Raw genomic sequence first — 288,358 nt, 5'->3', positions numbered from 1 at the left:
TGTCCGATTTGTGTCCATTTATTCTTTTGCGGAGGGACTGTCCGGTTTGGCCAATGTACATGGCAGAGGGGCATTGCTGGCACATGATGGCATATATGACATTAGTGGATGTGCAGGTGAATGAGCCCCTGATGGTGTGGCTGATGTGGTTGGGTCCTCTGATGCTGTTGCCAGAGTAGACATGGGGACAGAGTAGGCAACGAGGTTTGCTACAGGGATAGGTTCCTGGGTTGGTGTTTCTGTGGTGTGGTGTGTAGTTGCTGGTGAGTATTTGCTTCAGGTTGGGGGGTTGTCTGTAAGCAAGGACTGGCCTGCCTCCCAAGGTCTGTGAGAGTGAGGGATCATTTTCCAGGATAGGTTGTAGGTCGTGGATAATGCGCTGGAGAGGTTTTAGCTGGGGGCTGTATGTGATGGCCAGTGGTGTTCTGTTATTGTCCTTGTTGGGCCTGTCCTGTAGTAGGTGATTTCTGGGTACCCGTCTTGCTCTGTCAATCTGTTTCCTCACTTCCCCAGGTGGGTATTGTAGTTTTACGAATGCTTGATAAAGATCTTGTAGGTGTTTGTCTCTGTCTGAGGGGTTGGAGCAAATTCGGTTGTATCTTAGGGCTTGGCTGTAGACAATGGATCGTATGATGTGTCTTGGATGGAAGCTGGAGGCATGTAGGTACGTATAGCGGTCAGTAGGTTTCCGGTATAGGGTGGTGTTTATGTGACCATCACTTATTTGTACTGTAGTGTCCAGGAAGTGGATCTCTTGTGTGGACTGGTCCAGGCTGAGGTTGATGGTGGGGTGGAAATTGTTGAAGTCCAGGTGGAATTCTTCAAGGGCCTCCTTTCCGTGGGTCCATATGATGAAGATGTCATCAATGTAGCGCAAGTAGAGGAGGGGCACTAGGGGACGAGAGCTGAGGAAGCGTTGTTCTAAGTCAGCCATAAAAATGTTGGCATACTGTGGGGCCATGCGGGTACCCATAGCAGTGCCACTGACTTGAAGGTATAAGTTGTCCCCAAATCTGAAGTGGTTGTGGGTGAGGACAAAGTCACAAAGCTCAGCCACCAGGCTTGCTGTGGCCTCATCAGGGATACTGTTCCTGACAGCTTGTAGTCCATCCTCATGTGGAATATTGGTATAAAGTGCTTCTACATCCATGGTGGCCAGGATGGTGTTTTCAGGAAGAACGTCAATGCACTGTAGTTTCCTCAGGAAGTCGGTGGTGTCTCGAAGATAGCTGGGAGTGCTGGTAGCATATGGTCTGAGGAGAGTGTCCAAATAGCCAGATAATCCTGCTGTCAGAGTACCAATGCCTGAGATGATGGGGCGTCCAGGGTTTCCGGGTTTATGGATCTTGGGTAGCAGATAGAATACCCCTGGTCGGGGTTCTGGGGGTGTGTCCATGTAGATTTGTTCCTGTACTGTAGCTGGGAGTTTCTTGAGCAGATGGTGTAGTTTCTTTTGGTATTCCTCAGTAGGATCAGAGGATAGTGGCCTGTAGAATGTGGTCTTGGAGAGTTGCCTGGCAGCCTCCTGTTCATAATCTGACCTGTTCATTATGACTACAGCACCTCCTTTGTCAGCCCCTTTGATGATAATGTCAGAGTTGTTTCTGAGGCTGTGGATGGCATTGCGTTCTGTACGGCTGAGGTTATGGGACAAGTGATGTTGTTTGTCCACAATTTCAGCCTGTGCACGTCTGCGGAAACACTCTATGTAGAGGTCCAGTCTGTCATTTCGACCATCAGGAGGAGTCCACGCAGAGTTCCTCTTCTTGTAGTGTTGGTAGGAAGGTTCCTGTGGGTCAGTGCCACTGAACAGTGCACTGACCCACAGGAACCTTCCTACCAACACTACAAGAAGAGGAACTCTGCGTGGACTCCTCCTGATGGTCGAAATGACAGACTGGACCTCTACATAGAGTGTTTCCGCAGACGTGCACAGGCTGAAATTGTGGACAAACAACATCACTTGTCCCATAACCTCAGCCGTACAGAACGCAATGCCATCCACAGCCTCAGAAACAACTCTGACATTATCATCAAAGGGGCTGACAAAGGAGGTGCTGTAGTCATAATGAACAGGTCAGATTATGAACAGGAGGCTGCCAGGCAACTCTCCAAGACCACATTCTACAGGCCACTATCCTCTGATCCTACTGAGGAATACCAAAAGAAACTACACCATCTGCTCAAGAAACTCCCAGCTACAGTACAGGAACAAATCTACATGGACACACCCCCAGAACCCCGACCAGGGGTATTCTATCTGCTACCCAAGATCCATAAACCCGGAAACCCTGGACGCCCCATCATCTCAGGCATTGGTACTCTGACAGCAGGATTATCTGGCTATTTGGACACTCTCCTCAGACCATATGCTACCAGCACTCCCAGCTATCTTCGAGACACCACCGACTTCCTGAGGAAACTACAGTGCATTGACGTTCTTCCTGAAAACACCATCCTGGCCACCATGGATGTAGAAGCACTTTATACCAATATTCCACATGAGGATGGACTACAAGCTGTCAGGAACAGTATCCCTGATGAGGCCACAGCAAGCCTGGTGGCTGAGCTTTGTGACTTTGTCCTCACCCACAACCACTTCAGATTTGGGGACAACTTATACCTTCAAGTCAGTGGCACTGCTATGGGTACCCGCATGGCCCCACAGTATGCCAACATTTTTATGGCTGACTTAGAACAACGCTTCCTCAGCTCTCGTCCCCTAGTGCCCCTCCTCTACTTGCGCTACATTGATGACATCTTCATCATATGGACCCACGGAAAGGAGGCCCTTGAAGAATTCCACCTGGACTTCAACAATTTCCACCCCACCATCAACCTCAGCCTGGACCAGTCCACACAAGAGATCCACTTCCTGGACACTACAGTACAAATAAGTGATGGTCACATAAACACCACCCTATACCGGAAACCTACTGACCGCTATACGTACCTACATGCCTCCAGCTTCCATCCAAGACACATCATACGATCCATTGTCTACAGCCAAGCCCTAAGATACAACCGAATTTGCTCCAACCCCTCAGACAGAGACAAACACCTACAAGATCTTTATCAAGCATTCGTAAAACTACAATACCCACCTGGGGAAGTGAGGAAACAGATTGACAGAGCAAGACGGGTACCCAGAAATCACCTACTACAGGACAGGCCCAACAAGGACAATAACAGAACACCACTGGCCATCACATACAGCCCCCAGCTAAAACCTCTCCAGCGCATTATCCACGACCTACAACCTATCCTGGAAAATGATCCCTCACTCTCACAGACCTTGGGAGGCAGGCCAGTCCTTGCTTACAGACAACCCCCCAACCTGAAGCAAATACTCACCAGCAACTACACACCACACCACAGAAACACCAACCCAGGAACCTATCCCTGTAGCAAACCTCGTTGCCTACTCTGTCCCCATGTCTACTCTGGCAACAGCATCAGAGGACCCAACCACATCAGCCACACCATCAGGGGCTCATTCACCTGCACATCCACTAATGTCATATATGCCATCATGTGCCAGCAATGCCCCTCTGCCATGTACATTGGCCAAACCGGACAGTCCCTCCGCAAAAGAATAAATGGACACAAATCGGACATCAGGAATGGTAACATACACAAGCCAGTAAGTGAACACTTCAATCTCCCTGGTCATTCTATCACAGATTTAAAAGTCACTGTCATTGAACAAAAAAACTTCAGAAACAGACTTCAAAGAGAAACAGCAGAACTAAAATTCATTTGCAAATTCAACACCATTAATCTGGGCTTGAATAGGGATTGGGAGTGGCTGGCTCACTACAGAAGCAGCTTTTCCTCTCCTGGAATTGACACCTCCTCATCTATTATTGGGAGTGGACTACATCCACCCTGATTGAATTGGCCTTGTCAACACTGGTTCACCACTTGTGAAGTAACTCCCTGCTCTCCATGTGTCTGTATATAATGCCTGCATCTGTAGCTTTCACTCTATGCATCCGAAGAAGTGAGGTTTATACTCACGAAAGCTTATGCCCAAATAAATCTGTTAGTCTTTAAGGTGCTACCAGACTCTTTGTTGTTTTCATATCTGAGATGAATCTCATAGTCAGCAGACTAGAGCTAAAAGAAAGGCAGAAAGGCACTGAAGTGTCTAACAGCTCCACTGTTAGTTTTCAGAACTGTATCATGTGCAAAATTGTGTTGTGCATGATAATGAGTCTGTTATAAAACAGAGGTAACAATGTGCAAAGTAGTTCCATTCTAGTTGCTACTGTCATGGCTAGCCCCCAAGCTTCTTCCCATGCAGGCTTCCCAGGCAGACCAGCAGTTCTGAGCTCAGGAGTGCTTATGGATCTCTGTGGATTCCAAAACCTCTCTGGGAGACTCTTAGGCCTTGGCTACACTTGCAGATGTACAGCGCTGTGAGTTAAACGTGACTTCATGCAGCTGAGTAGGGAAAGCGCTGCAGTCTGTCCACACTGACAGCTGCCCAGCGCACTGTCGCAATTGCAGCGCTGTTGGGAGCAGTGCATTATGGGCAGTTATCCCACAGAGCACCTTTTCCCATTCTGGCGCCGTGGGTTATGGGAAGAGGGCGTGGGTGCAGGGGATTCTGGGTCCGGTCCCAATGCCCCAGGATGCATCGCTTCGCATCCCAGAAATCCCTTTGTTTCCATCCACCTTTGGCGCCATCTTTCAACGGTTTCTGTGCAGTGCGATCTGTCTGCGGGAAATGGAGTCCGAACTGCTGAGGCGTATGCTGACGAGTCTCGCCAGCACGTCACGTTTGGCTGTCAAACTATTCCTTAAGATCCAAAGTGACAGTGAGAGTGAGGGTGAAGAGTCCGACGATGCTATCGAGCCGCGTAATGCGTATGACACGAAATTGCTTGTGGCATTCACGGACATGCTCAGCACCGTGGAATGCCGCTTTTGGGCTTGGGAAACAAGCACCGAGAGGTGGGATCACATCATCATGGAAGTCTGGGATGATGAGCAGTGGCTGCAGAACTTTTGGATGAGAAAAGCCACTTTCATGGGACTGTGTGAGGAGCTCGCCCCCACCCTGCGGCGCAAGGACACGAGATTGAGAGCTGCCCTGCCAGTGGAGAAGCGGGTGACTATTGCAATCTGGAAGTTGGCAACTCCAGACAGCTACCGGTCGGTCGCAAACCAGTTTGGAGTGGGAAAGTCGACCATTGGAATCGTGTTGATGCAAGTTTGCAAGGCCATTAATCGCATCCTACTCAGAAGAACCGTGACTCTGGGTAACGTGCAGGACATAGTGGATGGCTTTGCACAAATGGGGTTCCCTAACTGTGGAGGGGCGATAGATGGGACGCACATTCCTATTCTGGCACCACCCCACCTAGGATCCGAGTACATTAATCGGAAGGGGTATTTCTCTATGGTTCTCCAGCGCTTGTGGATCATCGTGGGCGTTTCATTGACATTAACACAGGCTGGCCCGGAAAGATGCATGATGCAAGCATCTTTCGGAACACTTGGCTGTTCAGGAAGATGCAGGCCGGGACTTTTTTCCCAGAGCGGAAGATCACGGTAGGGGAAGTTGAAATGCCCATTGTGATCCTTGGAGATCCCGCTTACCCGTTAATGCCGTGGCTCATGAAACCCTACACAAGGAGCCTTGACAGCAGCAAGGAACGGTTCAACTACAGGCTGAGCCGATGGTGAATGACTGTGGAGTGTGCCTTTGGCTGTTAAAAGGGCCGCTGGCGATCTCTGTATGGGAAGCTGGACTTGGCCGAAAACAGCATCCCCGCGGTTATATCCGCGTGCTGTGCCCTCCATAATATTTGTGAAGGGAAGGGTGAAAGCTTCACTCAGGCATGGACCTCCGAGGTTCAACACCTGGAGGCTGAATTTGCACAGCCAGAGAGCAGGGTTATTACAGGGGCCCAGCGCGGTGCTGCAAGGATTAGGGATGCCTTGAGGGAGCAATTTGAGGCTGAAAACCAGCAGTGATATCTGGTGCCCTGCCCGGGAGTGAAGTGCAGTAGTTCCAATCTTTAGGAATCAGTGTCTGCTTAGCAGACAAGCAGACTTGCAGTGCCTGTGTAGTTCCTGGGCTAAGGAGTCTTTTACTTTATGCAATAATAAAGAATGTTTTCAAAGCCAAAGAATCCATTTATTGAAAAGAAACAAGGGGATGGAGTGGGGAACAGTACAATCACAGATTTGCTTATGTCCTGTCTGGTGTGCTGTGCACTGAGTGCTGCACTTCAGGATAGCTATACTGCATGGTGATGGGGGTTGAGTGCAGAGGGTAAGATCGTGGTTTTCAGGGCTGGGTGGTGAAGATAGTGGTGTTGGAGGCAGCGGGTGGCGTGAAGAACATGGAAGTTGGGGAAAGTGGGTTGGAGGTGACAGTGGGGCACAACGGAAAGAGTTTTGGGACAAGGGCTGTAGGTGGGGGTGGCATTTGCAGTACTGCTCCTCTTTCTGCATGGCTACCAGCTCCTGGATAGCATCTGCTTGGCGCTCCAAGATACTTATGAGCCTATCAGTGCTTTGCTGCCGGTGCGCGGTGCTTTGCTGCCGGTGAGCTGCGTTTTCCTGGTAGATCCTGCTTTCTCTCTCCCTCCAGTCCTGTGCTTTCTCATTCTCTTGAATAGATTGCTGCATCACTTCTTGCAGCATGTCTTCTTTGCTTTTTCGCGGTCTCTTCCTGAGTCTTTGCAGTCTCTGAGCAGGCGATAAGAGGGACGGCTGAGGTCTCAAGGTTGATGCAGCTGTATAAGCAAAATGCAACATTTAACAGAGGCAGCATTGTTTATACCCCCTGCACTTAAGGAGTAGAAAACACACAGGGTCTACACAATAGCATAATTTTCCCGTCCGAAACAGAGCACACATATCCCACGGGAGCCTCACAATGGTGAGTAAGGGGGACTGATTGTTTCAGGGCTGCACTGTCCTCTGGGTTTCTGTGCCTTAGGGAGAACCAACAGCTTCAGGGGGCACCTACACTGAACACTGTCCCAACATTTTCCACAGGAGTTCATCCTGGATGATATCTCGCTGCTGAGGGTGACCTGGGAAGCAAGAGAGGGTCTTCTACTGCAATGCGGCTTCCACCCTGACCCATATGCAGTTTGCCTGTGTGCAGCAATGGTCCCCCCGCCCCTCGTGGCACAGTGGCGCGGACATGTTAGCCTGGCTGGGACAAGGACCATGGCGGCTCTTCCGATAAACCTGCGCAAACGCATTGCACACGTTCTGGATGAGACATTCGAGGAGATTACCGAGGCCGATTAGCACGATGCGATAAACCACATCAATGCACTATTCCGCATCTAGGCATGCATGCCTAACCCTCCTCTCCCAAGGAGCCCGCACCGAAAAAATTCCTTCCCGAAAAAAAAACTGCTTACCGGGAACCTGCTCTTCTGTTTGTCCTCCACCAAGTACTAGCCGCTGCGACTGGCTACCTTCCTCCTGGCTCGAGAAGAGCTCCTGGCTGCATGCCTCCAGGGATTCCGGGGTGTCTCCATCCAGCCCACCACCATCACTCCCGTTTTCCTCCTCCTCCTCCTCCCCCCCACCGGCTCTGAAGTGTCCATGGTGGTGCTCGGAGTGGAGGTGGGGTTAACCCCAAGTATCACATCCAGCTCTTTGTAAAATCGGCAGGTCGCAGGGGGAGCACCCGAGCGGCCATTTACGTCGCAAGCTTTGCAATAGGCACTCCGCAGCTCCTTCACTTTAATCCTGCACTGCAGGGCGTCCCGGTCATGGCCCCTTTCCATCATGTCCTTTGATACCTTCCCGAAGGTATCGTAATTCCTACGGCTGGAGCGCAGCTGGGACTGTACAGCTTCCTCCCCCCAAACACTGATGAGGTCCAGCAACTCGCCATGGCTCCATGCTGAGGCTCGCTTGGCGCGTGGAGGCATGGTCACCTGGAAAGATTTCGCTGATAGCACTCCACACCACGCCGGGCTGAGCAAACAGGAAGGGGATTTTTAAAATTCCCCGGGAATGTAAAGGGTCAGTCACATGGTTGGTTACCTGAGGCCAGGGCAGTAGAGTTTGAACTGGTGACCAGAGTGGCTAGAACAGGCATTGTGGGATACTGCCGAATAATTCTGGAGGCCATTCACAGCGCATTGGGTGGCCACACTGGCGCTAGAGCGGCAGCGCAATACTCGCTATTCCTCTCGGAGAGCTGGAGTACATGCAGCGCTGCAACCACGGAGATACAGCGCTGCAAATGCCTTGCCAGTGTGGACAGGGAGTGAGTTACAGCGCTGGGGGCTACTTTACAGCCAGGGCCGGCTCTAGGCACCAGCAAAACAAGCTGGTGCTTGGGGCGGCACATTTTTAGGGGCAGCATGGCCGGCGCCAGAATGCCGCCCCAAAAAATGTGCCCCGGCCACCCTAGCTCACCTCCGCTGCTGCTGCTGCCATGGCGCGCGAAACAGCTGATTCGCACGCCGCTACTCGCCCTCCCTCCCAGGCTTGAGAGCCTGGGAGGGAGGGCGAGTAGCGGCACGCAAATCAGCTGTTTTGCGCGCTGCGGCGGCTTGGGGTCTCCCCCTCCCTCCCAGGGTCTCAAACCTGGGAGGGGGGGAGACTCCGAGTGGCCGCGGCGTGGGCGCCGCTTCTCCCCCTCCCTCCCTTCCTCGTAGGCTTGAGAGCCTGGGGGGAGGAGGCAGGGCTGGGGATTTGGGGAAGGGGCGGAGTTGAGGCGGGGCCGGGGGTGGGGTAATTAAAGAACAGGGCGGGGGCGCGGCCAAAATTGTTTTTGCTTTGGGCGGCAAAAATCCTAGAGCCGGCCCTGTTTACAGCGCTGCAACTCGCAAGTGTAGCCAAGGCCTCAAAAGGTTATTTTAGCATTTGTGGGGGGGAAGGGTTGCCACAGGAGTGAGAGGCAGGTTGGGACTATGTTTCCCCCAGGAGCGGGAACTAAGGGATGGATTGGGGGCTGCAGAAGTACCCTAACCTGTGACAAGGAAATGGAGGGACTGAGAAGCAGGTTGAGGTGTAGAGCAATGGCCCTCAATGAATGAGGGAGCAGGTGGGAGTGGGACCCTGACGTACCATTATTCAAACAGGACCCTCTGGGGCCATGGGTGCCTAGTGACCCCCCTTATTTAGTGAGCTGTTCTTTGAAGGCTATTTTAAACCCTGAGGACATTGCCTGGACCCCAGCACAAACAGGTGGCTCTGCTTCTACTGCAGGAGAGGAAGTTGTCTGTGGCCCCAACATTCCGCTCTCCCACCTTCTGTTTTTATTTAAAAAGGGAATTTTAGTTTGTGGAGACCAAAAAGCATTCTTGTTTTGGGATAGGGCAAAGAATGCATTCTGCTGGGCCACCCAGAACTCTAAAGACAGGCTTTTGACAGCCCAAGCTACTGGACAATGTCCCTGTAATATATTTGATAATCTATTTAGATTGCAAATGCTTTAGGGCAGGGACCATGGTTTTGTTGTGTTTGTACAGTGCCTAGCACAATGGGGCCCTTGTTCGTGACTACTAGGCACTGCCACAATACAAATAATAATAATAATACAGTAATAATAGATGAAGTTGTGTCTGTTATCACAGTAGGGCCAGGATACCTGCTCTCAGTACTAGTTTCACGTTTCTACCATGCTCACAGCTCCATAACAGCTCTTCATCTCTCTGGTTGTTTTTATATTTTAGTTCAAATTTAGGATTCTTAGTATAGCAAATGATTACTAACAGATAATATCAAGAAGTCTTTCTAATTTCTGAATGTTTTGCCAAGAAATAGAAAGGTCAAGTAGGGCGGAAAAAAATTTATCAACAAAACTGATTTCAGGTTCAAATTACTTTCTGGATCAAGGAGTGGACTGGTAGCTTGAAGTCTTACTCCAAGTGTTCCATTTATGGTCGTCATCATCATTATTTCTTAATTTCTTCTGAAATAGATTTTAGAGAATACATTCAACAGGAGTCCCACTAAGGCACAAAAAAAAACCCACACATACATTATTTAAAAACATTAACTTTCATAGTATTCCAATAAAAGTTCTAGATTTAATTAATTAGTAGACATATTATCTGTAATGAAAGACAAGCAGAAAATATTTTCCTTCGAATTAATGAGCTAATTTATGGATTACACTCACAGCTGTTACTACATAGACTGGTTTTGGTCATTATAATATGTTCTGATAGTCCCCATAGCAACAAGTAAAGCAGTTCCACAAGCTACAAAGAGTTCAAAGCTTTTGATTACCCCCAGGTCCTTGAAGCTTTCAATCAACCACTTTCTAGCATGAATGCATTAGTTCTGAAGCAGCACCCAAATGACAGAAGGCTAACTTCAGACTTACAAGAAGGCCTGCTTGAGCAATTCTTTCAAGATGTCTGTAATCAGCTACCAGCAGACATTCTGAGCACCTATTACAGCCTTTGCCATACAGGTTTCAGGATTGCTGTGTTTCTTCATGAATCATTAAACTTAATCTCAATAATTTAGAACCATCAAAAAGAGATCCAGACTTGTCATATGTCACATTATCTTCCCAAGCCAGGAGTAAATATCTTTTTCTTCAACCTCAAACTTCTGTTTTATGAAGCATTTGAAATATATGAGCCCTAACTTAGTACCAGAGGGGTAGCCGTGTTAGTCTCAATCTGTAAAAAGCAACAGAGGGTCCTGTGGCACCTTTGAGACTAACAGAAGTATTGGGAGCATAAGGCTTTCGTGGGTAAGAACCTCACTTCTTCAGATGAAGTGAGGTTCTTACCCACGAAAGCTTATGCTCCCAATACTTCTGTTAGTCTCAAAGGTGCCACAGGACCCTCTGGCACCTTTGAGACTAACAGAAGTATTGGGAGCATAAGCTTTCGTGGGTAAGAACCTCACTTCTTCAGATGAAGTGAGGTTATTACCCACGAAACTTATGCTCCCAATACTTCTGTTAGTCTCAAAGGTGCCACAGGACCCTCTGTTGCTTCTAACTTAGTACGTTGGCAGAACCTAGCCCTGCTCTCCTTACACAACCAAAACTTTAAATGAGAATTTGGCCCCAGTAAGAGCTGCAACATTGGCCCTGTTGTTGTATTGACCTCCTAAATGACTAGAGTTCCTATTTCTTTGCTAAACCTTTACTTCTGTGGGACTTCAGGTCCCCTTCATTCTTTGTGTATTATACACTTTCCATTAACGGACACCACATGTTAACAGTTTTAATAGAATTTATTAGATTTAACAGGATGGTGAGGAACGGAGGGCAAGTAGTAAGCAGTATGATGGATAGTTTTTCATCCATTAAGAAAGCTTACTTTAAAAGTCTTTGTCGGTGTTTCACCTGTGTTTAAATCATCTCTAAAATGATCAATTAGCTAAGACCCTTTAAACACTTTTAAACCTGACTTGCTGCCTAACAAAAAGTTCCTATGAAAGATAAACGACTTTGGTAAAGCCTCAGCATTTATATTAGCTAAAATACCAGAGGGTGATTGCATCATTTTATAGTTTTTCTCACACATAAAAAGGAAATCAATTGTTTAAGTGTAGCAAAGTTAAGCTGGAAATAACACAGTTTGCTGTACTCTGGTCTAATAAAATGTCGTTTGCTTAGAATAATTTGTTCATTAAACAGTTGTGTTCATGAACCATGAATATAAGCAAAGGAAAATATTTTATGATCTGTTCTTTTTCTCATTCATTCCAAATGCTGTGTGTGTTACAGTTAACTTTGTCGTAAAGTGGTCTGGCTTATAAATGTCATAATTTAAAATAAAATCAACTGGAAATCTACCATGCAACCAGCTTTTTCCTCTTGCTCTTCATGGGATTATAAACCCTGGGAGACAAGGACCTTGTCTTTATATTATATGGTAAAGCATCACACACACTTGCAGGGCTGTATACATAGTCTCTTTGTTTAACTTTCAGATTTTAACATTTTAAAATACTTTGCACAGTTTTTTCCTCCAGTGTTTCTCTGAGTTATTCTAGGAAATGTGAGAGGCTGCGGTAATTGTTACCCAATGACTGGTGAATCTAAACATTCAGGAACTGCGCTGACTCCATAGGGGTGTGCTAGTGGCTTAGCACAAAGACGATTCACCACCTTAATGGTATTGATCAGTAATACAATGTTGGGTTGCAGACAGATGAATTCTAAACCAGCATCTCATTCTTGGGCAAATAATCTGGCCGTTTTTCACTGAGCTATGCTGTGTATAGATTGACTGTGATGCCAGGTGATTATCCTCACATTTTTATGTACTGAACGAATCTTTCTGTGGGTTAGATTGTGGCGTATGAGCCCCTGCATGAAACGGGGAATCTACAGAGGCCCAAATTCTAGCGTATCTCAGAAATACTGTGCCTGAGGCAGGCACAGAAGGCCAGATTTCCAAGGTATTCAGTGTGTACAGTTGGGGTCAGATTTTTGAGAGCTCAGTACCCAGTATAGTGGGGGGGGGGGGGGGGAAGGGAAGGGGAATTTCCAGATGCAGATTGAAGTTGACTGAAACATTTCCCAAATTCACGTCAACTTCACCACATTGTTTTGGTTTAAAAATAATTTTTTTTTTAAGTTCTGAAGCAATCAAAATGATTTGTTTCAGCGTTTTCTTAACAAAAAGGTTCTATTTAAAACTATTTTAGTTTCAAATTTTCCTTTATTTTTATTTTCAAAAATTAAAAAAAGCTTAAAATTGAAACAAAATGTTTCATTTCAGATCAAATAAAATGTTTCATTTCACCCTTTTTTTTTTAATTGCCAGCAAACAAACAAAAAAACAGTTATTCTCACAGCTAAGGTGATGAGCACTTTGCAAATATCTAGCCAAATCCTTCAGGAACAAACACAACTAGGTATTGGCCAGGGCTCATAGAGCCTGATTCAGCATTCTGCAAGTATGTGACCCAAAGTCTGGAAATTTAGGGGGAGTTTGGGTAAAAATTCAAACTTAAAAGCCAAATCCCTAGATCCAAATGTGGGAAAGGTTTGGACCTAGATCCAAACTCTAAGGCCTGGGATCTATCTCTAATTTTTCACCTTTTTAGATACTTGTTGACTCTTTGGGCCAAACTTTTAATAACAACCTCAGAATTTTCACTAATAGTTTCACACACTCATTTGCATCCTATAAAAGCCAAAATGTGTGGGTGTATGTGTGTGTGAGAGAGAGAGAGAGAGAGACCACAATCAGCTTCAACAATGCAACCCTACAGACAAGCATATACAAGAAACCCATGGATCACCACACCTACCTTCATAGCTCCAGTAACCACACTGAGAAATCTGTTCTCTACAGCCAGAAACTGAGAAACCACAGAATATGCTTCAAGGAGGAAGTCTGGGGTATACAATTTAACACACTCAAAACTGCATTCACCAAACAAGGATGTTCCATCAGAGAAAAGAACAGGAGTACTTGTGGCACCTTAGAGATTTGTTAGTCTCTAAGGTGCCACAAGTACTCCTGTTCTTTTTGCAGATACAGACTAACACAGCTGCTACTCTGAAACCCATCAGAGAAGTAGATTACATCATGGAACAGGCCACCTGAATACCTCAAGGGAACCTGCTTCAATACAGAAATAAACCCCACTCTGAGCACACATCCCTAGTTGTCAACCTACCAACCCACTGAACCCATGCTGGGTACCATCAAACATCTACATGGGATGCTCGATGGGATCCCCATCCTGAAAGAAATCTTTCCTGAACCCGCACTTCTGGCCTTCAAACAACCCCCCAACCTCTCCAAGCTCATCATCAAAAGCAAGTTTCTCACTGACCAGGACACATCAACTCCCAGCGGCACCAGACCCTGCCAGAAAAACAGATGCAAAACTTGCAAATGTATCTCCACCACACACCTTTCAAGATCCATGGATCCTACACATGCCTATCATAACATGATAAACCTCATCCAGTGCACTAAATGCCCCAGTAACATCTATGTGGGTGAAACTAGACAATCACTACACTCTTGAATAAACTCACATCAGAAAATGATAAAAGACACAAACACCACATCCCCTGCAATCGTTCTATATCTGACCTATCAGAGATCATCCTCAAAGGAAATCTGTACAATGCTTTCAAAAGATGAGCCTGGGAGCATAAATTAATTACTCTGCTGGACACTAAAAATCATGGACTGAACACAGACACTGGATTTGACTGATGACTGCAGAGGAGTTAACGGGCCACTCTGCCTTGAATGGTCCCTGTGACTGTCTGTATCCCTATGTCCTTTTTTCATGATTATGATAAATTTTGTAGAAACTATGCCTTGTAAGGTATCATCTGAAAACTAATGACTTGCTGATCATTATTGTCCTGGTAAAATACGTGTGGCAACATTGTATGTAAAGTTATAAAATTCTACTTTATGATGTTTTTAAGAAATATTCCAAATCTGGGGAAGTAGCCACAAACCAGTTCCTCAAAGACAAAAGGCAAACGGACTCCTCAGCCAGGTGTCAACGAAATCATATGGACCCATCCCTTGGTTAAGTGGTCATTCTGTGGCAGGAAAAAGGTTGTGAGGGAAAAAGTCACATCTTTGGAAAGAAACAGCTGGAGGTTCCCATCCTCACAGACTTTCTATCTCCTAAACCCCAGCTGGAGATGATTCTCAAAGAAGAGGAAAAGGTATAAGAATGGGGAACTGATGCCCCAAAATATTCCTCCCTTTCTCTCTACCCATGGCAGCCACAACACCTGAGAAACAAAGAAACAGCTTTGGACTAAGGGCGGGATCCTGACTGAAAGATTCAACCAGTAAAACTGCTAGAACATATGGTGAGAGAGACTTTTGCTTTGAATTCACTTCGTTTGTTAAGTTAAATATGAGTTGCATTTTATCTTTTATTTCTTTTTAACCAATTATGACTTTTATGCCTCATTACTTGTAGTCACTTAAATTCTTGCGTTCTGTAGTTAATAACTTGTTTTATTCTTTTATCTAAACAAGTGTGCTTGGATATAAGTGTTTGGGAAACTCCATTTGAAATAATAAGATTTGTGCATATCATTTTCTATTAATAAAATGACAGACTTTATATGAGCTTATGTTGTCCTGGAGAGGGCTAGGCATAACAAGATGCATATTTCAGAAGGAAAGTCTGGGACTGGGAATTTGCTGGTGTTGCTGTGCAGTGTAATTCAAGAATGACTGGCCATAGCACTTATACAGTATAGATAATTTACATGCTGGAGGCTGGGTGTGAGCAGACCAGGCATGGATACTCACAGCGAAGCAGTGTGAAAGGTACTCCGGGCTGGAGAATTGAGGGGACACAGCTGTTGAACAGTCCAGATTGTACCCTGGATAATGTCCCAGTCCTTTCCAATATGCACTAACTACTTATGCTAAACAATCTGTTCCAATTTGCATTTTGCTGTGATGTTGGAGAAGCTTTTCCCAATTGTAAGAATCGCTCTGTGGGTATGTCTACAAAGCAAGAAAAACCCACTGCTGGCCCAAGCCAGTTAACTCAAGCTCACAGGGGTTGGGCTGAGGGGTTGTTTCATTGCTGTGTAGATATCCAGGTGCAGGCTGTGTGGTGGGAGGGTCCCAGAGCTCGGCTCCAGGACGGGTCAGTCGTGGGTTTTTCTTTTGCTGTGCACATATACCCTGTGTGGCTCAAAAGCTTGTCTCTGTCACCAACAAAAGTTGGTCCAATAAAAGATATTACCTCACCCACCTTGTGTCTCTGAAAGAGGGAGACATTTGACTGCACAAATTCTCTCTCTTTCTGGCACATGTGGTAGTTTGCATGTATGCAAAAAGCAGAATATGGTCCTTCGAAAAAACCAGTCCCTTTGAAAAAGCATTCATCGTAGAAATGGCCTCAAGCTGCATCACACTGATCTGGATCAGAAGTTTCCCAAAATTCCGAGGGTGTTAAGACCCAGGGAATTAATTTAAGTCCATGTCTATTTAATATGCTTTTCATAAACTGGCCGCTTTAGTACTAATTACTATGTGCATCAGAATTTATGACTCCTTCTTGAGGTTTCCCTTTGAAGGCAACTTTGCATTTGCTCTTTTTCTGAAAGCATCATTCATTATCTCAGTTAAGAATGATTCTTCTTTAAATCACAGAATCTGAGCAAGCGTTTTTTTATATCGGGTCAGTTCCTTACATGGAAAACAATGCACTTGTGTTTGTTCTAATGCATTATTAATTTCCGTCTGCTGGATTTCTTTTCTTCTGGACCATGAACCAAGTGTCAGGAAATATAGGGGGAATGTTGTATATATTTTAATATATACACATTCTTGGAAAGTTTGAAATAATATGATTTGTATTATTTGCAGCATATTTACCCTGGAAAGCTTGGCTCACATGCAGCATCTGGTTTTCAGTGTGTTGCTAATTTTTAACTTAGCTGAACTGATTGAAACATAAGGAGACCAAGTGACACAAGGTTATATGTTGGGTCTGTGACTCAGCTGAAATGAGGAATCAAGATTCTCCTGTTGCCTTTTGCTGTCCGTGTGAGGGTCAGTACCCCTTTGTCCCATTGATGAGCAATTACTTGCACATGTTGTCCCCCTGAAGTCAATGGGACTATTCTTGTAAGTGACAGCTCACCAATGAGAGTACAAGAGTCACAATCTGGCCCTAAACCCTATAATTTGTGTTAATCCAAACTGTCTCTTAGAATAGAAGGACACAGTAGTTTATGGATACAGCAGTACTTTCTAACCTTTTCCATACTAGGGCTCTCTTCCATATTAGGACCCCTCTCCCATCTACTTGGGATGTAGCTGGGACACCCTTTCCATTCAGCAAGATGGGAAGGGCAGGATGGTTGTCCTTCTGACACCTGTTTGTGACCATACTTTGACAGCCCCTGTACACACACAGAAATGTAACATGCAGCAGTTCTGAACCTGGTGACCACAAGTTGAATCACTAAGAAGTTTCCTTGGAGTCGCAAGGCCACTCCTAGACCTGCTGAACTGCTCTCTGCCTGATCTTAGCCACAGAAAGTGGAATGCTGCTCTCATGTGTTTGTAGACAGACCTAGAGCACCTATCTTCCCACAGCTGAGTAACCACCCACCTCGCACTAAGAGAATTAGCTGCCAAGATCACTTGAAGTGGGAGAAGAAAGACTCACTGCAAATGAGCTTCCTTTCCTAGCAGCTGTGCTGGATGGAAGAAAGTGTAGAGAGGAAGAGAAAGAGAGCGGCACTTTTCTAGCAACCAGGAGGAAGAGAGTGACTTCCTACATCAGGGGTCGGCAACGTTTGGCACGCGGCTCGCCAAGGTAAGCACCCTAGCGGGCCGGGCCAGTTTATTTACCTGCTGACGTGGCAGGTTCGGCCGATCGCGGCCCCCACTGGCCGTGGTTCGCCGTCCTGGGCCAATGGGGGTGACGGGAAGCCGCGGCCAGCGCATCCCTCACCCGCGCTGCTTCCCGCGGCCCTCATTTGCAGAGGCCTGCTAGGATGCTTACCCTGGCAAGCCGCATGCCAAACATTGCCAACCCCTGTCCTACATCCTAGGAACAGTGGTAGGGAAGGAGTGGAACTGCTCCCCATCATAAGCTAGATAGCCTGGATTCAAGAGGAACAAGAGACAGTGGTGCTCAGCCTAATCCAGGCAGCTAGACTGGACAGAGAGTGAGATATGATGAGATGAGATCTCCCTGCACCCTACGCCACCCTCCCCTGCCCCAACCCCGACAACTACCACACAGCCAGGAATCCTTTGAAATGCTAAGGAAATTGCCACTTCTTTTGAAATGTTGTGGGATCTAATGCAAAAGATTCTGTGAGGTGGGTTTGTGGGAGGAAAAGTGGTTGTATTCACAGAGTCATAGACTTTAAGGTCAGAAGGGAGCATTATGATCATCTAGTCTGACCTCCTGCACAACGCAGGCCACAGAATCTCACCCACCCACTCCTGTAATAAACCCCTAACCTATGTCTGAGCTACTGAAGTCCTCAAATCATGGTTTAAAGACTTCAAGGTGCAGAGAACTGAGGCCTTGTCTGAGGCAGGGGAGGTTTTACCAGTTATACGGGTGTATAGTGATACCAGTATAACTCACCATGTGGACACTCTTATCCTGGTATAAGGGTGCCTTTTTCAGGTTAGTTTGAGTCCATTCCCAGGTGACATAAGCTAAACTAAAAAAGGCTCTCTTATACCAAGATAAAAATGCCCTGGGTTATACTGATATGACTATATTGGTTTAAATTCACACCGTAGCTTATACTAGTATATCTTGCCCACATAAACAAGATTTGGGGCTTTTTGCTTGATGTTTTAGGCCAGATTGAGAGGGTGCAGGTTACACTTCAGTAAGTAGTTATAAGAGCATCTGAGTCTAAAGGATCTGAGTCCAAAAGGAAGTCTAAGTTGGTTTTACATATTAATGAGCTGGACAAAAGCAAATGTTAAAGTAGGAAGTGGCCTACTTCAATTTAAACATACAGCGAGTAACTTGCTTTTTCTACTTATACTTTTATCTCGGCCCCTTGGCCTGTGGGTTACCTCATGTTAGGCTCCCTTGGCCCGCTGAGCCTAGCCAAGCCTAAGTTCAGAGATGATGTATAGAGAGGAGTAAGTTATTTGTTGGGAAATGGCTGTGAGTCTAAAGATATAGCGCATACACAGTGTGTTCTAAGATCATGTAATATGCAGGTTGAGGGGGCTGGCAGCAGGTATAAATTACACCACCTCTGAATTTAGCCCTGGCTGCTTTGTACCAATTTCTTTACATTTTAAAGTACTGTTCTGTTTTTCATGCTTGGCTTTTGGTGGCATTCCAATTATTAACTAAATTATTTAGCTCAGTGGTTTAAAGGCCAAGGGCCTGATTCTCATCTGACCTATCCTTGTTTAACCTAGGGCCACTGACTTCAGTACAGTTACTACGTGGTTTTACTCCAGGGTAAATGAGAGCAGACTCAAGCTTCCATTCTTAAAAAAGACTCTCACTGGGTCTGATCCTCAGCTGGTATCAACAGGTGTAGCTTCCAATTACATCAATGTAATGGGGCAGCTGAGGATCCGATCATTAATTTTTAAGCTACATTTAACCTAGAAACCTACCAACTGTTCAACAAAATCATGCTACATTTTCAAAGCAACACATTCAGTTCCTATGCTATATCTGCTACCAATTAGAGAAACATGGTACTTATTTGAACTAGAATAATCTTAATCTTCCTATGCTAGTAAATTCCTAAATCCTGATCCAACATTTTGACAGTTCATTTACTGTTTGTTTTGTTTTTTTTTATAACATAGGCATTCTGTAGAATATCACTGATTAGGACGTGCACTGTTCTTTAATTAAAAACAGGACTGGAAGTAGAAATTGTAGCTGTATCAATCTCTTAATTGATGGGGAAAAGGTAATCAAACTGATTTCATCATAGCAAATATTGAGACAATATGACCACTTTCCTAGAGTGGTTAGAGAGATCCCCATCCACATGGCCACTTAAAGAAGTCTATGCCCTTATTTCTATTTCTTCCCACTTCAGCTTGCAGTATGGAATCTTGTTTTGTAGGAGGGGAGAATGGGGCGATGAACAACTAGGGAAATTGTGGATTCAGTCATTGCTTGTATCATCCTTCCTCCTCCTTTTCCTTTTGTCTGTATTATCCATCCCTTTCCACACACATTTATATAGTCTCTATTCTATTGAGATTTTAATTTGCTTTTTACTGAGAGGGGAAGGAAGTAGATTCTGTCTCTGTCATATCCTATGTGTGGAGATGATAGCTTGTGATACCTTGCATAGTCATGTAATTAGATGCAGAATCATCCAATAAACTGAAGAGCCCAATAACAACATTATCATGAACCCTGGATATACCCACTAATTTAGTGTTTCTCAACCTTTTTAATATGAGGGACCGACTTGCTGCCTTCCTAAACTGTGTCAGGGAGATCTCAGGGACCAGCACTGGTCCATGGACTGGTCGTTGAGAAAGGCTGCACTAATCTGTCTTCTCTGGGATTTATTCTAACACTCCAAACTCATGAACAATTTCAGACATACAAGCAATTCTTTTGGTTTGTTTTAATCAACCTGCCAGAGAAATATTTCCTTCTTCCGGTCCCACATTACACCTGCCCAAGGCCCAATTAGTATTTGGGTAGCTCAGGCAGCACAGATAGTATTCGATCCTAGGCCAGTGACAGCTTTACTGTACATAAAAATTGATGGCTATAGAGAGGCAAGGTGGATGAGGTCATATCTTTTATTGAACCAACTTCTGCTGTTGAGAGAGACACGCTTTCGAGCTACAGAGCTTTCTTCTTTAGGTCTGGGAAATATGCTCAGAGTGCCACAGCCAAACACAAGGTGGACATTGACTTTAAAGTCCAAAGTCTCTGTGATCCTGCAGAGCTAGGAACATTGTTATATCTGTGGAAAGGGGAAATTACCAGCATCCATTTTTTGGGGAAGCCCCAATATGTTGGATTTAAAATTGTGCCAATTTTATGCATAGAAAAGCTATTTCAGGTCCGTCTTAGTCGTTTTTATTCCTTTCTGAGCCCTCATGGAGCAACGGCACATTACTTTAGAGGTAGAACAATGATTTTTTTTTTAATCTCAATAATTAATTATTTTTAAAACTCTCTAAAACATTCCTAAAATGTAGTTTTTCTGTAATATATAGGCCACACTGGGAGTTCAAGAGAATGTGGTATAAAGTTTGTTGCCATGAATTTGGGATTACTCCCGAGTTGTGAAGAACTGAGTGAATTATTGAGACCAGGGGTTTTTTGCTTTTGGTTTACTGGTTGGTGGATGTGTAACATTTGCAGTCTAGTTTCAGAGTAACAGCCGTGTTAGTCTGTATCCGCAAAAAGAAGAACAGGAGTACTTGTGGCACCTTAGAGACTAACAAATTTATTAGAGCATAAGCTTTCGTGGACTACAGCCCACTTCTTCGGATGCATATATATATGCATCCGAAGAAGTGGGCTGTAGTCCACGAAAGCTTATGCTCTAATAAATTTGTTAGTCTCTAAGGTGCCACAAGTACTCCTGTTCTTCTATTTGCAGTCTAGTATCTTCATTTAGTAGGATGAGAGAAGAGGAGAGTCTATGACAAACACAATTATCAGCACAGAAATTGCCTATTATGTAGAACTATTGACCACATCAGTAGCAATATCTCATATTCAGTTCTATGGTGATGATAAAAACAGTATGCTGGTTTTAGGCTTTATTTCTCTCTTTTTTTCTTCAGGTGTGAACATCTAAAACTAGGCACCATTTAACTTGCCGCACTCCCTGAGATGTGTGCTTGATTAAACTCAGGAAAGCATGCAAAAGAAAGACAAGGCCTGTATTTGGAACAGTTCTGGCAGTAAGGTTGTTACGAGCTTTCTTTGTAAGGCTGTTGAAATCTATATATTTGCCAGTGTTTGTTTTTTAATTAGGAATCTTAAATTATCTGTGAAATACTACTAACATAATTTCTAACAATGTCCTATAGACATACATAATACTATCCCCCGATTATATTTGTGTGTGTGAGAGAGAGATAATATATATACAATATAGTGTATATAATGTACATAGTTTTCAGAATCCCATGTAAACAAATTTAACAGTTATTTGAAATTTTAGACTTGTATCCCAATAACTGTTAGGAAATACCCTAGTTCCTTTTCCCCAAATCTCTTAATCTCTGCTTAACTTTAAAATGGCTGACACAATTTCATTAATCACAACCACCCATGCTTAGACACATTAGGAGGCCTCTGTTTCTTAGCAGATGCCACAGTCAACTATCAGAGTATGAGAGTAATTGACATGGGCTGTGCATCTTTGCTTTGTTTTTCCTTTTAACTTTGCAGTTCCCATTCCCCCTCCCTCCACTCTCTCTGTGAGGACTGAAAGTAAAGTTGTGAGGCCACCTGACCAGCTAATTAACTGATTTAACATACATTATATTTTTAGCATTTAAAAGGTTCTTTAAAGTTATCAGAAATTTTAAAGCTATGATTGATTGATTGATTGATTGATTGATTGTAAAAAAACTGACTTGGGCCCTAATCCAGAAAAGCACTTAAACACAAGCTTAACTTTAAGCACATGATTTCAGTGGGTGTACTCAGGGGTTAAAATTAAGCATGTGCTTAAATGCTTTGTTGGTTTCAGTGCCTTAATGCTTAAATAGCTAAGCAAGGAAATAGTGAGAGGCAACAAACTACAGATTCAGTATGCCTCATTCTTCTCTGGAATCTCCATACATCATTTCACAGAACTAAGAACAAACCCCTCGATTTTGACTCCCTGGAATGTAGGGTTTCTTTAAAATCCAAATCTTGCAAATGGACCCTGTCTTTGAGATGGTCTGAACCAGCACCTCAGATCAGAATGCTCAGACATTGGGATGTACATAACCTGGATCTGAATTTTGCAGCTTGAGCCAGTCTCTATTCATACAAAGCCTGAGGACTATCAGCCTAAAGTCTTGGTCTGGTTTTCCAGGATGACAGGGCACTGCCATGATACTGAGCCACACTCCTGTTCTGGTTCTGGTTCTGTCTATGGACCTGGAAATCAAAGTTGTCAAATTAATGTTTTGAAGGGGGAGGGGAGGTTTCCAAAAAGAGGAACACGTCCACAGACCTATCCTCAAACAATTCACGGCTGACACACAGTATGTTATACTATTTTTGAAATCAATATTCTGTAGGTTTCACAGTAATGTCTTTTTTTTTTTGGTATTCTCTGCCAAGACCCCTCATAAATTTCAGTAACACATTTATGTTCCAAATCTGCATTTAATTTAGATGTAATAAGACATTTATAGTATAGCATATTCACTAAATACTAAGTGATTATTAAAAACTGTTGAGGATTAGCAACTTTGTAACCAACACTGGAGATACCCATATAAACTATTTAACTTGCTTACGTATATACCACCACAGTTGGAGTTCAGCTGAGGCCCGTAAGCTAACAATTCTCCAGTTTAAGGAGCAAGGGGCAGATAGAGACCATCCCCAGTGAGGGGCTCTTGATTCCAAAATTCCCTTCCTCTTTGGACCAAAAGAAACAGAGTGAAATTCAGGCTGTATTGAAGACAATGGGAGTTTTGCCATTGAATTCAGTGGAGCCAGGATTTCACCCCCAGACTTTGCTGATTTTCTGTCTTCCTCAGTAAATAAGTAATGAAGTAGCCTCTATTAATGTATAGAGTACTCAGAAGTCTGTGGCTTATAGGTATACAGTGGATTAAGTAAAAATGGATACTGTTCATGTGATCTGTATCTGGAGGGGGACTCTGATTTGTACTGAGCGGTTAATAGGGAAGATGTAGTGGAATTTCCAATCTGTAGAGGGAAGGTAGATGGGGCAGATTGTGCTTTGAACCTCAAACTGGAATAGTGTTTGGGAAAGAGCTGAATCTCTGGTCATTATGAGGGTAAAAGGTGAAATATTGGTGCTTCTGGTCCATAATGGACAGGTAAACTGAAATATGGCCTTTATCATATGTATAGTGGGCTGTTAGTAATATGTATGAAGTCCTTATTTGTAATCCAGATTGGGTGGCTGTAAAGAAGGTCTCTGTTCTATAAATTGAGGCTGGGCAAGGATATAAAGTGAAAGTTAAGGTTGTTCTTGGAACGTGCTTGTGATTTGGGGATTTTTTTACATGTGTACATTTATTAGAGATTGTATGATCTGTGAGGATATTTGAATATTTATCTATCTTTGTTTAGTGCTTAAGTTTTATTTAGTATAGGTTTTAGTAAACTATATCCTTCCTCGATCTAATGTCTACTAGAAATTTCAGTTAATTCAGTTTTCATCTATTTATAATGCACATGCCCATTTCAACTCACAAATTCACTGCTTAAAGGCTCCCTTACTGGCTCTTGGCCCCTGCCCTCCTTGACCCCAAATTCCCAGAGGGCATCTGCTTAGTGCCATGGCTACTTTCTCGTGCCACAAAGGCCTGATGATTCCTGCTCTCTCTTTGCAGATGTTGGTCTTGTGGATCAGACTACAGACATGGAGGAGGAGCTCACACTATGAAGAGCTCTGTGTCAGAAGTAAATCAATTCAATAGTTTTCTGGCAGCCTGTGCAAAGACTCCAAAACAAGCACCCCAGCTAGACAGAACAGAAGACCTTCTAGCTAAGTAAGAGTAATGTAGTTTCAAAATAATGACAGTTAACTATTACTGTTGTGAGATAAATCTTTTGACTGTTCAACAGGCAGGTTGCAACAGCCAAGTATATTTTATTCTTGTTTTAGGAGACCTACAATACGATAGACAAAACATTAGTAATATTAGACAAAACAAAGGGGCAAAAACTTAAATTTCCCTTTCAAAATATCTATTTTCATTGTTCATTCTAGCTTGACAACTTCTTTTAGTTTGCTGCATGAAAAATGAAGATTATTTCTCTCAGCACTGAAACCAGGATACAGTGCTTCAGTAAATCAAATCAGTCACAACATGCAGAGTTCGGTATTACAATTTGATAACATCGAGCCATTAAATCTTTCAAAATACCTGCTAACAAGTCAGTAACAGGAAGCTGCTGAAATGTTGATCGACTGATAGCATCGCAGCATTCTGTTCATAAAAGCACAATAAATTTATTTTTTACATGACCTAGGTAGTAAGTGGCATTTTACTAGCCAAACTGTAAAAGAAGCCTTTGTTTAAAAACTGGAACAAAGTGCTTAAATCATTCTTAAATTAGTACCTGATTTTGGCAGGTTTATCTAGTACTATGTCTGAGGTCTTCAACAACGGTGTCTCTAAGTTTAAAAAAAAAAATGTGAGGGGGGGGACCAGGCTTTTATGTGCAGTTGAATATATAATTATTTAAGGCATTAATAACAATCTGACTTGATACTCTCATGCTGTCTCTTCTGAACTTTTAACCACTTCTGAATATTTGCTGTGTTACTAAAACCTCTGTCTCGCCTGCAAATACAGGTTGTTATTTAGAGAGCTATATATAATTTAATAAGGTTTTAGCTCAGAATTGGAGTAACAATAGAGATGAAGAAAATGATTCAGCTGGAGTTTGAAAGAAAGCTCAGTTTAAAAACTACTGTACCAAGAATGGCATGAGAAGTACATCTGCTATTCATATAGGGCCCACTCCAACTTCCATGGAGATCAATGGAGAGACACGCAGTGACTTGAAAGAGAATTGGATCAGAATCCTCTTTAGCACCATCATACAAAATTAAGCTATGGAAAAAGAGAACAAATAGCTAGCATTGGTGAGATAAATTTACACTTCTGAAGACATAGTCAAACTAGACTGATGTCCCATTGAAATGAGTTTGGTTGTCTCATTTGTGACCCCATTTGTCCCTATTTAAAGCTATTATACAGTTAGTCTCCATTGCTTGTCATTGTTCAGGGTAGGAAGGATGGTGTAATGAATATGGTACTGGACTGGGAGTCAAGAGGTGTGGATTCATTTCCCAGCTCAGTCACAGACTTGCTGTGTGATCTTGGGCAAATCACTTAATCTACCTTGTGCCTCAGTTCACCATCTGTAAAATGGCGAAAATTCTTTCCTAACTCACAGGCATGTTGTGGGTTAAATCCATGAATGATGCTGAGGTGCTCAGATATTGTGGTGATGACAACCATATCCGGCCCTAAAAATAAAAAAATCCTGGAAAGGCCCCAAAGTGGAATAGGTTCTGTATTTTAGCAATTATCTGGAGAAGTTTGCAGAAAGCCTGCCAGAACTTTATTTGGATCTAGCCCAGTGCTATTATGCTTTCCTGAACACTTAATTTCACCAGATTTCAAATAAAGAAAACTACCATTCTCCTAGTTGTGGTGACCTGGTAACAGCAGGTTAATTGGTTAATAGAGTCGTGACATAACACGTTCTGGCCCTTGTCTCTAACTTCTGATCAGTCACAATTTTTTGCATAGACTTGCAGAGCCATGAGGAGAAATTTCTGTCAGTGCCCCATTACTGTCCTGGATATATTGATGGGAAGGCAGGTATCCAGGGGCCCATGAACAAGCAATATAAAGAATGCATTTTTGAGCAAAAGCCAATAAGGAAGGTTAATGAACAAGTGTCACAAAATCAGGGGGAATCAGAAAAGCTGAAATAGACCCAATAGCTATCAGGACTGGCAGTACTAATAGATGATTCGCAGAGTACATCATTTGACTGGAGAAGTCTGGAGTGTGTTGATGCTACAGAACAATAGTGCTGCCGCTTTAGGAATCAGTTCTTTAACATGACTAGAACATTAATGATCAAATTTTAAAAGGGTTTCAACTCCTGTTTTGCAGGTACAGTCAAATAGCTAGACACCTAAATACCTACCTTTGTATCTGCAATGAATTATGTGTGCAAAGTTGCACCTACAAAAGATGTTCAAATGTCAGACCATAAATGCTACTCATCATCAGCCATAACCAAAAGCTAAGATGCATTCCTCAAGCACTGAATGCAGGTAATTTGATAGGTTTATTGTGATCTGTTTGGATGAAGAACTAATATTAAAGGAATTCTTTTCATTATCAAATCTTTCTAGTCTGTTAGGATTTATTCAGGCATTTAACTTTAATTATTGTATATGGTTACATTCCCATGTGTCAAGCTGTTCTGGAATTTCATTCTTGGATTTTCTGTCAACCATTCTTGAACTGTTGGACAAGAGAAGGGGAGGGGAGGGGGGAAGGGAAATGCTACTATCTTTTAGCCAGGATTTTTTTTTTCTTTAAAAAGAGAAATTGTACCATTAAGTAACATGCCAGAAATTAGGAAGTCTCGAGGCTTGGAACAAACCAATTCAGCCTGTTAACAACAGATTTCTTTCATTGCTTTGGCATGTCAGTGATTATTCTAATGCAGAGCCTTGATGGAGACAGAATAATGACAGCAGGTACCCGCTGGAGGCAGTGATTTTCCTAAAACTGGCCCCCAATTAATTATGCTTAACAAGTTCAAAGGTCAAAAGCACGGATCTCTGTGATTGGGCACCTTACGTAGAGTGCACAATCCGGGGAGGGGCCATTGACATCTTTGATTTTTCCCACACACAAACTGTTGGTACAAGATGTAATCTGTGGAATGAAAGGGCACTGGGCAGGATGATTGGGGACAGCTGCTCCCCAGAGGCCTTGAACTGCAGAATCCTGCTACACTAATAATAATGCTCACTTTCCATGGCCCCGGGACAGGAGAGGTGTCAGGCTACAAAGAGACACAGATGGGAGTGAATAGGATTAAGCTGCACTGATTACATATAAGTATTTTTTCACTAATATAATAGCAACACTTCAAAAAAAAAGTTAGCCCTCTCAAAGCTGGTCCGTTTGTTTAAATAATTACAAGGCCAAGTCTGAAAACCTCTCCCCTGTCTGGAGTCTCATCCCTCACTGGATGCTATTTTGAGTCCAAAGAAAATGAATATTTCAACAGATGTTTTCCCTTTTATTTTTGATAACTGAGATAAATGGGCTGAGATTTTGATTCTGATTTTTGTGTGGCTATGAGGCCTGATCCACAACCCACTGAAATCAATGGTATGACCCCATTTGACTTTAATGGGCTTTGCGTCTGACCTGCAGTGTGCAAAAGCTTCCAGTTCTTTAACTTTTATATAAAGTGCAATTCCATTTTTTATTTGATCTAAAGGAAGAGCAAGTAAAAAAATCTGAATGTATTACTGCATTTATTTGTTGATTCTCTCTTGTTCCCAGCTTGATCATCTAGTTACTTAGTGCTAGGGTTGATGCTGTAAATACAGACACATCCTGCTGATTTTTTACTGCGAAGGCACTGAGTTTCTGGAGCAGAGCCATAGATATGGCAGAAAGAGCTGAATGGCAAGTGTAGTTTTCTCTTGATTCCATCATTTGATATGGTGGAAATATCGGGGTTTATATGCTGTGCCCGTCACTGTAGTATCTCAGTGCCTTCCAGTAGTTCATTGAGTGTCGTTCTTGATACGGTTTGGATATGAAGCGTCAACCTCTTTCATACCCATAATCAGTTTATCTGTTGCACAACTTGAAATTTTGCAATGTACTTGCTACTTTACAAGGACAGTTTTCCCATTTTATTATTGCATTTAATGTGAAAAGTGTAACTTTACATTTTGTTAATCAGCCTTTGCCATGGCATACATAGAAGCAAGTGATCAATTAGAATAGTTACATATAGCCTAAAAAAATCCATCATCAGTGTTTTTTGAGCCTCATTGGCCATCCAAGTACAATGACACTCATCTCTCTCTCTCTCAGCCTAATTTAGAAATCCCTATCTGGAGACACTGTATTGTATTGAGTACAGTAGCATCTGGTTGGTTGGTTGTTTTCAAATATAAGTTTTATAGAAGAAGAAAGAGTATTGGCCCGCAAGGTTCTTCCAAGTTATGTTAAATTGTGTTCAGGTGGAATTTAAGAGAAGGAGCTGATTTTATAACTCTCAGTTAGCTAATTTATGTAGTGACTCAGTTTGATTCCTGCGTTACATGTTAATCTTGCTAACTGACAGTGTGAATGGCGCATTGCTTGAGCCAGGTAGGGAGCATTCACCTGGAATCTATTTAGTCACTACTCTTTCGTTCTCCCATAACGATTCTATTTTCTCAGGTATTTTATTATAGGAAACAGCAGGAAGGATTTTCAATCTGTTCTTTGAATATTTCATAACAAACAGTATGCCAGCACAAAATCTCCTTGTTTGAGTAGTTATTATCAGAGTCTATTATGTGGCTGGCTTTACACCAACTTGGGTGAAGGTAGAAATGGGAAGTTTCATTTAACTTGTATGTGTAGAACTAGCAGTATCAGCGTGAATCATACCCAGAGCAGAACATGCATAAACTTTGGGGGAGCAAAGGTCTTACACACCTCTCTCATGAGGTTTGAAAATTTTGGTTTGGTTCTCATTTTATCTCAGATTTATTAAGGCATCAGGATTATAGATCAAAGACTTTATTGCAAATCTAGTGAAAATTACTTCACAAATTATATTAGGCAGGACCCTCACCTTGTGTCCAAAGCAACTGTTCATGTACTAAAATTTCCAAATTATTGTGATATGACACACTAGATCCAAGATTCAAAACTTAGGGCAATATACATTTCCAATTGACTAGGAGTCCATATTTTGACTCTTTATACATTCATATATACGGTACAGTCTAAATCCCCAAATTACTACTGCAATTCCCCAGGAATTAGCAACCACTCCAGTTGGAAAATACATTTTCAATTGGATTATTTGGCAAGATTTCCATCTGGAATTGTGATTGTTTTGTCTTTATTATATCAGGCCCAATGATAATTTCCCCCTTACTTTGACATTTAGAGCTATGGAAATTGCTGGCCTTCTTTCTCTCTCAAAGTATCTTTCACTTTGTTTTGCCTCTTTATTGGAAATGCCATTACCCAGACCATGCAGATCATTTTAATGCAGACTGGATTTCAAAAGGCAATAGTCCAATCATTGAGTCCGTACAGCATCTGGGTAAGAGCCAGACCAAGAGGATAAGCACACTGGAGCAATTTGGTATGCTCGGTGCTTTGACTTTTTTAATACCACTTTACTATAGTAAAAATATAGACGAAGAAAATCTCCCACTGCACAGTACACAATATTTATATTAACATACACAATTAAAAGGATAGAAAAACAAAATGGTCCTAATCAGACAGGTCAACATATAAGAGTTCCAGCCTTCAGGCAAACAATCTTGTAACAATCACTCAGTTATTACTGTTGTATAATACAATAAAATCATTGGTTAAAGATGTATGTCAAGCACCATTAAAACTTCAAAATACAACAATTAAGTACATCTGGGCAATAACAATTCCTGGTGGATTTCATTAAAATATCTGGTGATCTAGCTAAATGAATATAACATGAACTCTTTATACCTTCTTGCATCTTTCTTTGGATATAAGAGTTGCATACTGAAGCTGGGTCTTAAGAACTAATGACAGTACACTTGAAATGACTTGGAGGTTTGCTTAAATAATCACAAGTTGGAGTGCTTTTCTGAATCCACTTTGAACTTCCTAAGTCTGGCAGTCTTGGAAGAACAGATATTCTTGTGCTATTTCTGAATCATAAGGCTAGAAGCATACAAGGATAGCATTTCTCATAATTACGGTATTTGTTTTTTCTGCTTCTATGCCAAGTTGGAACTTTGCAGTGTAGAAGCACAAGAAAATGAAAACAATGGGCCTAATTCGCCACTCTATTACTCAGTTTTGTGTTGGTGAAAGTCCATTGCCTTCAGTGCAGTTACAGTGGCATAAAAACTTGAGTAATATTGTAGCACCTATTTAAACCTCAAAAAATGTGTGTTGGGTTTGGTTTGAGTTTTGAAAAGTTTGGTTTGGTTCTCATTTTATCTAAACTGGTTGAGTAATTTTGTCTTCATTGTATGGTGTAGTATTTTGTTTTGTTTGTTTGGAAATGGTTTACATTTTTCTATATCTGAAAAGAAGAGAATGATTTGATTTGTTAATAAAAAAATTACCTTTTACATTGCATTATGAATGAATCATTACATTTTACATTGCAATATCTGTCCATTCCCACTACTGAATCATCACTTTTCCCCCACAGCCTGACTGTAGTCTCAAAAGTGATGGAACTTTGATTCTGTCAAGCTGTATATTTTATGTGATTTGAGTGAGATTTTTAAATAGGCCAAAATCAAGACACAGCAGGCATAAGCAGTGGCGATTTCATGGGCACGTGGCTTGCTTTTCTGACATAGGCAAACACTGACAAGCTGCCAGTCTTACCATGTTTATTTAGGTAACCTGGAATGCTGTACTATCACAGACTTCATAGGGAGTTTTAGCTTCAAGCACACATACAATTTATTACCTTGTTCCTGCAATCAGATCTACCTGGGCCAGCCCTTACACCTTTGAAGAGCCTCTAAAGAGAATGGGACTCGCACAGGTGAAACAACCCACCTGTGTGTACCCAATGGCAGGGCTGGATCCTCTCTTTAGAGTCCCTCTCAACACCCCACTCAGAGTATGTCTGTACACTGCCATCATGGGGTGTGGACGTACTCAAGCTAGTGTTAATCTAGCTATCTCAGTTACTGAGGAATGAAGCTGTGGCAGCGCACACTTCAGCACGGGCTGTACAAGCTCACCCTGACCCCTGGACTAACTTGTGCTGCTGCAGCCTCACTGCTCTTGTACGCAAGCTAGCTAGATGAAAGCTAGTTTGGGAATGTCTGTTCAATATTGTGATTGCAATATAGACATACCCTCAGAAACTATTGCCATTTGCATCTCCTTCTACCCTTTGGTCTTCCCACTCTGCTGTCTCCTCGTCTACCTGCTATTGCTCTTAACTGCTCACAACTGCATACCGCACATGAGTAAGAGGTAGTCTGAGGGTTTGTCTACATGGCCCGGCAGTGTGGACTACCAGAGTATGAATTGCTGTGTGTGATAAAATGCTGTGCTGTAACTATCCTGTGCAGATCTTGCTAGCGCAGACTAAAAGGTACGTAAATTTCAAATGGGGCTATGTTAATGTGAACTAGGCACCTTTTTGTTCACGCTAGCAAGGTCTTCACCAGGCAGTAACACTTCAGTGCGCATTCCAACTCTCAGACACTGCAGGGCTGTGTAGATGAGTCTTAAGAAGCTGACAAAGACATGCTAAGCCTGTGTGATTCTGGATATTTACCTCTCCTAGTGTCCGCTCAGTGTTCTGATGCTAAATTGAATGGGGAAAGCTTTTGTTTTGGAAAATGACTAGAGAACAGATTTCTGTGTGGATTACTAATTGTTATTGAATGAGTGCTCATGACAGGATCGTCCCTAGGCATACACAGAATATGCAGCTGCGTAGGGCACCATGAAATTTGGGGCACCAAATTTCCCCAAATTTCATGGTGCCCTACGCAGCTGTGTGCTGCATATGCGGCAGCACGAGCTCCAGCAACCAACCCTATCCCTCGGCTGGCCCCCCCAGCAGGCTGCGCCCACTGCAAGGGGCAGGGCCATCCCTAGGGGGGTTGGGGCCCTGGACAACTCCCTCCACCCTGCCTCTTAGCCTTCCCCCCTGCTTTGCCCCTGGCCCGCCCCCATTCCACCTCTTCCCCCAGCGACCCCACACTGTGGCGGGAAGCAGAGCAACTCAGCCCCAGCCTGCTCTACTCCTCCAGCTCCCAGCCACGTCGTTCCACTTCCCACCGCCGGTAAGTGTGTGGAGGGATCCCTTCCCACAAGCCCCCTCCCCCGAGCGACGAGTGACATGGCTGGGGCCAGGACGAGGGCCAGTCTGGGCCTGTGGGGCCCCCCAAAGTGGCCCCCCACAGCTCCTGCCTCCTGGGCCCCGCAGGCCTTGAGCGCAGCCAAGACCTCAGCGGGGGGAGGGGGAAGGGGAGCAGATGCCCCCCCCCCCCGTGGAGGCCTGGAGCCCCACAAAGCCCCCCCATGGGGGGGCTGCATAGGGCTCCCAAATGGCTAGGGATGGCCTGATTGACAACACTGTTCTCTGTCCTCATAGCACATACACCACAGGCAGTTGCAGTTCAGTCTTACCCAAAGTCTGTCTGTCTCTAGGGTACTTATGGCCCCATCACCGTAGTACCTGGGTGCCTCACTGTTTAATGTATTTATCCCCCCGCCCTGTGAGTCAGCACAGTGCTATTATCCCCATATTAACAAGAAGGAACTGAGGCAAAGAGAGGCTAGATGACTTGTCCAAGGTCACACGGTAAGTGTGTTGCAGAACAGGGAAATGAATCAAGATCTCCCAAGTCCTAGGCTAGTACCCTATCCATTGGACAGTCCTTCCCCACCTCCTTCCTTCTTATGTCCCCAACTCAATTGATTACTGGAGGGACTGCCGTTCACCCTTTGTGCCCATCCCGCCCTTGGGATATTGAGGGTGCCAGATGCGATGGTAGACTTTTTTGTGATGTGGACATATGTCCACTAGTAACTGGACTGAGTTCATCAATTCATTTCAGAAGCCACTTAACACCCAGAGAGTAAAAGTTTCACATTCCTTTGCTAGTCCTCCAAATCTGGTTTTATATCTAATTTTAATAGAGACATAATTTCCCTGGTTTTTACAGATAAAGCATAAAAAGTTCAAATTATTTCTCCACTAGTCATTTTTAATAATAATAAAAAGACATAACCTCTTTTTGATGGAAGATTTTATTTGTGCTTCTTTCTAACCGCTTGCTCTATACTTTGCCTGAAATCAAACCAACACTATTGAAATCTCATTTGCAATTCACACAGACATGTAAATCCCCTTCAGGTTAGGCAATGGATCTGGGATTGCAGTAAGCACTGCATAGAATTATGCCAGTGCAAACTTTTCCATTACACATCAAATGATCATTTTAAGCATGGCAGCCATTATCAAATCTAATGGAAAATAGAAATAAGATCGCCTGATAGGTCATTGGTATGCAAAATGTTCCCTTTGGCATCTCATCTGCAGACAAACACAACTAGATGCTAATTTACACGTGTTCCAAAAGACAAATTGCAAAGCATCTGATATCAGTAATCTTGCAATATTTCTCAGAAGAAGGCTTTTACATCACAGGTGGGTCCCAGGCATTTCTCAAGTAGGTCACCAGGGAGATTATATTTCAGGTCAGCATCTTAATGACTAGTTGCTTTGCCATGCTAAAGAATTCCATATGTCACTTCTTTCCTACCTAATGCTTTATGAAAACTGTCAGAAACATCTCTTGGAATTTTTCAGAACTGTTGAGGGTTTGCAGAGGTAAATAACTATAATTGTATTACACATTTTGTGAACAAACACTAGCAATAATTCTTTTTGTATAGTGCAGTGCAGCTTTTCTGCCATTTGAACAGAATTTGACAAGTTATTGTTTTACATATTTTGGCAGCGTATGAAAAGATTTTCCATAAACACACCCTCATTTCATTGTTTACCAGCATCTCCTATTTTGTTCAATGTAAGTACAGGCAGCTACCACATTTGTTCTTCCAAATCAAGAAGCCACTAAAATAAGGATGATGGGCTGGTCAGCCTTCCACATATTTCCAGGGAAGCCAGTCACCGGCACCACATTGGGAGCTAATTGCCTAGTGAATAAACTGTGATCAAAGAGCTATAAATTTGGTGCACAGGTGCTACACATTTTAACTACGGGAACAACTACCTAACATTTGAAAGTAAGAATAATTCACTTGATGACATATTTTTGAGACTACTTTGAGTGTTGTTTGGCAAATGTTAGTGACTGACAAAAATATTAATGCCAAAAAATTTGCTGGCACAAAATTTTTTTCTTTTCTGTTTTCTTTTTGGATTGGGGGCTGAGGGGAGTTTAGAAGGGATAGACTCCAGATGTCAGCTGGAAAAGAAATTCCAAGCTGATCCCAACAGAGAATGCTCTGAATCAATAGACTCTATATTCTAACAGTATATGAGGTTCAAACCAGATTTTCAGTTCTGTTTAAGAAGTGCATTATCTGTGCCAGGAGCTATTCTGTTTTCTGACTGTATTTGTATTACAAGCTTATTCATATTCAGAGGAAATGCCCTAGGTCAGCAAGTGTTCAGCTAGGTAACCCTGAGGTCAGGTTTAATTGCCCTAAAAGGTGGCACATGGCAATGAATGAGCTGTAATGATTTAGATAGTATCTATTTCACATCAAGAAGTTTCCACTCTGAAGAGACCTAATCGAAAGTAATCTGAAAATTAGGGAAAATAAAAACCATGCCCACAGTTACCTAAATACCTATTTCCTTGCATTTTATGCCCTAAATAACCTCATTCCTGAGAAGTTTAATTTTTCCCTTCTGTCAATATGCAATTGCCTGGGAGAAATGTTTGATCATAATCAAGCATTTTAAAAGCCGTGACTGTTAAAATATTATTGTTCCAATAAAGAATATCAGAGGGGAAAGTGTCAAATAGAAAGGAAGGGAAGCTAGCAAAGAAAACATTATATGCATGTTCCATGGGAGTTCTACCCATGCAGTATTACTTTAGTTCTTATTAAAACACACCTAAAGATATAAGACATCCAGTAGCCTTCATTTAATCTCCTTCCACTCTCACAAATAAATAATAATATATACTTACAGGCAAATTTTAATTTTTTTTTTTTTAGCTACATTTAAATAGGGTTTGTAAAAAGCTAGAGAAAAGCCTCTTGAACTGGATCTGGGCTCTGCCAAAATTTGAGGTGTGTAATTCTGAGTGTTGGTTTGATCCGTCTCTAATAAGAAGCAATGTAGCTCTTCTTGTCCTTATCGCTCCTAGGAATCAGACAGTGTGCGTTTATCTCCATTTTTACATATATGTATGTTTAATTCTGCTTCACACTATTTTCCTCTTCTCCTTTCAGGTGGGAGAACAGGGAGGGGGAGTAGTATGAATGACACAGTCATGATCATGTAAAGTACAAGTTGCTAGCGCTTAGTGTATTGCAGTCTTTAATTTGGAAAGCTGATCATTTCTTCTTTATGGCTCTGATTCATCAAAGCCTTTAAGCATGTGCTTAAATGTAACTGCAATGGGACTTTAACATGCTAAAGTGCTTTGATGAATTGGGGCCTACTAGAAACAAATTTTGAAAACAAAAATATATGTATAGTTGGAGGAAAAAACGCAATTTGGTTTCTGTCTTGTCATTCAGGACATTTTTTTCTTTAATATAGCTAGATGGGTAGCTGTTTAGCTATGTAACAACTTGTCATGTGTTCAAAGGTATCCGAAGAAAGCTAACATATAAACTTATGGCTGCTTTATAACACCAGCAATTTATAAAATAAGGTAGGATTATATTAACCCTTGGAGTGCCAAGCCTGCAAGGAGAGCAAAGTGGTTTGATATATGGGAACTAGGAGAATTTTCAGACATAGGAGCCAATATTAGGCTAAGGTGGGCTATAAACAAATGTATCACTGGTTTAAATTCCAGAATAAAATCTACCAGCAGAAGACTGTAGTTATACTGCTCAAATTTAATTTATAGTGAACTGTCAACAACTTTTATTTAAGTTTGTGTTTTGGGACCAGACAGGAAAAGCTCCTGTCAAAGATGTCTTACCTCTCAAATCAAATAGAAGGGAAAGTTATTTTTATTTGGAGGCAGACATAATTATCCAGCGGTCCTTGTTTGGCCTGCTAATTAAATTAATCCCTTTTTTTAAACTTTAAGGGATCACTTTAAAAGTAAAAAGTGCTAAATAAGTAGAAGGAGAGAATAGAAATGTTGGGGGGAGGGGTCGAGGTATTTCTAATGTACTGGGGAATTGATAAACAGCTAGTGATTTTTTTGGTGTCTGACTGTTTGTTTCTTTTATAGGTTTAAACCAAACCTTATTTTTAGCCTTTTGTTAATCAGTCCAATTTATTGACATAACTATTTTATTTCACTGGCAACCATAATTTTTTATCTTCTTAAATAATTGCAGCCTAACACTTTTAGTCACACTTGGCCTTCAGCGTTCTTTATGGTACGTATATTGTACATGTTTCTAGAATTTGAAATCCCAAATTCATCATGCTAGGTGGGAAGTCGTTATTGTGTATCTGAAAGAAACAGGGCCATTCTGTTCTTATTTACACCATTGTAAATCACCAGTGAGATCAACGGAGTTACTCCGCATTTGGCTCATAAACTTTGAATGGTGACTCTGTATAGTAAGAGGCAATTTAAATCCTCATACTGAATTAAACCAGGAGATAGACTCACCTGGATGGTATAAATTATGCCTCCCTGTGTCAGCTGATACCCCTGCAGCCTCAAGGGGTTGGGGTTCAAGCCAAGGGAGAGCAGGTGGTGTTCCTGCCGCCTGTCCTCTTATGGGGTTTCTATTAGGAGAAAGAGGTTTAAGTAGCAGTCAAGGACCTCTAGGAACTTTGCCAGTAGATACTCTTTAGGTGATGCACTAAACTAGGGAATCCCATGCTCTTCCGGGCCACTGCTGCCCATATTTTGGGTTGTGCTATTCCCTTGAAGGTTGACCAACAGAAGGGAGGTTTGTGGCAGCAAGTGTATTTGGGCTATTGCATGTAGCAAGGTGTCCTCTGATATTTCAGTGTAAGACTATCAGCCATCGTGCAGATAGTGAAACATGAGCACATGCCGGATGCTCTAACTCAGAAATGGTCATTACAGTATTGACCAGAATTCTTCCACATTGCCACTTTGACTCTAGCTCCAAAACAATAGCACTAGAAATCAGTAGATTTCTAAGTTTCACTAGGTCAAAGGTTTCTCCTTCACTTCCTCCCTCCCCTGTTCAGAACCATGTTATGTCCTTGAAAATTCCTATGTAATCTAATGGGTTTTACAACTATTATTCTAGAAACCAATAGAATTTAGACTGCCTTTCTACGGAAGCCCCAGCAATGTTGAATAATGGGAGGGTCCCATCATGCAATTTATACTCGTACAAAAATAAAACATGGCTCTCTTGGTTATTCGTTTATCAAGCCCCAGGAACAGAATGTTAATTCCCATTCCCTCACGAATATGTGGTTGTTACACAAGATTACATTAAAGGAAAGAAGAGAATATTGAACATCGGAACTATTCAAATAATGAGAGCTGGACCCTCGAGCTTAAAAAAGGGGGGCGTGGGAGTGGTTTAAGTAATAACCTGAAAATTCCTTGAAGGTCTCCCAAGAAGTATTGAAGATAAGAAAATGGAAATAGTCTAAGACATGCTGGATACCTGTTGTAGAAAGGAAAAGAAAAGTATCAGCCAGTTAGTGAGAAGTCAGTTAGGCTTGTAGAGCACATAGAGTGGAAGAGGCCGTCTGTGAAGACAGTTGTGAGGACTCAACGGGAAACAGCATCAGCTACTAGTTAGTTCTAAACCTATTTTATGCTTCCATAAGGGGAGCAGAATTTAACATGGTGAATGGTATTATGCTGGGTTTTTTTTGGGGGGGGGGGGGAAATGGTGGAGTTAAGATTTTTTGCATCCCGTCACAAAGTTTGGACTATTGAATGCATGCTGGCTTATCGTTTTTTGATGTCCCCCTGAGTTCTTTTGTCAAAGCAGCATTGCAGCATGTGTGCACATTTTAAATTATTTAAATCATTTGTGGTTCAACAAAAATTCAGCTTTCATCTTTTTATGTAAAACAGGCACAAATAGCTTCCAAACAGGGACTGTGAGTCCTTGCTGTGTTATAATGACATGAAAGAATTTAGAGTTCCTGAAATCCTCTTCCCTTAGCACCTGAACACAAGGATTCCTCTGGGCTTTAAAAAATGCTGCCCTTACAATGTTTGTTTCCTTCAAGCCTTCAATGAAATTCATTTCTTTTATCACATCACTATGCGACTTCTTTCTCGGTGGGTCAATAGATACCATTCTGTAGATGTAACCATAGCTATTGCTTCCAGGGCCAGCCCTAGACCAAATGGTGCCCCAGATGAGGAGCATCTTTGGCGACCCCCCACCTTCATTTGTTAAACTCTTGAATGCCTTATTTTTATTGTGTTTGTAGCCCATTTCATGACTTTGATGCATGATTTGCATGCAGTATTTATCCCTGACATATAAGATGATAAATGTGCACACTAAGATCTGTAAATCTGTATTTATTCATGCAACATATTTATTCAACACAGAGGTCTTTATCGTTGATGTCCGAACATTCCCCATGTGTCAGCGTCTGGTGAAGGTCCGTACAATCGTTTGAGTGTTTCCCTCTCTGCCAGCTGCTTACTAAGCAGCTTAGCCAGGTCTTTTTGTGGTGCTTCATTTGTCCAAAACTTTCTTCAGTGGACACCCAAGCAGTATCAATAAATGAGCAAAAAAACTCCATCTTGAATTTTTCTTCCGAGCTTCTCATCACCTCATCTCTGCCCTCATAATCAAGCTGTCTTTTCTTCTGATGAATACGAGTTTCCTTGAAGACAGGCCCAACTCCTAAGTTTTCTGCCATTTCTTTGGCAGTGGTGATGGTATATACAAATCTGTTGTCTCTGTAGGCCACAACAAAATCAAGACAGCTTCTCATCAAAGTAGTAGCAGTCATGATGTCCATCGACTGAATTTGCAATGCCTTGCTAACAATGATTACTTGGAACAGGATATCGTGCCAAACCACGATTGAGACCAGAAATTTGAGGTTAGTGATCTGGTTTGCCAGGCTTTGTGCCTCGTGTCAGATTCCAGCCTCAGCTTTATGTGACTGCACCAGTTCCATCATGGCATTGTAAACCTGAGTCACTGGTACCTCACTGGCCTTACACTGTTAATGTAGCTCTCCGAGTAAGTGTCACTTAGCAGCTTCACAGTCAGATTTGTAACATTGTCCATGAGGATCTTCCACCTGATAGCTCATGCTGAAAACAGGATGTATATCCTTTGCATTACTCCAAAGAGAGATACTGAATCTGAAGATAATGCTGCATCTGGCACAACTAGGTTGAGGGAATGGCAGCCACAAGGCATGAAGAAAGCTCTTGGATTCAGCGCAAGGATCCTTGCCTGGATGCCACTGTTTCTTCCCTTCATATTTGCACCATTGTTGTAGCCTTGTCCTGCAGCTTTATTTTATTTTCATTTAAAATGTTCATAAACAGTTCTGTTAGGCCTTTTCCAGTAGTGTCATCCACAGACCGGAAACGATAAAGTGTTCCTTTACTTATAGGCACTGATTCCGTGGGTGCTCCGGGGCTGGAGCACCCACAGGAAAAAATGGTGGGTGCTGAGCACCAACTGGCAGCCCCCCTATCAGAACCTCCCACTCCCCCCCAGCACCTCCTGCCCACCGGCAGGCCGGCTGATCAGTGCCTCCCCCTCCCTCCCAGCGCCTGCCACGGATCAGCTGTTTTGCGGTGTCCAGAGGCTCAGTGGGGAGGAGCGAAGGCACAACGCGCTCAGGGGAGGGGACGGAACTGGGCGGGAAAGGGACAGGGTAGGGGCAGGAAGTGGCGGGGCGGGGGGTGCGAAGAATCAGGGTGGGGGCCGGGCGGAGCTGGGGGGGGAGCCTCCCATGGTAGATTAGAAACTCAGCGCCTATGCCTTTACTTGGATACAGCCATCCTTGTTGTGAACAAATCTTATTGTCAATGACATATATTCACTGTGACTAATGTTACGAAAACAATCCATTATTACGGCATAGTACTTTGCTTTGCTGAGCCACATCAACATGTTATTGAACACCTTCCTTGCCATAAGGTCAATCAATTTTATTTTGAATTGTTATGCTGCAGTAATGGCCCATAGCTTCTTTACGAACTACTTGACATAAGTGCTCACTCATGACATCATCGTATTTCCCAAGAAGCTCTACCAAACCAAGGAAATTACCCTTATGTTCAGTGAACAACTAATCCAACAAGCACCAGAAAGCCAAATTATTCTTTGCAAGGAAGAGAGTAATTGAGATTAGACGCTCAAGCCTGTTCCTCCAATGCTAGATTTGGCCGGGTGACTTTTCATGTTACTTCAGAGCATCAGCTAAGTTATGCCAGTAATTGTACCTGGAAAGTGCAAGCAATGATTTGGCATTCTTGTCAAATATTTTGCAACAAAACCAGAACACTTTGTCAGTTGATTTCAAGTACACTTGCCAGTGTCAATTCAGTTTCTCACCATTCGCGAGCACTCTTTCGCCGTATGACTTTGAGAAGTATTGCTTCTATTCATTTACTGGAAACATCATATCCTTGATTTTGCCCAGCCTATACAATCAATATCGGCAGAGTTTAGGATTGCCAGCTATAAAGCAGGATCTGATGTAGCAATTTGTGGCATGCAGTTTTTCTCACTGTTGCTTCTGCCATCACGTGAGGCTGATTCTTCTTTGTTGTTTCTCCCCTTTTATGGAAACCAGATTATTCTTTGTCATTACTCTCCTTTTCATGTGAGCCACATTCTTCTTCATCATCACTCTCCTTTACACCACCAGGAAAACTGGACAATTCTCCATCACTTTCCTCACATTTCATTCCTTATCTTCAGGTAAATCTGCTAAATCTTTAGTAATAGGACTTCCATCATTTGTGCTTCACTCCTCAATTTCTTCTGCACTGGGACAATCGCTACTCCTTAAAGCCTGGTCTATGTTGTTCTGTTTCAGATATTTTCCCATCAAATTTGCCCCAAACTAGATTGCAGTTGAGCTTTTTGCTTCCTATACTGAGCTCCTGAAGGCCTTTTGGAGGGCATCTTTTATTTTCTATGCGGGAAAATAGTCAGTATTAGGGAGAGCAAAAGTCTTTACTCCTTAGTCTTAGAAAGTCATCAAACATGTGTTAAGCATGGCAAAAGAAGTAACAACATTTCTTTTAGATTGTTGCATAGATAGGGGTTTGATAGATATCTCTGGCGTCTCATTAAATATGTCCTTTATTAGTCACTACTTACATTCTTCAAGTCTTAAAACACAAGTACACTTTCACAATAAAACAAGGTTCACAATACTTCAGCTTTTTTCCCTTTTGTCACTAACAACAAAAACAGCACTGCAAGCCCGGCGCCCCCCAAGTCCAGCACCCCAGATGATTGTCTGGGTCATCTGCCCCTAAATCCAGCCCTGATTGATTTTCTCCTTTAGAGATAAAGGTTGAGATTTTCAAAGCAAGAACTTAAACAAAGGAATTTAAATATATATTTTTCCATTCAATTTAAAGATGCATGTCTAACTCCAAAACTACTTTAAAAATCTCAAACGGCACCACCACACACACAAACCCCAATCTCTGCGATTTCCTATGACCATTTTCCTTCTGATTTTGGACCACAATGTTTTTAAGCAATACTTTCATGGTATTTACAAATGACATTTCTAACCTTTTTCTTAAGTGTTAAAAAGTACATAACAATGGAATTAAGAAATAAACAAAAAAGTCCCCTTGCAGTAGATGCTATATATGGTCAGTCAAAATGAACTAAATGGAACTCAGTCAAATTTGCTTTAAATGCCTGTCATCTTTAAAGCCTGATGTATATTGAACATTTGTATGACCTTTAAGTTCTGTGCTCCTGTTGCCAAAGTTATGTTCTTTGGAATAGAAATCTTTCTTTTTCTTCTATTTTTTTTAATCTGGAAAATACATGTGCTACACATGGAGAAATTCTGTGACACAAAACAGTGGAGAGTGGAACCATCAGCCAAACACCTCTGAACCTTCCTATATGAGAGAGTGCATTTGTCACTGTTTCTTTTTCTGTTACCATTCAGGCATCTTGTTGCAAAACAGGGACATTTTAAAATATAATTTGCATTTGGTAAGATATTGATCCCAGTTGCACTACTTAAGGCCTGGGAGTTTCCCCAAATACAATAACTATGTTTACATGCAGTAGTCAGAGAGGAAATTACATGTGAAAGCACTCTATATGGAGATGGTATTTTGTTGCAATTATACATAAGCCATGTGTTTACACAGGGTTTTTAAGGGAATTCAAAGCATATCTCCTTTTTGTGATGCATCAACAAGCATATCAAATGCGTGTTCAAAAGGCTTGTTCTTTTTTTGCAAAAATAAAAACCAAATGGCTGAGTAATTTCCAACAGAAAAAATTTGCTATAGCAATTCCATGGTCTATTTAGAACACTTTTATAAAACCTTTTAAATAATAAAACTCTACACTCCTAATTTAAAAATACCCTACTGACTCTGTTGGGTTCAAGTTTCTAAACATTATGGGTTGTGAAGCCATTATATTAAATGCTCAACTTTTTTCCTTTGAAGATCATATATTCCACTTTTTCCCTCCATTAACCCTCCCGAATCCCTTTATGAGGATTCATATGGTGTTGCTTTAACATAGGCTGTTGCATTCCCTCAGGATGAACTACAAGTTCTTGAGGGGCTGCCATTTTGAATTCAGTCCTCTTTGAAGCAAATCCTCTCCACTGTTTTTTTAAAGGTTAGGGCCATTGGAACAGTGCTGATTTACACCAGCTGAATCTGGCCCCTAGTTTTGCTAGTGCTTGTTTTATCATTGCCCGTGCTCAAACGTGCATTTCAAGCAGAGATTCTTCTACCCTTTACTCACAGAGAGTCATCCCTTATGCTACAACAAGTCCCATTGAGTTTAAGGGGCCAATTTGTGGAATAAACTTCTGCTCAGCATGAAGACAGGTAAGGTATCAGAATCTGGGCCTAAGCTTGTGAACCTTTCAAATCAAGAGTAAGGATTTGCTCCTGTGAAGCAGCAAATCTAGAATGGAGGCTCAAAAGCATGTTCCCTCTGCTGATTTTTGAAGGGTTGAAAAGCTTTGCTTTCATTTAGTTATACATACTTGAGCATGGCTATGGTATTCTATTACTGCTGTACTTTACCATAACCATATAATTCTAAAATGTCATCTTGCCAATGTGAAATTAAAGACTATATACATTCTCCATGCCAAACACTGAATCAAGTGCAGTTGTTTCTCCGAAGACAGAGAGAGAGAAATTGTGCATGGGCATTGCTTTGGCATTAAGTGGTGTCACTAGATAGTAACTTAAGTTTTAATTAAATCTCCTTTGTCATACTAACTTTCTTTTCAGTGGCCTCTTCAAACTTCCTTTCAAGTGTAACACTTGTAGCTAGCCTTGTTTCAAGATATGTTTGAAGGACAGGTCTAACTTTTAGTATCATATTACAAAGGGCCCATTAAGAATGGTTCTCATTTTCTTTAACAAGATGGTCTGGTAATTTAGCCTCAAAACAAACAAGTTAAACACATTGCAAACTAAAACCATAATCTTTGCACTCCCATTACAGCAGTAGACCAGCTAACATCATGCATAAACAAACAGATTGACTAATTCTTTTGTACAGTAAACAGGATACACACTGCATTGTTATATGGCAGTGCACCTCTGTTTTTGAGTAAGTACAGCTCACCAAACCAGTATTTGAAAAACCAGTGCATAGCCATTGAAAGTAAACAACTAGAATTAGAACACAATTTAATCACCCTTCAGAGGTTATTTTGATAGCCAAATTTTTAGCAGTGCATGCTTGCAAAATTCTCCTGGGCAATATTCTTGTGTGCATGCACAGTTCGGAGTTTTGACATAAATGTGTGTGTAGAAAACCTGATTTGCACATGCTCACTGGGGTATCTGCATGCTTAAACTGTACATGTGCCTGTTTGAAAACTTGGCCAATCAGGTGCATGACAGTAGCATTGCAATTAAATAGTTTGAACATTTCTGTAAAGGTTAGTATTTCCCATTCTTTGATGAGGCAGTAAGTCTAGGGAAATGAGCATAGGTTTGGAAGTCAGGAACTCCTGAGTCCTAGCAAACTTGTAAAGTGCCATATTATATAAATACAAATATGATTATTTCTTTAGAGATTCAGGGGACAAGTTGCTTTACAAGGTATTATGAATGTTCTATTTAATTCATTTACGGTCAGATTTAAATCCTAATGGTAAAGGATCAGTGTTAGAAAGGAAATAAGGAGACGCATTGGGATTTTTAATCCAATTTATTCTGGCTTGACCTGCTGCTTACTCTTCTCACCAGACCATAGTAATTAAAAATGGAACAGACCCAGTAAATCATTGAGTCTATTCCAACTCGAGAGCAGACTATATTCTCTTGATACTATAGTGTGCTTTATTTTAGCCTTCCTTTTGGTTTCACAATCTACATTTCCATTGTCTAACAACCAGCATATTGGTAAACTACAGACTTCTAGCTGAAAAGGTTGGGATGGCCTTGCCCTTCACCAGCTAGATGTCTATTAGAAGATATTTGTAACCTGAATTCCTGCCATCCCCCTCAATAACCAGGCTGTCCCCAGACTCTAAGCATCTGTAAGCACCTTTGGGACTGGACACCCTCCTATTGTATACCAGTGAACAAGAGTGCAGGTCAGGTAAATCCACCCCCTCCACTCCTAGCCAGAGGTCAGACATTTATTTTTCTTGTTTTCAAGAATAGCCCACAGTAATTGCACAATAACTGCCTAATTCCAAAAGTATCTTAAAGTAAGCAATGCCTCTAAGAAAGCTGAGAGAAAAATCAATAGTATGTGTATCTAGTCTAAAGACTGGCAGCCATCTCACTCACTAGGCAGTGTTGTAATGCCAGTTAACTCTCACTCTAGAGCTCCTGTATTTTTCCTAGCTGTTTCCTAGCAACTCAGAATGTGAGTCATTTCTTTTCTGACATGGAAGCTCTCCCAGACTCAGAGATTCAGCTTTCTCCATCTCTGCTGCCCTTTCCATCACTCCTCCATATCTCCTTCTTGGGTGAGACTCTTTTGACTCCTTTCATTTTTAGGGTGTACCTCCGGTGTTGTCAGTTTAGACGCGTATCGTTATGCATATACAATGTTATTTCTCCATTTCAGTAAACTGGAATAAGATTTTGCAGGTTGGTTCTGCTGGCACACGGTGCCATTATATATTTAATGCAAGCTGACTTTTTTTTGGAACATGTGGCCACATTTTTCAAATTGACACTCACATAGCACATCACGTTAGAATGGGACTCTTCAAACCTGACTTGATATTAGGTAAAGGCATATAAACATTTTGCATGCCACTAGATTAGAATAAAGTCCACTAATAATTTTCTTCTTCTGGGGTGATTTACTGAACTGGCCCAAATGATTAGATAAATTCAAACTCCTGTAGTCCCAGTTTTAAAATTACAATATTTCATTGTATATCAGATATGATGTCTCTTGGATGGTACCTGCACTGCCACAGTAGCAGTCAGTGCTACTCCTTTTAGCACTCAACTGGATCCAAGGTTCATGTCCCAGAAGGGATGGATTATGTATATTTGCCATCCACTTCATGATCTGAAACTCTTGTAGGGAAATATGATTTAGCTAAGTAGACATACGATGGAGCAGTTTCTATGGCAACTATACACTGTGCCAGAGCAGCATTTTGTGTGTGCATTCATTTCTATAGGCAAAACAGGCCTGGAGAAAATATTTGATGGTCTTGCCCATCAGTGGCTAATGGTTTGGAGAGCATTTCAATGAAAATCTGGAGATATCTCACCTAATCAATTCCCTGCCATTCCAGGGGCCATGGATGTTGGTGGCATTTTGGTCTCTCCCTGTGACACAGTTTAGTCTCCTGAGGACTGAAATGCTTTAGTGTAACTAAAGTCTTTGGGCTTAATATAGGAGTGTATGGGTGAAAACTAATGGCCTGTGATACAAACGAAGTCAGACGGATGGTTTCTTCTGGCCTTAAATTCTATGAAGCTATGAAATGCAATGACTAATGACCGCTAATGGAGATAATTTTTAGCTCAAGCTTGAGCGAAATATTATTTCCCAGATGTATTGTTTTGCATTTGTTTCAAGTTAGATACATGACTCTCCCTCTGCCCTCACTAGTCAAAACTGGACTTTTGATCTTCCACCGCTGTATTTAACTAATGACTGGTTCCCTCACTCCCAATAACTAATTCTGGTCTTCCTACCTCCCATAAATGAACAAATACTGGACTCTTCTGGGGCTGCGGGATGTGTAGGAAACTGTCTGTATTAGCAGCTCTTCTCCACATGGGTCTGTTCTCAGGGAGAAGCAACCAGGGTTCCTGCTGCTCTACTCCTGCCTGCTTGCCCTCCTGTGAAAGGAGCAAGAGCACCTATGCCTTTGTCTCTCTGCTTCTCTCCTTCTGTTTTGAAACAGTGCTGCAGCACCTATCAAAAGGGACCAAAGGCTCCTTTGCCTGTATTAGCCCACTTGCCTGGGAAACATTTCTGAGTGAGTAGTTTTTTCAAGTCCTGTCTAGAAGTAGCAGCCATTTTGGTCTCAGAATTCCTGTAGGCAGTTACAAACGAGACATGTACACCCTATGGATATTTTACTTTTGTTCTTTCTTGTTGCTGTTTCCCTTGATCTAAAACAAGTAAGTAGTGCAGACTGAAAGTGAATGGAGTGTGGAAAAACATACGAGGATCAGCATTACAGTCCAGGCCTTGTCACATCTGATCCCAATCCACTTCCCTGGTTGTCCTTGAATGGAATGATTTGCGGCCATCCATTACTGTTTGAAACTAACTGAGAGTCACAGAAATATGAATGTGCTCAAAATAGCCCGGCTTTTTGAAAAGGAAAAACATTTTTTGGTTAGGTTCAGATTTAAAAGTCTTGAATCCAATCAGAGAAAGCATTTTTGTTTCCTATAACCAGACTTCTCTGATCTTCTACTCCCTCCAGGGTTTGTCACTTTCAAAGTGCCAAAAGAACACTAGCAAACGTTTTTACTATGCGGAGGGGGAGGGAGGAGGCGACCCTAAAAATCCTCATGCCAATCACTTGTTTTTTCTTTTCCTAAATGGCATCTTTCTTGTCAATCTTCAGAAAGTTACCAATTAAATCATCTAGGGTCTAATTCCTCCTGAACTTCATGTAGGTGAACCTGAAGATAGGACAGAGGGATCCATTCCCTTATAAAAGCCAAGCAGCATTGCAATCCCTGAGTCATGGTGAGTGTACGATACCCTGAGAGGCAGGGAGAAGGCCAGGCCATGTACAGGCAACCCTTGTCACACAGTGGCCCTTGAAATAGAACTGGCACGCTGAAGGAAGAGGTATTAGTAGTGGCTGTGCAGCCTGTGTATGCCTGGGAGTTCTAGGAAGCATTCTGGCTTCTGAAGGCAACATACCTCCCGCTAGGGTGGTGCCATTCTATTGTAGCCCTTCCTCTGTGGTGGGCCAAAACTGCACAGTCTCACCCTTTTATGAAAGCCTTTAAACTGAGCAATTACTTTTTAAATAGCCTTGTTATTTTGCCACACAAGCAATTGCTGTAGCTGCCGCAGGACGTTACTCAACTGACAATGGGAAGGGAAGTTGTCCAAGAGGCACTTTATTAAGATGTGATGGAGGCCGTGAAAAAGTTGGGGAGCTCCTGCTTTAGATCATCACTGATTTTTCTGCCTGTCCCCTCATTTTATTGAGTATTGAAGTTAGATTTTCCTGCTAGCAATTGCAGGGATCTCACTCTTCCTCTTTTGAACCTGCAGCTATGGAGTGCTCTTCAAGACATTTGCATTTGCACAGCACCTTGCACGTTGGGTCCCTGATCTTGTTCAAAGCCTCCCAGTAATATAACAATATAAATATTAAATAAAACCAGCTAACTCTTCTATCGTCTCCCCAGTAACTGGGCCTAAACTCTGCCAGCAGGAATCAGTCTATGAATAGCAGAGATTCTCATCTTTCTGACCCTTCAGCCTCAGAATACATGCATAACCTGGGGGTGATTATTTAACCAGCATCAATGCAAGAAATACAAATTTTAAATCTTCTTCTACATTTGGTATCCACCAAGCCAGAAAACAATACAGCTGTGTCAAATGCCAGCATTGAAGTTTGGATAAAATTCAAAGTTTTCAATGCTGCTTTTTTTTAAATATAGGAACGATATCATTCCAATGTTAAATTTAGGCAACTCCAGATCATATTCTATGCCACGTTTGTCTTCAAGGAAATGGGATGTTTATAGTTATTCAAATTGATGCTGATGGATTATGCTTTTGTTCCATTTAACAGCTGTTTGGAGCATTGCACACTACAAAAAAAGATAGGGTCCAAAACATTGTAGGTTTATACAATGAATAACAGCAGTTTAATAGCAATAACAATGAGCAACAATTTGAACTATGGCTTTTGGTTATTGTTATGTCTCAGATTAGTTTGTAGTTTAAGAACATTTTAGGGACTATACTCTAGAGCAAATTATGTCTTTCCCAATAAAAATTAACTCTTCAAGATTTTTCATCCTAGCATTACTAGAAATGTTTTGAAAACAAACTATTATAATGTACATTGTCAATCAGTAACCAGAATTTAGGCCTGGTTGTCTTGGAATTCACATCCTCGAGACATGGTCCAAGATATGTTTAACAGTCTTGCTGCAGTATCCAATCATGCATAAGGCTGTTCAGTCACGACAGCACTAACTGAAATCAGAGATGTGACAAGTTTTACTAAAGAGGGAAAGTCACACTCTGGGGTGCAGTCCATACCAGTGAGGAGTTGTCATCACCTGCCTGGTAACCCTGGGTGCTTTAACTGCTCTGCGGCTATGACTCACAGCCTGGACACCAACAGCAAGCAGACAAGCATGCAGCTCCTTGAGTGTCTGTGTGCTATGCAGCCCCAGTTCAGTGCTCTGACCCCAGCAGCCTGCCTACAACATGACAGTCCCATCCTAGTCTCTATCACCCAGCTATCTTATGCAGGGGTGACCCCACTACACTCCCAGTCCTGAATTTCCCCCAAACCATCTGCCATGAAGTGTCCAGCCCTCTCCTGGAACACTCAGAGAAATAATAACATTCACTTGCCCCTCTAAAGAAACAAAACACATCACAGCTCATTAACTTAACGGGGCTAAATGCATCCTTCCCTGGGTGGCAAAGTTTGCTTCCTTAATAACCGTGTCCAAATGTGGGGCAAAGAGTGGAAGACATAATGAAGCATTTAGACTTCTGAAAATCAGGGGCAGAGAGGGCAAACCAATGTTGAGGAGTGTTTTATTAATTTAGATGGAATAAATGGGCCAAAGGTGTTAACATAACTCAATCACTGTCCAAGGTTAAACAATGTTAAACCAGGTTTGAGGTTTGGGGTACAGAGGCCTCAGCTTGCTTAGTACCATGGCAAACACACCATTGAAAATCCTTTCAACCTTTTATTAAAGGTACAGAAAAATCCCTTGCTCCCTATCCCTTTAGCTGGAGAGAGGTTTTAGATGGAAAATACCCTGTTTGACAGTCTCTTAGGTGACATTAAAGATGGTAATAACTGTCCTTTTGGGGAAGAGAGAAGTGAGTTGAGATGGGCTGGAGCTGTTGTCGTTGCTGTTGTTAAAGTCCAATCCCATTTCCTGAGCAGACAAAATAAGACAAACACACACAAAAACCGCAAAGATAGAAAATGCAGCTTCTCTCACCCACAATCTCTCTGCTGGAAAAACACAGGCACAGCACACATTCTTATCAGCCACTCCGAGACCTGGCAAACTTGTACCAGGCTCAGGCTATGTAAGACAGTGCTTTTAGCTGCCTCTTTCTGGTCACAGGCTTACAGCAGTGTTGCAAAATATGCAGTCTTGGCCAACTAAGCCTGACTCTTATTAAACAGAAGAAAAAAGGAGAGGGATAGAAGAGAGAAGAAATAAGATGGGGGACACAGAAGGAGGGTGAGGCGGGTGTGAAAAAGTCACATGCCCAGTGGTGGCTGGGATTCAGCAAAGGTGGCAATATCATCTGGGTCTCTCCCCCTGGCTGGGCTGGTCAGGACAGCTCTCAGGAGTAGGATGAAGAAGATCCAGGGTCCCAGGAGATGGTGAGGGTGGCAGCCAGGATAGCGAAGCTCACTCCAGTAGCCAATTTTTCTCCCCAAAGTCTCTTTCTTTAAGGCCCACAAAGGGAATGGTGGACATAATAGCCCATTGCCTCATTATTTTGTCCACTAATTAGGCCTAGTTTCTGACACACCAATTTTGGTTCACTGATTTCTGGTTCCACACTTCTCTTGTTTGCCAAGTATGATCTTAACACCGCCCTTGAGTTTTACCAGGAGGCCTTGTTGTTTGGACTAATTCTGTCTGTCTCCCTTTCATATCTTTCCCCAGCAGTATTAGCTGATATAGATTATGGTGATGTCTTATGAGCTTGTACCTACTTTTTACATTGTTACAATGGGGACAACTGCCTCTCTAGTCCCACAGCAAATGATGCCCCTGGGGCTGTGCTGTTGAGATAAGCAGGTGCTTAAGAACATAAGAACGATCATACTGGGTCAGTCCAATGGTCCATCTAGCCCCGTATCCTGTCTCCACCAGTGACCAGTACCAGAGCTTCAGGGCAAGTGTACAGAACAGGGCAATTTTGGAGCAATCCACCACTGTCTTTTCCTCACAGCTTCTGACACTCAGAGGTTTAGGGTTGCCCCCAGCATGGGGTCACATCCCTGACAGTCTTGACTAATCATCATTGATGGTCCTGTCCTCCATGAGCTTATTTAGTTCATTTTTGAACCTAGTTATACTTTTGGCCTTCACAGCATCCTGTGGCAATGAGTTCCACAGGTTAATTGTGCAGTCTGTGAAAAAGTACTTCCTCTTGTTCGTATTAAACCTGCTATCTATTAATTTTATCTGATGACCCCTGGTTTTTGTACTGCGGGAAAGGGTAAATAACTCTTCACTTTTTCCACATCATTCATGATTTTATAGACCGCTATCCTGTCCCCTCTTAATCATCTTTTTTCTAAAATGAAGAGCCCTAATCTCTTTAGTTTCTCCTTGTCTAGAAGCCATTCCATACCCTTGATCATCTTTGTTACCCTTCTCTGAATCTTTTCCAGTTTCTACTGTATCCTTTTTAAGATGGGGCGACCAGAACTAGACACAGTATTCAAAATGTGGGTGTGCCAAGGATTTATATAGTAGCATTATGAAATTTGCTGTCTTATTTTCTGTCCGTTTCCTAATAATGCCTAATATTCTGTTAGCCTTTTTGACTGCTGTTGTGCATTAAACTGAAGTTTTTAGAGAACTATCCACAATGACGCCAAGATCTTTTTCTTGAGCAGTAATAGCTAATTTAGACCCCATCATTTTGTGTGTAGTTGGGATTATTTTTCCAGTGTGCGTTACTTTGCACTTATGCCCCCCATTGAATTTCATCTTCTATTTTGTTGTTAAATCACTCCGTTTAGTGAGATCCCTTTGTAACTCTTCACAGTCAGCTTTGGACTTAACTATTTTGAATCATTTTGTATCAACTGCAAACTTTGCCAGTTCACTGTTCACTCCCTTTTCCAGATCATTAATGAATATGTTGACCAGCACAGATCCTTGGGGGATCCCTGCTATTTACCTGTCTCCATTGTGTAAATGAATTATTTATTCTTATGCTTAGTTTCCTATCTTTTAACCAGTGACTGATTCATGAGAGCACCTTCTCTCTTATCCTATGGATACTTATTTTCCTTAAGAGCCGTTGGTGAGAGACCTTGTCAAAGGCTTTCTGAAAATCCAAGTACACTTTATCGACTGGATCACCCTTATCCACATGCTTGTTCACACTCTCAAAGAATTCTAATAGATTGATGAGGCATGACTTCCCTTTACAAAAGCCATGTTGACTTTTCCCTAAAAAAATCCTGTTCATCTATGTGTCTGATAAGTCTGTTGTTTACCACCATTTCTACCAATTTGCCTGGTACTGAAGTTAGGCTTACCAGCCTGTAATTTCCAGGATCACCTCTGGAGCCCTTTTTAAAAATTGCCAGTACAGATGCTCCCCGACTTACGCAAGCGTTCCATTCCAGAATGCCTTTCATAACTAGAATTTTACGTAAGTCGGAAACGTATACCCAACCATTATGCAAAAAAAAACAAAACAACCCGCCTATTTCTAGCTTACAGAACTTTTTCCGTAGGTGCAGATTTGCGTAAATTGGGTTTGCGTAACCCGGGGGGCATCTGTACAGTAACTCCTCACCTAAAGTCATCCCAGTTAACGTTGTTTCATTGTTACGTTGCTGATCAATTAGGGAACATGCTCGTTTAAAGTTGTGCAATGCTCCCTTATAACATTTTTTGGCAGCTGCCTGCTTTGTCCACTGCTTGCAAAAAGAGCAGCTCACTGGAGCTGTTCAGGGCTTGGAACCAGGGTGGACCAGCAGCCCCCCTATCAGTTACCTGCTCCCCTAAGTTCCCTGTGCAGTAGCCACCCAGCAGGCTATCCATTGCTAGCAGTTCAGCTGTCCCTTCCCCCACTGCCATGTGCTGCTCCTGCCCTCTGCCTTGGAGCTGCTCCTGGGAGCCTCCTGTTTGCTGTGTGGGGGAGGGAGGACAGGGAGAGGGGAGGCTAATGTCAGGGTGTCTCTCTGCCCCCTACTCCTGCCCCCCACTTACCCCATCTCCATGGAGCAGGGGTGGCGGGGACACGACAGGTCTTAGGATGGAGCGAGCTTGCTGGCAGAATCTGCTGTCTCAACTTGCTGATCTACTTAAAAAGGCAATGTATTTAGAGTGGGGTCAGCGTAGTTAAAGGGGCAATGTGCATCTCTCTCACACACACACACAGGGTGTGTGTCTCTGTTTCTGTCTGCCATGCTGTCTCCCTTCCCTCCGTTTGTGCTGCCTTGTAGAGTGTGAGGCTACATTAACAACAATGTGTTAACCCTTGAGGGTTCAGCTGTTCTCGTTCATCATTTAGCAGTAAGGCATTCCCTGGGAAATATCTCACCCTCTTCCACCCTCTGACTTCACCACCTCAACCAAGCTTCACAATCATCATTGCTATGAACAGTATTAAATTGTTTGTTTCAAATGTATACTGAGTGTGTGTGTGTGTAGATATAGATATATAATACACCTCTGCCCTGATATAACATGACCCGATATAACATGAATTCGGATATAACGTGGTAAAGCAGCGCTCCGGGGGGGAGGGGGGGGGGGCAGGGCTGCATGATCCGGCGGATCAAAGCAAGTTCAATATAATGTGGTTTCACCTATAACATGGTAAGATTTTTTGGCTCCCAAGGACAGCGTTATATCGGGGTAGAGGTGTATAGTCTTTTGTCCATTAAAAAAATTTCCCTGGAACCTAATCTCCCACCCACAATAAATCAGTGCCACAAACTGAGAGGCTGGGATGAGGGGAGGGTGTGCATACACCAGTCCATAGTACCATACATTTAGCAAAAGATAATGTAAACCCCAGAAAATGTATAGAAGGGGTTCTGTCTCCCCCATATAAATAAATCACTGCTGAAAAGAATGAACTGTAGTTGAGTCTGGACTTTTCTCATTATTGGCTGGAGCTAAGAAAGAAGATAATGACTCTGAAAATGTGCTTTTAAGCCATGAGGCCACCTTTCTTTGTATACATGCTCAAAAACAAGACTATACAGAGAACATTACAACATATGAAATTCTTTTTTTTTTTTAAGTGACTGGTTAAATCCAAGGAAGAGTGGCGGGGGGTGGGGGGGAATCCTTAAATTCTGATCCTGTCTGACAGGTGGCTTACTTCTGATCCCACCTCCTAATCCCCTGAGTCCTGTTGTATTCAGAACTGTTCTAGTCTATTTTAAGCAGAAGTTAGACTATATGGAAAGATTTATTAATTAAGAAGGGACACATACTTCTGGCAAACACAATAATTTTTTTTAAGAACTGCAGTGAATTCAAGATTGGAATGTTTATTTGTTGAAGTACAGGGGATGTTGGAAGGCTTATCCATTTACGCAGACTTGCCAGAGTGGTGGTTTGGGTTGCGGAGTTTTTATTAGCATTAACTGACACGTGTTTAACTGTAAAAAGAACAGGAGTACTTGTGGCACCTTAGAGACTAACAAATTTATTAGAGCATAAGCTTTCGTGGGCTACTGCCCACTTCTTCAGATGCATATAGAGTGGAACATATATTGAGAAGATATATATACACACATACAGAGAGCATGAACAGGTGGGAGTTGTCTTACCAACTCTGAGAGGCCAATTAAGTAAGAGAAAAAAAAATTTTAAGTGATAATCAAGCTAGCCCAGTACAGACAGTTTGATAAGAAGTGTGAGAATACTTACAAGGGGAGATAGATTCAATGTTTGTAATGGCTCAGCCATTCCCAGTCCTTATTCAATCCTGAGTTGATTGTATCTAGTTTGCATATCAATTCCAGCTCAGCAGTCTCTCGTTGGAGTCTGTTTTTGAAGGTTTTCTGTTGTAAGATAGCCACCCGCAGGTCTGTCATTGAATGGCCAGACAGGTTAAAGTGTTCTCCCACTGGTTTTTGAGTATTATGATTCCTGATGTCAGATTTGTGTCCATTAATTCTTTTGCGTAGAGACTGTCCGGTTTGGCCAATGTACATGGCAGAGGGGCACTGCTGGCACTACAGAGTAATACACATCATTGCATCCTCTCGGAATGTAATTTCCTCCCAGTTTATGAAAATGCATTATTGTGATCTCTGCTTTAGCTAGATTGGTAATAGGCGCCTTAGAAATACTTGAAGACATTCTGAAGTACAGAAATGTGTGCACGCGTTATGCATATATAATTATTTTCTGTACTTCAGAATGTCTTCAAGTATTTCTAAGGCGCCTATTACCAATCTAGCTAAAGCAGAGATCACAATAATGCATTTTCATAAACTGGGAGGAAATTACATTCCGAGAGGATGCAATGATGTGTATTACTCTGTAGTGCCACCTAATGGTGACAGTGCATGAGATGCCGTTGAATAAAGATGACTGACTGATTGGAAGTCTGTCTTTGAACATCTCATGTGTGGTGTAAGAAGTCAGATCTACAGATTGGGGGCCAGTTCTGCAAAACCTTACTCCAAAAGTAGCCCCTACTCGTATAAATAGTGCCATTGACATCAATGAGGCAAGATCTACTTATGTGAGTTAGCATTTACAGGATCAGTCCTTCTGCTAGCAGATCTATGTAATTCCATTGCTAAGTGGCAGTAGGCGGTAGTGCACCTGTTGAAGAGGGAACATATGCAAAGCAGCAGCCACCCCAGGGATTTAGCATAAGCACAGTAAGTAACCTAGTAAATCAGCAATAACAATAAATTATTGCTATCATGTACTTCACAAAGGCTCTTCTCTTCCCCCTGCTTCCATCAAGTTTGGGGCTCCACCGTGCTAGGAGCTGCACACATCCATGGGAGGATGCCATCCCCTCTCCAAAGAGCCTGCTGTCTAATTAAAGAGAAAAAGTAACAAGCAAGTGTCATGAGCCATAGGAAGGAAAGGAGGAAAAGGAGAACATGGATAATATAATGTGGTTCCATAGACTAATAGCACAGACAACTTGGTGCTCCTTTAACATCCCTTCCCTTCTTAGAAAAAGTGCCCCTGGGCTCACTGTGTATTGTTTGTATTATTTCATTTATGTATTTGTTTGCTTTTCCCTTCTATGGAACTGTCTCCGTCAGCCTTTCTTCTTAGCATTATTGCCTTTAACAAATGAAGATAAACTCTTTCACAGCTACCTCAAAGGGCAGGCTCCTTCCCCCTTTCGCTGGTATCCCTGACCCTTGTGTGGCTGGGAGGTCACCAGAATCCCAAGTGCTCTCTGCTTTCTAGTGGGGCCTTGCTGGGTTCAGGTGCAAGCAGGCAGAATATCTGTTCATCTTTTAAGGAGCACACATGTTGATGGCCTTGTGGCAAAGCTGCCCGTTATCCAAACCTCTGTTCAGTTACTCCATATCTTGCCACATCTCTCCCACCCAAGAGTCATTCTTCCAACCCCACAAACGAACTGGCACCTGTGGAGCTCCCAAGGCTGTAAGTGGGCTGGCCATGGTGCTGTTGGCACCATTGTTAATACTGGGGAAAAATTTCTGTGCAGCACTTTACAAACTTCCAAGGTTGTATTTGCAAGAAAAAAATGTGTATGTAGGGGGACATTTTTGGGACTAAGCCCCGGCATCCCTTTTTGTTCATAAATCTGCCATTCAAAACACAACACTCCTTGCAATAAGGAAGTTACTCCTAAGGTGAAAAGGTAAAGTTTTATTATCACACTCTGCCATTATCAGGACAATGAGCCCTGTCAGAAACAATCTGAAGCAAATGATTTTTGGCTCATTGTCAATGCTCAGATGCCTAAGGAGATCCATTTGCACAAACAGAAAGAAGGTAACCGTTCATAAACCCTTTTTCATTGCTAGTTGAGCATGAATAAAAAAAGCACTTTGCGTGCATTTTTGTGACAGATTTATTTTGTTCCCCCCGCCTCTTCATTCAGCAGCCTGAGGTTGTTAAAATAAAGATAAACATTTTATGCAGTGCTCTGCTTGTTGAGTAAAGACTTTGTTGTTGTTACTGCCTAACAGGCAAGATCAACAAGCAAGGTCAAAAATATTGTAGGTAAGGTATAGCTGTTTTTATATCCAGTGTCATGAGATTGCAGGTTATCCAGCCCCTGGGAAAGAAGTTGAAACGTGGTCTGTGTCAACAACATTCTGATTTTGAAGGTACTACAGTCATTCAGTGGATCGCAGAAAGATCTGTTTAAGGTTTGGGAGTTATCCCCATTCAACGTCAGTAACACTTAAACAAACACTACATTTCTTTTAAAGAAAGCAAACACCTAAACTCTTCAGTTTCTTTGCACACTGAGCACCTCCTTCTTCCCATCACTCTTTCCATCCTCAAGACATTTTTGTTTGACAGCATAGACCAGTCAGAAGAACTGATAAAGAATATTCATTGCAAGGGGCTCTACTCTGAACCCGTTGGGCCAGATATTGTGTAGTGCTAAGTGCCCTCCACTCCCATTGATTTCAATCAGGAGCTAAAGGTACTTAGTACCTCACAGGAGGTGCTCGGTACTTAACAGAAACAGACGCTAATTCATCACAATAGGCAAGGCCATTTCAAAGTACTTCAGATGCTTGTCTCCTATCATAGGGCTCGTTGAGGGTCTGTCACAAGAGAATGTAATTGAACTTCTGGGATTGCTCTTCCAATGATTTCCCCCTTGCCCCAAAGGTAGGTCTGCACTGGGGAGGAGAGAGAACCCTAATAGTTTCTTGTATGGTTGCACAATTTTTATTCTAATATTTTTTAGCACGCTGATTGTAGTGGATCAAATATCACTTCAGTTTTTGTAGCCTTAGACTCGCCTCAGTAGAGACAGGTTACAGGAAATTATATAAAAATGATGCCAGGATTTGAACTCAAGCCTGCTTTATCCACAAGGATAATCACTGCCTTGGTAGCAGCCATTAGAGATATTGGGCCAGGTTCACTCCAGGGATTCCTCTGCTGAGCTGCAAGGGACAGAACTGCTGCCCATCACAGCCTGGGGTAGCTCAGACCTTGCCCAACCATCCCCACCGGTGAAAGCTACAGGGAAAACTGTGTGAGGAGATTCTTGTTAGGTTTTTCTGCTGCTCCCCCTTGAGTCCTTTCCAGCTCAGACGACTTGTCCTCATCTTCAAAGCTCTACATAACTCTGCCCTTCAGTTACCTATCCAGCTTTATCTCTCACCCAGCACTCCTCCCTCCCCATCCTTCCACTCTGCCAACAATACTAAGCCTTGACTAAACTTTCGTCTGCTTCTCCCACAACAGTCTTCACATTTTCGTTCATGCTGCCTCCCGTGCAGGATGAGGCTTCCCCAAAACAGTCAGAATGGCCACTATTCGCTCCTCCTTTAAATCCCTACTCAAGAATCACTTCTGTCGGAACATCTATGAGCTATTGGCCAACTAATAATGGAAAGGTTGAATACAGATGAAGTGTTTTTTAAAATATATTCCCCCTCAGCTCTTTAGGGTTATAAGCTCTTTGGGGACTGGTACTGTATCTTATCTGTGTGGGACTGTATCTAGCACATTGTGAATGCTACTGGAATGGCACTATATAATAATAATATTTCATAGCAGAGGACGACCTGGGTCCATGTGAGTTTTTGTGTGAGATAGTATCAGGGGGTAGCCGTGTTAGTCTGTATCTACAAAAACAACAAGGAGTCTGGTGGCATCTTAAAGACTATCTGTTAGTCTTTAAGGTGCCACCAGACTCCTTGTTGTTTTTGTGTGAGATAGTTAGTGATAGGTTTATGCAAAACCATGGAAAGAATAAACTTTGTGCTTGATAGGGGTAGGATGACTACCGACATTTCCTCTCCGGGGTTGTTCTGTAGAGATAATTATCATAACCAGAGCTGGCATATGGATCCCATGAATCGTGCAGCCTCATAAAAGAGTCATGGGAATGTAAAGGTGAATCTCCACTTTTGTTTTATAAATACTAAGCGCCTGACCCTAAAGCCCATTGAAGTCAACAGGAGGTTTTCCATGGACCTCAACAGACTTTGGAGCAGGCCCTAAATTTCTAGCCCTTTTTCTTGGAAATATTACCTCAGCTCATAAACCAGTTGTTTTAAGGAGCAGCCGGGCTCCCATCCTGCAGCAGGAAACCAGGGGGAACTTAAATATTTCCTGTATAAATGAGTCTACGTTAATTCTATGGTGTATCTCAAAGAAAAATCTTCTCTTCCCTAAATCCTGAGATTGACATTGTGAGGGTGGTGTAATAGTGATTGGTATGAATTGGGGTTGCTTTGGAGGCAGTGACAAAATTGTATCCCCAACTGTGATAACAGAGCTCTCTTTCTCTTTTGGTTTGAATTACTACCATGACCATCAGTAAAACAACAACTGATCATTAAGGCCACATTTAACATTAATAGCCTCGTAATCAATACACGTGTATGCCGCAGTTGTTAATCCTCCGTAAATATATTTGGAAGAACTATGTGTATTGTAGCCTATTAAATCTCGCTCCCCAGCTTGAACAGTCTTGTAGTTCGGGTGACTGCATCCCTTTCCTCTATCCTCCTCCCTTAAAGAGGGAACAATTAATTATGTACTTTCACTTCTGAGAGACTGTTGGACACGCACCATGGACACTCCAGACCAGTGAAGCCTGTTTGCATTTGCAGTGACAGGGCAATAGTATAGAGCATAACTTTGTGGTATTTTTGCACTACGAATAAACTTGAGGAGAGCACACTAACTGTCTGGATGTGGAAGAATTCAGCAGGACTGTCATTCCTCACCTTGAATGAGCACTTCCTAATATAAATGGGAAGCACTTGTCCAGCACTTCCAAACGGGGTTTATGTTTTGGCCAGTAACAACATGCAAATGTTTAATGCTTGTGATTATACTTCCTGCAAGTGCTCGTTACTTAGATGGTTTAAATCAGGAGGAATCAGTTTAACCACACTGCATTCCCTCTTTAAAAATATCCAGCAGAGTTCTTTAAAAGAAATACAACTCAACACGCTGTGATAATTCCACTTTGAATCTTCCAGAATAGGGTTGGATTCTTTTAGGAAAAAGCCAGATTTCTCAGAGAAGGATCAGATGTTAGGGCCAAGCCATTTTCATGAGATAAACCACCATATAAACAGGATCCAGCTGATGTTATTTCCTGTTCAGATGTTACTGCACACAGCTAACAGTCATTGAAGCAAATTGCTGTGTTCAGATGGCTTTTATTTTCTGAGCAATGCAGTTTTCATTGTCAAACAATTTATTCCCAGTTACACCTTTGTTATAGAAAATTCTCCTTTCTTTACCTCTAATTGTTTTTATGACACTGCTTGTGTAATAGTTAATCATATGTACTGTATAACACACTTCAATAGCAGAAAGCCCAGCATCTTACGAATGCCACTGTGGTAACTGTACATATTTTTAATGCACCAGTGAGTTTGATTAGTTTTTCCTTAGTATTTCACGAGTAAACTGTGGTACTTTTCACAGAACTCAACTCCTCAGGCTATGAGAAGCTGAAAGCCTTAAAAACCCAAAGATCTTACAGCATTCAGCAGGTATAAATCTGCTAAATGAAGAGGTGCTTATGGCCCAATCCAACTTACATTTAAGTTTTTCCATTGACTTCAGCGGAGCTGGAATTGACCCTGAGTGTCTTCAAAGCCAAGTGAAACCACTCAATTAAAAACTTCAGGGTAGTGGCTGATATTGCAGTACATGCCTGATTTCTGAAGCCAATCTAGGGCTCCCCACACTGCATTACTAGCATACACCGCAGATCAGTGAATCAAGTATAAATTATGAAACAAGCTTCTAGGGCTGGATCAAATTAGTCAGTTGAACTCAGACAAGAGTTGAGTCGTCAGACTTATTGGTTTTCCTTGTCCCAGTCTGAGGGTGTCATTCCCATCAAGAGCCTCTTGAGTAGATGCCACACCTCCAAGATGCTGTATTTGAAGCAGGCATTTGTAAGGCACCTGTTGAGAAGGTAAGCCCTTGAAATTTACTCTCTGTACTTAAGATGAAGCACTTGGGATACATTGGGAAAACTCAGTGGATCATTTCTTCTCCAGGGAGTTATCCTATTAAATGACTCAAAACCTCTGCCTTCACACTCTGAAATGAACTCTCCCAATTTGCTTATGAATTTCTGCCCCAGCCAGCAGGTTTTCTTAACCTCTTTGCCTCTGGGCAGTCCCCAGTCTGTATTCCTTTTTGAAAGGATGCTGTCAAGGTAATCTTGGTTTTATTTACCTCTAGTCAATTAACTCATTCAAACGAACATCTCTTTGTAAGATGAATCTGTCACTGTCCCTTTAAACAACTCACTTTTCTTACTGCAAGTTACTGTGCTGGAGCTGCAGACCTGGATGCCTCAAGCTCCACTTCCCATTCTCATGTCTTTGAGTGACAGTTTGGTTCCAGGTCTGTTCCTGAAGCAGCTCAACTATGTGCTGTCCCTTACATAGGACATGTGGCAAAGCCCCAGTTAATGCTTGTGAGCAGTCTGTACCAGAGGTGTCAAAATAAAAGTTACCACATGTCCGCTCATAATATATTATGTACACCATAATGTGACATGAGAATCCTATAGAAATCTGGTCATAGTTCCTTGGGCCCTTTCTGGCCACTAAAGATCGGGTTAGTCAGCTATTGAACCTTCCCACCCTCCCCAGTTGAGAGCAGGCAGGAAATTCTATCAAACTATTATTTTATTATTATTATTATTATTTGTAAATTAGCGTCATCACATTGGTTTCATCTAGAGGGGTTTGTTAAAAAAATAATAAATTAGCAATGGCTTTCAAATGACTCTCTGACAGACAAGATATGATGAAAACAGCTGGGAATGAAATGGTATCTTGGTAAATTTAATGTTTTTAGATACAGAGAAAGAAAACTTTCCTTTGTCTCAAGTGCAGAAAAGTTCCTTCATCTGATTAATGTTTAATCCGTGCAGATGGTCTGAAGCCACAGCATTTTTTTATTTTTATTTTTTTTTTGCCAGCATCTGTTGAAAAGTTTTCATCACTGCTTATGCTGAAGAGTGGACAGGGAACAATCTCAGTTAAAAACAAGCCTGTTAATAGCTTATACTCTCTTTAAGTGGGCAAGGTACATTTAGCCATGACAGTTTTCTTTCAGTGGAATCAAGAGCCATTATCAGATGTGACAGGGAAGAATCAATGGAATTCAATGAACAAAGGTCCTATACAATGGAAGCACTTTAGTTCTGGAAAATGTCTAGGTTGTTTCTTGCTTCATAGAGGCCACACAGTGGTGAAGCTTACAGTAAGATTCTTTTCTCCAATTACTACTTGATTCCCATCACAAGTTTCAGGTAACCCCTTGAGATAAGTTAAAGAGTTGCGCATTTTAAGGAAAATACCTGGACTGGTGTGATTGTTTCAATAAATGATGTTAAAGGGTGCTGCTATGTTCTTTAACCTGGGTTGAGGGACAAGTAAAGCATGCTGTATTAAAGTGTTTTGTTTTATAACTTGGTCAATGTCTTATTTGATTAGTTAGTCCAATGTAACATAACTGCTGCTGAGAAATATTCACGCACACCCTTTCCAACCTCTCTTGACTGGGGCGTGTCATATTTCATATTCTGTTGAGGGGGTTGTTTTCTACCCAAACCCACTGAATATATTTTATGACAGCAATAAAACAAAGTGGCTCTGTGGTTAGAACAGCTGAGTTCAGCAAGTGAGCTTAAAAATTGGACAGAGGGAAAATGTTTACACTGCCACCATCAGTGCGAGGAGTCTAGATAAAACTGTTTGACAGGTCAGTTACCCTCTGTGGCAAATAGCTTTATTATACATGGGAAGCCTGTGATGGGCTTACAGAAGCTAGCGCTGTGCTGTATATCCACATAGTCATTTGGTATTTGTCATCGTAACAAGAAAATCACAGCAGCGTAATGAGCGGGAGAACTGTCTTCCTGCAGGTAGTTAAATAATGTTACATTTCAGACATTCAAGCTAGGAGTGTCTAGGGAAGAAGCAGCTGAGGGAAGGACCAAACTGTTCTTTCTGTGGCTGGAGGTTCAAAGCGTTTGCATTCATGAAATGGAATTGCTTTGTGATTTCATAGTCCTATTGGCCTACAGAACTTGAGATGTATTGAATGCTTCAGTAGAATTTGGGCTTTCCAAATGCAGTGGTAATAGTTCTATCCACTACATGCATTTGGGCATTGTGCAAAACGTTTCTGAATGTGGGAGAGTTTTTCTAAGTGAATAACTTTTTGTTTGCTATGTGATTAATATGACAGGCATAAGACAGTTCTCTAAAAGCATAGCTTTAAAAAGTTGTTCTGACTCTGTGGTTGTATTGGATATATGCAATGTGGAATGGTCCTGCCAAGCTATAGTATTTAATGTATGACAAACAAGAATGCAGCAGGACCAATTCAATACACATTGTAGTATTTGGGATGGGTACAGAAGATATGCAAAAAAAACCTAGCAGAGATGAGCTGACCCAGCAGTGTCTGATCCATGTGCTATCAGGCTTAAAATTAAAGGTTTGAGTTTTTATCTAAACTCCAATAGCGGTCTGGGTCTGAAATTGACATCAGATCCAAAATGTATTAATGTATCATTAATATAGTGCCTATTGTTCTCGTGAAATCCCTGCTACCTCTCCACTGGCACACTTCCTTCCCCTGGGATCCCTGTTCAATGTTGCTGTCTTCTGGGATAAGGGCCCTTGGGATTCCAAACCCTTCCTGGGCACACTAAGGAGACATCACTCCTCCTTCCACTGCTCTCTCTTTAGGTGTGGGCTGCCGGGTCAGGCCATCACCCTGCCAATCCAATGGGAGATCCTTCTGGGTTGGTAACTGGTCTTATCCCCACACCAACTAGAGCTGCAGGGATTGTTCCTCGCTGCTGGAGCTGTCATGAATCAAATGCTTGTGCACTCCCCAAACATACTCCCTTGTCAGAAGAGGGTCAGGCTCCCTACTCAGGGCAGAAGGGGAACAAAGGCACAGAGCAGCGAAGTGAGTTGTCCAAAGTCACATGGAAGGTCAGTGCCAAAGCCAGGAATAGAATCCAGACCTCGTGACTTCCAGTGTAGTTCTCTATCCACTAAGCCATGCTGCCCCCATCCTCACCTCTCTTACTCGTTTTCCTCCCCACCCAACATCTTCAGGAAATGGCTTCTTAACTTGCTACTTGGGTCTTACTTGGACTCTCTTGGAAGCCAGCTGGTAGGGCAGGGAGAGAATTATTTGTACAAGATCTAAAAGGCTGCAGGTACATTAAGATAAATGATTACATCCGTTTAATCAGTATTTATCAAATAGTTTACCTCTGAGCTTATCATGTTTAATTTAAAAATAAAACATGCCGCTGTTGTGCAGAGAGAGAGGTATTTAATCCATTTAATGGCTCCAATGACAATGATATACCACTTGTTTCACTCTCATCGTTCATGATATCACCGGGATCTCTTGATGGAATCACCTTCTTCTAATGCATCACTGGATTACATTAGCCCCTTATGTTATGGCAACTGGAACACTTAGGGTGAAATTTATTTTTCCAGTTTTTGACATAAGCATGCAAAATAAACATGATCTGTTTACAAATTCAGGACCCAATCCTGTAGACACCTATATGCGTGAGTAACTTTATTCACGTAAGTTGTCCCATTGACTTTAATGATACTACTTACACGTGCAGTTATTGTGTGTGTGTGTTTGTGTTTGAAAGAACAGGCCCTCCGTGATGTCATCTGAAGCATTATTTATTCTAAAGCCATCATTTATGTTAACATTAGTATTGCCTAATGACTCTCATTAATCTGGTGTTTGTATAGTTTTGATCTACATATCAAAGCATCTGGCCAGTTTAGCTTTTGTTTCTTTTAATCAGTCACTAACTACTTAATGCTGCAGGATTCAGTGTCTGGTTTTCAGTGTTTTGTACAAACATATGAGGCCAGCTCATCCCTGGTATAATGGCACTAGACACTGGAGCTACACCAAGGATGATTTGGACCAATTGTCTTGGTGCAGACCCATCTGTAGTGCAATTTTAAAAAGGGCTTATGGACTTTGGGGAAAGAGTTTATCACACACCCCAAATTTAGGGAAGAAACTCCAGCTCCTATTTAAGCTAGTTCAAGAGTGTCTGAGGGAAACGAAATTGAGATGAATAGTGGATGGATGGAGAGTCTTAGTTGAATGATCCTGCCAGTCATAATAACTGGCCTTTTGTTTTTGTAATAATAGCAGTGTGATGCAGTGTGACTTGGGCACCTACATAAAATCATTCTGATTTCCAGAAACTGCTGATTGCTTGCAGCTGCTGAATTCACATGATTATGTAAGCGGGGGAATGGTCCCGCTATTGTGGGGAACTTTCCTGACTTCTGCACTACCCCGGTGAGGTGGGCTAGCGAAAGGATCTGAGTCCCCGCTCCCACTTCCTTTACCCAGAGGCCTCCCTGCCCTTGAGGGCTCCCCTTCCACTCTCCCGTCTGTCTGAGTCCTCGTAACCCCAACAAGGCTGGGCCCAGGATTCCTGGGGGGGCTCGACCCCCAACCCTGCTGTGGTCACCTAGGGCAGGGGCTAGGGTGTCCCCACTCCGGGGTACTCTCTCTGCACTGGGCACCTCCCTGACCCACTGATTATTCCATACAATTTAAAGCAAACACAAGTTATTTAATTAACAATTAATCTAAAGAAAAGAACAAGGAAAAATGGGAAAGGTTAAAGGAAAACACATCACCCCGCTCTGTGGCAGGGAACATCAGAAACAGTGTCTCTGGAACGTCAGGGCAGGTCACAGTCTGCTCCTTGTAGGTCCCAGGCTCCTTCTCAGGCCCTGGCCGTGCTGCAGAGACGCTGCGGGTTGGACACTTGCAATGGTGGTGGCCACACACCTCCGGGCTTTGAGTGGTGGGACCCTTCTTCCCTGCGTCAGCCCTCCGTAGGGTTAAGGTCCCCCTCCCGGTCAGGCCTGCAAGGGCCCTTGTCTGGGGGTGTCTTTCTGTGCTGGGCCCTTTGCCCAGGTCCCCCCTTGGCTGGCCCCACTTGCTCACCACACCTGGCTCTGTGGCTGCAGCTCTGCTCCCAGCACAGGATCTGCTCCCCCTGGGCTGCGTCTCTGGCTCTGTGGCTGCAGCTCTGCTCCTAGCACAGGATCTGCTCTCCCTGGGCTGCGTCTCTGGCTCTGTGGCTGCAGCTCTGCTCCCAGCACAGGATCTGCTCCCCCTGGGCTGCGTCTCTGGCTCTGTGGCTGCAGTTCTGCTCCCAGCACAGGATCTGCTCCCCCTGGGCTGCGTCTCTGGCTCAGCTTGGGCCCCTGCTCTCTCCTTAGCTCGGCCCCACTCTGTCTGACCCAGGCAATTCCAACTCACACGGAGGACGGGACCCACCCTGGCCTCCTGTCATGCTGATTAGCCTGCCCGCCCTGTCAATCAGGCTTACCTGGAGCATTGGCCTCTCGCCATTGTTCCTGGGGACTGTCAGTCTCAGGGTCCTGATTTCCCATCGACCCCTCCCCTTTTAGTGCTGGGAGCTAGCAACCAAAACACCCCACTGAATGTTAGTAAGGGGGCAACAGTCCCCTTACATTCCCCCTTGCTAAAATTCTGCCACAGCTACAATATTCACACCAGTACATCCGGGCCCCATAATAACAACATATACCCACATCATATTATATTAAAAACCCATTAACAATTATCAAAAGAACATTTAACATACCTAACATTCCACATCTGCTTCTTAATACCATACATAACAATATTCATTAAAACACTACATAGAACCAATAACATAATTATCTCTAAGTCTAACAGGAAGTACACCCTTATTAGCCCTCTGGGACCTTCTTAAGACTGGTGGTTCGTTACCCATATTTTCTATTTCTCTATCCTCGGGTAATACTGGGTCAGTTTGAAGGATCTGGCCATTCTCGTTAGGGTTTGGGTTTGCCCCACTCTGTCCCCCTCTGTATTCGGTTTGTGGGACTAGAACCATTTCCCAATTGGTTTCAGCTTCCTCAGGGTGTACTGATCTACGCCTCCTATGGTCCCTGTCTGGACTAAGGGTGCAATGTTTCAACTGGTCCCTATGTACTACTCTCTCAGGACCTCCTCGTTCAGGCCGGATGGTGTAAACTGGTAGCTCGGGATTGTTGTGAGCGACTACAATGTGGGGATTTGACTCCCATTTGTCCTGTATTTTATTACGCCCCCGGTGTCTATGGTCACCAGGCCTGATGAGAGCCCCACTGGACTTGCGATCATAAGTCCTTTTCCTACTTCGGGCTGTGTCTTTAGTTGTATTGAGAGCAACGTCACAGGCTATCTTCAGCCTGTCATGGTGACCTTTGACCCAGTCATCCAAATTGGTCACCTCATCCTCCTCAGGGCCCTCTCTGTCCAGAATATCCAATGGCAACCTGGGATCCCTCCCAAACATGAGATAAAAAGGAGCGTAACCTGTCGACGAATGAACATGGCTGTTATAGGCCAACACCAGCTCAGGGAGATGTTCCTGCCAGGCTCGCTTCTTTTCTGGCGGGAGCGTTCTTAGCATGTCATGCATTGTCCGGTTAAATCTTTCGCACTGAGCGTTTCCTTGCGGGTGATAGGGTGTTGTTCGGCTTTTGGCTATGCCATACAGTTTACACAATTCAGATATCACCTCTGATTCAAAATTCCTCCCCTGATCCGAGTGTAACCGTGCCGGACAACCATAGTACACAAACCAGTGTTTTATGAGGGCTTCAGCCGTTGTCCGCGCTGTCTGGTTTCTAGTTGGAACTGCAACAGTGAATCGGGTGAACATGTCCGTGAGAACCAGTATGTTCTCATACCCCTCTGAAGATCTCTCTAGCCGTGTGTAATCCATCGCTAGGACCTCCATTGGGGCAGTCACATTAGTACAGGTCAAAGGGGCTCGGTTGGGAGGAAACACATCCTTGGCTAAGGCACACCGTTTGCACTGACGGATCCACACTTGCACGTCACTACCCATCGTGGGCCAGTAATAGTTTCTCCTCATTACCTCCAGAGTGCTCCTGTCTCCAAAATGCCCCCCGTGATCATGCCTGGCTTCATAAACTTGACGGCGGAGTGACACAGGCACCACTAACTGCCACACTTCTTCACCATCTCGGGGATGATATGTTACCCGGAACAGCACTCCACGATGTAATCTAAGTCGTTCCCACTGTCTGGCTAGCTTCTTAGACTGGGGGTATCTGGCCCCAAATCTCCTGTCTGGCCTCGTTTGGCTCATGACTGCCACTAAGACAGGTCCAACATCACCTTCTCGTTGCAGAGTTTGAATCTCCTCCCATGAGTACCCCGAGATTATTGCGCTCTCCCCTCTTACCAGGTTTTGTACTGCATCCTTTACCGTCACTTCGTCCTCGGGCTTTGGATTCTCTAGCCACAAACACGTACGCACGACATCTGCAGGAATGACTAGGAAGTCTTTCTCCAGATCCTCGCCCTCTTCTGATTCCTCCTCCAGAGGCAATCTAGACAGGGTGTCAGCATTGATGTTCTGCCTTCCAGGTTTATACTGTACTTCAAAAGTGAACTCAGCGAGTTGGGCCACCCAGCGGTGTTCCATTGCACCTAAGTTAGCCGTTGCCAGGTATCGGAGTGGATTGTGGTCTGAGATTACCGTGAATTTAGAGTACACTAAATAATCCTTAAATTTTTCAGTGATAGCCCACTTCAAGGCCAACAGTTCTAGTTTAAAAGCACTGTAGTTTTTGTCATTTCTTTCTGACCTCCTCAGCCCTCGGCTCGCATATGCGATCACACGCTCGGCCCCCTCTTGCTTCTGGCTGAGCACCGCACCTAGGCCGTGCAGGCTCCCGTCCGTTGTCACTATAAATGGCAGGCTAAAGTCAGGATATGCAAGCACAGGTGGTGACATCAGCCGATGTCTTAATTTGTCAAAAGCTGTTTGACAGGCATCATCCCACACAAAACATTGGTCCCTTCCCTTCCTTTGGACAGGTTGGCCCACTAGTCCATATAGCGGTGCAGCAATGTGCGCAAACTTTGGAACAAATCGTCTGTAATAGCTCATGAAACCTAGAGCCTGCCGCACTTGCTTGGCATTCTTGGGGACCGGCCAATTTTCCAGCGCCCTGGTCTTCTCTTCATCTACCTGGATTCCATCCTTTGAAATCACATGGCCCAAGAATTTGACTTTTTCACGTAGGAGGCAGCACTTACTCGGCTTCAGCTTCAATCCATGTTCCTTCAATCGTGTGAAAACCAAGTCCAATTTTTCCATATGACTCTCAAAATCCTTGGAAAACACAATAACATCGTCCAGGTATATCAGCAAAGTGTCTAAGATATAGTCTCCTAACACCCCCTCCATTAGTCTCTGGAACGTAGCAGGTGCATTACACAAGCCGAATGGCATACGTGTCCATTCAAACAGCCCAAACGGAGTCGTCACTGCTGTCTTTTCCCGGTCTCGTTCTTCCACTGCAACCTGGAAATAACCAGAAGTTAAATCGAGGGTTGAAAACACTCTTGCACTTCCTAATGCATCCAGTGACTCTTCCACCCGGGGTAGCGGGTAGGCATCCTTGTGCGTTACCTCATTCAGTTTCCTGTAGTCACAGCAAAATCGCACCCCACCATCTTTTTTTATTACAATCACTGCGGGTGATGCCCACGGACTGTGGCTTTCTTTAAGGACACCTTGAGTCACTAGGTCCAGAATGTGTTTTTTTACCTCCTGGAACACTCGTGGTGACATCCACCGGTGTCTCTGTTTTATCGGGACAGCATCTCCAGTGGCTATTTGGTGTGTCACTGTGGTGGTGTAACCAAAGTCCCGCTCATCCCTGGAAAAGACCTCTTGATGTTTCTCCAGTAGCGCCCGCAAACGGCCAACCTGTGTAGGGGTTAGCTGTTGGAGGTCCACTTGGACTGGAATGGGTAGCTCTCCATCAGGTGCCGCTTGTGATGTGATAACCTGTGTGCCTTTTTTTACTTCTGTCACCCGCAGCTCATCCCCATTTTCTTCCAAGGCCACCCCCACTGGGGGCACCACTCCTTCAGGACGGTGTACTTCTGCCACTCTGGTTCGGGGGCACAATTTTATGGCCTTCTTACTTGAGTTTAACAGCCTGACTGGCACTTTTCCTTTGCTGGCATTAGCAAGTACATTTGCAACCAGGAGCCCATTAGGGAGACTGGCCCCAGGTGTTGGCTCGACAAGCACTCTGTATCCGTCAAAGTCGCTTGGCACCCGGCAGCGCCCATCAATAATCTTCTCACTCCAGGGAGGTATAACCACCTTCTGTCTCCCTGCCACCTTAACATAGCCAATTTGTCCCGTTGGACCCGGGAAACGTCCATGTCTCTCCACTTGGGCTAGTACCCGCTTCAGTGTAGCGTCCTTCCTAGGCTGCCCGTGACGGTTCATCTCCAGGGTTCCTTCTCCTACCAACAGTAATTCTTTCAGCTCTCTTATAATATTCATCCCGAGAATTCCCGGTACTCTGTTCTCCATTAAAGTCTTTCCTGAAGCTGTGTCCTTTAGGATAAAGATGCATTTCCCAGGGATTGTTCGACCCATGTACCCTACATCAGCTTCAAGACACCCCACCACAGGGATGGCAAGTCCATTAGCTGCCGTTAGCTGTACAAATCGGGTATTATGCATGGTCAGATCTCTCTCTTTTAAGTAGTTTCGGAAATATGATTCAGAAATAGTGGTGACTTCTGAGCCAGTGTCTATCAAACAGCGGGTTCTCACCCCTGCTATGGTTATATCCACTGTCAAGCAGTCCCCGAAAGCTCGGCCACAGAAGTCGTTGAATACACTAACATCATCAGGGTCCTCTTCCTTGCTGCTGACACACTGCCCTTTTCCTAGGGACAGCCGTAGAAACCCTTCAGTCCCCACTTGGCCTTCTGATGGTTGGCTGCTTGCTCCCGGTGCCTCTTGAATTTCAGGCACCTGGGACTCCAGTCTCCTTCTCAGTGTACAATCTCGGCTGGTATGTCCTGGCCTTTCGCAAGTATAACAAATGTATCTTCCCAGCTCGTCCTTCAGTGGAGATCTTCGGGATCCTGGGGCCCTTGGATATCTTGGCATATTAGTGGGAGGTTTTCCTTTCATCACCTCAGTCATCACTTTCAGCATCTCCCCCTGCTGGACCGCCAGTTTTTGGACAGCTTCACTTAAGCTTTCCAATGTTAGCTGTGTTTGGGGCAGGGCTTTTTCCCCAGCAGCTGCATTCACAAGGCCGCCACTTCGTGTACGGGGGTTAGTCTTGGCTGTCTCTGCCACAGGAACTTCCTCTTCTTCTGACCACATAATAGCAGCCTGCATGAGTTCATGGAACTTCTTACTGGGCTCTTCCTTAAACCTCCTTTTCATTTCACGGCGGAGGGAATCATCCTGGAGCCCCAGCACTAACTGCTCTTTCAGAACCGTATCTGGGTCTGGAACTCGCTGAGGGTCTCGCCGCTCCACTCTGCTCATTTTCTCCTGGAGGTCATATGCATATGCCCGGATAGTTTCACCGGGCTCCTGCTTTCTCTCAAAGAACTCCTTTAGTCGGGTTCCAATAGGTACCTTGTCCCCATACACTTCTAGGAGGAGTTCAAATACCTTTTCCACATTTTTTTTGTCCGCCACTGCCATGAACTTTACTGTGGCCTTGGCCTGGCCCTTGAGGTGTTCCTCTATGAAGTCTACATGATCTTCTTCAGGTACTCTTAGCACACGCAGAGCCGCCTTCACAGACTTGACCCACTCTTCTACCGTAATGTCTCCTGGTCTTGTCGGGAAGCCACCAAACTCTGTGACCTTCTGCTCCCGTGGGACATAAATAGTAGGGGGTTTCTTAGCTTCTGCTGCCTGTTGGTCTATTACTGCCTTAGCCAGTGATAAGGCTTCTCTCTGTTCTGTTCTAGCTTGCTGCAATGCCTCAGCTTGGTCTGATAATCTGCGCTGAAGTTCAGCAAACTGGGCCCGTAGTTCCTCAATTCCAGCCATGGTAGGATGCTCAACCAGGCCCGGACCGTGCAACTAGAATTCAACAAGTAAACCAATGGGGTGGACCCTGTGGATAGGATCCTGTTCGTGACGCCAATTATGTAAGCGGGGGAATGGTCCCGCTATTGTGGGGAACTTTCCTGACTTCTGCACTACCCCGGTGAGGTGGGCTAGCGAAAGGATCTGAGTCCCCGCTCCCACTTCCTTTACCCAGAGGCCTCCCTGCCCTTGAGGGCTCCCCTTCCACTCTCCCGTCTGTCTGAGTCCTCGTAACCCCAACAAGGCTGGGCCCAGGATTCCTGGGGGGGCTCGACCCCCAACCCTGCTGTGGTCACCTAGGGCAGGGGCTAGGGTGTCCCCACTCCGGGGTACTCTCTCTGCACTGGGCACCTCCCTGACCCACTGATTATTCCATACAATTTAAAGCAAACACAAGTTATTTAATTAACAATTAATCTAAAGAAAAGAACAAGGAAAAATGGGAAAGGTTAAAGGAAAACACATCACCCCGCTCTGTGGCAGGGAACATCAGAAACAGTGTCTCTGGAACGTCAGGGCAGGTCACAGTCTGCTCCTTGTAGGTCCCAGGCTCCTTCTCAGGCCCTGGCCGTGCTGCAGAGACGCTGCGGGTTGGATACTTGCAATGGTGGTGGCCACACACCTCCGGGCTTTGAGTGGTGGGACCCTTCTTCCCTGCGTCAGCCCTCCGTAGGGTTACGGTCCCCCTCCCGGTCTGGCCTGCAAGGGCCCTTGTCTGGGGGTGTCTTTCTGTGCTGGGCCCTTTGCCCAGGTCCCCCCTTGGCTGGCCCCACTTGCTCACCACACCTGGCTCTGTGGCTGCAGCTCTGCTCCCAGCACAGGATCTGCTCCCCCTGGGCTGCGTCTCTGGCTCTGTGGCTGCAGCTCTGCTCCCAGCACAGGATCTGCTCCCCCTGGGCTGCGTCTCTGGCTCTGTGGCTGCAGTTCTGCTCCCAGCACAGGATCTGCTCCCCCTGGGCTGCGTCTCTGGCTCAGCTTGGGCCCCTGCTCTCTCCTTAGCTCGGCCCCACTCTGTCTGACCCAGGCAATTCCAACTCACACGGAGGACGGGACCCACCCTGGCCTCCTGGCATGCTGATTAGCCTGCCCGCCCTGTCAATCAGGCTTACCTGGAGCATTGGCCTCTCGCCATTGTTCCTGGGGACTGTCAGTCTCAGGGTCCTGATTTCCCATCGACCCCTCCCCTTTTAGTGCTGGGAGCTAGCAACCAAAACACCCCACTGAATGTTAGTAAGGGGGCAACAGTCCCCTTACACTTAGCTTTAGGAATCAAGTTTGAAAATGATGGCCGTAGATTTGTTGATAAAAAAATAATGGCAAAGGACAGCTGGAGGATGTAGCTAGCTCATCATAGCAGACCATCCAAAAGGTAGCAATTCAGCTCCTTCCCTAGGGGTATGTCTTCACTGCAGAGTTAACATGGGTGCTAATCACCCAAGTCTGAGCATCCAGGTTAACCTAGCCTAGATGTGAGTGGCCACCTTGCATGAATAACGTAGCTGAAGTTGATGTACTTAGATCTACTCGCCACAGTGTCTTGCGGTGAGTTGACTGCTGCCGCTCCCCCGTCGACTCTGCCTGCGCCTCTCATGGCGGTGGAGTACAGGAGTCGACGGGAGAGCACTCGGGGGTCGATTTATCACGTCTAGACTAGACACGATAAATCGACCCCCACTGGATTGATCGCTGCTCGCCGATCCGGCGGATAGTGTAGACATACCCAATAATATTGAAGTAAATGCAGGGCTCCATGTTAATTTAAAATTGTTGACTGTAACAGAGGTGTATTAACAGCACTAAAGGCCTAATCCTGAGAGATACTGAGTGCCAACACCAAGCACTAGGAATTGTGAGTGCTCAGCATTTCTTGAGGTCAGCCCATCAGACCTTTTGTGTGGACTGAACTAGAGTAGTGAGCAAAATGTTTCCTATTTGACTTCACAACGAAAAGGTTGAATCCTGTTTTCTTCAGGCCGCCAGATAAGGCATTTCAAACTGTCCATGAAGGACTAGCATAAACATAAAACCTTTTAAAATGTGTATTCTTGTCACATAAAGTGAGAGCTGCATATGAATTTGATAGCTTCGTATGAAAAGATGTCTTCAGTCCTTTTTAAAACCACTCTTTACATATAATCTGTTTATGTGCACAAAATACAGTAGTATAAAGGAACGTATAGCCAAGTTTCATTTGTTATTAAGATTTCTAAATGCCCTTATCAGAAAAGTGCACAATGGATTTAAATGTTTAGTAAATACAGTTAGCTGGGGGAAAGAATTATTTAAAGTTTGAAATAACATTGGCCTAAAATTTGGCCCAACACCACCTCTTTGAAGCATATTAAAAACAGAAGGCAATCTAATTAATTATAATTATTATACTTTTAAGAGTAGAAGAGAAGCAGACTATCTCATAATGTACAGAGAACAACTTCAAACTGTTTACACAAATGCTGTGAATTCTGCTGTTTTGGTATTACAAATCCATGTCAGATGTTAATGGAAATAACATCATTTTTATGTCGAGATGGCAACATGCCATTGTTTTAAATAACAAACATGCCTGCTCTAATTCAGTTGGACGGTGCAGCGACTTGAGATGAATGTAATGTCTGCAAGATTTATGTGGGATTGTGCCAAGTGTCATTTTTGGAAAGGCTCTCATTGGTTTAAATAGAGAAACAGTAGAAACAAAAATTTTATTAGTGATCATTTATCAGGAGCAACTGACAGCTTCACCACATATAATCCTTATAGAAATTACCTCCTCAGTAATGGCATCCTTTGTTTATAAAGCAGCAGATTTATGAAGTGTTTCCAGTTGCTGGTCACCATAAAAGTAGATTGTAAAGTGCACTTATTTTCCCCAAATGCAGCATGTTCCATATTAGCAAATAATTAATGAATATTTATTTCTCTGGCTATCTAAAGGCTAAATTAATACTTTCCATTATCTGAATCATAACCACACTAGTATATTGGATGCCTTAGATTGGGCAAATGACGGTTCTGCAACAGAGACAGTTAACACAATTTTGCTCTTACTGCTATTTCTGTAGCTTAAAACTGGGTAAGTGGTGTGATCCATGCAGTTCAGTGTTGCTACTGGTCCAACAAGCAATCATAAGTATGATTAATCATTATCTTAGCTCACTGCCAAATAGATGCTAATCTAAGTATCATAAATAGAGACATGCCTAGACAAGAATCTCAGGTCCAAATACCCCTAAACTTTGGAAGACGTTGCAGATCCAGGTCCGAACTTTGCACGTGGTCCTTCTCCCTATAATAGACCAAACCAGAACCCCACATCTGACATTCCACCCCTACCCTTGGGGAAGCTGGAAGCTGCATCTTGAATCCTTCTGTAACTATACGTGCCAGCTACACTAGTGCTCCAACCGTGGGCCAGATTCTGTTACGCTAACTCACACTGAAACCAATGGGACTACTTGTGAAGCAAGGTGCTGCTCAGTGTGAGTAAGCGTGCCATAATGAAGACTTGCTACCCAGAACCATGTTGACATATGATTTCCTTGGCCTGTGTTGACAGGTTTGAACCAGAGCAGTACATGAGCTAAAAAAATCTGTGTTACATCTATGGTAGCACCTGCTGGCCAGCAAGAACTGTTTTGAAACATGACTTTTGCAAATGTGATATGAACCCTCGTATAGAAAGGGACTGTGTCTCGGTAAGAACCCAAAGGCAATCTAGAATTGAGTGAAATTACTGTCAGTGTCTCGGTAAAGATATTTCAGTTCATAGTAAGTTATCAAATGAGAGGAAGTGAAGGAGTCATTTCATGAAAGGCCAGCAGCTGTCTTTCTGGTGTAATCGTGAGCTGGTCATCTTGTTCCAGCAAGACTTTATCATGAGTTAAGTCCCCTGGAACTGAAAGTTGATTGGTTAATTTCTCAGTTTTCTAACATGATATTTCTTGCAGGAAAGCCAAACTGATTGGCTTGCATCATGACTCCATTTCCTTTGTTATAATAGCTCTCACTGTAGAAATGACAAGGAGTCCGGTGACATCTTAAAGACTAACAGATTTATTTGGGCATAAGCTTTCGTGGGTAAAAAACCTCATTTCTTCTTCTTCTTTTTACCCACAAAAGCTTATGCCCAAATAAATCTGTTAGTCTTTAAGGTGCCGCCAGACTCCTTGTTGTTTTTGTGGATACAGACTAACACGGCTACCCCCTGATACTTGACACTATAGAAATGCTATATCTTCTGGTGGATTGTCCACCATGTTTTCAAAATGGAAGTGAATAAAACTATTGTTCCCAGCTCTATTAAGTGCGCAGCTAATGTTATAAAAAGAGAAGTGCTCAAGTCAACAGACTCTTCTTGATAATGATTTGGTGACATGTTTGTCAAAAGCAGATATACTCCACTTAGCCTGCTGTGGAAGGCGGATGATCAATGTTTTTTTAATCTTGCATTAACTGACCTTTCTGTCTTCAAAATATACATCACTGCAAGAGCCTGTGATAGCACAGACTCTCCTGTCTTTTTCAGTAAATCTGTCTCGTCTTTCACTGTCTTAAAACCATTATTCTATTTGGGGGTCTAGCATGCATGACACGGTTGTTCTTTTTTTGTTTAAATTGTTCGTATTCCAAGTATCCATTCACAGGACATGTATGAACAGTTCTCCAATGGTATAGCTGTTACTTGACAACTTTTATTTCTCCCTCTCCCCCACTCCCCAAGATAGAAGCTTAGAACATAACTGCAGGCCTTGTCAGCAAAGAATGGCTGTTCAGTTGAAAGTGTTTGGATAATTTATGTCTGTAGAGTTACAGTTGAACCTATTGTCACTGCATTTGGTTTTGAGGAGGTGGCCGAGCATGTGCCTGTAGTTCATGGACTGAATCTGGGCTTGTTAGAGCGATTGGTAACCACAGCTGTCAGGACACAGGAAGGCTGGGCAATGTGGCTATTGCTGTGCAACTGGGATTTGACTCTAGGGATTGTGGAACCAAACTAGTTATTAAATAATTAACTTCCTCATCCACTAGCACCCAGGGGTGGTTCTGCTCCTCCTGGCTTACAGCCTCACAGGGAGTAGGAGAGAGCTCTGTCCTACACCGTCTATTCCTTATCTCCATTGTCTGTGTGTGGGTGTTAGGTGAATAGGTGCATGCCTGGCTGCACAGCGGAACTGCCTTTGAGACTCAGGTGCCGTTGCTACCCCATCAGCAGGATTTCATTTGTTTATAAAGGCTTTTCCTTATGAAGTTTGCTTGCTGATGGCAGGAAAAAACATATATATATATATATTCAGAGTTGTCGCCATGTTAATCTGTAACCGCAAAAAGAACGAGGAGTACTTGTGGCACCTTAGAGACTAACAAATTTATTTCAGCATAAGCTTTCCTGGGCTAAAACCCACTTCATCAGATGCATGGAGTGGAAAATACAGTAGAAAGATATATATACACAGAGAACATGAAAAGATGGGGATTGCCATACCAACTCTAACAAGACAAATCAATTAAGGTGGGCTATTATCAGTAGGAGAAAAAAAACTTTTGTAGTGATAATCAGGATGGCCCATTTCAAACAGTTGACAAAAAGGTGTGAGTAACAGTAGGGGGGAAAATTAGCATGGGGAAATAGTTTTTAGTTTGTGTAATGACCCATCCACTCCCAGTCTTTATTCAAGCCTAATTTAATGGTGTCCAGTTTGCAAATTAATTCCAGTTCTGCAGTTTCTCATTCGAGTTTGTTTTTGAAGTTTTTTTGTTGAAGAATTGCAACTTTTAGGTCTGTAATTGAGTGACCAGGGAGGTTGAAGTGTTCTCCGACTGGTTTTTGAATGTTATAATTTTTGAAGTCTGATTTTTGTGTCCATTTATTCCTTTGCATAGAGACTGTCCAGTTTGGCCAATGTACAGGGCAGAGGGGCATTGCTGGCACATGATGGCATAAATCACATTGGTAGACGTGCAGGTGAATGAGCCTCTGATGGTGTGGCTGATGTGATTAGGTCCTATGATGCTGTCCCTTGAATAGATATGTGGACAGACTTGGCAACGGGCTTTGTTACAAGGACAGGTTCCTGGGTTAGTATTTTTGTTGTGTGATGTGTGGTTGCTGGTGAGTATTTGCTTCAGGTTGGGGGGCTGTCTGTAACCGAGGACTGGCCTATCTCTCAAGGTCTGTGAGAGTGACGGATTGTCCTTCGGGCAGGGGCGGCTCTATGTTTTTTGCCGCCCCAAGCACGGCAGTCAGGCAGCCTTTGGCAGCATGCCTGCGGGCGGTCCGCTGGTCACGCGGATTCGGCAGCATTTCTGCGGGTGATCTGCCAGTCTCACGCCTTCAGTGTACCCGCCGCTGAATTGCCATCAAAGCCACGGGACCGGCGGATCTCCTGCAGGCATGCCGCTGAAGGTTGCCTCACTGCCGCCCTCACGGCGACCAGCATGCTGCCCCCCGCGGCTTGCCGCCCCTGCCTTCAGGATAGGTTGTAGATCCTTGATGATGCGCTGGAGAAGTTTTAGTTGGGGGCTGAAGGTGATGGCTAATGGTGTTCTGTTATGTTCTTTGTTGGGCCTGTCTTGTAGCAGGTGACTTCTGGGTCTTCAAAACTTCAAAAACAGACTCCAACAAGAAACTGCAGAACTGGAATTAATTTGCAAACTGGACACCATTAAATTAGGCTTAAATAAAAACTGGGAGTGGATGGGTCATTACACAAACTAAAAACTATTTCCCCATGCTAATTTCCCCCCTTCTATTACTCACACCTTCTTGTCAACTGTTTGAAATGGGCCATCCTGATTATCACTACAAACATTTTTTTTTCTCCTGCTGATAATAGCCCACCTTAATTGATTTGTCTCATTACACTGCTCTACAGCCAAAATGCTTCTGAAATAAATGTAGTCAAACTTTACTAATTCTGGGTCACTGAGAACGAAAATTATGCTTAAAATTGTTGATTGGCTCTAGTTTTCAAGATATGCTATTGGGTCAGTATATACGACCCTTGACTTGGGAATGGCAGAGGATAAGTGAGTTATAAAGGGAAGGGATCTCAATTTAAACCAGAAATTACTAAAATACATCTTTGACTGGATCTATGAATAAATCTATGATTGGGTTTGGACAGTACTTGCTTTTTAGGCAAAACAATGAATGATGCAATCTGAAGCTGATATTGCGTCATACATGATATGAATTGCATCATGTTATTCCTAGAAGTCATGGATGATGCAATCAGAACGAAGCTTACATCACTCTGCTGAACAAATTGCCCTATATCAGCTCTAAAATCATACAGTGTCGTGCTCTCTTATTTGTCAGTATTTGATTTTGCAAAGTGACACATTTCTGTTTGGCCAAAGTGAGCAGAGATGCCTCGTACTTGTGTGAACAGTGCAGATAACTTCTGCTATGTTTGTGGTGAAGTGACTTTTGCATCACAAAAGCGCAGTATAACCACTATGGTTAAGAAAGCCTATCACCTTTATTTTGGCTGCAAAATTGGAGATCAGGACAAGAGGTGGGCCCCACACATATGCTGCAACACTTGTGCAACAAATCTTTGCCAGTGGTTGAACAGGAAAAGGAAATCTATGCCTTTTGTAGTGCCAATGATTTGGAGAGAGCCAACAGATCATACCAGCAATTGTTACTTCTGCATGGTGCCTCCAGTTGGGAAAGGTGTGTCAAAGAAGAAAAAGTGGACTGTGCATTATCCAAACATTCCTTCAGCTATACGCCCAGTACCCCACGGAGAAGGACTGCTGGTTCCTGATGCACCAGAATCATTCTCACTTGAGTCAGATGAGGAAGAGGATGAAACTTCTGGTCCTGAACCATCAATGTCACAGGACCCACATTTTCTCCCATCCTCCTCCTCTGAACCACACCTCATAACACAAGGTGAACTGAATGACCTTGTCAGGGATTTGGAACTACCCAAGAGTAAGGCAGAGCTGTTGGGCTCCAGACTACAGCAGTGGAATCTCCTGGCAGGTGATGTTAGGGTTTCCATGTTCCGTGACCATCAAAAAGATCTTGTCCCATTCTTCTTCATGGAAGGTGATCTTGTAGCCTGCAACAACATCGATGGTGTGATGGCAGCCCTCAACATCGTTCACTATCCAGATGAGTGGAGACTGTTCATTGATTCATTGAAGACGAGTCTTAAAGCTGTTTTACTGCATAATGGCAACGTTTTGCCATCAATTCCAGTTGGTCATGCAGTCCATATGAAGGAAACCTATGACAACATGAAACAACTTTTGAGGTGCATAAACTATGACCAACATCAGTGGCAGCTTTGTGGTGATTTGAAGCTTGTTGCTCTCTTGCTTGGTCTGCAGACTGGGTACACAGAGTACTGCTGTTTTCTCTGCGAATGGGATAGTCGTGCAAGAGATTCCCACTACATCAAGAAAGATTGGCCACTCCGACAGTCATTGGAGCCTGGGAGGAAAAGTGTTCAGCATCCACCACTTGTTGAATCAAGGAAGATTTTGTTACCACCCTTACACATCAAGCTGGGTCTGATGAAGAACTTTGTCAAGGCCATTGACAAAACACAAGCAGCTTTCAAGTACCTCCGTGGAAAATTTCCAAGGTTAAGTGAAGCTAAGATAAAGGAAGGTGTCTTTGTTGGTCCTCAGATTCGTGAACTTCTTTAAGATGATGCATTTGACCATGCACTGCGTGGCAAGGAAAAGACGGCATGGAAAGCCTTCCAATTAGTGGCAATAAATTTTCTCGGAAACAACTACAGGTTGTTGGTGGAAAACCTCCTCAAGGCATACAAAAGCCTTGGTTGCAACATGTCACTAAAAATACATTTTTTGCACTCTCATCTAGATTTTTTTCCACCGAACTGCGGAGCAGTGAGCAACGTGCACAGCGAGCGATTTCACCAGGACATTGCAACAATGGAGAAACGCTATCAGGGCAAATGGAGCCCATCAATGCTTGCAGACTATTGCTGGACAGTGACAAGAGATGCTCCATCTAATGAATACAAGAGACAAGCCAAGAAGCACCGAGTAGACACTGAATAGGACTAAACTATGTACATAATACTTTTTTGCCTTTTGTTTCATAATAAATTTTATTTATATAACCCTTTTGCTGATTTTTAAAGTGTTATATAAACAGGACAGGTGAAATATTATCATGTAAAGCAACCATAAACACATGAAAAGACCTAGGTTTACAATTTATGATTAAAACTCTACTATTTACACAATATACATAGCCATAAAATGTAAAAACTTAAATATCTTAGAAACAGTAGCCAATCAGTTGTTTTAATTGTCATATTTGAATTCAGCACATCAAAATACATAATAAATAGCACATTTTATCTCTGAAGCAGACGACTTCTCAAAAATTGTAGACCGGTGTTAGAGTTGGTATGGCAACCCCTATCTTTTCATGTTCTCTGTATATATATATATATCTTCCTACTGTATTTTCCACTCCATGCATCTGATGGGGGGGAGGGATAGCTCAGTGGTTTGAGCATTGGCCTGCTAAACCCAGGGTTGTGAGTTCAATCCTTGAGGGGGCCACTTAGGGATCTGGGGCAAAATCAGTACTTAGTCCTGCTAATAAAGGCAGGGGGCTGGACTCAATGACCTTTCAAAGTCCCTTCCAGTTCTAGGAGATAGGATATCTCCATTATTTATTTATAAGTGGGTTTTAGCCCACAAAAGCTTATGCCCATTTATAAAAGTAACCACCTAGAAATGGTTTTAATAGCACAGTTACAATAACCAGTCTGCTGAGATGAAGATTTTCTACCACCCCAGTCAGATGCATTGGGAATGAATACCAGAATTGAATTTCATGCTGCCAACTAGTGTTTAAATATACAATACCAAGAAATGTAACATTTAGCAACATATGGCGGCAAAAATTATAAGACCAAAAAAAACTAAAACAAAGATTTTCAGAGTTACTACTGTTCAGGGGAACAGTTCCACAGTGATTGTCAAATGGTATATTTGCATCTTTGTTAAAACCACTGACTGTTCAGAAAGAAAAAAGAAAGATTGGTTGCTGGTAGAAAACTGGAATCTTGTGCTCTTCTAGCACAATGTAAAGGAAGGCAGAGACAGAAAGGCATAAGATAAAAGATTACAAGAACATCAGTCAGCCCTTTAGCACCACAGCATGACAACTAGCCTGCTTCGACCAAAAGTGTCATCGCATACTTACCTGCTGAAAGCCATGTAATGGACATTTGTAATGCCCGTGTTGAAATCTTACAAGCGGCTACAGACAAAGGAAGATAAGAAGAGCTTTGAAATTATAAAGAGACTTTCAAATTGACCAGTTTTGACATTTACCCAATTAGTTTCACCTGGAACCTCCATCTATCTGATAATTAAAGTTGTTCTATTTTTTTGTTGTTTCCATGACTTTCTGTTACTATAGAATGATTAGTGTCTCTGAGAAGAATCCAATGTAAGGTAGTTGCCCTTGATTGGTTTGTTCCGTTATTGTTGCATTTTCACTGTCTGCAAATAGCCTCCAGGAAAATCTGCATTTCTTGAGCTATGCTAGATCAAAACCTTCTGTAATTCTAATTGTTCCTTATTGATCTTACTTTATTATCTGTGGTTTCTTCCTTGTACAAAACAAACCTTGTGAAAGTTAGGCTATTCTTGGGGGATTTTCAGTGAATATTAATGAAGAACTCCCACAGCACCTCATCCAGCACTAACTTTAGCTCAATTTAGCGCTCACGTGGAACTTTTATATACCTACAGTTATTAGGTATGCGATATAGCATTTTTTACATGATTAAAATAAGCCAGTACCCATAGATCATAGCTGCTAAAATGTGCTCCAGATTAGGTCTGTCAGCCTTTTACGTCTGATTAAACATACTGTTCTGCAAAGGTTCCTTTTTTTTTTTAATTTGGGAGTGGGGGTGGCTCTGTGTTTTGAAAAATTAGTGGTGTCTCCACACTTGCTAAACTTAAATCCCATTAAAACATAGTATGTTATTCTGTTTAGACTATGGCAGATTGTCATGTTAAGCCAGAAATCTGCATCTGCACTGTCTTTTCATGTTGTTAATATTTTCATTACTATGAAAACCATATTTTTTCTGCATTGATTTTTTTCTTTAATTGAGAACTCCCTCAGCTGGCTACCATCTGCAATTACAACGAGCTGTTTTATTTCTCAAGGTTGTTTTAATAAAGATGTTCTTAAAAATAAAAAATCAACTTACTTAGAGGGAGAAAGTTTTTAAAGTACAAAGAGCTGGTTTTCTGCTTACTCCAGATCCATGTTTGACTGTGGATCCCAAACTTTGCATATCTTCAAGAATATGCTCTAGTACAACCTAAATGTAATGTTTTTGTAAATATGGGACTGTTTCCCCTAGAAGGGTACAGCATATATTTCTCCATATCATTGCTTCTAACACCACGTCTATACTATACTTCCGTCAATCTAGCGTCATGTGGGCTGGCAGTTAGGTCAGCATAGCTATTGCACTTAGGGGTGTGGATTTTTCACACCTCTAAACAATGTAGCTATGTCAACCTAAATTTTAAATGTACACCAGGCTTAAGTGTGCAGAGACAAATTCTGCCCTTTGTTACTTATACCCCATTCAAGTCATCTGAGATCCTGAAGATAGTTCAAATGGGCTAATGAGTGACCATTCAATAGAGGAAGTAAGACTTTAACTGTGTGGTCCCAAGTAGCTTAATTTATGCCATTAGTAATGGGCTGTAAGATGCTTTAAAGAAAATACAAATGAAAGAAGTCACCTTTTTTTCACTCTGCAGCATATGTTCCTGTTTGTTCTCTAAGGGCCAGATTGTGAGCTCCTTATTTACATTGATGAGCAGTTTCTCACATGAGTAGTTCCAGCAAAGTCAACTGTACCACTTGTGTGGGAACCTGTTCACCAGTGACAGAAAGACACTCCACAATCTGACCCTAAGCGATTAAGGATGGACACAGGTGAAAGAATGCAAAGAAATTAGGGAGGAGCTCAAACTGAAATATTAAACACCAAATCACTTGAATTTCAGAGAAGTTTGAATCCAAATGTCATTGCTCAAGCTTATCTCTTGCTTTAGAAGAATGAAAAAGAAAGAAAGCAGAGGGGGAGAGAGAGAAGTGCATGGACAAGAGTTTACTCATAGAGAATAGCAATGTTACTCCATTCCAAGCAATCCGCAGTAAAATGTCTTCCACAATTTCCTGATGTCTTGATTATTCAGTTTCTATTCCTACCCTTCAACCACTTTTTTTAGTTGGAAGGTAAAATAAATACATAAATACATTCTCTCAATTTACATGTTTTACTACTAAAGCTTCTTAAATGACTTGCCCATGTAGCATATAATATGCGTATGCCTGTGCATGTGTGATTTTTATATAGATGTATTAGCAGGTGACAGTTCCAGAAAGGGCTACACCTGCCCTCCATGAACTTTATTGGCTGCTAGGTCACAAAATGATGCTATTCAAGGTCTTAATATCGTATACGCAGCCTTTTATTGTCTAGGCCCTAAAGACTTGAGAGATTGTCTCTTACTCCATGTAGTAATGGTGGTTTGTAGGGATTATTCTGCTCTTCTCCCCTGTATTCAGTCAGAACTAGAATGGTAACAGCACTGCTCAGTGGAGGAGCTCCCAGAGGTGATCATTGGCTGTCTTTATGGTGCACCCTTTAGTCCTGACCATTTTGGAGTCCTCTTCCCTTGCATTTTTGTACTTGCTATGCACTTTCCCTCCTTTCTTTGTGCCAGTGGGGAGTTTATCCCTTTTGGATAGTGAGTAGGGCCCAGAGCCTCAAAAGTATTTAGACACCTAACTGGCACTGATTTCAATGGGCCTTGGTGACTTGCTGATGCTGATTGGGTTTGTCATTGTGCCAGATCGTGTTGATATTGTCTAGCTGTAAGTGTTGGGCTGTGTGGTTGGCTTTTTAAAGGTATTTTCTTATTTTAATAGTTTGTATTGTCTAGTTTTATACAAAAATCACATTAGCCTTCTCCTCTGGCTAATATATATTTCTCCTGATATGGAGATAGGGGAGTGAGGTCCTACTAACCTGTTCAGGACATCAGAAGTCGGGTTCTACTGAGATGACACTTCCATTCTCATTTCAGTTATTAGTAGATTACTATCCTCTCTTTGAATTTCACTGTTCTATTGGGTGACCACTAGGGCAGATACGATGAATCTTGGTTAGAAGATATTAGTGCTGTCTGTCATCACTTTTAGGAAAATCCTGCAGCAGTCGATTAGGAAAACGTGTGCCAAACACATGTGAGTTTGCTATCTCAATATGCTCTTGCAGTGCTGTCAGTTATAATAAACGGGATAAAAACCTTGGGAGGCAAATTGCATACTGATTTGGTCTTTCAGCTCTCCCACTACAGTGACTGGTATATGAGCTTTATTAAACCCAGGGAAACAATTTAATTCATATAAAAGCCAGGACCCACAGGAATATATGCCATGCAAGTATTTGATGGAAGGATAGGCTCTTTTTATATGTACAATTTTATTTTGTGACTGTATTTCTTATTGTACCATATTGTATATACACAATCAGTGACTTTTGTTTATTTGCTTTAATCACAGTGCAGGAGACTCTAAGCCCTCATTCAATAAGCAACAAGGCACATCAGCGTTTGAATTATGGTGTAAAAATTCATGCCTGGTACATTTGATAGGCAGCCTCCTGTTTTTGCCAAGGGAGCAGATCATCCAATAGGCCTTCCATCCATTGGTCTGGATTGTCTTCCTTGCGCCACATCAGCAGCCGTCAGGGCACCTGTGGGCCTCACTGTGGGGTTGGGATCCATCCTGGGTTGAGGGTGGAGACTGGGTGCACTGGTAAAAGGAGAGAGTGGGGCTGTTGAGGCCAAAGGTTGTACACCATCCAGCCTTCTACCCAATGCAGATTCAACAGAGAATAGGATAAGCAAAGCCCCAGCTGCCTTTTCTTTTCCACTAAGCTCACCCCTTGGAGTCAGGATGCTTCAAAGTTGGAGGGAAGGGTTGCTGGAGACCATATCCAGAGAGGAGGCACAGAACCTCCATGCAAATGTCCCTGTTCTTCTGTGGCTCCTCTGGGATCTGAATGGAACCCTGGCAGTCTGTGAGGCTTGGGTAGGTCTTGAAACCTTTTTAATGGCAGGGTAAACTGACCCCCGACAGGGCAATATGATGAGATCTCAGAGCAGGAGCCCCCCTAAAGATTTCTTCTTCTACAATACATAATGTATGTTTAATGTATGTTTATTTACTTAGAGAATCCCAGCTCAGACGAAACATCTAGTGTTCACTGAGGGTCTTGTTTCTGACCCGGTTTTGCAGCTGGGTTGGCTGAGGTGCATTGAGATCCAGGCCTAATTCACAACGTGAGCCTTCCTGTCAGTTCAAAGGGAACGCAGGATTCTCCTAGTTCCTATTCAATTATTGGACAGTAAGAACAGCAAGACAACAAGAAAGTGTGTGAAGTAGTTTTTTCGTCCACACTTTCTCACACTAGGAGAGTGTTTTCCAACTTTTTCTAATTAGAAAACCATAAAAAGTGTGCAAAATCTTTTTTCCACCTTTGCACACTTTCATACTACCTGATCACTGGAAAAAAGTGGGGGGAGGGGATAAAGAAAGGAGAAAGTAGGCGGGGGGGACTCCAAAAATCAAAAGTAGAAAACTGAAAACTTTTGATTTCTAAAAACTGGGGGGAAATAACATTTTCCGTCAAAATGAAACAAAAAAAATTTTCATTTACTTTCAAAATGTTGCTTCAAAACAAAAAAATGTTTTGAATTTTCCAATTGGAAAATTAGCTGAAATTGACATTTTCACGCAGAAAAAAGTCAATGTCAACAAAACCACTTTTTCTAATGAGAATTTTTCACGTGGAAAAAGTTTAACTATTCAAGGAACTGACCAGAATCACTGGGTAAAGGGATCCCATAAAAGTGGTGGTTGCTTAATAAGGATGGTCTTCAGGCTATTACTGTATTTTACTTTGTCTTTCAGCATCAATGCACTCTTACCAGTCCTACTTTTGTTTTCAAGTATTGGCATCCAGTCCGTCACATGAATGAATGTGAGTATTTCTCACATTATAGACCATTTAATGAAGATTGGCTGATGCAGAGAGAAATTGAATATCCTTTCAAGGAGCATTTCTTTTGCCATGAGTGCCTCGTGGACAAACAAAACAAACACAACACAAATTCCACACAGAATGTTCTGTGCTCAAAACAAATCACAAATGTGAATGATTAAGATGCTTATTTTTTTTAAGTGAAACATATAAATGAAGACCCAAAATATAAATGAAAGTGCTTATGTGCCTCTTGGCAGGCAGGCTGCCTCCCGTCATGTGCTGATTGTGCCAGGATAGCTTGGCTGTGCACCGTCTTTCTCACACCTCTTGGATACAGGAGGTGACCTCCAAGGGTTATGGAGACTCTGGGAGATGATTCACTTACCTGCACTGTAACATGAGTTAATTTCAGGTGACAGAGGCTGGTCACATCTTTTCGCCTGTTTATTCTCATGCCTCTGCTATGGGGAGGAATGCCAATGCCGTGTTGGTCATGCCCTGAACAGGAGGGCTGCTGGAGCCTGGTGATCTGACCTCCCAGGAGGGGCAGAGTTTAAGAACTGATGATATTTGCTGTAAATGTATGTTCATGGCGTAAACAGAGTCTGAATAAGCTCTCCCCTGACATCTAGTGGTGAGCTGTGGAAAAAGACTTCAGGAGCTGATCTCATGGACACACCCATCCTTCCTAGGTGCTCAGCATGATGGGATTGCTTGCCCAAATGATCACTTGTGGCTGTTGTTGGATCCCTAGTCTCCTTATTATTGGAACAGGAGTAATACAGGGTTGCTATCCTTGTTGTGTGAACCAAGGGCAGCAGAACTGTATCTAGCATACCCCGATGGAGGGACTCACCCTGAACTGAATGGCACTCAGTAGGCAGGGGACATGGGTTCCAAAGCCCAATGAGTTGAGAGAGGGTGGGGCTAGATACCTGTACTGGTAGGCTGGGGCCCTGTTTAAGGGTTCTAGACATTTGACCTTTATTCTTTCCATTATTACATGCAGCAGAGCTGAAATTACTGATAATATTTAGTATCAGAGGGGTAGTTGTGTTAGTCTGGATCTGGAAAAAGCAACAGAGAGTCCTGTGGCATACATCTGATGAAGTGGGCATTCACTCATGAAAGCTTATGCTCCAATACATCTGTTAATCTTAAAGGTGCCACAGGACTTTCTGTTGATAATATTTAGACCTACTTTGGGATACTTCCTCTATGCAAGAGACTGCCCCACTAACAGCTGAAAACACTAAGAGCTGTGTTAAGTGGGGTGCCCTGGAGATATCTTGGCAGTTGGCCAGCAGGGCGGCTGGCAGAGAAGCGTGGGAAGTGGCCAGCAGGGCGGATGGTGAAGGGGGCCAGTGCAGAGCCCCACAGAGAGGCACAGCAATCAGCTGTGGGGGTGACAAGCAGATGCCCAAGCAGCGGAGTGAGTAAGGTGCCTCCTTACCTCCCTCCTTCCACACAGGTTGGGAGGTGAACTCTGCAGATGAACCTCTGAACTCTGGGGCTGCACTGGTTAAGGAGAGCAACTGTGAATGGGGTGCAGAGAAGGGATAGGTATGTTAAAGGGACTTTTGGGTTGCTGGACTTAAGACCCTGAGGGGAAAAGGACACTACCCAACTTACTTGGGGGTGGGTCTATTGCTCATGGTTTATGTTTATGAACCCTAGTTGCGATGTTTTCCCAAATTAATGCTGAGTTACTTCCCTCCTTTATTAAAAGTTTTTGCTGTACTCAGACTCTATGCTTGCGAGAGGGGAAGTATTGCCTTTTAGAGGCACCCAGGGGGCGGTGTGTAATTGTCCCAGGTCACTGAGTGGGGGCTCAAGTCGGTTTTGTGTCGTCTTGTTGAAAAGGAACCCTAGATACTGAACCCAGCCCTTGTTGCTGCTGGCTCCACCTGGCAAAAGGGTTATAATGGATTTGACTAATATTTTAATGCAATGCTAATACATAGGCCTGTAGTTCTTTTGTGTGTTTCTCTCTGAGGTTGAAAAAATCAAACACTTAAAAAGTCCAGGCTGCACCCAACAATAATACTATTTTACCTTCAGTAAAACAGGATTCAGAATTAATATATATCTGCAATGTGCTGATGCTGTGGGAACAATTTTAACTCCAGGGATTTTCTGACTTTTGGTTGCTTCATTTTTTCATTCCTAAATCTTCCAGTGTTAATTAAATAAGATTATATTACATTACATTTGCATTACATTTCCACATTTTTTTTAATGAAGGAAAAAAAAGGACAAATAGAAGCATTTAATTTGAGGCTCTGATAAGGTCCACTAGCTTTGCCAGTGGAGTTTGTATAAATGCCTTGAACCAGACATATTCAGCTACACTATACTGCAGTGCTATGTCACCATCATGCCTATGCCGTAGCAGCCCTCTCCCATGCAGATCTTCTATAGACCCACTGCTAAAGCTCTTAGAGTAGATAGCTCTAGCTAAAATACTGTAGTATTGTCTCAGTGATAAAGTTATTAAGCCTAATGAATTTCAGATACCTCCAGGCCAAAGCTAGCAGAGTTTGTAAGCTCCTCTTGATGAATAACCTTTTTGTATCTCTCTGTTCATTTCTTCTGGTTCTCTTCCCCACAACCTTTTTATATTTTCTTTGTTTTTTATATCGCAGTCCTAGCCAAATAGCTTTGGTTCTTGCTATTAGACGTGTCACATTGTCAGTACCAGAGTCATCCTTTACTTAAAATGGAAAAATTCAAGTGTATTTGCAAAAAAAATATTTAATTTATATATTCAGAACTTTACAAATACTGAAATGGTAGTCTTCAAACTTGGCTTGAAGTCTAAATGAGATCTATACAACAAGCCAAACTTGAAATTTATACCTTTCAAGCATTTATATGTAATAGCATAATGTAAAATGTTTGAATGGAACATGGGAAAGGAAATGTTCCTCTGATCTGCTTGCATAAATGATTCAACCCATATTGTGCAAAGCATTTCACCCTGAAATGAATTAGTTTGAGCAACTTAAAAAGGTCATGTGGTATACTATGAAATTTGAAACTCATCCTTCCCTAAATCAGGTGCTACCTGTGCCTGCCTGCCTCTCTCTCTCTGTCAATATTTATATATATATATGGTTATATATGAAAATTATATATACACAGAAACTGTTTATTGACTTTATTGGGAGTTCTATTCAAGAGAACTATACAGACAGAGTATGCAACAGAGATTTATAGTTCCAATCAGAGAAGAGAATTAGTTAACATTTGCACAATGCTTTAAGTGCTGCCAAAAATGGAAAAAAATGGATGAATAATCTCCATTAACTGACCTGTCACTTTGTTTTATTCTTTCCCTGTGTCTCTGACCTGATAATATAGCTTTAATATCATATGACTGAGAGAGCCAGTAAGGGGCCCAATCCTTCAAGGTGCTGGGCATGTCCTGAGCGATGCTGCACATTCTGAACACCACAGACTTGAAGGTGCTCAGCACCCTGCTTCATCAGGTCCTAAATCCCATAACTCCCCTGTTGGGAAAAGCCCTCACATGACAGACTACAGGCATGTACGGTGTGTATGGGATGGGGGAAGACTCCTGGGAATGTGGGCAGCTTGTGCAGACAAGATGGCCTCTCTGTGTAGCTCGTACAATCACTTAGAATTGTGTGTGTCCTTTTTCTTCTGTGATATTGGATTTCTTGTTGCTTATTCTTTTTCACTTGAGATCTTCAAAGTCCTGTAGTTCTTAAGCAGGCAAAACTCCTAATGACCAGGGGAATCTTTGCTGATGAAGGACTGTGAATCTTTGTTTCTATAAATAAGTACTGTACAGTCTAGTACACTCTCCACTCCCTTTCTTCTGTGGTGACTCCATGACAGATATCTACTGCCAGAGGTAATGCTCTGCTTTTCTGGAATGAACCCAGTGCTTTTCTTTTCTGAATATTGGTAAACAGATAGCAAGTGTTCTGTTGTGAGCCCAAGTATATTGTCATCATTGTCAGTAGCTTGCATTTAATTCTTTCTGTCCAGTATCACATTGGAATCGTAGCTATCGTGCAAAGAAGCTACCTGTTTTCTTGAAACAGAATGGAGCAATGTGTGACATCTGATCTGCATTATCATTTCAGGACTGTTATTGCTTCAGATGTGCAGTAAAGGCAGGACTTCTGTGAACCTCAGCGACCTCTGTAAATTCCTCAAGAGCATTAGTACACACACACAGCATGGGCCAATTCTCAGCTGATGTGAATCAATATAGCACCACTGACATCAGTGGAACCACACCAGTTCATAGAAATGTAGGTGTGGAAGGGACGTCAAGAGGTGATCAAGTCCAGCTTCCTGCACTGAGGCAGGACCAAGCATACCTAGACCATCCCTGACAAGTGTTTGTCCAACCTGTTCTTAAATGTCACAGCCTCCCTTGGAAGTCTATTCCAGAGTTGAGCTCCCCTTAGAGTAAGAAAGTTTTTCCTTATATCTAATCTAAATCTCCCTTGCTGCAGATTAAGCCCATTATTTTTTCTCCTCTCTTCAGTGGACATAGAGAACTAATTAATCACCGTCCTCTTTCTAACAGCCTTAACATATTTGAAGACTATCAGGTCTCCCTCAGTCGTCTTGTGTCAAGACTAATCATGTCCAGTTTTATTCTCTTGCTCCAAATATATTTAAAGAACCTCATCCTATTGCCTCTTATGTCCCTTGCTAGGTGAAACCCATTTTGTGCCTTAGCAATTCATCCATGTTTCCACTTTTTGTGGGAGTCCTTTTTGATTCTCAGGTCCCTAAGGATCTCTTGAGGGAGTCATACTTGGCCTCTTCCTGATGCCATCTGACAATATAGCACTATATCTTCTCTAGCTTTTTACAACCTGATAAGATTGCTTCATTAATTTCCCCTAAATGAAACTATTTGTAAACATTTAAAATGATCATTCACAAACAAGAGATTATCCAGAACCTACACAATTTACAACTTTTTAAAATGAGAAGCTCTGCAGTCTCATCTCATTATTCAGGAACTTCTGCACATATGTTCTTATATTTTGTATGAAACTCCTGTTAAAGGGGACTTATTAAGTTTGACAGGTCCAAAATTTAACTCACTGTACTAAAAAAAAAAAAATTCTCACCCATGAATTTTTTTCCAAACTAGGGTTGCCCTATAAATAAAGTAAACAGACCAGTCTGCTGAGGGACCCTACAATAACAACTCCAGGGTGGCAGGTTTATACACAAGCACATGTGTTGTGCTTCCTCAAATGTGGGCAGGTTTTGTGCATGCACAAGAGTTCTGCCTTCAGAGAACAGAGCATATGGGCTGAAGAGAGAGGCCCGAAATGACAAGCACATGCTACCAAACCAAAGCAGACAAAATTCTGGCCTACAAGCTTTGACAGCATCACCTTTAGTACCCAGGGGTGTTGTAGGCTCAAATCTCCATCTAGCAAGATGAGAACATTCCTTCAGATTCCTGTTTTTAGTGTAGAATCCACAGCAGTTGGTGGGGGGTTGTTGTGTTTTTTTTTTGTTTTTTTTTTTGACTACACACTAATCTCTGCTCTTCAAAGGAAATAGTAGTAGTAGTAACTTCTGAATCAGCAACAATGCTACGCAAATAGTGACAGCAAACAGGCTGTTTTATGACAGATGGCTTGCGTGGCACCAACTTGGTATGTTTCAGAGACACACTGGTGAAACAGCAGCTAACTGTGTGGAAGTGAATTGATAGTGGGTCCTGTACTGAGTCTGTGAGTAAAGCCCAAGTAAAAAGGCTTTGGCCATCTGAAAAAAAGGGAGTTAGTGAGGGAGAATTAATTATAACTCTTAACCAGAAAGAGGGCCACAGCAGAAACTCAACTGGACTGTATCCAGTTACTGGTGGGTATGGGTAGTGGGTGCAGCCTATGAGCACCTCCCCTCCCCCTTAGATTTGTGGCTGAGTGGTTCCTTGATGTGATTAGGCCCCTTCCCCATGTCACTGATAAGTCCCCCTCTGCAGAGGTCTATGTGCCGTTCCCATGTGCAGGGTCTCTTGCTGTCTTTGTCCCACTGCTACAGAGCTGCAGCTTGTAAATTGCTTTTGGTCCATTTGCAGGTTTGACCCATTAGCAGGTACATTTTGCAATGTGAGCTAATGAAACAAATAGGTGTTGCCAGGCCATGTGTTGTCTCACTGATATTTTGCCTATATATATATATATATATATATATATATATATATATATATATATATATATATATATCCTAGCCAGAATTAAAAATTAATATGGACTGTCTTGGTAAAGTAAGTATCAGAGGGGTAGCCGTGTTAGTCTGAATCTGTAAAAAGCAACAGAGGGTCCTGTGGCACCTTTGAGACTAACAGAAGTACTGGGAGCATAAGCTTTCGTGGGTAAGAACCTCACTTCTTCAGATGCAAGTTGCATCTGAAGAAGTGAGGTTCTTACCCACGAAAGCTTATGCTCCCAGTACTTCTGTTAGTCTCAAAGGTGCCACAGGACCCTCTGTTGCTTGGTAAAGTAAGAGCTTTCACACCAAGTGTGTGTGTAACGCTGACAGACGCCGGTCGTCAGCAGGCAGGATCAAACCTCGGACCTCTGGAGGTTAGTGCAAAGCCTCTACCACATGAGCTAAAAGCCAACTGCCTAGTAGAGCAAACTCATTAATCTCTCTCTCTAAGTGGTCTTGGTGCCACTAGATGGGACAGAACACCACACCCAGGAGGTGTGTGGGTTACAGGTACACAAGAGAAGCATATTACTGTTTTCTTGTAAATTTGCTTTAATAAAAAGGTTTTTTTTAAATCTATGATAATAATACTTAGTGTTTATATAGTGCTTATATCCGTAAATCTCAAAGCATGTCACAATCTTTAATGGATTTATCCTCACAACCCCCCTGCAACTGAAGGAAGTATTATTATCCTTGTTTTATAGGCAGGGAACTGAGGCACAGAGAGGCAAAGGGTGTGTCTACACTGCATTTTAAACCCCAGAGCAGCAAGCCTCAGAGCCAGGTCCAGAGACTCGGGCTCATATTACAGTGCTAAAAACAGGCATGGAAGCCTTCAGAGCCCAAGCCACAATGTCCACATGGCTGGTTATAGCACCATAGACCAAGTCTGTAGACCTGGGCTCTGAGACTCACTGCTGTGAGTTTTAAAACACAGCATAGACTTGCCCAAGGTCACACAGGAATTGTGGCAGTGCAGGGAATTGAACCAAGATCTCTCAAGTCCAAGGCTATGGCACTGGACCATCTTTCTCATCTACTAATAATGCAGCCTAAATCCTGAACCTAGAACAAAAATGTGGCAGAAGTAAAATACCTGTATGTACATTAGTCATTTTTTTTCAGTAAATGACATTTTTTTATTCTAACTGTGAAATCTAGAAAGCCTCCTACACAATAAAAAGTGACGGGGAAGCACTGAGAGGGTTCGATTTAGATACACATCCAAAAATCGGTTCCTTATGTGACATTTTTCCAGAACAAGACTGAAACTGGTAAGATTTCTGGCCCTTCCTGTTTGTAGTTGGACTGGAAATGCTGATGGAACATAGCTTTGCATCTTGGCCAAACCCTGAAGTGCAGAATAGCCCAGTAAAAATAACATGGGGGGGGGGAAGAGTTGATTCAACTTTTTTAAAACCTCAGAGAAATTTCAGTTCTGGTTCCTTTCTAGATCTAACTGAAGGTTCACGTGGGGTCTTATTTTATTCCAATTGGTTCATTCATTCCTATCTGTAGTACAGTGACTAAGCAAAAATGCAAAGGTCTAAATTTTCAAAAGCGGCAAAAGCAATAATTTGGTGCATCGGTTTTGGGGTGCCCAATCTGAGCCACCATAGAGGGTCTTCATTTTCAGAGGGCAGAAGCTCAGCACTTGCAGGAAATCAGTTAATATGGCTTCAGATGGGCACCTTGAAGCACCCAAAATCGCTTAGGCCCAGCTCCTCAAAGGTATTTAAGCACTCACTGAAGTCTGGGATTGGGCCTTTGTCATTTTTGAAAACGGAGGCCAAAATACTTAATAGTGGCCCAGTCCTGAGAGGTTTCAGAGTAGCAGCTGTGTTAGTCTGTATCCGCAAAAAGAAGAACAGGAGTACTTGTGGCACCTTAGAGATGCACTCAGAGCCCTAACTTCCCCATTTGATGGCACTCAGAGCCCTAACTTCCCCATTTGACGGCGCTCAATCATTCAGGAGGCATCTTGCAGAAATGAGAGTTGGGACTTTGCAGCTTCTAGCATTTGAAACTCAGGGTATATCCATCCTGAAAACCCTGCTCCTGTTACTGTAGTTAATCCATCTGCCTGAGCGGTGGTAGCTTGGTTGCAGGGCCAGCTCCAGCTTTTTTGCCGCCCCAAGAGGCAAAGAAAAAAAAAGGAAAAAAAGAAAAACCCAATTGAGCTGCCGCTGAAGTGCCCCTGAAGAGGAAGAGACGGAGTGAAGGACCAGCTGCCAAATTGCTGCCGAAGACTAAAGCGGGCCGCTTGAGCTGCCACCGAAGTGTCGCCGAAGACCCGGACATGCCGCCCCAATAAAGGACGGAGTGTTGCCCCTTTCTATTGGCCGCCCCAGGCACCTGCTTCCTTCACTGGTGCCTGGAGCCGGCCCTGCTTGGTTGACAGAATACTTCTGTCAACCTAGCACTATCTACACGGGGGCTAGGTCGGCATAGCTACCTCTCGTAGGGGTTGTGCATTTTTCACAGCCCTGAGAGACGTCATTAAGCTACTGTCAGTTTTCAGTGTGCACCAGGCCTCAGAATGAACAGCTTCCAACACTCAGTTGCAATGACTCGTGGCTACAGTGAATGTGGGGGGAAACATTGTAGCGTTCAGTATAGAATAGTCACTTCTATTGACTAGGAGACCGTAAAATAGGATTCCCTGGAGACGATGAAGATCGCTCATTTAGACTAATCTAAGTAAGCAAATAAGTCTTGAAGTAATGCTCAGATCCTATGCCAAGCCTGCTGGCAGCACATAAATGAAGCTAACCCTTAATGTTTGTAAAAATAAATCCAATCTATCTCTGTAGAGCCAAGAGAACCCTCCTGTACATTCTGCACATGCCTGCAGCCCAGGGAGGCCCCCTTTGGGCTCATTCTTATGTGAATTTCTGAAAGGAAACCCAGCCAAGGTGTTCTAACCATGCCCTGGCTTGGGGCGATGCGTTCTCTTTCGCACATTGTGCCAAGGTACAGGCATGTGCTCACTTACTCCTATTCTAATTAAGTCACAATTAAAGCCTGCTGTACCGTGCTGAGACCCTAGTACTTCAGCTGGCTGCTGTGTCATAGTCCAATTTATGTATGCTGGTGAAAACCACAGACAAATTCTGTGCATCTCTTATAATGTTAGTTAGAGCAAGCGCTGTTCCTTGCATACTTAGTGGCCCAAGCGGCCATGGCTAAGGATACTGCATCAAAAAAATAAAGGGATTCACCCCTAGAAACCACAAAGAGCAGGTGTGGGACTTAACTTTTGACCAGGCTTGGCCACAAGAGTTAGGAACACCAGTAAGAGGTTGGTTTTAGCCAATGCTGCCATGTGACGCAGAATAGTAAAGGGAGGTGCACACACCCAACTGGCAGATGTAGCAATTTTTGCCTTATGCAGTAGTAGTTTCTCCATCTGGTTCTTCTCAGAGAGAAATATTGGCTTCTGTGGTATAGTCTACTGCCAGGAGGTGCGTGGTAAGTAAGGCTAGTACTTCTTGCTGTTCCATGGCACATGAAGATGGGCCAGATCCACTGTGTCGTAGGCAGGGGTGAAAGTGGGCTGGTACAGCATACTGGTAAGAAGCCAGTACCGGCCTGTATGCAGCCCACATTAAAGCACTGGCTGCAGCGCTTTAACGTCATTGCCCCTTTTGCCTCCCCCAGGCTGCTGATGGGGGGGGGCAAAAGGGGCAGGTGGCCGGGAGTCCCGGGCCCTTTTAAATCGCCACTGGAGCCCCGGGGACCAGGCAGCATGGATGGGCTGGCTGGGGGAGGTTGACCCCCCCCCCCAGCCCCACCCCTTTCACTTGAGGTCCCGCCCCTTCCGGGGGTGGAGCCAGCCCCTGTACCTGTAAGAATTTAATATTACTTTCACTCCTGGTCGTAGTTGACATACTTCACTCTTGACTTCATTACAATTGTGGCATGTACTTTGTACTCCAGGTTGGAAGAAGTCAGGAGGGAGGGGGCTGTTATCTGGCAATGCTTTAGCAACTTTTGTTCGTCACAAGTTTAGGTTGTGTGCCCTTGGATCTGTATTACCATGAGACTAGCATGAACCTCCTGTGGAAATTTCTTGCAAGGCAGTAGGGCCTCAAGCCAGTGCTTAAATTTGCTCAACATGTGCTTAAATTTAAGCCCCTGAGTAGTCCCATTGAAGTCCATGGTCTTAGCTGCTTATAGTTTAACATGGCCTGAAGTATGTGGCTGAATCACAGCCTAGTTGAACGGTCACAGTGATAATGGGTGGTCTATATCATTGGTATCTAGTGTTTTGTCTAGCATTTTTCCCTAGGAATTCTTCTCTGTGAATGGGCTTTACACTTGCCAACAAGCCTTTTGTTATTCCTGCCTGGACTTAAGATGCGCACATGTTCCAAGTTATAGAATACTTTTAGTCAAACGGATTAACACATTTGTCATTTCTCCCAATCTATCATCATTTTGGTTTTACATTTCCTCGCACTATGCAATAAATTTCTTGCTGAATCAGCCACATGTTGATTTATTTTATCAACTCCTTTGATGGCTTCCATGGAGTTTTTGTTGGTTGTAGAGGTTCCATTTCTCTAGGACCTTCTGCATACACATGGCCCTTGATTTTTTTCCTCACTCATTCCTTTATTGTAAGCTGTGTCAAGCCCATGGAGTGGTTTTTGAATTAAAAACAGGGACGAGTGAATCAGTCCATATAAAGAACCAATTGAATCTTTTCCCCCCGTTGAAAATTAATTGTTTTCATTGTTGTAGAAAGTTTTGGTGTTTCTAAATGGTCACATTCCTTTGGACATCTTGGTTTCTGCCAGGCCCCAATACGGAGAAGAAAAAAAAAGCTTTCTTTCCCTATTTCCTGCCAAGCTGGCATCAATAAGTATCAGGAATCCCATGTGAAACTAGAGATTTGGAGCGGAACTGGACAGCCCTAAAATTCAGGTGTTTTCAGCTCTAGTTCCTTCTCTCTGAGAAACCCGGGTTGTATTTGAGAGCTCCAGCTCAGTTCAGCTTAAAATGAGCATCCAGGGGTAGATCCACACAGGGAACTTCAGCTCAGTTGTTGCAATGCCTACTGCTAGGCAAGCTTCCCCCTTGTGGAAGCCACAGGCAGGTCTCAAGGTGCCCTATATAAGGCACAGGGAGAGTCACAACCCCAGCACGCTGAGTGGAGCGATGCCTAATCCCACTAACAAGAAATGCTGAGGAGAGAGCTGTAGCTTAAACCTCACCTTTAAAGGCAGTTAGGTGCCTAACTTTGGGCTGGATGGCAATACCTCCCTCTGCTGGGAATTCGCACCCACGAACCTTCTCCTGCATGTAGGCACCCAAGCAAGGTCCATCTTTTTTCATTAATAATGAAGGAGCAGGTGCTGTTGGTGACACCCCTCCCTCTTCCCAGTAATTAGAGCATTCCAGTCTGCCTGATTAGCGAAGGGATTTGCCCCCAGGTCTCCAAGCATCCATGAGAGCACTCTAGTCTCAGGTGGGGCTCTCTCTCAATCTCTCCGGTTGACTTCAATATTCATTGGGCTAACAACAGAGAGAGCATGACTCTATAGGCCAGTGGTTACGACAGTCTCCTAAATGCTAGGAGACTCAGGCCTGGTCTACACTGGGGGGAGAAGGGGGAGGTCGATCTAAGTTACACAACTTCAGCTACGTGAATAACGTACCTGAAGTCAACATACTTAGATCTGCAGACTTCACTGCGGTAAGTCACCTGCTGATGCTCCGTCAACTCCGCCTGCGGATCTCACTCTGGTGGAGTACCGGAGTCGACGGGAGAACGCTCGGCGGTTGATTTATCACATCTCCACTGGATGCAATAAATTGACCCCTGCTGGATCAATCACTCTAGAAGTAAGTGTAGACATGCCCTTAGAGTCACGTGCCTACTCCAACAGTTAAGTCATGGCTTCTACTGGAGAGACTGAGTGAGAGCTCTGCCCCAAACTATGTAGTAGCTCAGTGATTTGGGCACTCACCAGGCTGATAGGAGACCTGGATTCAAGTCCCTGTAATGAACCTGGCTGTGTGTGGCTGTGGGTCTCTTACATTGACATTGAGTGCACTAATTCCAGAGTTGTTATAAGGACACTGGCACCACTGGTGCTGGAACACTGTTCCTAGGTTGGGATATGTCTCCCCCCACCCTTTTTGTGTTCACCTGCCTATTTTGGAAAAGGTTAAACAATAATAATATCATGTCAGGGTTTTGTTCACTAAATGAAATGGGTCACTCTAAGGCCTTGGCTACACTTACCAGCTAGTTCGACGGCTGGAAATCGAAGTTCTGGGTTCGACTTATCGCGTCTAGTCTGGACGCGATAAGTCGAACCCGGAAGTGCTTGCCGTCGACTGCGGTACTCCAGCTCGGCGAGAGGAGTACCGCGGAGTCGACGGGGGAGCCTGCCTGCCGCGTGTGGACCAAGGTAAGTTCGAACTAAGGTACTTCGACTTCAGCTACGTTATTAGTTCGAATTAGGGGTGGTAGTGTAGACCAAGCCTGAGAGTCCTTCTAATGAAGAAGTAGGGTGCCATCTAGTGGCTAGTTACATTCCTTGGTTTAACACAACACTAAACATGCAGGCTTACAGCAGCTCTTGCTTTAAAAGCATCTGTCCTATGAACAAAGTCAGCTTTCTGAACTTGAACTATGGCGTTAGGTGTGTGTGAAATGGTAAATTTAAACACACATTTCATAGCTTTGGACTGTTCCCACAGCCATTTCCACTAGGCATAGCTTGCACAATTTCATTTACACTTTGGAAGAGAGACTAAACAAAAGTTATAAAACTTTAAATGGTGGGGGGACCGAGGGCCCAAAGGCCATGTTGTCCAATGATTTAATTCTTTGATGCAAATATTCTGCTTTATTACTAGCCTCAAACACTGAACATAGATGAAGTATCTGGCCAAAGCAATTGAGACACAGCTCATCAAAATTCACTGGGTATGAAAGGAGGGTTCAGCTCTAATAGAGTAGGGAGGTGTGGGGGGGACTATTACCAGCTCTCAGAGGGACATGCTCTAAAATCATACACCACCACTGAGGCTCAGTTTCCCTAGCTGTTAATTGGGACTAATAGTGCTGCCCAGAAGGGCTGTTGTAACCTACACACCTCCTGGGTGTGGTGGTCTGTCCCATCTACTAGCAGCGAGACCACTTGGCGAGCGAGAGAGATTAATGAGTTTGCTCTAAGGCCCATATGGCTTTTAGCTCATGCAGTAAACTCATGCATTTAGCTTCAGAGGTCCCAGGTTTGATCCCGCCCGCTGATGACCAGGGTCTGTCGCTGTTACATTGTGAGTGAAGTGCTTGAAGACTTTGGTGCAACACTTACTTAAGCAAGACAGGTCTTCCAATGTATAAGTTAAAAGTACTGTTAAACAATATACTACCCTGACATCAAAACACAAGGGACCAACTTTCTCTCTGATGTAGTGCTACTGAAGTCAATGGGATGAATTTGTGTGTAGTTTACACCTATGAATAGGAAGGTGACGAAGACACTATAGCAAAACAAACTCACTAATACATCCCCATTCCTCCCAATTTATGGCGTTCAGTGGAATTGAGGTTTCTGACTCTGAAGAAGCAGAGGCTATTTGTATCCTTTAAAATGTTACATTAATTTCAAGGGCTGCCACCAAATTATCCTACCACATATTGAAGCAAATGGGCAGTGTATGTCAACACATGCTGATTCATCAAAGTACATAAACGCAGCTTGTGTGGTGCTGGTGACTTTAGTGGAACTCTTCACATGCTTCGTGTCAAACGTGCTTTAGTACCTTGATGAATCAAGGACAAAAATCCAGGTCATGGTGCAGAACTATTTCTGTATCTTTTTGCAGCGCATTATGTAACATGTGTGATGCCACCCTTCTCTTCTGCACTGCCTTCTCTTCTGTTTTCAGCCACTGGTGTTCTGTATTTTTTAACCCAGTGCTAGCTGCACCCGGCGCTGATGAAGAGGGAGGGTCCCTTGCTCCTTTATTAGTTTTTCAGGCACATTGTTTTAGAAAATGCGCTTGACCCATATGTGAAAATCCTGTATAAATTGTGCATCGTTTTCTTTACTGTTTTAATTGTAAAATAGGTTAGTTGTTTAATCTTTTGAGAGGTGCCACATTTTGGATTTGTCAGGGTGCAGGGTTTTTTGTTTTGCCTGCATGCTGTTAAAAAAAATGAACTGTATTAATTGAGAAGATGCACCAAACTCAATCCCATCACTGACACCTCCAGCAGATGGGGCCTGTAACACTGCGAAAACAATGAATTCATTTATGGCAATGTGAATCTTTCTGTTCCATTGTATCTGTAACATTTAGGAATTATGTTGTGGCTGTGATTACATCTAAGATATTGCCAGATGGAGCCACTAACGGAAGTGAATGAGGCTTTCTGGGAGCAAAAAGGCAATGCAGAATGGGAATTTTCTTAATCCAAGATTCCCACTCTCCTCCCTACCACTGTAAACCATCCTCCATCCCTGGTCTGTACACCTGATGCAACCAGTTCTTCTCCCACTCTTGCTTCCTAACCCAATCCACAAGACCTGGACATAGCAGCTTGTGCAAGATAGGGAAGGCAAAAGGGGGAGGTGGGAAGTGCTGGCAGCTGTAGGTGGAGATTACGCAGCTAGGGAAAGGATATGATACTGAGCTCAGTGACAGATTCCAATTACTACTTCAGGAAAGACTGGCTAGAAAATGGCATGAGTTGAAGCTAGGAGATGGGTTGTTAGACCTGGTATAAACTTATTGGAAAAATAAGGCTTTCCCGCTTTGCTGTGTCACTGCTTTCAGCCTTGCCTCATCCTCTGTGGAGTTATTTCTCTGCTGGAAACAAATCTCGTGCATTGTGTGCTGGAGGTTAAAGCACCCAAGCTGTCTTCCTTTTAATGTTTCTATTTATTATGTTTTAACCTTAGCCTCTGGTTGTTAATACCAGCGTTGGACTGAAAATACATTTGATATTTTTAGTATTCAAGCAAGGATGGGTTCAGGAAAAATATAAGCCCCCGATTTCCAAACTGTCAGCACTTCCTAGACTTGGGTGGGTACTGAGAGAAAGCCTAGTGCCAGGTGATTTTTCAACCCAATTTTGCAGATGTAGATCCCAATCCTGCAATAAGAACTCGCAGGTGAGCCTCCGTGCCTGTATGTAACCTCACTGACTTCAACATAGCTTCATCTAGACATGGGAGAGGAGAGATAGCCTCAATCATGCAGACTGCTCCACATAGATTTCTGTAGGTAGCAGAATTCCCAACCTTATGAAATTCTTCATCACTACAGTACTCTAAACCGTCCTCAGACTATCTCCACCCCAGTCATGGCTGCCTTCTCTAATCCCATGAGGAGCCACCATAGCTTAACAGAATGAAACAAAGAATCATGTTCTGCTCTGTAGTATCTGTCCCATTCTACCATGTTGATTTCAGTAAGGTGGCATGTGTATAACATCGCATCATTGGGCCCCTAATAATTAATATGTAATAAATTAACCAAACGCGATTCTATACAAAACCTGAAATATTTTACTTTTTTTTTAAACTTTGATCTAAGTTTACTTAGATTTCATGGACTTGATACAAGAGCATTTGATATGAATCAGTAAATAAAACACTGTAATAGATAGCCACAATAAACTTTGTTAGAAATGTACATGTTGCGAAAATAATAATAAAAAAACAGCATGATGTCTGGGTTATAGTATATAAATGCTCAACAAGAACAGTATACTAAGGAAGCTTAAAAACCCTGCTCTGCATAAATCTGGGGCCCTATTCAACTAACTTTCTCAGACTCCTACCATTCAGAATCTATGTCCCACTGTAATAGTACAAAGGTTAGTTAATAAGGCCTCAGTTGTTTCCTGTAGCTGTTTTTTTTTCCCCATGGACATCACATCCAGGTAATGTGTATATAAACAAAGCTCATAAGAAATGTACAAATATAAAAAGCTACAAACATTAATAAATTACATCATCACAAAACACAGAAACACTTCACAAGGTGCTAGTAAAATAACTGTATCCCCTCATAATACAAGAATTAAAACAAAGAGCTGGTATTAAAGTTGAAGATTATTCTTCAAAATGTGTCTTAAATAGATTATTTTCTACTATTTGATTCTGTATAAGACATTTTATAAGGCTGCACAAAGTTTTACTTGTTTTCCAGGCAACGCCCAAATCCACCCCAACCCCCCCAAAGAAAGTGAAACAAAAACAAAACAAAAAATACCACCACCCAACCCTTTTTAAACCAAACTAAAATACAACTGATAATACTCAGCAATGACTTGTATAAATGTTAATGAAGTAGTCTATAGAAAGAAATGTCTAAAGATACTTTACTTTTATAAAAAAGAAGTTATTTAAAAAGCTATTTACAAGCTACATTCTATGAAAAATATGCCTTAGTAAACACATCTAAAAATTAAAATACGGGATTGCCTGAGAAACAAATTTAACCCCTCAAGTGTTTATATGCAGACAAGCAGTTTAATGTAAAATAATGCACTCTACACCAAACACTAAAAGAGTTAAAAGACAAAAAAGTATCCAGTCAAATTGTCAATAAGCTAAACTTTCCCACTATCTGACACCTGGATGCATGCAGCCCTCGTTCCCAAAGTAAGTGTATCTGATAAGAAGTGCTTTGATATAAACGTCAAAAACTGCACATGAAGAAGCAGAGCTTGACCTCATGTACTGCAGTTAAAGTGACTGCAAGGTCTGCAACACATCTTTGTGTGCTTTGATTTCGACACTGACACGAGCTATTGTACCATCATGTGTGTCAGTTAGCAAAAAAACCTGGCCCTCAGGCATAGAGCTAAAACTCCCAACCAGTTATGAACCCAGCAGTAAACCAGCTCCCACTGTGCATAACTAATGCTGCCTCGTGCACCCAGTATTGTCCAACCCGCAGCTATCTGAGAGGGACGGAGTAGTGCTCAAGTGCAGTAATGACTCCTCCAACACATCTAGATCATGATCAGGGTGAGATAATGAAGTTTCACATTATGCAGACTACCTTCTGCATTCGCTATAGCCTGGGAAAAGTCTCCAGCAATCAAACTTAAGGTCCCCCACCTTTGAATATTATTTGTCAGACAAATGCAGAATTTTTAAATTTAATCTCCTGCTCCTTGACCAGATACCTCTTTAAAGATAATACTTGTTTTTTCTTAAGTGAAATGTAACTGAAATGGATGTTCATTCTGTTAAAACAACTGGTTTCCACTTATGAACAAGTTAAAGGGATACTTTCCTAAAACTGGAATGATCCTCAATTTCTTGGATTATCATTAACTTTTTGCGAACTAGTCACTCTCAGCAATTTGAGAAAGGACATCTATATTAAAAAATATTTATAGCAGTATTCTGTACACTTTAACTGCTGAAAGTTAAAAACAATTATTAAAGTGGTGGCAAAAAGTTAACTGGTATTGTCCCTAAGATGATGCACAATACTACTGAAGTCCTTCAAGAGTTGAAGAGTTAGTGTCAGCTCAGGAATTACTGAGCTTTGATCAAGTCCCAGTTTTCGAAATATTAAAGGAGAAGTTTTCCATTCCGATGGATTTTCAAAATCTTCCCAAGCCTCTGTTTGGCAGTAGCCATGCCCTTTTTTGTACGTTTTCCTGAAAATTGAAAAAAAAAATGAACATGTTAAGTAACAGCAGCCACAGCTATGTAGAAACAGCAAAGCAGGCTCACTGGGTACAAAAACAGAAGCACTAACTTCAGCGGTGGTGTCAGCAGGTGCAATCACACTGATGTCTGATTTTCACCTGAAGTAATTACATTTTGGATATGTATACCACACATTCTCAAAGTTAACATGCTGTGTGTGTGTGTATGTAACACATAGATCAGAATGCTCTGAAGAAAACCAAGCATTGCCATACATTGCAATCTGTGCTGTGTATCGCAACCTATACTATATTGTCTTACTCCTGGTGATTGTCTTACTATGGATTTTAATCAAGTTTCATTCAGGATTTTTTTTACTATCTCGGTTTCATTCTTAAAGTACCATTCCCTGTTTAACTGTGTTCGTGAACCAAAGTACCCAAGAGACACATTTGAAAGCATGCACATATTTATTCTATAGGGGGCTCTCTTCAATTGTCCAAGTATCTAAAACTCAGTGCCAGATTGTAAGATTAGTGCAAACTCACTCGCCAGGTTTAAATGAATTTAAGATGGTTTCCAAGCGCTGTGCTAAACCCTTGTGTGGTGGAATGGAGGCAGTCACAAGAAAGAAGTTTAAAAAAAAATAATTCATCTAGATTAGACCGTTTAACTGTGCACTTTAAAGAAAAAAACAGTGTGCAGTTTCAAAGACTGAGGTTCATTTTAATTGTATTTATTCTTTAAAAATATATTCTGTTTTACCAAGGTTTTGATTAAATTCTATAATAGCTGGCAGCTTTGGTATAACTTGTTCCCTTTTCATCTGTGGCCATATCGTGACATTCATCATATTCACTTTGACACATCTAGGAAATATAGCAACTTCGTCCATGATTTTACGTAGGACCCACCACACTGTCATGTACTTGTTTTCTGCTTTGTGCTTGCACTTCTGTGTAACTTACTTCCCTATGGACTATGACACAAAGTGACACAAAAACGGATTTTTTAATCCAGGTACAATCAGACAAGAATGTACTAATGCAGATACTGTGTCCACGTCATCCAGTTTTGCCCTGGTAGCTTGATTCTGAACTAGCAAAATGGCAGGCAGGCTTAGGCTGAGCCTAGCTTCTGATCTTACTTCACTGGCAAGACTCTTACTGAAGTGAATGAGATTCAGCTGTGCAAAGACTGCAGTATCAGGCTCAACTATCTCCATGTATTTCCATACATTACTAAAAATAAATGATAATATGGATATAGTCGTGCCTTTCTTCTGGACAGTTTCAGAACCTGGAATATATCATTTCCCACATTGCCAAATGGGAAAAGTGAGGAACAAATAAATTATGACTTGTTCAAATCCACAATGAGCCAGAAGCAGAGTTGAGGACAGATCAAGTCACGTCCCCTGACTCCCAGTCCAGCATGTGATCCACCAGACCCTACTGCTGCCTTTCAGAAATGTACATAAGCATAATATTTGCTCACCCCCTTTGTTCTATTTCAGAAGTGAAACTACTGCAACTTGGTCCCCTTTGTGTTCACCCAGCTGGGAGAGAGAGCAGTTGGTGGGTACAAATGTATCCTTGACACATTGCTCTCCTACGTAATCATCCTATACTGTTTCACAACAGCTCTGACAGAGTGTGAACAAATCTGCATTTTGAACTGCATTTAAAATGCTATAGACGTAAACAACACCGAGAAGTCAGGTTATGGAAATCATGTGTTAGAAGTTACAGTTAAAACCTATTCATGTATAAAGTTGCAGGTGCTGTTTTTTATGCCGCCAGCATATTTTTTCTCTAGACACGTGTCTTCTGCTGCCTCAAGAAACCACAGTGAAAGTGTAACTAAGATCTTAGCTGCATGTCTAGCCAAGAACTGTATATTTTCTGGTCAGAAAAGTACATTAGTAAATGGACATAAATTCTCAGTTATCGCTTATCTTTACTTTTCATAGAATGTGTATCATCTGGATCGGGTCCTTGATGCGCACGTGCGCACGCACACACACACACAGATATGTGAACCATGCTCCCATATTTTTGTGTATATAACATACATACACACTCAAATAAGAGAGCATAGCTGTGTCCGTTTGCATATAGTTATACACATTTCTCCATAAAGGGCCTGTTCCAGCCCATTAAAATAAATGGGAATCTTTCCATTGATTTTAGTGGCTTTGGATGAGGCCTCAACGTAGGCAGTGATCCTGAGTGTACTGTTTTTTCTGAGTTTAACTGAAGGTGAAAAGTGTCTTTGTGGTTTAAAAGGGGGAAGGAAGAAAGAAAGGGGGAGGGGAAATCATGCTGCTGTTTTAAAAATATTTTTAAAAATATTTTCTCTCTCCAGCACTGGACTGGATTGAGCTCTCTCAGACATCCCCAGCAGAGCAGTGATGGCCCAAAGCTGGATGATCTGGCTTAACACTGCTGCCTCCTTAAATTCCCATTAAATTCAGCCTTCTAGGCCTTGTTTTACCAACCACCACACGGCTATCTTACAAAGGCATCCTAAAGCCTCCTTCTATTAAACAGGCACCCAGGGATGTCAGAAAGAGCTGTTCATTCACTTTCTTTTCCCAGAAAGGTAAAGCATTTGCTTATTTGGCAGACTGATTCATCACTCAGTCAGGGAGTAACCATCACGAGTCCTTGTCTGATCCCCGGGCTCTGCATCCTAGCACAAAGCTTGGACAGGCTTGGAGACCTTGCCTGCTGTATTCTGAGCTATTTCTGATTTCACTATATAACCCACTTCATTTCAACAGATTACCTTGTGGTGGAACATGAACACATTAAGAGGTAAATTGAATGAAATGTTTAATTTTGCTGCTGTTTGTGCCAATGGTCACAAGCATTAAAAAAATTCTCGTGTGTCTTTCTGACTTTTAATTGGCTTTGCCTTTGGATCCAGAATTTGCAATAAATAATATCTTGTTAAGAAAATGTTACTGACAGCACATTTAGTGATACAGATGTTTTCAAATTAAGCACACAGCATACAGGACTATGTGAAATCTCATACTATCTCCACTGTATTCATACAGTTATAAAACCATGGGAAATATAGTCACTTAAATTATCATAAATTGCATCATTGCTCAATGCTCAGCTTCCACTGTAAATAATTACAGAATTTGACCTCTCTCTCTCACACACACACACACACACTCACGTCCCTCCACCTTTTTCTTGACTTATGAACTTATAACTTCCATGTGGGCTCAGAGAGGAATAGCAGAAGACAGGAGGGGAAACATTTGACTCAAACAAGATTCAAGCTATTCCTCGGTGTAAAAATAAAATTCCAATTACAGAGAGTAAATAAAAATATTGAAAAACAAGTTGATTTGCATGGGGTTTTTGATGATGTTTCCTTAAGCACAATAATTCCTAAAAGTAGTTTAAATATTTGCACTGTTGAAATTCAAGAAGCATTCCAATGTAGGAAAGGCAACTTTTTGTGACTTAAAATATTCTGTGCACACACATGTACAGAATAGGTGCATTGGAATTTTATCTGTACTAAGATTTAAGGTTGAAATCCTGACCCCACTGAATCAATGGCAGAAGAAATATATAGAAGAAAGTGGAAAAACACAGAGTTTCTGAACAAGCGAAGAGGAAAACGTTGACAGGGTCTGTTGTGAATAGTTTTTTAGATACTGGAGGAGCTGGACTGTGATACAGAGATGAGTTCCTTTAAAACAGGGAACACAACCTATAGAGTTCGCTTTGGCAAGTACTAGGGATTGTTTTCCCCTAAGACACCCACACACAGTGGAACACATAGGCCAACAATGCTAACCCAACTCAGTGCTCATAGCCAGATCCCCAACTGGTATAACTAAGCCTAGCTCCACTGAAAGAGTACACGTACACAATGGAGAAGGGATGCAGGTCTACATGGTAGGGAACAAGCTTGCCCTGTCAGGGAGATGGACTAAATGACTGAATGGATCTTTGCCATTTCCTCTGTGAACATTTACAGTACCTTTGGCAGCTCCATTATTCTGTGATGATGATGAAGGTCTCCTCTGGGTGAGGAAAACTCCAGGTGCCATAGGTTGAGAGCCTCTGTTTACTTGGGCGACCCCAAACGTGCTTGCTCCGGCAGTGTATTCATGATCTGCTAGGCTGCTGGCATGGGACTCCAATTTGGGTTCAGGAGAGCTGCCTTCCTGAGAGAGTTTATTTGTGTTGTTGGGGGACAACTTCTTTTTGGTATTCTTCTTCTTCTTGCCTTTTTGTTCCTCCTTTCAATAAAGCACAGAATCCCCATTCAGCTACTGTGACAACTATTGGCATTTGTTAACATTGTTACACTGTGTATCGTGTCAAGAATGGGGATATTGTCAGAATTGGATAAAGACACAGAGCGAACAGGGTTGCTAGAAACTCAAAGTGAGAACTGATCACAACAGCATTGTTTCCTGGTCTGTTAGTTGCATCCACCTGCTGTATCTTGTCATAAATTGTGAGCTCTTAGGGGCAGGGACTGTCATTGTATTGTGTTTGTACAGCACCTAGCACAATGGGACCTTGATACATGTCTCAGGCCCCTAGGTGCTGTAGTAATTAATACAAATAATATTGATACAAGATAAATATAATGGGCCTGATTCTCAATTACACTAAGGAACCTTTATGTCACTCTGGCAGTATAACAAGGCCTTAGAGTGGGCAAAATTGGCCCCCTGAGGACACTCCTAGTGCAGGTGGTCTGGCAACCAGCCAGTAGAGAGCTGATGTAAAGATATAAACTGGTTCTTCCTTAGCTCCCTGTGTGGGCTGCCTGTCAGGGGAGTGGTCTGGGTGCACTACTCTATGGCTACTCTCTGTTTCCCAAGGCACACGGAGGGCTATGGAAGACAGAAGATAAATTGGTGTAGACCTGTGGCTGCTCTAACATACACTGGGGGCTGGGCAGGTCCCTATGGAGCCCCAGTATATGGGAGCACAAAGATGACTTAAAGACACCTTTCCCTTGTCCATTCCTGATCCAAGTATAGGAACAGAGTCATTGAGAATTAGGCTTAAAATTTTTCATCTCATGGGGAAAAATTAACGTCTGTGCAGAAGTTCACTGGGAGTAATGTCAATGTAGAGCACAACCCTATGTACATAGGCCTGTAATAGCTCTCTGTATCGTGGTGAATTTCACTCACAATGGAGGAACAATTTAAACTCCATAAGGACGATAGCAGGCTGATATTGGAAAAGCTTTGGTAACCTGTTAAAAATGGGATTACTAAACTGGAAAATGTAGCTGAGTTCTATGATATGTGTTGACACCGCTTTCTAGTGTCTTTTGGTACTTTAAAAAGGATTTAAAGATTATTGTGTTGAGGCAATGTAGTTTTGAACCGTGGGTACTGCGTTTGGCCCTACTTCCTATGAGGATTTTCCGTAAGCATCCGTAAGTTCAGCATGTTTGTATACAAACATCCATTTTCATAACTGAATGTAAGTTTATGGGATAAGAAAAAACTTTATTGCAACTTTCAGAATTTAACATAAAAAAATTAAATTCAAAAAGATGATGAAAATCTGGCATAATTCTCAATTTTGAATTACTTAGAGTAACATTTTAAAAAACACGTAAGAGACTTAGGTGTCTGAATCCCATTTTTGAAAGGGACTTAGGTGCCTAACCTGCTTAGGCACTTTTGAAAATCCCATAAGGTGCCTTTGAGCATCTTTAAGGGCCTAAATACCATTAAAAATCTGGTACCAAATACCTAAGGTAATTTTGAAAATAGGACTTAGATTCCTAAATCACATAAGCACATATGTAAATTTACTCTTTAATCTTATTAACGTAAAATCTACACTGAAGCTTTCCCCCAAATACTTCTTTGTTTACCTGATCTGCCCAACTGATAATTTTGTCAGTGTGCTTAAAGCACCTAATTGAACTAGAAACCTCTAATCTGCAGTGTCGTCGGAAATCTGAAAGTGTGATTTAGGACCTGATCCTGTTTCTATTGAGGCCACTGGAATTTTTGTCACTGAATTCAATGAGTACAGAATTGGACATGTACAGTAATTAAACATGAGCTGTTACGACAACATAGTTAACATTCAACAAGCAACAGAAGAAGACGGGGAAGTGCTATGGCTCCATTCGAAAATAAATAATTTTCTAAGGGAAAGCTACCTAGTATGCAAACTCACCTGCTGGGATAATTTGGCCGCTGCTGCCGCCAGTCCAGTTTCAATGGAGGCAACTCTTGTACCCTCTCGGACAGGTCTGTCTTGTCGGGGTACTGAGGGACCAACTCTTGCTAAATGTAAGAACAAAATGAAAATACAGTATAACAGATACTCTGTGTAGGGGGAACACTGCATTCCTATAGAATGAGGGGCTTGGGGGGTGACAAGGGCAAGACAGAGCTTATTTTTAAATAGACATTCTACTTCAGTGGGGCTAACAACTATAAGTGCCAAGTGTTAGTAAGGCCGTTGAGTGGCAGATGTGGAAACAGAGCTCAGGACTCCACTTAAACTATGTAGCTTTTGGAAGGAAACCCATTTCTCCTCCTGATTTTCCAAAATTGTCCACATTTAATGAAAAATCAACCATTCATGGAATGTGAATGTATTCCAAATGAACAGGCAAAATGCTTCATAGGGATTTTCCACAAACTCTTCCCAGCCCACCTGCCAAGGGAGAATTCTTCCAGGGCAGGTGCTGTACAAGGCTCCCATAATCAACCCTAACCCTGTCCATCCTAGCCCCACTAGTGTAGCAGGTAGCACATTCTGGGCGGCTCAACAGACAGCCCGGGTCAGGCTGCTGTAAATTAGAACAGCCCTGGAGCACTCCAATATACACCAGGAGCTGCACTGGCCCCCAATTGGCCCACAACCTGGGCACTGTAAAAGGTGGCACTTCCTGTAAGGCACAGCACAGAAACTGTTCCTAGCAGTTATACTGAGCTTTTGATGGAAACTGGGGGAATAGTTTATATTCTCTATTTTCTTTTTTAATGCTTTATATATATAAGGTGTGGGCTGCCTCAGAACTGCAAGATTTCTCCACTACATCATCATAATACTAGCAATACATCATCGACTTCACCGGCAGGATGTAAAAGATACCTACAACCTATAGGAGATTACTTTTATTTTTAAAAGGTAGCTGAAGAGAAACGTCTAGAATGTGTTAGATTCAACTTAGTGTTCACTACAGTGGAACTATTAAAAAAAAAAAAGTTAGTCTCTCAACTGAGAAATCTAGACGAGCACAATCTTTATGGTAAAAATAATAAAATCCCGTTGTTCTTTTCTAGGTTTTCAATTTAAAATATCCGCCCTGAGTCTGAACATCCAAGACATAATGGACTTGCCTGTCGGGCTGTAGGGGGCATCATCAGAACTTTTTCTTTTCTTTGATCGTGATTTGAATACTGGATTATCTTCATCGGATTCCAAAGATGGGTAAACTAAACCAGGAACAAAAAATAGCTTTTATTGCAGCAGTATTAAACAGGAGTTTGAGGTAAGTACGAATCACCCATCAGTGTAGAACTGGATGAGCACAGTGGTGAATCAGGCCTAGAGTATCTATGTAATAGACTGCGGCCAAGGGTAGCACACAGAATGAAATGTCTGAAAGGCACTGATGCCCTGGGGATAGGGCATTAGACTAGGAATCAGAGGAGGTGTGCTCTGTTCCCCGCAATGCCACTGACTTGCTTTGTGGCCATGGGCAAGTCACTTCACCTCACTGTGCCTCTGTTTTCTCTCCTACCCCTTGCCTGTCTTCTGTTTAGATTGCAATCTCTTAGGGGCACAGATTGGCTCTTACTCTGCATTGACACACTACCTATCACCATGGAGCCCCTAATCTCAGTTGGAGGCCTCTAGGTGTTATTGTAATGAAAATAATAATACAGTTTTTGATTCACAGCACGTGATGTTATTCTTGGCTTGGAAAAGCCAGTCCTCCCCTCACATACAGCTGGGCCTATTTGGAGTACCTGTCATTATCAGGTGCATGGGGGATGTTACTCCCCAATCGGATAGGTTAGCACATAGGTCATCTCAATGGACATTTGGTGACCCTCACATGGTTTGGAACAGAATTTCCTACATGTCTAAGAAACACAGACAGAGTGTGGTACCCTTAGGAGAAGAAGGTGTTTAACAAGCTAAATGAGAGTCAACAGTGTAACCCTGTTGCAAAAAAAGCAAACATCATTCTGGGATCTATTAGCAGGAGTATTGTAAGCCAGACACAAGAAATAATTCTTCTGCTCTACTCCGCGCTGATTAGGCCTCAACTGTGTCCAGTTCTGGGCGCCACATTTCAGGAAAGATGTGGACAAATTGGAGAAAGTACAGAGAAAAGCAACAAAAATGATTAAAAGTCTAGAAAACATGACCTATGAGAGAAGATTGAAAAAATTGGGTTTGTTTAGTCTGGAGAAGAGAAGACTCAGAGGGGACATGATAAGTTTTCAAGTACATAAAAGGTTGTTACAAGGAGGAGGGAGAAAAATTGTTCTTCTTAACCTCTGAGGATAGGATAAGAAGCAATAGGCTTAAATTGCAGCAAGGGCGGTTTAGGTTAGACATTAGGAAAAACTTCCTAACTGTCAGAGTGGTTAAGCACTGGAATAAATTGCCTAGAGAGGTTGTGGAATCTCCATCACTGGGGATTTTTAAGAACAGGTTGGACAAACACCTGTCAGGAATGGTCTAGATAATACTTAGTCCTGCTTGAGTGCAGGGGACTGACTAGATGACCTCTCGAGGTCCCTTCCAGTTCTATGATTCTAATATCAGGATAAAAGTGAGGCCATTGGATACCCCCGACGAGAGGTGGCTGCTTGCCAGTTTGCTGAATAGCCCTATTTTGATCACACTGGTTGGGTGAGAAGTATGTGATTAATGCCACTTCTTAGACCTTTCTCGGAGTAAACAGAGCAGTTGGCTCTACATTACATGGGCCCAGTGCTAATGTTCATCTGCGGGAAAAACTCCTTCTGTTTTTAATGGACCTTGTGTGGGGCATGTGGAATTTGGTCCAGTTAAACCACAGGCAGAGGCTCTTGGCCAAAACACAGAGCTATTCTCAGATTATTAGTCATTAAAATTATTACTCCATAAAATCCCCCACTGTACTCAATAAAATGCTGTTCTGTTAAACAATGCTGGGATGGCATTGACACAGCTCACTCCCTCAAGACCTCTTCCCCTCTCTCTGCTCATTGTAAACCATGCACGTCTTACTGAGTGACTAAAAATAAAGGGTCAAATTGTCCCCACTTGAGAAAAAACAAATGTAGGAAACAGAAGTCAGTGAGTTCTCACTCACAAGGTTATCCGTCCATTAATGAGAAGGGAGTTCATCGCCCCTATACTCGTTAGTGTCCCAGGTTCAGGGTAGATCTCAGAACCCTGGCTATCAGTACTGGTTTTCATTGGTTCCTGCTCTCATCCAGCCCCAATACAAACAGATCTAGTCCCAGCTCCTTCCACCTTCTGGATCCATAGCGCCCCAACCTGGAGCTCTAGCATGGAAAGGCTTGGGAGTCAGGGGAGGGAATGCTGTAGGGGAAAGTTTGCCTTCTTTATGTTTGGGGGCTTTTCCTCCCCAGTTTGATTCTCAGAGTTTTACTTTCAATCCCAGCTTAGTATCTCGAATGATCCTGGCTAATGAATCAAAGTAATTGTTCCCTCCACTTCTCAGAGGACAGAGCCTTCTTTTAAATAATGAATGGGATTTGTTTGTTTTCAAAAGATTAAATCTGACTGATTCTTTGGCAGGGAGGGGAAAAAACAAGGCTGGATTAAAGCACAGGCTCACTGCAGGCCAGTGCCGAGGACCCCTGCTCCTGGACTGATGTGATCACATCAGAATCTCAACTTCATTTTAAAAAAGGTAAGTTCTAAGCCCCCATAGTGGTGAAAACAGTTTGAAAATATGACCCAGGTGTAACCGATGCAGTGATGCTTGCCTGAGCCTGCAGGCAGCCTGAAACAATAGTTCTGAGAGGGTTGAACAGGGTATTAACTCTTACGAGCCACTCTGGAGAGTCTCACCAACACAATGCAGCAAATGATTGCATATACCGGAGAGGAGGAATGCTGCAGGCCTGGCCCACCTACCCATCCATGCAGCTACTGGGGTAAGTCCTGGGGTGCCCCTCTCCTGCCAACCCTGCCTTTCTGGGGGAGAGCGGGAAGCCCTGCTGCTCCCAAAAAGGGGAAATTGCCATTCCTAGGGTACAGAAGGTGATCCCATGCTACCGCCCTTGTCAGTCTGAGAGGGGCCGGGGAACCTCTGCCGCTCTGTGTGTGTGTGGAGATGGGGGCGGGGGTGGGCTCAGACAGGGCCACAGGAGTCGGGGGCATGGTGACCTGTGTTGTGGTATGCCTAAGGTCCCAGATTGTCTTCATTCCCCTCCCCCCACCCCACCAAAAAAAATCAGATTTGTTTTGTTTTGTTTTTCCCCAGTCATTCATTAAATCACGCTTGAAAAGTCAGGTGTATTATTGTTAAATATATGAAGAAAATCCTGGCTCATGTTTGCCTGAACCAGCTGTGTCAGCAAATATTAGGGTTCTGTGAGACATTCAGAAACACTCAACATCTTTGCCTTTCACATTTTGTTTCACTTTCACTAAATTTCATTGGGTTTTGCTCACAAATAGCTGCAGTTGTGAAACCTTCAGAGGCAGCGGGATCTAGTGGGCAGAGAATGGGACTGGGAACCTGGGACTGCTGGCTTGCTTTGCCACTCACTCAGTGTGGGGCCTGGCGCAAGTTACTTAACCCTTCTGTGTTTCCATTTCCCCTTCAGTAAAAGGTAGATAATTATTGACCAACCCACATGAGGAGAAGGGCAAGAGAACGTATTAGGTGCTATCGAAGTGCTAAATGTCATCAGCGATACCTTGTATAACAACATCAAACCCTTCCAGTCGCTCTACAAATACCTTAGTGGTAGTGAGATAAATGGACTAAGGGTGAGAGGGCAGGTGGTGTTTATGAAAACCTTGAAAATGTTTCTTTCTGCAGCCACATGCCACCTGAACTGTTCTCTCCATGAACATTTACAGTTCTTTTGGGTGAATGGTAACAATATCATTTGAGTTTTATTCAATCCTCTGTATATACACACTCAGACTCCTCGATAGAGGTTTTTTTTTTAAATGTGCATTTACTTTTTCATTTCAATGTTTGCCTGTTAAAGCAATGTATGGTTATAATGTTACTGCTTAATTTAGCCCCTGAACTGAAAATCTGCTGACCAGATGCAATACAAATGGAGTCTTTATAAACTCAGACTGCTTACAGCAAAGAAAACCCATTAAATAGTAGCATAAATATATAATTAGCAAAAATGTTGGGGTTTAAAATATCACCCTGTCCATTTTCCCATTGTCACATATAGATCATGTGTATAAATTACACTTTCACAGAATTTGTGATGTAATTTATCCCGACTGATTCGCCTACAAGGTGCTGTAACTGCAAACCAGAAACATGCACTTAACTTCTTTTAAACATGTACAATATTTTCAAAATGTCTTGTTTTCATTAAGCATTTCAATTTGAACTTTAATATATGTGTATCTAACAGAGAAAGCAGATTTCAATGATGTTTTTTATGGGTCACAGTCAGCAGCAGCATTTTAAAGTAACATTTTTATTATGCTGCTAAAGAGCTGCATACCCTTCTTGAGCCTGCATGACTATGTGGTTTTATCTCTCTCTGAGTGTTAATATTTTTAACTGCTCTCTCTCTTTCTCACACACACACACACACACACACACGCTGCTTTTTCATATTATTAAAAAACTCGTTTTCAGAATATAGTAAACTTAATGCAGTGGTCTCAAAAATCCCTCTTTTCTTTTCAGTGCAGAGTTTAGCATTCTTGGCATTAAAACTTAAGATCATGCCCTCATCGTATCTAATTGAGGGGTTCTTTACTGACAGCTTCTCTGATAGTCATTTCATTCTACCTCACTGACACATAAGTATCACAGTTTCATGGTATACTGCATAAAGTTCTATTTTTAAATTAAATATATATGATTTAGGATATGGCTAATCTTGGTTTCAACGCCACTGCTGTGCTTGTTAAAATATTTTCCCTATACTACATAGAAGTGTAATATGTTTGGGTTCAATCTGAATAAAATATCAGTTTAATCTGTTTATCTAATCTCAAGAGTCTAATGTGTTTATTCTAATCTATTTATTCCTATCTAATTTAATCTAATCTATCTCTTCACCCTTGTCTAGCCAATCTAATCTCTTTCTTTAATCTTGCCTACTTTATACAGACTAATCTAGCAATATAGGCCCCCCCAGTATACAAACACTAAGTAACTGTATGTACCAGATTAGTCCCCTTGATTTCAATGGGACTAACTAGAAGTGTATAATTAAGCACATGCATAAATACTTTCAGAATTGGGGCCATAGCCATAGAGATTAATTTGTTTTCTCTCACCATAATCAGAATCTTTAAAACAGGCATCTAAGTGGTCCTGGTCATCGTAGTCTTCAATGTCAATGCTGTTTTTTGTGCTCTTCTTCAGTAAGTGCTTGCCTGCATTTTTGTTGTTACTGCTCCCGGGTTTTTTTGAGTTTTGGGCTGAGATAGAGTTATTTTTAGCTTGGTTGGTACTCCATGAAGTCTGCAGGCAGGAGTCAGAAGACTGGAGATTTGCCATTGATAACATTCCTTGGATTGCTTCCTGTGTGCTGGGAGATGCAGGTGGCTGACTGAGGGAAAACATTAACAAAATAAAGAGCTTTAAGCTAATTACCAAATCAACAATGTGAAATAAACAGTATTCACTGCAAATACAGCTCAATTTGATTTCTGGATTAATGGCCTCACCACTGTGTAGGTGTTTAATATGGGGAAATCAAGTTATACCAAGTATAGACCCATCAAGCATAGAAGGTTAGAAGGGCAAACAGAGGTTTGAGATAAAAATCAGGAAATCTTCCAAAATTTAGTTACATGAATGCTTTTTCACATGTCATATTTTGGGCGAGTGAGGAGAGTAACCAAGTGACTCTCCCCACAACAGAAAGCTGGTAACCCAAGGACAATATAATCATCAAAGTCATGTCTCCAGTACCCATTTTAGAAGAGAATGATAATGAGTTACATATTAACTGTGGCTTGGATGAGCCAAGCTCCAAGATGGGTCGGCCAAGACCCAACAGTAAATGAGGGGCAACATCTAGTAGTCAAAAGAAATAAACAGGAGACTTTCTACAAAACCTTTCTTGGCTAGATCCTCAGCTGGTGAAAATTAGAGTAGGTCTACTAAAGTCAAAGGCCTTATGCCAGTTTTACTATCCGAGGATATGGCACTCTGTTCTTATTCTGAACTGACTCACTGATGACTTCCACTGTGATCAAATGGCCATCCCTATGATCACTTGAACACTGTGTCCACTCATGGAGGACAGGTCCATCAATGACTATTAGCCAGGATGGGCAGGGATGGTATCCCTAGCCTCTGTTTGCCAGAAGCTGGGGATGACTGATAGGGCGTAGATCACTTGATGATTACCTGTTCTGTTCATTCCCTCTGGGGCACCTGGCATTGGTCACTGTCGGAAGACAGGATACTGGACTAGATGGATACTTTGGTCTGACCCAGTATGACTGTTCTTATGTTCATAGTGTTTGCTTAGAGTTTTTCAGATTTGCCAAATTAATCACAAGTAAACTAATGGCATGTATTTTATTTCCTCTTCTATAAGTGGAGCAGAGTAGCGGGGGCAAAAAAATTAGGGTAAAATATTCAAAAGCGGCTTCAGTGACTTGAGAGCCCAAGTCCTATTTTCAAAAGTGACTTATGAGTCTATGCTTCATGGCAAATCAATAGGATTCAGTGAGCTCCTAAGTCACTGACGTGCTTTTGAAAATTTCACCCTTAATCTCAAACAAGATAACAAAAAGGGTTTGCCCATCACTGCTACCTTCTTTCATTTTCATTCACTACCACCCCACCAAAGAAAGGAAATCCAAGCATCTGAATCTATCCAATGAAAGAACTGAGTTATAGTATCATTCCAAGCATCTCCTACACAACTGCCACACACAAGGCTGGACCACTGTTAGATCCTGAAGGTCACAAGTGCAGTATGACAGGGTTTAGGGGACCCTGCAGCTGCAGCTCTATGAACACAGTGAAAATTCTGTTCTGCATTGTAAGGCTTGGATCATATGTTTAGAGCTGATATTTTGCACTAGAACATAACATATGGCTTCTCATTTGTGGTGTGTGTTTGTTTAGACATTCTGGTTCTTTTTTAGGAGTAAAATTTGTTATTAGTGGTGTTTGAAATTGCTTTTTTTTAATTAGATAAAATATTGGCCCAATCTAAAAGCCTCACACTCCTGGCGATGAGTTCCTAGGCCTTGAGCCAGCAAGATAGTTAAGCATATTAACATGATTTCCATCACTGCAGAACTTGTACATTTCAGGTATTTGGGGTGTTTGGTTTGATAAAAATCTATTCTCAGATAACTGCACTGGCTTGGGTTTTATAACAACAACGTAATATTTGTAAATAGCCCTTCTCCCTGACCACCATCCTTCAGGGTGCTCAGGGTACTGTTCAAATTACACTTTGCAATGATACAGTTAGATACAGATCAAGACAAAATACATCACCTTAAAATTACACAGGTAACACCCAATGTAAGGGCTTTTTATAGATTTCTACTATAAACAAGGAATTTAAATACATTTATTAAAAGATCAATGCTAACTCTTTTTACTGCAGTTCACAAACAGTACTGACAAATCCAGCACAGGCTGGGATGGCCTAGGTGACCTTTTCCAGCTCCAATTTCTGTTATTCTCAATAGGCAAGAACAGGGATTCAGAATTGCTGCTTTCTGTAGACTACAATGGACTTCTTACTCCCCTCGATCCCAATATATGCTCCTGGAACAGAAGTCAGGATCTACTGAAAAGGAAGAGGAAGGAAGGCCTTCCTTACGCTCGAGTACCGGCTGAAAGGACTGCTATATCAGGAGGTCAGAGCTGCTTGGAAGAGAGCTGAGGTGAGAATAAGGTGGGATCTAAGTACTTCCAGACAGAGGGTAAAATGAGATGTTTCAGTTAGAGGGGAAAGTGATGGAATATTAACTCTGAGTGCTCACAGGACTAAGAAGCAAATGTCCTTGTCCTCTGACTCTGTTGGCCTAAAAACCCTTTCACTACATCTTTGCAAGTAAATTGCAGTCACACAAGAGTCTATTCTCCATCCATATTGAATCCTTCATTAGCATCAAAGGAAGTTAGTTATACCCCTATATTTAGAGAGGACTAGATCCTCTCCTTCCCCAGAGAGGAACAGAAACTGCTTAAAGATGTAAAGACAATTCCCAACTCCATAAATTGGAGGATTTTTATAGCAAGGTCAAAAAGAGCCCAACTTTTAGTGCTACTGTATGAGATACCCTCTCACATCTCTTTACTCTCTTCCTTGTGGTCCAAGCAGAAGAACAGGACTTCAGGAAACAGAATAAGCTTCTAGATCTTGTGTCTTACCCCAACAGAGACAAAGAATAGGATAAGTTGAGAGGAGGAAGAAAGATTCAGGAAAGTGGGAATATGACTAGAGTTATGCATTTATTACTGGTTTTGTATTACTACTGGTGTCTGATGGACAGAATAGCCAGGAACAGTTATGCACCACTATATATAGACTGATGAATATAACCTGCAAAGGAATTTTAGAAAATGTAGACCTACACTAGCCCTGACAGATATTCATAGCTGTCAAAAATGCAATCAGGCTCAGAGTGATGTTAAACAAGATGATTAATATTTCACCAGAAAAATGTAGCTTTTGTAAAAATTTTATTCCTACAGTGGTAGGTTGATGTCAAAGGGTAAGTAAAAATTCTAGAAAAGTGGTAAGCTATAAAGGAAGTATTCTACATAGCACATAGGTTTAATGAGGGAAGAAAAACAGGTTCCCTAGAATGCCAAAGAAAATTAATCTCTTCAGACAGTAGAAGAAAGCAATTTCTGAAAAGGCAGATACTCAATACTTACAACTCTTTAAAGCTCAGGCAAACAAAGTGCAAAAACCACTGACAAAATGAAGTTGTGTGTGGTTTTTTTTAAACCATTATTCAATGGAAACCACTAATACCGAACATTTCCTGGGCAAATTAGCAACAACATGTCACATTCTCTTATTCAATGCTAACTTAATCCCCTTTAAAGGTTTTTAGGATTCCAGACATAGTAACACGAACACATTCAGCAAGTCTCTTGAAACTAGTCACAATCGTAAATAATCCTAAAAATGAGTTAAGCCAGTTTTAGCAGCTAGTGAATCAATGAAAAAGCACATCAAGACATTTATTTGGTGAAGTACACTTTAATCCTCCCATTATCTTGTCAAACACCTTCATTTTCTGTCTGTTGCATTCATAATATACACAAAATCTACAAAAAATTAACATATTTTCTTCACATTTTGCTCAGCAGTTTGTCTCAAACACTAGACTCTCAAAACAGTGGAAACAGACCATCAAAAACTGTCCACCAAATGGGAGAATTAGAGAGGAACTGCCTAAAGCAACACAAGCTTTAACAAATAAATTGTGGAATCTGATCAAAACCAGCGGTTCTGAAAGTCAAACCACAAACTCAACATGTGTGTAAAAACCTCTTAAAGAGACAGACAGTTAAATATAAGGCAAAGTGTTTCTCATTAGGCCATGTTCTTACAGATTTGTATTGTTCTGTTTTCTAAGCCAGACAAAATGTACGACAAGAAACAGAAAGCAATTAGTAACCTTTGGAAAGCCATATCCCCTTTCTAGAACCTTAGAAATTATTTTTTTTTAATAATTTTTTTAAAATACCATTTATAAAAGTAAACTTTCTGCTAGTTAAAAACAATGAAGACACCCACCTTGAAAATGATAAGAAAATGGGAACAGAGAACCTCGCAGACAATTGTACCTGCCCCCAAACTGGATGGAGCAACTAAAATATGCAGCAATGTGCAGAACTAGATGCTGCTTTGTCACTGAGCATATCCTGTTCACTGTTCGTTTCGCTTGTATTAAAGGAGAGGATTTGGGGAGGGTTAGAGAAAAGGATATTTTTGTGCAATTTACTGGAATAAATTAATGCCTTTTTGCAAGTGGTTTTGCATTTTTGTAACTTCCTCTGCTGTATTTTTTTTTTCTTTCCCCCTTTAAAAGATACTTTACTAGTGCTTGGCAAGTTGTCACCCTTGAGAGCAGAGGGGGAATTAGCTTACTTCAATAATTGTTCACTGTGTAGTAAGCATCTGGTGATTTTCAGCTGCTTACATCTCAGCAACCGAAAGAGGTACTGCACTGAAAACTGTCAGCTCACACAGAATCTTGATCTGTAAAACATAGTAAAATTTAATAAAACTTGGTTCAGCCATTGCACACTCCATATGCAAAGGAAACGTTCACACTGACAAAAGGGTATCAATACAGTAGGTGTAACATCACAGCTCATTAAAACGATATAGATGGGGGAATTCTCACACCAAATAAGAGACTTTAAGTTCCAAAGTTGGCCCAACCTACTGTGGGCACAGTTGTGGCCCAGGGTCTGATCCAACTCCCACTGGATCAGTGGATCAAGACCAGTTTGACTAAGTAATGGTTTGTGGAGTGTCCAAGAAAAACTTTTCCACTTTAGCTGATTTGTGAGGAAGAAAAACCAAACCATAGAAAGATGGGAATTATTAATACATGGTAGGAAAACCAAACAGTACCGCATTTGCATTGTGCAACATTGTAGTACGTGTGTATTTTCGGGAGATTTTCCTATTTTAAAAAAAAACATGTTTAGATATATTTAATAAAAAATGAGTGATTATGAAATGAAATATAATAATTTCATTAGGCAGGAGCTTTTTTTACTCAAGCTTATACCCACACTACCAAAACCTAATTGTTTATATAAGAGCCAAAAGTGAAACAACATGTTCCCATGAAGCTACAACACACACTATAGTAATTCATGCAGAATTTAGTTTTTACTGCATTTTAGACTTTGATTTCAGAAGCCATAAAGGCTATGAATGCACTGGATACAGTGCCTGGTATAAGGGGAGGAAAAATGAGAGGGCTAACTCCTATTCTGTTATTGAACAGCTTTGTGACCCATTGAAGTCAATGGAATAGCACCAATGTAGCCAGAGTCTTTGAGGATTATTGTAATTTTCACAAACGTTTCTGTTTGATACATTGCAAACAAGCAGCCAGCCTCATTATCTGTCATACACCCAATGTAACAAAAATGGCTGAACCAAATTTTAATAATTCTTATGTTTTATAGCCTCTATTCGGCTGTCATATCCCACTGGAAACACAGTTGTAAGCAAGTCTTGTAACGTGATCTCTCCCCCTCAGTAGGATGTATTTAATAATTTTGAGAAACTTAAGTGTAAATATGAAAAGAAGACTAAACTACATCAGGGTGTTAGGTGAAAATGGAATTAACAAAAGTTGTTCTCTAATCCAATGATGAGTTCTGATGTAGCATTTAGATATGAATGGCTTTGAGGGGAAGAGCAAGAAGAAAAGAAGTAACAGGTTAAAAGGTGTATATTTATTACTAATTGTAAAGGAATTAGAGATGGGTCCAAACCAAACTCTGGGAAAGTGCAGACCAGGAATCAGATCCAAACTTTGTGACTCAGGTCCATCTTTTAAGACATGCCTTTTAAAAGGTTGTTACTCAACTCTGCAAAAACAGTCTTTAGCAGATGGTAAGCAGTAATTGCCTCCACCTAGGCAAAAGTCGCAATTAGCTAAGACTAGGTCTGTTCTCCAAGAGTTACCAGTCTTCTCTAATCTAGGCTCCCTTCCTCTTCCCCTTAACACCCCCTTCTTTCCTCCTCCTCCCCCCACTGAAAAAACAGACCTTGTGTACACACTGTCCTGGCATTTTTACACCTGTGTAGCCCCGCCTTGAGCCTTGTCTACAGTAGTAGTCCCACCACTGCCAGCATACCTGGAGCTCCATTGATGTTAAAGTGGTAAAATGAGAGTCTGCAAATTTAGTTTGGGTCAGTCAAGTGACAAGGTTTCCCCCAAAACACTGCAAAGATGTCTCCGACTTTAAATGATACATGTCTCCCAGCAAGAGTAACTTCCAAAGAGACGTTCTGTATCACAGAGTTCATTTCCCATATCTCACACAGCTGTCTGAATGGCAGAGTAAGCAGTCACATAATGAACTCCTGAAGGGTAAAAACTCCCTTAGCTCCACAAGTCTCCCTCCTTCAGGTTTATCTGCACCTCTACAGCCTTTCTTGGCACTCTACACTTCAATCCTGTCCCATCACAAAGCAAACCAGTTCTCTTTTAAACTCACTGATACTATTTGCTGCTACAGTTTCACTTGGCAACTTATTCCATATGTTCACTACTGAGTGTGAAGCATCTCTGTTGGAATTCTCTGCATTGCTCTTAATTTCTTAATGGATAGATAGTATCTTCTTCTTCTTTGGAACCTCCCAGAGAAAGAGCTCATTCCACTTTACCAAGGCCCTTTCATAACTGCAAGCTGCACTTTAACAACTGTGTCAAGAAAAATGAAACACCCAATGGAAGGAAGGAGAGGGTAACAGTGACAGCACCAATCACCTGCACCTTCTGAGCTCCAAGCTCCCTCCCAGCTCTCCCATAAGCCCTGTGTCGTGTTCAACCATATTTACTCCAGTCGTGGATCCTGAGACAACATGGAATTGATGGGAGGGCTGGAAAGAGAACGGCTGCTACAAACCGACAGTGATCCAGCTGGCGGGTTTCCCAATGATCCAGCCTGACAGCTGACATTTTCAACCTAGGTGTGCCAACTCTGGGAAGATGCTTTGTGCTTACAAAATACCGCGGTTAGCGTCTGTCACACACAACTAATACACTTTGTGAATCGTGAAGAGGGTGAAACCTGTTTTGAATAACTTACAAAAATTGATTGCTTAATCTGTAAAATGGGGCTAATGATACTGCACGCCTTTGTAAATCACATCTAGATCTGCTGTTCCTAAGTGCTACTAATAAATTGGTCCTCTAATAGAAGTGAAGAAAAGGGTACTCAGTACAGTCTGGAATACACACTGGGGTGGTCTCTTAAGACTGGAGGTTGCCTACCAAGGGTGGCCTCTGGACCAGGTTTCACTCTATTAATTACATCAGCAGCAGCAAGTCTGCCTTGAATGACAATGTTCAGGGTTTTTTTCTGTGTAGCCAGGACGTTTAAGGTCCCTATATCCCTGTTAACTACAACTGTTAAGCATCCTTGAATCTTAACTACTTATTTTGATTTGCCTTCTTTCCCGGGGTCAGTAAATCCTGTTTACTGAACGAAGCCATCTGGGCTAATAGCTTCCTGGATTCTCCCATACTAAGAACTGGATTGCACACTCCTTTTAAGCAGGCATAAACTCCCACTGATTTCAGAAGACATTGCCTGAATAAGTTGTGCAGGACTGTTCTCTAACCACCTTAAGGCTTTTACAGGAAAGCACTCCACTTATCGTGCACTCCTTGGTTTTGATACAGTCTCCCAGAATTGTATATTTACATTTATTTACATTATTATTTGTGTTACCGTAGAACCTAGATGCCCCAGAGCTCCATTGTGCTAGGCACTGCACAAACACATATGAATAGACAGCCCTTGCCCTGAAGACCTTACGGTCTAAGCAGACAAGACAGACAAAGGACAGGAGAAAGGAATCATCATCATCCCCATTTTACAGATGGGAAATGGAGGCATAGAGAAATTAAATAACTTGACCAAAGTCACAATGGGAGTTTGTGACAGAGCCAGGCACTGAAACCAGGTTGCCTCAGTTTCAGTCCAGTGCTTATAAAAAAGAACTATAAAGCCTTTTAAAGAATTATCTTTAAAAATTTGTGCAAGACTCCAAATCACTATCACAACACAGTAGTATGGTTAATAATTACAAATACATGGTCATTTTAAAATAAAACATTAGTAAAGCTGTTCTCCCTTTACATCCCTAACATTGAGTCCAAGTTTCTGTTTTTCTGCTGAAAACGTCCGATGATGTCAGTACCACCTAAACAGAACATATTCCTGCATGGTGCTAGGCATTCCCAGATATTTTTATTATTATTATTTGTACACCAGGTCCTTTACCTAGGTTTTAGGCCCTAGACAGCATGGCCTTTTACAGACATAGCCTTTGCTGAAAGGAGGTTAGAAATGAAGGGCCAAATTTTGCTCTCTTTACTCAGTGGGACTGCAATTGTGATTAAGACAAGTAAGGCTGGACCCAGATTAGATGTATGATCATACAGATGATGGGAGAGAAGAGGAAGGAAGAAGGGAAAATTGTTCTGACATGTACACGGGAGGTATTTGTTTTGCTCTTTTTAAAGGACATGAGGAAGTGGACTGTGCCAGGGTGGAGTGAAGAGATGGGCCCCCTCCTGAAGTCAATGGGCCGGAGACCCAGAGCCTGTATCTGCTCAAGCAGGCTCACTGGGGCTGAAATCTGATGAACAGGGCTGCTCTGCAGTGGAGCCAAAGCAGGGAGGCCCCACGCAGGTAAGACACACACAGTGTGTGTCAGAGAAGATCACCATGGTGAATTTCTGTGGTTTCCATTAGAGGGGAAATACAGCCTGGCCAGAACCATGGATTCACTGGGGAGCAGGCACAGCACTTTTCATCTGCTACTTCACCCCAAAATCGCTAGTAGTTGTGGCTCTCCTGTATTCTGAGAGTTGTTCCTTGCGCTGAGCTCACAGGGGACCAGATCCAGCAGGTATTAAGTATGTGAGCAGTCCCATTAATTTAAATGGGATTACTCACATGCTGAGATTAGGCATGCACTTAAATACCTTGCTGGATCAGGGGACAGATCAAATTTGCCTTGCATTCATTTGGGATATTTAACACGTATGTTTTAATTGAGATGGGCCTGAACTAAAGTCCCAGGTCCAAACAGCCCTTATGTCTGGGGTGTTTGTGATTTGGATCCAAATTTTGCAGCTCTAATTTGTAAAATATTTTCCTTTCCCGTTAATAGTTTCCAGTTTGGGGCTTAACACTACAGTGTAAAAAGCCTCCCAGCATTTCTCACCATTAGCCAGACCTCAAAGATTTTGGTATCACATTTGATATCCCACTTCCAGCACACATACAGCATTGTAGATGAGCAAGGCCCCAGACTGATCCACGAAGACCCATTTTATGGTTAATGTCCTCTAGAGAAATGACTTCTTACAGCCATTTGCTGCTTCCTGAATTTTTTCTTCTTCCAAACAACCAATAAGCAGGACTGTGTGGAACGTACCAAGCATTATAAAATGAATGCAAGTTGTTTGGTGCATAAATTAATGTTGTTCTCAAGCTGCATTAACTGAGCTGTCTCCTTTAGAATGAATCATCTACTTCAGGAGTCAGCAACTTTCAGAAGTGGTGTGCTGAGTCTTCATTTATTCACTCTAACTTAAGGTTTCACATGCCAGTAATACATTTTATCGTTTTCAGAAGGTCTCTTTCTATAAATCTATAATATAACAAAGCTATTGTTGTATGTAAAGTAAATAAGGTTTTTAAAATGTTTAAGAACCTTCATTTAAAATTAAAATAAAATGCAGAGCCCCCCGGACCAGTGGCCATGACCCGGGCAGTGTGAGTGCCACTGAAAATCAGCTCGTGTGCTGCCTTCGGCATGCGTGCCATAGGTTGCCTACCCCCGATCTACTTTATTGTTATTTCTTCGGTGGATTCAGCATTTACGGCTGGGAATGCCTCTAATTTTATAATTATACCACCAGGACCTTTTCCACCTGCTCACCTCCAGGGCACGGGACATAGAAGGAGCTAGTTTACTGGAGAAAATGTTATTACTAAATTGCAAAATCCTGTGTTAGTTGCACACATGAAACAGAGCATTATTTTGCTTTAATAGAGGGACCATCAGCCAGGTGTGCCTACCTGTTGGTGTTATACTCTAAACCCCCAACTTCCTTGCTCGCCTGCAAAAGATCTAGAATTCCTGCCGAACTTCCACTCTCTTTCTTCACTTTGGAGTTGCGGCCTGGCTTTGCCTCTGTGTCAATGTGAAGCGAATCTTCATCTGATGACTCATCAGTCTGTCAAAGCAAGGAAAAGGGTCAAAAAAATTGAAACAAGCTACATTAGTCAGCAAGCCGTCAAATAATTTTCGGCCCCCAAAAACTTGAGGACAGAACTGTTACTTTGCTTTCACTATAAAAGTTAGGGGCACAGTTTGAACGGGTCTCCTTATGGCTTTGTTGTTATATTATCTTTTCAGAGTCAATTTAATGCTTCTGAGGAGTGCCAGACTTATGGAAGTCCCCTATTTATCTATCATCTAGGCAACAGCAGTGCAAGCTTCCCCCACGCTACCTTTCCAATGTGCCTCACTCTTCTTCTGAAGGCATCCCTGCCCCCAAGCTAGAGAGTGTTCTTTCTTCAGGCCTATCCAGTGCTTTGTGTCACTGCTAAGACCACCAAGAAAGGATGCCAATTTCTACTGGTTTTGTATTATGAACATTTGTGCTCTAGCATCTGCACTGAGACCGTCATCTCATTTCACATCAGTCAGGCGGACACATCAAATGGGAATGAGAGCTGGGAGAATTTTTTTCAGTCAAACCGTGAATTTGCCAAAAAATGCAGTTTTGGGGCTCCTGAAACTATTCATGAATTCAAGTTGAATTCAGCCAATGGTTTTGGGCGAATAAAAAATTAGGATTTTTTTTTAAAGTCAAAATGGTTCATTTGGATATTTCATTTTGAAAAAATTCAGTTTCGGTTTGAAATTAAATAATTTTTTTCCAGTTCAAACACTGAATCAATTATTCGCTCAGCTCTAATGGTAACAATTTTGAGTCACTAGTGGACTGTTTTCAGAGTAGCAGCCGTGTTAGTCTGTATCCGCAAAAAGAAGAACAGGAGTACTTGTGGCACCTTAGAGACTAACAAATTTATTAGAGCATAAGCTTTTGTGGACTACAGCCCACTTCTTCGGATGCATATAGAATGGAACATATATTGAGGAGATATATATACACACATACAGAGAGCATAAACAGGTGGGAGTTGTCTTACCAACTCTGAGAGGCCAATTAATTAAGAGAAAAAAAAAAAACTTTTGAAGTGATAATCAAGATAGATGTACAGGTGAGAAGTTCTGATTGCCCTTAAATTTCCTTGAGCCATCATGTCTCCCCAAACACAGCTAAAGAAGTCTACACTATTCATGAAATCTGAATGCTTTGGATATATACAGTTTATGTCAACCGTCTACCTTGCTTCTTGCAAGTGATTCAAATCATATAATATGCATGCAAATTGTCCCCTATTTAACTCTAAGCATGTGCTTAAATGTTATCCTGAATAGGAATGGACCAATGCATGTGCTTAAGAGCTTTCCTGAACTCTGACCATAAACAGTCCCATTGCAGCTAGTGAGAGTGCTCAAGCGCGTTAACATTAGGCATGTACCTAAGTGTCTTCTGAATTGGGGGCATTATAGATGTGAGAGAAACGACAAGGAAAGAAAATTCCTCTTATGTACTCAGTAAATAAAGCCCTTAGTTATCATGTAATAGGTATCATGGGCATCCTGTAATATAAAACACCAACTATGCTAACACGCTGCTCACATTACTTTAAGATTAACTTGTGGCAAGTACTGTGTAGAAATGGATTAATGCTGACCAGTGCCCAAAGAAAATGAAGAAGTCGGGGAGCTCATTTACTGCCACAGGCCAGGAAAGAGTCCTGGAACAGAGCCCAGGTCCGTAGAACAGAGCCAGCAATGTAGTGCCAGTGTGAGCACTGCCGAGCGGGTCCCACTCACCCTCCAGAGAAGGACATGATTCTTCATGTTCTGTCTCCTTCTCTCGTTACCTGCTTACAATGTTGTCCATCATTCCTGGTCATGTCTCTGTTTTGTATTACTTCCCTTTTCCCAGTGAAAGGGAAGGAAAGTGACAACATTTTGTTCCTGTAAAGCTATTTCCTATTCATTTCTTTGTCTTTTCTTCTCCCCAACCAGCCCTGTCCCTAACCTCCCTGAAAACTTTCCAGGCCCCTAATTTTCCCACAGTCTTCATTTCCCGCAGTGCAGGTACCATCAGTCTGGATAAGAAATAATGGACAGGACTATCCTTGCAGTCCACTAACTCTGCTTCTTAATTGTCCAGAGGAATTGCTGTGAGTGACACATGCCATCTTCCTTCCCCACACAGACCAAGCATGTATCTGCCACAGCTGTGCCAGTCTATCATGAGACACCAGGGACCCAACCCTGCCACCCTGGAAGACAATGGGAGTTCCTGATGTCCTGTGGCAAGAGAATTGAGCCATACAACTCATTTGGGTGGAGAGTGTCTAACAATAAAATTCTGCAGACGGCTTGACAGGTCCTAGACTCCATTTACATTCACCACTGCAGTGGACAATATATGAGCAATCAAGTCACAGTAACAACTAATCCTGATCTGCTACAATATATTAATGCGATCCACTGCAGACATAGCAGGTCACTTCTAGTTAGCTAAATGAAAAGACATTACAGTTGGATACAAAGAAATCTACAAGTCTTTAGTACATTAAGGGTCTGATTTTCATTTACAGTAAGGCCCTTTTACACCACCCTGGCAGCATGAAGTGGCTTTAGAGTGGCTGCAAACATAATTCAATGACTATTTCATTGAGACTAATCAATACTCACATGTGTTTAGGTGGATCAAGGTCAGAGGACTCAGCACCCCATAGGATCAAGTCCTTAATGTATTTCTAAATGTGTGTAATGGCACACAGATACAACAGGGAAAGGTACGATAATAATAGAATACCTTATACAATTCTGATTCCACCTTTGGCTTCTTAACTGGTGTGTGTTGTAGCGTTTCTTTTTTATCTGATAAAACTGAAAAAAAAAACAGTTAAAGTTGAGACAGACCTTTCACTAACTCCAGAAACAACCTGTATAGCCTCAGAATACAATTTAAGTCCATTGTATTTATTTTAAATCTTGTGCTGCAAGTAATCTGTACATGTTCTTTATTTATTGTAAAACTTATAACAACTTTAAAAAGTAGTTTTGAAGAATTGGATACAATTTAATTGCACAGATATAGACAAAACAGGATGCAGTCTTACAAGGTAAATCTCTCTTCATAGTGTTTTTCTTTCTTCTAATTGGAAATTCATCAATTTTCAGTTCGCCATCATCTGATACATACTCATATTCATCTCGCACAGGTTTTGTTTTATCTTCTTTAAAATTTTGCAGTGACCCAAACACACCAGGATTCAACTGGGTTTTGACTCCCTTGGAACTATAGAGAAAAATATTATAAAATCCGAAATGAAAACATTTTCACACGGAAAACATATCAAGGAGATACACAGCCACATAGCAAGGTAACATTTCTTATACATGTAGGAAATAAGAGCATGGTAGTTTTAAAGATAGATGACGAGTGGGCATTCACCCACGAAAGCTTATGCTCCAAAACATCTGTTCATCTTAAGCTGCCACAGGACTCTGTTGCTTTTTACAGATCCAGACTAACACGGCTACCCCTCTGATACTTAAAGATAGAGTGGCAGTTCATATTGGTTTGCATGTGTATTGTTTTGCACAGGTTTCACATGACCAGATCCTCAACTAGTGCAAATCGGAGTTGCTCCACTGACTTCAAATGAGCACTACGTTGAGTTTTGTTGGTTTGTCAATTGAGCTTTATTGATTTCTACCTGCTAAAGATCTAGACCATAATACAATCAATTTATATGCAATACACACATACTACATGAAATCCTTGCATTCCATTTTTAGTTGATTTATGTAGAATGTGCCCAGCCTAATCTCCGGGGAGACGTATATATAGGATAAAATAAAAACTCAAACTGACAAGAAGTCAACTCAGAAAAATATCCCTCCAGCCTGCAATTAAAGCTTAGTCCAGTTAAGGCACCATCCTCAAGCATCTGCCAGAGTGAACAGATAAACCTCTCAAATTGACATTATGGCCAAAAAATTTGGGTCAGATCAAATTCTAGAGATGAGAGTGCTCTGCCTGGATTGGGAATAAAGCAACTAACAAGCACTCTGATGTGGTCTCCATTTGCATGCGTGCCAGTTTCTCTCAGCCGTTGAGATGGAGGAGGTGGTCTTTAGGGCAGGAGCAGCACAAGCACTTCCTCATAATCGATAAATGTTGATGGAGCTAGTGGGAACTGCAGGTGGCCAGGACTGCTCAGGATTTGACTCATTGACCACAGTGGAATTTTTCCCTAATATTGATGCCAATAGAACAGTAGCACCTGGTTGAGTGTCCCAACCACACCTACCACTGACTCATTGTCATTTCAACCAATAGGCCTGCAATAAAATGAACTGTGGAGGAGGACGAGACAAAAGAGGAAAAGAAAGGGAGACGAGGAGGACAAAGCAAGAGGAGAGAAGATGAGAAGGGCACCCGATCAACTACAAATGGCACACAGGGATAGATCACAGTGCAGAATCAGGCAGAATGTGTCTCTCTAAAGAGCATATACAGTGTGTTCGGATACACACCCTGAAGGGCGGAATAGCTCCAGTTAAATGCTGCACTGACTACCAGTTCCAGTATTTTTTTAACATGTATATTATTTACTCAGTGATCCAGGTCTCATTTAATTAGGTAAATATTAAAACCATGCCAGAAAATAGGGGATTTTTTCTTTTACTACTGAGAAAAGTGGGATTTAAAAAAGCGTTAATGAAAAAATACTGGTGTTTTAGCCTAGGGCAAGTTTTTACAGCCAAGATATAAACTACCGGTAATAGAGATTTATAATTGACACATTCTAACTAGAGAACCAATGTAAAACGATACACATACAAATTAATCTAAACTGCTACTATCTCTGTAAAACCACTACTAGGGATCCGATTTCATGACTAAGAAATATTTTAAGTATATTGTAAATAGAATTTACTTACGGTACTTAAAAATAATAAAAACGTAAGCACAATTTTTACTTTTGAACATAAGGACAAGTTTGTCACCTCCCTGTCTAAACCCCCCCCCGTTCAATATAGTACATTTATCCTTTATAATTCAATGTGTATTGCCACATTTTTACTTACCTGAGCAGTTTCTTGTTAGAGAAAGAAAATGTAAATTTATTGTCCTTATTTCCTGATAAAGGTGTCTTTTCCAATTTGTGTTCCTCTTCCATTTTTAATAATGAATCTGGTTTACTGTTCTGCAAATCATGAAAACAGCAACAAAATTAGGTTAATATGTTACCAATATTTTTAGATTTCTAAACAAATTCTGGTATTTATTACTAAATAATTAGGATACACAGAATGTGTATGCGTACGCTCACACACAGAAATGTAGATAGATAAATGGTTTAGTTTTCACCTCAGTTAGGCCCAATTCAGGAAAGCATCCCTGTTGAGGATAGCACTTAAGCACACATTTAACTTTAAACAGATGCTTAAATCCCTTTGAAGACAAAGCTTGCTAAGCATATGCCTAAAGATGAGCACGTGCTTAAGTGTTATCTTAAATGGGGATGGTCTTAAGCATGAGCTTAAGGGCATTCCTGAATCAGGTCTTTACCCAGGTGCTTTTCCCAATGAAGTTCATCAGAACTGTACCCACTCAACTAAGGGCAAAACTAAGCATTGGGTCCATGATCTTGCAAAGAAGCACATGTTTAAATTTTCAACAACATTTACTTGGTTTCATTTTTTGAGAAGTGGTTTTAACAACACCTTGATATGTGAAAAATCCAAAGTATGTACTTGTTCCCCCTTACTAATATTTTGCAGACTAATAGCAGTAGAGGATGTTAAGGAATCAAAGACATCACAATCAAGTTAATTTCATTGCACCAATTCTATTAATCCAAACAGTTCTTTGGGATTACCCACCGGCAGAAGCTGTCTTTGTAGCAGAATGATATTGCCACAAAGTGTTTTCAAATACAGTTTAAAAGGAGGATAGACCTCCCTCCATTGTCAATATTTTGAACTTGTTACATAGAAGAAACTTGGAAACTGGGATCTGCCTGGATCCAGTGAGTCAAAAGCAACAGGGAACAATCCTTATTTTGGCTCCTTCAAGCAGCAAGTCTCTTTCCGAGACCGGCTCACGTAGAGAATGCACTGTCACGTCACACATCTAGCAACTTAGCAGTTACAGGCACCCTTTTTTAAAAGGATGGGATACGATAATACTTCCTTTTCCCTCTGGAAAGGAAGCTTCAGAATTTGCCCCTTAATCTACAGTAGAAGCAATAATTATTACATTATGTATTTTATATTTTTGGATTTAACATCAAATCAGTTCGAATTTTGTTTTGTTTTTTAAATACAACCCTTGCTCTCTTCTAAACTGTATGGGCACTATCCTCAACTGGTGTATATTAAAATACATTACCACCACCAGTCATCATCTGGTGATCTGGCTCAATGAGAGTAACTTCTTTGCTGATAACAGGAAGATATAGTTATTCTCTCTTTCTTATGTATTTTTGGCAGGGGTGTGTGTGTTAGGGTGGAGGGTAAGCAAACAACAGTTTTGATTCATTTTAAGGAATGATTAATCCTTTCTCATAAGAAGCCTGTAGAATGCTCTGAAATTAAGACTGCAGCTATTACAGAATGAATGTTATGGATTACATTCTTTGTATTGCTCCGAAATGGTCTGGAGTAAGATTATTGCACTCCAGGAGTGAATTCAATCTACATTATGTATCTCAGGAGCCTGTCTCAATGAGGCAAACTTTTAAATATATAGGGCCTGATTTGGATCTCTCTCACTCTGGTTTGACACCATTGTGAGTCTACTGATTTCACTGGAGTTACTGCAGATTTAAACTGGTGTAATTCAGATCAGAATCATGACTACAGAGTAGGGGTAGGATTATTCAGCGCTGTATACAATTATTTTCTGACTGAAAATCTTCCTTTAATTTTCCATAATTATTCTAACATCTTTCCATAATTTGGGGGGGGGGGTGATTCTCTGTGTGCTTACACCTCTGTAAATCAAGAGTAACACCAAAGCACTCAATGGAGTTACACTTTGTAAAACCAATGAGCAAGTCTGGGATTATGCCCTATATTTGCACACTGTTTGTACTATACTCTGCTAGAAGTTACACTGCTTCTTCCCCAATTTCTAGTATTTCCCATTGCTGTGTGCTACTGTACTCCAGTGTGGCAGCACAAGTTAACAACAGACTTTACCTTGTATTTCCATTTGGCTTCCGTTTTGCTCTTATTGTGCTCTCGAATTTCAAATTTCTCCACCTCATTTTGCTTATTAACAACTTCCTTATTGGGAACACTTAAAACATTCTTTGCAGCCTGTAAAAAAATCACCACACTCCTAAGCAGGAAGGAGATGAGCTCCAATTTTCCCAAGTTAATTATCTCTCCCTTTATAAACATATATCTGAATCATCTGGAAGACAGAAATATTTTACACCCAAAAAAAAAAAATCACACTGACACTGATTCTTTTTGACATAATAGCTGTAGATTCAATCAAATATTAAAGCTCAAAGAAATTAGAAAATTAGTTTTGTTTCTCCCTTGCCACGGTCACTATAAAGAATGCTTTCATCCCCTACCTGTTGCTTCATAGGCAAGTTTCACAAACTGCATACAAACTACTTTTTAAAAGCCTTAATATTATTTCTTGTAGAACCAACTTTAAACAATTAAGTGTAATGGGTGGCAACCTGGTTCCATTGCAAAACTCTCATTACATCAATGGAACCAGGATTTCAACCACTGTGTTTTAATTTTTCCTGCATGAGACACCTGAACGTAAGTCTTACTTCATGCTACTGAAAAAACATTGAGAGTAGTTAGAACAATGTGACGCACCTTCCCCTTCTTTGGCGTTTCAATTTTTGTCAAAGCCTCTTTCGTGTGCGCCTCCAGCAGGTCCAGATTTGGAATGGCGGGTGGCGGGCTTTCCTTTACCTTCTTTCCTTTCTTCTTCCCTTCTCCCTTGACTTTTGGAGTTTTGGGCAGTTTGGGAGGTTTGGGGGGCTTGGGCGGTTTAGGGGGTTTGGGGGTTTTCACAGCTTTTGGAGTCTTTTTTTTCGGAACTTTTTCTACGGGTGGTGGAGGGGGAGTCACTGGTACAGGCGACGGCACTTCCTGCTTCTCCACAGGACAGATTTCCTCTACTTTCACATTGGCACTCACTTCTGTTTTGTTGACTTTGAAAGCATTCTGTAGTTTGGCAGAACATGGAAACACATTCAGTTCCAACTTCAAGACCATTAGTTATTCTGCAGCATCTCCCCTTCCTCGTGGGAAATAAAACCCCAACACCTTCTTATAAAGATAAGGATGCTCATGTCCAGGCTGGACGGGAAACATAGAGGAATCCTCAGGGAGACTCCGGCTTTCCAGCATGCACCTGCACTGTTCCCTCCCAGCTGCCACTGCAGAGGGTGTGGCCAGGTAAAAGGGACGAGGCTGGGGTTCCCTTACAACCAGCTGATCCCCACATCCCAGAACAATCCCTGGGAGCTGCTGACAGCCAGCACAGATTACAGGTGCTTCGATCTCCACCAGAGGCTGGACTGGTACTCAGGGGACTCAGGAATAGTAGCACAAAGGTGCCATTAAAAAAAATGCACCACACTAAGGACTCCGGTGGGGTGATCCGCAGCCACTCTGGATAAACTTACTAATCATCAGACTTATTTGTAAAGCTGCATTTGATTTTCTAAAGTATAGGGATGCTTGTTCCAAACAAGACCAGTCACATAAGCTATACTTCCATAAGCAGAAAGGCTGGTTTCGTATCAAAGAAGCTAATATTAATTAACTACACTTTAAGACGCAGAGTCAATATTTCCTTAGTTTGGTCTGTGGGTTTTATTTTTCCTTTTCTTTTATCCAGAGAATTCCAACATGGAAAAAAAAAACTTGTGAAATTAGATGGTCTTGTGTTTAAAATGCAAATCAGACATAACAGAATACATTTCAAATTAATTCAGATGTGATAAATGCAGCAGAACCATGTTTCACACCCCCAGGTAAAATAAGCAGTAAAAAGCTGCACAATTAAAATTAGCAGCTTCTGACTAATTAAAAAGAAATTATTTTCTGCTTAAGTTGCCATTCTGATTTTACGTAAAAAGGCATAAAAGGAAGAGATAGATTTCAATGTCAGTGACTTAAGGCATGGGTAGGAAAGAGGTGGAGCAAAACTAAATGTCGGTCTCAAAACATGACAGAGCATAATAGTGCATCTGTGATTAAATATACGGGGCTATCTATTACTCTAGATCCACTGTAGGACTCCCACCAATATCAATGGGTAGTGAGCATATGTGTTAAGAGGCGTACTATATATGGCCTACAGGTTTAGGTGCCACGTTATTATTAATCATGTTTATTCCAGTAGTGACTAGGGAGCCGTCGAGCTAGGCACTGTACAAACAGAGTAGCAGTAGACAGGCCCTGCCTCGAAGAGCTTACAGTCTTAACAGAGAGAGCAGATGAAGGTATGGGAAGGGGTGTAACACACGAGCAAAGTGATCAATAGGATGGTGGCAAACATCACGTTAATTCCATGATTTTTTTGTGGGGGACTGAAGTGAGTTAGGTGGGGATTAGCTAAAGAGCACGTGAAGGGAGGGGGGTGAACAGGAGAGAGCAGATGCGAAGAGGAAGGGGAGGAAAGAGGAGAATAAGGAGGAGTAGATGTGGATTGAGGCTGAGGAAGAGACTGTGAGGCAGGATAAAAGGGGTTTGGAGCAAACAGCCAATCAGCACAGGAGATAGAATGCCTTAACAACATCACTGTTCCTAAATTTCCCATTAATTTTCCTGATAGGAATGTAATGAGAAAGGGATTCACTTATTTCAATAATCCTGCATTTTATGCTGCAGTTTATGAAAAATGCATGATGTAGTTAATATTATGGAAAGAACACAAACCTCACTTAATCTTATTTCTTTGGCAAGGTCCTTGATAAGTTGTGCTGGTTTAAAATGTTCCGGAAGTTCATCTTCATGGTCGGCTAGAGCCTAAAACAAAACACAGCCACTGTGCTGTTTTCACATCCTTAATATTATTCTCACACACAATCAAAAGACTTGTCAACTGACCCCGCTATATTTTTTTCTATTTGTTCAAATCAAGTAACACAAACAACATTAGATGATTCCGTTCAACTAAGAGACAAATATGTTTTTACCCTGTCAGTGTGTTATTTCTGCTCCCTATGGATAACTACTTATAAAATCAATAGTTCTTTTCAGACAGTGTGTGTGATTTTACAGCTGTAGCACTTCCTTGCTTTCCTCCCTCTGTGCCTTCTTTTGATAAGTTCATTTCCTACAGCTTCACCCGGAAAACAGGGTAGAGAACATCTCAGAAGAGTACCTTAATTGAGGATAATAGGTGAATCCCTTGCTGCCAGAGTGGGTTGGGAGCTAATGAAATTTGCACTCGCATGCCATGTTATAACATCTCAAGCTCTGATGTCAATAACTGCACCAGACCACTGTAAATTATTACTTGTTTGCACATTTTTTAGCCTGCTATTTCACATCTGCTTACCAGGTTGACCAGTGCTTCTCAACCAGTGGTACAACTACCCCTGGGGATATGCAGGTCTTCCAGGGGGTACACAACTCATCTAGATCAGTGTTTCTCAACCTGGGGGTTGCAGCCCCGGGGGGGGGGTTCACGGGACAGGTTCAGAGGGATCGCAAGTGCAGGGCCGACATTAAGGGGTGGCAAGCAGGGCAATTCCCAGGGTCACGCACCACAGGGGGCCCCACAAAGCTACGTTCCATGCTTCAGCCCCGCCGCTTGGGGCTCAGGCTTCAGATAAAATTGGCAAGTGAAAACCAGGCTCAGGTCTCACGCTGAAATGTAAGTACAATATTTATATTCCAATTGATTTATTTTATACTTATATGGTAAAAAATGAGAACGTTACTAAGGACCAAAGTTTGAACTCAGCATTAACCAATCCTCCATTGCTGTGGGTTGATTGCATGCAAATAAGGCACAGACACCTAACTGATCTAAACTCTATGTACAAACTTGTGTCCCCCATTGCTCACGCCCTGCTAAAACAGAGCCCAGTGTTTGAAAATCTGACCCTACATCTGTCAATCCCTGCTGCAGGTCCCCTAATTGTGACCCTACAGGTATGTTGTGACGTACCTTGAAATTCAGCAGCTAATCTTAAGAGACATGGAACAAGTAAATCAATTCTATGTAGGAACAATTATGAAATGGTCACACCTTATATTAAGGTTCCAAATAGCTCATAAAGGATAAATCAATGAGTAAATGACAGCTTCATAAATTAATGAATTGTTATAGAATCCAACAGATCAAAGGGTGGCTTATTACCCTGGCTTAAAACCATTAATAACATCTATTGATATACTTATAACCACCTATACCAACATACTACTCATGGCTGTGACATGCTTGTGACATCAATTAATCATCCATTAACCCTTTATAGATGGAAACAATATTAAGTGTGACCCATGAAATCATAATTGAACTTTAATGAGTTGCAGCAATATAAGTGAGGCGGAGTTGCTCTGACAATATGCATTCCTGATTACAATTCCTGTTGCTTTTCTTAGTTAGGAGCAAGAAGCCAAAGCAGAAGAAAACCAAAACTGACTGGAGCTAGAAATGCCACATCTCTGGATTGACCCGCTCCCTTCTCCTTTTCAGTTTGCAACTCTCTAAATGTTTGTCCTTGTGGGCACCACCAGAACCTGTGCACAGCCTTCTCTCTCTCAGAAGAGGAGTGCCCTGTCCCCTGAAGTTCCCAACAGTTGAGACGACTTCCACAGACAGACGGGATCATTGTAGTAGCCTCTTCAGAGACATTTGTAACTTCAGTACAAGCCTCTATATTGCCAGTAGGCACCACTCGTTCATAAACTCTCCTCCTGACAAGTTTGCGGCATGGCAGAGATCTTTAACTCCTACACTAAAAGAAGGTCGGTATCAGGCCAGATGTTTAGCTGGTGTAAATGAGAGTAGCACCATTGACTTCAATGAAACTGCCCTGATTTACACCAACCAAGAAAAGATGTCAAGTGGTGTTTACATCGATGTATTTCTGACACTATCCTCAAGAAAAAAAAATGCATAACATTCAAAACCAAAAGGAATTAGACGGATTAAAAGAAGAAAACAGTGATTACTGGGATCACTCATAACGGGGCTCCCCTTTAAAAAGGGTGTCCCTTAGAAACTAAGGGTCAGAGGACTGGTGATGGAATATGATGCCTTTTTCCTCTATATACAGTTCAACTATATACCAGGTCAGTAGTTTATGAAAGTTATCTCCATTTGACATTTGTTGGACGGTCTATGAGCAATGACTGGTGGTCTTAGTTCTGCTCAGCAGACTTCATCGCAACACCATCAGCACAACTGACGCACAGTTGGCAGACTCATCAGAAAAGCCAAGGGCTGAATGGGCATGGAGACTGAACTAGCCTTGTACCTCTGCAAGTGGTTCCACTCAATCAGGGCTGAGCTACACTGGATGAGCAGCCCATACCATTTGAGGAAACTTGCGGTGCTAGTGCTTCTATTGCTGCTGTTTTGTGACTAAACAGAGGAATTCTGCCTCCTCACTAAAGCTCCTGTCCTCTCACTTAACATTGGTGTAAATCAAAAGTAACTTCACAGAGGTCAGTTGAGCTACAACTGGTGTATTTGAGAGGCTATTCAGGCCTGCAAGGTCTCAAATCTTTTGAAGTCATCTCTAGCTCCAAGGCGTACAGCTTGTTGTCAATTCATCCTGGTTTTCAAGAAGCAGGGACAACTTCCCCTTTTCTGCACATAATTATATGCCTGACTTTTTTGTATCTCAGGCTACCAGCTGCTCCACTAATAATTTGAACCCCTATCTCCCTGTCTCCAAGAAACTAAGATTACTGATTTTGCTACGTGGGTGCTATTTTTGTTCTTCTATCCTCTTCTTTGTTCTTGCTACAACACAAACCAAGGAAACAGAATATTAAAAAGAAAGCCGTGTTCCTACCTGTTTTTTAGTCCATGACCTGAAAGCACCATTCAAAATTTTTGCCCCTTGGACTAAATGAGAAGGAGGCTGCTGCCCAGCTTTGTGCAAACCTAAGCAAAGAAAATATTCAATAATATTCAACCATGGTGGCCAATTTTCTATTTCAAATTCTTTATTAAAAAATGTCTAGCTGTGCACTGAGGTGGGAGGCGAAGGGGTGTTTGGAGCCAGTAGAATGTACTCACTGAAACCAAATCATGGCTATAACTTCTATAGTAAGAGGGAATGTATTTACTGTGCCATAATCCATTCCTCAACCAGCCTCGAGTCTGCTCTGTTCCTGTGCATTATGTCTCCATTTGAGTTTATAGCTGAAGTGAGTTGATTCCTAGTTAGCTCAAATTAGCTACTACGTTTGTACTTGCTACTCTGGACACTCCACAAACCCTGGTCTTCGGACACAAATGTTTGTGGTTTACTTTAGCGCTCAGACTCCCATTGACTTTGGCAGACTTTAAAGCAGGCCCTTACCTTGTGTGTCTGCTGCTCTCTTTTATTTCTGCTAGCATTAAATGATACTGTCAACAGTTCTGGTCACTCTGAATAAAAAAACTGGTATCTAAAATACTTCATTAAAGAGGGCAACCACAGATTAGATGCTTATAACATAACACACTGCTTTCATCAGGCAACAATGCATCTGTTCTTTTGGAGATATAAAGTACCCCAAATAATTCTGCTCATTATAGTTTTGTTCATAGCTAAGTCACAAGGAGACCCCCTGAAGCCTACATTAAGATGAAACTTTGGTCTTACTTATTTAAATTATATCCATTTATTTTATTTATTTTAAAAAAATCTCTGTGTGTTTCTCTCTCTCCAGACCATGCTGTGACAAGAAATTAAGATGAAGAGCAAAATAATTACAGTAAATAAAACGTGTGTGGTGTGTGTGAGGTATCTATGTATATAATGTGTCTGTTAAGTTTGAAGCCATCCAGTTCAGCAGTTCTTGTGCTCCCAGAAAACTTTACTATTCAGCTCTGTGAAGGTCACATTGACATTATCAAATGACCAGATTCAGCTGCCCTTACAACCAGGTAATTAGCACCTGGTTGCGTAAGTAGTTCTATGAAAATCAGGGGAGCACTTGAGAAATGAGGCACTACTCAATCTAAGGTCGGCAGAATTTGGCACTAATTTAGACAAATCATAGGGCATGACTGCAAATCTGGCACTCAGCCGCTCTAGAAAAGCGATACTACCTTACAATGTAGTTGCCCTGTGATACAACTGGTGGGACCTCAGCTCTGTCTTCAACTCTGCTAAACTGTTTAGAGGCTTTAGCATAAATAAGAGACAGAGATAAGCTCCTCTCTGCACTACAAAATATAATAATGCCTTTAAATGATTTGGGGGACAATTACTGTATTATATGATGGTGACCTGACAATGGTTGTACTAGTAGGTCAGATAGGACCAAAATCAACAAGTACTTTCCAAATTTGTATATGTTCTTTTTAGCCTACACACCAGCTAAGCAAATTTATCTTTACCTTCTGTTGATATCTGAGGTAAAACGCAACAACTTGATTCTGCTAGATCAAAAACTGGTGATTTTGGCCTCTGTCCATCTTTTAGCTTGCACTCCAATGGAAAATAATGGTAACTCTATCCTCACATAACTACAGCTGAGAAAACAGAGTGCATGGAACAGTGTTCTACCTTTGAATGTCTCCAGCAGATGCTTTCCCATATACCAACATGCCGTTTCAAAGTTTGGAAACTGGGTTAGGCTGACAATTTTCAACCGCCTTTCCACTTCGTACGCTCTGTGATACAAAGAAAAAATGCACTTTAAGTGTAATGGACTGCAAGCTACATTACAAGTGAAAAGAAAAGTATAGCTCATTGACACATTAGAATGCAAAAGTCTTATGGATTTATTTCCCAGATTTGTATTTTTTAATCAACTAGGCTGGAATCAATCTTAAAACACAACATTAAAATAACACAAGTAAAAAGAAACAGTAAATTAAGGATGGAAAATGGTCTCATTGCATGATTTGTCTGACTTCAGAACAGACCTTTACTTTACACTTGGTAAGGTCCCCAGCTGGGCAGCTAGAAGGCCATATTCAGAAGGGTGAACAGTGTGTTGTAAGGTACATCTCCCACAGTAATGTAAACATATCTCTTTTCTTCTGGTGCCCTCGTGCGTAAATTAAAACAACGTACTGTATGTCTACACTGCAACCAAGGAGTGTATCTACAGCATGTGTAGACATACCTAGCTAGCTCATAAACTAAGAGCAGTGAAGCCATGGCAGCGCAGACTTCACAGCAGGCTGTTACAAGCCCACTTGGAACCCTGGGTAATTACTAGGGCAGCTAGCCCATGTTGAAGTCCATGATGCGACAGCCTCGTCGCTATTGGAATGTGAATTAGCTAGATCGGTAGCATAGTCAAGGGTAAATATGGCTAAAGAGAGTTTACCCACTTACTTCTTGTTTGGGGAACATGGAGTTTAGTTTAGCTTAGTTCACCCACTTCTTTTTTTACCATTACACTACTGAGCCAGATTGGAGCTACCCTGGATGTGTCTACACATGCTGCAATTACACCCCACAAGTAAAGTGCAGACATACCCTTAGACACCCTTGCATTTAATTAGATTGAGGGTAAATAATGTCTTGAGGAGTCTAAGTGTAAATCGGTTTAAGAAGGCAGAAGTGTCTAACTTTTGCATTGCTTCGAATTTGGCCCATAACATACACGGACATAAGTATTAAATATTCAAGCTAATTCTTAGACGAGAGTATGGCTCAATTCATGGTCTTTTTGACTTGTAAAGGAAATCTAAGTTCCTTACAACTAAATTAGGTCTGAACCAAAATTTCAGATCCCAAATCAACAAATGATTCCAAATACAGAACCTCAATCTGAAATCAAAGTATAGATAAAGTTGATAAGGAAAAGCTGAAAACATAGACAAAGTACCTCATCTGCATTTCAACACTTAGGCTATGTAGAAAATGTCCCGCAAATGCTAGGCAGTCTACAGGTGTGAGAGTTGCATAAATCCAACCTGTAAAAGACAGAGAAATAAAGGAGACACTGAGTAAAACCCTGGAACTGTTATCATTGGTAACTTGTTAGCATGCTGCTGCAGTCTATGTAGTATCTTACTTCCTGTATGGCCATCCAGACCATAGGCCCATTTCAGCCCTTTTAGTGAGCAAGCGTTACGCTGTTGGAGTAAATAGAGTTGCACATGCTTAAATTAGGGTTGAATTAGCACCCACTGCTTTCATTGTACATAAGGACCTGATCCTGTAACCTGCTGAGAACCTTCATCTCCCATGGGAGTCTTGCTAATTCACTTGCAGCAAGATCAGAGAGAGAGAGAGAGAGAAGATGTTGCACAGATCATTCAGAGAGCTACTGTTTTATTGTTACTCTGAAAAACAGCAGTAATAGAACAGTACCTATTTTCAGACCATCAAGTGTAAAAAACCCCAAGCGTAGACAACTCCTGATAAGGGCTTCAAGAATGGTGCTATGAACAGGTGTTTTCCAAATACTTATTTTCATACAAAAAGCTACTCCCACTTGAACCCCCTTACATAATGGATCCTGTAAACTTCTCTGTGTTTAGTCCACCAGACAGTTTCACATACGGTCTTCAGGAAAATGCCTATTTTCTACTTTTTACGGTCAAAACAAAATTCAAGTGTGTAATTAACTCTGACTACACACAGAGAAAGAAATGGGGACACTCTGGATGCTGCCTGTAAAGCATGAGTACCAGGATTAATATTAATAATTGTTTGTGTTAATGCAGCACCTAAACATGCCAACTCAAATAGGAGCCCCACTGTGCTAGGCACTGTATAAACAGCGAGAGAGAGAATCCCTGCCCCAAAGAGATGACTATCTGAAGGGGGGGGGGAGAACTGAGGCACAGGGAGGGGAAGAGGCACAAGCAGGTCAGAGGTAGAGCCAAGAATATAATCCAGATCTCATGAAACTCAATGCAGTGTCCCATCCACTGGACTATTCTACCTCTCATCAGGCTGTATCTCTATAAAGATGCCGGTGCCGAGAATATGGGGGTTGACAAAGCAAAATCTACCATCCCCAATCTGCAGCTAGGGTTTGAACGTATAGTGCAGCATTCAGTATATGGGCCGCCTATGGGCTGGAGTAGAACAATGGCCAGAGACACAGACCCTTAGCTCCCCAGTATCATAGGAAAATAAGGACTCTGAAAAGGACTTAGGAATCTAAGGGTGTGTCTACACTGCAATAAGAGACCGATGGCAGTGGTGGCTGACTCAGGCTCGCAGGGCTTAACATTGCAGTGTAGATATTCAGGCTCAGGCTGGCACCTGGCCTCTGAGACCCCATGAGGGGAGAAGGTCTCAGAACCAGGGCTCCAGCCATAGGCGCCGACTCCATGGGTGCTCGAGGGCAGAAGCACCTCAGAGCTGGACCACCCCAGGGCTGGAGCACCAATGGGGGGACAAGCCTTAAAGTCTACACTGCAATTTTTAGACCCGCAACCCTGAGACAGCTAACTCAGGCTCTGAGACTCGGTGCCGCAGACATACCGCAGTGGCCAAACAACTCAGGATGAGCTCCCAAGTACAATGCTGTGGCAACAAGGGCTTGTGGAAACCCTGGATGTATAAACGGGGGAGTAGTGAGGAGGAGTACAGAGGCAATTTTACCTCTGTAGACGGTGTTGGTGAGAATACGGAGTACTGAGAATATTGGAATACTGAGTACAGTTCAGTGTCCACATTACAAAGGACATTGAACAACTGGAGATGGAGCAGAAAAGAACCACAAAAATCGTTTGTGGGCCGGCAAAAGGACCTTACAGTGAAGGACTTCCAGCGTGCAATCTGTTTAGCTTCTCAAAAAGAAGATGGACAGATGACTTGATTACAGTATATAACTAAGTACTTTCACAGGGAGAAAACACAAGGTACTAAAGGGTTCTTTACTCTTGTGGAGAAAGGCAGAACAAAAACCAATGGCTGGACACTGAAGTCAGAACAATTCAAATTAGAAATAAGGCACCAATTTTTAATAGTGAAGGTGATCATCCACTGGAACATTCTACAAAGGGAAGGGAGGGATTTTGCATGTTTTTATATCTTCACGTCAAGACTTGATGCCTTTCGAGAAGACATACTGTATTTTAGCCAAACACGTGACTGGGCTCAATACAGAGGTGACTGGGGGAAATGTAACGGCCTGTGCTATATAGGAGGTTAGACTGGATGATCTGATGTTCCTTTCTGGCCTTCATAAACTCTCTGAATCTATTAATATTCTCTTGAATCATTTCTGGTGTCTTAATTCATGACAGAATGCCATGCAACTCGTTTTAGGATGTATAAAATGTGTAATACAAATATTAACATCATATATATTATATTAAAAAGAGATTTCTTCAGAGCTGCTAGGTAGTTTTATAGAAATTCTTATTAATGAAATTAAGGCCTCTAAATATCTCTTTTCAATCTGAATATTTCTGTTTCACAGAACTGTCCAAATTAGTGATGGAAGAAACTTAATAGATCGCTTAGTCCATCCCCGTAACAGTGCAGGGTTGTCCCTTGTGGTATATTTTCTAATGCTTTGTCCAGTCCCATTTTAAATGTCTTCCATCACTGCCTTTGGGAGGCTTTTCAACAGAGTAATAGATTTCACCCTTAGAAAAATGTTCCTGATGTTCAGACAAAACACTCCTTTGCTTAACTCAATCCAATTACTCCTAGATCATCCTAAATAATTCCTCTCTCTCTCTCTCTCTCCCGGGAGTTTACTCCTTTTAAATATTGGTACAGTACAATATTCTCTGTCCAGAGTCTGCTTTCCTTTGCACCTCCACAGCACTAGGGAAGTCAACACTATAGAACTGGTCAAAATTTTGCAAATTTCACAGGGGGGACTGCATGTCCTATGGAAATTCTGCTTCTCTACCTTCACTCCTGATTCAGAAAAGCATGCATAAGTGTTACTTTGCATGAGTGTGTTTTTCCAGATGGTCCAGAGGTTAGCATGCTAGCCATAGATTTAGGAGACCCAGGTTCAATTCCCAGCCTTACCACAAACTGTGTGTGTGACCCTGGGAGAGTCGTGTAGCTGCTATGTCTCAGTCCCTTAATGGGAAAATACTTTTCTATCTCACAGGGGTGTTGTGAGGATAAATACTCTATAGATCATGAGGTGCTCAGACCCTATGGTAAAGGGGGCTAAACAAATACCTAAAATAGACAGATTTCCTGCACTGGGGCCTCTGTTAATTCTTCCTCCCTCCCCATCCTTTTGGCATGGAAAACAGAGAGGAACATGGAGCTCAGTTAGAGCAGAATATTCACTGCACATCATTGAAACGACAGACAAGTAATAAGGATCTCTGGTTTAAATTACAATAATATCTGCTGTACAGCATGGATCATGTAAATGACAATAAAGCAAGGCACACAGAATCTGTGCTTCATCTGATGAGGTCAATTGAGTAAGTACATGAAATACCATTTTTCCCCAGAGAAGAGAATAATTTATAATTAGGCAAAGCTTGCACGCACAAAGCAGCACTTGTTTTTAATATTCCAGAGAATACTCTACACAGATCACCTTTAGCAACCTACTCACCTGATGGGATAAAGAGTGTTTGTCCTTGCTTAACTGTGCATTTGTAACATTTATCCACTTGGTCTGCAAAAAACATCTCACTGTGATTTGCTGCTGACTGCCAGCGTTCATACAGGGAAATGTTTGCAGAGGCCGGTTTGATGAGATAAAATATCTTTTCTCCCTGAATTGAAAAAAAAAAATGCAGTTAGCAACAAACATCCAAACCAAATGAAACTGCAACAGAGTGGCTGTTGGACCGCATATTTTAACACTATTTAAATAAGATTTGCTAGACGATTTTGGATAGAATCCTGGTATAGAAACACAACAGAAAATGGGATCACATACACTCTAAGAAGTTTTTTTTTAAAAAGGATCATGTGTTTATATATAAACCTTTACAAAGTTCATTACTAGTAGATAATTGCTCAGACTTTGGGATCATATTAGTGACAGATGGAAAAGACCTACTGTATCAAAGTAACAGCAGAATATAATAATACTAATAATATTTAGCATTTATAAAAAGATTTAAATTTAGAAAGTACTGCACAAACATTAACTAATTAATCCTTAAATTAGAGTTTTCTGAAAGAGAAGATTTAGACAATTTATACATTATGGGCCATATTCTTGGTGTAAACTGACACAGCACCGACTAATGGTGCTACACTGATTTACATCAGTTGAGGACTTGGCCCTATATTTTTATTACTGTTACACTTAGCCAAAGAGCTCAGAAGTGTTTGATGATGGTCTAAGAATTGAACTGGTTATTAAATAGGAAGTAAAATGTAACTCCTTACTTTCAGCACGTGGTACCAAGCCGATGCCCCTCCAGAGTCTATGTGAAAATCTGTGTAGCTGTCCTTCACGCATATCAGGCAGTACTTGGTCACTTTTGGTTTTCCCAGCAGAGCATCATCGGGCCAATAATTCTCCACCCAAGACAGCTTTTTAACAATGTCTGGTGGTTCTACAAAACTGGACATTCTTAACAGAGGGGATAAAAAACCTTTTTAATAATGATCAAAATAACCATCATGTACAGAAAAGAAGGGCCGGATTCTGATCTGTTACATCAATCTGAATCTGGAGTAACTCCATACCTATCAATGGAGTTATTCTGAATTTAGAGCAAAGTAATTAAGATCAGAACCTGATCTGGAATATTTCAGGCATAAGAAAACTATACTTTTACAATAAGCTGAAAAATGTTCACAAGCAGAAGTTGGTGGGGTTTAAATCTCTTCATGAAACATGCTGATCCTTTACTGGTCTGTGAACTTGTGCTGTTGACATTATTAATGTTGTTTAATTAGCTCCTGGTTTACAGTGTCAATATTGTGATGTTTAGGTTTAGTGATCGTATGGTGGCATACAGTGGATGTGTTACTTTTTGATGTCACTGATTGGAGGAGTCCTGCTGGGCTGAGAAATCAATCTTTTCTTGGCAAAGTAAGCTGGCCATTCTTAATACAATTAATGAGCCAGTTCTGGTCTCAGTGATGTCTCAAAAACTTCAAATGAGGAGAAAGTGTTATTCAGAGAGATCATCCAAGTATATTCAATCACAAGTTGACATGAAGAACTGAAAAAGTGACTATGTAATGCTGGAACTAAATTAACCTTTTACTTAAACCAGGTCAATACTTAGAACAAATATTTGTTTTTCCAACACACGGCACTTTAAAATGTCACTTAAATGAGAGCATCTGAACATCAATCTTAAATTATATGCTCCCGTTTGCCAGGCATGTATCATTTATGTTCATCGTCAGAGCCTGTAACATAGTTCCAGTTAAAATGGCAGGGAAAGATGGAGTTTGAGATTCAATTAAAATGTCACTGTCTTTGTTAAGAAATAAAATATTTGGTAGTTGATGTCTAAATCAGCAGCATATGAGTGATGGCTCCAGCAATCCTGAGAATAAAAGACCTCTCATCACTGTTGTCTCTTAAAAGTGGAAAGCTGTAAAATCCCTATTGAAAATTATTGAACTCTGAAATTACTTTAGATTCTTTATGTGGAAACAAACTTAAATCACTAAAACAATAAATACAAGAGAGCACGGGCAAGAAAGCTCTGGATATTAAAAGAAATGAACTTGCAATTATCTTTCAGCCCTTTTTCTAGTCTGTGTTAATTATTGTTTTTTTTTCTTTTCAGCAAGATGGAATGTTCTTCTAAAATCATAACTGTTTATTTTTCTGCTGGAGCGCATCATTTTCTCTGTAGTGGTGTGGTCTTTATAAAGGGTCCTTTTCCCCAGTGACATTTTCTTTATACATGTCTAGATTACCCAGAAGGAGTATAAGGTTTAGGATAGCATAAATTCATCTCCCCCACTGGAGCTACTCCTGGGGTATAATCTCACTCCAAGTCTTGAATATGGTTGTATAAACCAAAAAAAACAGTAATTTGTACTTTCAGGTATAGAGGGGACTGTTAAGAGCCTGAAACACAACATGAAACACAGTGCAGAATGGGAAATTCCCCACCTCCAAGGTTTATAAAACTGAAATTCATTCAATCACTAAATTTTGCAGCTAGCTTCAAATCAGTGCTATAGCAGGAACACATATTCAGGGACAACTAACGAACACCTGTGCTCAAGTCAGTGTCACTGTCACATAAGGTCAACATCAGGACGGACCTGGAGTCAAAGAGGTAAAAGATTACCTGCAAACACTGAAGCAGAGTCATTCACACCATCCACAAAATCCCCAGACTATATTCACTTTAACCCTGTTCTCATTATACCCTGAACTAAATTAAACCAGAATAACTCCAATGTATATTGTTTAATCCGTTTGGAGTTGCACTGAATTTGTACCAGTGTACTGAAATCAGAATCTGGTCCAATGTCTACAGGTGTCTAGGATGGCTTTACCAAACATCAACATTTTAGTACTGTGCTCTTGGAGACACTCACAAAAATATAATAAAGGAAAACAGACTGAGGGTAAAATTTTCAGAAGTGCCAACGTGATTAAGGAGTCCAAGTTCCACTGACTCTCAGGTGCTATGGATAATTTTATTTTACAGCAGATTTCCAAAGTCCATTTGCCCCTTTTTCTTCCGGCTTTGTTAATTAATTAAAAAAAAAAAAAAAAGCCTGAAAGTGCATTTTGCTCCTGCAAGGTTCAGTACTGTGGTAAGCTCAATTCAAGAGGCAAAAAGACTTCAGCTCAACGCTTTATCAATAGTACAGATCTTTATTTGCTCTCTCTTGTTTTGAAGTGAAGAATTCCCTGTGAGAATCCACATGGCTGATAGGTTGGGATGCACTATCACTAATGTTGTTTATTAATTTTACACTGATAATGTGCTTGGTGCTGTACTCCATGCAAAAATAGAGCCTTGTCCAGGAGAGATCTTACGTTTATAACTTTTCTCTAATTACAGTTTTTACATCACAGAAGATCCCTATCGTGTCAGAAACAAGCTTGGAAAACGAGACCTCCCCCACCCCTTCATCCCTTGAGAAGTTCATGTGGAGGACTTGGTTAATCTACACATCTCTCTACAGTTTCATCGTGCCTTTGCCTTATCTCTTTTTTTGTCCTGTTGCCAATATTTGACTTGTTTCATATAAGTATCCAATGTGATGTCAGACATGCATCAAGAATGACGGTCCACTGCACGCCTTGTGTAGCCATGTGCAAAGTGGCTGTGTGATGCGCCTGTTTTTATCGGTAACATGTTATGGTCTAAGGCTTTGTCTACATGGGAAAAAAAATTGGTATAACTGAAGGTGTGAATTTAAGCTATCATTACACCAGTATAACTCCCCAGGTCATTTTCAGTTTATCTTACATCACTTGAGAAGGAGTTTAAGCGACGCTGAAAAAAGCCACTAGTATAGTAGAAGATGTCCACATGGGGAGTTATTGCAGCATAACTATACCTCAGTGGTATAACTGGTAAAACTTTCCCATGTAGACACACCCTAACTGACCACACAAGGGGCAAGACAGTGGAGAATCAGATCCACTGTGAAATCAGTATGCTGAGGCCACAGCACCTCCTCCTGCAGAGAAACCTGCGGGAGAGGCCAGAAGGGACTCAAATCTCATGGAGCTTTTAGGACACCATACTCTACAGGGGGCGTGGTTCCAGGGTCCATGGAATGGTCTAGTCAATTATTTCCTCTTACCTTGTATCTGAAAATTCCAAGTTAGTTACATTGAGAACTCTTTTCCTGTTGGTACTGTAGTAGTAATCAACAAACTCCTTCAGCTTCATCTTACAGTCTTTCTGTTTGGTGACATCAGTGACATCAACACTTCTTTCTGGTCCTAAGAAATTAATGCCAAGAGAAAATGGGACTTTTAGATCACTAGGAATGCAGGATTGGACCATTATGTACAATGAGTGGGTAAGTTAAAGTTTCTAGAAGCACCTTAACTTCTGCATTTCCCAACTGTTTCATGTTTACCAGTGTAATCTTAAGGTGATATTAACAATAACTTTTGTACTTATCTCCTCTGAGCTTTTCATTTTAAAAGATTTTATCTGAAAAAGATTAGTGTTAGGTTAGTTTTAATCTCTCTACTTATTTCATTGTGGAATTTCCACAGTAGCATAATCAAAATCAGATGGAAATCCACAATGAAATAGCTCTGCAAAACCAACCCTATGTGATTAACTAACATTTACATTTTCCTATTGTACTGTATATTACAAGGACAGTAGGGATATTATACAGCACAACTGATTTTCCAATTGTTTCTTATTCCCATTATTTTTCTAATAAATTTTCAATTTTGCAAACTGAAATAAATGTTAGCTATCAACAAAGATCGGCCATCTAACATTGTTCCCATTTCTAAAGTACAGTCATTTGAAATAACAGGTGCACCCAAAAGAGGCTTACTTTGTCTAGTTTATTTTGTTAAAACTACCAAAAAATTCATCTTTTTCCAAACACAGAAAACAAGTCACCAGAACTTCCATTCTGCATTTAATCTAAAAGAAATTGGACCTGATTCAGAACTCCAGTGATAACGCTAACCAAGAGTAACTCGATGGAAGCTGGTGGACCCAGGGACAGCTCCAGAATTTCTGCCGCTCCAAGCAAAAAAAAAAAAAGCCGCGATCAGCGGCGGCAGGTCCTTCGCTCCTAGAGGGAGTGAGGGACCTGCCGCCCCAGAATTGCCGCAGGTGCCACCCCTCTCCCTTGGCCGCCCCAAGCACCTGCTTGTTAAGCTGGTGCCTGGAGCCGGCCCTGGGTGGAACTACAACAGGGTAAAAATGGTGTAAGTGCGGGAAGAGTCAGGCCCAGACTCCAACAATCCTTAATGAGTGCCCATTTTTAAGTCAACAAGTTACCATTTTCTCTATTTTGCTGTCCTGAAAAGCGACCCTACTGTTCTATATTTCAGTGGAGTTTAAATGTGTAGCCTTAATTTTCTCTCCCAATATCCCTGTTTATAGCTTTCACATTTGGGCAGATATAGAATAAATCAGTTCTTTAGTCACAACACAGCTTTTAGTGCATAATGCCAGCACAATAACAACTTGTCTGGCTCTTTAGTTTGCACAATTTACTTTCTCCTCTGCTGCTTCTTAAATAGACTCTTCTATGGCCTATGGAAAACCTTAGAAACAATGGGCTAAATTCATCCTTGGTGTAACCCCATCAAAGCCAAATTACACTAATGTTACACCAGAAATTTGTTTTGTCCCATTCGCTATAGAAACCCGTTCCAGCTTGCACATTAAATAACCTGTGTTCCTCTACTCTTTGGCTTTTTATTAGAGAGCTTTTTGTATGTAGGGAGGGTGGATTGTTTTAGCTAGAGGCTGGGAGAAAGCCAGCAGATGCTAAGGAGCACTCAGGTCAAACAATAAAATCTGCTAAGGACAGCAGATGGACAAGTAAAAATGTGCTTCCAGTAGACTAGAGAGGATGGAAATTACGGTAAACTAAAGGCTATTTTAATACACTGTTGTTCGTGCAACTGTCTCACTGTACACAACCATTACAACTATGGACATGTTACGGGAAAAGGGTGTGAGGCTGGGAAGGGACAGCAGACATGGAGAAACACCAAGGGCTGATAACAGTACATGTTAATACACTAGTTGGCAGCTAATTGATTATAGTGGAGAAGGGGCAGATTTTGCAGTATTGATAAGGCGGGATGGAGGTGCAGAGTCATGGCAGAGGAGAGGAGGGAAAGGAAGCAAGTGGGGTAGCAGAGGGACTGGATGAGGTAGAAGGGCAGACAAGAGTCTGGAGATAGATGGAGGAATGAGGGCCTTGAAGGCAAAGAGAACAAATTTTGCAGTGGTTACAGAGCTCCTTCAGGACGGCTCCACGTGATTACTCTGAGGTGGGTGCTGAAGAGGTCTGAACAGGCTGGAGTCTGGAGAGAACTTGAGGAAGTCAACCAGATGACCGGGAAAGTGATACAGCAGGAGAATATCACCACATTAATGCAAATGATCATAAGCAATAGAAACCACAAAAAGCCTAACAATACTGACTGCTATAAAGCTAAACTGAGCAAGCTGGAATGCCTCATATGGGCAGAGGACCCCAGTCTAGCTGTATGTCTGATACATGGTGAGATGGTAGTAGTCAGCTAGGACTAGGGCTGTCAAATGATTAAAAAAATTAATCGCCATTTTAATCATACTGTTAAACAATAATGGAATATTTAAATTAATTATAAATATTGTGGGTGTTTTTCTACATTTTCAAGTATATTGATTTAAATTACAACACAGACTACAAAGTGTACACTGCTCACATTATGTTATTATTTTTATTACAAATATTTGCACTGTAAAAAAGAAAACAAAAGATAGTACAATCTACAAGTCAAAGCATGAAGGGGCATACAAATGTTTAACATATCTGGTACGTAAATACCTTGAACACCGGCTACAACAGTGCCATGCGAACTTCTGTTCTCACTTTCAGATGACATTGTAAATAAGAAGCGGGCAGCATTATCTCCCGGAAATGTAAACAAACTTGTTTGATTGGCTGAACAAGAAGTAGGACTGAGTGGACTTATAGGCTCTAAAGTTTTGCATTGTTTTGTTTTTGAGTCCAGTTATGTAAAAAAAATAATTCTACATTTGTAAGTTTCATTTTCACAATAGAGACTGCACTACAGTACTTGTATGAGGTGAATTGAAAAATACTATTTATTTTTTATTTTTTTACAGAGCAAATATTTGTAATCAAAAATAATAATATAAAGTGAGCACTCTACACTTTTATTCTGCATTGTAACTGACATCACTATATTTGAAAATGTAGAAAAACATCCAAAAATATTTTAACAATGCAATTAAAACTGCAATTAATTGCAATTAATTTTTTTAATCGAGTTAATTTGTTTTGCGTTAATCGCATGAGTTAACTGCGATTAATTGAAAGCCCTAGTTAGGACATGGTTTGGAGAACCAATTTCTCAATATCATGACGACTGCTTCTTGGAACAGAGTGCTCTGCTGTGCAACAGAAAAGAAAAGCCTTGCTCTCACTCTCTTAACACAGGATTTGCCCAGGAAACAATTGTGGTTTAACTAGTAATTAAAAGCTACCACTGTGTAATGAAGTTTGGGAGCCTTGCAGTATGAGGGATGACAACAACATTTTACATTTAGCGCAGTTCTAATTTTAAGACAAAATGTATTGCAAACTAACACACCACTTAAATGCAGCCTATTCTGGACGGAGGATGGCAGCCAACCAGCACACAGAACTGCACTACAGTGGGAAGAGAAATTCACTGAGCAAACTCTTACCATCGTTTTATAGAAAGTGCCAAAGAATCTCTAGGGCCAGCCTCCTCACACCTTATGAGGTCACTTTGCCTGCACAAAGTGGTTGTAAAATGCTACCCAATCCCAATGGAAGTATTTCACACCCACTTTGCACAGGTATGAATGCCTGCACAAGGGGTAAAGCAATGTAGAATCAGGCCCTTAAGGACAGAACCTTAACCCTACCGAGCATCCTTTTCACTACTCCAGTAGCACAAAGCGGCCTTAAAGTTGGCCTAATTGTGCAACTCGGGGATCCCTAGGGGCAGGGGGTATGCCAGTGTGTTGAGGGGGGCATGACCAAGGCTTGCTGCATTCCAGCAATCCCCAGATACTGCAACAGCCATTTGGGCCACTATAGGTTGCAGGAAGACAGAGAAGCCTTCGGCGGTTGCTATAGCTTATGCGAAAAGGCCAAACTGGATCCCACGGCTCTGGAAATCTGAGGAGTACGAAGGTGGCACATAGACACCATTGCCCCTCCCCACAGGGTCATGCACCAAACCCAGCTCAGCCAGACCCGAACATCAGGGCCAGCATGTCTAGGCAGGTCAGACGAGATCTTGATTTTTAAAGAGGACCTGTGTTTGTCCCCTTTTTCCTTCCTGATGATGTTTAAGAAGGCCTGAAATTATTTTATCATCATTTCCCCCCCCCCCATTTGCTTTTATTGACAAATGCCAGTGATATTATGGGCCTAATCCACTGATTTACTCCTGCTGAGGATCTGGCCCATCAAATCTCACCGTCCCTCAGAGAAGCAGACAATGAGTGGGCAGGGAGGGGGGAATCACTCAAAGAGTTCTCCCCCCAAGCATTTGTCAGAGGCTTCTTTTAAATAAGTAACAAAAACCAAAGAGGCCTGCTTCCCTGCTGGTTTACTCCAGTTTTACACAGATGCAACGGTGCTGATTATGTACAATGGGGGCAGAGAGAAGAGGGGAGAAGGAGCAGCCACGGACCAGTCACCCTTTGATCTGGGCATCAGAGCTGGCTGAGCATTCAGGGAGGAGTACCTCTGATCCTGGGAAGTGAGCAGCTGTGTAAGCACTCTCCCACCTGGCTGTGCAGCTCTGCCCTTGACAGGGCAAGGCTGAAATGGCATGACTGAAAGCAGCAGCAAACAAAATATTACACCACTTTCTAGACAAATACGTACCGACGTAGTTTTCAACGTCGCTGACGTAGAATGTAGGTGCGGGTACCGCTAAGCCCAAGCCATCCTTCTTCGGAACCAGGATAGGTTCTGTGAATCCATTTTCTTCCAAGTACTCTGTTGTTAGCTGGCTTCCGGTCACTTTGACTACCACATCTTCAGCACTAGAAACACAAACACAGATACCATGCTAGATATTTCACATCCAAATTCAGCATCTTTTTTATTTCTTTACTGAAAGGCTAAGCACACAATTATATACAAGTTGCTGTAAAAGCAATAAGATAACACTGCTCTACAGCCAAAATGCTTCTGAAATAAATGTAGTCAAACTTTACTAATTCTGGGTCACTGAGAACGAAAATGATGCTTAAAATTGTTGATTGGCTCTACTTTTCAAGATATGCTATTGGGTCAGTATATACGACCCTTGATTTGGGAATGGCGGAGGATAAGTGAGTTATAAAGGGAAAGGATCTCAATTTAAACCAGAAATGACTAAAATACATCTTTGACTGGATCTATGAATAAATCTATGACTGGGTTTGGACAGTACTTGTTTTTTAGGCAAAACAATGAATGATGCAATCTGAAGCAGGTATTGCATCATACATGATATGAATTGCATCATGTTATTCCTAGAAGTCATGGATGATGCAATCAGAACGAAGCTTACATCACTCTGCTGAACAAATTGCCCTATATCAGCTCTAGAAATCATACAGTGTCGTGCTCTCTTATTTGTCAGTGTTTGATTTTGCAAAGTGACACATTTCTGTTTAGCCAAAGTGAGCAGAGATGCCTCGTACTTGTGTGAACAGTGCAGATAACTTCTGCTATGTTTGTGGTGAAGTGACTTTTGCATCACAAAAGCGCAGTATAACCACTATGGTTAAGAAAGCCTATCACCTTTATTTTGGCTGCAAAATTGGAGATCAGGACAAGAGGTGGGCCCCACACATATGCTGCAACACTTGCGCAACAAATCTTCGCCAGTGATTGAACAGGAAAAGGAAATCTATGCCTTTTGCAGTGCCAATGATTTGGAGAGAGCCAACAGATCATACCAGCAATTGTTACTTCTGCATGGTGCCTCCAGTTGGGAAAGGTGTGTCAAAGAAGAAAAAGTGGACTGTGTATTATCCAAACATTCCATCAGCTCTACGCCCAGTACCCCACGGAGAAGGACTGCTGGTTCCTGATGCACCAGAATCATTCTCACTTGAGTCAGACGAGGAAGAGGATGAAACTTCTGGTCCTGAACCATCAATGTCACAGGACCCACATTTTCTCTCATCCTCCTCCTCTGAACCACACCTCATAACACAAGGTGAACTGAATGACCTTGTCAGGGATTTGGAACTACCCAAGGGTAAGGCAGAGCTGTTGGGCTCCAGACTACAGCAGTGGAATCTCCTGGCAGGTGATGTTAGGATTTCCATGGTCCGTGACCGTCAAAAGGATCTTGTCCCATTCTTCTTCATGGAAGGTGATCTTGTAGCCTGCAACAACATCAATGGTGAGATGGCAGCCCTCAATATCGTTCACGATCCAGATGAGTGGAGACTGTTCATTGATTCATCGAAGACGAGTCTTAAAACTGTTTTACTGCATAATGGCAATGTTTTGCCATCAATTCCAGTTGGTCATGCAGTCCATATGAAGGAAACCTATGACAACATGAAACAACTTTTGAGGTGCATAAACTATGACCAACATCAGTGGCAGCTTTGTGGCAATTTGAAGGTTGTTGCTCTCTTGCTTGGTCTGCAGACTGGATACACAAAGTACTGCTGTTTTCTTTGCGAATGGGATAGTCGTGCAAGAGATTCCCACTACATCAAGAAAGACTGGCCACTCCGACAGTCATTGGAGCCTAGGAGGAAAAGTGTTCAGCATCCAACACTTGTTGAATCAAGGAAGATTTTGTTACCACCCTTACACATCAAGCTGGGTCTGATGAAGAACTTTGACAAGGCCATTGACAAAACACAAGCAGCTTTCAAGTACCTCCGTGGAAAATTTCCAAGGTTAAGTGAAGCTAAGATAAAGGAAGGTGTCTTTGTTGGTCCTCAGATTCGTGAACTTCTTCGAGATGATGCATTTGACCATGCATTGCGTGGCAAGGAAAAGACGGCATGGAAAGCCTTCCAGTTAGAGGCAATAAATTTTCTCTGAAACAACAAGGCAGACAACTACAGGTTGTTGGTGGAAAACCTCCTCAAGGCATACAAAAGCCTTGGTTGCAACATGTCACTAAAGATACATTTTTTGCACTCTCATCTAGATTTTTTTCCACCGAACTGCGGAGCAGTGAGCGATGAGCACGGTGAGCGATTTCACCAGGACATTGCAACAATGGAGAAATGCTATCAGGGCAAATGGAGCCCATCAATGCTTGCAGACTATTGCTGGACAGTGACAAGAGATGCTCCATTTAATGAATACAAGAGACAAGCCAAGAAGCGCCGAGTAGACACTGAATAGGACTAAACTATGTACATAATAGTTTTTTGCCTTTTGTTTCATAATCAATTTTATTTATATAACCCTTTTGCTGATTTTTAAAGTGTTACATAAACAGGACAGGTGAAATATTATCATGTAAAGCAACCATAAACACATGAGAAGACCTAGGTTTACAATTTATGATTAAAACTCTACTATCTACACAATATACATAGCCATAAAATGTAAAAACTTAAATATCTTCGAAACAGGAGCCAATCAGTTGTTTTAATTGTCATATTTGAATTTAGCACATCAAAATACATAATAAATAGCACATTTTATCTCTGAAGCAGACGACTTCTCAAAAATTGCAGACCAGTGTAACTTATCCCTTGTATCTCTTGCTTTGTTTAATCAGGTGGCTTGATATTTTTTAAGCAATCCAAAACAATGTCCTTGGCTTCTACTTATATTGACAAAATGCTGGGATTTTCAAAGGAGCATATGGTAGTTAGGTGCCCAAATCCCATTGAAACTCAATGGAAACTGAACACCTAACTCCCTTAGGCACCTTTAATCGTATAATGTGAATTTTGCTATTGGAAACTATAAACAATAGGAAAGAAGTCATGGTTCTACTGAAGTCAGTGTGTCGAATAAAACTGAACATGAATTTTGTATGCTGGATCTTATGACTGCCAGTTTAATATCTCATCCCATTATATATATAAGTACATGTATTCAAAGACAGTCAAAAGCACATTCTTTCAACAGCAAGTAGCTGTGTGTGTGTTTTATATATCTATCTAGCTAGCTCTGTCTCTCTTTCTCTCTCTCTCTCTCACACACACACACACGTTTACTTGTTTTGTTTATCCAACAATTCTAACTTACAACTTTTCCCTGATAATTTTAATAGACAAATTCTTCTTTCAGTTCCAGGCAAGAGTATAATTCTGCCCAGTAATTGTTGTCAGTTATTCACTGGTCACAAAATGTAAGACTTTGTATGTTGCAACTAAAATTATTATATTTCTTTTCTTATTAAGGGCATGATCTGGAAAGTTCCCAAGTACCCAAAAATCCCACTGTCTTGAATAAGAGTTGTAAGTGCTCAGGGCATCTGAGAATCAGGCCAAAAACCTGGATCTAGAAGAAGAGGAGCCCAAACCAGGAATAGTACTAAATCGTGAAGTCTTTTGGAAATTAATTCATAACAGCTAGAAACTGGAAGCCTGGATCTCCACTCCTAGCACTTTGTGTAGTCATTCACACCTTCTCAAGCAGTGTGTTAAATGCTACCATTCTAATTGAATAGCATTTTACACCAACGTTGAATAGATTTAAGTGACTATACAAGGTGCAAGGTAGTGAAGAATCAGGCCTCTTTGTGACTAGATAGCTAACTGCATTCCACTGAACTCTATTCAGGTTCACATTTCATTGCAACATTCCAATTATATGCATAAGACTGAAATAATAAATCAATTTATTGCAAAAGATGTGAAGCATGTTTAAATGTTCTGCAATAAATTCATGTGCCTAAACTGCTGAAAACATCGAAGGTAACACTTCGTGTTAATGAACCAATTTCAATGGGTGTGGAGAACAGTCAGTTATCAGTGCTCAATGCAGACACGTCAACAGTGTTAAATATTCCAATTTAAAGAAGCCAACATTCAAAATGTTATGTAACGTTAAGGAAAATTGTTCACTTAAACTCTTTAAAACTCACAGTCAAACACTAAGGTCTTACAGTAATTAACAAAAACTGATACAATGCAGCAGTTTTACCAAATTTAGATAACTAAACTCAGAAGTTTCAGAAATCCAACCTCTGGACCTTCTCACTACTAAAATATTTTAACAAACATTTTCAAAGGCACGTTCGCTGTGAAAATGACTAATGATTCTATAACTACAAGTCCCCAAATAGTAACAGTCCCCTAGCAAAAGCGTCTAACAAATGCTATTTTCTCCTCTGAGTCTACCGAGGCAAATGGGGAAATTAGTTACTGGGACAAGTATGAAGATTCTTTAAGCTCGTGAAGATATTTTTAATAATGCACTACTGTGTATACCGAGAGATCTATTCTCCCATACACAGTGGGCACACAGGCACCAACAGCCAAAACACAAATGTGAGATTCATACTTGCGCCAAGGGAGGGATAATAGACCCTTCAAAACAACGCCAGAAATACTTGAGACTAATGCTTGACTGCCCTCTTCTGTGTTAGTTCTGAACTACAGCTGACTGTGTTAGTAACAGCTGAAGCAGGTATACAAACACTAATACTGCCATGGTGAAGTCCAGAACAACTTACTCAATTTACTGTATTTTCTCAGTGTGTCAGTGCATAAGATACAACTATGGCATAGTCCTGACTGGAGTTCTTTGCTGAAAGGTGGGTTTGTTTCAAATACAGGCAAGCAGTTAGGAAAGCGCCCTTCTTTGTTGCTCTAATCAGGACTGTCATAATGGGATTCCGAAGTTCAAATGATGCAGCTCTCTGAGTACCAGGATCTGGGGGCTTTTTGTGCATGGGTGAGTAGATTTTGAGATCAAGCTCCATTGAGGATAGCTTACTGCCGGTTGGAAGCAGGAGAAAGTACACGCAGTGTCAGATGGGTGAATTTCTGAATGAGGTTCTGGAATTCTTAACTTTCCCCAGGATTCATGAACTCGATTGAAAGCCTCACACGGGAGAAAGTGAGAAGTTTATTGATACATTCTTTAGCCAGACAGCCATGCCAGCTCTCCAGAGGAGGGGATGCTTGGAGGACAAGAGGACTAGATACAAATAGGAAAAAGGTGAAGACAGTGGTAACCATTCTAAGGGACCAGGCTGTTTCTGGAGCCTTCTAACCAGTTCCAAGTACTGTGTAAATTAGTGGAAGATGATCAAGAGGTAAACTGAATTCCTATTGGGAACGTCTCAGATACTCAGTGCACAGACAGGTAAGGGCACTGGAAGAGGATTTTTTCCAAAAGCACATATATAAAAGCCTGTGTTATGATGATAACAGATCCACATGGTATGTTGCCAGGTGTGTGTTCATGTAGCAGATATTACTTCCTTGATAGATAGAGTTTAAGCCAGGGCTAGTAAGGACAGTGCTTTTCATGCACCTAGGTGTCATTAAGGTGCAAAGAGTGAGCCTTGAGATTCTGATCTATCTAAGGATCAGATCCTCAGAGATGGCCTTCTGAGAAATTAAGTGCTATTAGTCCCAGATGGATATCTGGTGCCCCAAGGTGCAGATGAGGTGTTATTAGCTCATGGAGGGTTTTATGCTTTAAGGAACAAAGATACCTTTTGAGGTAAAAGAGACTTAGCTAAAGATGAGCTCCACCTAAACTCTATGCAACCTGTGAACTTGAAGAGGAGCTGTTTAACTAGGAACGAGAAGCAAAGGGTGGAGCCATTAAATTACAGGAGAGTGTTAAATGGAATGAACCAAATTCACCTGTCACTAGTGTAAACAGGTGCAGGTCCCATAAAAGGTCCTCAGACAACTTCATTGGTGATGCAAGTTACACCGTGAGTGCAAATGGGATATAAAAGGCGTGTAAGAGAGATAAATCGTGCAAATTGCACCAATTTGGGAATGCAAAATTAGGGTAATCTATACATGTTAAGGAGGTGCAAATGGGAGAGATGTAGCAGAAACAGTAACTAACAGGAAACTGCCAAATAAAGTATGGGTTGGATGCTTTATATTCTTCTTCTTTTAAATCCTCCTGTCACTTTTCTGCTATACATGCTCTGCCACTCAGCAGAGAAATTACATTCAGTTTATTCACCCAGAGAATGCCCAATTGGTTCACATTACATTGGTTTATCACTTAAACCCTTACGCTTGCATCATAGCCCAGGGACACCCCACATGTAACTCACATGTCTGTTTAAGTCACCAATGAATTTGGTCCCGTAAAAGCCCACAGAAGCTCACAGATAGGAAGGAGCTCCATGAAAGGAGCTCCGTATCTACCAGAGCAGTTGGCAGCTGTTATTCAGAAACAGAGACCTTGAAATTTTCAGGCACCTGAAAATTGTGGTATTTATATTTTTTCATTTTAATGCTACTTTGGTATTAATAATGTAGGAACTGAATCCCAGTCAGCCATGATAAGCCAGTCACAAATATGTATTACTGAGCCCTGGTGAAATAATCTCTTACCCCCTTTTCTCCTAAATACCCCACTGAGTGCCAAAATATGGGTCCAAGCATCTCAAACTCATCATTTACCTCTCCCTGTCACTAGCCCTGCCTCCAAACTGATCTTCACTGTCAAATTCTAGAGCGGCTCCATCCAGATACCCAGCCTCATTGCCTGACGTGATATTTTGATGTGTACTTTGGGACCAGTGGGCTGATTTTAAATGTAATTTTTTTAAAAGTGTTTTAGTGGTTTTGGTTAATGTGTTGAATTTAAGGCCCTTGGGAGATACCTATTTGTTGTTGGGGTTGGGGGGGGGAGAGAAATCAGTAAAGACCCAAAATAAAAGTGTAAAATCAAGTTGACAGAGTTAACTCTCTTTAGGCCCGGAACACAGGAAATGAAATGAGCACATTGTCACACAGCAGAGCTCCATTTTTGTCCCATTTTCTTTATTGGCTCTCCCCTCCCAATTTCCGCTGATCTCAATCGGTCCTTGGATTCCTTGACCACAAGGCTTATGGCTTTAGGTGGGGTTCAGTAACACAATTTCACCTCAGCTTTGTGCTATGACACAGGCAAGAGGTTTCAACTTAAAAATAAAAAAAAAAGCCCCTTTGTGGGTTTGTCAGATCTGGACAGTTAGTGTGCATTTTGGTCTGTGAACGTTTGCAGGTTTCAATTGCACCAATTATTTTCATTATTAAGTCAGTCTCAATCCCAAAAGTTTTTTGTTTTACTAACATCACAACTGTAAATGGCCAAGGGATAAATCCTGTGATGAACTGTTTGCAAACTCCTCCTTGGAACCTCTGCTTCAGCAGTGGGGATTCTCTTTTGTGCACATCCATCTTGAGCGGAAAACGGTGAAAACGAACTGAGGGCCAAATTTACAGAAGCTGCAGAATGACTCAAAGCCAAGAAAGATGCAAATGCAAGACCTACAACTGCATGCAAACCTCCCTGATTTGGGAGCACACGCATGGATGTACATGAACATGGACCGGGTGAAAGTCAGACTCCTGATTTGAATAAATCAGTGCCAGATCCCTCAAGCTGTTAATTACGCCCTTTTAAGGTGCCAAATGCCTTCACCTCCCACTGGAGTGACTGGCAGTTGAAGAGATCCCTCAAAGACCCCCCCAAAAAAAAGTTTGAAAAGGAATTTGTCAATCTGCTCCAGCTAAGCAGTTTAAATGTGACCACTTGATATTTTAAATCTGTTGAATATTCTATTCTGTTTCACCTAGTAATTGCAAGAACCACTTTGATGAAATTCTGTGGCCTGTGTTAAGTAGGAGGTCAGACAAGATTATCATAATGGTTGTTTCTGGCCTTAAAATCTATTAATATAGCTGCACAATTTGGTAAACATAGTTTTTAAGTGGCCAGTCCAAAAACAGCTAAACTGAAAACCAAAGAGTTCAAAGGTCTAAAATCATACAAGTAAAATTGCTAAGCATTGAGTTAAGTGAAAAATACACCTATACACAATGTTCACAAAAAAGAAGCTTTGGCAAATAAATTTGCAGCTGATTCCCCATAGAGTAATGATTTGTGGGCAGATATTTTAAATTAAGGCAATCTTCTCCATAAATTATAGAACTTCTGTATTTACTGAGTACACTCTACCTGCCTCCAAATTGTGAAATAGTCTCAATCACTACTTAGATACACTTATAAGAACCAGAAAAAATTATCATTCTGATGAATAGAGGTACAGAGTTACAAAATAAATGTGTAAGATGCCCACTATCAATACCCCAAACAAGTTTTTGTTACTGTAGCAACTAAGGATGTGGCTACCTTTTTGTTCAAGCTGAGACAGACTTCAGAAAAGTCTGCACTATTCTTGAGTACTGAACGTAATTCATCAGGTTTCTCACCTAAGTATTACTGTGTGGCGATGTCGTAGGCCGTGCCACTCCAGCACGCACGCTTGCGCCCTGTCATGGCCCCGAAGGCTCACTGCACTCAGCAACCCTTGGGTCTTTTCAGACCGGATTAGTTCAACCTCTCTTTGTGGGGTCTGATTTATTCATTCCTTCTGCAGAGCGCAACTCACTTATTTAGCTGCTCAAGTCCATGCCCTCTCTGGGCCTATGTAAGAGTCTCAGTCCATTTCCTACCCTGTTCAGGAGGTACCAGCCCTTCTCCCAGAGCTGGGCTGTACTTCAGACAATCCCTGTGTCCCTCTCCTTAAGACAGGAGCCTCCTTGCAATTCCTCCTTGGAGCTGGAGTTGTACTTTAAGCAGCTGTAGAGCCTCAGGCAGCTACTCCTCCACCTGGCCCTTTTCCCAGTCAGCCCTTCCACCCTCGGGCAAGGAGAGTTCAGCAGGCAGAACTTGCTCCACTGCTGTTTTCTCCCTGATAACTCAGGACCCTGGAGGAGCCTTCTTATTCCCTGCCGTGTCCACAGGCATCTACTCTGCTATGAAGGAGGCGGCATTTATGCTGGCCCCTTCTCCCAGCTCATTCTTTATTGGCTGAGTGAGAGTGGAGCCCCCACCCCTCTCTCTGCAAGGCTCCAGGTCCTTAAAGATAAAGTAACAGGATTCCTTCTAGTTGCTACTTCTTCCCAGGACCCCATTAGCGCCAGTGTTACAGGTGTTAGTAAGGAACAGGACCAGCTAACTGGGGAAAGCACCTGTTTTAATAGTGCTGCACCAATGTAACTGAGAGGAGAATTCGAGCCATTACACGTAATGACAATCACTAAAGACTTAAAGTCTGTGAAATTAGCTTAAAACTAGGTCTTTACATGGCAAACGTTCACATGGGGAATTCTCTTTCATTCACTCCTCTCCCTATGCTGTATATAAACTAAGCAAACGACATTCACCACAATTCCTCCTCCACTTGAGCACAAATTATAATTGGCCACGTGCATCACAGTAATCACACTTTTACTTACATAGCTGAATAACCTACCTTGGGAAAGTTCGACTTCGAAGTTCCTTTATAAAGACTTGACTCCCATTCTGTACAGGTTTGACCTCTGTTGACTGCCCGGTATCATGTTTATGCCAATTTCTTTTCTTTTTCACTGAAAGAGAGTGAATTGGACAGCACCATATGCTAAGTAGGGGATCTTTATTAAAACATTCTGTGAGAGAAAGTTCTTAGTAATACTTTCTATGCAAGCCAAGAAAAGAGAAGCCCACTATGCAGCACTGTTAATTTTAACATTGTGTTCTGATTCACCATTAGACAATTACACTGTAGCCTGTAGATCTATTACATACTGAACCGTGTTCGTTTGTAACATAAGGGAAACCAGACGGATAATTACTGAGCTCTACGGCTATCACAAGCATTAAGCAAATGCAGGCTCCGGATAACATTTTGTACTTGCCAGACTACACACTTAATCTTTATTGTAAACCTCCCAAAAAATCTTCTCTTCTGCTCTCTCAATTTGTAGCATAGATCATTATGAACATGCTCTTTCCTTGCCACACCTCTCCAAGGGCCTGAGCCAAAGTCAATGGAAGTCTTTTCATTGAATTCAAGTGGCTTTGGATCAGGCCCTAAATACAAAATGCCTCATTCTGGCAAGAAAATCTAGTATCTATGTTCAGTGTAAAAAGACGCAAGTTCACATCCAATCCAGTTTTTGGAGCGTCTTTCATTACCATGCTTCTAAATACAAGCCAGACTCATACTATGTTGATGGGGCAGAGCAGAATGCCCCTGGCTCATGCTCTCAGTGGATGACAGGCATTTAGGCAAGCTGATCAGGGAAATGGGATCAGCTGAAATATGCACAGTCAAATCAAGTCACATGTCAACTTGCTTCTGACTTTTCTTTTCAACAGTCGCTTAACACTGGACAAGAAGAACCATTCCAGTTTTTACCAATAATCAGCATTAAAACTCTCAGCTGCTCCTGCTTCTAGACTCACGTGGGGTGTTTATTGCGGAAGGAAATTACTGACATCAGAAATGCAGTCTCCTCTAATTTTAAGCTTTCTGCCCTCCGAATTTTTTGTATCCTGGGTTCATATTGTACCTAAAGGTGGGCAAGCTGGTTAGGATAAAATATGAAACCTGAGACTCCACAAAACCTCAAAGCAAACCCAAACTTTTCTTATGTTCAAACCAGTTTTGTGGAAGAAAGCCACCTGGCTCTATCACCATGACTGGGCATGTGCCCTTTCACAACCCTCCCCTTCCCCTCTCCCTCCCCCTCCCACCACACTCACTCTTTGACTACCAAAGGAGCTGGGGAGATGGGAGGCCCAAACTATAACATGCTTAGACCTTGAAAAGCCACCTCAGTATGCTGGCCAGGACTTTGAAAGTAGAGACAGGTTTTGTACAACACATACCGGTTTAATAGTTCCATGCTGCTCTCCAGCCTAGCTGGATATAGTCATTAAAGCTGCTAGTTCTTTATCTTAATGCCCGTCAGGCTTAGTGTATTAGTTCAATACTCCCAGTAACATAGGAATCAACCCCAACATGTACACCACTCCCTCCCACTTTCCCTTCCCATGACCTCTACCAATCTCCCAACATCCTGGTTCTGTTCCGTATCAACTGGCCCAGTTAAACAGGTGTGTCATTAAGAGAATTCTATCATACCCCTTCTTTTCTTTTACCTCAAAATTGCCTATATTTCTAGACAAAGTCATAAAGCTGTAGATTATAATAAATACTCATTGCAACTCTTTTCAATCATCACACTCTGAAATAACATTGTAACTTAGGGTGATATTTTCACAAAGGGCAGGTAAGTCCTACTGAAAAATCTATAGATGCTTAATTCCCATTTTAAATCTCCCTCATAGATGCTGTGTCACGTAGTGCAGCATTCCATCAGGGATTACACAACCAGTATCAGCCAATTTCTTTACTACGTTTGTAAAATGCGAACCACAGTGAGGAATATTTGATTCGGGCTTCTGGGAACAACTGCAGCAGAAATGTAATATATAATTTAAAATTATAAACAACTAACAGAGCTGGCCAAAAAAAAATGGAGGGTTGTGGGGGGGGGGGCGGGGGAGGGGTGTTGGCAAAGAATGCAGAAATATTTTTGCAAAACTTGTCCATCAAAATTTTGAATTTACAAAAAATCGTCATCGAGATATCAGATTTTTCAACCAGCTCTAATAACTATATTCTCTCACTTTTGTCTCAAGCTGAATACACCACATGAATTCAGATGTATACTTAAACGTACATAAATATATTAAGAACCAAAGGACATCTATAAACTCATTTTGTTATCTTTTGATTGACACTATTTCAAACATTTGAGCCTGATTCCCCTTTTATTTATATCACTGTAACTTCATTGATTTCAGTGGAATTTCTCCTGATTTTCACTGGTGTGAAGGAAATCAGGCCAAATGTTTTCCCCTGCGTTATCAAAATGAACCAAGCTTGTCTAAACAGAGCACTTAAATTTAAATAACAACAAATGTATATTTTTTCCCCAAACAGAAGTATCTCCAAATTTCATTAAATCAAAATGACTTTAAATGTCACAAGCAATTTTCTGAAATAGTAGTCACCAAGTGACATTGGTAAAGTGGAGAATGTAAGAAAAGGAACATGATTTTTAACTTTGACATCTGAAGAGCATACATCATGGAATGCGTTCACCAGAAATATAAATATATTTAAAATTCATGCAAGTTACATAACAGAGACAATCAGTGCACATGTGCTTCTCTTTGCTAGCCTTGCAATAATTAAATCTTGGCCGTGAATTATCATATCTGGAACAACACCTACTCATTTAATACAAAATTGATACTGCAAGATAACTCAGCTAGTTTACACATAAATTGTAACAGTTAACAACAAATGAAATTCATAATCTCATACAAGTCCGGGAACACGCTGCACACAACTGTTTGACAGAATAACTTAACATAGGGCCTGTTCCTGCTTTCACTTCAAGACTGGCCCCTAATTTTTCCAGTCTGTTGCAGTTACACACACCACATGAAAGGGTGGAAGGATCACACCCTGACATTTCATTTTTGCAATGTGACTTATACGACTTTTATTTTATGGCTATAAGAAGCTACATAATTGGTGTTGTTTTTTTAATGTTCTTGAAAATTGCTGTTCATTTTGAGAAACTATAACATACAGATCAAGAATATTCAGTTTGTGATATTCCAGTAATAAACTAAGATTTCAGCACTAACGTCTTTACACTCTAATGACTGATTTTGTGATGTCATGATAAGCTGTATCTTAGATACAACAGTGAAAAAAAACCTCATAGCATTGTTGTTGTAGTATCAGGGCCGGCTCTAGCATTTTTGCCGCCCCAAGCACACACAAAAAAAAAAGCCGCGATAGTGATTGGCGGCAATTTGGTGGCAGGTCCTTCGCTCCCAGAGGGAATTGCCGCCGAACGGCCGGACATGCCGCCCTCCCCTTCATTGGCCGCATTCATTGCTTGCTATGCCGGTGCCTGGAGCCGTCCCTATGTAGTATGACACTCTACTTCTGCCACAGCTGTAACCACATATGTTTACAAGACTGTTGCAGTCGCAATGTTTTTGATACAACACCTTTATATCTACCATACTGTGCAATACTGACTGTGAGAGACACATTGCCAAAGGCAGATTTTGTTAAGGAACGGAAAGCCAAGAACCTGCTTAAAGAATTAAAAGTTAGCTGTTATTTCAACACTACTTGTCATAATTGGTATATTACTCTTGTAATCTTCTTATTGAAGCAGCCAGTGGTTGAATTGTAAGATTATGCACCCATGTTTTCTTATGTAATTTATATTTAATTCCTGATTACAGACTTATGCTTCTTCTGTCTGATTTTTTTTTCCACATTGAAGACAAGATGTCTTCCATCATTCATAATTAACAGCCAAGTGGAAGCAAGAAAAGCATCAAATACATTTTAACGTAACAAAAGAATTTCACTCAGAGTCTAGAAAAATCATGCTTTATCTCCCACAATGAGGCAATGACTGACCCTGCATATTTTCAGTCAGACCACTCCTTTTCCAAACAAGCCATTCTATTGCTAAATGATTCACTTTAAAGATGACTTGTAGTTATTTATTTGACCTACTCCTGATGTATGTGTGTCACTACAAATTTGAGAAATAGGCAGGGTGAGGCTTTCAAACCCACCTAGAGGAAAATGCGGGTAATATTTTTCCTCTACGTGTTCTTAATTGTAGTTTGTTGCATAACAGCAACAATCTCTGCCAATTGGTAGCATATTTATAATAAAATGCTTTTAAATTAAGCATTTAATTTTTCACAACGATTGGGGGAAGGATATTCTTGTATAGTAAACAGAATTCTTTATTCATTTGGCCAAAGCAAAAACATCCTGCAGTTCTTTATCAGGTAAAACCCCCACTCACATCAGCAATCTTTTTATACAGGTGGGAGTTTTGCCTGAGAAAGAACCAGCTCCCCCAATGTACCCTAAAATTTTAACGGCCACCAAAATTGCCATTTAACCATTGTAGTGAGGGGAGTGTGGCTCCCTGCCGCCCCGGAGGGGGACGAGCCCATCCGGAGGCCGGAGTGGGTGGAGCTAGGGAGCTCTGAGCCTGCCCCTCAGAGGGTCCGGCGGCGACCCGGAAGTACAAAGGCTCGCCCTCAAAGCTCAGTCAGGCCCCAGCCGCCGGAGAGACCAGACGTCTCCAGCCTAGCTCGTGACTGGGAAGACTCCGCGGCCCAAGGCGGCCGCCAGGACTGGCCAGGCCTGCCCTGCGCCCGTTACCCGGAAGAGTTGCCGGACCTGCCCTGCACCCGTTACCCAGAGGAGTTGCCGGACCTGCCCTGCACCCGTTACCCGGAGGAGTTGCCGGCCCTGCCCTGCGCCCGTTACCCGGAGGAGTTGCCGGCCCTGCCCTGCGCCCGTTACCCAGAGGAGTTGCCGGCCCTGCCCTGCGCCCGTTACCCGGAGGAGTTGCCGGCCCTGCCCTGCGCCCGTTACCCGGAGGAGTTGCCGGCCCTGCCCTGCGCCCGTTACCCGGAGGAGTTGCCGGCCCTGCCCTGCGCCCGTTACCCGGAGGAGTTGCCGGCCCTGCCCTGCGCCCGTTACCCGGAGGAGTTGCCGGACCTGCCCTGTGCTCGCTACCCAGAGGAGCTGCTGGGCCTGCCGCCCACCTACTACCCAGAGGAACCCATGGTACTGGCCCCCCAGAGGACAACACCCAGATCCAGGTACTACCCGAGGGGGAGTGTGGAAGTAGCCCGGGGGCAGCCGACCCTAGTCTGGCTGCAGCACTGCCAGAGCCCATGTCAATGTGTTGCGGCCAGGATCCCCACTGACACAGCAGCGGGTCTTCTGCCGCTGCTAGGGCCCCGGGCTGGGATGCAGTGGAGTGGGAGGGCCTGCGTCCCCCCCCCCGCCACCCAACCCGGGGGTGGCAGTCTCCCCTCTCCCAGGCCTTTGGAGGCTTGGAGCCTACTGTTGTTGCTCAGCCCTGACTGCGGGCCTGAGCCCTGACCCATTGTTGCCCCGCCCTGACCCAGGGCCTGGGCTCCCTACTGTTTATACTGTCGTTGCTCAGCCCTGCCTGAGGGCCTGAGCACCTCACTCTGCATTGCCCAGCCCTGACCTAGGGCCTGGGCTTAACACTGTTTATACCGTGGCTGCTCAGCCCTGACAGAGCCTGAGCTCCTGACAGGGCCTGAGCTCCTGACTCAGCGTTTGTTGCCCCACCCTGACCTAGGGCCCAGGATAGCTACGGTTTGTACCGCTATTTGCTCAAGCCCTGACTGAAGGCCAGAGCCCTGACTTAGCATTGTTGCCCCGCCCTGAGCCAGGGCCGGGCTTACCGTGTTTCTTCCGGTTACAGCAAGGGCTGCCGAGGGAGACCCCACGGCCGGACGAATCCCCCCAGCTCAATGGTGTGTAGTGAGCCGGCGTGACTCCCCGCTGCCCCGGAGAGGGTCGAGCCCCAGCAAACCCTTGTACAACCATATGTGCATGCCAGACATAATACAGTGTTTCTTATTCTTGTTATCAGAAGACAAAAACCATAGTGTAATTACAATAAGTGACTGTATCAGATCTATCTACCTAACCAGGAACTATTACCTCATTAATGGATTTTATCCTCAACACCTTGGTGAAGTAGGAAAGTGTTATCTTCATTTTACAGATGGGGGACTGAGCATGGGGTAGATGAAATGATTTGCCCTAGGTTACATAGGATGCCTGGGCTAGGCTAAGCAGGGAAATGAATTTACATCTCCCTAGTCCCAGTCCAAGAGCCCCATCTTTGTTACCCTTACTGTGTTTTGAATCCCATTGTAGCAGGACTGCCATATAGAACGTAAGAAACACATTTAAATTAAAATATATATTTTTATAGCCAAACATTGAGAAACTAGCTATTGCTTAAACATAAAGTATCTACTTGAGACGGCGCAGGAATCAAGCAGGTATACTTACAAGTAGACTTTCCATGGGTTTTCTCACAATTCGGACAATGATAGATGTCAATATCTGGTGCCTCCTCTTCTTCTACGCCAACACAACTAAAATATTAAAAAAAAAATAGACCATCCTCAGACTGGCTCTAAAGGTGCAAATATACAAAGTGATCAAAATTTTAACTTTGCAATTAATATGCAGCCATGTTAATCACTAAGGGTATATCAAGGCAAAATGTGATGAACCTCTTCTGTGTGCATAAGGTCAGGTCAAATGTCACTGCAGCCCACACTGCTGGTCTAGTACTGAAAGAGGTGTCTCCCAGACACTTGTTTGCCAGTTCAATATGGGCCTCCCTTACAGAGTAGAGACTCTGATTAAAATTTCTTTGCTCCATTCACAAAGACCACATTAGCTGGCTGGGACAAAATAATATTCCCATCTACACACCGTTCTGGAAATTCAATCCACCCCAAAGACAATAAACAAAACACAAACCCTTTTACAAAATACCTATGGACAGTTGTTAGACAGTAGGGCAATGTTGGCAAGTGGTAGGGACACAATAATATATAACATGCACAACATAAGTAGATTCCATCTCTGTTACAATATTATGAAGAAGAGAAGGAAAGGGTGACACACAAAGCTCACTGCACTTTTGGCTGCCAAAATAGGTTGTATTGTGGCAGCTGCTCGGAACACCCACTGAGATTATTTTGGATGTCACAACATATGTAACAATACAGTGCAGCCTGCGGGCATGCTGTGTGAATGCAATCCAACGGCAGACCAGAGCACTAGGAGGAAAACAAAACTAAATTACAAAGGAATGAAGTACCCAAGATAAGAAGTTGTTGTATAGTCAAAGTAGGGAGCAGCCAGCCAAACAATCGAACTCCACATGGAGCAAAGGCAAACAGGATTTTTTTCACGCTTGTTCTGCCTAAAACAGCCTAGACTATGTAAGGCAAATTTGAAGCACAGAAAAGAGAACTTCAAATCCTCCATGAATCAGGCTGGGAACCTAAGGATACAGCCCCCCATTTCTTCTTCCATAGAAACTGTGCTCAACACAGGACCCAAGGCGGGGGGAGAGACAAAGGTAGATCTATACCATCTTTGCCTTGATCCTCTGGGCTGCCAGGGACTAGTTCAGTCCCCAACATAAATTAGACAGTCTCAGGATTCCTCTAACATACACTAGTTGAAACGGCCCCAAAGGGCTGTTACACCAGCCAGGGATTGCCAGAGTGCCCTGACTGTAACCCTTCTGCTAGGTATGCCCCCCACCCCATGCCAGAGGAAGGAGGATGGGCTAGATCCAGGAAACTCCTCAGCTGTAGAGCTTGGCGCAAAGGGGACATATTCTGGGTCAGAATCTGATCCACAATCTTTAACTGACTATTGGTAAAGCTGAGTGCATTCCTCCACTATAAAAATGAGTTAACTTCCCTTTCACAGAGACAGGCAATAGGGGTTTGTCACAGTGCCACTTGTGCCAATAAAATTATGCTCTCCCAAGTCACTCAACTACATCAGTACCAGCATGGGCCATCTCCTTGTAATATCTGGGGAAGGAGGAGAGTCTTACTAAAACCTGGATGGAGAAATATTTGACTCCTGAAATGCACTAAAGCCCTGACCACACTAGTGTTTGTAAAAGTGTGCCTGAAGCCATTTTTGAAACCCATTTTAACACAACTCACATCCATACCTAACATGATTACAAACCCCGTGACTACCACATTAAAAACATCTGCACTAGGAGGTGGTCTATGGCATGGCTTCCTTTAGCATGGTTATTGACTACCATCTCAAAAAATGTTGTCCAATTTCTGCCAGAAATCTTCTTGACTGTTTTTCAACACTTGCACTAACAAAATGTGACTCGCTATGTGGACAGTATCCCAGGCTCATTCGGAGTTGAGCTGTATATGTTCATCTAATCTCTGCAACCAAAATAATACAAAACATGCTTTTCCGCTGAAAGAACCCTAAATAATGTGAATGCTAAAAGTTATAATAGTGCGAGGGAGAGGAGAAGTGGATCACTGCAAAACAAGTTCTACCACGTTAGCCCATATGTTTGAAGGTCCAGTCCCTGAGTTGTATTGCTAGCATTATCTGGTTGGTATGGCAATAAAAAATTTTTTGACCCCTCTGTAAAAATATAGATATGGCTGTATCTGTTGGCATTGCTCTAGTACTTCAACAAATACAAAAGAAATTGATCTCTCTAAATTGTTGACTTGGAAACCTACAGAAAAAAAATTAAGGACAGGAAAATCATCACGACAGTCCAGATCATTAGGGTCAAGGATTTTACCGGCAGTAAAATGCCAGATTAGCCATCAGAGAATTTAAACAAACCTCATAAATTAGCACAAGTAAAACAGAATTGTAGCATTCATATCTCCAAAAAGCTGCATCAGCTGCTTATGCCACTGCTTTCAACTTGTCAAGCTTAGTAAAGGTATGGATTAGGCTCTAAAGTGGTCCTTTGAAAAGTCTATATTTAGCTACACTAAGCAGCCGAGAACAGGCTTACCTTGCTTTATGAAGAGGTATGTAAAGCTACTAATAATGGGGCTAAGGCTTGAGTGTATGGAGGGACCTGTTGCTCTTAGGGCAGGAAAAGTTATTTAAGGAGAATCAAATAGGAAAATAAGAATAATGTATAGCAAACAGGATCAGGCTTCACCCTCACACTGACCCTAAATAAACAGGGTACCAGAGGTAATAGACGCCCATATAAGACAAAGCCCTGAATATCGGGGCATGTGGTCATCCTACCTAGGGTATGGTTTCTGCACAAGGGTTTGCATATTTATATTTACTAAGGCTCAGATTCTGCCACATTCATTGTGTGGAGCAGTACCTTACTCCAAGAGTAGTTCCACTAATGAGTAAGGGGGCAGAATCTGGCCCTAAAGTCCCAGAGTGCCTTGCTGCACTAATTCAGACCTTTATCCCAACTCTGGGCTACTTTAGGAGAACCTTCCTCTCACTGAATAATGCCTTACTCCACAAATAATCCCACTGACGTCAACAGGATTATTCATGGGGGAAGGTAATATTCCATATGAATAAAGCCTTCCATTCAAGACATGTAGTCACCACCACTCCCTAAAGCCTCATCTACACTAGGGTTACCATATTTTGAGTGTCCAAAAAGAGGACACTCCACGGGGCCCCGCCCCCGCCCCCAGCCCCACCCATGTCCCCGCCCCAACTCCACCCCTTCCCCAAAGTCCCCGCCCCAACTCCGCCCCCTCCCCTGCTTCCCACGAACATTTGATTCGCGGGAAGCCTGAAGCAGGCAGCAGGTAAGCTGGGGGGGGGGGTGTGGGGGGAGGAGGTGCGGCCCAGTCTGGCCCCCGCAACCAAGCGGCTCCCTCCGGCGGCCGGCCCCGGCCCCAGCAGCTCCAGCCTGGCTCGGCTCCTGGGGTGCCGGCCCCAGGCCAGCCCCCGGCCGAGCGCCCCTGGCCCAGCACCCCCGGCCCAGCACCCCCGGCCCCGCACCACCGGGCCCGGCCCTGGCCCCGCACCCCCAGCCCCGGCCCCCGGCCCAGCACCACCGGCCCCAGCCCCGCACCCCCGGCCCCGCACCCCCAACCCTGGCCCCCGGGCCAGCACCCCCGGCCCCGCACGGCCGGGCCCGGCCCGGCTCCTGGGCCAGCCCCCGGCCCAGCACCGCCGGGCCCGGCCCCCGGCCCCGCACCCCCAGGCCAGCCCCCGGCCGAGCACCCCCGGCCCAGCACCGCCGGCCCCGGCCCAGCACGTCCCTATTTTCCAGGACATGTTCAGCTTTTTGGGATTTCCCCCCGGACGGGGATTTGAGGCCCAAAAAGCTGGACATGTCCGGGAAAATCCGGACGTATGGTAACCCTAATCTACACTATAGAAGGTTAGTTAAAAACAGTTCCCTCCAGTGCTGCCAGCAATTCAGCTACACTAATTTACCCCCTGTAACCTCATTTTGGCTAAAGAACTTGACTGTAGGGATGGGGAACCAATGTAGATTTCAAAACTTTTTGCAAAATTAATATGGGTTCATTAACTGCTTTAACACCTTATTTTTCTCAAGAGTGATGTCATTCTTTTAAAAAAAGTGTTTTACTAGCTAAAGGAAACCCTCTGCTCTGTAGAAGAGCCCTCCTAAAATGCGGATGGCAGGCGTGCCTGCTGTGCACTGTATTTATTTTTTCATGAGCATCTTTTCTTTGCCCCTCTCTGTGCCTTTTTGCACAGTCTCTTTGTATCTGTTTGTCATGCTTCTCCCTGCTTCTTCTCTCCCCACCCCCCATTTCTCTTAAGAGAGAAACACATTTCGCAGTGCTTGGGTCAAACATTTGACCCCCACACATACAGCGATCAAGTGGGTTCAAAGTTAGACAAAGTGAGATCAGATGTAACAAGTGTGGTAGCAGACTACAGCCAAAGGCCATGCTATAGTGATTCCCACATGAGTCTATTGCTATGGAACCTGGACACGACAGCACCACCACAAAGAACAGTGGCACCCTTGACCTATTATGCATATGAAGAGATGCAATCAGATCATACATGAGAGGTTCTGCAAAGCAACTGCAAATCCAGCACTGAAACAATAGTTATAAAAGCGCAGCCAAAGCTGAAAACAGCACAGGGAACTGGAATCCTGGCCAATATCCTGGGACCGCAGCAGCTGCCAGCCTCCTCACTGTCTGTTCCCCACTTCCAGAGGCTATGATTGCAAGGGGGCCACAAGCTGGCTTCTCCTTAATCTGTGCAGTACTGCTCCTTTAACTGCTTGGGATGCTTGCAGCTGAAGTCCAGGAGCTGGTTTTCAGAAAGGATTCAGGGAGGGAGCAGACAACAGAGTGGCTTCACAAGAAGGTAGATGAGAGTAAGGGAGCAGAGCATGGCTGTTTCCCAGGCCAGGGGAGGGAAGCAAGGGACAGAGCAGTCTCTGAGGTGCTGCTCCTTTAAGGGAACAAGAAGCAACAGAGGGTGCAGCAGCAGGAGGTGGAGTTGGGAAGCAGCACTCTGGGCAACAGCAAATTTATTGGCCTCATTTGGGTTAGTGGTCTGAGAATCAGTTTTTAAAAGCCTATAAACACTGTGGAACAATATGTTCACCTCTCAGCAGGATTCTCTCAGCTCCCAAATCACACACACAGTACCATGCAGATTACCCTTCTGAAAGAGACCTTTACAAGTGTGGTACTGTTTGCAATGCAAGGACACCTAGGGTCCACCTAATTACCACACACAGACCCACTTATGTGTGCAACTAGGTACCTACTACAATTGTGCACACAATCACCATGGCTGCATGCCCTAATAAGGTATTGGTAGATCCCCAGGCAGTCCCCATTTCTCTGGCTTATGAGCTGTCCCTTGCTACATTTTTGACATGGTGACAATTACGAAGATTTGCAGGACTGCACATGTCCTCCTTTTGGAAGACACCAGGTTCCCCAAACAAATACAGAGACAATGAACTTTTAATTGGTGAAGGATCAAGAGGAGGGAAAGAAATGCTCCTGAAATGACCTGAAAAAGAACCTCATTCGTTGTGACATTGATATTAACATGTGAGATGCTACAGCAGTAAACATGTCAGTTGGGGACCAAGGAAACATCTGGTGCAGAAAGTTATGCTGATGCAAGGCACGCTACTCAGGCAACAAGACAACAGGGTTCTTCCCGAGCAAAGAGAGAGAGAGAATCTTATAAATTCAGCTAAAAAATGCTATTCCATTTTCTTGCCCAACCTGTAAAAATGCCTGCAAAGATGGAAAACGACATTAACCATCTATGTTTCCAAAACATTTTCTTGTTAATTCAGTATGAAGGACAATCAGGCTGGGGTGATTTTAATCAAGGCAATTTAAATAAGTGACTTAAATCACTTGATTTAAAAAAATATGTTTAAAGTTGTAACCATATTGAGGCTTTGTAAAACCTGTTGGAAATTTGTGCTATTGCATCTTTCAATTAAAATTTAAATGCCAGTATAGGCAGGGTATCTTATTTGAATTTTACAAAACCGCTGTAGGCAAAAAATAAAATAGAAAAAATTAAGGCCTTGATCCTGCAATCATTTGAGTAGGTACATAACATGCTTAAAGTTAAGCAGATGCAGAAGTGTTTGCAGGATCATGGGTTGAAATTGTATTTTAATTAAAAATTTCTCTCTTAATGGTACAAAATCTTAGTCACCTCAAAACAAAATTGCTTCAATGTTAACAACAAAAAGTTGTTTAGACTTTCAATGCACTAAGAAAGTTATTGCAAACTTTTTTATACAGACCCAAATTTTTCAAAAATATTAGCCTACAGTTAGGCTTCTAAACCCATATTTAGGCACCTACGTATGGGATTTTCAAAAGCACTTAAGTGATTTAGAAGCCTAAATCTCATTGACTTCAAACTGCAACCCCATCAGAAGAGTATATTCTAGCCCAGGGGTAGGCAACCTATGACACGCATTCCGAAGGCGGCACACAAGCTGATTTTCAGTGGCACTCGTGCTGCCCAGGTCCTGGCCACCAGTCCAGGAGGGCTCTGCATTTTAATTTAATTTTAAATTAAGCTTCTTAAACATTTAAAAAACCTTATTTACTTTACATACAACAATAGTTTAGTTATATATTATAGACTTATAGAAAGAGACCTTCTGGAAACGTTAAAATGTATTACTGGCAGGCAAAACCTTAAATTAGAGTGAATAAATGAAGACTCGGCACACCACTTCTGAAAGGTTGCCGAACCCTGTTCTAGCCAAAGCATTTCAGCTTTCCTGACTCAAGGAAGCTCAATGTAGTGGAAGGTGATGCTGGTTGCAAATATAGCATGAGCAATTTGCTTGTCCGTTTTTTGAGTTTGTGGTGTTTGCACAAGCCCTGGACAGGTCTTTTTCAGCATGGAAGCATTTTAAATGTGAAACTTCTTAATAAAAAAAACTATGTAAAATCTTATATTCTACTAACAATTCAGAAACCTAGACACAAGTAAAAAAAATGTTAGCAATTTTAGCAACATAAATAAAAAGTCTGATTTTAAAAAATATTTAAATAAAAAAATGATTTTTTTTTAAAACAAATTCATATTTGTATCCACTCTGAGGACAATTCTTGGTAACAAAACCTGCAAAGCTACATTACATTTTAGAGCTCTTAGCCCAGAAGCGGGCCCTTTGAAGTAGTCTTATTGCCTCACCCCCATCCTAATAAAGCAATATAGTAAAGAAATAGTGTGACTTCTTAGGACACTAACGGCTCACTTTTGAACCGATTATATTACAGTTGCCTCAGAACACACTTACGTGTGTCATTTTCACCTGTTCACTTTCAGATGTGATCAGTCTCTTCTGATGCATATTGTATTACACTCTAGTATTGCTTGGCACCTAATATTTGTCAAATAGTTTATTTGACAATGGGGGGCGGGTTTGTCACTTATATTATTCAACTAGCTCTATAAGCTGATCAGGTAGTATTCACTGCATCAGTTGTTGAATAAATTGTTCATGATTTTTTAATTTGACTAGCACAAGACATATAAATCAATACAAGCCTCCTGGGTCTGTATTCTGCTAATTTAATTAAAACTTATTTTTAACTCTTTTCTGCCTTACCAAAATAGGGCGAAAGGCCTAGAGACTTTTAACGCTGCCCTAGAACAGGCACTTCACTCTTAATTTCAAAGGACTCCAGAAATATACGTGTCTTGTTCTCACACTGAATCAGCTCCCAACCCCAAGTAACAACACTGAGGGTGCTCCAGCCTCAGACCTTGGGAATAACCCAGCACCACACTGGTGGGGAGCAATACAATAATACTTTGCACTTCAATAGCAGTTTTCATCCAAGATTTCAAAGTTGCTCTACGAACAATCAATCAATCCTCACAACCACATCCTGGTGAGGTATGTATTACTCTCAGCTTATGGATCGGGAAACTGAGACACAGAGATGCAACAGTACAAAGCAAGGCCCTAGTTCTGCCCCTATTGAAGTCAGTGGGCGTTTTGCCACCAATGTTAATAAAAGTCAGTGACAAAGCCACAAGCGTGTGCTCATGGATTCTTGATTCCCAGGAAACCCCGAGATGGAAAGGCTGTGGTGTCAGACAATGATCCAGCTTACTTTTTTTTACTTTGTGTGGAACAAATGACTGCCAGAGTCAAGTTTAAAACCTCTGAATGGAGCCGCTCCCATCCCCTCATCCTCTCGCCAACTCATCCCCTTAGCTCCATTCTACCTTTCCTCTCCCATTCACTGACTCCCTCTCCAGCATCATTCTGGATTTCTCCTTAACACTCTTCATTCATCCTCCACTCACTTCCGCTCCCTCTTTCAGTGCCCCATTCCCTCTCTCTGCCCTCAGTCACCTACCCACACAATCTTTCTTTTCTCTTCCTTCTGGGGGGGAAGGGGGAGTGGGGGAGGAAGCTAGTGATGGCACCTAGAGGTGTATTTGCCCAGAGTCAGCAGATTGAGACCCATTTTCCCATCTGCTGCAACAGGAGGCACGGCTCTCAGGCCTGGCTAGTTTATGTGGTAGTGAAGGCAGCACACATAGGTAGGCTGCTCAGGGCCTGGTGCTGGCTCCCTAGCAGCAGGAGGGCTCAGGGGTCATGCTGAGCAGCAGAGACTGACCCCTGTGTGATGCATGCCTGAGAGCTGAGGACACAGCTTCTAACCACATGGTTTGGAAAAGTGATAGGAAAATAGACAAGTGTGGTATTTTTATTCCTAGTAAAGGTGGTGATCCATAATTCACCTGAACTCCCCTTCCATCTAATAACAGCACAGGATCTAAAAGCACAATGTCCCTGCAAGACATTTATCATTCACTGAGCAGCAGTGTTCTTCCTTTCGCTTGTAGCTTATGTGAAAGGTAGGATACTCTTGCCCCACAGGGCTTTGTGGGAACACCACACCTATCCCCATTTCAGAAGCCTCCACCTGCGCTATAATAAGAGTGGAGAGAAATCAGGACTTCTCAGAAGTAAAAAGAATCATGATTTATCCTCCCATATTTTATGGTTATCCAGCACTGCCGCATCTACTTGATCAAACTTTTATTACTCTTTTTGCTCAGCTCTGACATTGTATGCAATTTCAGCAAAACTGAAGCATTTACTTGAATGCCTAGTCAGCCTAAGGAAAGCTCTAACTTGCTCAGCTGCAGAACTTTTTCAGCAAGGGCTTGCTTTTTTATCAAGTTTACCAGACCGGTTGACACACTGATTCTCACGTGACCAAATGATGACATCTGCAAGTGCTTTAACGATAGGTCAAATACCATAACGGAGGCAAGTGATGTTATAGAATGGAAAGAAGAATGAGAATGGGAGAATAGCAAATCCAAACTATGGCCCAATTCAGCAGAGAATTTAAGCACATGTTAATTTTAAGTGCTTTGCTGAATCAGGGCCTAAATGAGAGCAAACTCTGAATATACCAAGTAATCAATATTCCATTTAATTGGAAGGCCTTACAGATGAGCCAGTGTAGGGAGAAAATACATTTGGAGGTACAGATTTCAGCAACTCCCTCATTTCAAAACAAACTCTATCCCCTGAATCCACCTGTCAATGTTTGTGCTAGACAGCTGCTTCAACGACCTGCTAGAACAAAGCCATGTAAAGCACATAAAATCTGTAATATCCAAGTCTCCTACATGCTAATCAAAAACAAACTGACAGGCAGGATTTCCAAGAGAGTTAGCAAAATAGGTTCAATGTCCAGGTGCCCTCTACAGTCTGATGTTTTTAAGATTCTAATGCCATTGCCATCTGCTGCTTCATCTTTTTGCACCAAGTGCTGAACTCTGAGCGTGCACTCCCCCTCCCTTGCACCTGACAGGGCAGCAGTCCTTTGGCTGTTTGGTGAACATTCCAGGGGAGAACAGAATGCATCCAGGGTCACCCTGATAGCCTGTTACTTTCAATGGAACATCAACGGGGTCATGGCAGCACATCAGGGAACCCAGAGGACCTGGACCAGGAGATGTGGAGATAAAAAGAAACTATTTCATAGTACTGAGCACAGGACTAGGAGCCAAGAGTTTCTACCCGGTTTTACACCAACTCCCCCATGTGGTCCCAAGCAAATGACTTAACCTCTTTGACTCAGCTTCCCCATCAACAAAACAATGCTACTTGCCTGCCTACCTCAAAGGGTGCTGTGCAGATTAATTCATTAATATTTGTGTAGGGCTTTGAGGAGAAGCTCTACGTAAATGCTCAGTGGTGCAATTGAATACTGCTCTTTTAATTGCTTTCCTTTAGTGTGTGGGCTCCATTGTTTGGAATACTCTTGTAGGAGTTTGTAAATAAAACATTTTGTCCTTTTCCATTCCACAAATCCTCAGATTTTCAAAAGATTTCCAGCAGCTGCATGATCTGGCCCTTGGTTCATGTAGGGACAGAGCCTCTTTCATTGCTCATTGGAACCATCAAATGATGTCAGCATCGCTCTGTGTTAACCAGGTATATGTTACTGTATAGCCAGCACAGAGAGCAGCAAACGCTGCTTTTTTAATGGCTGTTTATTTTCTGTAGTCTCAGCAATAATAGCAACTTTAAAACAAACGTACTCGGTATTTGGAACTTGGAGGATTTCCCCCACATCAGATTATAACATCTTCCAGGCAGTTCATTTTCTGTTTTAAAAACTTTGACCATGCCCCTTTGAGTTGAGGGTTTTATAATATAGTAAAGGGGCTGGAGGGAAAAATAGCACAATGTATAACTAATGTGGATTATTTGTTGCAATGCAGTGTCTAAGGGAGTATAAACTAAGGCATATCAACCTCAGAGCAGGTCTGCGCTGTGGACATTTCCAGAAAAATTCCCACTGGTGTATAGAATGATCCAGCTGAGCCGGTGTTAGCACAAGCAGGAAGCATGATGGGGACAGGGCTCTGGCAGCCGGACCTGCTTTTACCTCCATTTTAGTTAAACCTGCTGAAAGCAAGTCTAAGCAAAATGGTGGTTAAAAATGTGTCTCATCTACCTTGATGGCATATTTTCTACACAAGGAATATGCTTTTGAGCTAAACAGCCATGGTCCAAATCCTGGGATGTGCCGAGCACCATTAAAGTCACTGAAGTCAATGAGAATTGTAGGTGTACCATTAAAAAGTACTCCTTGTCTCTAGCACACGCTCTACAAGGTAGGCGGGTATTGTCTGTGTAAAGAGGCACAATGTTATTGCTACTGCAGTTTGCTCCTGGTAAATACAGGTGTGTGTTACAAAACACATTCAGAAAGTAAAGCTAGTCAGAATGCAGCAGCCTGCTTGGTAAATGGAGCATCACAGCGTGAGAACATTCAAGTGGTGCTTTGTAAGCTGCACTGGCTGCCTGTAGGTTTCCAAATGGAATTTAAGGTGCTGGCGTTGACCTACCAAGCCTGCAACAGCCTGGGACTTACTCATATAAGAGACCGCCTCTCTCCCTGTGACATACAACCAAAGCTGATTGGGCAGGGGGAACTTTTCCTTTGGCATATGGTCCCCCTTCTGTTGACTCTTCAAGCACCCTGTCAGACTCGTTTTGGAGGGAGCCTTTGGCGAAGGAAATGTGGTCCGGGGGGGGGATGTTTAACAGAGGTGGGGAATAGGGATATTGATTCATTTTTATTTTATCTGCACTCTGTGATTCACTGGGGCTTTTGTTATGCATTGCAGGGTTGCTGCCATCTTTCTTTTATGTTCACAGCTGTGCTTTAAGCTGACTGTCAGGGATGCCTTGACAGTTCGTTAGCCCTCCTCCGACAGCCTAAAGTATAAGATAACTTCCCCTTTTCATTTTAGAAAACTAACTTAATAAAAGCCATATCATAGTTCTGTACAGAAATGGAAGCTGGCGTGAATGACAGTGAGGAGCTGCTTGCGCGGCTTCTTCCTAGACATATTCCTTTTAGCCCGTTGTACAAATTGTACTATCTTGGATACACTTTATTCTTTGGATGACTAAACCACCTTTTAAAAAAAAAAAAAAAACTTGCTTGCAATTGTGGCGTATAACAGAGAATTAGCCCTTTGGGAGGCAGCATGAATCACTTGACCTCTAGAAAGCTACTTGTAAGACTAGGTGAAATCAGGACCTTCCTGAAAAACAAATGTTACAGCCAAGTTAAGCTAGTCGAAGAATTATTTTAAAATTGCAAAATGGGAGCTAACAAATCACATTATCTAATCTGATCTATCTCTGGCATTGGTACAGACCCCATAACTACAGTATGCAGGCACTAAAATACACTCTATATCTATTCATGTATCCGGAATAAAGACATACCTAGGAAGATCTAAATATTAAGCTCCCGAGACCCAGTGATTTGAAATGCCAAACAGCTTGAAAGAACACCCAGCTGCTCTGACTGATTTTCTAAAAATTATAACCCATGAGAAATAGTGTCTACAGAAAAAATCACAATAATAATTTTGAAAAACATGGGTTGAGCGTTTCTCAGCAGGAGCGATACAAGCCACGAGGAGAGTTAAAATAATAGCGGATACAGGATCAAAACACTGACGCCAACAAGCCCTTGAATTTCACTGATGGAATTTCAAGTTTTATGTAGTCAACAATATTCATATTGGTCAAACCTGAATCATAAAACCAGCTAAAAAAACACCAGTCAGATTATATTTACCAACCCTTATTACAGGATATTTTTTTCCTAAGGTGTAACAGCAGCCTCTCCATTATATCCAATAGCATTCATCATAATCCTCCCCCAGTCATTATATTTTTTTAGCATATTATTCATTGTGGGAAAAGCCCTTCTGGTTTTTCAGACACCAACAGCCTGATCCAAAAGACATCAGGAGTCTCTCCATTGATTTCTGTGGGTGTTGGATCAGGCCTGTTCATGACAGATTTTGGTTTGGAAGGAAACCGGAGCTTACTTCATCCTGCAGAAAGTTCCTAACTTTATTATTTACATTGCTATTGTTCTTGGGTAAATAATGTTACAGTGCTTAAAGACCAGATTTGTAAAGATATTTCAGTGCCTAACTCCCATTGCAGTTCAAAGATCTAGCCCTGCAAACGGGTCACTGCCTCCCAAGCACCTCCTCAGGGCACAGAGTAACCTTACGGCATCCCTACCTCGGTTTCCCCTCAGTGACTTAGCCCTCTGGTTCAGCCATTAACAAAAAGTCCACAGCTTCCAGCTTATAAAGGTCCACAGCAAATAAAGTCTTTGTGCTAGTTTCAAACGGGCCCAGCCCCTTCTTCCCGTGGGGTCTGTCTCCCCTCTTCTAATTCAAGGACTCTTCTACCCACCCTATGAACGCAGCTTTCAGCCCTTTCCCTCTCTCTCCTCAGCCCCTCCTGGACTTCTTTGGGTTGCTCCCTGCTCCTTCCCAGGCCTCCCTGACCAGGAGTCTTTCCCTGGTCTTGCTCTCGTCAGGAGCTCCCAGACCTTCCTACGTTGATTCCTCCACTGGCTCACAGTGTCCAAGTGGCCTTCCACTAGGCCCAAACCCTCTGGTCAAAGGTCTCCACAGGACCCACCTGCTCTCTGAAGCAGCTTCCTTTCCCTGCTCCCTTCTGGCTCTTCATAGAGACCAGCAGCCCTGCATTAGGCCTCATGCAGAGGTTGTTAATGAGGCACAGTTGGGCTGGACCTGTTCCCTCTCAAACAGCCCAGTCTACCCTGTGACAGGCCCTAAGTGACTTAGGAGCCTAATGTCTTTGCTACACATTTAGTTCTTGGCCAGCAGGGGTGTGACTCTACCCACATGAGCCTGCTGGGCGGACCCTGCTGACGTGTCTGTGCTTTGATCTAGTCCTTTTTGAAAGAGGGCTTCGGAAGTGACTTAGGCTCAATATGTCATAAGTGACTTAGATTCTTCTGAAATGTCTGTTTGCTGAATGGGAATTTAAAATGCTTTATGTTTTCCACTACGTATATTTTTTTTTATCTCTGAAAAGAAAATATTAGAACAAAAATGTCCTTGCCCCCACCCTCCCCCAGGAAGGCTGAAAATGGGGGACAAACATACATGGAAGATGGTTCAGTGACAGTTTTCTCTCCAAGTTAAATGAAAAAGAGTAAAATTTTCAAAAGCATGTAAGTGACTTAGGAACCTATTTCCCATCTTCAGCAGTTCATGGGAACTTAGCAGCCTAAATCCCATTGACATAAACTCCATACTATCCTCTCAATTATTCTTATCTACATAAATATCCAAAACCTGTTTGATTCTTGCCAAACTCTTGACCTCAATGCCATCCTGTGGCAATGAGTCACAGAGGCTAATTGCAACCCTGTGCCAAAAGTGTTTCCTTTGATCGGTTTTGAATTTGCCACCATTCAATTTCAAAGAACACTCCCTTGTTCTTGTGTTATGAGACAGGGAGAAAATTCCAGTTTATAAAGACCTCCTTATTAGGTTTTTCTTTTTGAACTGTACTGTATTGTTTCCATCTAATAGAAGCTCTCCTGCAAAAGGCTGTTTGTGGCATAATTGTTCTCGCAAGAGACTCAGTGATGGAGCTCTCCCCTTAAGGCTGTGCAAAGAGACAATCCTAACCCTTCTAGCTGTATTGTAAAGCTAAGGTGCTGTACAGGTCAGGCCCATTTTACCTAGTAGCTTCCATCCCTCCTATCATGTCTTTCGGAATGGAGTGAAATGAAAAGGATTTACTCTGATCCTAATGAAGAACTTAGCTGGTAAATTTGCTAATGTCATATCAGCAGAAGTTTCTCAGGACCTGATCCTACAAATCTCTCCTTATGGATGCTGTTCCATGGATTAGGCACTACTCCCATGAGAAAAGATTACTCATGTAATTCATAGTTTACAGACTAGAGGCCTTGATACTTAATAAAACATAGCATTGGTGTCACGGAGTATTGGGGGACTCAGGGCCCTGCACCCCCGGCTCCCTGCGATTCACCATGACTCTCAGCCAGCCAGTAAAGCGGAAGGTTTATTTGGATGACAGGAATACAGTCCTAGACAGGTCTTGCAGGCACAGACAACAGGATCCCCCTCAGTTAAGTCCAGCTTGGGGTCCCAGGGCATCCCAGCCCACCCCCCTTTGGGGGGTCAGAGCCATCTCTGCCTCCCAGCCATCTCTCCAGCTCGCTTCCAGCCCTCTCCCTTCAGCGACCCCTCCCACCGCCTTTGTTCAGTTTCCCGGGCTAAGGAGTCACCTGGCCTTCAACCCCTTCCTGGGTTCTCATGTTACACACTCAGGTATGCGCCTGGGGAAACTCCCATCCCCCAATGCAGACTATCCGAGCCACACTCCCCTGTCAGCATTCACAGACCACAGTAAGAACAGTCCCAGTTCGTCACAATTGGTTTAGTTTAATTTTTCATTTTTGAATGAACAATTAGTCATTTAACCCATGAGCCAGATTCTGGCTCCTGTGCTGGCCCCTTTGGGCTGCTCCAATGGCACAAAGGGACTGGAAAATTGCCCTAACTAGGCAGCTGAGGATTCCTCCAGCACAGGGGAATTCCAGGCTGGCACAGAACCAGGCTCCATAACCTGACTTCATAACAAGTAATAAGAATAATATATCTCAAAAAGATCTCAAAAGCAAGATTCATTTAATTTACGCATCTTGAACAAATGCATAATCCTTGCAGCTGGTGAACTGCTGCGAATCATTCCCTTTACATAGTTAATGTACAGATAAGAAGACCAGAGCCCTTGTGGGCTGTCATAAAAAAAGAAATTATCCATTTTAATCAGTACAATTGTTAATTAATGTAATTAGTAGATTCACTGGCCCCAGTACTTGAATACAGACTAGAAGTGCACAATGCAACTCAGGAGGGGATGCAAAAGTGGCTCAAACCGACCTCTACACTCCTCTGAACAGGGGCTAGCTGTTCACATGGCCAGTCTTCTGACTAAGTTAGAGCAACCTGAAAGTTGATCTAAATTACACTGATTGCCAGTAGCCCCAACAGGGAATGACAGCAACTGGGAATAACTGAGGCCCAAAGAAACTCCAGCTACTCTCCATTTTCCCTGGTCATGCCCCTTCTACTGGCTGCACAGCTGTTACACCACTAGATGTATGCTTTGTGATCCTTCTATAATGGGCTAACCTGGCTTTTGAGCTGATTTGCACACACAATGCAATATAAACTGGCTTCAGTGCAGACAAGCAGGGGGGCCTTTATTTTCAGTCTGGATGACACAGTTCATACTAGTGGTTGTCTACATTTTTAAGATTGGGCCCAGTTTTCACACTTGTGTGTCTAAATAGGGCCTCAAATCCTGGATCTGGATGCTCACGTTGGCACTAAGGTGCCCAAATGCCAGCTTTCGGTGCCAATTTGACTGCCAAAATGAAAGATTTGGCCTCAAGATTGAAAACTGGACTTCCCATTAACAAGTTAAAGTTTAACAGTCAGTGTTTACATTTAAATTTAAATGGTTTTCCCCCATTATAACAAAGCATCCAGGCTGCAGGTTCATAATTGTATTTATTGATTTTGTTTTGTAGTTTTTTTTCCTCCTCAGACATCTCAAGATTACTTCTCCATTGCTGCAGCTGCCTCAGACTTGAATACCAATCAACACATGGTCCTTAAATTCTTGCTAATCAACACATGGTCCACATGTTCCTGTTGAGCCTGTTATTTCTCCTTTATAAATCTACTCCCTTCTCACTACAGGAGTCAGTCAATATCGCTGTTCTTGCCCAGTTAGCACAAAGTCTCTCCTAAGAAGAGCAGAGTAAATATTTACTGAACCGTGGCTTGCATAAAAATATGATTTTGCTGATACTGTGTTTACACCCTCCCTTTATTTTTAATTCCTGTGAACATTCTAGCAAATGAGTTTAGTAGCAGGAAAATTCACTGAAATAGTTCACTTTAGATGAATATTAGACAATATCCCTGGAAAGCAAATTTTTAGCTTTGAGTTTTTGCTCAAGAAGCCTGATTCAAAGCACATCCATGCAATCACAGTTCACAAACATACGATGTGACCGGCACAATGCGTCTGATCAAACTAACCAGCGTACCTTGAACTATGACTATCCCGGAACTAGTATTTGCAAACAAATGACAGATCAGGATTTAGTCCCAGAAATTATTCTGCAAATAATTTTTAATAATGCATCCATCTGAGAAAATGATAAACTGTTCACAAAAAAACTGCAAACAGTAACAGAGGCTAAATTCATCTAAGTTATTTGCTATGAATTATTTGTTCAGCTCTACCTCTAAGAATAACACCAGTGCTGCCCACTCATTAACAACTCACAACAGTCTATGCAGAACACAGAAACCAGTACTCTTCTGTGACATAAATCTCTTTCACCCTTCCTACATTAAAGATTGAATTGACTCCCCTCCCACTGTGCACCCAAAGTTCTAGTCTTTAACCAGAAAAAGAGTATTGTAAAGATCAATGTCAGGTATTTTTATTGGACACAAACACAAGCATTCTGAAGCTCTATCTAAGAGAAAAACAACTTCTTTCACGGGCACTGAAGAAGCCATTCTCCATTCAACAGGGAGAGTTCAGTGTCTAATTCAAAAGCGGAAATGCTGATAGTACACATCCATAGAACTGCCTGGGACACAGGTGTCTTCCTCCTCATTTCAACATGTTAGTGGCCACTGATTCTTCATTGCTGTGGCCTCCTATGCTCCTCCAAACAGCCATTCCAATCAGAAGGACAAAAAATTCTTGAAAACCAAGTCTGGGGCAGAGGGACAATTGGTCTTATCTAGCAATGCATCCTAATAAACCATTTCACTCAATAGCTCGTACAGTTGCTAAAGTCCTGATTCAGATTTTAATTCAGGCAAAGTTTCTCTTGAAACCAGCTTCAAAGTTATTTTTCCTGAGTAAGGAAGTGAATAAAAATTACGTATATGGACTTCAGCAGTTGTACCTGCATGTTTAGTGACTGGATATTAGAACAATTTCTTATTCCAGGCAAACAAAGATATACAATTCTGCTTTTTTTTTTTCAAGACAGCAGTAAATAGGTCAGGAGAACGACAGATGTCATCTCTCTCTTACCCTTTCCTTTAAATGAAATGTGTCACTTTTTGAAAAGGAAAAAATTACACCAAGGAAACAGAAAACACAGGCAGAAAAAATATTTTTAAAAATTAGTATAAACAAACTAGGGAAAACATGTTTATTCTACAATAGTGGGTCCTCTCACAGCAACGTAAAAACCATAGCAATTCACATTACACACTGAGGTATGTGTTTCTTAAAGTGCTCTGTTTTTCAGAGGCTGAATACCTATCGTGATGCAGGAGTTGCCATGGTACAAAAGAAACAATACAATTTTCAACTACTGAAGTGGTGAAAAAGTGGAGTTATAATGCCATGCAGAATGTAAATTCACAAAGAAAATCCAATACTCTGGACCAATTTCTGCTCTCAGATGTACTGACTTCAAAGGAAACCCCCTCCATGGATCTGAGAGTGGAATTTGGAACTGTTTGTATCTTATTAATTAAAGGGACTTAAATATGAATAATGAAATAAAAAGAAAAAATCCTATACTGAGACTGGTTAAAATAACTTCTTAGGTCATTGGAGTGCTCACAAATATCAACAGACCTATCCCACTTCTCCTCATCATCAGACACATTATTCCTTCTGAAATCTTTTTTTTCCCCTTCGGGTGTCAGAGACCGTTCTGTCTCCACCCTTAATTAAAGGGACTATAAGTCTAAATATTCTCTCTTTAATTTAGCCCCTGATTCAGTTGAACCATTTTTTATTCTTTTCAATTTCATTGTAAGGCACCCTCAATTCACAGGACACAGCATTATGGGACATATTCTGTGCAGGGTGAAGTCAATGGCAGACTCTGTCAAATGTCTGATCTGGCCCCACATTATAGCAAAGAAGATAAAAAAAAAAAATTAAACCCTCATAGCCCTAAACCTCCACAAAACAAACAAAAACGCCCTTAGTCCCAAGCAGAGTTTTGACCATGAATAGGAAGAAATGCCAGAGACTCCTTACAGTCTGCTCGGGACTTCACTATTGTTACTGATTTTACATGGAAGGTGCTCAGATACCATGATGATGGGTGGCAGTGTAAAAGCCTAAGATTTAGACAGACAGATTAAACTGTTTACTGCAATTTATCTAGGGCCTGGTCCAATTTCAACTGAAGTCAACGGAAAGACCCTCATTGACTTCACTATGCATTGGATTGACCTCTAGATCTAGAGCCCAGGACCCATAATTAGCTGATTAAACTCTACTTTTTTTACGTTATTAAGATTTTAAGCAGTAGTGACAAAGTAGCCCATTTTTTTTCTGATAAGCTTAAACAAGGGCATCAAATGACTGCTGGAGAAATGAGTTTTCATTACAAAAAAAAACAAAAACAAATATAACCCAAATCCTGAGTCTTTTGCCCTTTTCCTTAAAAATCTCAAAATATAACCCAATTCCCAGGAAAGTTCTTCAGTGGAAATTGTAGTTAACGGGACAAGCTGTTTGTAAATCAAGACACAATCAAAGAAAAAATCTTCTTACACTTTTTGGCGAGATCCATTCCTAGCTAAAATAACAGAGTGGGAGACAAGGAAGCTAAGTGGATTCACGTACACAATGCAGGGATTTCTCCCTGCTCGGCTGCTCCTCAAGTGCTCCAATACCCCTCCTTCAGGCCTTAGTTTTCCCTTCCTGGGGGCATAGGAGAAGTGCAGAGGGTCTGGGAAGGTGGGGGGCGGGGGGGGAGATTCAGCATGGTGCTGCAGTGGAGAAAGGGGATGCCAGCAGAACAAGGGGAGGAGGAAAAGGCAGCTGAGAAGAGAAGTGTGGAAGGGGCAGCCGAGCAGAGTGGGCTAGAAAAGGGAAGCAAAACAGGTGGCTTCAGCAGACTTTACAAGAAAACAATAGGTGCCCTAACTGTTTTTGATTATTGTCTCTGGCAAACAAAACCACACATTTCTAACAGCACAATGCAGTATCGCAGCAGAATCAAACTTAGTCACTGGCATCAGATTAAGAACAAAGTAACAACTGTGCTGCATTACCCCAGTTCTGTCAGTTGGGCCTTGATTTAAAATAAACATTTAGCCATATACATTCAAAAACAAATCTTGTACTGCTAGGGTTACCATATTTCAGCAAGAAAAAAAGAGGACGGGAGGAGCCCCGCCCTAGCCCCGCCCCTGCCCCTCCCACTTCCCGCCCCCCCAGAACCCCCAACCCTCCCCCCGTTCCTTGTCCCCTGACTGCCCCCTCCTGGGACCCCTGCCCCTAACTGCCCCCCAGGACTCCACTCCCTATCTAAGCCTCCCTGCCTCTTGTCCCCTGACTGCCCCAACCCTTATCCACACCCCCACCCCCAAACAGACCCCTGGGACTCCCACGCCCCATCCAACCACTCCCCACCCCCTGACAGCCCCCCCCCCGAACTCCCAACCCATCTAAACCCCTCTGCTCCCTGTCCCCTGACTGCTCCGATCCATCTCCCCACCCCTGCCACCTGACAGCCCCCCCCAGAACTCCCAAACACTCCCCCCTGCTCCTTGTCCCCTGACTGCCCCCTCCTGGGACCCCTGCTCCTAACTGCCCCCCAGGACTCCACTCCCTATCTAAGCCTCCCTGCCTCTTGTCCCCTGACTGCCCCAACCCTTATCCACACCCCCACCCCCAGACAGACCCCTGGGACTCCCACGCCCCATCCAACCACTCCCCACTCCCTCCCCAGAACTCCCAACCCATCTAAACCCCTCTGCTCCCTGTCCCCTGACTGCTCCGATCCATCTTCCCACCCCTGCCACCTGACAGCCCCCCCCAGAACTCCCAAACACCCCCCCCTGCTCCTTGTCCCCTGACTGCCCCCTCCTGGGACCCCTGCTCCTAACTGCCCTCCAGAACCCCACCCCCTACCTAAGACTCCCTGTTCCTTGTCCCCTAACTGCCCCCTCCTAAGACCCCCCCCCAACTGCCCCCCAGGACCCTACCCCCTACCTGTACCCTGACTGCCCAAAACTTTCTCCACTCCCCCCAAAAAGCCCCCCCCGTTTCTTGACTGCCCCCTCCAGAACCTTCCTGCCCCCGGTCCCCCTTACCCTGCTGCTCAGAACAGAGTGTTGGGCTCTGTGCAGCCGAGCCGGACACGTGGCTGAGCTCCCCAGCACAACAAAACCCGGTCTGGCCCTGCACAACAAAACCCGGTCTGGCCCTGCACAGTGCTGCTGGACTGGGCTGCAAGGGAGCTGCCAGCTCAGAATGCAGGGCGGATCCGGCTCCTCTACAGCTGCTCCTGAGTCCAGCCCGGGACTTCCCTGCAGCCCTCCCAGCCGCTCGCTCTGCTAATCCCGGACATTGTGAGTGCTTTACAAATTCCCCCCCGACGCTATTTTTAGCACACAAAAGGAGGACATGTCCGGGTAAATCCGGACGAATGGTAACCCTAGTACTGCGTTTGTCTATCTGAAAGCAAACAACACTGTATATAGAAGAAATAAGAAAAATATCACTCAATAACTATGATCAGAGCGATCTGTGGGAAAAGCCAAAGCTTATCTACCTGGCATGGTAGTTTAAGTTCTCCAGAAAGCTCTGAAACATGAGTGATTCATGCCAAGTTCTGAGCAACTGGTGAGAAGGGAGGATCGCTGAAAAATTACACAGAAGCCATGTAACATTGAAAAGTAAATTATTATTATTATTATTATTATTAGAGTTACCATAGCTCCTCGCTGCCCTAGTCATGGACCACGGTCACAGTGTGCTACGTGCTGTACAAACACAGACGGTCCTGATTACATATATTTTTGCTTTAGTCTTGTAAGTGCCTAAACAAATGGAAAATTCTTTGCTAAAGTGGAAGGGTTAGAGTGCATGGCTGTAAATTCCGGGCTATATTCTTACAAGAACTTTGGAGCTAAAGAAACTACTTTTAAGCAAGCAGATAATTCAGAGGTAAACTTACAAGAAACTAAAATATTAGAAAGTATGAAAATTCAGTTAAAAGAGTGAATTATAAAATAAAAACAGCGAAAACTATAAAAATCAATGCAAGCGTCTCATTGGACCATCTCATCCAGACGACTCAAGTAAACCGAGTCTTTTCTCTCCCCCACTTTCTTTTATTTTTTTGCTATAAAGTGACATTGTTTTTTAGATTCTCATGTGCTCTATTTTTAGGATATTATAAATTCATGATCCCCTTTGTCCAATTCATTTAACATTTGGTAAAAAAAATTCTACCTTAGGCCCAAAATTGAGACCTGTATTTGTGTATTTTAGAAGAGGAGTGAAAAATCCAGCTTTTAATTGCAATTCAGCTGCAACTTTAAGTTTGGAGCCACTAGTGCCACTGCCGAATGCATTACAGATTTAAAAGCATTAGTGCAATTTGCCAGTTCAGATTTTCGAATTGACAGAGTTTGTGCAAAATGGCAGAAAGAATCAACGGATCGGTTTAAAGTGGAAGGCATCGGAGATCCAAGAATAAAGCATCATATAAGTCAGCCATTGTTAAGCAGAGTCCCAAGTCCTGCCAGCTCACAGTACATTGCTCTCCCATTGACTTCACACTGGACTTCAGCTCTGTTTGACAGTTTACAGGCTTTGGGCCCTAAATTACAGCATTCTCCTATTGAATCCCCTTCGCATAGGAGGCAGTATTCTCCACGGGCCAAACCCTGAAATCTTTATTTAGGGCCCAATTGTGCCCCCACATCTTTACATGGCTGTGTAGTGCGGGCTGGGGAAGGAAGGAAGCAGCTCCCCTTCACTTGCATGGCCCATATAAGAGGGGCCCCAGTCCCAGAACTGCCTTGGGTGGTACAGAGTAGCTCCCAAAGGAGGGGAGTGGGAGTAGGTACAACAACTGTTCCACCTCGCTGTGCACTAGGCAACCCCAAGTGGGTAATATACTGCAGCCCATAATGGGGGTCACAGAGTGCAGACCCCTCTAACAAGTCCCTGAAGCAGAATGCCTTCTGCTGCCTGCTTGGGATACATGGCTCTGCACTGCCCCTTTATTATGGGCACTGTGCTGTTAGCACAATCTAGCCCTTAGAATTTACTCCACCTTACTTAGGCAAACACTCATTAACTTCATTTGTCTTCCTCTAACTTCAGTGGAACTGAGCCCCAGATTCATGGACACTGGATCTGAGCCCTAGATTAATGAAGCCTGGATGCAAACGGCTTGTAATGAGCATGTTGCCAGTTTTCATGTCATAAAATCAAACACTTGTGGGAGGGAAAAAAAGAAGGAAAAGAATCATGAGATGACCAAGTTTCAGATAGGTTTTGTTTCTTGAAATTCAGCTGTTCTGTCAGCAGTAAGCAATCAAATGATAAAAGCAAAGAAATGCACCATAAAAGCTTTTCCCAATGTCACCAAATAATGGCGTGTTCTTTCAGTACTTTCCTGTTGTGCCCTTTTGTACCATCATTTGTTGTCATTTCTTATGTCGTTTATTTGGTCTAAGCCCTTTATCTTGGTATTGGATCCAGAGAGGTGAACCCTGAGCCTGCACTGAAACCTATGGGCCCAAGAATCCACCCACAGGGATCCAGCTGCAAGATCAGGACCTTAAATTCCAAATTCCTCATAATAGGGACTTTGAGCCCATTACACTTACACCAGAGTTGTTACAAACAGAATTTGGCCTCTTGTGTTTTATTTCCTTGTAAAGTCCCATGTATGCCTATGACATTTCATGAAAAATAGAGAAACCCACTTAGATATTGGGGTACCCCAACATGCAAGAGCCGTAATTCAGAGGTGCAGCACAGTAACACGAAGCACGTGTGTCATTTAGCCATATTTGGTTATATCTACGTGAATATTTTAGTGCTCATAAACGATGCTGGATTGACAGCCCTTAAGACAAACATCCTCTGTCCGCAGAACAGGTACAGTACAAACAGCAAAAGCTAATTTACCTCCACCTTGACTAGAGAAACTCCCTCTAGGGTTCATTCTCTATTTGGTCTTTGGCCTCTATGCTGAGCTACTAACAAGGTTGCCAATTAATGTCAAATGTGCTAGTGTTTTCTGTGACGCAGACACCTGTCAGCTAGGAACTGGACTGAGACCAGCACCTCACATCACAGTCTGTAGACAGCTTGATGTTAGTGCTTTGGAAACTGCATATGCTCAGTGCCCCTGTGCCACTTATAAAAACGTACAGCTGGCGAATTTGTATTTCTCCTTGTTATAAATAATAAGGTTAAAGTCTCTTCACAGAGCTTTGGATTTCTTTTTCCCCTTTAGGAGATTTGCGGTTTTAACAGCACTAATTTCTATTTGCCAACCTTGTCCTTATAAATGAGGATGTTCATTAAATTAATGTTAAGCGATGAGCGCTATAATTAGGACACATTTAAAATACAGTACATCTGACTCAAAGACTATCCAAGATGTTCCCTTTCTTATTAAGTAATTTGAAGGAAGACTTAGTGCTTAGTTTAAGATAGATTTTCCCTCCTCCCCGCAAAAAAAAAAAGTTCATTTATGCAACGTACAGGCTGAAGCAATACATCACACACTGACTAGTTCCTGCTATTTTACAAATTCATTGTAGTGCAAAGCTTCTCCTTAGCTATCATATTAATACTTAGGAGGCAATGCAGAGCACAGTGTGTGTGTAATTTTCTGGGGTGGGTGGCAGTAAATGAAGGAAAACAAAGAAAACACACAATAGTGGGTTGGGTATAACTAAAGGCTGATTATTTAGGAAAAGAGAACAAGATGTCAATTTGATGAGACGTTTAGAGCTGTTGTAGTTTAGAGCTGTTGTAGTTTATTCTATATCATGAAGGGCACAAACTAATTGAGGAAACACTTTTTTGGACTAGAGTGCCCTCAAAAGGTCTTAATGATGGTGAGAAAGCATAAGTATACCATGGACATTACAGCTACATGAAAAGGGTTGAATTCATCCATGGGGTAAATTCTATTGAGTTACCCCAAGGATGAATCTGGCCAGCTGTGTTTGTCTGTATTTGAGGCCTGACTCTCTGCGTTTAAAGTTACATGTATGTATGAGGGGAATATTGGCAGCGTCATTTTAACGCATATTGCAGGCCAACATTTGAAGCACCTGTATTGTCCAGTAGAGATGTTGCCAGGTGTTGCAGACACTTTATATTCAAGAAGACTTACAGAGAATCAGGCAGCATCTAGGGCATTGCATTACATTACATTCTGACTTCTCCCTATGTATATGGTCCCCAACACTCTCGTATCCATGCACCTCAAACCATTCATGTATTTACCCTCACAAAACCCCTGCGAGGTAGGGCAGTGCCATTACGCCCATTTTACAGATAGGGAATGGAGGCACAAGGAAGTGATTTGCCTGAAGTCACACACACGGAGTCTCTGGCTGAGTTGGAAATTGAGTCCAGTTCTCCTTAGTCCTGGATAATATTCAGCTATTGCTAGCCGGGGAAAGGATCAAAATAACTAATCAAACATCTCACTTGCATGGGATGAATCCCCTAAAGGTCTCCAAGAGATACACATCCATTAATTAGGCTCCATGCCCCTAGCCACTCAAGACATCACCCAAAGCCCATCACATCAGCTGGCAGACTAGAACCACATCTCTGACCTTTTCTCCTTCTCCCATCCCTTTTCTGGTGCCAATGCAGGGAGGGCAGAGGTGAGAGAGAGCCACAACCTGTACCACTGCTGCTTTGCATGGGAATCAAGGCACTCAAATGCATGACAGTTCCACGCAAGTAGCGCTGCAGCTCCTGCCTCACATGTGCCAGATCCCCTTTGCTGTCCCTTCACACCAGGTCCTTGCAAAGGGTTCCACACTGGCCTATAAATATGGGGCAGGATTTGGTGCTGTATTTTTATTTGCTCATGATTTAAAAAAAAAAGTGCAAAAATTCAGATACAAATAAAAGAAAAAAATCAGAGTATTTCACTACTTACAGTGTCAAAGGAAAGGATGAAAAACAAAGTCTGTTTCCTTGCAACCCTCAGACATTCTAGTGCACTGGCCGAAAGGTTTTCCTATGCCACTGCTTCTCACTGCTTCCACTCATAGTAGTAAGCTGTTTGCCTCAGGGACCGAGTCCCATTTCGACCAGCTGTTCTATGTCTGAGCACAACAGTGCCACAGGGTGTGATGCAGTTTTTCACTCGTCGTTCTAATTCCCTTCAAAATCCTGCTTAATTTTACACAGTTATGATTTGTTTAAAGGAATGAAAGCTTAAGTTTTCATAGATTTGCACTGGCCGTTAGCCACACAATCCCCATGGATTGTAATGTCGGTCATCTGGCTAAAACATTGACTAATGCTTTAAAAATGTCACCCTTCATAAAGACAACACCGGGGCAAAATGTTTCTGCATTTGGTTGAACAATAACCTACTATTATCTGTGCCCTTGGTTCATCATCTTCTTGTGGCAACTCAGGGCCCGTTTTGGCTCTCACACTCACACAGGTGAGTAAGTCAGGACTGCCAGTTTTGAAGTGAATGGAGTCACACCAGTGTAGCAGGGATCAGAATCAGGGCCTCTAAGTTTCAGTATGCAAGACCATTCAATAATTAAGAGGTTTGTCCTTGGCTTTCTTTGCTTGGTTACTGCCCTATCATTTAGCTTTCTGTCAACTTCAGTCTGAAGCAAACACTCAGCCAGATACTACTGAGCCATGAATGGTATCTGCTGTCAGTGCAGCACACTTGTGTAGACACCTGTTTAGAGGGAGGTGTGGCCAAACATGGAAGCATTCCAAAGACTCACGGCTGTAAACTGTGGTCTGGATACTGTGTCAGACAAGTTTATCAACTACCCTTTGCCTATGCAGTTACAGTTTTGCTGGTTCTTGTTCTGCACCTTCTCCTTTCTGGGTTGTCCAGAAACACATAGGAAAATAAGCCAGGCAGGAGAAGAATCAAGAAACAGAGAAGGGAAAAGCAGGAACATTCAAAACTTGGGGAACAAATTGTTGAAGTTACGACAAATTAAAAACAAATCCCTCAAAGGGCAAAAAAGTATATTTAACTAAGAATGTAAAATAAAGCAGAATTAAAAACAAAAACAAAAAAATCTTTCTGCAAAACTCACTCCTGGTGCAACTCCATTAATGAAAGCGGAGTTGCTCCAGGGAAGAATCTGGCCTCATATAGTAATAAAATTGCTTCCATTTAGGTGAGCTGTCTTGGTGTAAAGTAAATGCTGGAAAGTGCAGAAATACCCATCATCACCCTGTGGAATTCATTGCCGCAGAAGGTCAGAGAGAGAAATATGTTGACTAGAGGACTATGGTATTACATAAACATTAACAACATTGCATCATATCTAAGCTATGTAAGATGAAACTTTGATGCGAGTAATGCGTTAAGGTGTGAGCTGATAGCCTACAAGTGTCAAGAAAGAATTTACACACAGGTGTGCATGCTCTGTAGTGGCCTGAAGTGCACTGCTCTCAATTTTCTGTTTCATCTTCTACTGAAGCACCAGGGACTGGCCAATATAATTGAGGCAAGACATCAGACAAAACAGACTAATGGTCTGGCCTGGTATGATGTTATGTTCTTATGCTGTGAAATGTAGTTAACATTAAATAAAGTCAGCAATATTCAAAATACCCTTTGTACTTCAGTGGCACTAAATAATTATAGAGGTAGAGCTGGGTGGGGGGTTGAAGAGATGAGATACGATCACATTTGCTTCTGTACTTTCCAGGTTAATAGTGCCAAGGCATCACAAGGGAGCAGACTCCTACATGAAGCTGTGGGTCACCGCCCTGAAAGCTACATAATGATACAAGTCTATGTTGAGCAAGGCACAGAGATCTGGATGAAGTTCCCACATGTGGACTATCCTAGTCTCATCTTTCCTTACAACCCCCTCAGAAGGGTTTGGAGAAGTGGCCTTTTCATACGACCTGAAGTGGTTCTTGTGCCTTCAATTTGCAACACTACTTGACAGAACAGGAGCATTTTAAGGGTCTTGGTGCAGAACTTTTAGATCCTCCAGCTGCTTTTGCCCGGTGTTACCATTTTACAAACTGTAACATGGAATAAGGAAGAAAGAAATATGGAATTCCCCCTCCGTGATGGATCAGTGCCACATGCTAATGCAAAGTAGCCATGAGGCACCTGCAACAACAATATAGTCACTGTGGCATTAAAATTATCCTAAATCATAGAAAAAAAATCTGTACTAATTCAAAGACTGTAAATGAGGCCTGATCCAATGCCACTGAAATCAATGGGAATCTTTCCACTGATGGGTGCTAGATCAGGTCCTTGAGCGTCAAAACCAACAGCTAACATATTCATCTTAGACTACTTGTTAAAATGAAGACCTCTTTTCATATCACCTAGGAAACAAAATCAGCATATTTTACTACACAGTCAAATGATGCAATGAAACAAACTATGTAAATACATACACCTCTGCCCCGATATAACACGAATTCGGATATAACACAAATTCGGATATAACGCGGTAAAGCAGCTCTCCCGGGGGGCGGGGCTGCGCGCGCCGGCGGATCAAAGCAAGTTCGATATAACGCAGTTTCACCTATAACGCGGTAAGATTTTTTGGCTCCCGAGGACAGCGTTATATCGGGGTACAGGTGTATATAGTAAAGTGAAGGAGCCTGGAGTATCCTGAAAAGGCTAATGGTAATACCTGTTACGTTCTAGGTTACTGGGGAGCTCCTCAAATCAAGGAACTGAGACTGGACTGTGAAGTCCATATACTGTGAGCTTCATTAATCACATCTGCATTTACACAGCACTGACTAAAGTTCCAAACTCTTTTCCCAGCATGCACAAGGCTCAGAGTAACTCTGGGGTGGATCATCACTCCTTAGGTTGTTCCCCTAATGTACTGGTCAAGGTTCTGGAGGATAGGCCACCAGAACATTGCAAAGCCAAGGACTGAACCAAGAATGAGCTGGACTTTGGGATATAAAACCCCACCATACCTGTGAAATAGGTTCCTGTTTTGTTCAGGTAAGAGAGCTTAGTGCCTGGTCATTCGTATTCTACATAACTGAGACCCTTGGCAAGCCTGGAATGTCTGTAAGTAAAACAGTGTTTCTGTGTGGGTTACAACAGCGCATCTGTTGTGAGTGGCAACTGCGCTAGCTCCCAGAGAATTCTTCCAAAATGAGCCCCGCTTGTTTGTTTACACACATTACACCCACCATTTGAATCCAGTTGTAGAGGATGTCTGAACATCTAGAGAAGCAAAATATTTTTAGCTTTCTTTTTCTCTTTAAACATTCACTGTGTGTTTTCTTTTTTGCATCTGTGGTTCATCTGCTATTTGGAGAAGCACAGAAAGAGGAACACTCGTGATAAGCATACTACAGAGAGGAAGAATGGTCTTGCAGTTAAGACACTGGACTAGGACTAAGGAGATGTGGGTTCAACTCCTGGGTTCCTATGTTACTGGGGTAAGTCACTTCATCTCTTGTTCCTCAAACCCCCATTCATAAAATGAGGATACTACTTTATTTCTTCTATCTTAGGTCTGTCCCATATATGTAGGCTATAAGCACTTTGGGACAGGGACGGTCTTTTATTATATGCATGTACAGCACTTAACACAATGGGGCCCAATCTTAGTTGGGGCCTCTAGGTACAACTGTAATATACCTGTAAGCTGGTGGACTCGACCACCAGCCTGGGAAAAATAATCAGCCACGCCCAGTTCAGATCACAGCCCTGGCCCCTGTTTATTCTCCAAAATTAAAAAAAAAGGAAACGTGGAGTGACAACATGATGCTACAGTCCTGTTCTCAACCTAGATTGTGGGGCCCCCTGGCCTCTGGCAGCTTAATGGTCAAGACCTTTCCCAGACTGGTGGGATCGAGAGGGCCTCTCACTCCCTCGCAGTCCTCTGCTACAGTCACAGGAGAATATACTCTCATCTCTCTTCAGCTCCTAGGCTCCCTCAGGGAGCTGGGGCCCTCTTCTATAAATCCTGCCTGGTAATCATCAGACCCAATCACCAGATGTTGTCCAGGTGGGTTGGATGATTCCCGGCACCTGCCTGCCAGTGCCAGGCTCCTCTCCAGAACAGGGCTGGCTGGTCCCCAGCTCCCCTATCTTTTAAAGGGGCAGAGCGCCCTGTTACAATAATGTATAAAGAATAATGAGATTGAATGTAAACAAGTGGTACATATTTGGAAGCTCTTATAAAGCTATTTAACAATTTGCATTTTACCACAGATTCACTTCTCTCTCCTTAATTTATTTGTTCCTGAGCACACGTAGGCAGATCTCTGCAACTGTAGAGGTCTTTCCAATGCATGACTTTCAACTAGACATTGCTTCTGGTGTTGAGTTTGACTGAACAAATCCAATTCACCATCTAAAGATGGCACAGCACCAAGTAGCAAGGGAAGTCACTTCAGAAGATACTCTTGAACTGGTAAATATGCCTTATGTAAAGTCTCTTTCCTGATATCTGGAAATGTGATACTGAAGAAGCTGTTTTCTACACTGTAAAATGGGAAAGAGGCTGATTCTACTTCAAGGAAGAATCAGTTCATCTAATAACAGCGATGTGGAATGTATGTTTACCCACATGATTTAATCCTGACCAATTCAGCACCTTGCAGTGTTTAAGCCAGTATACACGTTGGAATCTAGTTAGCAGTTTACTACCCAGTTCTACTCTTGCAATCAGCTTGTGTGTGCAGTATGCACTACACTCACAAGCTTTGTCCATGACCGCTAGTAAAGGCTCCTCAGTATAAGCAGAAGAGGCTTTGCCTGCCGTGTTTGGAGTCAGATCTCTTTCCCTGCTGGCTCTGTGTCGATGCCTTCATGAGTCAGCTTTGCCTACTCACTGTCAGACACCATCAGTGTCCTCTAGTCACAGCCCTTTGTCCATCTTTCAAGCCCAAATGCACAAAAAGCAGATAACTTAGAGGTTGAACTATGAGCCCGTCTCGATACTGATGAAAGCGCAAACCTGCAGAGTTCCAGATGCTCTTAATAAAGGTTTCTGTCAGCGGTTTTTCCTTTCCTACATAAAGTACCTCTCAGAACACCAATATCAGATATCATTATGGCAGTGCTCATTTCCCTACCTAACAGACTTGGACTCACCAAAGACCTAAGGTGTCTTGATCCATAAACAAAATGGCAGTGAAGTAATTGAAATATACAAACTTTCTTGGCTGCCAAAGGCATCACCTCAGAACACTGTAGAAAAGGAATTTAGGTGGCATAGGAACACAATCCGTGTAACTGTCCTTCAGAGCAGTACACTCCTCCATCACTGAGATCTGAACCACAAACGGGGCAAATCCTGGAGTCATCATTCTCCATGTAAAATTCCTACTAAGGTCCATTGAGAGTTTTGCTTCAGTAAGGGACGATTGAAATCTGAGTAATGACCTTCAGATTTGGCCTGAATTTACAAAAGTGGCATTATGCACAAAATCATCCGCATCTTCTTGCCCATGGCTTCCTATTTCCCACCTGAGTGCTTGGGCAGCTGTCAGGTGACCCCAGAACCCTGGGCATGTGTCTGCACACACACACACACTGCAAGGCTTTTAAGATTCCTGCCTGACACTCAAAAGGGCAGTAGGAGTGAAGCTTGGGTTATGAACCACACTTCTGGTTCTACAGGAGTGTGGTCTGCTGGCACGCGAGCCCCAGCAATTATGCTGTGCTGTGAAGATGGACTCCAGGAGCCAAACTGCTCCTTTTGGGAGCAGCAGGAAGGAAAGCCTGCCTAAGTATGCCCCCAATGCACCCCAACTCATCCCACCTCGCCTGGACAGACTTGCTCTGTCACCCTCCCTGCAGCCAGCCCACATCCCTCCACTAGAATGCTGCAGGCTGCCTGACAAAAGCTTCGTGTCAGTAAACAAGGCTGGACACTGCCTTCTGAGTCCTAGCGCACTGGAGTATTTTACATTGGATTTCTAGTGGATGTTTTAAAAGAAATAGGTAACACCACACCCCAAAATCAATAGAAAAGTAACATGAATACTTATATAAAAAGCACTGCTGGTGCTTGAATCTTCTCCTCCACAGATCCTGTCATCTGGACCGGCCTCTCTGTCTCTCTCTCTGCCTGATCAGCTTTGCAACTCATTTTGAAACTCAGAGGAAGATGTATTACTTTTTCCTTTCCCTTCAGCTATCAATACATCTTCCAATTTGCTATTATTTATTATTTAACTTTTCAATTCTGTTATTTTTCAATTATTCGATAAAATGCTTTGGAAAGCAGCTTGTATGAAGAATGCTATGCAAGATATTCTTGCATTACAAATTTGTTACAAAAATAACACACACGGTTCTTTACAGTGAAGGATAGGAAGAAAGATTGTGATTCAACTTCCATTCGTTTGCCTCAAAATAGCACTTTTTGACTGAGCGCAGCTCAGAACTACTGGAGAGAAGTGTTGTATATATGCAGCAAGTGGCCTTTAGTTCCTCAGTAGAAACAAAAATTGTATTGCTTCATAAATGAAATATTATATAGTATGAAAAAATGTAAATCAGTCAAAAGAAATATGTAAGGCTGCAAAATCACAGCAGTTTAAAGTTATTACACCATCAAAAATTTCCGCTGGCATCATACTGCTAAGTGCCCTGCTTAGACCTGGTTTACTCCAGAGACAAGTTTATTTCCCAGAGCCAAAAGTCAGACACTCAAAATCAGCAATAACAGCAATGTTCTGTTTCTTGATTCCCCGCAGCAGAAGGTCACAGCTCTGAAGGACTGCTTTATTAGGTCATGTAATATTTTACTTTTCATTATGTATAACCACAAGAATTGACCTAGCACCCAAGATAATCATTGGCAAAGACTTTATTGGGATGGGCCATATCCTGCAGACCTTACTTTGGGCTAGATCATGCCCTCTTGATGTAAAACTGGTTCTAGGGGGGATGATCCCAGTGCTTTGTCCTTACACAGGCAATACTCCCATTGACTAAAGCAATTGATTTAAGTGGGAGTTCTGGCTAAGTAAGTGGCAAAGTATGAGTGACTGATACATATGGGCCCAAATCCTTGGCTCCACACCAGTCTTTGTACACCATTCCAGGGATGCAAAGGGGCTGGAAAGCCAGCATAGCTGGCCAGCTGGGGATTTCCCCAGGGCAGGGTAATGCCTGGCTGGAATAGGAGCCTTTTGAGGCACTGCCTCCTGTACCTCCTCTCTCCAAGCCCCATGTGCTGGGGATGGGGTTGGGAGAAATGGGGTGTGACTAGCACGCTACTGTGCTCCTGTAATCCCCGATCAAAGACCTGGCCCCTTGGACCATAGTTATATGGGGTGAAATCATGGCTCCAACAGAGTCAATGGGAGTTTTGTCATTGGCTTCACTGGGGCCAGGATTTCACCCTGTTCTAGCCTCTAGCAGTGGCTCTCAACCTTTCCAGATGACTGTACCCCTTTCAGGAGTCTGATTTGTCTTGTGTACCCACAAGTTTCACCTCACTTAAAACTACTTACAAAATCAGACATAAAAATACACAAGTGTCACAGCACATTGTTAGTGAGAAATTGCTGACTTTTGCATTTTTACAATATAATTATAAAATAAATCAATTGGAATATAAATATTGTACTTACATTCAGTATATAGTATATAGCAGAGGTGGGCAAACTATGGCCCGCAGGCCACGTCCGGCCCGCGGGACCGTCCTGCCCGGCCCCTGAGCCCCCGGCCAGGGAGGCTAGCCCCCAGCCCCTCTCCTGCTGTCCCCCATCCCCCGCAGTCACGCCGCCACGCGGGCAGCGCTCTGGGTGGCGGAGCTGCGCGCTCCTGCTGAGCAGAGCAGCAACGTGTCTGGCTCTGGCCAGCGCGGCAGCCAGACATGCTGCTCTGCATGCTCTGCTTGGCATGGTAAGTGGGCCGGGACCGTGGCCGGGGGGGGGTTGTATAAAGGGCGGGGGGCCCCAGGGGGCATTCAGGGGACAGGGAGCGGGGAGCAGTTGAATGGGGCAGAGGTTCGGGGGGGGGGGGCGGTCAGGGGACGGGGAACAGGGGTGGTTGGATGGGGGTGGGTTCCCAGGGGGCAGTTAGGGGCAGGAGGTCCCGGGAGGGGGCAGTTAGGGGACAAGGAGCAGGAGGGGTTGAATGGGTCAGGGGTCCTGAGGGGGGCAGTCAGGGAGTGGGAAGTGGGAGGGGGCGAATAGGGGGAAGATAGGGGGCGGGGGCCAGGCTCTTTGGGGAGGCACAGCCTTCCCTACCTGGCCCTCCATCCAATTTTGCAACCCCAATGTGGCCCTTGGCCAAAAAGTTTGCCCACCCCTGGTATATAAAGTAGTATAAACACATCATTGTCTGTATAAAATTTTAGTTTGTACTGACTTTGCTAATGCTTTTTATATAGTCTGTTGTAAAACTAGGCAAATATCTAGATGAGTTGATGTACCCCCTGGAAGATCTCTGCACACCCCCAAGGTACATATACCCTTGGTTGAGAATCACTGGCCTAGAACAGTCCTGAGGCTGATCTAAATTACACCAGGCACAAGGACGGCACAGAACTGGTCCTATGGTCAGGGTGTGACAAGTAGGAGCTGCACCAGTGCTTACTGGGTGCAGGTGACTGAGCTCATGAATTGTCCCTCTAATACAGCACTATAATGCCATGCACCTTAAACAGACCCAACACCCAGTGTGTAACATTTACAGTGCAGTTGTGCATTTATATCACTGTGTCTGTAAAACTGCTGAGACTAACTTTAAATGAAATAAATTAAAAGAAGCAGGTAAGTGCATTACATAAGCTTTGCAAATAGGTAGGGAAAAGATTAGGTACAACTTCAGTAGTCCCTTTACACCTCGCTTCTTCATTCAAAACCAGCATGTCAGAAAAACATACGGGCAGCATCACTGCAACAGGCTCACTTTGCCAAGGTAAAACCATCGAGTAAACACAGTCACACAAAGCCCATGACGTATTATAAAACTGCCCATGATGTAGGAATATTATACATCTGCAACTGCAATTTTGATAGATTCCCCAGTGGTTTTCATTTTATAATATACTCTTTAACAGTAACACTGCACAGCATGACACTGTTCCCTTTAATTGTTGCAATATATGCTCTAAATCACGCAGAACTACTATGATGTGGTTCAACAGATCAATGACAGTAGGTACACACTGGCCTGTCTACTCCTGGAGATATCGGTTTCACTAGTGAGCAAGTTAACATTTGTTTCTGTTCTCAGCTATAAACAGGCATTAGCCCCTAGTGGGGGATGAGCAAATCACAGCGTCTGTATTGCTTCCATTGGTCATGAAAGAAGTCCGCTCTGCTGAGCCTACAAGTAACTTGCTACCTTTGGTAAATGGCAAGAAATGTGCAGTTTTTCAGCTCTGCCTAGCCATTAGGAGGCCAGCAAGGATTTGAAGGGAAATTCCAGATAGCTCAAAACAGAAGTCGGAAAGCATACATTAAGATACATTCCAGTCTAAACTGCTGCACCATTCTGCGGTACTATTTGTATAAAAGAATATACCTTGCCGAGTCAAGAATGCTGGAATTATTAACGCTAGAATCATTGCTATTTTCTACCTTTACCTTTTTGGCAGTGAGCACCAATAACCTGCAAAGCACCATCATCATTCAGTGTTCTGACTCGCATAACCCTATGCTCTTTCACCCTTCTTACTTTATTAGCTCTTCAGACAGAGCTGCAAAAAGAGAGAATGGTCTCAACAAAAGCCAGCTAAACCAATAGCCATTCAAGGGCAGGTCTGCCTGCTAAACAAATGCAGTTGCTTTCACTGACAACCTTATGTCCCTGCTCTTCTCTAAATACCTGTTTCATTTTAAAGATGCACGGGTCACATCTCAAGCTGGTGTAAATTGGCATAGCTCCACTGAAGTCAGCTATGACAATTTACACTCATGGAGGATTTGCCCCATGACTTTAACCATTCTCCCATTTCACTTCCTATCCACAGTCCCCACCACAGGCTCCATGGCATACACTTACACCCCTCCCGCTTCATTTCCTTGGCTCAGAAATGGGCAAACAGCTGCTTCCGAAGCTAACAGAAATACTGCTCCTTGGCTGGCAGTAAGATGTGCTCTTGTGTAAAACAAACAGCTGTCTCCCCTAGACAGACCACATGGAGAGTCGTGATTTAACCTCTAGCTGAATAGGAAAAATGTATTTACCACTATTTTAAAACATCTTGCACTTCTTGGATTGTGACCTCTTTGTGGCTGGGACCAGATCTTCCTGTATGTGTCGTGTGTCTGGGTGCATTATGCGCACTGCCAGAATACAAGTTATTTGCCAATAAATCTTGCTTTGTGACAAATTACCAAGCCTATTTGTGACTAACACCCACATTTTCCGTGGCTTACAACTTTGCCAGGGGCTGACATTTCTCACTCTTGTTTCCAGCTTGGAGGCGATTCTTGTTTTCTGTGTGAAAACAACTGGTATTTTCCCAATGCTAAGATGCTCAGATGCATTTTTGGTGCACACTTAACAAAACTGGTTTCGATTTTAAACTCCAGTCTTGGCCTGTCTGAGATCTGCAGCAGAGGAGGATATTGGGTATGTTTGAAAAAAGAAAGTTAAGAATTAACCAAGCTGTGGGTGAGTGGAAATAGCACACCATGCATGTACCAGATGTTACTTTAAGTGGGTGCAGAGAGCTAAATGATGCCCCTCCCTCTATCCCTTTCACATCAATCCTGAGTACCAGTCTGAGGGCTTGTCTACATGAAAAAATTTACCCATATACACATACTGCTGTGGTTATACCAAGATAATTCCCCTTATTCCAGAATAAGAGTGTCTGCGTAGGGAGTTACACCAGTATAATTACACCATTATTATTATGCTGGTCAGTTTCCCTGTGTAGATAAGCCCTTAGTGAATGGGGAAGAAGAAATCCTTCCACACAGCCATTCAGCAGCGCTAGGGCCACAGTAATCCCGGTTGTCCCTGCACCTCCACTCTGTGGGAAGCTATGTCTATTGGATCTGCATGACAGCAATCCTGTCCTATCCTACCCCAGTCCTGACCTGAGCCACCCTGCCTCCCCTTCAGAACCCAACAGTTCCAGGCACTCATGGCATAACCCTGCATAGTTCTGTGGCACACATGGGGTGTCTCCTGCATCAGCTACTCAGATCTGCTCTACCTTCCTACGCACGCACCATCTGGTTCTGTTACCTGGATGTCCCGCACAGCCACACAGGAGGGTACAGGATTTGCCATTGAGGGAAGATATCTAGATACACACACATGCTAATATGCACCTATACATAACCACTGCACACAGCTCTTGAAGCTCTGAGTCTGAACCCATCACCCTTCCTAACAAGCTATTCTAACCCTGCAGAGTCTCCTCCTATTTTAAAATCAGTAGCAGCCCCTAGCAGGCCTTTTCTTCAGGACCCTGGCATCATGAATTTCATGTTATATGTTCTACAGAGCAGAGCAAATGCATAGGCCTCAGTTCAACTTGGCATTTAAGTCCATACTTAAGTCCATCCCTATTCAGTAAAGCAACTTAAGCATTTATATAAGGTTAGGCTGGCTTTGTGGAACAGGAATGGACTGCTGAATCAGAGCCTTAGGGAGTGCTCAGGTTTTTAAGCGACTGTGTAATCTATTCATCACACAGTCAAACACGAGTTTGTTTGAACGTGCGATTGCTAAATTGCACTTTAAATTTCCAGACGTTTGTGCATGTAAAATCGTAGGCCTATTCTAACTTAACTTTTTGCATTTCCTATACCTTTTTTAAGAGTTTATCTTCCTAATAATCTAAGAATATATGAAGCCTCACTCTTCGACACTCATTGCACTTAAAAATATATAGGGAAAAGCACATGGAGAATTGCAGTAGCAAACAAATAACACAACTGGGAATAGTGTGCATTTAAAATTTTGCATAACGGTAACTGTTCTCAAGGTAAAGATGAAAAAACAATTGAAAGATACTCTAAGAGCCCCAAAAATTCCTTCCTTCTTCACACTTGCTGGAAATTCTGCTTTTAAAAGTGTTCAGAGTAAGATTTAAAAACCCTGATTTTGTTACAGGGAAAAATATAAAATATTCAAGTCTGGAAGCTTTAGAGCGCTTGGAGCAGGGGAATGGATAAAGCAAATATGACTGACCACACCTTCTTTTTAAGATGTATTTTAGGAGACAGGGGTCCGTGAGGATCTCCCACATTTCCCACCTAAGCATAAATGCTTGGATACCTTAGTTATCACTGCCACACAGATACATAGACAGATTAATGGAAATCAATAGATATTCAGGTAGGATAAACTGTCCCCTTCAAATGCTATGCATCAGAGTGACTCTCCACTGCAGATTGTCAGTGCAACTCTGCGCATCGAGCAGAAGAAATTGTTCAACAAATTCATAAGGCGTTCTCTCCCCACCGAGACCAGCGTGCTACTTCCACACCACTTTGGCCACAAACACGGATCCCCAGTATGGGATTGCATAGCGCTGCCAGTATATCCCGCCGCCAACCTTTTTTTAAGCAAGCCGCAATTTGTTCAACAGCTTCTGCATGCTGTAATTTGCACAGAGAGCCATTCTTTTAGGAATACAAGATCTGCTGCACTAGCTCAGACCACCAATCCATCAAATCAAGCATTCTGCCACCAGCCCTGGGTAAAACTTGACACTACTTTGGAAGGTGGAAAAGAAAAGCATAATACACCTAATTCTTCAATGCAACACACTGGGGAAAATGTACCTTCCTGACATTCTACATATAATAAACATTCCAAAACAGGTAAGTTTACAAAACAAGCAGTTTGGTGGGGGGAGGGGGGGTGCGTGTGTGTGTGCGCGCTCATCCGTCCGTCCGTCCAAGTGAGGATTTTCTGATATTATGTATCTGTGGTTTGCTTTCATTGCAATGCCTGTTAACACCACCCTATTGACTAACAACCATAATATGGATAGGCATTATCCACTTAAAATTTTACTTGAAAAAACACTGCAATGTTTGGTTGGCTCCAGATTTTGCTCACAGTACCTTGCACTTTTTTTGTTACATAATTTGTAGAGCCTACATGCAACTACTTTCCATAGTGTGCAGGCTTTTTCCATGCTCTTTTTTGCTTTAAAATAGGTTAAAGCCAACAGCTCTGCACACACTAGAAACCCCAATACTAATTGTATGCAAAAAGAGGGGAAGTCAGGAAGGTATTTAGTAAGGAAATCATTTTCTCTTCCATTTTTCACTAAAGGATGGTTATAATAATAATGACAATTATTTTAGAACATTAAGAACAATCTTGGCAATGTCCTTTTGTATAAATTATACAAATAACTCCCATAGCCGTTCTTGGATATTTCTCCTCTTCATGGTGTAGCCTCATCTTGTAGCTTATCACTATCAGTACTCAGCATCCCTTTTGTGCCCTCCTCTGGGTATTTTTCAAAGAGGTGCAAAATCTTTTTAAAATATAGTGGCCAAAACTGAATATTTGACCCCAACCTGGAAATAATCAGAGAACTGAAATAATATCTCATCACAACATTCTTCAGCATCTATTTTCCTGCTCCAGCTGAGCCCTGAATTGGCCTTATTAAACTGCCTCTACAGGCTGTAGAGATGTGTTTATATGGCTATCCATCATTACTTCAAGATCTTTTTCATATTGTTGCAATATAGTTAAGCCCCTTCGTTTTCAGTTTAAACTGATTTCTACCGTAAAAATTCTGGGTTTTACAAAAAGTATTATTTGTTTTTTTCCCTGATTTTCACCCTACTTTTGAATCATTCAAATATATAAAAAAATAACTTGTTTTATTAGGAAATACAATATATTGCATGAGATATATGTATTACAGTATACGTATCAGGGGGAGGGATAGCTCAGTGGTTTGAGCATTGGCCTGCTAAACCCAGGCTTGTGAGTTCAATCCTTCAGGGGGCCATTCAGGGAACGAGGGTAAAATCTGTCTGTGGATTGGCCCTGCTTTGAGCAGGGGGTTGGACTAGATGACCTCCTGAGATCCCTTCTAACCCTGATATTCTATTATTAGTCTGTGTGTATATGCAAACCTGCCTGTTGAAGTAAGGCTATGTATTAGTCTAGAAGATACACATAATAAACAAACAGGCACGCAAGCTCTGAAGCGCATGCACATCTGAATGTACAGATGAATCTCACACCCTGCATGTACACATATCAAGCTGTTAGCAGATAACAATTTAAAGATCAGACACACTAAAATGGGAAGAAAATGAAAATCTGTAGCCAAATATGTTTCAGAACACAAGGAAGTATTTCAAAAGTTTAAAAAGGAGAAAAGGATGAAGTTGAGTGTATGCACTGCAAATGTGTGGCCCAATTATTAAATGTAAATATTTATAGTCTAATAGTTCTAAGTCTTCAACAGTAAACTGTTTATTCAATTGAAAAGTTTTATTTCGGGATCAGAGATGGCATTGTGTTTTGAGTTCTGTAGCAAACCACAGTGAATTCCCTTATCAAAGCATTAATCTACTGAATACTTTTCCCCCCTGTCCTTCCGTCCACCAAAATAAACCCCAATATTTACCCAGAAAAAATTATTAATTGTTTTTTCCACCAATTTTCCACACACCCCGCCCCCCCATGTAGATAGCGCTATGTCAGTGGGAGGGCTTCTCCCACTCGGGGAGGTGGATTAACTACGTCAACAGGAGAGCTCTCTCCCATCAGCTTAGAGCATCTTCATTAAAGTATTAGAGCGGTGCAGCTACACCAATGCAGCAGTTTAAGTGTAGCTGTGCCCTAAAGCATGTATATTCTTCACAGACTACTCCGGTTTTCTTCTGGTTGCCTCTCTCCATTCACCATGCAGAACAGTCGTAAGGATTGGCAAATTTGACACCACTTCTCTTGTTTTCCCTACATTTGATTTTGCCACCAGCTCCCTATTTGCTCTTACATTTTATCTTTAATCCATTTTCAAATCTTTCCACACACATGGTCTTCTTTTTACCACGCTTTCATGTCATGCTTAATGGAAATACCAACTTTTACCCCTTTCAACAACAGAGCTCCATGTATCCAAGAATGTCACTGGCTACACTAGAATTAATTTGGCACAGAAATATCAGAAAGAAATTATGAGCAAAGTTTCTATTCTTATGCAATTACCATTATGAGGAGGCACTTTTCGATCCTAAACTGACACCTCGATCTGTTGGAAGTAATAAATATCACCAAATAAATGTACTAATACCTTTCCAGGTCCAATTAAGAGAAAAAGTGGAAATTCTCATATTCTCTTTTCATTCAAGTATGTTTACTTACTCCAATCTCAATGTAGCAAAATAAATGTGTGGTATGTTATGTGCATATCCTAATGCAAAGCTATTTTTTCTTTATGGACTGGCAGGTTAATTATTTATGATTAGGTTCAAGGAGACAATATTAAGCAAAAATTTAAATCAGAAGGTAATTTATTTTTTCTGCACATATGGGGCTTTATGATCTTACTGGCCAGATACAGTAGCCCAGAAAAATACTGATGTTTTAGAAATGGCAAATTAATATTCAGTCAAAAAGAAGTGATTACAGATGTACAGTTTTTGTTTATTACAGTATTTTAAGATAGAGCACTGGCTTTATCCATCACTGTACGTGCATGTCTTTCATTCATCATTTTCTGCATCCTTGACAGACTGAACTCAGAAGCTACTTATTTGTAAGGCAGCGTATGGCTGCTCTGCTCACACAACATCCTCCTTACTAAATGGATCAGTGCAGGCATCTGCTGCAGGAGGCAGCTAATTTTCTCCTCCACTACATAGGATGGGATGTGTCACAATGAGTCCTTTCATGTCTGACAGAGATCAGATGGCAGAGAGAGAAAATTAAGAAGGAAATGCACCATTAAAAAGAAAAAATGTGCTGGTGATATTTGCACTTCCCAATGGCACAAAGCCAGTGGTTTTCACTATATCAGACACTTGTAACATGACTGATGGCTTGATTGTCAGCAGGCATAAACTGATGGAGCTCCGCTGACTTAAATGAAGCTGTGCTGATTTACTCCAACTGAGAATCTAGCCCTGAATATAGTCTCTTCCTTGATTAACTGGTCTCTATCCTACGCTGCAATGAAAATATTTAACTTTTACATATGGCAAAGACTAGCAAGTTGACGATAATGGATTTAAAGAAAGACAGTGAAGCTAAGGTCAATGTCACCATGGCTGTAAATACAGAAAGCATTTTCATGATGACAATGTGTATTAAAACACTGTGAAAAGTTATTTTCTCCTCTCTAAGCAGAGGGTGAAAATGATGTAATCTAATACATGACAAATACATCTGCAGCTAAAGATCATTGCCTCTGGGCCCACTGGTGATATCCAATTGACCAGTTGACAACACAGCTGGTTTAATGTAGCATTACTAGTAAAACACATATGGACACTTAAAACTAAAAGGTTCGATCCTGCAATCCCTCAGTGTACAGAGCTCCCATGGACTTCAACAGAAGTTCTGCTTGCAGGATCAGGTCCAAAAGAGTTTAAACATCATGGCCGAACACCTCACGTTTCTAACCATGCTGTATCTCTCTTGCCTTGCATGACCGTTATCTACCAAATCTTCCAGAGCAGACAGACATTCTCACACTCTCTTCTTGTACATTCTGACAGTTATTCATTACAGCTCCCAGAATTTCAACACAGACAATGGCATGATGCTTTGCAAAGAGAGAAGTGGAATATTAGATACAGCAGAAGTGTGAGCTCACAGATGCTATATAAATAACTGCTAGGATATGCTTGTTTTCAAACCAATCATGCATTATACTTTACATAACTATGTTCTGCAAACCCTACCCTGGCATAGTCGTATGGCCCTGTCCTGCAACTCCTTACACACGTATTATTACTCATGTGTGTAGTCCTCTGAAGTCAATAGGGATTGCTCACATGAGAAACTTGACATGAATGTAGACCTCATTGCAGGGCTAGGGTTTCAAATTGTTCAGAGTGAGTAAAAAGTGGCTAGCTGTCATTTTCACCTATAGACATATTTGGTGGCATTTTCAGAACTGCTCAGCATGAAATGCAGCTAATCCTGCTCTCACGAACGCCAAGGGGAGTTTCCTCACTGACTGCTGAGAGAGCAGAGCGGGGGCAAAACTGAGCGCTTCTTGAAAATTCCATACGTTGGGGAAACTTGTTATTTATACAACCCCCTCCAAACTAAAGTAAAAACATTCTGTGAGGTAAGTTTCAGAGTAACAGCCGTGTTAGTCTGTATCCGCAAAAAGAAGAACAGGAGTACTTGTGGCACCTTAGAGACTAACAAATTTATTAGAGCATAAGCTTTCGTGGACTGCATCCGAAGAAGTGGGCTGTAGTCCACGAAAGCTTATGCTCTAATAAATTTGTTAGTCTCTAAGGTGCCACAAGTACTCCTGTTCTTTTTTTTTCTGTGAGGTAAATTTGCTTCAACAACTAAAATAAAGTAAACAGCTACAAGAGCTAGTTACAGGTTCGCAAAACTTTTGGTACAGTTACAAAAATTAAACTAAATCTTCTGAAAATATACGAAAGAGCATAGCCATATATTTGCTGTCAAAAACGTGCTTGAATTTGGGGATTTTGATGGAACAAGATAGCTGCCCCTTTGCCAGGCTGGCAAAGTTTACTTTTCCTAGGCTGAACCTAGGATCCAAGGGGATGCTAAAACCTTAAAGATGCTGGCCTGGGTGGGGGAGAGGGGCGGGGGAAAGGGAGAGTTGAATGAGCTGTCAGCAGCAGCTAGAGGGGAATCTCTAACACAGACTCACAGGTTGCAACAATGCAGTCTGATTTGTCCAACTCACAGGTGGAGGTAACTGAGCTTAATGGCGCTTACTAAAGCTTGCAAGGGAAGATTAAGGAGTAGGTAGGGGAAAATATGCACATAGGCCTTTTTGCTTTATCCCTTTGTACTGTACCTTTGAGTGAAAGAATAAATAATGCTTTGTTTTGAAGAAGCTGCTTTGGATTCACTAGAATCAGCTCGCTGGTCTCAGCCACCCAGAAGAAAAGGGCTTACAGGTGCCAAACACAATTGTGCCTGTCAGGTTGGCACAGTTGGTAAACAGGGGCTGGTAGCCCAGAGATCCAGGCTAAGAGTGGTTGGACCACATGGTTCCACCCAGAGTGAGGTGGAAGAAGCCAGGCCCTTCACTCGAGGACTGAATGAGGGGGACCGGAAGGGGCCCTAAAGGGCAGATCACCCTATAACCATGACACCTATCTTTTGCTATCTTTTCCTCTCTTCCCTTGTCATTCCTTTTGGGTGAGTTTGTCTTGGTTTCTTTACAAAAACACAAACCTGGAACTGAACTTTAACCGCTACTTAAAACTGATTCGTTCTCTCTTTTTTTCAACAAAAGCACTGAATGCCATTTTAAAAACTTTCACTCAAGGAATTTCCCCCTTGAAAACTCTTAAACTTTTTTTAAAAAATTAAAACTTTATAGAAATACAAGTATCAGAGGGGTAGCCGTGTTACTCTGAATCTGTAAAAAGCAGCAGAGGGTCCTGTGGCACCTTTAAGACTAACAGAAGTATTGGGAGCATAAGCTTTTGTGGGTAAGAACCTCACTTCTTCAGATGCAGATTCTTCTTGCATCTGAAGAAGTGAGGTTCTTACCCACGAAAGCTTATGCTCCCAATACTTCTGTTAGTCTCAAAGGTGCCACAGGACCCTCTGTTGCTTTTTAGAAATACAAGGTTACTCTATTTTTCAGCTGTAATTATTTTACTATTTTCCCTCTCTCTTTGATTGTGTGTGTGTTTGATAAGAGTTAGCAAAAGTCTTGCCTGATGGTGTGCATCACACTAAACCAAGTCCCTGGCAACATAACCCCAAATCCATATTACTGTGAATACTGCAGCAATAAACCAGTAACAAATAATGTATGTGACTGAAAATTAAGATGTCCTGGAAAAAACTATCCAATTCTCACAACTCCTCTTCTTAGAGGGATTGCTTCGTTTCCTTAGTTAAATTTACTGCTGGACAAAACCTTATCTGTTTCCAGAAAACTTTACACATACTGTTATCTTTGTTATTTTGAATTCTTTCCTTTCCTGACGTGGGCCCTGGTTCTGATGGACTCAGGACTCCTCAATGTGCATGAAGTTAAGCACAAGCATAAATCTCCACTGAAGCAGTTCTTAATAACACCACCACCTAGTCCTCAGATAGCCATCAGTCCATCTCAAAGTGCTTTATAGAGGAGGTCAGCATCATTATCCCCATTTTACAGATGAAGAAACTGAGGCACAGAACAGGAAGTAACTTCTCATTCAGCAGGCCAATGACAAAGCTGGGGAACAGAACCCAGGTCTCCTGAGTCCCAGTCCAGGATTCTAGCCACTAGACCATGCAATCTACCTGATTAAAACTCGTGGGACAATGCAGCACTATTGCTCACCTGGGCCTGCTTCTACACTCTGCAAAGGGACCACTCTGCAACAAAAATAAGTCTACTCACAAGGCTGCAAGCCAGGATGGGGAACTTGCTGCTTTGTTTAACTGCCTCACAAGAGTAGGGGGGAAAATTCCTGACTAAACAAGAAGAGAGGGAGGGTGAAGCATGGCTCCATCCCATAATACTCAGTAACCAACCCAGTTAATGCTATCATGACCACTTTACTGCACTACTCTCTCTGAAGTCAACAGGAACACAGATTTCAGTGGCAGCAGGATCAAGCCCCTAATGACTGTAAGGAAAATGAATCACCCCCCTCACCTCAAATACCAGAATTCTAGGTTAAGAAATGAAACCGGCTTTCCAGTTTCAGAAGGACTGAAATCCCCTAATACCCAGTTACTATAGTAGGCAATGTTTAGAATGCTGCCTTCAGTGACTGATACCCAATTAATACCTAAAAGCACCTTGAATTCCAACCTAAGGGCTCGCCTTCACCACAAAATTGGCTCATGTTACCTACACTCCACTTAGCCTAGCTCAAGCGAGAGTGGTCACAACACTACACCAAACTGCAAAGAGCGATTGGATTAGCTGCACAGCGACTGGATCGGCAGCACAGAGTAGCTGAGCCCGGCTGCATTGCAAGCTCCAGCGTCAGCAGCACTCCCACTTCAACCCTCAGCTGCTGACAGACCAGCTAGCTCATGTTTTAAGCACCATTTAACTCAGCCTAGTGACTGTTGTGGGTGCTTGGGAGTCAGGTTAGGGGCAACAAGAAGTGAGGTTTTTACCCACGAAAGTTTATGCCCAAATAAATCTGTTAGTCTTTAAGGTGCCACCAGACTCCTTGTTATTTTTATTCCTCAAACTAGCACTGCAGTGAAGACAAGTCCTAGGATATGTTGACAGTACAATTAGAGGAGGAGTTTGCAGCTCATATAGACATTCCGGTGCTAGTTTTAATCGAGCTAGCACAGCTAAAAATAGCAGCGCAGGCCTGGCCGCAGAGGTTGTACAAGCCCACCCAGAACCAGGGCCAGCTCCAGGCACCAGCTCAGCAAGCAAGTGCTTGGGGCGGCCAACGGAGGGGGGCGGCATATCCGGCTCTTTGGCTGCAATTCGGCAGCGGGTCCCTCACTCCCTCTTGGAGCAAAAGACCTGCCGCCGAATTGCCGCCAAAGAATGAAGCGGCGGCGGTAGAGCTGCCGCCAAAGTGCCGCAGATCGCGATCCCGGCTTTTTTTGTTTGTTTGTTTTTTCTGCTTGGGGCGGCAAAAACCCTGGAGCAGGCCCTGCCCAGAACCCTGGGTACAAACTCACACTGCTAGCTGATGCTGGGGCCTATGTCACTGCATCTTCACTGCTATTTTTAGTAAGATTAAAGCTACCGCAAGTATGTCTACACAAGCTGCAAACCACACTTCCAATGGCAATGTAGACATATCCTCAGTGGCACTAATGCTCGAGACAAGCAAAAGGATCAATGCTTCTCTCATTTCTCTAGGAAAAGCTAGGTCATTAGTAAAAGACAATTCCTAGCCCCTCTGAAATCAGTAGGGCCAGGATTTCATCCGGTAGCCGGTAGTAAATTTGGATTAATTTTTTGAAAAAAAAAAAACCATTAAGCTCTCCTGGGTTTTACCAAAGAAAAAGAATATTAATTTGATTTTGCCATGAAGTATGCATTTGGTTACCTCCTGTAATTCTTAACCTGTTTACAAATGATTCTATGCTTTAGAAATTGCTACTCTAACATCTATGAAGCTTATTTCCTTCAAGTGGGCATGAAAACCCCTAAATATTTTTTAATGAAACATTACTTCAAATTGCAGAGCAGCATATTCAAGTAAATATGACTTAAAATACCTAGTAACATACATTGTCATTAGTAACTGAAGGATGCCCTTGAGATTGCACATTGTTATGTATGTTGGTCCTTGCAGTAGTAAATTGCTATTTGCTTCTCCCGATTCAGATGTCTGCAAATTGACAAACATTTACTGCACTCGATTTATGAAGCAGATTTCCATTTACCAAAGAATTGTAAAAAATGTAATCATGTTACATTTTGAGACATGGATTAAATGTCTCAATAAACACATTGAATGGCTTTGATTGTTCACACACCTGGAATCTCTGTTTTTTTCAAACTACAATCCTCCTTACCACTTCTGACTGAAACTGTGGGGGGTGTTCCTACACCCTTTAGATGAAACATTTTGCTCTTGTTTTTATGTGTGAGCAGTGCTTGTGTTCTATTGATGTTTCAAAATTATGAGTGCCCAAGTTTTAAGAGGGCATGCCTACTTGTTGATACAGTATATCTGAAAACTGTAGGAGGAAGAAAACTGTATTACCAAAGGCACCAAATTCACAAAGCTGTTAAATCATCACATGGGAAGTAATAAATTCCCTCTTATTTCTTAAGTCCCTTGTAATGCAGTCTTACAAACAGAACAAGACAAAGTTTATTTAGCCTAATGTAGAAAAATTATACTAATCAATATAAGATTATGAGCCAATCTTGCTCTCCTTTCGCAGGCAAAATGCTCAGTGAAGCCTAAGTGTAGACTCAAGCCTTTAGTTAGGGGAAGGGATGATGTACACACAACTGTCAAGAATATAGATTCAGGTCCACCCTGGGAGACACACACACAGAACTTTGTGTTCCTCTGAACTATCTACAGTTCATCAAGAGAACATGCTCAAGCATGTGCTTCCATACTGGGGATTAAGGTGTATGCTTCCCTTGCCAAATAAAAGTTCCATTTTTTAACATGAGGGCACTTGTGGACTTGTAATATACAATCAGTCTGTGGAGTGACAAACTCCTTCAGCAGCAGGGTTGCTGAAACAATTTTTATAGTGGGGGTGCTGAGAACCATTGAACAAATCTATAAACCCTGTATATAATGGAAAACACTTCAAGCGAGGGGGTGCAGCAGCACCCCCAGCACCCTTAGTCCAGCACCTATGTTCAGCAGTGGTGGGTACTGACAGTTAAGAACTACTTTAATTCTGGAGTTTTACTTGCAGCATTTATTTGAAATCACACATCTCATTTTTAAATTAAAAATCTTGTTGAACAGCCTAGCCTCTCGCACTCTTGCCCTTTTCTGAGCACTGGCAGACAACAGCACAGCACTGCACAGATAGTAGGAAAGTTTCATTTAGGGCCAAATTCTGCTCGAGTGCATATGCAGCTCTCAGAAGTTTCCAAGGGAATCATGTGTCAACATCAACAGGCAGACATTGACCTTTGTTCACTTGTCTCTAATGCTGGCTGTTCCTAACCCCTTGAACAACTGCAGCAAGAGAGAGACTGAATTTGGCCCAGTTCCAGTCAGAGGGCATTTTGCCACTGACTTCCGTGGGAATAGGAATGGGCCAATGGAGCTGAACCTTTCGTGCAGCAAGTGCCTTCAGCTGCATTTCACACTTAGGATAAACAGTTCTGCTTTGCACAGAATTTGAGAATGCAAGGGAAAAGTACCATTAAGAAAACAGCACAAGACATGGGACTACTTTCAACATGATTTTAGATTGTGCTTGTAAACAGTCAGAGGGGAAGACGAAAACAAAATACATCATTGTTTGCTTCTGAATTCAAATGAATAGCTATTCAGGAGCACACTCTGAACATCACTGCCTCCTTGAGACCCGCACTTCTTTGTCTAATGTGACTTGACAACTCTCTCTCCCTCAAATGTCAGACTCCCGGGAAACAGCCGACTACTTCAAGTACCATTTATGGCGACAAAACTAATATTAACAAACTGGAATTCACCAACAGTTCCTGACATCAATGCCTGCAATGGCAACCTTTGCAAACTGGCTTCTTTGAAATAGAGGTTTTTGGTTGATGGAGAAAATAAGGTCCAAATCCTGCTCACCCTACCAATTTACTTTCTTCAGTAGGAGTATTCCCATTGGTGAACTAAGGGAGAAGGATTTGGCTGTCAGTCCATACTCAGGAAAGCCTCATTTTAAAGCCAATGCCAGCTTTACCTGAGTGAGAACTGCAAAATCTGGCCTCTGTGTGTTTATAAAGAGATGGTCACTATCCCTTAATATAAATGATATGTCTACATTGGTTATCCACTTCTCTCTTCCCATCCATCCCTTTCTTCATTACTTCTAGCTTTAAAGTATAAAGAGACAATGAACATTGCTGCCTATTAATAACTTTGTACATTTTTTACTCTTTAAATGATTTCAAATATTATCAAAGCAGTTTTACTTCAGCAATACTAATACATGTATTATCTTGTTACAAAAACTGGGACAAATTCAGCAATGATGTAATTACACGCAAGATACAAGTGTGTTGTGAAGCCTATGTATTGGTGAGTAGGCTATCTAACAAACTAGTTATACAGTCAATGTAAAACTGCTTTATCTCACGCCCTCTCTTTGCTGTTTGTCCAGCTACGCCTTCTCTTCCTGCCCCTCAGATGGGCATAATTGGGCACCAAAACTTCAGCAGAGTAATAAGATTGCCAGTGATAGATATAAACTAAATGTCCAGCCAGACCACCTTAAGAACCTAGCCAGAGATCGATCCAGGTGGCACTTAATCTATAAGGTGGCCATATCCCTTTGGGATTTGCCACAAATTGATTAGGATGATTTAGAGCAGCTCTAACTTACCAGACTGGAGCACAACTGGCACAAAATCAGGGAAGTGCAAAGGTGAGTTTTACACCATCTCCTCCAACTTGCTCTGTGTACCACAACTGAGAATCTGGCCCCCGACAGATGTCAAACTGGTGCAAGTTACACAACCGTTCTGTTGACACCTGCTTCCTTACCCACTTACCACTGAGTGCAACTTGCAAAACCATTTGCATCAAAGATGAATTTGGCACCAAGACTTCCATCAGAATTGTACCCTAAAATGCACAATGAGAACACTGGGCTTGATCTTCAGCTGGTGTAAACTGGCATAGTTCCACTGCAGTCAACAGAGCTAAACCAGTTTCCAGCCGCTGAGGATCTGGCTCCTATTTTTGAATTGGGGTGAATATTACAAATATGATAAGAAGAAAAAGATGATCAGTTCCACATCCTTGAGCTGAATTTTAAAAAAATGAAAGAAAAATCAAAAATGTTGGGTTGGAAGACTCCTGAAATCCAAAATAGCAAAGGGGGAGCAAATGACATTACCCAAGATTATGACAGCATCATTCCAGAAGCTGAAAAACATACACAGATTTGTTGATTCAAATAGAAAGTATAACTAGAACTAAATATTCTGACACACATTCAGAAAATCACAGTAGGTTGTCACTTATCTGCTATGCCATATCACTGCCAAGCTGCACTGAAGCACAGTACGTTCAAACGGCACATACTTCCCCTTAAAGAAATCATTTTCTTAAGATATTTAATATATGATCCATCTGCAGCAACAAGTAAAAGATTCCGTTGAATTACAAACTTGCAAGGCTGCCACCAGAGGCAAATTCATTTAAAACCACCAAAGAACAAGAACACATACCAGACTCATAGTACAACTCAGTGCAAAGGAGGAGACATTCTATTAAAGTTGGCTACAATGACAATTGCATAATTCAGAAGCAAGTGTGATTCTCGTGTTCAGCCAGCCAAGTTAAAATGGAATCCAGGAGAAGTCTATGAAGACACTAGTAAAACAGGTCTTTATAACATCTTGCAAGTTCTATTCTTCTGACAGAACAGTCCTCACGCCACCTTTTTTCCCAGGTGAAAACAATTAGCTTTCCCCACTATGTCTAATCTTACTTACAGTGAAATTACAAATGAAAAGTGAAAAATCACTTTTTAATCCCAAGATCTCAGAGTACTTCCTAAGCATTAATTGAGTCTCACAATATACTTGTAAGACAGGTCAGTATTGTATCCATTTTAGAGATGATTAAACTGAAGCACGGAGAGTTTACCTGCTTTCCCCCAGGTCTCCCAATGAGGCAGAGGCTGTGCCAACAGCAGACTCCAAGAGTCCCATCTCCCTGTCCTCTGCATTAACCTCTGTGTTTAACCAATATACCTAATAAAGATAGCTGTATTAATACGGCTGAAGTGTTCAATACAGAGACTTGAACATAATAATTTATGCAGAACCTGTAATCCATTCATCCACCACTCTACAAGGTTTACAAAATCTAAGTACACATACATGCACCAAAATTTGTATAGAGCTGCAGTGCACTGTTAAGGAACGTGTGCATTTCAACACAGACATTGCTGCATTTTAGCGGTGGGGGAGATACCACACAACATGAACAGGAAGAGAAAAATATCGTGTCCAATAGAAACTGTTTGTGGAATTTAGACAGGCAGACTGTAATAACCCCAAACTATCTCATGCTCACATCACCCGGCTTTCCACCCCCATCCTTGCAAAAAGTGCTCTGATGATCACAAGCAGTCAGAACGTTGGCTTTGTGTTTAACTGAGAGGACACCACCTCCAATAATACAGTTCCTGTTAGCATGACATGGGGGCCTTGGTTCAATACTGACTCAAAAGGCAGCATGTCATGTCCAGTACCACACTAATATATGGAAATATACCTATCTCATAGAACTGGAAGGGACCTTGAAGGTCATGGAGTCCAGTCCCCTACCTTCACTAGCAGGACCAAGAACTGTCCCTGACTGTTTTTTTTTTGTTTGTTTGTTTGTTTGGCCCCAGATCCCTAAATGGCCTCTCAAGAACTGAACTCACAACTCTGGGTTTAGCAGGCCAATACTCAAACCACTGAGCTATCCCTCCCCCCCTTCACTGGATTGACCTTGTGGATCCCCCATCCAAGTACTACTTAGGTATGACTGCTAAGCTTGTGAGATCTTATAAGGCCACAGATTGAGGCAGAGTGTGTGAAAAGAGTGTGTGATTGGATGTAATTTAGGCCTCTATGGCTGCCACAGATCAGAAGCTTGAAGATGTTGGAATAAAACTGCAGGAGACTGAGAAGAAAATTGAGGACTTGAAGGCAACAGCAGATGAGCAAAATGCTGTTATTTCTGATAACAGTAAGGACTGTAAAGTATTGAAAAATCAATTTGATGACCTTGTGGACGAGCTCAGGGAGTAGTATCATGTTAGATGGGATTCACAAAGGCATAGAGACATGGGAGACTGAAGTAATATTTTCTAAATGAATATAGCAGGTACTCTGGTAAAATTAATTTCATTTCCCTCTACAGCACATATTTTTCCCAGGAAAGCCATCAAGAGAATTTCCTGCACGGAACTCTTACAAGCTAAGAAAATGCCCCAAGGACAATCCTCGCTCATGCTTTGGAGCATTGCAGATCTCTTTGAATGGTCAGGAAGGATTTTTTCTCCTACACTGTTTCATAGACTTATGCATTACAAAGTCTTTACGCACATTTTTTACCTTCCCCTTAAGCATCAAGTTCCGATTTCTGACAAATACACTAGATTATATGAACCATTATGCCAATAAATATATTCCCAAACCACGACAATATTTTATATTTTAAAAGAGGCAGGCAGTTCCTGAGAGGTGGAGGATGGCTGCAAAAAATCATGATGACTATTCAAATTTGACAGAGAAATTTAAAATACTTTGTGGTGCTGATTACATAATTTGTTCCCATAGCTGTCTTTTGTTGGAAGTTATTAGATTGGGCTGTGTTACAGTGACACTACAATTGTGATTAAATCCATTATGAGCCTATATGTTCAAGTGATTTCAACTTTCTTCAGTAATTATACTCTTTGGATTGACATTTATTAATGCAAGTTCATAGTATTGCAATGGAAAACACCCGCACTGGTTCACAGAGTTTATCCCTATACAAATGCAGAATATACTCCCTCCCTCCCCCACCATACTGACACTATACCAAAAGGCATTTTAAAATCCTGAGGTGTTTCAAAAATAATGGGTAAAAATCCATCTGGCTGTTGTGGTGATATATAAGCATGAAAAAAGGTCCATGGTTTGATTTAATGAGCATGTTAGTAATTGAAGTTATAGCGTGAATTCAAGTGGGGATAAGTTACTGCGGAGTGGAAGACACAGGAAAATGGTCACTGTCACATCCTAGAAACTAAGGGGTTGCTAACTCTGTGAAGGGGAGGCGAATACAAATGTCTAAAAAAATAAATATATTCTTTTCTTGGGAGTCATCGGTTGGTCAATTTCCTCCTCTCCAGGGCCCAAAACAAACAATTTTATCTTCTTGCATTTAGAGAGATAAACAAAGGGATTCCCTGTTTGCTACAGTCAAACAGAGCCTTCATGGCTCTCCCTTCTTAAACAAACAGACATATAAGTAAGAACCTATATGGGGAAGAGATTTCCAATAGCAGAGGACCATTTAATCTAGCAGACAGAGTCAAAATAAGATCCAGTGGCTGGAAATTGAATCTAGACAAATTCAGACAGGCAATAGGGTGCAGAGTTTTAACAGTGAGGGTAATTAACCACTGGGACAACTTGCCGAGGAATTTGGTGGATTCTCCTCAAGACTGGATGTCTTTCTAGATGTGCACTAGTTCAGCCAGAAATTATGGTCTCGATGCAGAAATTTTAGAGTGAAATTCCATGGAGGAGGTCAGAATAGGGGACCATCCTGGTCCCCTTGTGACCTTAAAATCTGTAAGGTCTTTTCAGCAGGATGGAACTCAACAATTCAAGTACCCCTTTGAGACATCTAAGCAAATGAGACCACTGCTTCCAGGGCACAAAGTCATGTGTCCTCTCTACTCAGTTGGAAGGAAACGAAACCCCTTCCTCCAGGAGGCCCCTCCCAGGAAACCCACCCCCCCTTTATGACTGCCTATTAACAAGCCTGAACTGATAGGCATTCACTCCAAAGCTGGAAGCTAATGCAGCCTTTCCAATGACTGAATCCATTCTCTCTCCAGCTGCGTGTGGGACATACCATATCCTGTCACAGAAGAAAACAGGTTTTAAAAATTCATCCACAGCAGACAGAGAAAATATTGGCGTGATAAGCAAGATCCTCTACACTTTCCATAGTAGAGATGAGTCAGCCAGGATTGTTTAGGACTGGAGGGCTCCAAACTCCACTGTGGCCCTCTATTCTACTTAGGTCACCCGCTGTGGAAACATAACCTTGGCTTATTTGGTTGTTTTATGGTTTTTCATGGGATTTCTGTGACTTGGCTTGGTGTGACAAATGAGAAGGGAATTTATGGGCCTACATGCTTCCATTCTAGTCTTGATTAGGATTTGGTCTGAGACTCAGCAGGATCCCTCACCACAACAGCATTTTATAATTCCACAGGAAACACAATTCCAAATGGGCCCCATGCAATGCATGTTGATAGTCTGCAGAGAGCTGGCTGCTCAAGAGGTATTGACTCCCTCCTTATTTTCAGCTACCAAACTACATTAAAAGCCCTAAAAAACACACTGAGGAGTTTTCTAAGCAAGTGTTGTAGTTGCCCCAGGGATAGTTAGTGATCATGAACAGGAGATAAGGTGGTCCATAGAATCACAAATGGAGGGATAGTGTTCCATGAGACATTCTCAGCTTTAAAACACAGTCCATACTATGAAAAGGTTTGAGAATCCCTGGAATAGAGGCTCTGGTGACGTGTTCAGTGAGAAGGAACTAAATATTGTCTGGATTCTGAAGGGACTTCTGTGATGTTTGGATTGTATTCTGGCATAATGCTCACTCACTGTTTGATGTACTCCCACATTATCCTCTATTCATCCAAAAACATAATGGAAAACATTTGCATTCATTGTTGTATCTGGCATCAGAACATTGAAGACTGCTGTACCCACTCTTAGAACTTTAAAATGAGATACTGTTTTACATTATGTTAGTATTGATGATGATGACTTAAACTGAAAGGATAAATCTGTAGGATTTAATCACATGACTCACATTTATTGAATACACAGGTACATACAGGAACACATTCTACACTCATTTAGTAGCTTCTAGCATAATACATCCCCAAAGGAATCTCTTCTCCCTTGCCTGTGATTTAAAGTCTTTGATACAACAAACAGCAGTTTTACTGAACTGACTTTATTAGGAGGGACATTTTCCAAGCCTTTTGTAAGGTATAATATTAGCTAGGCAATTGATTTTAAAGAGTCACTCTGCTAAAATATTTTAATTCTGTATCTGGCCACTTCTTTCTCTGAACCTTAGCCAAGATTAAGCCCTTTCTATCTGTCTAAACTGCTCAAACTATCATCCAGGCTCTTATCATCTCCCATCTTAACTATTGCAATCTTCTCCTTTCTGACCTTCCCGATACCTTTCTCCACTCAGGCCCATTCAAAATGTTGCTGTTAAAATCACCTGGCTGGCCTATCATTCCAACAACGTCCCACCAATTCTACCTATGAGTCCCTGCTCTTCCATCACATCAAGTTCTCCCTCTCTCGTCCAACAGTGTCAGCCTCCTTCATCTGTTTGTCCACTTCTTCTTTGTACTTTTCTCCATCCTGCCCCTTGGATACCTGGGATGTCCTTCCCAAACTGGCCATAAAGACACTACCCTGAACTCCTTCAACACCCATCTCTCCACCCATCAGAAAGGCTGGACTTTCGTTTCCCTGGAAGGACTCAGACTAACTACCCAGTCAGCAAGAAGGAAACCAAAGAAGTGGCCACACCTGATGGAGGAAAGATGGCTCTTGCATTTTTATCCATAGATGGTTAGGCCTTGGGGTCAGTCTGATCACCCCTGGTAACCTACTCCTGGCATTGGCTAAAATATCCATTTGTCAACCCAGGAAGAGGAAGTTGGACCAGGAGGCTCTCTGTGGATGTGGGATCTTCTTCCAAACACTTGTTAGAGGACATCCTCGCTTGGCTCCTTTTTGGAGCACTGGGTTCTGTCCAGGGATCTCTGCTCAATATCCCCTTCTGGATCCCTCGTTGTGAGCCTTTGACCCCCCCTCTCTTCTTTGTATTTTGCCCAAGAAACCAGTCGATCCTTCTGTCTTTGTTGTCCCTCCTCAGTGTTGAGAGAGGCCACTGTAAAATAAACTGGTCTCCTCTGGTAAAGAATTCTTCAAACAGGGTGTCTGGCACCAAGATATCTCTGGGTTAGTGCATGAGACTCTTATTCTAGGCTTCCCTAGACGTAGCATCCATATGGAGAGCAGTTGTGTTGGTGGGTGTTGGATAGTGAGATCCTAACTCATTGGACATCTTAAGACTAGAATTTTGAATCTTGTGCAACAATGGACAGGAAAACAGCAGTGTATGCAAAGCATGAGTGTGATATGTTCACACCAGTCTTGCTACCTTAATGGTGCATGCTAGATGAGTTGTAGTTACCATATAGCAGTTACATTCAGCCCCTGATACTGAGCGCCAGTAGCCTAACCTGCAGGTGATGAACGCATGGATCACAGTGCTTGGGTCCTCAACTGATCAGAGAGGTGGAAAGTGTTCCCCGTCACTGCTGCAATCTGTGTATCTAGGTGCTATGAGGAGTTCAACATAACCCCAAATCTATGCACTACTTTGAAGAATGGTGGTCAGTAGTGTTCCCTCTAATTTTTTACATCCATGTACGGAATGAATTTTGTTATGTGCACCAATATGGAGGTGATGTGTGACACATCACCTCCATACTGGTGCACATAACAAAATTCATGTGGTGGGGGTGGGGCCGAGGGGTTCGGAGTATGGGAGGGGGCTAGGGCTCTGGTTGGGGATGTGGGCTCTGGGGTGGTGCTGGGGATGAGGAGTTCAAGGTGCAGGAGGGGGCTCAGTGCTGGGGCAGAGGGTTGGGGTGTGGGAGGTGTGGGCTCTGGGCTGGGGACAGGGATGAGGAGTTTGGGGTGCAGACTGCCCCAGGGCTGCGGTAGGAAAGAAGACTCCCCCCAGTCCTCTCTCACCACAGCAGCTCGGGGCTGGGGGAGAGGTGCCTCTCCCCAGCTGCAGCGGCTGGGCTAGATCCGACCGAGGGAGGGGTGCTTCTCCCCACCGCAGCAGGTCCACGTTGGGGGAGAGGCATCTCTCCCTGCCACAGCCCTGAGCCCCTGCATGGGGCTTAATAGGCAGCTGCACAGCTGCGCAGCTTAGCGGGAACGTACGTGGTCAAATGCATTGATGGGGTTGGTACCTTAGTCAGCTCCTGCAAGTGCTTTATTCTTCCTACTAGGGCTGTCAATTGCAGCTAACTCATGCAATTAACGGAAAACAAATTAAATAGATTTAAAAAAAATAGTGGCAATTAATCACCATTTTAATTGCACTGTTAAACAATAATAGAATACCAATTTAAAATTATAAATACTTTTGGATGTTTTTCTATATTGTTTTCAATTACAACCGAATACAAAGTGTACAGTGCTCACTTTATATTACAAAAGTGCCATGCGAATGTCTGTTCTCACTTTCATGTGACATTGTAAATAAAAAGCAGGCAGCATTATCTCCTGTAAATGTAAACAAACTTGTTTGTCTGCGTGATTGGCTGAACTAGAAGTAGGACTGAGTGGACTTGTAGACTCTAAAATTGTATACATTGTTTTGTCTTTAACTGCAGTTTATATATATATATAAAAATAAATAAAAATCTACATTTGTAAGTTGCACTTTCACGATAAAGAGATTGCACCACAGTACTCGTACAAGGTGAATTGAAAAATACTATTTCTTTTGTTTATCTTTTTACAATGTGAATATTTGTAATCAAAAATATAAACTGAGCCCTGTACACTTCGTATTCTGTGTTATAACTGAAATCAATATATTTGAAAATGTAGAAAAAAGTCCAAAATATTTATAATAAATTTAAATTGGTATTATTATTAACAGTCTGATTAAAACTGCAGTTAATCATGACTTTTTAAAATCTCACAATTGTGATTTTTTTTAATCGTTTGACAGCCCTACTTCCTACCTTTATCACTTCTGCATTCTCTAAATTATGATTGAACCAAATAATTTTCATCCATCTGTTTATTTCTTTCCAGCACTGAAATGAAGGAAGCTGCATCATTTGAGAAGTATTAGTGCATGTCCATGGTAACTCAATTTCTCCCAGTAATCTTGTATGTATATATAAATATTTCATACAAAAAGCTCCAGGCAAAGAACATATATGGTGCAAAATAAAGTGCTCATTCGGTGTTTGCACGCTTTGACAAGCACACGTGCAAATCCAATGAAATCCAGAGATATCATCTATTCATGGAAATTCCCATTCATTATACACATAACACATATCTACTGTGCCAGTGGAACACTGGGAGATTAGTATTAAATGTTTTAACAGTGAACATGCATTAAATATGGGCTTCTTTTCCAGACCAATGTAAGGCAGGTATGACATATGGACTACATCTCTGTCAAATGTCAAGTTTTCAACACCTTCCACTGAGGTGCTAAAAAAAGTCACAACAATTGTTTCTTAGCAGAAAATCTGAATTTTTTCAATCCTTATATCTTTGAAATGCGTTTGATGAAAAATGTGCTCCTTATCTGGGAGCAAGAATACCTATTTTTTGGTGAAATGCTAAATCATTGGGAAAGTTATAAGCAACTAAAAATGATATTTTTAATGGAAACATTTAGGTAACCTTAGCTATAAGTGTTGCTACATGTGCTAGCTCTAATACATATGAGAACAGGTTGAAAAATGGGGGGTGGAAATCTTCTACAAACATTTTCATTAAAAAAAAAGATCTGCTTTTCATTGGAGCATATTTCCTGTTAGTTTTTTGCCCAGCCCTAGCCACTGATATTGAAAATGATGGACGAAAGCACAGAATCCTGCTGGATTCCATGTGACAGGCCTTAGACCGGATCCAGTAATGCACTTAAACATGTGCTTCCATTATGTGAATAGCTCCATTAATTTCAATAGGCTACTCATAGCTTAAAGTTATACAGGTGCTCTGCTGGATTGGGGACCAAGAATAGAGAGTGAGGCCTGTTATCTCGGAATTAGCCGAGTTAATTCAGAAAAAAAATGATTCCGTCCACACGACCAAACCGTTTTTTTCTATTTAAAGGGCTCTTTAATCCGATTTCTGTACTCCACCTCAGCAAGTGGAGTAGCGCTTAAATCGAGATCGCAATCCCGGGTTAAAGGTATTGTGGATGCAATTTGACATTATTGGCCTCCGGGAGCTATTCCGGAATGCTCCCTTGTGACCACTCTGGACAACACTCTCAACTCGGATGCATTAGCCAGTGGGCAGGAAAAGCCCCGGGAACTTTTGAATTTCATTTCCTGTTTGGTCACCATCAACACAGGTGACCATCAGCACAGTCCACCATCACAGGCGACCATGCAGAGTACACCATTATAGGAGATCACACAGTCCTGGATTTGCAGACGAGCTCCAGCATGGTCCAAATGGGAGGTACTGGATCTCATCGCATGTTGGGGAGACGAGTCTGTTATGGCAGAACTACGTTCCAAAAAAAGGAACGCAAATACGTACGCTAAAGTCTCCAGGGCCATGACAGAAAGAGGCTACTCCAGGGACACAGAGCAGCGTCATACAAAAATCAAGGAGCTCAGGCAAGCGTACCAAAAAGCTAGGGGGGTCACAGCCCCATACATTTCGCTTCTACCGTGAGCTGCATGCAATTATGGGGGGGTGATGCCACCACTACCCACCACTGTCCGTGGACACCTGCAAGGGAGGAGCTGCACGGAGCAAGGAGGAAGAGTCATTGGAGGACGAAGAGGAGGGGGAGGAGGAGGACAGTGCACAGGCAACAAGTGGGGAATCCGTTTTCCCCCCTAGCCAGGAACTATTCTTAACGCTGGAACCAACAGCCTCCCCCCACTCCAAGGCGGGCTCCCAGACCATGACCCTGGAGAAGGTACTTCTGGTGAGTTAAAACCATGATTGGAGCCACGCGGTGAGTGCGGGGGGAGGGGGAGTGTTGTGTGAAGCGATCATCCCAGAGAGCCCGCAGGCCCTCCTTGTATATGGCAAACCCACCAGGTATTCCTTGCTATGGGAAAGGGGGCCCAGCAGTTTGAAAGCATTGAAATGAATGTAGAAGAAGCAGAACCCCATATGCCCCTAAGCTGACTTCTGTTGCCCGGCCATGTGTGATGGCTTACTCACACCAAAGTGTCCCCTTTGTTTTCTGAAATGTATCTTTTAAAATACTACCCTCCCTTTTTCTCCTCCTACAGGTGCAAATGTTTCAACGCAGCCCCTATCTACTCCGTCCCAGAGGCTGGTCCAGATTAGAAGGTGGAAAAAGCAGACTCGGGATGACATGTTCGCCGAGCTCATGCAGTCCTCCCACACTGATAGGGCCCAGCTGAATGCGTGGAGGCAAACAATTGTGGAGTCCTGTAAAGCATTACAAGAACACAAAGAGAGGAGGGACACGTGCGATGAGAGCAGGCAAGATGCTAAGGTCAAGCTCATAGGGGAGCAAACTGACATGCTCCGCTGTATGGTGGATCTAATGCGGGAAAGGCAGCTGCAGCCCCTGTATAACCACCCTCCCTCCTCCCCAAGTTCCAAAGCCTCCTCACCCAGACGCCCAAGAACATGATGGGGAGGCTGCAGGGACCCACATACTCAACCCCAGAGGATCGCCCAAGCACCAGAAAGCTGGCATATGCAAACTTTTGATTTGGTTTCTGGACTTGTCCTTCCCTCCTCCTCCACCCCCCTAACCCAATACCTCCCCCTCCCCCGGTCTACCTTCGGATTTCTCTCGATGTGTTGTGTAACAAATAATAAAGAACAGTTTTTAAACAATTTTGACTTTATTTCCTTTCATATATATAGGGGGCAAGTAACTTCAAGAGAAACAAACACAACTGTCACACCGTACCCTGGCCGGTCATGAAATTGGCTTTCAAAGCTTCTCTGATGTGCAGGGTTTCCTGTTGCGCTCTTCTAATCGCCCTGTTGTCTGGCTGTGCGAAATTGGCTGCCAGGCGAGTTGCCTCAACCTCCCACCCCACCATAAATGTCTCCCCCTTACTCTCACAGATATTGTGGAGCACACAACAAGCAGCAATTACAATTGGAATATTGGTTGTGCTGAGATCTAACAGAGTCAGTAAACTGCGCCAGTGCGCTTTCAAACGTCCAAAAGCACATTCTACCATCATTCCGCACTTGCTCAGCCTATAGTTGAACTGCTCCTTACTACTGTATGGCTTCATGAGCCATGGCATTAAGGGGTAGGCTGGGTCCCTGAGGATAACTAAAGGCATTTCAACATCCCCAACAGTAATTTTCTGGTCTGGGAAGTAAGTCCCTTCCTGCAGCTGTTCAAACAGACCAGAGTTCCTGAAGATGCGAACTTCAAGCACCTTTCCCGGCCATCCCACGTTGATGTCAGTGCTTGGCTCACAGTAGCCGAAAAAAGGCAGGAAATGGTTAGATAACAGAGTAGACAGAAAGACAAGAGGCCATGCGAGGTGGATTCATAGTACCAGGAGACAGGCGGTGCACCGTACTGCACCATCTGCTGGCAGTATGGAGTCTGCTGTAGCTTTCACGGAGGGAGGAGCAAGTGACGGCACGCACCCAGAAACATCTGCAAGAATGTTTTTACCCCATCATGCACTGGGAGCTTAACCCACAATTCCAATGGGGACTGCAGGATAGCTTCTCACAGTGCACCGCTCCAACATTCGATGCTACTGTAGACGTACCCTGAGTGTCTAGGTCAGAGGTCGGCAACCTTTCAGAAGTGGTGTGCCAAGTCTTCATTTATTCACTCTAATTTAATGTTTCACATGCCAGTGATACGTTTTAACGTTTTCAGAAGGTCTCTTTCTATAAGTCTATAATATATAACTAAACTATTGTTGTATGTAAAGTAAATAAGGTTTTTAAAATGTTTAAGAAGCTTCATTTAAAATTAAATTAAAATGCAGAGCCCCCCAGACTGGTGGCCAGGACCCAGGCAGTGTGAGTGCCACTGAAAATCAGCTCACGTGCCGCCTTTGGCACACAAGCCATAGGTTGCCTACCCCAGTCTAGGTTTTGGGGGGCCTGTCTGAGACAGTGAAGAGCTACCACATTTACTTTGGCTAGGTCTCTTAGGCATTTCTTCAGCCCCTTGCAGTCAGGGCCAGCCCTAGATCAAATGGCACTCTGGCTAAGGAGTGCCTTCAACGCCTCTCCCCCATTTGTTAAACTTTTAATACCTTACAGCACCCCAAGCCCAGCACCCCCCAAGCCTGGCACCCCATGTGGTCACCTGGGTCGCCCACCCCTAAATCCGGCCCTGCACAGTCAACAGTACTGAAGACTGCTGAGAGATCAAATAGTGTAATCATGAAGGCTTGTTTGCTGTCCAAGGCCAAGAGAAAATCATCCATCAGCAAACTGTGCCATATCCCTACCAGGGGCCTGACTCCAAAGGGTAGAGGATACCAGCAAACGTGAGAAACCATTGGAGTTTGGTCGTCACTACTTTCTTGATGAGTTTGTCTAGTTAAGGGAGGTTGGAGACAAGGTGATGATGAGTGTTCAGTGTGGGTTACTTTAGAAGTGGCTGGACTACTGCATTCTTTATAGTGGTAGGCAAATTGCCTTCTTCAAGAGAGACTGATTTTTTTTTTTTTTTTTAAATATGGAGAGATACCTATCTCATAGAACTGGAAGGGACCTTGAAAGGTCATTGAGTCCAGTCCCCTGCCTTCACAGCAGAACCAAGTACCTTCCCTGACAGATTTTGCCCTAGATCCCTAAATGGCCCCCTCAAGGATTGAACTCAAAACCTTGGGTTTAGCAGGCCAATGCTCAAACCACTGAGCTATCCCTTCCCCAATGATGATTTCAATTACAGTAGCCAAGTAAACCTTTTACATAGCCTGCTATTTTAACAGTATCATCATAGATATAGATATAGCAGCAATTGTGTTCTAAACCTCACAGGTTAAACACATCGCTGGGATAATGTCACTGTTTTCTAGGATGAATTTAACTCTGTTTATTCAGGGGCTTATTACTTGGCCTTTCCAAATCACACTGCACTGACACTTAGTGCATATATTCTCAGCCTAGGAATGCATTGTTAAAAAAGTGTTAACATGATTGATCTGTAATGGATTAGATTGTAAAATATCTACCACACTTTCTGTACCTTTAACAGTTACATCTTTACAAATAAAAATTTTGAAGTAATTTAAATAAACTAATAAATCTCTTTTTTGTGCCCTGAAAACGGAGAAGAGTCAGAGATAGCATGAAGTCTACTAGGGACTTAGCTACTGCCAATCTGTTCTAAGGGTGTGCCTACACTTTGAGCTAGGGGTGTGATCCCCAGTTCAAAGAGACATACTCATGCTAGCTCTCACTGAGCTAGTGCGCTAAAACCAGAATGCAGCTGCAGCAGTGGGACAGGTAGCACCCAGATTACATGCTGAAGGTCTCATAACACTGCCATGGCCACATTCTATTTTTAGCATGCTAGCTCAATGAGAGCTAGCCCAAGTATGATTCGAGATGGGAATCACACCTCCAGCGCCAAGTGTAGACATACCCTGTGTGGAAGGTACTCAGATACTATGGAGATGAACAGCAATATGAAAACAACATACCTAAAACAGATGATACACTTCTACTGTTTTCAAATACTAACTTAGAAATAACTGAGTTGTTTACATTGAGAGAGGAGATACTTTATATGTAAAACAGTGAGGTCTAAGCATTTTTAATACATGCACATTGTGTTCCATGCCACAGATTAGATGCATAAAATGGCTACTGTGAAAAATCTGGTCAATTTAAACAAAACTTAGGATACTTACACTGCAGCGAAATCTCTGGAGTCATTACAATGCATAATTATACCAGATTTTTTAATACCATTCAACCATGTTTATCTAAATGTAGAGAGTAGATGCAAAACATTTTGAATAAACTCAGTTTCTGATTAACAGGAAAGGAAGTTGTTATATCAGGGAAAGTTATGGTCCTGTGGCTGACTGGTAGCTCTATTAACTGGGATTATCAGAGTATTACACAACTAGTACAATTTTATATTTGCTGAGATTTCACACAGAATTTGAATGTCATTTTAAAGTGTAATATAATTTTGCTAATAAAAGTTCCAGCAAAACAATCATTCACTTTTAAAACAGAAATGCATGCAGTGCTCATGCAAGGCACAAAGATTAACAGCACTGGAGAATGAAGGTGCCCATGCCCAGAACATTGGCAGGCAGCAAAGACTGACAGTGAACCTTTTCCAGTTTCCCCACTGACCCCCTTCTACATCTGGTATCCTGATAGAGGGAGTGCCATTAGGGGTAAGATAATAGAGCACTCTCCATTGCTCATCCAAATCTTGACCTCTCCACTGGGGCTTTCAAAATGTTGCCAACAGATATGGGGTGAAATCCTGACTCTAACGATGTAAATAGCAAAACACTCTGACTTCAATGGGGTCAGAATTTTGCCCAGGGTGGTTTTTATGATGTGTTTCCTATCTATCTATCACCTACGTAAAAAATGGAGCCCACCAACTCATTTCACAAAGATCACTGAACAGTCATGACGTGGTAATAACATTGGCCCTCTGACAACTTTAACTAGACCCAAACCAACAATCTGATGGTAAAAAGGCGCTACACACTCATTGCCAATCTCCAAAGCCATCTAGCCCCCTACATAAAAACTGGAATAATCATGACAACCGTGGAAGAACCATAATGTTCTATTCAAATTACACAGGTTCAAACAGATCAACAAATGGTGACAATGTTAATGGAAGAGTCTGCCTATTAATGAGGGAAGGAATGGGTTGAGGTAGCGGTTAAAAATAAAGGGAAATCATTTTTGAAGTGTTACAATAATCTTGACAAAGTTTCTCTGTCCAGCAACAATTTTTCCTCATATATGGTTAAATTGTTTTAACTAGTTTTGTAGAAATATTAAAAAAATATATCTATTCTCCCCCACCACAGAATATTCAGGTTACAAAGAACAGTGGGTCAGCTAATCTATCTCCTCCTTGCTCACTGGCAGAATTTATTTCCCTTTACTAACCATACCTGGAAAATGATGCTGTTTGAACCCTTCTAAAAACTGCCAGCTGCTTAAGGGTCCAATCTTGCACTCACTGAAGTTAACAGACATTTTGTCCTTGAATTGGGCCCCAAATGTGGTTCAGCAACAGTTTTGGGTTCATGGTGAGCACTGGAGCCTTTTGCTAGATTTTTTTTTAATTAAACCTGAATTGTGTCCAATATTTATAACATTATTATACTTTCTGTTGTAAAATCCTTTTATCTTTAAAGGACTTTCACACATACTAGAAGTTCATCTGGACAAGTCTATTACTTGCTGTCAGATGCTAATACACCTCTACCTCGATATAACCCTGTCTTCGGGAGCCAAAAAATCTTACCGTGTTATAGGTGAAACCGCGTTATATTGAACTTGCTTTGATCCACCAAAGTGCGCAACCCCACCCCCCCGGAGCACTGCTTTACCGCATTATATCGGGGTAGAGGTGTATCTCAGTAACACACTTGCAGGCCTGTTCCTTTCATATAAGTGGCTACAGTTACTATCATTTAGATCCATATTTTCTAAAATATCCACTAATCTGGGGTTCCTTGACTTTTGGGCTCCCAAACTGAGAGATTCATTGATTCATAGATTCTAGGACTGGAAGGGACCTCGAGAGGTCATCGAGTCCAGTCCCCTGCCCGCATGGCAGGACCAAATACTGTCTAGACCATCCCTGATAGACATTTATCTAACCTACTCTTATATATCTCCAGAGATGGAGATTCCACAACCTCCCTAGGCTGCCTTTGAGAGAGCTGTTAAGAATTCATTATCCTATTTGCTATGAATAAAAATTGGGTACTCAGCACTCTGAAAATGGGGCTCAAACTGTCTCATGTTGGACCCTTTTGCAAATTTGGGCCATTATGTATTTTAACAAACAGGTTTAAATACAAGACTTTATACTTCCAATCCCACACCTATCAATAAGGACCACTCTTTTTCACCATGCTATAGTGCCTGAGCTTCAAGCACCCAGGCACTGAAAAGCTGTGAGCTTTCTAATCAATAGTCATACTGAGTCCTACAACAAAGCACTGTTCAGGAGTGAAAAGCCCACTCAGCTCGAAAGTCAGCATTATAGCGCTAGATATCATGCTAACAGCTACCGAATACTAGTTTGATACCTGGGCAGTGTTCCAAAAGGGAACAGAAAACCTAAAGATAAAAGAACTGACTATTCTGAGGAAGCTAATCCACTTTCTCCTTGCATGCATATCTGAACATGGAGCCCATACTTTAGAAATAAAGTGCTGTGTAAAACACTGAAGTGCTTTGCCTGGGGTTGTCCGTATTAGAATTCTGGCACCTCAGAGTTAAGGTCGACTTGCAGTTCCCATTGTAAACTTTTTATTTTTAGGGCTGAGTAATTCAATCTTTTTCCATTAACACAAAGTTTTTGGCCCTTTGGCAATTTCTTTTTAGAAAATAAAACAGGATGCATTATTAATAATTTGACAATCCACAATGTATATGGAGAATATACACTGTTTTTATTAATAAATGGATTCAAAGTAGTCTTGATATTATGACTGACATTACAAGGTCTCTGGAGATACTGGAGTATCAATCAGAAGTATCCTACAGCATGTTAAGATTGTTATAGTTTCCACTGTAAATCTCTTTCCATAGTAACATATCTCAAAACAAGCAAAATGGTGAAACAATTACCTCTGGGTCATTCTATGGAATCAAGAACTCAACACTGACGAGCTTCCCAATATTGTTTTGCTTTACCTGCTGGTCAGAGTTCATTTGCAGCTGAAAACTATGTTTTGATAATTAGCATGGGAGCTTAATTCTGAATCCCATATTTATGAAGGAAGGCTAAGTGTGGAGTTCCTGATCCAATTAGAAAATTTGATCTCCCCTTAAAAGACTGCAACAAAGGGAAGTACAGAGACAGCAAATGGATTTGAATTTTAAGTGGTACTTTAAATTCTTTAAACTCTTTTAAATTTACAGAATAATGTAAAGGCCTTGGATAGCTAATGTGACACCAATTTTTAAAAAGGCTCCAGAGGTGATCCCGGCAATTACAGGCCACCTGACTTCAGTACCAGGCAAACTGGCTGAAACTATAGTAAAGAACAAAATTGTCAGACACACAGATGAACATAATTTGTTGGGGAAGAGTCAACATGGTTTTTGTAAAGGAAAATCATATCTCACCAATCTACTAGAATTCTATGAGGGGGTGAACAGGCATGTGGACTAGGTGGATCCAGTGGATATAGTGTACAGTAACTCCTTGCTTAACGTTGTAGTTATGTTCCTGAAAAATGCTATTTTAAGCTAAACGATGTTAAGTGAATCCAATTTCCCCATAAGAATTAATGTAAATGGGGGGGAGGGGTTAAGTTCCAGGAATTTTTTTTCCACCAGACAAAAAGACTATATGAGTAATTCAACCTTTTTCCATTCACACCAAATTTTTGGCCCTTTGGCAATTTTTTTTCTAGAAAATAAAACAGGATGCATTATTAATAATTTGACAATCCACAATGTATATGGAGAATATACACTGTTTTTATTAATAAAAGGATTCAAAGTAGTCTTGATATTATGACTGACATCACAAGGTCTCTGGAGATACTGGAGTGTCAATCGAAAGTATCCTACAGCATGTTAAGATTGTTATAGTTTCTATATATATATATATATACACACACACACACACACACGTACGTATACACAGTATAAGTTTTAAACAAACAATTTAATACTGTACACAGCAATGATGATTGTGAAGCTTGGTTGAGGTGGTGAAGTCAGAGGGTGGAAAAGGGTGGGATATTTCCCAGGGAATGCCTTACTGCTAAATGATGAACTAGCATTCGGCTGAGCCCTCAAGGGTTAATACATTGTTGTTAATGTAGCCTCACTCTCTACAAGGCAGCACAAATGGAGGGAGGGGAGACAGCATGGCAGAAAGAGACAGAGACACACCCTGTGTGTGAGAGAGAGGCGCACATTGCCCCTTTAAGTAAATTGACCCCACTCTAAGTGCACTGCCTTTTTAAGTAGATCAGCAAGTTGAGACAGCAGTTGCTGCCAGCAAGTTCCCTCTGTCCTGAGCACTGCTGCGACCCCACCCCCACCCCGACTCTGTGGAGATGGGGTAAAGGAGCAGGGGACAGGAGCAGGGGGAAGGGGACACCCTAACATTAGCATCCCTCTTTCCCCCTTCCCCCCAGCATAGCAAGCAGGAGGCTCCCGGGAGCAGCTCCAAGGAAGAAGGGAGGAGCAGCACATGGCAGTGGGGGAAGGAACAGTTGAACTGCCCAGCCATTGATAGCCTGCTGGGCAGCTGCTGCATAGGGAACTTAGGAGAGCGTGGCGCAGATAGGGGGGCTGCCGGTCCACCCTGGTTCCAAGCCCCGACAAGCTAACTCCAATGGGCTGCTCTTCCTGCAAGCAGTGGAAAGCAGGCGGCTGCTAAACAATATTATAAGGGAGCATTGTGCAACTTTAAACGAGCATGTTCTCTAATTGATCAGCAACATAACAACGAAACGTTAACCGGGACAACTTTAAGTGAGGAGTTACTGTACTTAGATTTTCAGAAAGCCTTTGACAAGGTCCCTCACCAAAGGCTCTTAAGCAAAGTAAGCTGTCATGGGATAAGAGGGAAGGTCCTCACATGGATTGGCAACTGGTTAAAAGATAGGAAACAAAGGATAGGAATAAATGGTCAGTTTTCAGAATGGAGGTAAATAGTGGTGTCCTCCAGGTGTGTGTACTGGGAACAATCCTATTCAACATATCCATAAATGATCTGGAAAAAGGGGTAAACAGTGTGGTGGCAAAATTTGAAGATGGCACAAAACTACTCCAGATAGGTAAGTCCCAGGCAGACTATGAAGAGCTACAAAAGGATCTCTCAAAACTGGGTGACTGGGCAACAAAACGGCAGATGAAATTCACTGTTGATAAATGCAAAGTGATGCACATTGGAAAACATAATCCCAACTATACATATAAATGATGGGGTCTAAATTAGCTGTTGCCACTCAGAAAGAGATCTTGGACTCAGTGTGGAGAGTTCTCTGAAAACATCCACTCAATGTGCAGCAGCAGTCAAAAAAGCTAACAGAATGTTGGGAATCATTAAGAAAGGGATAGATAATAAGCATATTGCCTGAGTCTATAGAAATCCATGGTATGTACACATCGTGAAGTCTGCATGCAGATGTGGTTGCCCCATCTCAAAAAAGATATATTGGAATTGGAAAAGGTTCAGAAAAGGGCAACAAAAATTATTAGGGGTATGAATGGCTTCTGTATGAGCAGAGATTAAGAAGACTGGGACTTTTCAGCTTGGAAAAGGAACGACTAAGGGGTGATATGACTGAGGTCTCTAAAATCATGACTGGTGTAGAGAGTGTTATTTACTCCTCATAACACAAGAACTAGGGGTCACCAAATGAAATTAATAGGCAGCAGGTTTAAAACAAACAAAAGGAAGCATTTCTTCACACAATGCGCAGTCAACCTGTGGAACTCTTTTTCCCAGAGGATATTGTGAAGGCCAAGACTATAACAGGGTTCAAAAAAGAACTAGATAAATTCACAGACAATAGGTCCATCAATGGCTATTAGCCAGGATGAGCAGGGATAGCGTCCTTAGCCTCTGTTTGCCAGAAGCTGGGAATGGGCGAGAGGGGATGGATCACTTGATGATTACCTGTTCTGTTCCTTCCCTCTGGGGCACGCAGCATTGGGCACTGTTGAAAGACAGGATACTGGGCTAGATGGACCTTGGGACTGACCCAATATGGCTGTTCTTATGTTGTTCCTGATCCTACTCCCATTGAAATAAATGGTAAAACAAACATTGACTTCAATGGAAGAAGGCTTAAAATGTAGTTTTATATTGGTTTCAAACACTGCTGCACCAGGTTTCAAACAAACAAACAAACAAACAAAGTTAGTTTTTTTTAAAAGCAGACAATTCCCACTAAGGGCTTGTCTACATTGGTGAAAATGACTGGAATAACTATTCTGGAATAGCTCTGCATGTGAATACTCTGTTCCAAAATAATTAGTGTGCTTTGTGGAATAGTTTATTCCACAACAGCTATTCAAGTAAGTTTCCCTGTATAGACCAGCCCTTAATGTGGATTATTCCTTTAGGGTACTCCGAAACACCTAAAATCTTTAATATGTAAAATTAAACAACTAAACATATGCAACATTTTTTTCGTATTTTTAATTCCTCATACTAAATGAAACACTGTTTGTGCAGTGTAAATCTGCAAAATACATTGGCACTTGATAATACTGAGGGAAACTAGTCAGTAAGATTCAAAACAGGATTGATATTTATACAAACAAGAGTTGAATCTGCAGTTACAATTTTCCATTGTATGGTATTGCACACCAAAGTGCATTATGAGGGGTTTATACCTTAATCCAAGCAACCAGAATTGGCCACTGTCAGACATAAGATACTAGACTAGATAGAACATTGATAGGAACTGAGAATTTCCACACCAAAAGAGAGCTATTTCCCAATAATGGTCAATACTCCAGCTGGTATTCATCTTAAGTATCAGTGCATCAGGTTTAGCAGAATTCAGTTTTATACTACCCATGGGAACTGTGGGTGTTATCCTTGACATTCTAAATGGCTAATCATTTTTTAATCTTACTAAGTTATTTACCATGATGATTTCTTGTGGCAGAGGGTTCCACAGCTTAAATAGATGTGGTGCAAAAAAAAAGTATTTCCCTTTCTTCTTTCTATTTAGTGAATGATTGTATGTACCTCTCCTATGGCATCTGGGTGCCTGATATAAATTAATGAAACACCATGTTAAACTCCCACAGCTAAGAGGATAAACAACTCACCTTCCTGTACCTAACAACCTTAATAAATAAGCCAGTATTGTTCCATAGTTAAGGAAATACTTCAACAAAAAGCCTTGTCTGGCCTTGTTCTAAAGTTCAGAAAACTTTAGATTCTGGCACATTTCCAGAATGAGCAAATATGATAGCTGGGTCTTGCCACGGAACAGGTCTCCCTCCAGCCCTTAAGGGGTTTGCATTCATAGGCTGTCAGTCAAAGAACCTGGGAGGCATGGATCAGCATTCACGTCACACTCCCTGTCGGTACCCGGCCCAGGCCAGCTACTGATCCAACCAGCAAACCAAATTTGGTGATGAATCCTGGTCATGCTCTACCTGAGGCACAATTGCACATAAGCTAAGAAGAAGAGTCAAAGCACCTTAGTTGACCTCAGCTGCAGCATAGGTTCAAAGGAAGGGAGGCTCTCCCTAAGGCAGGCAGGTACCATACCATATATGGCTTTATAGATTAGAACCCACACCCTCCATTGCTCCTGGAAGCAGATGAGCAGCCTGTGCAGTTCACAGAGCCACCAAACCACTCCACCAAGTTGGAGGCCCACTGCATTCTACCTTAGCTAAACATTCCAAGTGGTCGCTAAAGGTAGCCCAGATAGAGCATGCTGCAGTAGTCAAACCTGGAGGTGACAGTGCCACTTTAAAGAAAGGCGGTAACCTTGTAACTCACCACAGAGGAAAAACAGCACCATGAGCTACTACTGCTACCAGGGAAGCCAAGAGCAGCTGGGAATCTAAAAGTACCCCAAGAGAGTGAATCTTTTTGGCAAAGGATGGACATTCTCCACTAACAAATAAAGCAGCCAAACCCCTATCAGCAACTCCTCAGGTTGTTTTCCCTTGCCAACATGCATCACCTCCATCATTTGTGGGTTGAGCTTCAGCCAACTTGTTTTCACAGGGCCTGGACAGAACAAGGAAATTATTCAGTCTCAATCTAATGAGAAGCACAGACAAAGAGGTCATCTTCATATTGGTGACACCGTAGCCCCAAACATTAACACAAACACTCTCAAAGGGCCTTTTGCATGTTGCACAGAAGGGACAACAGTATGGAACCAGAGATGAGAAGGGCCTCACAGACCCTCTGAAACCATTCTGAAAGGAAAGAGCAGAACCAGTGAAGAACAGTTCCACTCACCCCTTTTACACCCTGCCAACATATCAGGAACACCACCTGAGCAATATTATCAAAAGCTCTAGTTCTAACAAAATCATCAGACTCTTGACCTTTGTCCAGGGCCAGGAGTTCATCAACCAAGAATATGAATACAATCACTATAACATACCCAATCCTGAAACCAACATGATAGGAATCCAGGAAATAAAAAGATGCCTAATTGAAGCGTAATCTTCCCAAAAATTAAAAGTTTTAAACATGGTAATAACTGGTAACTGGAGAGATAATTAACATTAAGTGATGGCTTCTTGAGAAAAGTCTAACCATTGTTTCTTTAAGGATGCTTGGTATCATGTCCTCTCAAGAGAAGGTAACAAACCCAAAAAGCTTCTGACTGGCTTTCACCAGGCATGAGAAACCTGGACCTCTCTCACAGGTAATTTTGTAGTTACCCAGAATAATGTCCCAGAATAATGATTTCCAAACTGGTTTCGATGGACCACTAGAGGTCTGCAGAGCTCTTCCTGGTGGTCTGCAGAGAGTTGGCTAGTCAGTTAGCACTTGCTCCTCATTCTTATTTCCAGATGCTAAAGTACATTAAATGAAAGTCTCAAATAAATTCAAGACTTTTCTAATATTAATTTCCTATATAAGGAATTGTTGCAGTTGCCACAGGGATGTTATTCAATGTCAAATGAGAGGGGAGATTAGGAATGTGATGTGAATAGCCCATGAAATATCTCTATTAAGATGTGGTGCATGCTATGAAAAAGTTTGGAAAGCCCCATCACAGAGGAATCAGGAAAACACCTGAGCCATTTCCACAAAAACAAAATAGGGATTATGGAATTTTTAAGAAATCCCACAGCCTATCACGGCACTTGAAGAAATAAATGAAGTTCTCCCCCTTCAAAGATTACTAATTTTCATGTGTTTCTTTGTACATTTATTAGTTTGAATATTAAGACAATGTATTAAATTTGGAAATAATTCAGAAATAAAATGAACTTTTATGTGACTATCATAAGTGCACAGAATGTGTGACATGAGTTTAAGATTTGTATGTATATTTTATTGAAACAAATTACATTATTTTAAAAATAATAGTTTTCGGTGGTAGTGTAAAATACACACACATACAAACTTGAAAGATTGAGGTCTCTAGGAGACATCCATGATTTTTTTTAAAAACTAAACCACCGGGTATGTTTTATTTGTTGACTCTCTCTTTGTGCTTGTATTACGAAAAAAGACAAAAAGGAGCTCCGAATGGCCTCTCTCTTCTATCATACCACTTCTTATGGTCTTTTTACTCTCTCCTTGTGTGGAACCCCCATCATTCTCACAACCTCTAGTTATTTTTAGAATCCATCTCTGAACCTTTATGTTTTCCGCTATTTCTATTTAAGATCATTAAAACTGAACACAGTTGGGAAGGTGAAGATACACCACCCATTTGCTATTACATTCTTTCCCTACTAATACCACACAAAACATCCTATTTCACTATAATTGAGCTTTGTCTTCATTGAGCTGTCCACAGTCATGCAGAGATTATTTTCCTGAGCATTTTCCTTCAAAACCCATCAGTGTATACAAGTATCTTAACTCGTCCCTTCTTTCTTATTTGTCTATGTTGACTTTACTCAGCCACCATTCAGTCTTAAAACCTTGAGGTTTTAGGTCCTACTTGAGTTCTCACAATCCTCTTTAGTCTTGGCTATTTAATTTTTAACACCTCTCTGTCCACCACTCTCTTCTAAATCCTTAACAAACATGAGATACTGCACACCACTTTGGAAATCTGTCTAGTACATAACCCTAGAGCACCCCACTATTAACATTTTCACCTATAAGGCCATTAATTCATACACTTTGCTTCACATTTCTGAACCACTTTTTAAATCCATGATGAAACTTTACCTCTCTCCCCACAGTTAACGAGTTTCTAGAATAGCCTCTTGCAAGGAAGTTTATCAAATTCCTTTTGAAATACCTCTATAAACTATCTCCAGCTCAGTCTCCATTAGCTCGTTTAGGCAGTCCTCTGGATAAACTTAGAAGAATATCTTATTATTTTGTATACTTTTGGCTACTTACTCCTTCAGTTTCCTCTGGGTTTTTCAAATAATCACTGAAGATGTTTTCCATTCTATTAGTATCATTTGAGTCAATTTTTAAAAGGACACCCTTTTAATCCTAAACCTCTGGTACCTTGCTGTTCATCCCCCCTCTTTGTTTCCCTTGATTTTAATTTCTGTAGATCTGTAGTACCCAAATCTTGTATGACTCTAATAAGATTATTTTTAAACAACCTTCAAGGGGACTCTCTGAATTTTAATCCCCTTAACTTTCTTTTCAAGCTATTTTTAACTAACTTCCCCCATTCCTACAATAAAAAGAAACATGTTCTTGAAGTTCAGTTTCACAGTATTTGTTCCTCTGATTAACACTCCCTCCCCAGAAGAGCTCTGTTTAAGCTCCAAAGCTTGTCTCTCCCACCAACAGAAATTGGTCCAATATTGTCATTTACATAAAACCTCAACCATACTTTTTATACCATGGTTTAGTAGGAAATAAATAAAAAAAGAGAAGCCTCTCCCTTTGTCTGCTCCTGAACAAACTCTCCCAAACATCATTTCCCCCCCCTCACAAAAGTTGTGGAGATATAAAGTTCAGTCAATTTATATCTGACTAGCTGTAAATCATCTGGGGGGCTCTGTTTTGTTCTGGCAATCTCCGTGATCCCAGAAACTTACTATTGTGACACCAAGATCATAGCAATGCTGTTGACTCAGCGATAATGCAATGTAGTGGTTACATGACAAAGGGGAAAAGCAACGTATTCCGGATCCATGCTCCCCCAGTAGCGACACAATGAGAGAGGGCAGGGGCGGCGGCACCCGTTCTGCTGAGTGTCATTGACCTCAGGGTTAAACGATTGCAATAGGTTAGTTTTGTTGTTAAATTGTTAGCACGCTGCTAATTGTCAGTGGGCTCCGAAGTCCCCTCCCTTTGCTCCAGGCACCGCTTGAAAACCAGGGGTGACAGTCACAGGGTGCTGCTCTGGGCGTGGGGGGTCAGTCACGCGGCGCTGCTCTGAAGTGGGGGGTCAGTCACGGGGGGCTGCTCTGAAGGCGGTCGGGGGGGGTCTCGCCCCCCACGGCCCTAGGCACACTGGGGTGGCTCGGTGCAGCCCCCGCTTTCCGAGCGGAGGGGCCCTGCCCTGGCAGGGGCGGGCTCTCGGCTAGTGGGGTCTTCCCCCTACCGGGCCGGGCACCAAGCGCGCCCAGAGGCTGCCCTGCTCCCGGGGCAAGCCGGCTCCCACCGCAGCGGCCAGGGGCTCCCAGTCCGGCCCCCACCCGCCTCTCCGGGTCTCGCTCGCAGCCCGCCCTGCCGCTGCGGGGCCCGCGCTCGCCTGTCTCCGAGCCCGCTTCCCCCTCCCATGTGCCGCGGGCCCTGCCCGGCGCTCCGCTCAGGCCGCTCCGGCCATTGTGCCCCTGTCACACTGGAGCCGACCCGCCCGCGCACCACAGCGGAGCCCGGCCCAGCGGCCGCCGCCTCCCCGGGACACGCTCCCGCGAGCCCGGCCACCGCACACTCTGCGTCCGCTTCTGCAGCCCCCCGGCCCCGGGTGGCAACCAACCAGCCCCGCCGCGCAGCCGCTTCCCCCCCGCGCTACGAGCCCACCAGGCAGCGGTGCAATGGTCCGGAAAGCAGGCGCGAGCCAGAGCCGCCCCCCCCCCCCCCCCGACAGGACAATGCCCCCCATGACCCGGGGGGGGGAGGCATTGTGCAGAGAACCGAACATTTACAAAACAAAACCCTAAAAAAAAAAAAGCCCCAGCAGCGAGGGCCGGGGGCAGCGAGGCTCCTCCTCCTCTCCAAAAAGGCCTGTTGGAAAACTGCACACAAGCAGCAGCGGCAGCTCCGCCGCCTGCCTCCCTCTGCCCCGGAGAGACGAGGCGGCGAAGGGCGAGAAGGGGCGATCGCAGCCCAAGCGGGGTGCGGGGGAGGAAGGGGGGACACCAGGCCCGAGCCCTTTGTGTTACCTGCCGTGGAACCAGTCCTTGCAGGCATCGCACTCGATCATGAAGCGGGTTACGTCGTAGGGCAGCCTGCAGATGCAATAGACGGGCACAGTCGCCATGTTAGCTGAGCTCCCTTCAAAACAACACTGGACTCCCAGGCAAGCGAGCAGGGCTGGCGGCGGCTCCTGCCGCTAGGTAGCTGGCGGCTTCTCCTTCCAAAACGCAAGCAAAAAAAATCGCAATGTCGAGAGACGGAGCGGGGAGGGGGGAAAAGGGGAAAAAAATCAGATAATGCAATTACGGCTCCTCAAGGGCGAGCTCGCAATGTCAGAAAAATAATAAAGGGCTTCCCAAACTTTGGCTGCATGGCTCCTCTCTGGCTCTGCGAGCTCCAGGCGAACTGGGGCTTTTTTGTGTGTGTTGTTGTTGGTAAATGATTATTATCCAAAATGTTTGGCGAAATGCATTATATTGCGTGCCCCCTGGTGACAGTACAGTACCGCGGCTTTTCATAAACACTCCGAAATGTAGCCCTTTCCTTGTAATGTCCTTACGTCAGCTTGCAACATTGTAATATTTCCTCCGATGGGGCTGGGGAGGGAGGCTGCAGAAGGGGAGGCGAATCTGAAAACTCAAAGCTTGGCACCGGGCAAAATATTAGCAGGGGGGGGGTGGAGGCTGAGAGGGGAGGTAACCCACCTTGCTGAGAAAAACAAATAGGGCTGGGTGTAAAAACGGGGACGAGTAAAAGGAGGGAGATTTAAAAGAAATAAACGACGACTGGAGATGGGCTGCGCTGAATGCCAAGATCTCGTAATCGTTCCGCGCTGCAAGTAGAGACTTCTAAAAAACTGGCCTTAAAAACAAAAATCAGTCTCCAGGTTCGAGTGGGACGGAATGTGCAAGTGTCCACTCACACACACACACCTCTGCAAAACGAGTGACACCTGGCAGCAGGGCCGAATAAAGGAGGTGGGGAGGATTAAATGAACCTAGCTGTTAATATAACAAGTCAGAGCGCGGGAATGTCCAAAAAGGGACCCAGAAGTAGGGCAGCGACTCCGCTTTTAAAGGGACATAAATAAGGGCTTTAAAGAAGTTATTTCGTTCTATGCTGCACACAGCGCAGGGGCGGCCAAGGGGCTGTGCTCCCTGCAGAGATGGGAATCGGGAGTGAATTCAAACAAGGAACTCCCACCACCAGATCTATATCCCATTGGGAAAGGATTCTGCACCAGGGAGGCGTCCAAGAGAGCAGCCTTCCCAAGGCTGAGAAGGGGGGATTTTACAGGAAATCGCCTCTGAAGACACACACAGCTTCCAGCGAACAGTTTTTGGAACAGGCTTGTTCTGTTCTGCTTGTTTGCGGTGCCCATCGCCGACAGCGCGTTGAAGAGAAATAATAAAGTTTTCCGCGCGGACCAGCTGGTCCCTTGCGTTCTGTGGCGCTTCTTTTCCGCGATCCTGTTTGCAAACGAGAAACATAAAACATGTCCACTATGATCAGTTTCTATTTGCACCGGATGTGACACTTGCACTGCGTTGTTCCCACTACGCCTTGTCCATTGAATTCTAGCGGCCGGTTCAAACTTTTGTAAAATGTCACTTGTCCCTTTTTTCTCATGCCGATTCCCAACTTTAGTCATTTGATTGATTCAAATTGTCATAATCCTTCCCCCAGAGCTATTAACATATTTTCTAGCACGCTCAAAAGCAGCAGTTTGTAAAGTGCACTTACACCTGTTGCCAAACTTACTATACATGATGTGTGTGTACACACCCACATATACACATCATTTTAAGTAGAATATGTATAATATAGGTGTATATGCATACGCCCATAAACATAATTAAATACAGCATGTAGCTCTAAACCCCAAAACTTTATTTTGATGACAACCAACTCTATATCTAAAGGAGAAGTGGTTAAACTTTAAAGTAACATGATTTTAACTCAATACTGTAATTGCACTGTAATGCCTAAAGAAACAAAAGCTTTATAGAAGTATTACAGGGGTCTAAGCAAGGTGTTTGAGGGATGCATGAAAGACGTATGTATTTTGAAGGGAAAACTTGTAGTTGATGAAGGTATTTTGCAATATTAAATTTCCTTAAAAGCCACATAAGTCTACCTAAGCCAGTCCATCCCCCCTTAAATTAGAAATGGAGTGACTAGGTCTGTAACCCTTAAAAGATTAAAATAAATGTACTGGCCCTATGAAGTGCCAAATCAGAGCCATAGGGTATTGGGTACAGTTTGCTAAAAGCAGCTCACGAGTACAATACTATACAGCCCAAAGCTGCAATCATCCTCCACAAAGAGAAGAGTGAGCAACCGCAGAAGTGTAAGAGGAACCTCAGCTTGAACGGATACTTCTCTCTGAAAGGTAAAAACCTCTCTTCCAGCAGCGGGAGTCTGACAAGCTGGTAAAGAGGCAAGGATCATGGTAGCTTGTGTAATGGACAAGAGAGGGGCTTGGGGGAGTGTTTTGTAGCCTTCCTCAGGCTTCACTGTGGAGTGCAGTAACTAACCTTAAAACATTCACTAAGCAAGAGGCTTGTATTAGTTATTTACTGGGCACGCTGAATGAATTGATATGGGATTAATTATAGTGGATTTAGTGCTTTGAACGGTGCTCAGTTGACAGTCTTCTATTCATCTCAGACCAAGGAGGAGCTATGTACATTTTCTTGCTCTGCTCCATCAATGTGCCTCCATCCTGATTTGGAGGAGTCACCTTTAAGTATAGGAGGGAGATTCTCATTTCCATATAGGCTTAGTTCTAGGTCTCTCCGCTGAGATTACCAACAAGGTTAACAGTTGTACCAGTGGGACCTGTCCACCAAGACTGGTGCGAGACTGACAAGTCTTATTTTATGTAGGCCTCTGACTGAGACAGCAGTGACTTTTAGTCCCTCCCATGCTGGCTGCAGTGTTAGAAGTGAAAGTCTCTATCCCCTAATCAATATCCTGAGCCATCCACTTCCCCTGGGATTGTTTGGTAGTAGATGACCTTGCAAATGATTGTTAAATATTTTATGATGGCTTTCCTTTGTAAACAGTGTAGGGTTTCAAATTTTCCCTATAAGACTGAGGTCAAAGTATTGCACAGTATTGTATGCACACCACAAACTCAGATTACTAACAATGCAGTTTACCAGGGTTAGTAATATAGGCCTGCATTTTCAAAAGTGGATAATGACTTTGGGACCCTCCAATTATTTGGGTGCCAACTTGAGTCACCTTGAAGACAGTGCTGAGCACCTGCTCTCTAAGGCACAGGTCCCTTTTAGGATGTCTCAAGATGGGCACCCAAAATCACTAGTCACTTTTGAAAAGTAAAAGGAGACAAAACCTATAGTGCCCCAGCCAGAAAAACAGGAGACCGGGTCTAGGGGAGTAAAACAGCAGAGGAAAAGGTGTAGCAAAGCATTCAGCAATCTTGCCAAAATGTAATACAAGGGAATTCCCTCCACCACAAGCTAGTGGGGCAACAGCGAATCTTAGTAAGGAAGTGGGGGGGGGAGGAGGGAATAGAAGCAAGTGATCTCACCTGGCTTTGGTCTCGAGATGAAATGTGTATGCAGAGACAGCACTGCAAGGTGCCATTTTGTTTTCCTTTGAACATGGAAACAAAGGAAGTGCCCTTCCAAAAGAAAGTTTTCAATGTGCTGAAAAGCAGAGTAACAAAATCTGACTCTGATCATTCCAGGATAGGTACAGTGTGAAATGCAGGTATCTGATCACATGCCAAGCAATAGTCCTCTTATTCTATGGGCCAGAGCCTGCTGCCATTGAAGGCAATTTCATATTGATTTTCATGGGAGTAGGACTTAGCCCAAAAAGTTTAAGGAGGCCAAAGACCCCTACTGGGAGTCAAGTGGATAGCTCTAGCACTTTAGCTAGGGGCCTTGTAGGCGTGAAATGGAGCAGTACTCTCACAATCCCAGAGAAGCTGGATGTTTCCATTAACCTGGTTTCATGTAAATGAAGTCAACATTTACACTGGAGTCAGTAGGCTTTAGAGTTTGAAATGAATGGAGCAGTTCACATCTGTCAGAACTATCACTCCAGCCTGCTTGCTGAGTCAAGATGACAGCACTACAGACATTTATCTGGACAATCTAGGGCAAGAAAGTTAATTGTTTTTAAAATAAAAATATATTTCCTTTTTAAATGAGATCATATTTAGCCCTCATCTAATCTGGTATATATCACGAGTTTAACCAGTATCTGATTAAAAGACAACTCTGTTCCAGTTTAATATCAGATCACAAAGGACCCAATGAATAATGTCACCATGTGTATTGTTGCATTTGAATTTGCTCCAGGAATGTGGAGTCTATTACTCTCTCTGTGTACTCATTTCAGAACATAGATAAAAAGAAAAGCTCAGCTGTTTGATGTAACCATGGGGATTACTTCAGTTAATTATTTCACTAGCGCTCAATGTCTGGGCTTTAGATTTTAGCAATGTGGGTCTGAGGAAAGACGGCTAGTAAAGTTTTTTTGTAAGTGAAAAAAATAGTATAGAGGCAATGGTGCCCAGTGGGTAGAGCACTGGACTGGAACTCAGGAGAGCGGGGTACTATTCCCTGCTCAGGCCCTGAGCTGAAGGGTGACCTTGGGCAGTTTGTGTCCCATGCCTCAGTTTCCTTATCTATAAAATGGGGATAAAGATGCTGCCCTCCTCCGTAAAGCACTTTGAGATCTTCTGATGACAAGTGCAACCTAAGAGCTAGGTATTATCAATAAATCCCACTGTATACATCCTATCATAGAGAGACATTTATGACTTGCTCATGGGTCACAATAGATGTAGCCTAAATTCACAGTTCATATATTTCTTTATTGTATTCCTTAGGTTTGAGTTCTGCATACAAAACAATTCCTATGCAGGCTCTGGGCACTCTTGACAAATAATGACACACACAGTCCAACAAAGACACAAACAGCCGTAACAAACCAACTGCCTTCCTCTGCACTAAAAGAGGCCACTCCACACGGCTCCCTCTTGTTTACACCAAAGGAGCACCAGCTCAAACACCTCCACTGATCTCAGCTATAGCAGTAGGAGAAAGAGAAAGAAGAGGTCTCAGGCAGGTGGATATCAGACTATTTAGAGTTTTATAGGAAAAAAAATAAATCCTTAAACTCCCCCAAAAATCAACAAGCAGCCAGAGTAGATCACAGAGCACTGTAGTCATATGCTCATGGTAACAGGTTCTTGTTTAAGGAGCAAACCACCGTATTTTGCACCAGCTTCAGTTTCCAAACTGATTTAAAGCATAAACACAAGCAGAGATCATTGCAACAGTCCAATCTTGAAGCGACAAAGGCCTGGAGTGTGGTCTACAACCAAGAGGAAGGATCACAAATTTATGACCCATTGCAGATTGAATAAAACCATCCGAATCTCTGCTGCTATGATTATCTAACAGCAGCTGGGAGTCTAACAATATCTACAAGCCACAAACTGACTGACACTGAGCACAGATACACCCTCGTTTCCAGATTCCCCAGATGCTTCTTCAGTCTACCAGTTTTCTCTGGATGGGGTCACATCCAAAGCAGTCTCAGCCACACCCTAAAGCTCCCACCATAAACCAAGACATGGAATGATGCACCCTCCGGGTTGGATGATATGAAGAGAGGGGTTTTGTAAATGTATACACTAGACTGCAGTTACACTGTAAAATCGTAAGGGATGGGCCTTAAAAGGAACCACTCATGACCAGGCCTAAATCCTGTAAGGACATATTCAGGCAAAACATTCACCGACACTGCAGTGTGGCATGAGAAAGGACTGGAGAAATGGGTTTTGTATCTGCACACAGAAAGCATGTATATATTGGCTGATACGTGTGCATTCTGGAGTTCATTTTTGCATTTGTACAATCAGTATTTTAATTTAAAAAACACAAACATTTCCCAGTTTGTGTGGATGCACTCGCAACAGTAGGAGCTCATCACTTTATGTTCTGTGCTTTGCACCAGTTCCCAACTGCTTCAGGAACTGCTTGAGACAAATCCACATGATCTGGGAAAAACTGTATCCTTGCATCCCTACTATAGTCCTTTCTATAATTTCCACCAGCAGCTCCAGGCAAGCAGCCCTATTTCCAAAGTACTGTCTGAGGCTCCATTGCCAACACATCTCCACTGCTGCCACTGGGGAGCTAGGCCCTTTTAACATTGAGGGGACTCTGGCAGCAACAACGAAGATAAACTGTAACGTATTAGTGTACCAGCCAGCTAATGCAAGATCCTTAGAGCTCTTTGCTAGGAATCTCAGCTATTGTACTTCTGAGCCACCCTTAGCCATGTGTACCCAATATCCTACAGTTTGCCAGGTCATCTAGTTGTTCTAATGCTCTCATTGGCATTTAGACCTTCCAGCCCAGTCCAGAGTGCCTGCTCTCATTAATGGGGAAGGAGTGGCAGGATTCAATTGTGACGTTCTAATTGGTATAATGCAGATTGGAGCACTGAGTTCAACTTCTTCATTTCTTCTGGAGCAAAGGCTAAGTACTGAAAACTTAGCAGAAAAAAAATCAGAATGTATATTCAGGTAACATCTTGATTTGAGTCTCTGTGAGTGGATAATAGTAACCCAGGCTAACACAGTATGGCTCTTTGTCCCATACTACTACCTACACCACATATCAAGATCTTCAAGTCCGCCACTGTTTTTGAGCTCACGGACACGGATGCCATTTTCAAACATGCCAAAGTGATCTAGAAGCCTAAATCGCATTGCCTAGGACTTGTTATTTGGGCACTTCTGAAAACTCTACACCTAGACTGTTAGCTCAAGCAGGAGAGTCTCATGCTCTTAGATCCAGGTTCAGTCCCCACAGACGAGCACCAGTCACAGTTGTTGTTACGCAGATAAGAAGTAGTAATCATTTGGGGAGTTTTGTGGGAGGGTTTTAAATGCCATTTTTGGAAAAATTTTCCTCTAAATGCATTGTGTTCTCTCTCTGTTTGGGTGTGTATATAGATATACTCTTATAAACCTCTTATCTCTTTGTACACACTTACCCTGATTGGATTTTTTAACATTAAGAAGAAACTTGATTTATCATTTTTCTTCATCTGTGCCTGCTCTTAAAAAAACAAAACAAAACAAAAAAAAGCTATAGGGAACAGAGAGGCAACCCTTAGCCTCAAGAACTTAAACAAAATAGGAGTTAGCTGGTGGCAGGATACTTCTTTTCCAGTTTCCCCCTCTGAATAGCAGACACCAGATTCCCTGGTTACAGTTGGCTTTTGAGTATAAGGAACCAGCCCTGGCACAAAACATCATGTTATGTTTGGTTTTTAAATATGAATTTGAGCAGTTCACAACAGAGCAGCAGAGATGCTGGGGATGGAATTGCCTATGTTCATCTCCTGGGATCATCAGATCCCAAAGACAGGGAGAAGCACACTAGGGAAGTAGATGGATGAATGAGAACAGGGAAGCAGGGAGACATTTGAGTTTAGAGCATCCCCACAGCATTAAGGTGTTTGATTCAGGAAAGCATTTAGGTTTAGGCAGATTTTAAGGGGTTCCACTCATCTCTATAGCACTCCCAGGTGTCAGGACCTGGCATTGCAGGTGGCTTCACTTCTAGTACCCCATGTTGACCACTTCTTTGGTGCTGCAATGGCCTGTCTCCATCTCCATCTTCCATAACCCAGTCCTCCAGCCAGGTCACCTTTTAAGTTCAACCCCCTTCTAGGTAACAAAAGTCCAGCTGAAAATCCAAATAAGCATCTAAACAAACAGCTTTTCCGCCCCTCTTGGGCTATGCTGAAGTTCAGAGAGTTTTGCCCCTACTCCCGGGCTCCATAAAGCTCTCCTAGGTGCTGTAAGGTGAGCACTGCTTCCAAGGGCTTTCTCCCTAGAGCTTCTTCCCAGCAGGTTTCCTGACTGCCTCCCCTCTCCAGGGATGCTGGCAGCTTCTCCCAGGGACTTCCTGGCTTCTTCAGGCCCTACTTCAGGGCTTCCCTCAGGAGCCTACACTGCTCCCTGTAGGTCCTTTCCAGCCTGCCTTCCCCAGGCCCTTCCCAGAGAGCAGGAACTACCCTTCCTCCTCCCTCAGGGAGGGCACCCAGAAGAGAATTCTCCTCTCCCCCTATGCAGGCTGCTCTGATCCTTTTACACCTGGGATCACTAGTTGTAATTAAGTCACCAGATCAGGATCAGCTGAGGGATAACTGCTACCACAAAGGCAAGGCTGCACCCAACTCCCCTTAAAGGGCCAGCCTGCAACACACATGTTCAACTGTCCAGGAGTCTAAAGCACATACTGTGAAGCACCCTTCCTGAACAGGGTTGCTCTCCTGAATAGGACCTAAAACAGCAATCCAAGTGCCTTGCAAAAAAACAAACTCCCTCCCTCCCCACCCTGAAACAGGCAGTTAAGATTTTTAAACAATATTCCTAAGTAAATAATATTTAAACATTAAACAGCAGCCTGATTTAAAAGGCACTTTCACACACTAAACTGATTGCACCTTTGAAAAATTAAAGTATCTATTTCATAAGCATAATATGTACCAAGGTCTGCTTTCATCAGTCCCTGTACATACCCTGTCACTTGCTTAGGGTCCTCCCTTAGGCCTTGTGTCTCAGGCCACCTGAAGAATATATCCAATCAAATACACAACAGGAGCTTGTAATGGGGTGATTGACTGACATGCAGTCCCACATTCTCATTCAAGTTTTGTACAATCATTTCTCAAGGGCCATTGAGAACCCGGGGGAAGAGGGGGGGGTGAGGGGAGGGGGAGAGAGAATATACCAAATTTGAACTTTGACCTTCATGTCAGGAATCACCAGAAGGTCTTTAGTCTCTCTTGTTAGACTCCAACTGTTCAGTTGAATTTTTGAACAAAACCCTGGCCATTCAGTACATTTAGTACAAGTCTTATGGTCCTCCACTGTCCCTCTCTTTGGAGCACCTCCAGTACTGTGCAGTGAGCCCGGGGGGGGGGGGGGGAGGAGGGAAATAATATGGCTTCTGTTATAGGGAAAGCTGTTTTTTGGGAAGCTGGAGCACAGAAAGTTCTGAGGCGTTTGGCACATGTACTATAGTGAAGTGGAAAGGGGTTAAGGAAAGCCCGAGAAGTCACTGTTAAACTCCCTCCCTGTGAGGGCAACGTTACCAGTTCTCTTTAATGGATTTGAACCATGACAATTGTCAATGGTAAGCAAGCACGCCAAAGACCCTGCAGCTAATGGGCTGCTCTCGGTTAATAATCTGATCTCTTTCCAGGGTGTGCCTTTTTGTCATTACACATTTCTCTGTTTGGGGACAGAGAGGTTGTGGATTCCCAGTCAGAGCCGGTGCTAGGCGTAAGCAGCAATTGCTTAGGGCCCTGAGCAACTCAGAGGGGCCCCCTATTCACTTTTTTAGTATGTGTTGGCGGGGGGGGGGGAGGATATTCCAATGGGCTAGCTCCACCTCTGCGGCCAGTCTTCGAAGTTTTTTAAGTACAGGTTAACAAACATCTGCCAGGGACAGTCTCGGTACAGTTAATCCTGCCTCAGCACAGGTGGCTGGACTAGGTGATCTCTTGAGGTCCCTTCAATCCCTGTATTGCTATGCAGAAAACCAGAGCACTTTCTTTCAACAAAGACAGTGGAACCAAGCAAACACCATACTATATTCTTGAAGGAGTAGAAAACTCACTAGTGTGCCATCATATCTACATCCAGGCAAATGGCTGCCTACTCCTCCCAACTCTGGTGTGCATAAATGCACAATTTAGGTAAGTGCATGCACTGGTCTGCTTATAAAATATTTATACCACTTTTCTTTAATATTGAAAATGTTTAATGCATTGTTTGCACCACCCCAGAGTGGGTGATTAAGAACATCTGTATTAAAAATTTTCGGAGCTTGGTTATATCCTATACAGCACATACCCTTAATATTCATTTGTATGGCACCAACAGCATGCTCAACACATTCCAGACGCATCTTAAAACAAGATCCCTGCTGTCTCCTAAGTATTTATTTGTCTGCCAATCTCCACAGGTAAAACTCCCGCTGACATCAATGGGGGTTTGCTGGAGTAGGGGCAGGTCCTAATGGAAAGTTTTATTGTTGTTTTACGCTGTTTTCAGATCACCTGTTTCAGCTGACTACAGCACAGCTGGCCTTATGACGTCAGCCTGTTGAAATCCATCCTATTGATCTGGAGTATCAAATACATAATGAGAATCCCTTTCCTCCAATAACTCAGTCAATTTCTACTCCTGAAAAGCTGCAGGGTATTTACTGTACAAAGAAAGAGCCTTATTTTCCAATTATTGAAACCCATGTGTTTTGTCGAAATAGGTGCATTTCTTTTGTGCTGCGTGTGTATGAACTCTATTGCCGATGAAAGAGGCTGGATTGGCAGCCCGGGAGAAAGAAGGACTTTGTTATGATATGGCACAGGCAGTAGCAGAACAAGCTTCCTCACGCCACCCTACCAGCATATCTCCATCTTGGCCTAGAGAGGCCAGTTCCAAAGGTATACGGGCAGTCAGACCTCCCTGCCCTCGGTGCTGAAGCTGCTAGCAAAGTTGCCGATTGTCGACAACTGGGATTGTGCATTTAAAGTATATATTTGTTAGGAGAAAAATAATGTACTGAATGTTCAGAATAAAACTCTGGCTGCAATGTCTCTTTACGATTTGTATTACAGCAGCATGTAGACACTCTAATGAGAAAAGACAGTTGCCTTTTTCCATAACTGGTGTTCTTCGAGATGTGTTGCTCATGTCCATTCAACTTAGGTGTGTGTGCTCGCCACATGCACCGGTGCCGGAAGTCTTTCCCTCAGCAGTATCTGTAGGGGACCAGCTCTGGCGCCCCCTGGAGTGGCACGCGTACACTGCGGCATATAGGGCAACACTGGCCCCCAAGGTAATGGTCTTTTCTTCTTCGAGTGATTGCTCATGTGCATTCAACAATAGGTGATTCCAAGCTATATCTGTTGGAGGCAGGTAGGAGTTCAAAAATTCTCGGGACAGAGCACAGCCCTGCTGACCCGGTGTCTTCCCTAGTCTGGGAGATGATCGCATAATGCAAGGGGAATGTGTGAACTGAAGACCAGGTGGCAGCCCTACAAATGTTCTGAATGGGGAGATGGGCTAAAAAGGCAGCCGACGAGGCCTGCATCCTAGTCGAATATGCCCTCACAATTGACGGCGGGAGGATACCTGCCAAGTTGTAACAGGTACGGATGCACGAGGTGATCCAGTTGGAGAGACGCTGAGTGGAGATCGGCCGACCTCTCATGCATTCAGCCGAGGCGATGAACAGCTGCAAAGACTTCCTGAACAGCTTAGTCCACTCCAAGTAAAAGGCCAGAGCCAGTGTAACACCCCTCACTGGACACATGGAGCTTGGGGCAGAGGACCGGCAGGAAAATGTCCTGATCCATGTGGTAGGCGGAGACCACCTTCAGAAGGAACGAAGGACGTGGGCAGAGCTGGACCTTGTCCTTATGGAACACCGTGTATGGGAGCTTGGAGGTTAGGGCCCTAAGTTCCGAGACCCGTCTAGCAGACGCGATCATCACCAGGAAGGGCACCTTCCACGAGAGGTGCGACCAGGAGCATGTAGCTAAAGGCTCGAAGGGGGAGACCCGTCAATCAGGCCAACACCAAGTTCAGGTCCCACTGTGGGACTGGGGGCCTAACATACAGGAAGAGACGATCCAATCCCTTAAAGAATTGGCCAGTCATAGCATGGGAGAAGACTGTGTGCCCCTGCATTGGCAGGTGGAAGGCTGATATGGCTGCCAAGTGCACCTTGATGGATGAGGGCACCAGGCCTTGGGCTCTAAGGTGCAGGAGATAGTCTAAAATGAGCTGAATCGGGGCAGCCACGGGGGAAACGCCCCTCTCAGCCACCCATAGGGAAAACCGAGACCAATTTGCCAAGTAGGCTCAATGTGTGGAGTGTTACCTGCTTTCCAAGAGGACGCGCTGAACCCCCTTCCGAGCATATCCTTTCCTCCCGGCCTAACCATTGAGCAGCCACGTCATGAGGTGGAGTGCCGCTGGGTTGGGGTGGAGGAGGCAGCCCTGGTCCTGGGAGAGTAGGTCCGGGCAGGACAGCACTGGCTGGTCGACCGCCAGGCCTGTACCAATGTTGCCTAGGCCATGCTGGGGCAATCAGGAGGACCCGGGCCCTGTCCGTCTTTATCTTTTCCAGGACCTTGCTGATCAGCGGGATTAGGGGGAAGGCATGGAGAAACTGGCCCGACCAGGACAGGAGAAAGGCATCAGAGTTAGCGACCATTCCCCACCACTGCCCCGGAGCAGAACTGGGGACACCGGCAGTTCTGCCGAGTCGCGAACAGGTCGCCCTGGGGAGTTCCCCACTCTTGGAAAAGCCTGTACACCGCTTCTGGGTGTAGAGACCACTTGTGCTGAGAGAAGTCTCAGCTCAGGCGATCCACCCGCGAATTCCGGGCGCCTGGTAGGTGGTAGGCCTGTAGGCAAATGTCATGGGCTATACAGAAGTCCCACAGCCTGAGGGCTTCCTGGCAAAGGGCAGAGGAGCGGGCCCCGCCTTGCCTGTTGATGTAAAACATCGAGGCCATGTTGTCCGTGAGAACCCTGACCACTCTGCCCTCCAGGTGTGAGCGGAAGGCCACGCACGCCAGCTGGACCAGCCTGAGTTCCTTGATGTTTATATGCAGGGCAAGGTCCTGCGCAGACCACAGATCTTGGGTCTGAACATACCCCACATAGGCCCCCTACCCCAGATCCAAAGCATCGGACACCAGCTCCACTGACGGGTGCCTGCTCCTGAACGGGACCCCGCAGAGCACGTTCCCCAGGGAGGACCACCACTGTAGGGAGGCAGTCACCGGCTCAGGCACAGTGAGGACCTTGTCCATCCTGTCTCTGTCCTGGGAGAACACCGAGGCCAACCAGAGCTGGAGGGGCCTCATCGTGAGTCTGGTGTGGCGAACCACATATGTGCACGCCGACATGTGACCCAGGAGCTGGAGACACACTCTGGTTGTCATCACGGGAAACTTTGTGACTGTGTCGATGATCCCTTTCAGGGTCTCGAACCTGTCCAGTGGGAGGGAGGCTCTGGCCGATGTCTTGTCCAGGATTGCCCCGATAAACTCTATGCACTGTACCGGGACTAATGTGGAATTGATGTTGTTTACCAACAGGCCCAGGGTGGCACATGTGGACAGGAGGAGCGCCACGTGATCCCGCACCTGCGACTGGGAGCTTCCCTTGACCAGCCAGTCATCCAGATAGGGGAAAATCTGGACCCCACAATGTCTGAGGTAGGCCACCACCACAGACATGCACTTCGTGAATACCCTGGGAGCAGTGGACTGGCCAAATGGGAGGACCGTAAATTAGTAGTGCTCCTGCCCAACCGTGAAATGGAGGAAACGCCTGTGCCTCTTGAATATATGAATGTGGAAGTACACATCCTGCAGGTCGAGGGCGGAGTACCATTCCCCGGGATCCAGGGAGGGGATGATGGAGGCCAGAGAGACCATGCGAAACTTGAGCTTTACCATGTACTGGTTCAGGCCTCGCAGGTCCAGGATGGGCCTGAGCCCTCCTTTGGCCTTTAGGATAAGGAAATAGCGGGAGTAGTACCCCTTGCGTCTGAACTCCGCTGGCACCACTTCCACCGCTCCTAGGCCAAGGAGCCGCCCCACCTCCTGCTCGAGCAGGGCCTCGTGAGAGGGGTCCCCCAAGAGGGATGGGGGCAGAGGGTGATTGGGTGGGGTTGAGGTAAACTGGAGGGTGAGGCCCTGGGAGATAGTGTTGAGGACCCATCAGTCCGAGGTCAGCCGCGACCAGTCCAGGAGAAAAGCACACAACCGATTGGCAAAGGGAAGCTTTATTGTGGGTGGATCCCTGATGTGAACTGATAGTCACCCCCGGGCGTCCCATCAAAACTTCCGTTTCCCCTCCTGTTTGCCCATGGAGGACCCCGGCTGGGGGGCAGACTGGGACTGCCTCTGCGGGTGTTTCTTGTAGTCCTGCAACTTTTTATATGGGGGCTCAAATTTAGAGTGGGTGGCAGCCTGCTGGTGCACGGTGACCCCTCGGTGCCATCTACCAGTCGGCACCACTCCCCATTCGCGGGGCATGCCAAGAAGGCAAAGAAGAGGACTTCTCTGCCATTCCACATCCTCCTGTGCCTGCGAGGTGCCTGCAGCCGAGGCCTCTTGGGCTGGAGTGAGGCGGAAGAGGGTGGTAGCCGGTCTCTCTGAAGTTCCAGAAACCAAGCAGGCAGGCTGAGAGAGCTGATTGAACCCCCATGGGTACCTCCGTGCCGGCCACGGAGTCTGAGGCCACGGGCCCAGCTGCAGTACCGCCAACGTCGTCTGCACCGTAGGTGCCAGAACCTGTCCTGCCACTAGAGAACCTTGCTCCAAACCTGAGCCAGAGCCCGAGCAGTTGCTCTCCTGTGACCAAGATTGGGCTGATTGGTGGCTCTGTCCCAATCAGTAACGGTCGCCCCTCCCGGAGTTAGATCTGGCTGACCTCAACTAGCATATGAATCGAGGCCTCGGCGACCGGCAGCGCTCGGCAGATCCACAACAGCCCCGGGCCAGCGATTTATGCCTCACGTTTAATGAGCGGTACTGGGATGTGGAGCAGGATCTGTAACTAGAGCGGGCTTGGCGTTGTGAAGATGTAGCCGCATGTGGTGACGCCACCCTGAGGGGATTGGCGACGGTCCGGGGAACAGTAACGTGGGTCCCTTGACCTGTCCCTGAAGCAGTACCAGTGCCACGGAAATTTTGGGTGCCGACTCTGAAACTCCTGCCGGTGGGTACCTGGATCCAGAGGTCTGCACCCGGTTACCGGTGAGCTATGCCTCGAGCTTCTCTGCCCTTGTCCTAGGTCCAGATACCAAATGGGGCTATGAGGCTTCTGCCTATCATCAGGGCCGGCTCCAGTGTTTTTGCCACCCCAAGCGGCTGAAGGAAAAAAAAAAAAAAAAAAGGTGCGATTGGCAGCACATCGGCGGCAGCTCTACTGCCGCCGCTTCATTCTATTCTTCAGCAGCAATTCAGCGGCGGGTCCTTCGCTCCGAAAGGGATTGAGGGACCCACCGCCAAATTGTCGACGAAGATCTGGACGTGACGCCCCTTTCCGTTGGCTGCCCCAAGCACCTGCTTGCTGCGTTGGTGCCTGAAGCCAGCTCTGCCTATCATGGTCATAAGCGTGGCGGCTGTGAGAGGGTGACCATTGGCGGGATGTCCCCTGCGACGGGGAGCGCTGCCGGAAAGATGGGACTGTGGTGGTCCCAAGGCGGGTTTACCTCGGGACTGGGACCCCGCAGGGGATGGAGTGAGCAGCACCAGGAGGGATATAATGTCTTGCACTGCTTGGAGGGCCTTCTGCGTGGGTAGCCGGTGGGGAACGGGCTGGGCTATACCACTTGATGGGAACTGGGGCCCGGGATCCTGAAGGGAGTGAAGAGGCACCTGAGACAGGGCCTTGGTCCACCCCAGACTTGTCCTTTCCTTTGTGGAAGCTTCCTCACCGTGTCTTCCTGGGCTTCTTGACTGGAGCCATGGAAAGAGACTGGTGCCAAATAGTAGACATTACCGTTGGGGCGCTGCGCACCGAGAATCAGAGTGCTGCTCCGGCATCGGGGTCAGGGTAGACTCCATCAGGAGCACCTTCAAACGAATGTCACGCTCCTTCTTCGTCCTGGGCTTGAAGGACTTACAGATTTCGCACTTATCACTAATGTGACCTTTGCCCAAGCACCGTAAACAACTATTATGTGGATCATTAATGGGCATGAGCCTTTTACAGCGATTGCAGGGTTTAAAGCCTGGGGACCGAGGCATGCCCCATCCCGAGGCCAAGTCCCTTTAGGGACCTACTAAGTCTCTAACTTAAATAGGTTGAACTAAACTAGCGGGAAACTATATACAGTAATATTTGCAAGAGGAAAATGAGTTCGAACAAATGAAAAGCAACAGCTCTACCTGAAGCAGCACCAGTTCCATGCACCGTCACTGGTGGCAAGAAGGAACTGAGGGTGGAGGGGGCCAGTGGTGCCCTATATACTGTGGCATACACGCGCCACTCCAAGAGGCACCAGAGCCGGTCCCCTACAGATACTGCTGAGGTAAAAACTTCCGGCACCAGTGCATATTGCGAGCACACACACGTAGGTTGAATGGACATGAGCAATCACTCGAAGAAGAATCATGGTTGCATTGTGCTAGGTGCAATGACATTTATTTCAGCAGTAGAAATAGTTCCAGACTATTGTTTTGTAGAGAATATCATGCTGGCTGCATGCCATTTGCCAAGGCAGCTCACACATTCTAGATCTCAAAAGGAAACTGGAATGCACATTCCAGATTTTTCTGCCCAGGGTGGGGCAGGGGTATCTAGGTGATTGCTTCCACTCCAAGTAAAGCCAAGACCCAGGCTTTCTGCTGAGTGGTCTTAAGATCTGGGTACTTAGAGCTGTTCAGGCTAGGAAGTGAATAGCACGGGACGCTGCTGGTTTGAATGTTCAGGCTACAAAGGGATAGCATCTCCAATTCTCAACGCAGATAATGGAAGAGAACCCTAGTTAATTTTCGCTCAGAACATATCATTACAACTCTGTATAAGTTTAGTTCAGTATTCTTGCATACTGAAGCAAATGATTCAGGGTGTGTTCTAACAGGTCTTTCTCATGATGATGATGATATTCTTTCAAGCCTGGCTCACCTTTCCTTTTCTGTGTGTGTATTTAACCCATTATTTTTGTTAGATTATGTGAATAATTTTGTATCACATTTCCTCTACCTTGAGGAGATTACATAAAGAAACCCAGTGTGTGCAGGAGAGAGGCAGACTAGGTCTAGTCTTGTAGCATGCTACTTAGGATTGAGAGGGCTTCAGAGACATGACCTTTACCCCTGGAAAATGTAAACACCTACAACAGGTTTTTCCAGCCACCAGATGATGACTGTGCATGTTTCCCTGATGACATATGGGAATTTTCAGAAATACACACAACAGCTACCCCACTGCAAGACTAGTTTTCCTTTACAGAATTCTCATCCTCTAGTTAGAAACATATTTCTACGTGCTAAATAACTGTTTATTTTCATGCTATTTGAAAGGTTAAAGTGAACATCAGCAATGTCAGAGGCTGGTTAACAGCTGGATTTCAATCTCCCATGAAAAGATATTAATCTCCACAGATGCCTTATGTCAGTGTCCCACAGTGCTCTCCATGAATTTCTGGTGGTGCATGGGGCAATGTGTTGATGGTCTACTGATGGGTGGCTGGTCACACAGTGCTGGTTTCCTTCATGCATTGACCCTACCTACCTGAGATCACCTCTCGGTATGTATACTTGACATACCACAATAGATGTGTTCCACTGGAGTAATAAAATGGTCGGTCCTCAGGGGCAGGCTCAGGAATGAAGGAGACAGAACTTTCACCAGAGGTGGGCCTAGACTCTGGAACTCATGCATGAAAGACAAAAAGGGACCAGGGACTTCACTACCATCAAAACTAAAGTTAAAAATCCATCAATTTGGCTTAGCTTTCCCCTCAATAATTCCTTCGCACAGACACCCAACCCACACAACTCACTCATACAGACAAGCAAGCAGGCAGGCAATCTACAAACTAATCAAATTATTTCTCTTAGGAAGACAGAGAGATTGTTATATCCACTTTTAAATACTTGAAAGGGACTCCGATACTATAGTGATGGGGGCCAGAGAAGTATCTAAACTAGTGGTGCCCAACCTTTTCCTGTCACACCTCCCCTTACCAGTAATGGAATCTGTCCAAGCCCCTCCTTCCTCCATACTGCACAGTTGGCTCAGCAGAGGAGTTTAGGCTGAAGGTGGAGCTAGGGGCAGAACTGGGGATGGGGGAGGAGCTGGGGGCAGAGAGGGAATGAGGGCAGAGCGCTGAGCTGGGGTGGAGCAGAGATGTGGCTGGGGGTGGAGGGGGGCTTGGCTGGGGACAGAGCAGGGGGTGGAATGGAGCTGGGGGCAGAGCTGGTATAGGGGCAGAGTGGGGTGCTCCTTCCCTGCTCCCTGTGGGGGCTGGCCTAGGCCCCATTGTGCACCCCCCCATAATGTCGCTAGGTGCCCCCCTAGGGGGGAGCACCCCACAGTTTGCAGACCACTGATCTCATTGGACGGTTTCCAGCTGCTAAATTTCACTGAAAGCAAAAAAATACACTAAATGCTCAGATGGAAAAATGATAATAGGACAGTAATTACTTTAGGCCCCACAAGGATGTTATGTGCTCATGATTTGGAGGGAAGGGGACCTGCCCAATGGAGGCCCCCATAATTTACATGAGGGGTCATCACAGAGTTACGCTCACGCGGAAGGTATAACCATGCTGAGTTCCTTCTTTCCTATCTTTTAGACCTGGCCTTTTTATACCCCATTTCCAGGCTGCATTACTATTAATTGACTGAAGTAATTGTCATCAAGTGGGAAACAGTCAGTCAGCCATACCATAAGCAATCATGAGAATCACGTTCATAAAAGCATAGTTCCTGTGCTTCACCTATATCATATGCACCCCTTTCCCAGGCAATGTGAAGTGTTCACATACCGCAGTTATCATAAACAGTCTCAAAGTGGGTAGTTGTGTCATTTCATAACAACTGCATCATGCCACTCATATAACATATTCAATGTCTGAGTCTTACTCTTATTAAAATAGCCCCTGTGCATGGGAAACGCTCCTAAGAGCAGCTACAGTTGTGGTGGAATGAAGGGTTTGTCTGAGTGATCCCTTTTCCGCAATAGTTTCTTCTCCACAGAGATTCTCTCTGTCAGCGTTAACACCAATAACGCCTCCTTGTAAAACAATCCAGTTGTGCTAGGCAGCCCTCTTCAGGCTCTGCAAGCAAATGTAACATCTAAAGGACCGTTTTTCAACACTCACTTTGTTTTGAAAATTAAAACCTAAGGCTCAACATTCCAGCATATCCCTTCCCTTTCCTCCTTTCCCGACCTCATGCATCACCTCTTTTGGTAAGTGCCCATCAAACTGGGGTTCTCTCTTCTATAGCAACAGCCAGCCCAGACAAAAGACAACATCTGAGAGTCCAGATTAGCAGATACAATAACCCTCTTGGGAAAAACATAATGACCTCCCCTACAACTGTGAGTGAGCTCTCACGCAGCGAGGAAAGCTGCAGCATTCCCTCAAACAATAGCCAGTGAAATACAGTTAGGGTTGCCACCTACATAGAGGTGGAAACAGCACAAACCAGGAGACCTCCCTCAGAATTAATCTGCTAGATGAAAGAGAGAAATCCATCATCTCCTTTCCCGCAAAGATCTCACAAGATCTGCTACACAGTACATGGCAATGCCATCCCCTAGCCACATCTAGAGTCATTCATGAGCCTGATGAACAATGCCCTAAATACAGGAGAGCATAAATGCAGTTTGAAAAACAGAACAAGCCCGCTATTACAGAACAAGCATCCAGGAGAATGATGCAGGTAGAAACCATTAATTATCTGCACAAGGAAAGGAGAAAGACACTTCTCCTCAATAACCTTCTGTTGCTGCTGTTGTCTATCCTGGAACCACAAGGATAGAATCTACCTATTCCACCCACCATGAGCTCAGTAGCTGCTGAACTGCAGAAATGATAGAGAAGGAAACCTCTCCTGAGATGTACCGGAGAAGGAACTAGTGAGTACGGAAGCTGCTGGACTCAACCCCCATTTCTGGAAAGCAAACCATTATCTCAAAAGGTTATTTTCCAGAATCTTATGTTTCTAGTGAGAATCTGCCCTGCTTCCAGACTGTGCTGCCCTCAACAGCACACAGGCGGACTTCCTCTGGCATGTGCTTTGTCTGATGGCTACCTCAACATGCGAGTCTCCACCCTGGTTTGGCCATTAAGGCTCTCTCTGCACTGCAGAGATGGCCATGGCAGAGAACTGTTCAGGAAAATGCTTTTTTTTAAAATGATTCCCATTAAAAGGCTTGTGCAATCAACATGGGCAGAGTGGAATTTGTGTAAAGCCATTTATATAAACAGCATTTTAAACCATTAGCAAACTGCATTTCCTAACACAGCAGTCCCCGGGCTTCATTTTTGCTAAAAGCACACTGCAATAAGAGCTTCCTGTCTGTTCCCTTCAGGAACATTAGCAGGGAGATCACAGTTGAAGAATTGAAGCTATTTTTCTATGCTTTGCTTTGGTATTTTTCATCTCTCTTTGTAAAGCCCAACCACTTGGGACAGCTCACATGGAGTAGATGGGATGTGTCGATTTTCTGGGAAGTTAATCTACAGCCATTGCCTTCTGCTGGAACCGTTCTGCACAGATGACAATCCGGGTTTACCAGTATATCCATACATCGATTTATTTGTTAGGTGACAGCACTCTAGCCTCATTCAGATCACAACCTTCTCTGCTACCCAGAAATATAAGGCACCATGAGGATAACCTCTTCAGGAAAGCACTTCCCATATCTCTGAAACATGTTTGCGTTGCCTCGCCAGAACTTGTAAGGCTTTTCAGAAAGCTGGGAGAGCAAGATGGTTTTGTTACATAATCTGTCTTTGCAGAGAAACAATCCAAGTGGAGGGTGCAGAGAAGAAGGGAAACATCATGAACATGAGCTGGCAGCCTTAGTGACATTCGTGCCTTATGCAAAGAGGCCAAGTAGTGAATGGCCATAGAAATGAAACTACCCTCCCAGCCATGGAAATGCTTATCGGGATCGGGACTGAGCTGCATTGGAGAGGCAGTGACGGGGATGTTTTTGCTGCCACTGTCCATGCTATACCTGGTTTTTGGATTAACAGATGACTTGTTTCCAGTGCTGTTGCTCTGGTGCCTTTCATGCCCACCGCATTCCCATATACACTATTCTCTGAGAATATAATGCAACAGGCAAGGGGAAGAATCACAAAATGTGGATTGTCAGTGCTCACGAAAGGTGCCAGGTGGCAACACTAGACTCAGAGGTAAACGGAGAAAGTAAAGAGAGAAGCTCCATTCCCACTAAACTATTAATTTTTCCAGTGGAGCTAGCTGGTAACAACCATGCTGTCCTAGCTCTACTAGAGCACCTGGTAAAAGCCAAGGGCAGAACTACAAAAGCTGCCTAATGGCATTCTGAAAGTGAAACTGAAATAAATCTGTTTCCTTTCTGTCTGCATTCGCTTGTGAAACAACCCAACCAAGTAAGGTAGCAATGCAACTCCAGAAACCAGGGGCCAGGGCCGGTGCAAGGAAGTTTCACGCCCTGGGCGAAACTTCCACCTTGCGCCCCCTCCCCCCTGCCCTGCGGCAGCTCCCTGCCACCCCCTCCGCCCTGAGGCGCCCCTCCCAGCGGCAGCTTCCCCCCCAGGGAGCCGTGCGGCAGCTCCCCACCCCAGCTCACCTCTGCTCCGCCTCCCCCCGAGCACACCGCCCCCACTCTAATTCTCCTCCCCTCCCAAACAGCTGATTGGCGCCGCAAGCCTGAGAGGCGGGAGAAGTGGAGTGGCTGCTGCTCTGGGAGAGGGAGTCTGAGTCACACATGTCAGCGTGCCGCCGGCAGCCCAGCCCAGGAACGCTGTAAAAAAAAAAAAAAAAAAAAAAAAAATTGGGGGCACTGCTTTTTGGCGCCCTTAAATTTTGGCGCCCTAGGCAACCGCCTAGTTTGCCTTAATGGTAGCACTGGCCCTGCCAGGGGCGGCTCTATGTTTTTTGCCGCCCCAAGCACGGCAGTCAGGCCGCCTTCAGTGGCATGCCTGCGGGCGGTCCGCAGATTCGGCAGCGTTTCTGCAGGTGATCTGATGGTCACGAAGGCCGCCTGACTGCTGCTGCCCTCACAGCGACCGGCAGGCCCCCTCCCCCCAAGGCTTGCCGCCCCAGGCACATGCTTGCTGCGCTGGTGCCTGGAGCCGCCCCTGCCAGAAGCCAATCTTTCCAGGACCTCCTTGGGCCTTAGAGAAGTACTTCAGCCTGGGTTAGCAGTTCACCCCATTTATCTAATGCAATAACCAATATGGCCAATTCCAAGTGTTTAAAAAAACACAAGTCAGGGCTACCAAAAATGAGATTGGCAAAAGTGCAACATTTTGAGCCTTGGGGTTCTTTTTTCCTCCACTGGTTTTGGATCTTTTCAGGTTCATATTTTCAAGCTTTTCTTTGCAGCCATGAGGGCTAGAAACTGGGCTTTCGTTATAAAAAGGAACATTTTTGCATAACAACTTGACTGCATGAACTGGGTCTTTAAACACCAAAATAGCACAAGAATCCTGGTGGAACTGGAGTAACTGCCGTTTCATAGGTCTTATCAGTAACTGTCTCCCCCATGCAGGCCTGAAGTCACAAATCTAGCTAGCTCGGTAAAAAGCCAAATACTAGACTTAATCCAATGGTTAGATTACAAGAAACAAATCAGAACTTCCCAAACACGTCAGATGGGTTATTCTGAAGGTGAACTCAACTGGGACCAGGATCCTTTACATTCCTTGTAGCTTGCAGCTTAACAATGGGAGAGGAGGCACAAAGCGGGTGGGAGTCAGCCTCTGCCATTAGTGTAATTAGTATTTATTTAACCCCCTCCTGTTTTTATTAGGGGTTCTTGTGAAGCAATGAGAGGCTCATTCACTACAAAGCAAAGGAAGTCAGAACTTCACCTTGAAGAGGTTTCAAAGTGTTGGAAGTTGCACTATTATAATGCGTTTGTTTTCCTCTTTGTTGAGTGCACACAACTTACATACAGGGTTGTTAAATGAATACTGGTTTGTACACCAAAGCAAAACAACACACAGCCAAAAAACAACACTCTGCCCCCCAACCCCCCACACACTTAAATCAACATTTACAGGAACAGGATATAGGGATATACCTGTTAAAAGAAAAAGCTATAACTGCTGGGGGTACATCCTGGCTCCACAGAAATCAATGGCAAATTTCCCACTGATTGACGCCAGTGGAGTCAGGATTTCACCCTGATGCACAAGGTAAAGCTGAGAAGGATGCTGATCTATTGGAAAACTAGGTTTGTGCCACCCCCTCCCCCAACTGCACCATGCTTAGTCAAGTGATCTGAACAGGGGAGTGGGAACCAGGAGCTCCTGTCTAGCTCTATTTCAGACACTGAGGTGAGGCAACTTATCCAAGGTCACACCACAGGTCATTTGCAGCGTGAGGCACTGAACGCAGGCCTCCTGAGTCCCCTTCAAAGGTCCTATCCACTGGATCAGGCTGCCTCTCCTGACGCTCTTAATTTGGAAAAGATGGTTACTCACCTTTGTAACTGTTGTTCTTTGAGATGTGTTGCTCATATCCATTCCAATTAGGTGTGGGCGCACTGCGTGCACAATCGTTGGAAGATTTTTTTACTCTAGCAACTCTCGGTGGGTCGGCTGAGGCGCCCCCTGGAGTGGCGCCCTCATGGCACCAGATATATGCCCCTTCAGTTCCTTCTTGCCAGCTACTCCGACAGTGGGGAAGGAGGACAGGTTTGGAATGGATATGAGCAACACATCTCGAAGAACAACAGTTACAAAGGTGAGTAACCATCTTTTCTTCTTCGAGTGCTTGCTCATATCAATTCCAATTAGGTGACTCACAAGCCTTATCTAGGCAGTGGGGTTGGAGTGAGATGTCGCGGAGTGAAGGACCGCTGAACCAAATGCCGCATCATCCCTGGACTGCTGCACTATGGCATAGTGGGAAGCGAAAGTGCACGGATGACCAAGTCGCTGCCCTACAGATCTCCTGTATGGGCACATGAGCCAGAAAGGCAGAGGACGAAGCTTGAGCCCGAGTGGAATGGGCAGTGAGTCATGGAGCTGGGACACCAGCCAAGTCATAACATGCACGGATGCATGATGTAATCCAAGATGAGATTCGCTGTGAAGAGACCGGAAGGCCTTTCATCCGGTCTGCCACCGCTATGAACAGTTGGGACGTCTTTCTGAACGTCTTCGTTTATTCGATGTAAAAGGCAAGAGCCCTGAAAACATCTAGGGAATGTAGCTGTTGTTCCCTTCGCGAGGCATGCGGCTTCGGGAAGAAGACCGGGAGGAAGATGTCTTGGTTGTCATGGAAGGCAGACACCACCTTAGGGAGGAAGGTGGGGTGTGGTCGCAGCTGTACCTTGTCCTTATGCAACACCGTATATGGTGGGTCTGATGTGAGGGCTCCTAAGTTCTGAGACTCGTCTCGCCAATGTGATAGCAATGAGGAAAGCTGTTTTCCAGGACAGGTACAGAAGTGAGCAGGTGGCCATCGGCTCGAAGGAGGCACCCATGAGTCTAGATAGGACCAGATTGAAGTCCCACGTAGGGGCCGGCTGATGAATTTGTGGGTACAGGTGTTCTAAACCCTTGAGGAACCTGCTTACCATGGGACTGGAGAAGACTGAGCGCCTGTTCTTGCCCGGGTGGAAGGCTGAGATCGCTGCTAGGTGGACTCTGATAGATGAGACAGCTAGGCCTTGCTGTTTCAAGGACCAGAGATAGTCTAGGATGGTAGGTACCGTCGCCCCCATAGGGACAGTGTTGTTTAGGGCACACCAGCAGGAGAAGCACTTCCATTTGGCCAGGTATGTGGACCTAGTGGAGGGTTTTCTGCTTCCCAAGAGCACCTGCTGCACTGAAGTGGAGCAGCGCAGCTCGGATTGAGTCAGCCATGCAGCATCCAAGCAGTCAGGTGGCAGGACTGCAGGTCCGGATGACATAAGCTGCCGTGTTCCTGAGTGATCAGGTCCGGCCACAATGGTAGAGTGATTGGTTTGGTCACCGACAGATCGAGGAGTGTGGTGTACCAGTGTTGTCTGGGCCATGCTGGAGCGATCAAGATTAAGCGGGCCTTGTCTCTGCGTAACTTCAGAAGGACCTTGTGGACCAACGGAAATGGAGGGAAGGCATAGAGAAGGTGGTCTTCCCACAGCATCAGGAAGGCGTCCAACAGGGAGCCCGGGAACGTCCCTGGAGAGAGCAGAACACCTGGCACTTCCGATTCTCGCGAGAGGTGAAAAGGTCTATGTGGGGAAATCCCCACCTTCGGAAAACAGAATCAATAACGTCTGGACGTATCGACCACTCGTGAGCCAGGAAGGACCTGCTGAGGTGATCTGCTAAGGTGTTCTGGACTCCTGGGAGAAAAGACGCCACCAGGTCGATTGAGTGGGCTATGCAGAATTCCCAGAGATGTATGGCTTCCTGACAGAGGAGGGACGACTGCGCTCCGCCTTGCTTGTTGATGTAAAACATGGCTGTTGTGTTGTCTGTAAAGATTGTGACAAAACGGCCCTGCAGAGGTTCGTGGAATACCTGACATGCCAGGCGTACTGCTCTCAGTTCCCTGACATTGATGTGCAAGGTTATTTCTTGTGTGGACCAAAGGCCTTGTGTGCAAAGGTCCGCGAGGGGAGCGCTCCATCCCAGAGATGATGCGTCCGTGGTGAGGACTAAAGAGGGTTGTGGAGCATGGAATGGCATCCCCCCGCAAACAAGGCTGGGGTTTAGCCACCAACCCAGAGAGGATAAGACCTCTGTCGGCACCGTGAGTACTGTGTCCAAACTGTCCCAGCCTGGATGGTACACTGAAGAGAGCCAGGTCTGAAGCGGGCGGAGACGTAGTCTGGCATGTCTGGTCACAAAGGTGCACGAGGCCATGTAGCTCAGAAGACCGAGGCATGTGCATGCTGTCGAGGTCAGGAAGCTTTGGAAGCCGTGGATAATGGTCATCATGGACTGGAAGCAGGCCTGCAGTAGGCATGCCCTGGCGAGATTCGAGTCCAGGACTGCCCCAATGAAGTCTATTCTTTGGGTTGGCTCCAAAGTGGACTTTTCGGCGTTGAGCAGCAGGCCCAGTTGCCTGAAGCAGGTCATGACGAACCGAACATGAGACCGCACCTGTAGCTGTGACTGACCCCGAGTGAGCCAGTCGTCGAGGTACAGAAACACTTGGATCTGATGTCTGTGGAGCCAGGCCTCTACGACAGCCATACATTTTGTGAAGACCCTTGGCGCTGTGGACAGGCTGAAGGGGAGGACCGTAAATTGGAAATGCTGCTGTCCGACCACAAAGCAAAGGAACCGCCTGTGCGGTGGGTAAGTCGCTATGTGGAAGTATGCGTCCTTCATGTCGAGGGCGGCGTACCAGTCTCCAGGATCCAGGGAAGGGATAATGGTTCCAAGAGTAACCATGCGGAACTTCAACTTTAGCATGAATTTGTTGAGTCCGCGTAGGTCCAGGATGGGCCGAAGTCCCCCCTTTGCCTTGGGGATTAGGAAGTAGCGCAACGAGTAAGCTAGGGATGTGGAGGTCAGCTATGCCGCTCTCCACAGTTCCAATGACCGTCACGGGTGGTAAGAAGAAACTGAGGGGGCGCTGGATCGGCAGGGGCATATATCCGGCGCCATGAGGGCGCCAATCCAGGGGGCGTCTCAGCCGACCCACCAAGAGTTGCTAGGGTAAAAAATCTTCCGATGATCGTGCACGTGGCGTGCACACACACTTAATTGGAATCGATATGAGCAAGCACTTGAAGAAGAAGAATAAGGTGTTTGTCCACTTTCCCAAATCAAGAAAAGTCATCCCTGGCAACAGAGACTCTCAGTGGCAACAGGATCACCTCCTACACACAAACCTGTCAAAGGTGGCACCTCTTTACAAATGTATTTAGACAGTCATAGCTGCTCCCCTTCCATTTTAGAGGCTATCTGGAGTAAGAGACATAAGAACATAAGAACGGCCATACTGAATCAGACAAAAGGTCCATCTAGCCCAGTATCCTGTCTTCAGACACTGACCAATGCCAGGTGCCCCAGAAGGAAAGAACAGAACAGGTAATCATCAAGTGATCCATCCCCTCTCGCCCATTCCTAGCTTCTGGCAAACAGAGGTTAGGGACACCATCCCTATCCATCCTGGCTAATAGCCACTGATGGACCTATCCTCCATGAATTTAACTAGTTCTTTTTTGAACCCTGTTATAGTCTTGGCCTTCACAACATCCTCTGGCAAAGAGTTCCACAGGTTGACTGTGCTTTGTGTGAAAAAAATACTTCCTTTTGTTTGTTTTAAACCTGCTGCCCATTTGGTGCCCCCTAGTTCTTGTGTTATGAGAAGGAGTAAATAACACTTCCTTATTTACTTTCTCCACACCAGTCATGATTTTATAGACCTCAATCATATTCCCCTTAGTTGTCTCTTTTCCAAGCTGAAAAGTCCCAGTCTTATTAATCTCTTCTCATACGGAAGCTGTTCCATACCCCTAATAATTGTTGTTGCCCTTTTCTGAACCTTTTCCAATTCGAATATATGTTTTTTGAGATGGAGCGACCACATCTGCATGCAGTATTCAAGATGTGGACATACCATGGATTTATGTAGAGGCAATATGATATTTTCTGTCTGAGAAATGGCACCAATGCAACATCACAGAGGGAGGGAGATGGGCCATATAAGGCAGTTACCTTTTTCCGTAACTGCTGTCTTTCGAAATGTGTTGCTCATGTCTATTCCACAGTAGGTGTGCCTGGCGCAGTATAAGGGGAGCTGCGTGCTCCCCCCACCCTCAGTTCCTTCTTACCAAACAACTCCGGCAGCGGGAAAGAAGGGCAGGATGTGGAATAGACATGAGAAACATCTCGAAGAACATCAGTTACAGAAAAAGGAAACTGCCTTTTCTTCTTCAAGTGATTGCTCATGTGTATTCTACAGTAGGGGATTCCAAGCTGTATCTGCTGGAGGTGGGTAGGAGTTCACAAGTTCTCGGGACAGAATACCGCCCTGCCGAACCCAGTGTCATCCCTGGTTTGGGAGACTATCACATAGTGCGAGGTGAACATGTGAACTGAAGACCATGTGGCGGCCCAACAAATGTCCTGAATAGGGACGTGGGCCACAAAGGCAGCTGACGAGGCCTGCGCCTACATCAAGTGTGCCCTACAATAGGCGATGGGGGAACACCCGCCAGCTCATAACAGGAGCGGATGCATGAAGTGATCCAGTTGGACAGCTGCTGAGTGGAAATCAGCTGGCCTATCGCGCGCTCAGTTGAGGCGACAAACAGCTGTGAGGACTTTCTGAATGGCTTGATTCGCTCGAGGTAGAAAGCCAGAGCCCGCCTCACATCGAGCGTGTGGACGTGGCGTTCCTCATTAGTCGCGTGGAGTTTGGGGCAAAGGACTGGTAGAAAAATGTCCTGACCCATGTGGTAGGTGGAGACCACCTTCAGGAGGAACGCGGGGTGTGGGTGGAGCTGGACCTTGTCCTTATGAAACCCAGTATAAAGCAGCTCGAAGGTCAGGGCCCTGAGCTCCAAGACCCACCTGGCTGACGTGATAGCAACCAGGAAAGCCACCTTCCATGAGAAGTGAGACCAGGAACATGTGGCCAGCGGCTCAAACGGGGGCCCCGTAAGCCGAGCCAGCACAAGATTCAGGTCCCACTGCAGGACCAGGGGCTTAGAATAAAGGTAAAGCCAGTCCAAACCCTTAAGGAACCGGACGGTCATAGCATGGGAGAACACCGAGTGACATTGCACCGGGGGATGGAAAGCCGATATGGCTGCCAGATGCACCCTGACTGATGAAGGCGCCAGGCCCTGGGCCCTTAGGTGGAGGAGGTAATAGAGGATAAGCTGGATCGGGGCGGCCATTGGGGATACACCTTGGTCCATGCCCACCTAGCAAAATGAGACCACTTCGCCATGTAGGAGCGGCGCGTGGAGGGCCATCTACTCTCACGGAGGACGCGCTGAACCAGAGCTGAGCATGTCCTCTCCTCGCCACCTAGCCATTGAGCAGCCACACCGTGAGGTGAAGAGCTGCCAGGTTGGATGGAGGAGACGGCCCCGGTCCTGAGAGAGCAGGTCCGGGTGGAGTGGCAATGGCCATGGCGGAGCCACCGCCAGGCCCAAGAGGGTCCCGTACCAGTGCTGCCTGGGCCACGCCGGGGCAATGAGGAGGACCCTGGCCTTGTCCGTCTTTATTTTCTCTAGGACCCTGCTGATCAGCAGGAACAGGGGGAAGGCATATAGGAGTTGGCCTGACCAGGGCAGGATAAAGGCATCGGAGATAGCGCCCCTCCCCAGGCGCCCCCGGAGCAGAACCGGGGGCATAGTCAGTTCTGTTGGGTCACGAATAGGTCCACCTGGGGAGTTCCCCACCTCCGGAAAAGCTAGAGGGCCATTTCCGGGTGTAGGGACCACTCATGCTGAGAGGAAAAATCCCTGCTCAAGCGATCCGCCCTCACGTTCCGGGCACCTGGTAGGTGAAAGGCTTTTAGGTGGATGTCGTGGGCTATACAGAAGTCCCACAGACTGAGGGCTTTGTGGCAGAGGGTGGAAGATCAGGCCCCACCTTGCCTGTTGACATAGAACATCAAGGCCGTGTTGTCGGTGAGAACCCTGACTACCTTGCCCTTCAGATGCGAGCGGAAGGCCGTACACACCAGCTGCACCGCCCTGAGTACCTTGATGTTTATGTGAAGGTTCAGGTCTTGTGGAAACCACAGGCCTTGGGTCTGAAAATTCCCCACATGGGCTCCCCAGCCCAGGTCCAATGCATCGGACACCAGCTCCACGGATGGGGCCCTGCCCCTGCCCCTGCACGGGACCCCCCGGCGTATGTTGCTCAGTGTGGACCACCACTGTAGGGAGGCAGTCACCGAGTTCGGCACGGTGAGGACCTTGTCCAACCTGTCCATGGCTTGGGAGAACTGCGAGGCCAGCCAGAGTTGGAGGGGCCTCATCCTGAGCCTGGCATGATGGATCACATACGTGCACGCCAACATATGACCTAGCAGCTGTAAGCAGGACCTGGCTGTCGTCACCGGGAACCTTACGATCAAGTGGATGAGCCCTTTCAGGGTCTCGAACCTGTCTGGGGGGAGAGAGGCCGGGGCCGACGTTGCATCAAGGAGTGCCCCGATAAACTCTATGCGTTGGACCAGGACTAACGTGGACTTGGTGTTGTTTACCAGCAGGCCCAGGGCGGTGCATGTGGACAGGAGTGCCACATGATCCCTCACCTGCGATCAGGAGGTGCCCTTGACCAGCCAGTCGTCCAGATAGGGGAATATCTGGACCCCCCCGGCACCTGAGGTAGGCCGCTACTACCGACATGCACTTTGTAAAGACCCTGGGGGCAGTAGACAGACCAACGCGAGGACCATGAATTGGTAGTGATTCTGTCCCACCACAAAACAGAGGAAGCGCCTGTGCCCCTCGAATATGTGTACATGGAAGTATGCGTCCTGTAGACTGAGGGTCGCGTACCAATCCCCAGGATCCAGGGAGGGGATGATGGAGGACAGGGAAACCATGCAAAATCTGAGTTTTACCAAGTACCGGTTCAGACCTCACAGGTCCAGTATGGGTCTGAGCCCCCCTTTGGCCTTCGGGATAAGGAAATACCGGGAGTAATAGCCCTTGCCCAGGAACTCCTTGGGCACCGTCTCTATCGCTCCTAGTTCCAGGAGACTCCCGACCTCCTGCTTGAGCAGAGCCTTGTGTAATGGGTTCCCCAAGAGGGACAGAGGTGACGGGGTGGTTGGGCGGGTAGGAGATAAACTGGAGGGTGTAACCTCAGGAGATGGTGTTGAGGACCCAACGGTCCGAGGTAAGCCGCGACCATTTCGGGAGGAACGCACACAATCGCTTGGAAAAAGGGAGCTTTATTGGGGGTGGATCCCTGCTGAAAACTGGCGGGGTACCCCCAAGAGTCCCATCAAAACTGCCTTTTACCCGCCTACTTGCCCTTAGAGGTCCCAGGCTAGGAGGCAGGCCAGTATTGTCTTTGCGGGCGTTTCTTATAGTCCCGTTGCTTCTTATGGGCGGCCTCGTATTTTGGGAGGGCGGCCTGGGTGGGAGCCTGCTGTGGCTTGAACTTGGGTTTTGCCAGAGCAGGGACAGAGAGGCCCAGGGTCTGGAGGGTCGTGTGGGAGTCTTTCATGCCGTGCAGCCTTGTGTCCATTTCCTCCGCAAACAGCGCCTTCCCATCAAAAGGGAGATCCTGCATCGACCACTGCGCTTAGCTGGATAGCCCAGAGAGCAGAAGCCAGGATGCCCGTCTCATGGACACCGCCGAGACCATGGACCGTGCGGCTGTGTCCGCTACATCCAAAGCAGCCTGAAGAGACGCCCCTGCCGCAGCTGCCCCTTCCTTCACGAGTGCCTTAAACTCTTTTCTATTGCACTCCCGGAGTGAGTCCTCGAACTTGGGGAGGGATCCCCAGAGATTAACTCATAGCAACCCAGGAGAGCCTGATGGTTTGCTACTCTCAGCTGGAAGCTTGACGACAAATAAATTTTTCTCCCGAAAGCATCCAGCCTCCAAGAGTCTTTGTTCTTTGGGGTCGGGGCTGGCTGCCCGTCGCTCCCTGTGGTTGACCGATGCGACCACCAAGAAGTTAGGCGCTGAGTGGGTATACAAATACTCGTGTCCCTTAGTGGGTACAAAGTACTTGCGCTCCGCCTTTTTAGAGATGGGAGCCAACGAGGCTGGTGTTTGCCACAGGGCACTTGAAATTCTCACCACCCCTTCGTGGAGCAGCAAGGCCACCCTACCGGGTGCTGAGAGGGACAGAACATTGAACAGGGAGTCTGAGGGCTCCTCCATTTCCTCTGCCTGGAGATAGAGGCTCACTGCCACCCTTTTTTTAGTAATTCTTAATGGGCCCGGTAGTCCTCCTGCGGACAGGGCGAGGAGGCTGGTGTGGTGCTTTGGGTGTCAGTCGGCACTGGAGGATCCACCACCTGGTTGGACTTTGGGCACGGCACTGAGGAAGTGGGTCCCGTTGACTCTTTCCTCAGCGGTCTAGGGATGGAGGTCTATAGTACTTCTGATGTCCCCACCGGGGGCTGCGTCGGAGGCCACGGTGCCCACTGGTACCACTGGGCTGGCCACGATGCACAGTACCACTGCACTTGCTGATGCACTGGCGGGGCCGGTCGATCAGGCTGGCGTACGACACGCTGCTGCCTCCGGACCAGGAGTGGCAGCAGTGCCAGGATCTACATCGACCACAGGACCACAACCTCAAGGCGGGAGAACAGCACTGACGGTAGTAGCTGCTCTGTGAGCAGTCTCAACGGGCGGATCCACGACGGCGAGGAGCCGGCGATCGACACCCAGAGCTATGGTGCCTTGGCAGAGATTTTGAGCGGGATTCCGAGCGGGACCATTGGTGACGTCCGCCGTGGTCCCGTCTGTGCTCGCTCCGTAAAGACGAGCGGTACCAGGAGTCCCAATCGGATGGCACCAATCCAGAAAGTCTAGCCGGAGTCGAGGGCGATCCACATGGACTGAGCCCTGAATGGTCACTGGGCGGTGAGCGGTGTCGGGAACATTCTCTTGACCGAGACCTGTACTGGGCCGGGGGCAACTGTGGCCATCCCAGCGGCGGCTTGCCTCTGAAGCGTGGGGCCGACATTGGCGGCGCTCTCAGCACTAGCATGGACATGACGTCTTTAGCCGCCTGGAGGGCTTCGGGCATAGATGGCATCCGGACATCCAGAGAGGCCTGTTCCGAAGGGGCTGGGCTACTCAGCTCCGCGTGAGTCAGAGGCCTGGGGCCCGATGAGGACCGAGGACTACCCGACATGGGCAGTTCCAACGCACCTTCCCTGGTGGCAAGAAGGAACTAAGGGTGGGGGGAGCGTGCAGCTCCCTTTATACTGCGCCAGGCAGGCGCCACTTCAGGGATCGTGGGGGGCACTCCCCCCTATGGGTACTGCTAGGGGAAAAACTTCCAGCACCGGTGCACATGGCGAGTATGCACACCTATTCAGTGGCGTAGCCAGCTTCTAAGAGGAGGGGGAGCAAACATAAAAAAGGCGCCCCCCTTGGCTCCTCCTCCGGCCGCACCACCCTTCCCCCCCCATGGCTCCTCCGGCCCTGCCGTGCCACCCGTGTCCTCCCCCCGCTCCTCTGGTCGCGGCTGCCAGCCGCCATGCTGCGCCCCCCCAGCTCCTCCGGCCGTGTCCGCTGCCCCCCCATGGCTACCGGCCGTGCTGCGGGCCACCAGCCTGCGCCCCCCCTCACGCCTCTGGCCACTTTTAGAAAGGCGGGGGAAGCAGCTGCTTCCCCTGCACCCCGCTAGCTATGCTACTGCACCTACTGTGGAATACACATGAGCAATCAAAGAAGAATTGTTGTTCCCCAGTCTAAGGATGACCATCCAGATTTCAATGCTAAGTATCCTAAATCTCTTCAGTGAGGTCCAGCAGGTTGTCTGGACAGTCAGACAGACTTAGGAGTGATTGTCATCCAAGGAGATTTCCTTGCAAAGAGAGACCTGCATGTATAATTAGGTGGGAATACAAGTCTGAAGCCCAAACTCTCCTCCAATCCTGACCGGCATGAGCTAGGCTAGTTCCAGAGGCAGTCTACTTAGTCCAGTGGGAGAGGTAGGGGAATCCAGCTATCCACAGCTGGAAAGATGGTTGCCCCAGAGGAGAGAACATATAAATGGGAATGTGGTGGCAGAATCCTCTGGGTTTCCAAAAGGAACTTAAAGGACCCCTTGTAAGGCAAAGAAAAAAAGATCTGTTATAGAAATACATTTTCTCTATCCCTAAGACAGCAGTGCCCACCTAAACAAATGGGAACACTGATAACTAACATGTAGGTGCACGAATCTGTTTCTCCTCCAACAGGTTTTTGCTGCACTTGAACATTTGACTGTAATGGAGCTGATGGATGAACTGCTGTATGTCATTCACAGCCAGTTTTTATTAGTGGAGCTGCCCAAGGCAGCAAATCCTCTACCCAGAGTCTACTCACTGTGGGCAACAGAATCATCATGAAGCCTCCCACAACCCTCAAGCCTGCAGAGATCATTGCAGAAGGCACTGGAGGCAGGGCTAGCACAAAGGGGCCAAATAGTGGCATAATACTTAAGGGTTTGAGTGAGACTTTAGCCCAAGGCCATCGCCCCTGCCTAAGCCAATCGTTTCCTATGCCTGGACATCAGTGCAACCTACTTGTGAGTTGCCTCTCTCTTTACAGAGCTGTCCTGGAAAAAGGCCAAGATTATCACTCCCTCTCTACACCCAGAGATCTGCAGGGAGAAGCTCCTCTTTGGTATGCAAGGTTGGGTCCCAGGGACTGGCAAGCAGGGCAGGCAGGATGGTCTGGAGGGTGAACTGTCCCTCCAGATAATCATACAGAGGTCGGGTCATGTGCCCGCCATGACTGTAGTGAGGGAACATGGTTCAGGTCCCAGGATGTTCCCACAATTCCTCTAACCCCAGAACTATTTCCTGGACAGGGGCAAGTGTAGGGCATACCACAAGAGGAGCCAGTGAATCATCTGGCATTTTAATAAAGCCACCTACTGCGGCTGTGGTGCTAAACCTGTGAGAAAGTAATAAGTACACAGACACCACCTCGGCTAACCTGCTGGTTCACTGAGGAGCATGTAAGCTGGTTGTGCCCATACACACATACAGGCACTGCAGCTTGTTACACAATGGCAGCCCAGATGGGACCTGACCTTCTGTGCTTCTCAGGCAAGTCTGTCCAAACAGGGAAGCGACCAACATTTACACCCCAGCAACAATCTTCTCCAACTGTGCTGAGGTCTGAGGGCTGCTAGGCCTTGGGGATTTGTGGGAGCAGTTTAATGGATTTTAGGCACTTCTATGAATGTCTGAATTAATTCTCCAGTCCCCAGAACTGAGATGGTTTCCAAGTTGTTCTGAATCTCATCCTCCAGAAAGCCACCGTGCCTTCAGTCTGTACCCCCACACACTGCATCAGGATGGAATGAGGCTTCATCACCGCAAACAGCACAGACAACCCATCACATTCACAACTACTGACTAGTGACAGGAGACCACCAGAGGCCTGAAATTAGGGAATCTGATCAGATCCACCTCCCATCTCTGCAGCCACTGGCCCCCTCAAAGGCACTCTTCTGGAGTACAAAGTTCACTTGGTATAGGCAACCTTGTGTGAGTGTTGCTGAGTTACCCCTACAAGCCAACCAGCACTCACCCTCCCCTCCACTCTCCTCTCATTTCTGCCACCTGACTCAGCCAAAGCACTGCTGGTTCTGGGTTCTCTGGGGACAGGCTCACCTACGGAAAAGCAGAAAAGAAATGAACTCCATTGAGTTCAGCACAGAAGTGTCTCAATCCCCTTCCCTCCTCAGCCTGCACCCTTATCTCATCTGAATTCTTTCCCCATGTCACTGAGACTCTGGATTCTAACATTCCGTCCTGCAGCTTCCCAGAGTCACAGACCCATCCCTTTGCCCCCTTTAGCTTTTTCACACTGGCAGTGAATGAAGGAGCAAAGGACACGTGGCCATTCAGAAATTCTGCACAGGAGCCCATGTAAGCGCTCTCCATCTATCAGATTGCAAGGCAGACTTCAATGGCATCTATTTAGTGCCATAAGGAGTCAGATTTTTATAATAAAATAGCTATACAATGACATAATTAAAGTGTTGCCAGTTTAATGTCCGTTTTTCTACAGTATATTCACTGACCTTTGCTTAACTGTTGTGTCATTCTGTCAACACTCCTGGATTGGGGTGCAAAATCCCACTGTACTGCAAGCATTTCATATGACAAGTGGGCCTACACATTCATCAGCTTTATCATCTTATACAGTACTTAGCTGGGTGTCTAGAAACAAGCCCAAAACAATTTCTGATCTAGCTGGTTAACATCCTGTAGTATTTATCTTCAGAACCATGCACCTTTGCTCGTCCCTTACTCTTTTCCTTATCAGGGGAATTGAAATCCCCAGTGAACTGGCATTAGAGAGTTTTGTTTTGAAGTCTCCTTTATCTGCATATGTCTGTTAACAACAACAAAAATGCTCACCTCTTGTGTATCCATCCTATGTGCCTTCTTGGTTTGCCATAGAGTGGTTGCTTCCACCCTCTCCACTTCATTGTAAATTCTCTTCCTGTAAAGTAGTCAGAAATAATTTATTTCTTTGCAGAGAGTGGGGTTTTAAAGTTAAAAATCAATGAAGGGTGCCTCTGTTCAGTGAAAAGTGGCAACTGAAATATACTATCCAGTGAAACCTACTGACGTACACTTATTCCCCAATAACCTAAGCTAGGCTGTCACACTACTGTCAGCATGGGAAGCAGTTCCTCTGCATCAGTCATCTCTCAGTATCTTCAGACATCCCCTCTCCTCTTCATTCCAAACTTCATTCCATCATCCCTCTAGTTCCTGGACAGTCAGTCAATATAGGCTGTCCAAGTCCTGTTCTAGCAGAATCTCACTACTTCTGATTCACCGTAATTTGTCAGAGGTCTTCCATGAAGCACCAGTTAGTAAAGCTTGATCCTTTTGTTCCCTTCCTGTTTAAGCCACGTTTTCACTGCCCCAATGTCTCAGAGTTAGCTAGACACATCTGTGTCCAATGTGGATGGGGAGCAAGGCAATCTATCCACCCAGAGGTTTTACTGTTGTTGTGTTCTCAGGTTGGTGAAGCAAACTGCTTTGCTGCTAGGTTTCAGTTAAACTCAGCAGGAAAGTGACATCTCCACAGTAATCAAACAAGAATGTTTCTTCCCATGAGGTTCTTAAGATCAAAACAAAGATGCTCCTATTTCAGGACGACAAGGCAGCAAAGAGGGAAGTGGGTTCTGTGGACTCCATGGGCAGAATGTTCCCTTGTTGATGGAAACAGAAGGTTGCCTCTGGTAGAAAAACTCTCTCTTTCCCTTCTGCCTCATTAAAATCTCCTTTCAACTTTTTTCTTTAACTTCCTTTCCAGCTGTTGTACCTTCTGCAACTATACCTCGCCACACTGATTTAATAAGGATTTAGCCCTCAGAACAGATTAAGAAGCATCATGTATCAGATAAGGAGGACAAAAAAAAAAATGAGGGTGGGGGGCACAGAAACCTCTAGGGAGCAATGCTGCATCCAAAGGGGAGAAGAGCAACACACACAATAAAAAAGCTGAGAAAAAGAATTAAGCGAACATAGTTACCAGTGAGCACATCAAAGGCACCAGGCAGATTTAACCAATATCTATTATTTGAGGAACTGTCTTTTAAGGATGTATAGTGCACATTTAATGCAAGAAGGTCTTCCTTGCTCTAATTATTAATTCACATTACAGTAGCACCTAGAGACCACAGCCATGACTAGGGTCCCATCACATTAGGTGCTGTACAGAAACACAGAATGAGGCAATCCCTGTCACAAACTGACAATTTACATGCACAAAACAGACAAGGGGCAGAAGGGAGAGACAGGCACCAAGAGGGGAAGAGGCTTGTCTAAGGTCACACAGCAGGTCAGTGACAGAGTCGAGAACAGAATCCAGGGGCTCACTGAAATCAAAAGCAAAATGCCCATTGACTTCAATAGGGCCAGGATTTCACCGCTGGTCTCCCGATTCTCAGTCCAGGGACCGGTTCACTACACCTTGCTCCTCTCCATCTTCCATCAGTGAAGCATCAGCAGTGGAGCTCAAGGGTTCTGTCTCAGCAAACATATTATTAAGTACTATCAATTCCTTTACCCCAGGAGCTGGGATTTAGCTCATGCCTTAGTAACCATACTCCTTAAGGATCGCTAGCTGTGGAAAAACTTGCATACAGTTTTCTCATTGTACTTATCAAGAAGGCGGCCATATGGATATACATACAGGTATTTGTAAAACAGTGCCCATCACTAGAGCAGCAAGACTTCCCTGCTTCTCCCCCACCCCCAAAAGTCTATCACCCACATCACACACACATATATATTAAATTACACTAAAATACACCCATGAGACGCCTCTTTACGACGACCCTGGAGAGCAAACATACCAACCCTGCCCACCAGGGAAAGTATGTTCTATAGCCAAGGGCTCTCTGCCAACAGAATTCTAGGAACAGTTGCAGAGCGTTATCTGATGAACTGATAACTGTAGCATCTCTGCATTAGCGCTACAACGACCCTATAATACATTGCAAAGCATTACAGAAATCCACTTCTATTATAAGGGGGCAGGGGCAGGAGTACAATATAGCTAAGGTTGAGACAAGGTAATATCTTCATAATCTAATCAAATGATGCCATTTAAACACAACTGTGAGCAGTGGGAGAAAAGACAGGATTTTCCTGAATACCCTGGTGCATTAGACTGGGAGTCAGGAGGGGTAGAGACTACTCACAGCTCTGCCACTCACTCGCTGCATCACATATCAAGTCACTTAATCTCTGTCCCTGAGTTTTGCCATCTGTAAAATGGAAATAATAAAGCTTACCCTCATATATGAGCTCTATGGATGAAAACTGCTATAATATACAAGTGGTAGGTATCAGTACTATCCTTCCAGAATCAGCTCTCCACAAATTTGTGACCCCTTCAAATTCACCCATTTAAGCCTGAGCAATTCAGTAAACAACACAGTTTACTGAAGGCCCTAAATCTGCCCTATTGTCAGTAATTATCCACCTGGCTCATGAAACATTGGATAGAACAATACATTAACTGGAACCTGGACAGATCATTATTAGAAAGTTAACACCACAGTTAAAATGATTAGCAACTAATTCTACAAATAAAGAACAAAAAGGCAGAGGGGCAGCTAAGGCGGCAAAGTTCATTCCAGGCAGATCATTTAAGGACCCCTGTTGCTTTATTGCTTCTTCTAGGCAGGCTCCATCACTTGCTGCAGTTTAACACTTCCAAGAGAAACATTTTACATGCTAGCAGTAGCCTTGTTGTAGCTATGGTGCTCCCAGGATATTAAGACCAATCTCTGTCAGTGAGTAAGACAAAGTGACCTGAAGAAGACCTCTCTGTAGCTCCAAAGCTTGTCTCTTTCACCCACAGTTGTTCTAACAACAGGTATTACCTCACCCATCTTGTCTCATTTTACATGTTAGTTGCTTGAAAATTAAGAGTCGTTAGAGCTCTGACTTTACAGAAAAAATAAAATCAAAGGTGTGTTTTAAAAACTGAGTTAGTTACACGAATGTATCATCTGTAGTTTCTTCCTCAACTTTGCCGTTGAAGTCAACCCCAGGCAGCAATTACAGGGCTCACCTCGACCAGCTCTTTCAAGGTAGAATCTACCTATGCCTTGTCTCCACTAGGATTGTGCATTGGGAGAGCTAACTCAGGACAGTTATCTCTATGTATAAATCTCTGTGTATAAATCACACTGTTGTGCAGGGAAGACACTCTCTCACTTTGGCTCCCATTCTGAAGGGGGGTAATGATGTCTTAGTTGCCCATAAAAACAAGATGGATTACATAGACAGAACACACACACATTAAAGAATAACATCTATTCCTACTTTTGGACAGGGACAGTCTTGATCTTCCTAATCTCACTACTCCACATGGAGAAGAAAGAAAAACTCCAGCCTGACCACACACCACACAAGTCCTACCACTGTCCATGAACACATTCTCATTGGGTTTTTTTCTGCTGTTGGGACTTGACTGGTTACTCACCAACGACGGCCACACATCGCAAGGAGCTGGCTTCAGCCCCTTCACTCTGAGACAAGGGGTGGCCTATATTTTTGGCTAATATACCACACCTTTACCCAGGGTGCAGTATTCTGATTGCAACATCAACTAGTCTGCACACA

At 43.4% G+C, this 288,358-nt stretch overlaps 1 protein-coding gene and 1 long non-coding RNA gene across 2 annotated transcripts; one reads left to right on the top strand and one right to left on the bottom strand.

Annotated features, from left to right (window-relative positions):
- Positions 1–102,601: 102,601 nt before the first annotated feature.
- On the bottom strand, positions 102,602–249,430 carry PHF2 (PHD finger protein 2). Its single transcript, XM_054034178.1, has 22 exons — positions 248,837–249,430; positions 172,463–172,548; positions 165,983–166,097; positions 156,439–156,599; positions 151,651–151,792; positions 148,297–148,483; positions 147,509–147,671; positions 143,837–143,924; positions 142,561–142,667; positions 140,854–140,945; positions 137,756–137,845; positions 135,680–136,033; positions 135,035–135,154; positions 132,917–133,035; positions 130,939–131,117; positions 130,632–130,705; positions 127,738–127,895; positions 117,225–117,499; positions 112,100–112,195; positions 110,925–111,034; positions 108,742–109,003; positions 102,602–104,738 (listed from the first exon to the last, which is right to left on the bottom strand). Exons 1-22 carry the CDS (start codon positions 248,932–248,934, stop codon positions 104,650–104,652), a joined length of 3,165 nt encoding a protein of 1,054 aa, XP_053890153.1. The 5' UTR covers positions 248,935–249,430; the 3' UTR covers positions 102,602–104,649.
- LOC128840334 (uncharacterized) lies at positions 112,173–132,906 on the top strand. The gene is made up of 4 exons (XR_008445634.1): positions 112,173–112,251; positions 114,525–114,639; positions 119,613–119,810; positions 132,165–132,906. It is a non-coding gene; the product is annotated as an uncharacterized LOC128840334 (long non-coding RNA).
- Positions 249,431–288,358: the final 38,928 nt, after the last annotated feature.

Source organism: Malaclemys terrapin, chromosome 7, assembly GCF_027887155.1.
Source record: "Malaclemys terrapin pileata isolate rMalTer1 chromosome 7, rMalTer1.hap1, whole genome shotgun sequence".
In the NCBI taxonomy this organism is placed as follows: Eukaryota; Metazoa; Chordata; order Testudines; family Emydidae; genus Malaclemys; species Malaclemys terrapin.
The sequence above is the reverse complement of the archived record's forward strand: the minus strand, read 5'-3'. Positions and strand labels throughout refer to the sequence as shown.

Coding starts and splice junctions, on each gene's coding strand:
- PHF2 (XM_054034178.1), bottom strand. CDS start 248,934: ATGGCGACTGTGCCCGTCTATTGCATCTGCAGGCTGCCCTACGACGTA. Junction 135,155..135,679: donor AAACGCCAAAGAAGGGGAAG/GTGCGTCACATT, acceptor ATTTTTTTACAG/GCTGCAAAGAATGTTTTAAG. Junction 104,739..108,741: donor GAATAATGGAGCTGCCAAAG/GTACTGTAAATG, acceptor TTCAATTTTCAG/GAAAACGTACAAAAAAGGGC.